The sequence below is a fragment of the Vulpes vulpes genome, chromosome 7, assembly GCF_048418805.1.
Source record: "Vulpes vulpes isolate BD-2025 chromosome 7, VulVul3, whole genome shotgun sequence".
Classification (NCBI taxonomy): domain Eukaryota; kingdom Metazoa; phylum Chordata; class Mammalia; order Carnivora; family Canidae; genus Vulpes; species Vulpes vulpes.
The window spans coordinates 22,965,918-23,200,000 of NC_132786.1; the positions used below are offsets into that span (position 1 = coordinate 22,965,918).

The following is a 234,083-nucleotide window of genomic DNA, read 5'->3' on the forward strand; positions in this document are numbered from 1 at the left end:
TGAAACTCAAACTGCCCTAAAAAATATAGGCTACACGTTAAAACCCAACTACCTACTTGAAAACCCAGTAAGGATATGAATGGAAAGACTAGCAAAATCAAAGAGTTGGTAACACTGCAAGTTGGGGGGCACCTGGGTGGCTCAGTGGTTGAGTGTCTGCCTTCGGCTCAGGTCATGATCCCCAGGGTCCTGGGATCAAGTCCTGCATCGGACTCTCCACAGGGAGCCTGCTTCTCCCTCTGCCTGTGTCTCTGCCTCTCTGTGTCATCTCTCATGAATAAATAAATAAAATCTTAAAAAAAGAAAAGAACACTGCAAGTTGGTAGTGGTATAATGAAACCTGATCTTCCTACATCGTCATAAACGGGAATGGCCTCCATGGAAGGCCATCTGGTGGTATCTAAATAATCCGTTACATGACATATAAGCATATGGGGTGACCCCAGGATTCCACTCCTAGATATCCGTGCCACACATACCCTTGCATGTGTAAGGGATAAAATGGTTCAGGGCCATTCACTGCAGCACCACTGTAACAGCCGTCATTGGAAATCATCTACCCATCAGGGGGAAATGGTACAGAACGGCGCTATGAGCTGCTGTCAGGAAAAAGAAGGAATCTCATCATGTACAGCTATGGAATAAACCCTGAAATATATTTTTAAGTTAAAAAAAAAAAGGTTCCAAGCCATGTGTATTGTGTCATGTGCACGAAGGGGAGCAGAATTTGTCACCCCAGGTTATACCTCTTTGGCATAAAGATTATCTTAGGTCTATTATTTTTAAGAAACTGCAGATTCAGGAAAAGCTCTTCACTTCCCCTCAGCTGCCTGAATTCACTAGGAAGGGGACCTGGAGCAGGAAGGAAGGAAGCGATTGCCACAGATTCCTCTTCGCCTAGGAAACTTACCCATGTAACAGGACAACCTGTGTTTTCCAGGCATGTTCTTCGCCCAGCCTTCCTCCTCTGCTCAGGGTGTTATATAAGCCTCAATCACCTGGCTGCCCTTTGGGGCTCAGACTCTGGGGACTCCCATATGTTCAAAATTTATTTTTCTCCTGGTAATCTGTCTTATGTCAATTTAACTATTAGGCCAGCCAAAGATCCTAGAAGGGACGAAGGAAAATGTTTCTGTCCTTTCACCTGGGAGGAGCTGAGAGTTTGCTTTCTTCCACTGGGGCTGGAACCACCCCTCCCCCCCAGGAAGCCACCAGGCTGCATGGATGCAGAGAGCCCGTCAGGAAAGCCTGCGTTCTCTCCAGCATCCTCTCATGCCTGGTGTGGCACCATTTTGCTCTTACAAAAGACCCACAGTCTATTTTCACTATTTGCCTATTTTTGCCAAGCAACAGAAATCCAAAGAGCAAAAATAGCATCCAGCCTTTGTTCTACAGTGAGCCCTTTCTGATATGCTCTACTTTCTGACATCGAGGAAATGTGTACTAATTAGTCTTTTGTAAAAGTGAAGCGGCATCACTCGAGCTCTCGAAAAGTGAGGGGCACCTGTGCACTCCTGTTACACCATACGTATAATGTGCCGCTAGGAAGACGCGTTCATGTAACCCTGTAGGTGTGAGCCACTCACTACTGGGAGAAAGAGGTATTCTTGTGACCCTGCAGGTGCAACCTGCTGCACTGAAGGGCACCTGCTCAAGCCACTGCAGGGGGCACGTAATGGGAAGAGGAAGTTCTGGTGTCATCCTCTGAAGGTCACCATTGCTGGGAATAGAACCTGCTGCTGCTAGTGCTGAGAAGCCTCAAGAGAGGGTGGGCTGGAACTTTCTAAGGCATAGAGTTTGCTGCCCTGGCCTGCAAGGGGAGGGGAATTCACAGCCCCACCCACATACCTGCACTCCTCCCCACTCTCCCCCACCCACCTCGCCCCATAGGCAGCAAGGTGGATGGCCAATGCTGGAAAATCCAACAGGTGCCAAGGACAGACTCCACAGCTGCCCTGCCTCTTCCTCCCTGCCCCTGAAGCTGCCAGGAGCCTGAGACTCTTGAGTCAAAACCAGCTTGAGTGCTACTCAGCCATTTCCATTTAAAAATCAGTGTAGGGATCCCTAGGTGGCGCAGCGGTTTGGCGCCTGCCTTTGGCCCAGGGCGCGATCCTGGAGACCCGGGATCGAATCCCACGTCGGGCTCCCGGTGCATGGAGCCTGCTTCTCCCTCTGCCTGTGTCTCTGCCTCTCTCTCTCTCTCTCTGTGTGTGTGACTATCATAAATAAATAAAAAAATTTAAAAAAATAAAAATCAGTGTATTCTGGGGCACCTGGGGGGCTCAGTCAGTTAAGCAACTGACTGTTGGTTTCAGCTCAGGTCATGATCTCAGGGTCGTGAGATCGAGCCCCACATTAAGCTCTGTGCTCAGCCCAGAGTCTGCTTGAGATGCTCTTTCTCTCTTCCTCTGCCTCTGTGCTTTCTCTCTCAAATAAATACATACATCTTTAAAAAAATAAATAAAATCAGTGCATTCCATTTTCACCAGATGCCATCAATGTGTATTAACATAGCAGTTCGCATTTCAAGATTTTGTGGCAATGTGGTGTTGAGTTGACCCTGAAGGCAAGAAAGAATGAATACGAGGAAAAGCCAATAACCTCACCCCTCTGAGGTTTGAAGCACCATCTCATTTACTGGGAGAGGTATTTTTCTTTCATTGAATTGTTTTGTCTCTTTTACTTAGACTGGAAACCTCCTGGGCATGTCCAGCACAGCCCCCCTGCCCCTACGCATAACCAACCACAACCACTTGTGTTAAAGAAATGTGTGCAGTGTCCTGGCCCGAACATCTGAACAGAGGGGAGAGTGGTGCTGCGACCCCCCACCCCTCAGCCCAGCTCAGGGGTCCTCCCCGGCAAAGACAAGAGGTGAGCCCTTCTCCAGGGTGTCCTCAGGCAAAGAGAGTGTTGTGGCCAGTGGGGGCTGGGGCACCTCCTCTACACCCTGCAGGTGGACAAGCCTGTGTTTCTAGACAGCGTCACACCCCCGTGTGGCTGCCCCCCTGGAGCCACGGAGCTCTGAACAAGACCTCAGCTGACCAGCAGAGGAGGGGCTCCCTCCTTCGGGCACAGACACAGGCCAGCATGAGCTTTCTTTTAAGTTGCCACCATGGAATCTAGGAAGAGGGAGGCCGAGCACAGAGACTCCTCCATCCTACCCCTTCCCCGTCCCTCTCCGCCCCCGGCGGCTCACCTTCCTCTCTCAAGCTTATTTGCCTGAGAGACAGAATCAGAGACTGTGTTTTCTGGGAGAAACACTGCAGCCGTGGGAGCCTGCCAAGACCTGGGCCACCGAGCCGCAAGCTGATGCCCTGTCCAGGTGGGCTGGATGGGAGCCCGCAGGGACACCTGGACGTGCAGCCCCCACGTGGGACCGTGGTCCTGGGGCAGAGCCAGAGGTCACATGGAGGCTTGGGCCCCACGGCTCCTACCTGGAGCTGCCTGTCCTCCCTGGGCTCCTGGGCTCTGCACAGCAGAGAGTGCACAGGTCCAAACTCGGTGATTTCGGTGGTGTCTTTTGCAGCTTGAGCAAAGGAGGAAGGACAGTGCAGTCCCAGGGCCCCCGCCAGCTCTGAGCCCAAGGGGACAACCAGAGCCCCGGGAAGGCAGTTGTAACAGAAGCTGCACTTCATGAAATGTGACCTTCGGTGGAGGGATGCTCGCAACCCTTGCAGACCCACTCAGAGTGGGCTGGGGAGTGAGCATCACCCTGCATGCTCAGGCCTCCAGCCTCTGCTGTCGACACAGAAGGGCTTGGAACCAGGGACACGAGGTGGGTGGGCCCCGGGGCTCAGGGAGGGAGAGGCCGGTGGAAAGGGATGTGCAGGGGCAGAGGAGGTGTTCCACGCAGGCCTGCGGTTACACCCTTCCCGGCCGCTCTAAACAGCCCACAGAGGAGAGGAGCGTCAGGATGTCTCCAGTCCTGCCCTTTCCAGTCTGGATTCCACAGCTCAGCTCATGGCTCCTCCACACCACCTCCTCCAGGCTGGCTCCAACTTGCTCCAAAGATACTAACCCAATTGCAACTCAGACCCAATACCCAAGTGGCAGCCGCACTGCTCTGAGGATAAACCCAGAATCCTTAGCCCTGGTGTCCTGCACAGCAAGCTGCCTCTCTCTGGGATGTTTGGGTCATGTTCCCTATCACATTTCTTCAGATCTGGCTTACAGGTGTCCCCTCAGGCTGATACTCTCTTCCCAGACCTTTCCTTATTTGTACAACTACTCCTGACCCTTCAAGACTTGAGTCAAGTGTCACCTCCTCCAGGGAGCCTTCCCTGAACACTTGCCTGCCCTCCAGTCAGAGGCTGGGTCTGGTTTTGGTGCCCCAAGGGCAGTGCCCAGAGTCCCTGCCAGGGCAGGGCAGGTCCCCCCCCCCCCCACTGAGATGGCTCCTGCCAGTCCCACTGTCAGCACCCCCCTGTGTCCGGGCCCAGGACACTGGCACAGAGCTTCTCAACACACCTGTGACAGACTGGCCTGAGCAGCTCACGGTGTCTGCAGGGCTCCGTCTTTCCAACGATAAAGAAGCAGATAGTGTTAAATGAACTCCCAGAGCATTTCCAGCTGGAGCATTTCATCAGCTGTCCTTGAACTCAAAGCCATGAGAAGCAGAATTGGCCTGAGAGACTGCCGTTCCCACCAGCTGCTCCCCGTGGGTACTGCCCCATTCGGGACCTGGGGAGCATGGTTCTGGCCAAACCAGTGGGCCCCTGGAGTCTCCTGCTCTCCAGAACCTTCTGAAGCAGCAGGGCGGCCACGGCTCTGATCTTGCTGCCATCGGACTGTGGGAACCTACGTGCCCGGTTGCCTGAGGCACCCGAGGGCTGCATTTAACAGGCTCCCTCCTGCTGAGGAAATAAGGGCGAACCCATCCTCAACAATACTGTATTGGCATTTTGCATGTTTTCCCGGATTCCACTGGAAATAATCAGGGCTGTATGCGTGGGGATGGTGCTGTTTCCCTGAAACAGGTGGTGCCAGTGTCAGCGTGGGGAGCAAAGCCTCAGCGTGGGGAAGAAAGCCGCAGGGAGCCCTAATGGGACCGCAGCGGTGCGGTCTGGGCGCTGGCAGGTGCTGCGCCGAGGCTCCAGAGCAGGGCCACCCGGCAACAGTGGAGCAGCCTGCACCCCCCCCCCCCCCCCCCCCCCCCGTGGCCTCACCTTCCCTCTGGGCTGCTGCTTACACTTCTCAGGCTGCGCCCAGGAGTGCGTACGTGTTCACACTCACCTCCTTAGGGGAAGATACCCTTCTAACGTGGATCAAGGCAGCACGTGTAGAGGTTTGAAGAGCCAAACGCTCCTCAGTACAAACCTGAAAAGCGCAGCTCCTGCCCCGTCAGAGGCGGCTCTTCGCGTTCAACGGCCAGAGTGTTTGTCACCCCGCATAGCAGCCCCAGCAGCTTCGAGGTGGGTCCCTGGGCACTCATCTCCAGGAAGACAATTGGCTCCTTCAGGCTGCCGGACCCACGAGCTAGGTATGTACCCACTGTGGGTGGCGAGCTGCTCTGGCGCTCAGAGCCACATGGGGCCTTGGTGGCTCCAGGCCTGGGGGGGACCCCGGGCGGTGCTGGCACCACCTGGGCTCTGGAGGAGACGCCTAGTGGAGGAGCTTTGGCCTGACACACCAGTCTAGGAGCAGCTGGCCGGTCTGACCTGGGCTTGGGGTCACGTGGCTGGGAGAGTCGTGAGGGTCTGGGGTTGGGGGTCTGGATAGCCTCCAGCCTCTCTCCCTGCCCGGTGGCTGAGACTGATCAAAGGCCACATGGGTGGGGCCAGTCTTCAGGGTCCCCTTGGGTGTAGGCGTCCCTGCAGGCCCTCCACGGACAGGACATTGTCATTCTCAAGATTTTTCTTTGTATGGAATCTGAGAACTGGCAATTACCTTGGATTATGCACTCTGAAAGCTTGATCTTTATCTAGAAGGCAGAAGGTCCAGCCAGCCCGTAGCTTGTGAAAGGCTAGGGAAGTGGTCAGTTCCGAGAGACCAGATAGGCCCAGGACCACTGCGAGACCAGAAGAAAAACAACCCACAGCCCATGACAGCCAGGCCTGGAAAGCAACCCACCATCCAGTGGCCCAGGAGCCAGCTGGCTTACAGGACGTCAGGTGTCTCTCCTGAGCAACCAGCTCGGGATCCCCTGTATCAGGTGGGCCCAGACCACCAGACTTGGTCAGTAACTGGCAGCTGCTCTGGCTCTTCCCCCACCTGCAACCTAAGAGCAGCGGGAGAGCCACGCACACTCCCTGGACCCACCCTATAGGGACCTGCTTCCAGTTAGCCCCCCCGCGTTCACCTGCTTCCAGTTAGCCGCCCCCACCCCCCGGCTGTGTCCCTGTGCCCACAGCCCCCATCAGGGCACACCTGAGCCCTCCTCATGGGGGGCCGTCCCGGCCCTGGGCCTGCCTCCACATCCCCTCCCCGCCCCAGGCTCCAGTCAGCCCTGGACCAGAGGCCTCCACTTGTTCTCCCTGGGACCTTTGTTTACCACCATGGAGTGGGGCATAGCCGCCAGGCCTCTGCGTCCTTTCCCGAGCTTGGCCGGCAGAGCCATGCTGTCCGGAGGCCAGCTGTCAGCTGCAGTAGGGCAGCAGCTTCCTGGGCTGCGAGGAGCCGGTTTTCCTTTGGAAACATTCACCCAAAGCTCCTAACAATCAACTTACCACTCAACTTCTCGAGAATTATTTTTGAACTTGGCATTTCCTGGCTGCACATGACCCATACTCGGCCACGTTTATATTTGGAATCACATCCCTTACTAGTTGTTTGCGCACGTTAACTTTGCAGCCCTTCTGTCACGTGCCCGGGCCCCTTCCTTCCCCGCCTCTTCAGTCACTGGGAAGTTTGCCTAATTCCTGCTGGAGGCTCAGGGGTCTCCAGCCTGATTGTGCCGTGTGTGGGTGTTCTCAGGTGCGAGGATTTGCACCTTGTTTGAATATTTTTTTTCCGTCACTGTGCACAACGACAATTCAAAATGCAGTTCACACTGCTGGAAGTCAGGTTGATTTAGAAATCTGACACATCGTTGTTAGAGTAAAATCGCATGAGCTTTCTGGTGCATTCCATTAAAAGAAAGTTTTAAAGAAATAATATTATTTGTGAACCTAAACTCAAACTCCTCTTAAAAACAAGTATTCAGTGAACAATTTCCAAGGGGGAAAAAAGCGCAAAATCCCAACATCTAACGAGAAAGAATGTTAATTCTGCAAGAAATAAATTCTCACTGATGTGTGAGAGTTCCTATGATCAGGATCTGTCACCTCATTACTGGTGTGCCACAAGCCTGAGCTATGGGGAGAAAGAGCTGGAACTATTGACCTGGACTTTGGCCAGTTCTTTGGCCCCTCACAAACAGTCCTTTCTAGCTTATTTCCTGCCCTTCTCATGGGAAGGCTGGACGTGTGGAGTGTTTTACTCCTGCTCTTTGGGATTCTGCACCCGAGACGCAGCACATGATTTCCCCAAGAGCCCTGGTGTTCTAAACGGTGACCGTGGCCTGCCCCTTCCCCAGACAGTACCAGGCAAATTAATGAATGCAAAAGAGGAGGTAGGAGGGCAGGAGTGGGGTGTTGAGTGGCTGACCATTTGCACCAGCTGGGTGTCCACCCTTCACCTGGCTCTGCCCCACTCTGCCCTGACCACTCCCATAATCTGAGCCCACTTCCTTGACTGCAGGGAGGCTGGGACCCTTGAAGCAATCTGTGCCTGTTCCCCAAGTTGCACAGAATCTGGGAGGAGACACAGGAGACAGTTTCTGGAAGGAAATAATATATGTTACAACAGCAGTTGCAAAAGGACGACGGAAGAAAACACAGTCAAAGGGTGCAGGCTTTAGGTTTGAGACCACGGTTTTCCGGCTCCAACATGAGCTCCTGAAGCTGAGAGACATGGGGGAGATCCTGGGATTTCCTGCTGCTGTTAAACCGAAAGCCATTTCATTTGTTTCAAAGTGTTTTAATCAGGTTTTAAAGATGCCTCACCGCCGGAAGATGAAAGGAGTGTTTGCCGGAGTCATTTTTCATAGTTCTGCTCTTTTTGTCCAACTAGATCAATAAACTAACCGGTACCGGGAAAATGACTGCGTTTTGTATCTGTGGGAGCTTCAAAAGGCAGGGAGATGTGAGATCCTTCTAAAGGTAGGGAGTCTCATTTTGCACGTAGAAATATGTACATACTCATTTATCTTCAAAGCCCTGAAATGATGGCTTCTGAAGAGCTCGCAGCTTTTCCTTCCGTTTACGACATCAGTCAAGGCTCCTTCCCCAGAAGGTGGGAGATGTTCTTTTTGCAGCACAAAGCAGGCAAGATTCCCAGGATGGGCTCATCTGTCACAAATAATCCTTAACTGCAAAAACTCGGCCTGAAAGGCTACGGCCCCCCTCTGCTGACGAGCCAACCCCCTTGGGGTGAGATGGATCGCTTGGTGGTCACACACACACGGGGGTCTCCACAACCAAGCATCGGACCCACAGATGCCCATTAGCACTGAGCAGCCTGGGTCTCAGGGTCCTGTCAACCTAACTGGTGGCTGGGTCCAACCAGAAGGGTTCGTTCCTCAAGAACGGAAGGCATAGGAAGATGGTAACACTTGTGTTGATGGCCAGCTTGTGCTGATTCTCAGGTCCCCAAAGCTCACTTCTGTTTCGTTTTAACACTCACTAATGGACTGGGAGCTCCTGAGAACAGCAGCCTTGATGTAATAAATTATTAAGTTGAGAAGTTGGGTGTCCAAACAGGCATATCTTTCTAAATTGCAAGTTATTAGCTGGTTCATAGACTTGAGCTGTGACAAGCACACTGCCTTGTTCAAGAGGTCAAAATGGGTTCGCTCTGCTCCTGTAGATCAGCCCTAATGCTCTCCTAGCAGGAAATTTATTCAAAAAAAAAAAAAAAATTCAGTCAGACTGGAAAGGGGGAAAAATGCGCACCTTTCACCAAATACTGAAAGATAAATATCTGATGAGTGACATTTCAGTTAGAAAGGGACTTATGGGCAATCCCAGTGGCTCAGCGGTTTAGCGCTGCCTTCAGCCCAGGGCCTGATCCTGGAGCCCTGGGATCGAGTCCCATGTCGGGCTCCCTACACAGAGCCTGCTTCTCCCTCCCTGTGTCTCTGCTGCACACACTCTCTCTCTCATTAATAAATAAAATAAAGAGACTTACAAGGTGTGTCTCTGTTTGTTCTACTGTTGCACTGTGTGTGTGAGAATAAAAGAGAATTCACGGTTAATAAGATACTGCATTTCAAACTACTTCGAAGATACTGGTGTTGGTGCACTAAAAAAAAAAGAATATTATGAAAAAATGTGTCGACTCACTTATTTTTTAAAAATTTTATTGTTAAGTAATTTCTACACTCAAAGTGGGGCTCTGACTCACAGCCCTGAGATCAAGATTTTCACAGTCTACCAATGGAGCCGGCCAGGGGCCCCTGAACCCCAATATTGTAAATGAACAAAAAGTAGATATTTACAAGAAATATAAAGCATGTTTTTCTAAGCTGAAAAAGATATTTGTAATGCAATCAAACAAATTCTAATTTTAGTTATCCAGGTCATCCATTTGAAATTTTGGGAATCTTGTTTTCCTTAAGCAGAATAGCCTATACGGCATGGTTTGAACTCACCCTGAACCCGTGCCTCTTCTCCCTTTGAATAAATGGAAGCAGAGAAAGTGCACAACGACTGCTGGACAAGCCCAGATTTCTCGACATCCTCTAAGGGATTACAATACTGGTGTTATTCAACCCTTTGTGTGACCACAGGACCTCTACTTATCCTTCCTCCTCCTTGGCAACAAAATGGTTACAATGTTCAGGAACAAGATTAGAGATTCAAATTGTGGACTTGGCTGGTTTTGGAACATTTACAGATCTTCCTCCACTTGGGGTGTGGTTATGTTCTGGTAGTCGCACCATAGGTTGAAAATATCCTAAGGAGAAAATGCATTTCACGCGCCAAACCTACTGAACATCACAGCATAGCCCAGGTCAACTTCGAATGTGCTCAGAGCTCTCAAGTTAGCCCGCAAGTGGGCAAAACTGTGTAACACGAAGTCTATTTGATGATAAAGTGTCGAGTAGCTCCTGTAACGCATGGAACGCTGTACCGAAAGTGACAGATGGAACGGCTGTGTGGGTACAGACGGCGGTCGGTGTATGGGAGCTGCTGCTGAGAGCTGCGGCCACCACCCAGCATCACAGGGGAGATCAGACCACGTGTCACTAGCTCAGGAAGAGATCCACATTCAGAACTCGAAGCACAGTTTCTACTGAGTGTGTCTCGGTTTCACACCATTGTAAAGTTGAAAAACCACGTAAGTGGGACCACAGTTAGGTCTGAGACCGTCTGTATTCAATTTCTAATCTCTAATCCAATTAATAGACCAACTTATGCTTATAAAATGCATTATATAGTAGTCAGAAATATGAAACAGGCCCACATCCTCAAACCCAATTTCAACCCATGTTTCAACATGGGTCCTTTCTTGGGGAGCTGTCCACGCAGGGCTGATAGCCACCAGCGGGTGCTGTCAACATGGCTCACACAGGACAGTCACCAAGAGGGGACTGGAGTGGTGTTAGGTGCCTACCATGATACCGTCAGGACATCTAAGAAAGGCAAATTATGTTCTCTCTTCATTGTTCTCTGCCTAACCATGTTTGACAACCCATCTTTTATTAACATTTGCATTCTTTGAGATGATTCTTTTGTGTTCCACCATACTACTTCAACATAGGGTATCGATCACGGATTAAGAGGGACAAGAGCCTATATAAAGAATATTTATATCTTAATTGTCTTGAAAGCATGGCATGGGAACAGAAAATTCAAAGGTCAAAAGTTCTATTTTTGTTTTCCTTATTTTTTGAGAAATCAAGAGGCCAACAACATAAAGATTGATAGAAATACATTTTCCTTGTCTCTTTTGCACATTATACTAAACAGGAAAAGATGTCAAGCCTGACACAACTTTGTGATGTCTTCCATCTAAAGGTGAATATGCCTTAGTATGCCTACTAATAGAGATACTACCTAATAGGTAAAAGGACTATCAGATAAATCATGAAAGAGGTCATTATGAAAGACTGTGGACATTGGAAAGCATGTTTAACCTCAGGAGCAATCAAATACAAGGGAAACCCCAACTGAGATGTCATGATCCACCAGTCAAATTATGACACACAAAAAATGTATTAATCACAAGAACTGCATGAGAGATGATACATCGATCCAATCTTTCTTGGGGGCAAAGGAGATGTAGACAGGGATTCAAGAGCATTAAAAATGTCCATAGCCTTTGACTCATTAATGACCCTATTGGGAATCTAGCCAAAGAAAAAAACCTCAAATCCAAAGATACGTGAATGAGACTGTTCATTCCAGCAATACATATGAGAGAAAAACACAGGGGACAGTCTAAATATCACCAACAAAATAGTCAACTAATTTATAAAAGTTGTATAATTATATATATTTAGTCAATAGAACAATACCTATACACACTTCCAGACATAAGCATCTGAAAGGATGTAGGAAAATCATTTTTAAATAGTATGGTTAAGGGTAATTTTCACGCTATTCTTTTATTTACCTATGTTTTTTAGTTTTATGCAATAAGCATATTTACTTCAGCAATAAGAAAAACTCTAAAAAGCTATTTTATTTGAGAAATAAATTTACTGGGGTGCCTGACTGGCTCAGTTGCTGGAGCATATGACTCCTGATCTTGGGGTTGTGAGTTCAAGCCCCATGTTGGGTGTAGAGACTATTTAAAAATAAAACCTTAGGGGTGCCTGGTGGCATGGTCTCTTGATGTTGGTTCAGGTCATGATCTCAGGGTCATGGGATCGAGCCCTGCATCAGATTCCACACTAAGTGGAGAGTTTGCTTGTGGATTATCTCTCTGCCCCTCCTCCATCTCTCTCTTTCTCTCTCTCTCTCTCTCAAATAAATAAATCTTTAAAAAAATAAAATCTTTTAAAAGTCTAAAAAAATTAATTTACTAAGAGTGTATGAGCAAATGCTTGTGCTAGAATAGTAAGTAAATAAGAGGAAGATAAATGTTTACTAATAAATGCTAGGAAATAAATGCTAACCTGTGTAAGATCATATATATAAAGAAGGAAATACATGATACATTGAAAGTGGTTATCACGTATGACTAGGCTATGGGTAATTTTATTTTTGTCTCTATTTTCAGTTTTTTACAATGGCATACATTTCTTTCAGTGTGAGAAAAAAAATTTAATGAAAACAATGAACCCTGACCCATAACTTGCACCATAGTAAAAATTAACTCAAAATGGACCATAGACTTCCATGCACAACCTAAAATCATAAAATATCTAGAAGAAAATATTTGCGACTTTGGGTCAGGCAAAGATTATTTAGGACACCAAAACCACAACCCATAAAAGAAAAATAGATAAATTGGGCTTCATTAGATTTAAAAATATCTGTTCTTGGAAAAAGACTTGCTGACATCACATACTGATATGAAAAAAGTGACTGGGAGAAGAATATTTGCAATGTACACATGCGATAAAGATTTGCATCTATAATATGAAAAGAATTCTCAAAACTTGATAATAAGAAACAAACAGCCTGATTTAAAAATGGGCAAACGTTTTGAAGAAGAAAGATGGGTGGCAAAGAAGCACATAGAAAGCTGCTCAGCATCCTTGGTCTTGTTGCGGAAATGCCAACAAAAACATAATGAAACACCATGGCACATCTATGAGGATGGCTCCATCTGAAACAAAACAAAACACTAACAATACCAAGTGCTGACAAGGACTCTGAGCAACTATAGCCTATGGTCCATTTTGTTTTTGTTTTTGTTTTTTAAGATTTTATTTATTTATTCATAGACACAGAGAGAGAGAGAGAGAGGCAGAAACACAGACAGAGGGAGAAGCAGGCTCCATGCAGGTAGCCCGATGTGGGACTCGATCCCAGGTGTCCAGGATCACACCCCGGGGCTGCAGGCGGCACCAAACCGCTGTGCCACTGGGGCTGCCCTATGGTCCATTTTGAGTTAATTTTTACTATGGTGCAAGTTATGGGTCAGGGTTCATTGTTTTCATTAAATTTTTTTTCTCACACTGAAAGAAATGTATGCCATTGGGATCCCTGGGTGGCACAGCGGCTTAGCGCCTGCCTTTGGCCCAGGGCGCGATCCTGGAGACCCGGGATCGAGTCCCATGTCGGGCTCCCGGTGCATGGAGCCTGCTTCTCCCTCTGCCTATGTCTCTGACTCTCTCTCTCTCTGTGGGACTATCATAAATAAAAATATTTTTTAAAAAAAGAAATGTATGCCATTGTAGAAAACTGAAAATAGAGACAAAAATAAAATTACCCATAGCCTAGTCATACGTGATAACCACTTTCAATGTATGTGTTTCCTTCTCTATATATACGATCTTACACAGGTTAGCATTTATTTCCTAGCATTTATTAGTAAACATTTGTATCTTCCTCTTATTTACTTACTATTCTAGCACAAGCATTTGCTCATACTCTTAGTAAATTAATTTTTTTAGATTTTAAAAGATTTTATTTTTTTAAAGATTTATTTATTTGAGAGAGAGAGAGAGAGAGAGAGCGATGGAGGAGGGGCAGAGAGAGAATGACAATGGCTCTCCTATACCTTTGCTGCAAATGCTAAATGGTGCAGTCGCACTGGAAGCCAACTGGGCAATTTCTTATAGTTATACATACACTCCTCCTATTACCTGGTTGGTTCACACCAATGCTCCCAACCCAAAAGAAATAAAAACATACGCTCCCTCAGAAACCTGTATATAAAAGTGCTGTATGCTGATAGCACTTCATTCCTAATCACCAACAACTGGAAACAACCCAAATCGGCTGGTGAGTGCATAAAGAATCTGGAGTCCACTTCACACTGCAATGCTACCCGACACCGACCCACTCAACAATGTAGATGAATGTCAAATGCGCCACACTACATAAAAGAGCCAGACTTGGAGACCGCATATTGTGTGATTCCATGTATATGATTCCATTCATATGACATTCTAGAAAAGGCAAAATAAATCAAAGAACAGATCAGTGAGGTCAACAGACCTCAGTGTGTGTTGCTGAGGTCTGGTGTTGTGGGAGGGGTTGATCTGCAAAGGCATAAAAAGGAATTTGGGGAGTTTTGGGAACTATTCAATTAAAACTATAAACTTAAAACTATAGAACTATAACAATTCTAGATCTTAATTGAGGAAATGGTTCTACAACTCTACTTGACAGAACTCACACAATTGTACACTAAAAACTGTGAACTTTACTGAATGAAGTTTCATGATTGTTGAGAAAATGAAAAGGTTCTGGAGATGGATGGTGTGAATGTGTCACTGAACTGTGCCCTTAAACATGGTAAAATGGAAACTTCATGTTTTATGCATGTTTTCACTATAGAAACAGTTTCACAATTGCTAGTCATTAATGTTTTTAAAAATATTCTATTATAGGGGTGCCTGGGTGGCTCAGTCGGTTAAGAGTCCAACTCTTGATTTGAGCTCTGGTCACGATCTTAGGGTTGTGAGATCAAGCCCCACATTGGGCGCTGTGTCCAGAATGCAGTCTGCTTGACATTCTCTCTTGCCCCTTCTCTCTGCCCTACCCCACCCCTGCTTATGCACATGCACTCTCTCAAATAAATAAATACATTTTTACAACAAAATTTCCTATTTTATCTTCAGATAGCAACTGTATTTTTATTTTTATTTATTTTTAAAAAAGATTTGTATTTATTTATTCATGAGAGACCCAGAGAGAGAGAGAGAGAGAGAGAGAGGCAGAGACACAGGCAGAGGGAGAAGCAGGCTCCACCCAGGGAGCCCGATGTGGGACTCGATCCCAGGTCTCCAGGATCATGCCCTGGCTGAATGTGGCACTAAACCGCTGAGCCACTGAGGCTGCCCTCAATTGTACTTTTAAAGCACTTCCATCATTGTTATGTCTTCAGACCTTATACCATTCCTGTGAAGCCCACTGGGCTTCAAATCACTCCCTTCTAATAGCGAGGAAACAGGTCCAGGTGGCCCATGACCTAAGCCATGTAGCTTGCACGTGGCACTCTTCCCCTTCCCCTTATCCACACCCATCCAGCCATTTCATCTCCAGAAAGGATAGGATGCTCCTTCTTGCTCTCTGCTGAATGACAACAGAGGGGTTGTCTGAAGCTACCTGTGGACTTTTGGAAACAAGGCCAATTTGGTCACTAATTCATTGCATTCAGTTGCCCAAGCAGAGGTTTGATTCAACAAGATTCAAAGCTCACTTTAAGAATATGCTTCTGTTCCATTAATATTCTGTGACACACAGGAAACAGAAGTGTTCATGGCTAGGTGCTATGATCTTTGACACCTTTTATTTTGTCCTATACCTTTTCTTTTTCTTTTTCTTTTTCTTTTTCTTTTTCTTTTTCTTTTTCTTTTTCTTTTTCTCTTTTTCTTTTTCTTTTTCTCTTCTCTTCTCTTCTCTTCTCTTCTCTTCTCTTCTCTTCTCTTCTGTTCTTTTCTTTTCTTTTCTTTTCTTTTCTTCTTTTCAGTAAGCTCCATGCCCAGGGCTTGAACTTAGAACTTGAACTTAGAACTTTGAGATCAAGACCTGAGCTGGTATCAGGAGTCGGACACTTAACCAACTGAGCCCCCAGGCACCCCCAGAAGATTGTATTTTAAATAAACCCCAGCTTGCACCCCAAGTGAATCACAGGTACCAGGGAATGAGCACTTGAGTCAGACCTGGTATTAGCCAGCTGTTTCATTGTTATCTGAATGCTGTCAGACTAATTCAGAGTGTCTAAACTTTGCTAGTAATAGCTGGGTGGTGGTGGTGATGTTGGTGATGATGTTCCTGTTAGTGGTAGTGGTAGTGGTGGGTGATGATGGTGATGATGGTGGTGGTAATGGTGTCTCCGTTAGTGGTGGTGGAGGTGGTGGGTGATGGCGATGTTGTTGGCAGTGTTGTTAGTGGTGCTGGATGGAAGTGGTGCTGATGGTAGGAGCAATCAAGCTGCTAACACTGATCAATAGTTACCCAAGGCCAACTACCGTCTAAGTGTATGACCTCACTCAACCCTGTCTGCAGCCCCAGAGATGGGCACTATTATCATCTACCCTAAACACAAGCACAGGGAGACAGAGAGGGGGGACATGACTTGTTGAAGGCCACAGCCTGATTAAAGGCCCCGTTGTAGCTGGTCTGGCGTCCTGACTCTACTATCTCATCACCTTCAGGATGATTCTAACTGCTATCACTTTAAAGCAGACATTTTAAAAATCTCATTTTTCTCATCTATTATACAAAAGAAGATCTACAATTAGGTCAAATAAAATCAAGTAGGAATTATTCAAAGAGGATCAGTTTTTATAAATTTCCGCTTAACGCATGAGAGGAGGCTTGGGATTGCCTGACCCTTCCTCCTCTCATCTGTGATGGTCCAGGCACAGCAGGGAGGAGGATGAATCCCACGCTTTCCATCTTGCTGGGTCTTCAGTGCCTGGGGAGGGATCCTGCTGCCACACCAGCTGTGCCTTTCTGGGAGACTGCGGGTTGCTTCAGCTCCCTGCCACTAGGTGAGTTGGCACCTGGGTGTCAAGCCTGAAGACAGGCCCTACCGGGATGCCCCGGCTGGTTTTAGCACCTCAGGACCACCTGGGAGCCCAGCCTCAGGCATGGCTTTTTAAACCCCAAGCATAGGCTCTCCACCAGACGGTATGGAGGAGCGCCTCACTCCCTCCCCTGCCTTCCCAACACTTCCCCTGGGGACTTGGATTTTAACAAGGGCCACCTTAAAAGCGCTTATTACTATTCCAATAACCATCTCCCTTCAACCTTCCCTTGAAAACTTTGTTGTGGTTTCATATTTAAGTAGGGCGCGTGGCCTGCAGGCCACATGCCATGTTGACAGCATGGGATTGTGGAGATGTGTGTCCAGACCAGGCTGAGAAGGAGGGCATCCCTGGCACTGCCTAATAACCATCTGTTTCTATCATTCTGCAGGACAGCTTCCCAGATAATGGGATTTATTCTGCAGTATTTACTCTACTGTCTGGAGCATCTATATGCAAAGGAGCTCAGCCAGGGATTGCCCACTCAGCTTTCAAGTCTCAGAGGGTCCTCTGTGCTCCCAACGGGTGCTTCTAGTGAAAAGGGCTGAGGTAGCAGACCCACAGGCCACCATATACCCAAGGAGGAGGAAGAGCACTGCCGACAGGACCCAGATGCCAAGTAACAGGGCACCAGCAAAAGAGAAAGAGTAAGGGGCACCTGGGTGGCTCAGGGGTTTGGGTGTCTGACTCTTGATTTCAGCTCAGGGTCCTGGGATCGAGCTCCGTCAGACTCTGCACTCGGTGGGGAATCTTGTTTCTCTCCCTCTGCCTACATCCCTGCTTACATGCTCCCTCTCAAATAAATAAATAAGTCTTAAAAGAGAGAGAGAGAATGAGAGAGAAATAATGGAACAACCTGTGTGCATCTAATTGTTGGAGTTCCTTTCACATAAGAAATAAGGATAAGAAAACATGCATTATTTGCTCATTTGTGCAAAAACTAAATGCAGGAAGGAGGAATCAGAGCCAGAAGAGCTGGTTTAGCTGTAGGGGTGGTGGGAGCGGAGGGTCAGGGCGGGAGGGTCTGGAGGTGTCCTTCACAAAGTTCCGACGGCAGAACCAACTCAACGTTTCACACAAGCCAATCAGACAACAAGGAGGGAGGAAGACATCCAGTGAAATTCAGACAGAAATAGGTGAACAGAACTGTATCACAGAGCACAGCATCACCACCTGGAAGAGGGGTGGACAAGAACACAACTAGCAATTTTGGGAAACAGTGATTGACTATACACTCTCAGTTCGGGCATGACAACAAGATAACACCAACCAGGGCAGCATGGACAACAAACACACATTCCTCACAGTTCTGGAGGCTGGAAGCTTGAGATTAGGATGCTGGCAGGTCAGTTCTTGGTGAGGGCCCCCTTCAGGCTTACGGACAGCCATCCTGTTGTGTGCATGTGGCATGGAGAGCAAGCTCTGATGTCTCTTCTCAGGAGGGCATCAATCCCATCATGGGGGCCCCCACAATCATGACTCTATCTAGATTTCATTGGCTCCTAAAAGCCCCACCCACTAATACTGTCACACTGGGGGTTAGGGTTTCAACATACGAATCCAGGGAAGTGGAGGGGGAACATTTGCTCCATAACATACTTGAAAGCTAAAGGCAAGAGGATATCAGATCCAACCAGAAGGGTTTTCCAATGCACAAATCTGTGACAGTCCGAGCACAAGAAACAACAACAGTAATAGGTGATAATCTATAAGATAAAAAAAAAAAAACAAGTCCATCTGGACATAAATAAATAATTGAATAAATACATGAGAAGCAGTGAAAGCTCTTCCTTAGCTTTACAAGTAATACATGTACAATTATGAAGTACAAAAGCATCATTTGGTGCCCAACATAATAATAATAATTCAGGCAAAAATCATGAATGCTAAACTAGTGGATGATATTCGATTAGAAATAGAATATTTACATGGTCTCAAAGTATCTGCGCACAAGATACTTACTCATTACAAAGGGAAAAATTCCTGTACAGTGGAGAAATCTGGTAGACAGCCCCTCAAAGGGTGGACCAACAGGGTACTTTCCTGTGGTATCAATCTGTATGGGACGTGCACATAAGATCCCAGTAGAAATGGGGAGGATGGCAAGAATTAGGTTTACTAGAATTCCGTTTGGGAGGTGTACTATTTGTGGGTAGAAAAATACTCCAAGCCACTCCCTCCGCAGTCCAGAAGCCTAGTTCCATCATGAGCTGCACGCATGTGTGTATGTGTGTGTGTGGCAAGGGGAGGACGTTGCTCAAAACACTGGAGGAGAGGCTGAGTGGTCACTTTGACACCTCCACCATGCAGGCCTCAGTTTCCTCCTTTCAACACATTATTTTTAAGTGTTAAAATCTTGGATCACAGAGCTAAGAAATGATACCTTTGCCCACTGTGCCTGTACACGGCACTGCAATGCCTTGCGCTCCACCCAGGTGCTCAGAAATTTTTGTAAAACTCGGTTTCCCTGCTGCCTTCCCTGACAGCACTGGCTGGGTTGGTGCTTCACTCATGTTCCATCCAGCTCTACAACAGGCCCCTCCTGACTGACATACCGTTTCTTCATCTGCTATTTGTCTTCACATGAACTTGTAGCTTCTAGATGACATAAAAATTCTTGTTTGACTTTCCATTTTCATACCTATGCAGGTATGATTACTTGTTCAGCAGATGGGCAGGAGCATAGTCTTATTTTTTTTTTTAAAGACAAAATCTGGACCTCAATGTTTTCTTGATTTTTTTTTTTCCTCTGGGAGAAAAAAATCTTAACTCCCTGTTTGGGGGTTACATTTGACTTGAGAGGAGATTTCATGGATCTTTCATTTAAAAAGTACGCTGGAGGGGCTCTTGGGTGGCGCAGTTGGTGAAGCGTCTGCCTTTGATTCAGGTCATGATCTTGGGGTCCTGGGATTGAGTCCTGCATCAGGCTCCCTGCTCAGTGGGGTGACTCCTTTTCCTTCTTTCTCTGCCTCTCCCTCTGCTCATGTGTGCACCTGCGCACTCTCTCTCTCAAATAAATAACTAAAAAGGGGGATCCCTGGGTGGCTCAGCAGTTTAGCACCTGCCTTTGGCCCAGGGCACGATCCCGGGACTCCAGGACTCCAGGACTCCAGGACTCCAGGATTGAGTCCCACATCGGGCTCCCGGCATGCAGCCTGCTTCTCCCTCCTCCCGTGTCTCTGCCACTCTTTCTCTCTATGTCTATCATAAGTAAATAAATGTTTAAAAAAATAACTAAAAAAAAACTTTAAAAAAATAATGTGAAAATTCTTTACAAAAATAAAAATAAAAAGTAACCTGGAACAATACAACCTAGCTGCAAAACTCAAACCAACTTAAAGAATGTGCTTAGGAAGCTTTAAGTCAATGAGATCTCTTTTTTGAAGCATTACATCTCAAATGATCTTAAAAATCAGCATCTAGCTGATAAGTTGACAGTGTGATGAGTTGTCTTCTTTCTGTTTCCATATTTAATTAAAACCCCCAACTTCTAATAGAATATTCCTTTTTGACTTTCAAGTGTTAAAAATTTCAGACTAATAGATCTGAGGCTTTTAGTATTTATAATGACAAATGTTTACAAATGAAATTGCTCAGTGGAAATTAAGATATGGTGATAGGAAGGAATCAACAGAATTCAAAGCGTTCTATGACCATATGTGGATGCAGAAAAGCCCGATTTATTGTGATGTGATCTTTCAGACGTACCATAATTTTTTTAAAGACTAATGTCTTACAAACTTTCCGTGAAATGTGGAATTCCCTTGTGAGCCACCATGCAGTCAAGTGTCCAGCCCAGAATATTTGTTATGCTTGTGCATCTATTTTATACTTTAGCTTTATATGAAAGTTTACTGTATAAACACATATTAATTTTTTAAAAAATTGATTCAATTTATTTATTTACTTATTTATTTTTGAAGATTTAATTTATTTGAGAGAGAGAGAGAACAAGCAAGTGGAGCAGCAGGCAGAGGGAGAAGGGGAAGCAGACTACCTGGGAGTCCGATCCCGGGACCCTGAGATCATGACCTGAACCAAAGGCAGATACTTAACCAAATGAGCGATCCAGGCATCCCTATTCAGTTTATTTAAACATCAATCAATCAATCAATCAATCAAAAGAAACCCATGCTAGTTCATCCATTTCTCCCATGCCCCACTTCCCACCTCTGCAACCACCAGTTTATTCTCTGTATCTATGAGCTTGTTGTTGCTATTTTCAGATCCAACATAGAGGAGAGCTCATATAGTATTTGCCTTTCTCTGTCTCATTTATTTCACTGAGCAGACGGCCCTCTGAGGTCTGTCCAGGTTGTCTCAAATGGAAAGATTTCATTCTTTTCTGTAGCTAAATAATATTCCATTCTGTGTGTGTGTTTCCATATTTGGCTATTTTGAGTAATGCTTATGGGGGTGCTTATATCTTTTTGAGTTACTGTTTTCATTTTCTTCAGATAAATACCCAGTAGTGGAATTATTGGATCACATGGTTTTTAACTTTTTGAGGAACCTCCATACTATTTTCCCCAGAAGCCCCACTGGTCTGCATTCTCACCAGCAGAGCACAAGGGATCCCTTATCTCCATGTCCTCACCAAGACCTGCTATTTCTTGTGTTTTTGGTATTAGCCATTCTGACAGGTGTAAAGGGCTATCTCCTTGTAGTTTTGATTTGTATTTCTCCAATAATGAGTGATTTTGATCATCTTTTCATGTGCCTGTTGCCATTTGGGTGTATTCTTTAGAGAAATATCTGTTCATGTCTTTTGCTCTGGTTCAGTATCAAAGGCTTGGAAATTAAAAATGGCTTAGTCATATCCCCTTTGATGTGGATTACACCACAAACCCAGACCCTGCTCCCCTCGATCTGTCTGGGCCATCATTCTCACAATGCTTCCCCCTCCTCCACCTACTTGAATTGCTCACTCTTGCTCCATATTTGGTCCTCCCTCATCACTTACGCCACATTCAAACCCCTCTGGCCAGAAATGGTTTACATCGCTGTTATCATTCCCAGCACGTTACAATGGCAGGTGGTTGAATGAAAAGTTGAAAAAACACTTGGTAAATGCCTTTGGACAGGACTGTTTAGACTTTATACAGGTAGTAAGTATTTATCTACCACTCAGAAACCAGCGACCCACCTTCTTTTCATTTTCTGTTGGTGAGAATTCCATCCTTTGAAGTTGCAAGACATTATTTTTGGACTCATTCCTGTCTCTTCGTTCTCATCTTCTGAGCCCAGAGTTCTCCTGTAGGAAGGACATGGCCCACTGGCACCTTTCGGGCCATGCTCTCCCAACCTCACTGCCTGAAAGGAAGGCCCCACCCCACCCCCCAGCTGTGGTGCAGAGTCCTGAAGAGGACCCCTGGCTTGGGTTACATGCCCATCTCTATGGGCAGTCTTGGAAGATGGTGGTGGTGGGAGGAGTATGCTGAACAGATTCTACCCTGGCTCAGGCCATTCCCCAGCCAACTACTGAGGTGGGGTACAGCAACCTATTGGCCCCCCCTAGCCACAGACTTGGGTAGGGGTAGGAGAAAGCAATCCCCCAAAGAGGAGGTGATCTCCCCAACTTGTTAGAATAAGTATCTACCACACAGGGTGTCTGTCCTGGCTCAGATTCTCCTAGCTTCCCTACCTTGGTCAAGTCCTTGATTTTCACATGGCCTCTGTTTCCTTATAGCCTATCACATACTGTGGCCCACAATTCTTTTTTTTTTTCTTTTTTTAAGATTTTATTTATTTATGCATGAGAGACACAGAGAGAGGCAGAGACACAGGCAGAAGGAGAAGCAGGCTCCCTGTCAGGAGCCTGATGTGGGACTCGGTCCCCGGACCAAGCCAAAGGCAGACAGACGCTGAACCACTGAGTTACACAGACGTCCCCACAATCCTACTATTGTAGAAGGAATAGGGCAAAGAGTTTCTCCTTTTAAAATCTTTGTATGACATTGATCCTTCCTCAAGTGTTCAAAGCTATAGGAACTCCACAGTGTACTTACCAAGCCCCTGGGACATAGCTAAGTGTTTGCCCTTCACCCATAAAGGAGACTAAGCTCCAGGCACATAAATGACTGCCATGGGGTTAGACACAAAGAAAGCTCCCAAGAAATGTTTGGGGGCTCCATGCAGTCGTGTCCTCACGAGATTTGTCTTTAGTCAAAACAACAAACGACAGTTTAATGTTTATTGCAACAATTGATGGCCAGATTTCTTTGTCTAATGAGCAGTTGATATCCGAGGAATCAAATTTATGGTTAGTAGAGTGACAGGGCCAGCTTTGGGACATGGCATAATGATTCTGAGGGATCTCTAACTTCATCCAATATGAGGGTGTTTTAATGATTTAGTTTTGTAGTCACCGCAGGAACTGAGCTATTCTTGTGTGGACCGCACAGGGCTGTTGGCTGATGCCAGGCTAGGTAGGGCTCCCCAGGGCTGGGCAGCACCCTGGTCCGTTCACCTCCGCTACCCAGCCCCAGGCCTGGCATGCCTCTGCACATGGGGGCTGGGTGAACGTGCAATGTTAGTGGGACGCAAACACACAGGGACTGGGTCCTTCGCTCTCTGGGAGGCGACTTGAAGGCGAAGGCAAGGAGGGCAACATGAGTAACTTGTCGCCACTTGTCAGCTGGCATAATGGAGAGTGTAGTAAGAATCATGAGAATTCAGATAACCCATGCAGTCTGGACCAGAAAAATAAAACAACATGAGCAAGGAAAGGGTGAGAGCTTGAACTCATCAGGAGCAAATGTGCAACAGACCCGTGGGGAAAGGTCAGTTATGTTCGTAAGCGGACAGAAGATGCCATTTAAAAGGTGATTTAACATTGCTGCTTTGGGAAGCACAATTTTATTTGCTTTAACCCAATTCCCAATGCTGCTATTAGTATCACGCAGTGATTTCACATGACCCTCCATGATATGGACGTGATCAGACAGGGGTTATCTCCTGGGCGGCCTGCACGTGAGGTAAGCAGCTTTGTCTTGTTCTCTGTCCTTGGTGCATCCCTGGCGCTTCATCTACCTGCTTCCCATGTGTGAATCAGCAAAGGGAAAAAGTGAAAAGCTTGGAGGGGGGCTGCTAGTGCCATCTGCAATGCTCATAAGCACTGTCTGTAGGTAAACATGCTTTTTTTAAAAAAAAATTAAATTAAATTAATTAACATATAGTGTATTATTAGTTTCAGAGTTAGAGGTCAGGGACTCATTAGTCTGATATCACACCCAGTGCTCACCCCATCATGCACCCTCCTCTATCCCTGTGACTCAGTGACCCCATCCCCCTACATGCTCCCTTCCAGTTGACCCTTGGTTTGTTTCCTAGAGTTAAGAGTCTCTGATGATTTGTCTCCCTCTCTGATTTTGTCTTATTTTTAATTTTTCCCTCCCTTCCCCTATGATCCTGTTTTATTTCTTAAATTCCACACCAGTGAAACCATATAATTGTCCTTCTCTGATTGACATATTTCACTCAGTCCACTATTCTCTAGTTCCATCCACATTGTTGCAAATGGCAAGATTTCATTCTTTTTTTTTTTTTTTTTTTTTTTTTTACTGCTGGTAATATTCCATTGTATATATAGATACTTCATCTTCTTTATCCATTCATCTGTCAATGAGCATCTGGGCTCTTTCCACAGTTTGGCTATTGTGGACATTGCTGCTATAAACACTGTGGGGCAGGCACCCCTTTGAATCACTGTATTTGTGTCTTTTGGATAGACCTAGTAGTGCAGTTGCTGGGTCATAGGGTAGATCTATTTTTAACTCTTTGAGGAACCTCCATACTCTTTTCCAGAGTGGCTGCACCAGTCTGCATTTCTACCAGCAGTATAAAAGTGTTCCCCTTTCTTTCGCATCCTCGTCAACAACTGTCATTTCCTGACCTGTTAATTTTTGCCATTCTGACATGTGTGAGGTGGTGTCTCAATGTGGTTTTGATATGCATTTCCCTGAAGCTGAGTGATGTGGAGCATTGTTCTATGTGTCTGTTGGCCATTTGTATGTCTTCTTTGGAGAAATGTCTGTTCATGTCTTCTGCCCATTTCTCGACTGGATTAGGTTAACATACTTCTGAAACACGACTGCAAACGTATCTTACCAAAATAACCAGGGACCTCACATATCACACGATAAGTCACTATTAGCAAAATAAACATCTTGCGGTGCTCACGGTTTCCTTAGCACACTTGTACTTAAGAAGCGGGGTTGTCTCTGATGTGGGCCTCCACTCTTATGCTAGAAATGAGAATGAGACTTATTGTTGCTCTGTAATCAATTTATCAGTTACCACCTTACACTTAGATGCAACTGAAAGCAATGAGGCTCGGGACCTCAGGTTTTGCACGTCATTCCATTGTATATTGCTCAGGTGTATATTTGATATCTCGGTGCTTATTCCACTTGTCAGTACCAAATGCATTATTTAACATCTTTACATCTAAAACCATCTAATTTATATAGCATATTTTACTCTTAGCACACATTAGGATGATATCCTTCTAATATCTTTGTAAAGAAAACGTTCTTAATATTGAGAGAAAAACAGGTTAAGAAAAAGAAGCACCATCAAAAGAATTATTACAGAAAATAATAACTGAGAGGAATTGGGTGAATAAGTAAGTCACAGTAATGAACCCCTCGAAAGTATCCCACTGCAGATGACTGAGTGTGTGTCCGAGTGTGCCTGTGAAAACTGTGAGGGTTCAGGTCCAAGTGTGTGTGGGGATCAAGTGGGTAGATGTGCAGGTGCAGGGAGGGAAGAAGGGTTTGTCCCGTTGTGCTGAGGTCCTGGGACAGGCAAGGCCCTACTCCACGGACACCCTGAAGGGTATGGAGGGTGGGCTCTCACAGAGGGCGGCATCGTGAACTCCTTTTGTGATCTCGGCCAGCTAGCTCTCACCTCTAAGGTGAGACTATTTTATTGCCTTACCATAGGTGGTGTAGGGGATGAGTGAGGTTTCTGAGTTCCCCGGGGAAATGGGGCTATTTCAATGCAAGGTATGGCTTCATCAGCATCTCTGCCTTGGCCTGAAGCAGTCTGTAATCTAAGGCACTGTGCCAGTGACTCAGCTGTGCACTTTCTCTTCGTGCCACAGCAAGCCAGGTGCACACCCAGCTACAGACTCAAGTCTAGGAACATGCCGAGTAGTGGACATCTGTGTCTGGTGAGCCTCCTTCCCTCACATTCATCAACTCCACTTGCACCATGAGACATCACTCTGAAGTTGCTGCAGAGCAGAAAGCTTCCTAAAGACCTCACCACCCCCACCCCCGCCCAGATTCCTGAGCTTGAAATTGTAAAGTTAAGGAAACACCTAGGTCTTCAACTGTAAAATTTGAATTCACTGTAGAGTTCCATGAGAGGAGCAGTGAAACAAAGTTAGGTCGAATAACCTAACATTTCCCAACCTGAAACATCTCTGGATGTGGTTTATATTTTGGTGAGCATTTCCTGACCCAACTTCCAGAAATCAAAACTTGGTAAAACTGGCACAAAACATGATTTTATTTATGTAAATATTTTTATTCACTTATGAGAGAGAGAGACAGAGACAGCACATGTGAGAGCACAAGCAGGGGGAGCAGCAGAGGGAGAGGGAAAAGCAGACTCCACCCCCCCCCCCCCCGAGCCTGGAACCTGAGGACTCAATCCCAGGACCCTGAGATCATGACCTGAGCTGAAGGCAGACACCCAAATGACTGAGCCACCCAGGTGTCCCCCCAAAATGATTTTAAAGCAAATTTCTAAAATGGATGGTGCTTTGGGAAATGCTGGCCTAGGGACTGGAGGCGTAGCCATACCCAAAGTGGACACATAACTCAGGAGCTCTGAAGACTGGCTCCTGGAGGTCATGGGGACAGTGGTGTGAGCTCTGGGAATGGTTCCATTTACAGCTGACTCTTCTAGTTCCTGTCCTGTCCTCATGGGGTTTCACCTGCAGCAACACATTTGAGGTGACCTCATGCAGATTTCTGAAGCTTCTCAACATAGCTCCATCATGTCCGGCACTGAGACCCACAAATGCCCCACATTAGCCCCTCCAAACTCCAATCTCTCAAATCATCACGACCACTGTGTTTTACTTGTGTTTCCCCCCTCTCCTACGGTCCAGAAAGTGCTTCCCGCCAGAAAGCTGGATGGTAATGCCCACTTTGCTGGTTTCCTCTCTCTGGGTGACTGCGGTCCAGTACTGCGTGTTGTCAAATGTCAGAAAACAGTCTGTCTGGGATCCCTGGGTGGCTCAGAGGTTGAGTGTCTGCCTTCAGCTCAGGGCGTGATCCTGGAGTTCTGGAATTGAGTCCCAAATCAGGCTTCCTGAGGAGCCTGCTTCTCCCTCTGCCTCTCTCTCTGTGTCAGAAAGAAAGGAAAGGAAAGGAAAGGAAAGGAAGAAAGAAAGAGAAAAAAAAGAAGAAAGAAAGAAAGAAAGAGAAGAAAGAAAGAAAGAGAAAGAATGAAAGAAAGAAAGAAAGAAAGAAAGAAAGAAAGAAAGAAAGAAGAAAGAAAACAATTGACATCTGACATCTGGACTTCTGGACATCTGACATCTGTCCAGTTTTCATGTTCCAATGCGGAAAGCCTGCCTCAGCTGCGCTGGCATGACCAGACGAGGCAGTTTCTTTTTTGTTGCCTTTTTTTTTTTTTTTAATGATTTTATTTATTGTTTCTTTTAAGATCTTCTCTTTTTGGGATATATTTCTTAGCTGCACCACATGTAGTTAGGTGTAGATTTCTCTTAATTTTTCTTACTGGATGCTCATCATGTTTCCTGTGTTTGTGGACTGATATCTTTCATTGGTTCTTGAAAACTCTCAGGAGTCCTCTTTTCAAATACTGACTCTCTTTTACTGTCTTTGTCCTCTGCACCCCACCTCCCCGCCCGAGACCTGTAGTCTGACCGTCTCATTCAGCCCTCCCAGTTGCTAAACACCTCACTCATGCTGTTCCATGCCTTTCCTCTCTGTGGTCCATTCTGGACAATCCTTTCCTGCCTGTCCTCAACTGGGTCTCATCTGTTTACTTCAACAGTTACTTTTGTTATCCTTTCATGGAGGTATGATTGATACACAAAAACTTGCACATATTCAATGTATACAACTGGATGAGTTTGGACATGTGCACACACCTGTGATACCATCACAATTCAACAATTACATTTTTAAAGACTGTTCTCTTTTGTCCTTTTCCAATTATTTTTTTATTTCAAAGCAATACAAAACTTATAGAAAAGTTGAACATATGGTGACTTCAAACCCTTTTCTCTGAACCATTTGAGAACAAGTCTCTAGGTTAACACTGCATCACCCTCAACTACCTTAGTATGTATTTCCAACAAGGATTTTCTTCCTACTTATCACTTACAGTCATCAATAAGAAGTTAACTTTGTTACCTTCCTTTCCTCTTGTCCTCAGACCCTGTTCATTTATGCACAAGGTCCCAGTAACAGTCATTACAGTGTGGACGGTTTCCTGCTTCCAGGCAGCAGGCTGTCCCTGTTGCAGCTCTGCTGCCCTTGCAGATGGCTTCTGGGCTCCAACCCCTCTAACACCCAGTTCTGATCCCCCGTGCCCCACCTTCCACCTGCATGGAAGCACTCTCACAGTGCTGCTGTGCTGACATCCCAGTTCACCCTGAGGCTGTTCCCACCTCGTTCTGAGCCCACACCCCGCGGTGATGTCCTGGTATCCTGCCCAGGCTGGGACTCTCCTGTTGCACTGCCCTCACGGGTGGAGGCCCTCCTTACCCTGGGCTGCAGACAAGGGCATACTCCTCACCCTTTTTTTTTTTTTTTTAAAGATTTTATTTATTTATTCATGATAATCACAGAGAGAGAGAGAGAGGCAGAGACACAGGCAGAGGGAGAAGCAGGCTCCATGCAGGGAGCCCGACGCGTGACTCGATCCGGGGTCTCCAGGATCACGCCCTGGGCCAAAGGCAGACACCCAACCGCTGAGCCACCCAGGCATCCCCAAAATAACTTTCAAAATGGTTTTTTAAAAAAATTTCAGATGAGAATTACCTACATCAGTTATTAAACCAGGAAACCTATTTTTTTCCCAAACATTTTATTGTGAAAAACCTCAAACGTCTGCAAAAGTTCTAGAGATCTTATAGTTCGTGTCGGCCACCGCTAAGGCGTTGTCACACGCCCCTCTGTCCCCCCGTCCAGGAAGCCTCCTCCTCCTCCTGTGTGGACTGAGACGGAGGCTTCCCAACAGGTGTCTTATCTCCCCACGGTGCCCATGCGCTCTTCTGCTGTCACGGCCGGTTTCCTAAACGACGGAACTTTATAACGGAGCTTCTGCTGTTAGAACCTCCTCGTGCTCCCTACAGCTTCGGGGAAATGGCCCGAAGTCCTGGATGCACTGGCCCCGGTGCCCCTCTGCAGCCGACCGCTTCCCGAGCCCCTTGGTCTTCCCGGGGCTCGCGGCCGCACGCGCCGGGAGGTCCTCGGACGGCCCCGAGCGTCGGCTCCGCCTCCTCCCACCGACCGCCCGGCCAGCCCCGCCCCCTCCGCCCCGCCGTCAAAGTCCAGGTGTGCAGTCCGCTGCCAACAAGCACACAGGGCTGCCTCAGCCCCGCGCCCTCTCCCTCACCGCACTTACTACCACCTCGTGTCCCAACCGCTCAGGTTCAGGAGCGCCGACCCCCGCCGACCTCCCGGGCCCCGGGCCCCGGGACCCGCGCGTCCGCGAAGCACCTGCCGCGGGCCTCCGACGCGGCCCCGCCTCACCGAGCACGCCCCGCCCACCGCTCCGCGGGCCGCCGGCCGGAAAGCGCGGCGCCAACTGCTGCAAAACGCCGTACGACAGAACCCGGGACCGGACTACGGCCGGCAGCCGCCGCCGCCGCCGCCGCCGCTAGCCCTGCGGCTGCAGGAGCCGACCGCCGCGGCCACCCGCCTGCTCCCCCTCCGCGCTCGCCCTGCGTCCCTCGAGGCGGCCCGGAGCCGCCGTGCCGCGGAGGCGGCTCGCGCCCGCCCTGCCGGTCGCCATCATCCCGGCGTGCACCGCGGCGGCGGGCGGGCCGGCGGCCATGTTGCGATAGTCTGTTGTTTTCTTCCTGCGGAGGAGCCGGGACGGAGTGGCCGCGACTGCCGGCCTCCTCGCCCTGTCCCGGTCCCGGCGCGCCGCCCCCCGTCCCCCACCGCGCGTCCCCGGGCCCCGGCCGGCCGGCGGCCCACCGGCTGGCTTGGCGGGGCGCGCCCGAAGGCCGGGCCCGCGAGCACCATGGCGGCCGCCCTGGGAGCGGGCGGAGGAGCCGGCGCTGGAGGTACGTGAGCCGCCCCGCGCTGGGGGGACGGGCCGGGGCCACCTCGGGCCGCGTCGGCCTGGGGCCCGGGAGCCTGCGGGCGGCAGCCATGGGCCCCTCGGCGAGGCGGCGGCGGCGGGGGACGCGAGGCCGGCTGCGGGCGTGCGGGGCGCGGGGCTTGCCGCGGGAGGAGGCTCCGGGCCGCTCCGCTGGGCTGTCGGCCGGGCCGGGCCGCGGCGGGCGGGGTGGGCGGGCCCCGCTGTGCGGCGCTCAGGAGCCCGGGTCCGTGCGGAGAACCCCGGCCGGGGTGCGCCGTGCGTGAGCGCCTCGCTGGTCCGACCAACGTCCCCCGGCGCTTGGTCAGCAGGGGCCGGGCCGGGCCGGCGGGGCAGCCTGAGCACCGGCTCGGGCGCCGGACGCGTTCCGGGCAAAGTCTCCGGGGGAGCTCACGCTTTGTTGATGGAGTGTGTTTTAAAGACCTTAAAAATGGAAGAATCCTTGAAAGTGACTGACGATGATTCGAAGGTGTTGGTCTGAGGAACCTTAGGCCGTCAAGTGTCTGGACGAAAGCTTTGGGCACGCGTCATGCAAGCAGCGTCCAGGTGTCCGCTCCCGAGATCTTCGTAGCAGCGCGTTGCAGTGATCCTGCTTAGAACTTTGCTGGGAGTAGGAAAACGTTTGGCGGAGTGAAGAAACCACGGGGTTTGCGCTCACAAGTGTCCCTACGGGCCTGTGGTTTTGTGCGCACCGCCTCTGCCCGACAGCTGATTTCTGCTTGTCAGACGTGAGGCTCCCCAGTCAGGATTTGGAGATGCACGTGCACCTCCCTTGGTTACTCTCTGGGGGTCAGTGAGGCTCCTCGGTTAGGATTTGGAGATGCAGGTGCACCTCCCTTGGTTACTTTCTGGGGGCCAGTGAGGCTCCTCGGTTAGGATTTGGAGATGCAGCTGCACCTCCCTTGGTTACTTTCTGGGGGCCAGTGAGGCTCCCCAGTCAGGATTTGGAGATGCAGGTGCACCTCCCTTGGTTACTTTTTGGGGGGTCAGTGAGGTTGCCTGGCTAGGATTTGGAGATGCAGGTGCACCTTCCTTGGTTACTTTCTGGGGGTCAGCAGCACGTGTTCTGTTCATTCTCTAAGAGCAGCCAGAGGATTGCTGGGTGCTAAAGTGCACACCGTGCTCAGTGGGGTTTCAGAAGCTGTGTCATGTATGAAGACATGTGTCTTGGCATGTTCTTTCAAGTTACTAGTTTGTAATTTGTAAGATAGTAAATGTCAGTGTTCTCGATACTTTTGAGTCTAGAAAGTTTGGTAATTGCTATTTTAGGGCCCCATGCAGGCTTTATGCTTGATGTTTGCAGTTTTTCCTTCCATTTCATCCCAGGCACCTGGTTTCCCCTTGCTCTAGACTAAAGCCAGAGTCCTCACAAGGTGTGGGAGTTCTGTATGACCTGGCTTCTAGGACTTCACCGGTAGGCACACTGCTCCCGCTCTCATTTTGTGCTCAGTAGCCAGGCCTCAGGCTCCTGGGAGGCCTTCTTATCTAAGGTATGTCCACTTCCTGCTGGGGAGCCTCCCTTCTGTTCTGTGGTAGGCTCCTTTTTTTCAGAACATGGATCCTAGTTGGTAATTTTATTTTATTTCTTAAAAAAAAAAAAAATCTCCCTTTCCCCTAGTCTAAGCCCCCTGAGGACAGGAGTGCTGGCTGTTTTACCTGCCTCTTATTCCAAGTTCTTGGTAAATTGTATATATTCAACAAATAATTTGACAAATGAGTGAATTAAAGTATGAAATGTTTTCCTATGGATCTTCCTGTATCATTTTCTGTGCATATGTAAGTTGAGGATTTTTAGCTTTTGTGGTCTTTTATGGTGTAAACAGAATCATGTAAATCTGTAGTTTGCTTTTATTCACTTAAAAATAGGTCCTGGGGATAGAGAGGGCACCTGGGTGGCTTGCTTACATGGTGAAGCATCTGCCTTTGGGTCAGGTCATGATCTCAGGGTCCTGGGATTGAGCCCCACATCGGGCTCCCTCCCTGCTCACTGGGGAGTCTGCTTCCTCCTCTCCCTCTGCCTCTCCCCTTGTGTCAGGGGCACACGGTTGTGTGCACCCACTCTTGTTCAAATAATAAAATTCAAATAAGCAAATAAAAGAAAAAGAAAAAAAAAAGGTCCTGGGAATCTTCCATGTCAGTAGGTAAGAGTTTTATGGATCCACTATTGATCATTTAACCTTTTTTCTATTGATGGGCATTTCAGTTATTCCTACTTTTTCACTACTGTGAAAAATACTGTGTTAAACGCCTATAGACACAACATAGTGTGCTTATGCAGATGTTTCTGGAGAACAGATGCCTTTGGAAGTGGAACTAATGTGTTTCAAGTTATACATATTTCAAATACTGATAGCTGTTACAGGTTGTCCTTAAAAACAAGTTGGTACCACTAAATCCTCCTCAGTGTCGGAGAACCCCGTTTTCCATACCCTAAGAATATTTTTTAAAATTTTTCTTCATCTTTGGACAGAAAAATAGCCTTACTGTTGTATTTTCCTTATCTCCAGAGAAGTTAGGCATATTTTCATATATTATTTTTCTGTGAATTGCATGTTTATATCATTTCCCTTTTTTTTTTATTGGGCAGTTGATCTCTTTCATTATTTCTCATTCTTTGTATACTGCATCAGGATTATTAATCCTTTTAAAAAATATGCTTGTCCTGTACATAGCTTTATTTTAAACTTTAGTATATGGAAGTTCAAAATTTTTACTTTGTGAAATATGTCCTTTATTTTTTTAAGTATTTTTTTTTTCTTTTTGTAATGGTGTCTCTGTGCCAAGAGTTTGTCTATGCTTTTAACATTTTATGCTTCAGTGCTTTTTATAATTTGCTTTTATTCCATATAGAATTTTACTTTGGGTGTCGTGTGCATTTGGGACTTAAAACAGTTCTAATATGATATATTGAATTCTCTGTCTTTTCTGTCTTTGTAGTATATTTCCATTAAGAGTTTTTTAGAATTACTGTTTTGTAGTGTGTGTGCATATATATGTGGGTATGTATGGGCATATGTTATGTATATATGACGGCATGTTCTTTTTCAGAAATTTCTTGATTAGCCCTGTGCATTAAAAAAAAAATGTATTTCAGAATCATTAACCACGTTCTACAAAGAATTCTACTGGAATTTTTATTTGAGATTGCATTGAGTTTATTTACATAATTTGAGAGTGGTTGATATTTTTAAAATATGTTTTCTTTCATCTAGTAACGAAGTGTCTCTGTGAAGCTTTTCTTTTTTGTCAGTAAGTAATCTACCAAATGTTTGTTGAGTAACTTATTCTGTGTTGGGCACTGGTCTAGGGGGCTGGGGTACATAGATCCCTACCCTGTGAAACTTATATTAGTAAAAAAGAATTTTTTTTAAAGATTTATTTCAGAGAGAGAGTGCTCATGTGGGGGTGCGGTAAGGGGGAGAGGGAAGCCAGAAGGAGTCCTATGTGGGGCTCCATCTCCTGACCCTGAGACCATGACTTGAGCTGAAATCAAGAGCCGGACACCTACCCAACTGAGCCACTCAGGTGCCCCAGTAAAACTTCTTTATATAGTTCTTTCACATTTGTTACTTTTTATTCTTAGATATTTTGTATTTGTCATAGTGGATGGTGTGGTTTTTTATCTTACTACATTCTCTCTTTTGTTATTGATTTACTAGAGAAAAGCTTTTAAAAAATACAGTGGAATTACATACAGCTGGTTTTTGAAATCTGTTTTTAATAGTTTGGTACTTTAGATGTTCTAGTTAGTTGTACCTGCAGCGTCTCTTATTCTCATATTTATAGCTCTCATTTCTTTTTCTCCTATTTGACTCAGAGACTTTCATTTTCAAACTCTCCAGTATGATGTTGAAGACTATGGGTGATGACAGGCATCTTTGTCTTATCTTGTTCTGAGTTTTAACAAGTGTTCTTTTAATGTTTTGCCATTAAATATGGTGTTTACTGTAGGTTTCTGCTAGTTACTGTTTTTTTTAGTGAAGAAAATTGTTTTTTGAGTTGGGCTTTTAATTTTATCAAATACTTTTCCTGCATCTATTGGGATGATCTATGAGACCCCTTCTTTATTTATTTATTTTTTAATATTTTATTTATTTATTCAAGAGAGACAGAGAGAGAGGTAGAGACACAGGCAGAGGAAGAAGCAGACTCCATGCAGGGAGCCTGATGTGGGACTTGATCCTGGGACTTGAGCTAGGATCACGCCCTGGGCCAAAGGCAGACGCCAAACCACTGAGCGACCCAGGGATCCTGAGACCCCTTCTTTAATCTCTTAACATGTTATATTGATAGATTCTGCTGCTGATCCAACCTTGCATTCTTGGGCTCACAACCTTTTGCATGTTTTGTTCTTTTTAATGTATTGTTGGATTTCATTTTAGGATTTGTGTATGATCATAAGAAAGATCGGCTTATAGTTTTCTTCTTTTGCATTTGTGTGTGCATGTGTACTATCCTTTTTAAAAATGAAATGCTGGTTTCCTAGAATGAGTTGTGAAGTTTTATGGGACAGTGTAAAAAAAAAATTCTCTATATTAAATGTTGGAAGAACTCTTGTCTGCAAAGCCATTGGGTCAGGTAGCTCTTTATTTTTCAGTTTCTTTTACCATTATTGGTCTGTTTAGGTTTTTAAAAACCTCTGGGCCATTTTTTTAAGTGTATTTATTATTTGTTTAATCTCTACACCCCAAATGGGGCTTGAACTCATGATCCTAACATCAAGAGTTGTATGCTCTTCTGAGTGAGTGAGCCAGGTCCCCCTCTAAAGGTCAGTTTTGATAATTTTTTTTGGAAAATAATTTTTTTATGTTTCTATTTTCAAAATGTATGGTTCACACTACCATTTCTAGTGTGTTAAAGGTAAATTTTTTGAAGCTCATATCTGAACAAATTCTTTATTATACTTGATTGATGATTTGGTTGGGCCTAGAATTCTAGATTTGAGTTCATTTTCCTTATATTTTTAGTAGTGTTACTGTGTTTTTCTGGCTTCCAGTTCTGCTGTTGAAAAGTCTAATGGCATTCTGGTTCATTTGTATGTGACCTTTTTCTCTCCCTGAAGGATTTAACAATTCCTTCTCAGTGTTCTAAAATTTCATTAGCATAGGTGGTCTTCTTACTGTGTTTTGCAGTTGGTGGACACTTTAGTCTGGAAATATGTATCTTCAGTTCTGGGAAATTATCTTGTATTTTTCTGCCTTTCATTTCCTCTGTTCACACCTTCTGAAACCCTTATTATTGGTTTCTGATGCTTCAATTATGTACAAACCATAAGAATAATGTTACAGTTCATTAAGATGCTTTTGGGAGGATAGATACTTTGGTAGTTGGTGGAGGGAAGTAAAAGTTTCTTTAACTAAGGTTGGGAAAGTGCGCCACTTAGGGCTGCCCTGGGGCGGTGGGCAGGCCTGCAGCTGCTGGTGTTTGCTCCAGGGATGCTCCAGGCTGCCACTCCTTCAGTAGGAGGAATTTTGTTCCTCTTTGGCCAAATGCTGTTTGACCAAAGACTGTTCTAATGTTTTCTTGGTAATTCTAGTTTTTTTTTTTCCTGTTCCCACTGTTGCTGTAGCTGTATCTCACTGTATTACTTAAAATTTTTTTTTCTATTTTTCTGGTGTCTGGAGACGAGATTGCTTTCTTTTGGAAAAGAAGCCTTGTACTTGCCTTTTCAACCACAAACTTCTTTAGCTGTTTTAGCACTGGCTAAATGTGGGTCCGCTATCCTCCATCTTTTGATATTCTCTCCTTTTTTTTTTGAAAGAAAATGGAACTCATAAATTTATATATAATTCCATCTTTAAAATGTTAACTAAGTCAATTAAGAAAAGACAATGTAATTCAAAGAGAGTATGTGTTGGAGACCACCAGATTGCGGCCTGCACTTCAGCGACTGCCTGAATAATCTTCCTACCTAACCATCAATGAAGTCATAGTTGCCCTATAATATTTTAGATAGGAAATCAGAGTGTATATTACTAAAGTTACTTCCTAAGTAAAAATGTAAGAGTGCTGTACTTGGTGTTTGGTAGACTTGAGTTTAAATCTGGTTTTGTTTACTGACTTTGGTTAGTCTTGGTAACCTATGTAAAACATAGGTTTTACATCCTATGTAAAGGGATGATTTGCAGTTGGATTAAAGGAGAAAACCCAGGTAAAAAGGATGACTTGTTGAAGTATAAAATGAAGCCCCTCTTTAGCTCTTCAGTAGTGCTGGGATTATTTGAGTTTTATCAGTCTGTTTCAGTCAGAACAGAAGCAATGCTATGCATTCCAGGTATGAAGCTATTTTAAATACTGGAATTAGAGGCTTATACAATCCTTGGAAAAGTGGAGGTGCAGTGGTCAGGAAAACTTTCTGATAATCTCAGCAGGGTTGTCAGGAATTTTGCCTGGAGTCCTGTGACCCTGAAGATTCCTGGGGAAGCTTCTGGGCCTTCTTGGTCTGCAGCACTGCAGATGTTGACTTTTGACTCCTAGAGAATCCATTCTCAAGGAGTCACCACCCACCATTCCACGTCCCTGACAGCCTCATGTCCCTGACAGCCTTGTGTGTGCCGTGTGTGTGTGTGTGTGTGTGTGTGTGTGTGTGTCTTTTGTCTGCTGCCTCTTTGACACCTGAGAATAACTGTAATGATAACTGGGACTCAGACCTCTGTGACTGCCTTCCCTTGCACAGTTGAACTCAGAACCACACAAAGAAAGGCTTTGGGAAGTGTATTCCTGCATTTCCTCTGCACCATTTTTGCGAGTATGGTGATCACAGCACACTGTTAACTTAGTTCTGTGGAAGGCAAAGGAAGGATTGGTAGGTGGACTGTACTTTTCTTTGACGTTTTCCACCCTAAATTTCACCCATTTAGCAACTGATCATCAGTTTAGGGGTTTCACTTTTTAAAAAAAGGTTCTAGATTCTTGGGAAAAGAAATGGGTATCATTTCCTCTGATTCTAAGTCATATGAGAATATCCACTTGGCTGAGCTCAGACCACTTGTCCTCTTTCAGACTGCCCAGGATGATAGAGAATCAAGGACCTAGCTTTTATAGTTTCCATATTGGGAGGCAGAGCCCTGTCTTCTATTAGGACTTGTGCTGTGATTGCTTTCCAAACACAGTAGGGAGAAATTCAGTTTAAGACAGGCTAATGGTCCATGTGTACTATACTTCATAAACAAAATAGAAAGTTCATTTTGGGGAGAACCTGTTCAGGGGCCCATATGTATAAGAGATTATTTATTTTTAATTTGGGGGGAGGGGGCAAAGGGGGAGAGAGAAAGAGAATCCCAAGCAGGCTCCACATCCAGCACGTGAGCCTGATGTGCGGGGCCTAATCCCACAACCCTGAGATATGACTGAAATGAAGAGTCCAAAGCTTAACAAACTGAGCCACCCAGGTGCCCCAGGTGAGAGATTGTTAAAACAATGACTACAAATTATTTTCCAAACAACATAAGTCTATCTAAATATATTGCTTGGTTACTCAATTTGGTGGTTTTACTCTGTAGGGCCAGTATGTTCTCTTTCAAAGGTCTTGAACATTACTCTGATTGTTTTCTAAGTTATGGTCTAGATTTACTCGCCTATAAAATATGGAATTTTGACTGTTAGTGATTCAGAACATGAGCGTATCATACATGAGAATGATATTGAGGCAAAAGAAAGAAGGTTGAGAACCTTTGGACTAGAAAAAGATTGGCAAACTTTATCTCAGAGGGCAAAATAGTAAATATTTTAAGCTTTCCAGATCACATGGCTCCTGTTGCAATTACTGTCTTGCCACTGTAGCTTGAAAGCAGCTATGAACAGTATGTAATTGAATTGGTATATTGTTCCAATAAACTTACTTACATAAACAGGCAGTAGCCAGATTTGGACAGAAATGGGTGGTAGACTGCTTGGCCTGTGGACTGTTATTTGTTGACCCTTGGATTAGGCAGTTGGCTAGAACCCTGTTCAGGCTAATGTTCTATATTGTTTCTAAGTCAAGTTCCAGGCTCCTGGGAAAGAGGAAATAGTGAGAATGCTAAGAGAGTTAGGTTGGTTGTAAACCTCTGGTTGCGGTGTGATTGAAAGGCGTAAAAATTCTAGTAGATACCAGTAGTCTTGCTCTAAGGAAAAGTGCTCCCTTACGGAAATATCTGTCCAGCATGATGTTTAGCCTTTCAAGGAGAGACTGTAGGTGAGGGCACGGACCACGCTTGTCTTGCCAAGCTTATCTTCTCCTGAGTGATCAGGGATGTGTGGTTCTTGCTTCAGCTGGACTGAGGTGGACACCTTTTGTTCTCTTGGTTCTTCTCAGTGTGACCGATATAAATTACAACTTTACAAAAAGGATTTGTCTGTGTTCTAAAGGTGAACGGAGGGAAATGACTGTAGGAAATGAAGAATAATAAAAACAGGCCTCGAGGTCTTGTCTCAGTTTATTTTCTAGGATTTCGAGTCATAGTTCTTCCATCTTCATTTTTACATTCCATATTCCAGGGGGCAAGAAAATATGCTCTTGCTTCCTGCATGTTAGGTGTGGTCTTTGTCCATGCACAGGTTCACCCATATTGAGAACTGCTCTTATGTCTTCTTGGGAATTCTAGTTGTTTCCTTTCCCATTGTTGCTGTAGCCTTATCTCACTGCATTACTTAAAAATTTTTTTTCTCTTTTTTTGGTGTCAGGAGATGAGATTGCTTTCTTTAGGAAAAGAAGCCTTTGTACTCACCTTGTATTTTAAATCTTTTTTTTTTTTTTTTTTTAAAGATTCTGTTTATTTATGAGAGAGAGAATGAGGTAGAGACACAGGCAGAGGGAGAAGCAGGCTCCATGCAGGGAGCCCGACGTGGGACTCGATCCCGGGTCTCCAGAATCATGCCCTGGGCTGAAGGCAGCACTAAACTGCTGAGCCACCCAGGCTGCCCTGTACTTGCCTTTTCAACCGCAAACTTCTTTACCCAGTGCTTGCCTAAACTTACACCTGGGTTGAGATTCCCAGCAGGTCTCCTCTGGGACCTCATTGCCAGTCATTTTCCCCTCTTTGCTTCCCCTTCATGTTGGATCACTTTCCCTTGCCATTCAGACATCTACACATGATGAGCTTGCTCCTACATTAAAAACAAGACAAAACAAAACAAAAAAAACCCAAACAAACACCTTTTCTCTCTTACAGGTGGTCCCCTTCAAGCATCTGTTCCATGTTCATACATTGTGGCCAAAGTGTCTTGAGAGGATATCTAGACCTGTATAAAGCAATACTATCTGGGTCTCTCTCACTTCCTATTGACCTGTGTGCTGGGAGAAATCATTCAGTAAAATAAACTGTAAAGAATAGCATGATAAACCTATTAATCTCACAGCTGGAATTAGCATTTAACCTTTGGTCACATTTGCATCAGGTGTTTTAAATGAAGGACAGTGTTACAGACAAGGTCCCCATAATGCTTTGCGTGATTGCCTAACTCTTCTCCGGAGTCAGACACTAATCCAGAATTTGGTGTATTTCTGATCTCTATTTCTGTTAGGTATCAATGTCAAGATATTAATAAATACTTCTACATATACGCATTCATAACCAATATGTAGTATTTATTTTATGCCACAAAGGTTAGCCTTTGCATATGTCATTTTGTATTTTTACCAATGTGTCTTTGGTTTAGGATTGTCAGAGGAAAAAGAGGTAAATGCATGTAGATTTTTGCCAGATATTGTCAGATACAATTTTGTGTAGGATTTGTGCCATTTTGCATAGCTACCGCTAGTCAGTGAGAATGCTTTATCTCCACACACTCATCAGCAATATTTGGTGAGATGTTTCGAGTCCTTGTCAGAAGTAGAAAATTATTCGTTCATAGTTTAAAATATCTCTTATATGAAAAACTTATTATGGAGAACATTTCAACTTAAAAATAATTGCATAGTTCCTGTATGTCCATCATCTAGTTACAACAATATGAAATGATGGCCACTCATATTTTCATATATATTCCACCTTCTTACTCTTGTCCCCGTGAAACACTAACTCCCCATTTCCCCTCCCATGTCCCCTCCCCTGGCACCCACACTGTACTTTTGGTCTTTATGATTTCACCTACTCTTGGGACCTTGTATAAGGGCAGTCATACAGCTTTTGTCTTTTTGTGAATGGCCTATTTCACCGAGCATAATGCTGTCAAGGTTCATGTTGTAGCAGGTGTCAGAATTTCCTATGACTACATGTCCCGTTGTATGGCTAGACTACATTTTATCTATTTATGCATTGATGGATACTTGGATTGCTTCCACCTTTTGGTTATTGTAATTCTGCCATGAACATGGGTGTATAAATACCTCTTCAAACTCGTGTTTTCATTGCTTGTTTATGTACACCTAGAAGTGGAATTGTCACAGCAGTCACAGGATTTAGGGCCCATCCCAATCCAGCATGACCTTATCTTAACAATTATATCTGTAATGATCCTTTTTCTATAAGGTCACATTGTGAGATTCTATTATTTATTTATTTTTTTTAGATTTTATTTTTTAAAAATTTATTCATGAGAGACACACAGAGAGAGGCAGAGACATAGGCAGAGGGAGAAGCAGGCTCCATGCAGGGAGCCTGATGTCAGACTCGATCCCGGAAATCCTGGATCACAGCCTGAGCCAAAGGCAGACAGACGTTCAACTATTGAGCCACCCAGGCGTCCCTGTGAGGTTCTATTGAACAGGTTCTTGGCACAAAGCTCCTGAAACCCTTTGAATTTATTGCCTTTGTATGCCAATGGATGACTCACTTTTTTGGGGGGATTTACCTAGGTAGTTTCAGGATGATGGCCAATTGCCTAAAAAACAACCACATGTTTAAAGGGTTAGAATTTTCAGCTCTGCCTCATTTCCTGGGAGGTAGGAGATGAGCTGGAGATTGAGTACTGTCATCTTTGGTCAGTAGTTTAAGTCATGCCTAGCTAATGAGACCATAAAAATCCCTCAGTGAAAGGTTTCGGGATAGCTTCCACATCCCTATGTTGGGAGAGTGGCATACCCTTACCATGGGGATGTAGGCTTTTGCATTTGGACCCTTCCCAGTTTCGTCTCACTTATATCTGTCTCTTCATTTTTATCCTTTATAATAAACTGTCATAGTAAGTATCCTGTTTTCCTGGGTTCTGTGAGGGGTTCTGTAAACCATTCAGTTGAATTATTTAAGCTGGGGGAAGGGTGATTGTGGGAACCCCTGAATTTGTAGTTGGCCAGTAGAAGTGTGGGTAGTCGGGGCACCCCATTTGCAGCTTACAGGTGAAGTGGGGCAATCTTGTGAGACTGAGCCCTCAACCTGTCTGCTAACTCCACATTATGAGGGTCAGAATGGAATGGAATTGTTCAACATCTGCTTAGTATCTGAGAATCAGAGACTATTCAGTACTGGTACAGTTAGTTAGCAAGTCATACTTGCTTTTAGTATTACAGAAGTTGACTGGTATATAATAAGACCCATGTGACATTTTAAAAACCAAACTCATGGGATCCCTGGGTGGTGCAGCGGTTTGGCGCCTGCCTTTGGCCCAGGGCGCGATCCTGGAGACCTGGGATCGAATCCCATGTTGGGCTCCCGGTGCATGGAGCCTGCTTCTCCCTCTGCCTGTGTCTCTGCCTCTCTCTCTCTCTCTCTCTCTCTCTCTCTGTGACTATCATAAATAAATAAAAATTAAAAAAAAATAAACTCATTACCTTCTGCCCATACTCAACCCCAAAATAAACCACATTTATCAATCAATTCACATCCCACAAACACTCTGGGTTTGAAGTACTGATGTTTTCTTTGACTTCTCTTTTGTCCTTGTCAGTTAACGTGGCTTGGAGTTTTTTTTTTTTTTTTTTAAGATTTTATTTATTTATTCATGAGAGACATACAGAGAGGCAGAGACCTAGCAGAGGGAGAAGCAGGCACCATGCCGGGAGCCCAATGTAGGATTCGACCCCGGGACTCCGGGATCACGCCCTGAGCTGAAGGCAGATGCTCAACCACTGAGCCTCCCAGGCGTCCCTGACTTGGAGTTTCTAAATGGACAGATTCTGGGGTGCCTCGGTGACTCAGTTGGTTGAGCTTCTGACTTGATTTTGGATCAGGTCATGGTCTGAGTGGTGTGGTTTTGAGCTCTGAGTTGGGCTCCACCAACTCAACTCAGTGAGGAGTCTGCTTAAGTTTCTCTTTCTCCCTCTATGCCTAACACCCCCCCCCCCCACCCCTGCTCATGCTCACTTGCTCTCTCAGTCTCTAAAAAAACTAAATCTTAAAAAAAAAAAAAAAAGATTCTGGTTTATCCATTGTCTTATTCTCCCATCTATTCCTTACTGTGATGCTAGCCAGGGCTTGTTTTGTTTTGTTTTTACTTGATTTGTAGTTCTTTGTTGTTCAGATCATTGTTTATCATCATTTCAGTCATTGCTGCTTTTTGTTGCTAAATAATTTTTCTAAACTACAATCATGTTGCATATTAAGTGTAGTTTCTCCCATTGATTCTTCAGGAATGCCCTGAATCTACCTTTTCTGCATTTATTTTTCCTGTTGCTTCTCTCCATGGAGAGACCATGGACTACTCAGACCTCCTGAACTACTCACAGTCTTCTGGGCTTACACAGCACTCTTCACCCTCTTTGCTCTCTTCCCTGTATGCCCATCTGCTTGTCAAAAATCTAGCCATTAGTCTTCCTCTCTGTTACTGCCTAGTCTGTGAAACTTTCCCTTGCCCCTTCCCTCAAAATGTCTCCTGGGTTGATACATTTTTACTTGAATTACCATCATTCCATTGATTTTTTTACTTCAGTGGCTTTAAAAACTTTAAGTAGGCTGCACACCCAGCATGGAGCCCAGTGTAGAGCTTGAACTCAACTGCCCTGAGATCAAGAGTCATCGTATGCTTACCTGCCTTAGCCACCCAGGTGCCCCTTCAGTGGCTTTTTCTGCTGATAAATTTAAATAGTGTGAAATTTCATACTTCATTAAGAACATCATACCATCCTGTTTTTAAGTTAGCACATTATATGTTCAGATGTGTGCACAAATAAACATTTGGATTGATGTTCACTTGATGTTGTGATTGTTTTTTTTTTTTTTTTTTTTTTTTGAGAGAGCTTTAGCTGAGTATGGGGGAGGTTTAGAGGGGGAGGGAGAGAGAGAATCTTAAATATGTTGCACACCCACCACAGAGCCAGAAATTGGGATCCATCTGACCCTGAGGTATGACTTTTTTTTTTTTTTTAAGATTTTATTTATTCAGGAGAGACAGAGAGAGAGAGAGAGAGAGAGGCAGAGACAGTTAGAGGGAGAAGCAGTCTCCATGCAGGGAGCCCAATGCAGGACTCCATCCCGAGACTCCAGGATCATGCCCTGGGCCAAAGGCAGGTGCCAAATTGCTGAGCCACCCAGGGATCCCTGAGATCATGACTTGAACAGAAATCTGGAGTCGGACACATAACCACGTGAGCCACACAGGCGCTCTCTTATCTGATGGGAGAAATTTAGGGTGATTTTAATACCATCTTTGTACCTTTTTGGTATTCCAAGAAGTTTTTATAATAACTATATTACTTGAGTAAGTATAAATTGTTATTGTAAGAGAGAAAATAGGTTCTGTAAAAATGTAACGAAGAATACAGAAGACAGTCTATAATTAATTCCACACAGAAAGATAATTACCATTAGCAGTTTTGCTTGTATCCTTCCAGATGCACATACAGCCATATTTTACATGTAAAGTGGTGCATTATAAAGCATGGTATTGTGGAATGTTTTCCTCCCACATTATATTATTGGAGACATTTTTCCATGTCAGGAAATATAGCAATACTAGTGATAGTTCTTATTGCTGCCTAGTATATAATTGCAGGACTGTATTTTAATTTTACCTTTTTGTTGTCTTTTATTGGATATTTGCTTGGTTTCCACTTTTCCTTTGTTGATAAAACATTCCTTGGTGAGTGTGAGCATCCTTATCCATACTATCTATCTACATTCTCTGGTTGGATAACAACAGACTTTCAAAGTCTTAAAGAGTCCCCAAGACTATTCTAGAGTGTCTGTGAGGTCTGTTTTCATAAAAGTGCTAAGACCTGATGTGCCTTTTTTACTGTGCTTACATTTGCACCAGTGTTGCAAAAGTAATGGTGACTCAGTTTGTTGCCTCAACATGAATCAAGGCAGTGGCCACAAACTTAAAAGTCAAGCTACATACAAACAAAACAAAACAAAACAAAAAACAAAACAGGTTTTGTTTAGGAAGATCCTTGATGAAGCAGTAAACGTTATTAATTTTATTAATCTTGGGCAGCCCCGGTGGCTCAGCGTTTAGTGCCTGCCTGCCTTCAGACCAGGGCATGATCCTGGAGACGCGGGATCGAGTCTCACGTCAGGTTCCCTGCATGGAGCCTGCTTCTCCCTCTGCCTGCCTCTCTCTCTCTCTCTCTCTCTCTCTCTCTCTCTCTCTCTCTCTCTCTGTCTGTCACGAATAAATAAATAAAATCTTAAAAAAATTATTAATCTTGATCCTGAAGTACATTTAAAAAATATTTTTTGGGGGGCACTTGGGTGGCTCAGTTGTTTTAAGTGTCCAATTTCAGCTCAGGTCATGATCTCAGGGTTTTGATATCAAGCCCTGCAGTGGAGCCTGCTTAAGATTCTCTTTTCTCTGTCCCTCTCCACCCCCCCCCCTTAAGAAAAGGGAAAAAAAAGGTTTTTGTCAAAATGGGAAGTATACATAAGGTATTTCTGTTACTACCACCTGTGGCCTGTAGGGAAAGTACTTTTCTGATTGAGTTGAGCTGAATTTGCTGTTTTTTGTTTCGCTTTGTATTTTTTCATAGAACACCAGTTTTACTTGAAAAGACAACTGATAAACGAATTATTCAGACTAGTATTTGGCAGATGTTTTCTTGCAAATGAAGTGAGCTTGTCTATTCAAGGAAACAACTGACAGTATTGATTGCCAATGAGAAAATCCAAGCTTTCAAGTAAAAATAGAATTTTGGAGAAGTTGTATTTGCTATGGTGAATTTGAAAATATCCCAATATTTGAAGACTTTTCTGATGAAATTGGTGGTGCTATTAACAAATGTAATTTTTGATATTAAGTAATGAAAGGTGTTTACATTTGTAAGAATAGCATAACTTAGTGAACACTTTTTTAAAGATGTTACATAATTACGTTAAAAGATATATTTACAGTGCAAGACATACTAGTGCATTTTAACAGGTGAGAGTTACAAGATGTTCATTGATAAGGCTTCGGATTCTGCTTTGCAAATAGCCTTTAAGAAACCACCACTTGTTGAGTTATTGGCATAGTATCAAGAGTATCTGAAATTATCTGAAAACGTTATTAACACTCTTTTGCAACTTCACATATATTTGGAGTCAGATTTCTTTCATGCACTTCCATCAGAGCAATATATTGCAAGAGATTGAATGGAGAAGCAGATGTAAAAATGCAGCTGTCTTCTGTACAGACAGACATTAAGGAGTTATGCAAAACAAAAATCTTTTTTTTTTAAATACAGCTTTCATATGTTACATTAACATGTAATGGGTTTATTGTTTCTTCTACATGAATTGTGAATAAGATGTTTTAAAAATGCCTTGGTTTTAATTTCTAATATAGTAAATACTGGAAGATATAACCTGTGTACATTTTGTTTTTAAATTAAAAATATTTGAGCATAATTGACACAGTGTTACATGTTTCTGGTATACAACATAATGATTTGACAAATGTATCTATGTGTACCTTATATGCTGTGTTCACAAGTTTAGCTCCCATCTGTCATGTCATAGCTAGGAAATGCTCTCTTGTTTTCGTTATGTATGTAATCTTGGGGAGGAAGGAAAACTAACCCAGAAACTTAACAGAAAACTAATCTAAAGCTAACAGAAAACTGTTATTTAGCAGAAAATTGAATTAGTTGCTTACTTTTAACAACTAGGAAAGCATTTATATTTGTCTTCTCTTGAAAAGCTGGAATCTGCCCTCATTGGGCCTGCATTTTCTTTTTTTTTTTTTTTTCAGATTTTTTTTTTTAATTCATGAGAGACAGAGAGAGGAGAGAGGAGACACACACACACACACACACACACACACACACACACGCACGCGTGCGCGCAGAGGGAGGAGCAGGCTCCATGCTGGGAGCCCGACGTGGGACTCGATCCTGGGTTTCCAGGATCAGGCCCTGGGCTGAAGGTGGCGCTAAATCGCTGAGCCACCCGGGCCACCTGGGCCTGCATTTTCTGTAGTAGGTGGTAATGCTACTGTCTGTAAACAAGGTAAAGTCCTGCTAATTTGACATATTTCCTGTTCAGTCTGCTTTGCTCATTTATATTCGTATCCCTGTGTACTTCTGTAGACATTTGAGTTTTTCATCCCTGACCAGTTTCATAATTATCTTTTTAAAAAACTGCATTGAAGTATAATCAACATATAAGAGATTGTATATCTTTGAAACACACCATTTGATAAGCTGGAATATGTGTATATGTACATGAAATTACAACCATAGTCAGTGCAATAAATGTACCATCACCAGGAATGTCTGTGTCCTAATTCCTGCCTCCCGCTTCTGCTGCCCCCAGCAAATGCTGATTCTGTTACTGTTTTAACAGTATCATTTCATAAAAAGGAATCTGAGAGTACATGTTCTTTTTTTTGTCTGGTTTCTCTCAACGTAATTATTTTGAAGATCATGTTGTTGAGGGTATCAGTATTTCTTCTTTATTGCTGAGTAGAGTTGCGCTTAGGGATATTTCACAATTTGTTTATCTTTTTTCCTATTGATGATTATTTGGGTTGTTTGCGGTTTTGAGCTTTAACCAGTAATGTGGCTATGAACATTTGTGTATAAGCCTTTTGTGTGGATTTATATTTCCTTTCCTCTTGGGTAGTTACATAGGAGTAGAATGGCTGGATCATACGGTAGGGTATATTTAACTTTTTAAGAAACTACCAAACTATTTTATTAAGTAGTTATATCACTTCATATTCCTGTCAGCAGGGTATAAGACTTCAGTTGCTCCACATCCTTGACAACATTTGATATAGCAGGTGCTTTAAATTTTAGCTATTCTCATAGATAGGTCCTGGTGAATTGTGGTTTTAATCCATACTTCCCTAAGGACAGTGTAATACTGAGAATCTTTTCATATGCTGTTTGTCATAATACATGTTTTTTCGGTGAAGTCTCTATTTAAATATTTTTCCCTTTAAGGACACTGGGCAGTGTACTTGGTTATTAAGCTTGTGATTCTTGGTTTCAGCTCAGGGCATGGTCTCAGAGTGGTTGGGTTCCCTTGTCCAGGCTCCTTGCAGAGTCAGTTTGAGATTCTTTCCCCTTCCCTCTCCCTCTGCTCCTCCCCCTGCTTGCAGTTCTCTCTCTCTCAAATCAATAAAATCTTTAAAAAATTTTTTTGCCCTGTAGAAATAGTTGGATTTTTATTGTTAAACTTGAGAGTTTTTGATATTTTCTGCAGGTAGGTTCTTTATTAATAGATATATACTTTACAAAGACTATTAGTTTGGCTTGTCTTCATTTTCTTAATGATGACTTCTGGAGCATAGAAGTTTTAAATTTTGATGAAGTCCAGATTATTTTTTTTTTAAAGATTTTATTTATTGATTTGACACAGAGAGCAAGCACAAGCAGGAGTGCAGAGAGGGAGAGGGAGAGGCAGATTCACTGCTGAGCAGGGAGCCCAAATGCCGGGCTCAATCCCAGGATCCTGGATCAGGACCAGAGGCAAAGGAAGAAGCTTAACCAACTGGGCCACCCAGGGGCTCCTCATTTTGTTCTTTAATAATTGTGCTTTTGCTGTCACCAGTATATTCTTGCATAACCCAAGGACCACAAAGATTATTTTTTTGTGTTTTTGTAAGGAATGGATCCAGGTTCACTTGTTTTTTCCTGTTTTTCTTTCCTTCATTCCCCCCACCCCCCGCATGGCGATCCATATGGCAATCCAGTTATTCCAGTACCATTTGAAAAGGCTGTTTTTTGAATCTTTGTAAAATATCAGTTGTCCATGTATGTTCTGGACAGACTATTCTGTTCCATTGGTCTATTTGTCTATACCAACACCACAGTTTCAGTATTACAGCTTTCTAATACTTTTTAAAATCAGGCAATGAGAGCTCTCCAACATGCTCTTTTTTTTTTTTTTTCTGAATTGTTTAGGTTATTTTAGGTCCTTTGTATTTCAATATGAATTTTAGAACCACTTAAATTTTGAGGGGGATGCCTGGGTGGTTGAACGTTTGCCTTCGGCTCAGGCTGTGATCCCGGAGTCCTGGGATCAAGTTCTGCAGCAGGCTCCCTGTGAGAGCCTATGCCTATGTCTCTGCCTTTCTCTCTGTGTCTCTCATGAATAAATAAATAAAACCTTAAACAAATTGTTAAGGTTTTATTTGTTTGAGAGAAGGCACGAGAGAGCACAAGCAGTGGAGAGGAAGGCTGCCTACTGAGCAGGGAGCCCCGCGGGAGGATTGATCCCTGGACCCTGAGATCATGATTTGAGCGGAAGACAGCTGCTGTTATAACCAACTGAGCCACCCAGGTGCCCCTAGATCACTTTTTAAATTTCTACAGAAAAGTTGCTGGGATTTTTGAAGAGATTACATTAAATCTGTAGATCAATTTGGGGAGAATTGACATTTCATTTTTTTTTTTTAAGATTTTATTTATTTATTCACAAGAGACAGAAGCAGAGACATAAGCAGAGAGAAGCAGGCTCCATGCAGGGAGCCTGATGCAGAACTCTATCCCAGGACTCCAAGATCACACCCTGAGCAGGCGCCCAACTGCTGAGCCACCCAGGTGTCCTGAGAATTGATATTCAGATAATAATGAGTCTTGATTTATGAACAGGGTTTACTGATGTGGAGAGCAAAGGCAAAAGAAACATAGAAAAAATTAAATCGCTTTACAACTTGGAGCCCAGTGACAAATCTGTGGGACAGGCAGGGTGACCACCCTCCAGGAACTCTACTGCCTGGAAGTCAATACTTTGCTAGAGGCAGAAGGCAACCTTAGCTTGCCATTAGCCTGACCTCCAGGATCCTGGGAAAACCCCTCTGGAAACTTCTTTATCTCTGTCCCCTGCCCCCCCAATATATATTAGCAGTCATCCCCTGGGCATATGGCCTACCGACACACGTCCTGAGGGTCTCATGAGCATGGCTTCCCTGGACTGTAGTAAACGACTCTTTCCTAACACCAACTAGCCCCTCAAGGTCTGGAAACCTTGCTTCCCAATTCCTTAGAGACCCCTGCTCTCTTTCACCCCTCCCCACTCCTCATGACCCCCCTGCATCTCTCTCTGCCTGCATGTCTTGTCCATGCTTTAATAAAACCATGCGTTTTACTGAAGATTTCTCAAGAATTCTTCCTTGACCCTTGGCTCTTGAACCCCAACATTTCACATCACTGTCACTTCATTAAGTTTTTCTGTCAGCATAGTTTCATAGTTCTTAATGTACAGGTTTTTCACACCCTTTTTTCAAATTTATTTCCAGTATTCCATATTTTTTGTTACTGAGAATTTGGTTTTTAATTTAGTTTCCAGTTAGTCATCACTTGTATGTAGTAAAACTATTGATATTTTGGTATTGATCTTAGGTTTTACAGTCTTGCTTGATTCACTTACTAGTTTCATTATTTTTTGAAGATAGATTCCATGTGATTTTCTATGTAGTTGGTCATGTTTGCTGTAAATAAAGACAATTTTACTTGTTCCTTTTCTGTCTGAATTCTTTTTCTTGTCTGGTTTCACTACATAGAACTTTCAGGACAGTGCTGGAGTGAGGTAGCTGGAGTTAAAATCCTCATCTGATTCCTAATCCCAGGTTGAAAGTGTTCGTCTCTACCTCTGTTCCTAGTTTGGTGAGGGGTTTTATAAGGAATGAATATTGGGCTTTGACTAACACTTGTTTTACATCTTTTGAGGTGATAATTAGATTTTCCATTTGTAGTTTATTAATATATTTCATTTTTTAAAAAATATTGATTAATTTTTGAATGTTAAATGAACTTTTCATCCTTGGGATAAACCCATGTGGTAATGATGTAATTGTCCTTTTAATGTGTTACTGAATTTATATATTAATTTTTTTAAAAGGAGTTTTGCACATGTGTTTGTGAGAGAGAGTGGTCTAGTTTTGTATTTTTTTTCTTTTATAATGTCCTTGTCAGTTTTATACTGGTCTGATAGAAGGAGTTTGAAAGTATTTTTCTTTTTTTTTTTTTAAAGTAGTTTTCAAGTCTCAATTTATCTCATCTAATCTTTATTATTCCTTTTGCCGTCTTTTGGTTTAGTATGCTTTTCTTTTTCCAATTTCTTAAGATTTAAAGTAAAGCTGTTGATTTGAGGTCTTTCTTTGTTAGTATAGGCATTTACAGCCATAAATTTCCCTCCCAGGTACTGCTTTTGCTTCATCTCATGAACTTTGTAGTTGTAGTTTTGTGTTCCTTTGTCTCAGGGCACTTTATTTCCCTAGTTATTTCTTCTTTTACCTCTTGGTTGATGAAGTGTGTGTTTAATTTCCACATATTTATGGATTTTCCACTATCCTTCTATTAACTGACATTAATAGGTATAAGTGAAGTCTGTTCCATCTCCCACTCTACTCTGGGCTGTGGAGACCTCTGAAATCACTCCTAGTTTTATTATTTTAGTTGGAGACTATGCTTTGTGTGATTTTGACCTTTTTAAAAGTTTATTAAGAATTGTTTTATGGCCTGACATATATCCTTGAGAATTTTCTATGAAAACGTGAGAACACGTGAGAAGAATGTATTCTGTTGTTGGGTTGATTGTCCTGTATTTGTTAGGTCTGATATCCAGTATAATCTCAACCATTATATGTATAAGAACTGTGAGCTCAGATTCATTGGTGAGGGAACAGAGAAAAAGGACTTTAGCATTTCTTTTTTGCAATTCAGTAAGCTACACAGAGTCAGCTAGCAACAGATTCTTCCTATTTTTGTTTATCTGTGAGTATCTTTATTTCATGTTAATTTTTGATAGTTTTGCTGGTTCTAGAATTCTTTGAGCCCTTTCTTTGCTGACCGCTCTGTCTGATGAGCATCACCTGTTAATCTTACTTGAGTTCTCTTGCGATGAGTTGTTTTTCTCTTGCTGTTCTTAGAGGTTTTTCCTCGTGTGTGAAACATTTTGACTATGATGTTTGTGTTTATTCTACCTTAAGTTTGTTGGGCTTTTTGGATGTATAGATTAATCCATACCAATAAATTTGGGAAGTTTTCAGCTATTCAAATATTTTTTCTCTTTTTCTTCTTTCTTCTGATACTCCTATTACATTTATATTGGTGTGCTTAATGGTGTCTCACATTTCTCCGAAGCTATATTCATTTTTAAAAATTTTTTCCTTTTTGTTCTTTGGATTGGATAATTTTTTTTTTTCTTTTGGAGATTTTATTTATTTATTTGAGAGAGAAAGTGAGTGAGTGAGAGCACTAGCCCGGGAAGGACAGGGAGAAGCAGACTCCCTGCTGAGCAGGGATTCCCTATGGGGCTCAGTCCCAGGACCCTGGGGTCATGACCTGAGCCAAAAGCAGATGATTAACCAACTGAGGCACCAGGTGTCCTGGATAATCTCTTTATTTTTAGAATACAAATTCTTCTTTCAACTTAAACCTATTGTTGAGCCCTTTTGGTGAATCTTTCATTTCAGTTTTCAATTGCAGAATATTTTTTTTAATAATTCACATCATGTATTTGATGGGACAGTGTTACCATACTTCCCTGTAGTTCCTTAGTCATGTTTCATTTAGCTCTTTGAATTACTTAAAACAGTGAGTATCTAATTCTTTCATAGGCAGTTTCTGTTGCCTGCTTTTTTCCCTCCAGTGGACTATGGGTCATGGTTTTTTGTTTGTTTGCAAGTCTTGTGATTCCTGTTGGAAATTGAACATTTTAGATAATGTATTGTGTCAGCTCTGGAGCTGATCTCCCTATTTCCCACCCCTGGGCTTATTACTATTTGCTTGTTTACTTGTTGGTGACTGGCCAGGTGTTCGTGAAGTCTCTTCCATCCCCTACTCTACTCTGGGCTGTGGACACCTCTGATACCACTCCTCAGAGGCCATAGCCTTGGGCATGTAGTTATCCTGGGGTGGTGGTGTGTTGGCGGAGCTATTTCTGATCACACTTTCAACAATGTCCTGGGGTATAATTTGCTTTGTAAACCGATGCAGTTAAATTCATGCTCCTTTGATTGAATGGTGTCTGAGGTCAGTGAAATCTTTTTTAACCCAGGGGGGCCCTTCCCGCCAGTCTCCCCATTTCATTTCTCTCTGGCATGCTAGGTAGTTAGTTCAGGCTTTAGCTCCAGTGACTCTTAACTGTCCTTCCAGTTAGCTATCCAAAATTATCACTGTTTTTGAGAGTACCTTTTGGCCAGAACTTTTTTGCGCCCTGTTCCATGAAGTCGGCTCCTCAGAGAGAGTTTTGGATGGAGTTCTGTTGTTCTAAGCCGTGCTTTTCTCCCTTGGGGAAACCCGGAGTCAGAGCTCTTGGGCTGTCGGTAGGGACCGTGGTGTACTTGTCTCTGAGTGACATCCTCACTTCAGAGCTGAGTGCCTGGATGGTGGGGCTGGAAAGGAGGGCGGAGTAGTTCTAGGTATCTTTGGCTGGCTTTTCTTGGTGTGAAATCCCATGAGCTAGGTCCGTTGCTGCCTGGACTCCAGCAGCATCTCTTAAAGGTAGGGCCTGGATGGATGAAAGGAGCTCCTGCCTCTCAGTGGCACTCCTGCAGAATTCAGCGCAGGCCTGGGCAACAGGGGCAGGATGAGGAATGTGGAGGGCTGAGTTCTTGGCTGTACCAATCTGGAGCAAAGTTGAAGCCCCACTGAACTGGGAGGTAGAGAAGGCAGTAAGAGGTACTGATTTAAAAGCCACAGATTCTTGCAGTTCTTTGAGCAGATTTCTTAAAAAAGTGTTTTTCATTTGATGCCTTTAGAATTTTCATTTCTTGCCTTTAGGATTAATTCCAGAGACTTTAAATGGTCATTTCAGTAAAAATAATTCTTACCAGTTTCACAGGGAGTGGGGTTGTACCATCATGCTGGATGTGGCATTCCTCAAGGGTACCAGTTTTCTAATACCTTCATCCTTGGATTTTTAAAAAATCATTTGTTTGGGACTGTATGGTTGGAATTAATGTATTATTACCTTATTAGAACTTGATTATTTAGTTCCTAGCCCTAGGCTGGAAAAATTCCTGGGGCGTTCTTGGTGTTTTTATGATCTGACCCCGCTATGTAGATTCTCTCTGGGGAGGTGTCTGTCTGCTGCTGCTGCTCCTCAAGGCTCTTTGCTCATGTGTATATATCTAAGAGGAAAAACTTTTGTTCCAATTATTTGTTTTTCCTAATTAAAATTTAAAATGATATAGGAGATGTACTCTATGTGAGATATACACTTGATAGGGGAAAAATGTAAAATGTCTTGTTAATATTTTCTGTTTTGGTTACATGCTATAATATTTTGGATATGCTAGGTTAAATAAAATATGTTGTTAAAATTTCACCTGTTGGGGGATCCCTAGGTGGCTCAACGGTTTGGCGCCTGCCTTCAGCCCAGGACATGATCCTGGAGTCCCGGGATCGAGTCCTACATCGGGCTCCCTGCATGGAGCCTGCTTCTCCCTCTTCCTGTGTCTCTGCCTCTCTCTCTCTCTGTGTCTCTCATGGATAAATAAATAAAATCTTAAAAAAAATTTTTTTTTCACCTGTTAAAGTTTCATTCCTTTTACTTTTAATGTGGCTTCTAGAAAATTTGTAATTATATGTGACTTGCATTTTATTTCTATTGGTCAGCAATTCTCTATAATCTCTACATCACTTAAATGAGGTCTTTGTTTTCTGTGGTTAATTTGGAAAAATGTAGGGATTACAAAAATCATATAAAAGTATCTTAACTTTTAGCAAAGCATTAGTTTTTTTCCCTTTCATGTAATTGCAGTAAGGATATATACTGAAAACTTATTTTGTATGGAAAATATCTTATTAAAATTTACAATTTAAAAAAAATTCTAGTGTTAGTGATTTTTCATGCCTGATAAGTGTTCAATAGCACTTTGTACTTAAATTTTTTTTAACTTTTTTTGAGAGCAAGAGCATGTGCATACGACTAGGATGGGAGGGCAAAGGGAGAGAGATTCTTAAGCAGGCTCTATGCCCAGCATGGAGCCTGATGTAGGGCTTGATCTCACAACCCTGAAATCATGACCTGAGCTGAAACCAAAAGTCAGAAACTGAACCGACTAAGCCACTCTGGTGCCCCAGCATTTTTAATAGTTACATGTGGAATTTCTGTATTTAATCAATTTATTTATTTGGGTACTGTGTACTTGATAGGGGTACATGATGAGGTAGGGCCTTCTTAAGTCCCTCCCCTTCTTTAGGGGGTCTGGGATGGAGACTGCGCAGAGGGCAGGAAATTCTCAGTGTGTTGGAGGATAAGTCAGGCAAGGACTCTCCAGCAGCTGAGGTCCTCTCTCTTTTTCTTGTGCCCTTGCTGGAGGTGGTGGTCAAGGGGGCTCTTACTCCATGAAGGCCATATAGACCATAAGGTCCACCACTCAGGTGCTGTGGTCAAATTCATTGTCGTACCAGGAAAGGAGCTTGACAAAGTGATATTGAGAGCAGTGCCAGCCCCGGCATTGTAGGCCCACTGACATGTTGGGGGCTGGGGACACAGAAGGCCAGGCCAGTGAACTTCCCACTCAGCTTAGGGATGACCTTGGCTACAGCTTGGTGGTGCCAGAAGAAGCAGGGATGATGTTCTGGGCAGCCCCTCGGCCATCACACCACATCTTCCTGGAGGGGCTGTCCACAGTCTTCTGGGTGGCAATGATGGCATGGACCAATGGCCATGAGTCTCTCCACAATGCCAAAGTTGTCATGGATAACCTTGGCTAGAGTGGCCAAGCAGTTGGTGGTGCAAGAGGCATCGCTGACAGTCTTGAGGGAGTTGTCATACTTCTCATGAATCATGCCCATCGCAAACATGGCGGCTTCAGTAAAAGAGGTAGAGACGATGACCCTTTCAGCTCCACCATTCAAGTGAGTCCCAGCCTTCTTCATGATGGTGAAGACCCAAGTGGATTCCACAGTGTACTCAGTACCAGCATTATCCCATTTGATGTTGGGGGATCTCGCTCCTAGAAGATGGAGATGGACTTTCCATTGATGACAAGTTTCCCATTCTCAGCCTTGATTCTACCATTGAATTTGCCATAGGTGGAATCATACTGGAACACCCCACACCATTGGGTCTTGGGTGCAGCTGACACTGCACAAGAAGTGGCCATCTGTCAAATAGGAAGGAGCAGAGAGCCAGAACTTTTACCTCTTAAAATCTTATGTTAGGAATCCTTAAACGAGTTGTTTCAGTACAGATTTTCCTCAACTTATGATAGGGTTATGTCCTGATAAGCCTGCCCTAAGTTGAAAATATTGTAATTTGAAAATGTGTTTAGTACGTCTAACCTGCTGAACATTGTAGCTTAGCCTGGCCTACCGTAAGGCAAATCGTGTAACCCAAAGCCTATTTTCTAAGAAAGTGTTGACTGTGTTATATAATATATTGAATGCTGTACTGAAAGTGACAAACAGAATGGTTGTGTGGGTACGGATGGTTGTTAGTGTATTGGTTGTTTATCCTATGATCCCTTGGTTACTTGGTGCTGTGGCTGCTGCTGCTCACTGCCCAGCATCCCAAGAAAGTATCATACTAGTATTGCTAGCTTGGGAAAAAACCCAAATTCAAAATTTGAAGCATGGTTTTTACTGAATGCATATTGCTTTTTCAGCATTGTAAAGTTGAAAATTCTAAGTTAAACCATTGTAAGTCAAGGACCTTCAGTATTTGAGTATCTATGTCTATTTTAATTTAGTAAAACTGATTATCATGGCCTCTCTTTCACAGATGATGACTTTGACCAGTTTGATAAGCCTGGTGCAGAGCGATCTTGGAGAAGAAGAGCTGCAGATGAGGACTGGGACAGGTACCTAACAACTGGTTACTTGTAGTGCATGCTGATTTATCTCATTCTGCCACTTGGCTCTTCAGGGATTGCCCCCCCCCCCCCTTTTTAAGATTTTGTTTTTAAGTAATCTCTGCACCCAGTGTGGGGCTCCAAATCACAACCCCAAGATCAAGTGTTACATGCTCTACCAACTGAACCAGCCAGGCATCCCACTCTGCAGAGATTTTTACGAGAACAGTATGTTGGCCAGCAGATGCTCTTTCCCATATGGGTCTGTCGCTGCTGGGCTGAAGTGAGGGCAAGGGCAGGCCTTCCAGATGGAAGGCTTTCTTCCACCTGTATTCCTTTCTTTCCAGGCCTGTATTGTCTGTAGGGCACTGGTTATCCTGTATCCCTTTGTTTTTACACAGTGATGAAAATGATTTGGTGGACCCCAGAGCTATTATTGCCAGAGTTCTTTTGTTGTATAGCTTACTCAGTATTTGGCTAGACTTTAAAATTTTTGCCAATTTAATATGTGTATGATAGTACTTGACTGTAATTTAAATTTGTATTTCTCTGAATACTAGCAAAGATGAAAATATCTTCAGGGATACACACACATGTGCACTGAAAGTTAAAAACGTTCAGAGTAGTGATAAATGTCAATTCTGCATAGTGATTGAAATTACTGGTGAGTGGTTCTAGTAGAAGTTAAAGGGACACATGCTGGGAGAAGTACAGGGGGGCATATCTGGGCAGTGGGAGATCTAAGATAAGGATCATTCTTTACATGTTTTTGTTTTTGTTCTTAAAGATTTATTGATTTTAGAGAGAGAGATCTGGGGGGAAGGGCAGAGGGAGAGAGAGAATCTTAAGCAGGCTCTAGGCCCCTGCTCAGCACTGCCTGACATGGGGCTTGATCTCACAGCCCCAGGATCACGATCTGAGCCAAAACCAAGAGTCAGATGCTTAACCGACTGAGCCACTCAGGTGCCCCCTATGCATTTCTTGGCCTCTTAAATGCTGTGTTGAAAATGTAAAAAATAACCTTGTAGTTAAAGTCACAAAGTTTAATAATAAAGGTAAAAATAGGCCTGAATATTAAAAATGACAATGGTCTTCTATAGTAGAAAGAAAACCTGATGGCCATTTGAAAACTGTGATGCTCCAGGAGTTTTACAAAATAATCTACATTAAAAATGATATACATTAAAAACTTAACAGCCTACATAAAGGTGTTAGTGGCTCCTAGGCAGTCTATAAAAAATTACTTAGAGCTTACAACAGAATCTATAAGAGAAATGGCCCTACCTGAAGTAATGACAAGTAGTTTTGTTTCAAAGATTGTGAGGGGGAGCTGAATAAATATCTTAGTAGTTCACTCACCATTTGGATTTTCTCTTCTGTCAGTTGTTTGTTCATATCTGTGTGTATTTTTCTTATTGTTGTTTGTCTTTTCCTTATTGATTTTAGGAATTCTTTATATTTGCTGCAATTTACTTTTTGTACTTGAATATCTCTTCCCAGTCTGTGACATGTGTTCCCTTAAACAATAGCCTTCAGATGGATTTTTATAAATAATATAATCAAATGTATAACCTTCTCCTGTATGGCTTTTATTTTTTTATTAAAATATGAACAGTGTACTTTGGAATCATTTTAAGAGTTAGAGGAATGTTGCAAGAGTGACACTCTCTCATGGGCCCCCAGACTTGCAATTGCCTCCTGCCACATCCGCTATCCTCTCTGCTCTCTGCACACCTGCTCACTGAGGCTGTCCTGTTTCCCCACTCCCCTGCACAGTGGTCTGCAGGCATCAGGCCAGGCCATGTGCTTCCCATGTACCTCAGTGTGTACTTTTTTACTCGTGTGTTTCCCAAGGACATTCACTTACATAGCCACCCTATCACTTCAAAATCATGTAGTTATTAACAAACACAGAATTGTGTTTTTTTAATCTATAGTGGTTATTCAAGTTTTGACAGTTCTCCCAAAAATGTGCTTTATAGCCAAAAATTAGTTTCTTTTTTTCTGATTCAAGTTTCAATTCAGGATCATACAGTGCATTTTGTCCCCTCTTTATTCATCTGGAAGAATTATATATCCTTGTCTCTTATGACTGACATTTTTGAAGAGGACAGGCTCTTTATTTTGTAGACTCACTCTCAGCCTGGATTTGCAGAGCTAGATTTAGGTTATATATAGGAATACTAGTTGGCAGTGTGGTGGCCTTCCCAAGGGCATCACTTTCAGAGGTTTGTGATGTTGGTCAAAGTGCTTTCCACTTTTTGTCCTTAAGATATTCTTCCCTGTTTTGTGTCCTGGTATATTTTGCATGTTCCCTATGAAAATTGTGAAGTATTTTTATTTTAATTTTTTTATAGTTAAGATATATAATTAGCCTGAAACTGATCGATTTTTAAGTTACTGAGAATTTCAAGACTATGTGAAAATAGAAGAGTACAGTGTACCCAGTGTGTCATCATTCAGCTTCAGCAGTTATTGTTACAGTCAGTTTTGTTTTATCTATAATCATCAGAGATATAAGTTCATCTGAAAATATTTCAGGTTGTATCTCTTTAAAAAATGAAGGATTTACAAAGACAACCACAATAGAGTTCTATTTTGAAAAACTCCCTGAATTGTTAATGTCTTATTACTGATGGTCTCTTGGAAGTATCAGGGTATCACACACATCACAGTGTGGCCGTGTGTCTTTATGCTCTTTTACAGTTTGTGGAGTCCACATTACATCCCTAGATTCCAAGTTTCCAGGTTATTGGTAGACTTTCCAAGTGTTGTTTCATCTATAGGTTTTCCTGCATTTTTTTTTTTTTCTCTGCAACTTTTTAAAGAAACAAGGTGGTTTGTCTTATGGAGTTTCTGCTTTTGCTTATTGTATTCTCTGGAGTGTTTTTGGTGTGTTCCTTCATCTCTTGCGTTTTCTGTAAATTAATAGGTCTAGAAGTTGATAGGTTTATGTTTGAAAATGGGCAGGAGGATAGATGATCCAACTTACTTCCGCAAACTACTTGGCTCCTTTGAGGTTCTAAATAAGTGTTTGATTCTTTATTTACCGGTTTTCAAAATATGAGTCGGTTCCTACATCCTCCAAAGGTGGATTTAATTTTGAATCCTTTCCAACTCATAGATTTAAATACTACATTTGTATTTTAATCCATTGCAGTTGTTATTTTTATTAATATTTGGACCATTCCAATATCTGTTCAGTGGGTATTTCAGTTGTCAAGAAGTTAGTTGGCTTTCTGCTGTCATGGAATTGGGTTTGGTTGTAATGTGAGGCAAAGCTTCGGTTTTTCTCATCCTCCCTGGCCTGAGTGGCAGCTGTTCCATCTTAATTTATGAACATGTGCCTCCTTTCTTCACTCATTTTCAGTGCATGTTTACATATGGAGGTTCTGTATCATGTATCACAGCCTCTTCCATGTACTCTCTCCCATAATAGAGGGAGAAATTTGAAAATTAAGGAGAAGAGTGAGTCAGAAATTATGATCAGCTCTTATTGGCCATGTTGCATTAATGGTATATTTGGAAGAACATGTCATTGTTGAACCAGCGCCTGAAGTTTTTAAGTTTTTTTTTTCTTTTAAAGATTTTATTTATTTATTCATGAGAGACAGAGAGAGAAGCAGAGACACAGGCAGAAGGAGAAGCAGGCTCCATGCAGGAAGCCCACCATGGGACTTGATCCCAGGTCTCCAGGATCCCGCCCTGGACTGAAGGCGGCGCTAAACCGCTGAGCCACCTGGGCTGCCCCATTTTTAAAGTTTTTTTGAGGGATGTGCTCATATTAATCTGTATCCATATGGGTAAAGGACAGCATACTCAAGTTGTAGCTGAAAGTGATGTGATGACAGGGCTCTTTATAGGAGAGGGTTGGTTAAAGAAGCAGTAGAAGTTGGTCAGTGCCCAGGGTGTAACAGCAGGCCTGAAGGGGAAGAAGTGTCTTAGAGCCCAGTGGGAGTTGCAGTGGTAGCAGCGGATGGGACTGAACCGTGCAGGTATAAGGGAGGGGGCAGCCTCTCTCCTGCTTGGGAAATGTGGGGTCATCCCATGGGCCAGGGCCATCCAGGGGCAAAGGCCAGAGAGCTTGCATGAGTCTTCCCAGAGAAACCTTCTGGAAAACGGAGTTGGCAGAGACCCGAAGAGGATGGCCTGGAGAGGGCAGGCACACTGACATAACGGGCTGAGGGGCAGGGTTTGTTGTCAGCTATACTTGTGATTTTGAAAGGCTGCAGCCAAGTGGCTGACTACAAAATATTTGTTTCCTGAAAATGTCTTTCAGTATACACCTGCGTACTAGTAAAAGCATACTCTACAAGCTGATTGTCTCTAATCTTGGATAAGAAACATCTGCCAAAGAGGCTGTTCTACTCATGTAGTGATGATTGGTGAGAGCCTGGAGGAGTCTTGCAGTGAATTCCAGGAAGCCTCTTCAGACCGCCCTGTGCTTCTCTCATTTCCTGACCCAGCAGCGGTTGTTGGCCAGGGTGTAGTCTCTTTGAAAGAACTTGATTGGGCTGGTCATTCCCACTAGTTCATTGTTTTTGGTGACAATTGGTATAGTTTTGGTAATGCTTTATATTTTATAAATTCCTTTCTTCTTATGTACATCTTTTGCAAGGCTCCATCTTGATGATGATAGCAAGGAAGTAAATTTGCTTTCTGTGTGGGATTTGTGCATAGTAGTCAGGATTTGGACCCCGGAGCTAAAGCATCTCTGTTCACCTAAGGATTTTGCCACTTCCTAGCTGAGTGACCTTGAGCCAGTTAATTATTTAACAACTCAGGGTCTTTGTTTTCACATTTTAAAAAATGGGGGATGATGTAAATGTCTACATAATGGGATTGTGATATCAGTGAAAAAGCTAATACATGTGAAACAACTAGAATGGTTCCTGGACATCATATACTGAATGGATACTCACGATGTCTGTTGTGTTCGTATAGACCTAGGCCTTCAGTCTCCCATCCTGCTTTCTTATTTCATGCTGTTTTCTTTGTTGGTCATGGAAGCAGCTATTCTCCATCTCTTTGCCCTCCTCATTTATAAGTTTTAGTTTTCCTTTCTCTTCTTTGAAAAAATACTTCTATTTAAGTAAAATAAATCATCAAAGACTGATTTCTTCTTCCGTATATACCCCTTGTTAGCAAAAGGTACAGATGGGTTTCTAGATTTTTGCTTGTGTATTTACCAGCGCCTTTTTGTATTCTGGTTTTAAGAGTTCTCAGGATCCCATGGGCAGATGGTATTCCCTTTCATTTTCAGTTATTTAGAGTGATGGCATCGCATGGATTTTTGTCTTCAAAGGGGAGAGTGTCTGTTTTGGTCATATAGAATCAATTTTCAAATGGGGTTCCTGTCAGTATTGTGACTAGATCTTTTCTTCCTCATCCATAGAGGATGATTGTAACACTGAAGATGCAGACATTGTAAATGAAAGCTGATTAGGTGATTTGTGGAAATGATGGAAGAAATTACATGTTATTCTCTGATAGTTGTCTTATTCATACATACAGGTCTGTGAAAAGATTTACCCCATGGGTAAGCTCTTGTCCTGGGTTCGTCTGTGCTGTGTGACTTTGGGCCAATTATTTAATCTCTTATTCTTGTTTTATCACAAAATGAGGATAAAGGGTTTATATAGGGTAACACGATAACAAAAAGGTATTCAGTACATGAATGATTTGCTGAGTTATTTCTAGTTCTTTAAAGGTGGTGCATAGAAACAGGCATTTCTGTTATAACTCTGGTGGGCATTCCCATAAAGCCTGGTATCTGTAAAGTAGCACACTACAAGTAAACATGGTTTTTGGATAAAGTAGTGCTCAAAACCTGCAGAAACTTGTAACCAGAGTGCTTATAAAAAAGAGTAACAGCAATAATAAGAATATTGGTGCATTTGCACCTGGAAGCAGAGTCTGATTGTTTTCTCCTTCTAGATGTCATCCTTAAGACATCGGGTTCCCCAGAGCTAAGAATATATATTTCAGTGATATCCATCTTCATCAACCAAAAAAACAAAAAACAAAACCCCAAAAACCATACAATGGGAAATGTCTTTAGCTTTTTGATCTGGTAAGGGTTTTGAATTTAATTGTGACATAATCTGCTGATCACTTCAGAATATAAACATGCTGACAGAAAAATTTTCAGACTACTAATAGGACTTACATGTTACACAAAGGTCACTCTCTTAGTCACAGTGATTTACTTGTACGCTCTTACCATCATTGTTTTTTTTTCTCTTTTCAGTTTTGCAGTTTGACAAGCGTCAAATGGTCTCTCAGTGGTTTTGATTTTGATTTTCCTAGTTAATGATGTTGGACTATTTCATGATAGGTTTTTCTTTAAAAAAAGAAAAAAAAAAGGATCCCTGGCTGGCTCAGCAGTTGGAGCATTCTGCCTTTGGCTCAGGTCGCGATCCCAGAGTCCTGGGATTGAGTACCACATCTGGTTCCCTGAATGGAGCCTGCTTATCCCCCTATGTCTCTGTCTCTCTCTCTGTGTCTCTCATGAATAAATAAATAAAATCTTTTTAAAAAATAGGTTTTTCGAGGTAGGAGAAAGCATAGATGTTACCTATTGCAATTTCTTTTTTTACTGATTACTCAACAGGTCCGAAGAGATAAAAGATCTCATATTGAGATCAGAAGTCTAGTGAGAGCCACCTCCTTTAGCAGAGCCTCCCATACTTAAAAGACCACATGTTCTCTATATATTTGAAAATACATTCTCATTATTAATACATAAAAGGGAAGCATAGCAAATTAATATGTAAAAGGGAAGCATAGCAAATTAAACGGGAAAGTACCCAAACTCTGAAGTCCTGGGTTGATTTCCCAGTGATCTGCAGACTTTCCAGTGTTGTAGGAATAATGCAATGGCATGTCTTTTTTTCTTTCTCCCCAGTGAACTTGAAGATGACTTACTTGGAGAAGATTTGCTGTCTGGCAAAAAGGTAAGAAATTGAGGTCTTCTGAAACCAGCCTCCAGCTGTTTAATTGCACTGAACATACAGGAATGAATCTCATGAATGGGAAGTGGTATTGGAAGGTTGGGTGCAGAACGTTTTGTGGATTGAATGATCTTTTGAATGCATAGAGCACTGACTGTTTAGTTTGTTAGTAAGTTCTACAGTAACTTACACCTCAAGTGATTGGTCCTTTGATGCAAATGTTTTAGTTCTTACTCAGTTCAGCAAGTGTTGAGTTTGTGAAAGCAGCAATATAAAACAACCACTTGCTCACGAGAAAACTAACATTTGGAGGCTAATGTTTTGCATTCCTTTTTTGAAAGTCCAGAGCTCAAAGATAGCTGTACTCAAATGTAACACACGTTCAGATACATGAGAATAAAAGTCTAAAACCGAATACAGGTTTCTCTAAATCTTTTTGATTGAGCAAAACTCTGTAGTTACCTCGAAAATGGCTGTATCTATATATCGTGTGTGTATATATGTTTATGTTACTCTACCAATAACATAAAATATATGTTAAAAATAGAAATACATATCCAAAGATTAAAGTGAAATACTGAATTTTTTATTAACTGTTTTAAAAAACTTGTTCTTACTAAATATTAAGGTAGTTTATGCTTAGTTTTTAAAGTCTTAGGATTGTGCTGGTTCCTTACTGTCCATAGTAGTTATACATAAGCCTATTTTACTTTAGGTGATAAGGTCATGTCATTTGTCAGATTTATCAGATCTGATTATATTTTCCTTTTAATCTCATAGTATAGCTGATGAAGATCTTGTTTGTGCTAGGTGAAGTTTCAGTGCTGCCATTTTCTTGTTACTATGTTGCATTATTAGTTTTTCGCTAAAACATGAGTTTATTGTAGGATTCTTTTGAAGCCACTTTCTTTTCTCTGTCCTGTTTTCTTCCTGCATCACTGGCCCTCAGGTGGCCTGGCTTCAGCCTGCCTGTCTTTCCTCCTTTAAGTGACTTTCGTCACCCTTAACTCTCAGTAAGAATTAGTTACCTGTAAATCCACTTGATCTCATGTAAGTAAATGGGGAAATATCAAAATATTGAAAGTGAAACCCTTGAGATGGTCCCTCAGTCCGTCCTTGTTTGAGGGGCTCATGCTCTGGCCTCAGGGTGCTCTGCACGTGTCCTGTGATTCAGGGTACCAGGGCTAGTCCTTCCTATGTCACGGTCACGGAGGAAAGTGAGACTGTTTCTCTTTGTGGCTCAGTGAAAATGACCTTGCACATCCTTGAAGTACTCTCACTTGGGAGTCCTCTACCCTAATGTAAACATGTTTTTTCCTTTGTAATTATTTAAGATATTTCACCTAAACCGCTGAGCCACCTGGGATGTCCTGCCCCATTTTATCAGGATGTCCCTCCAGCCCTACTTAATTCTTTTGGTGTACATTTGTTCCCATCTTGTGAGAGCTTTGGTCAGATCTCTCTGTCAGTAAAGATGGAAAAGCACAGTTTGGTTTGGATAGTAATGCTGACTCTTCTGAGGAAGTAGTCTCACTATTTCTTACTAGACTCATTGATTGCTGTGCCTTAGCCTCCATTCCTGTGGAATAGGAGTGCATAAGGGCGGCACCCTGCTGCTTTTCTTCTGCTGCCTTCTCTTGGGGGTGGGGCCCTCACCTACCTTGGCTGGTTGGGAAACTTGTTTGATTGGGAACAGTATATGTACTTGTCTCTCCTTTCCAGCGCTGTATGTTGTGGGAATCAAAGGGGTCAAATGTATCAAAAAAGAAAAATACTAAAAAAGTAGATATAAACCCTCATGACTGACGTTTTGCCATAATTCTTAAGTTCTTTTTTCATAAATTTTAAAGTTAACTTACTATATATAAAAACACTTTTTTAAAAAATTTAGAGTTCTATTGTCATTTTTGCCTTGTCATGCATGAAATGTTTAAGGTATTTTATAATGGCTATGTAAATATTTCAGTTTGTGTATATTATAGTATACCTAGCCATTCCTATATTCACTGAGGTTATATCCAGCTCATTGCTATGACTTTTTTACTTTTTTGCTATAACTCTTATTTTTTTATTAAAAAAATTTTTTAAAGGCCCAGCATGGAGCCCGACATAGGACTTGAACTCATGACCCCGAGATCAGGAGTCGGACACTTAAGCCATGGAGCCACTCAGGCACCCGTGCTATGACTTCATTAAAAGAACTTTTTATGGAAAGTGTTAAGCATATATAAAAGAAATGAGCAATGTGACCCTCCCCTTCATCACTGTCACTGCTTCAGCAGCTTTCACTTAGAGGCAGTTTTGCCTTATCTTTGCCCACTCGCTCCCCTTCCTGAATTATTTTGAAGTGAATCTCAGACATTATAATGATGTTTTAATGTACAAATGTTATGCTTTTGAAATTCTTTTCTTGGCAGATTTCCATAAAGGAGAATTTCTGGCTAAGGGCATAAACTTTTAAGACTCTTGTCTCTGTTGCCTACTTGCTTCCCAGCAATGAGTTGAGCAGCAGGTGTGTGAACATGTCTTCACCTTTCCAGTCCCCCACGCGTGGTATCACTTCTCTTTTAAAATCTTTCTCAGTGAGGTAGACAGAAAATGATTTGTAGTTAGTTTACTTTGTGTTTATTTGATTTCTAACGGGATTGGATGTTTTGTCGGGTATTTATTAGTGAATTTATTGTTACAGGTACACTTGGCCTGCCCACTGTCTTTCCTCCACTTGAGTCCCCATGAAATATACAGAGATGTAGCTTTGTCTGGAGAGAGGCTCCTAGGCCGGTGGGCCAGGGGGCCACTCAGCCTCTTACTGAGTAGAGTGACTACATCCCCCCGACTGGGCAACTCGGGAACAAGTTCATCGGTGTTCAGAAGGGAGGTTGTTAGGGTGAAGTCTTCAATGTAGGTTACAACTGAGAGGTTGCAAACTCAAGATGAGAAGCTGACATGGCCTAGCCAGAGCTTTGAGAGATGGGGGAGCCTGTCAGCGAGCGACCCCCTCGTCAGTTGATCTGTCTTTCTTACTTTGCTGCAACTGGTGACAGGCACGTGCTCTGTGATACACTAGACCTTCCACCCTCTGGGGAGCCCCAGAGAAGCATTATTTTTCTTTTATACTGTCTCTCCCCCCAGGAGAGGGCATGACCGATCTGTCTGGTAAGGTTGGGAAAAGGGATTTTGCTGGCATTCTGGCCACTTTCTCTCACTCTGGGGATGTGTTTGCCCTACCTTCCTGCAGACCACCCCAACAGAGTCCTAGCTAATAACTCTGCCTTTGCCTCAGAAACAGTTCACTTCCATTCTTGAGGATGTGCTTGAAAATCAGTTTTTGCCTCAAAGATAGAGTCTAACTCTCCATGTCTGCTTGATTGGTGAAGTGGGGATCTTGGTCGGTTGCCTCGTAGGTATATTACTCATCACTTTCAGAATCCATATGGGAAGTTGAATCCTCAGAATCCACATGTAAGTTCTGATTACCATCAGGGCCTACCACAGCATACATTCTTGTTTGTTTGATAAATTATTTATTGGTTCACTGATTTTTTTACAAGTATGTAAAAGTTTAACTAAAAAAGCAGCCTCTTAATGAAGTTTGGTTTTCATTGAATTGTAAATTTTTTTAAAAAGATTTTATTTATTTATTCATGAGACACACACACACAGAGAGAGAGAGAGAGAGAGAGAGAGAGAGAGAGAGAGGTAGAGACACAGGCAGAGGGAGAAGCAGGCTCCATGCAGGGAGCCCGACGTGGGACTCGATCCCAGGTCTCCAGGATCAGGCCCTGGGCCAAAGGCAGGTGCTAAACCACTGAGCCACCCAGGGATCCCCTGAATTGTTAATTTTTATTTATTTTTCAAAATATTTAAATTCAATTTGCCAACATATAGCACTCAGAATTGTTAGTTTTTAAAGATTTCCCATGGTTTTATTTATTTATTCTATTTATTGGGCAGCTAAATTTAGGCAGGCCTGGCTCATCTCTTTTAGCTGAGGACAGATTATGTGGGCTACTAAGCAGAACTTTATTTTGGCTCTGTTACGCAGTCTGTTTCTTTTTCATACAGATCCATTCTCCTTCCAAGTAAACTACTTGGTCTGTGTTGTTATTTTATGTTACTTTATGTAATTTATTTTTTATTTATTTATTTATTTTTTTGTGTAGGCTCCACACTGAGTCCAGTGTGGGGCTCGAACTTACAACCCTGAGATCAAGACCTGAGCTGTTGGATGCTTAATTGATTCAGCCATCCAGGCGCCCTGAGTTATTTTATTTTTATTTATAATGTCCGTCATTAAGTCCCTTGAGACCCATAAGAACTAATAGGTTTCATATTTTTTGGCTTATATCAAAAGTACTATAAATGAAGAATGTGTAGATAAGTTTGAGAAGCCTATTTTTATAAGCTATAAAATGCCAGGAAAGATTGCTTGTTTGTTTGTTTCCTCTTTAAGAAGAAAGTCAAGTCTTTCTTTTTTTCCTTTTTTTTTTCTTTACTTTCTTGCCTAATTGTGTGTTCAAGGGACGTCTTTTAGAGAAGTGGTAATTTATATATACCCTGAAAGTAATTTGAATAGAGGAGTAAAGTGTGAAGGACCCTCCTGTATAAGTATACAATGCTGGTGGTATATTTAACTCAACAAAACCTGGGACTGTAGAAAGTTGAGCAGTTGACAAAATCACTAGGCTTCCTCTTTGTAGCTACTGGTGTGATGAATGCACAGGCCTGTCAAGAGCAGTCATGTCTATTTTCTGTGTCATCTCTATTAATAAAGCTTTCTTTATTTTTTAAAAAGACTTTATTTATTTATTTGGCAGCACAAGCAGGAGAAGTGGCAGGGAGAGGGAGAAGCAGACCCCCTGCTGAGCAGGGTACCCACCCCAATGTGGGGCTCCATCTCAGGACCATGACCTGAGCTGAAGGCAAACACTTAACTGACTGAGCCTCCCAGGTGCCCCCTAAAGTTTTATTTTAGTCTCTTAGCATTTTAATTTGGCAATGCAGTTATCTAAAATCTGCTTCTTTTTTTTTTTTTTTTTAAAGATTTTATATATTTGAGAGACAGAGCATGAGTGGGTTGGGGGGAGGGGCAGAGGAAGAGGTAGAAGCTGGCTGCCTTCTGAGGATGGATCCTGGCTGGGATCGTGACCCAAGCAAAGGCACTTAACTGACTTAGCCACCCAGACACCCCTAAAATCTGCTTATTTCTAAAATTCTCCTTTTTTTTTGTTTTAAAAAGTCTTCAGATTTTGGATACTACTGTTAAATTTAGTCAAATCTTTTTTTCTAGGGGCACCTGGGTGGCTCAGTGGTTGAGTGCCTGCCTTTGGCTCAGGTGCTGATCCCAGGATCCTGGGATCGAGTCCTATATCAGGCTCCCTACGGGGAGCCTGCTTCTCCCTCTCCTATGTCTCTGCCTCACTATCTGTGTCTTTCATGAGTAAATAAAATCTTGAAACAAATTTTTTTTTAAAGTTTTTATTGTAATTCCCATTGGTTAACATACAGTGTAATGTTAGTTTCAGATGTACAGTAAAGTGATTCATTACTTCCATACATCACCCAGGGCTCATCACAGGAAGTGCCCTCCTTCATCCCCATCACCCATCTCCCCCATCCCCTACCCTCTCCCCTCTGTTAAGCGTCAGTTTGTTCTCTAGAGTGAAGAGTCTGTTTCTTGATTTGTCTTTTTTTTTTGTTGTTCTGATTTTTAAATTCCACATAGAGAAATCAACTTTAGTCAAATCTTAAGGATACCATTCTTTCTTGTGTTTGATAGGGAAAAAAATATTTGTAGATAATGCTAAAGAACTCTTCTTTTTTTGTTAAATTTAGAATAAATGTGATCATTAAGCTTGTTGCTTCTGTACTTGATTTTACATCTGAAAATTTGAGGTAGCAATTATGTCATGTGGAATTTCTCAGTTGTCAACTGGTCATATCAAAGTGAGATAACTTACTGAATGGCATATGCTTTAATAACAAGGTTAGAAATAATGCAGTCAACGTAATTTTGCACATTTGTAACAAGTCTTTTTGTGGAAGTGGCATGCATTAATTAAATTTCTTATTTTAATTAGAATCAGTCGGATTTGTCAGATGAAGAGCTGAATGATGATCTTTTACAGAGTGATAATGAGGATGAAGAAAATTTCAGGTATTCATTATTAGCTCATTAAAAATTTTCTTTAAATTGTTAGTAACTGTAATTTATAAATATAATGGAATATAATTGTTAATGTGATATACTTTAACATGATTTTATTTTAAACAGGATATTAATATAACACATGAGAGCCATATATATATTTTTCTATAAATAGGTATTGGTCTTGCATTTGATGACCTCTATAAGTTCTATTGAGTGCAGGTTATGAAAACTCAGTAAAGGTATGTACTGCTCTTTTAAAGAATTCCTTTATTAGATGGGGGCAATGGACTTAGGCTCTTAATACTGCTGGCTGCAGTTTGATGTTGCTGCTTTTGTTTTTATTTGAGGCCATTTTTATTTATATGTAATCTGTTGACTGAATTTGCCGTTTTGGAAATTCCTTTGGACTGTATTTTTATTTTTTAAAAAATTTTATTTGAGAGAGAGTGAACATGAGTGGGGGTGGGGTGGAGTAGGGGGGTGGAGAGGCAGAGTGAGTAGCAGACTCCTTGCTGAGTAGGGAGCCCGATGCAGGACCAGAGATCAAGACCTAAGCCGAAGGCAGACGCTTATCTAGCTGAGTTACCCAAGGGCCCCTGGACTGTACTTTAGACTCTAGTTGACAATCTGAATGTAATTGTTTTAGTGAATATAGTTACTTTATTCTTTGTCAGCTGTTTTAACAAAATATTATGAACTAGGGAGTTCATAAACAACAGAAATTTATTTCTAACAGTTCTAGGGGCTAGAAAGTCCAAGGTTAAGGAACCAGCATGCTGACTTTCTGCTTTCTAGTTCATAGATGGAGCCTTCTTGATACGTCTTCTTAGGGTCGAAGGGTGAGGGAGCTCTCTGAGGTCTTTGTAAAGACATTAATCCCATCATGGGGTCCACCCTCATGACCTAATCATATCCCAAAGGCCGCACCTCTAGGCACCATCATAATGGGTGTCAGGATTCAACAGATGAGTTTTGGGGGGACACAAATATCCAGTCCACAGCAGTCATTAGTGCCTGCTTGTTGTTGATATAATAAGCTCCATTATAAGAAGAGGAAGAAGTATTTAGTATACTCTTGTAGGTGGAGTAATTTTTTCAGTTTTATGAAGGAAACCTTTGTGGTGAAAATTTAAAGAGACATCTCTTGGTTATAAATGAAGTTAATAAATATATGCTGTTTATTATTGAACTACAGATTTATAACAGGTTTTCTAACTTAAAGTAATCTTTATGGATAGAAATAGTTTTAAGTTAGTTGATTCTACCAGTTATTTGAGTTTCCAGGTTCTATTGTGTGACATCATTATTAAATTTTGGTCTTTTGAGTTATTTCAGTTAGCCCTCAAAATATGGCAGTTTGGAATTTTTAGTCAGGTAATACCTTTGGATCTGTGTGGTGTACTCAAGTTTCTTGTTAGTGTTAGATACATAATTAGTACTGTGCACTTAGGATTTTCTGCAAAATCTTGCGCTGTAAGTGTTGCTTTCTTGCGCTTACTGTTTGGCATGTCACTGTTGTGTGATTCAATGAGTGGAATATGATTTTTTTGTGGTTTTAAAACCGTCTCTGGTATTTTACTCAGAAATGATAAACTAAGTTTTTTGAAAATTGGTTAGTACAAATTTTACTTATTTGAGCATTGAAGTGTATTTTCACACAACTTTTTTAATATTTTGATTTGTAAAAATAGTTTATAATTTGTGTCATAGATGTAAAAAGAATAAATTGTTCTAAAATTCCATCTGTGATTTTCTGTTTATAAAGTAATAGTCCTGTTTTTACTTTGGAATCTTGGAAAACAGATACCATCCTTTTCATTCTGGAAGTTAGAGTGAAATACAGTCTTGCTTGTTTTCAGACTTGGCGTTTTGCCACACTTGTGTTCCCATCTGGTTGATCTGCTTCTTTTGGGTAAATAACCTGCAGCTGATGATGGTGTGGGTGGGTGCTGCCTACAATAGGGGCGTGTGGTGCAGGCTCAGGATGGCACACTAAGCTCTCGTTTTCAGACACAGGTGGAGGAGTAATGTGCATTTATCAGTCATTAGAGCAACTTTTCACCAGTCATGGTTTACATCTTCGTAGCAGTTATTTAGGTAGCGATTTAATTTTGAACTTTACTCTCTAATTGGGCACCTTTCTTTGTGTTTTTATTCTCTAGTTCTCAGGGTGTCACAATTAGTTTAAATACTACATCTGGCATGGTCACATCATTTGAACTCTCTGACAACACTAATGACCAATCTGGAGAACAGGAATCTGAGTATGAACAAGGAGAGGATGAACTTGTTTATCACAAGTCCGATGGATCTGAATTATATGCTCACGAGTACCCAGAAGAAGGACAGTATGAAGGCCATGATGCTGAGCTGACGGAAGACCACATGGAGTATGTGGAAGAGCCAGAGGAGGAGCAGTTGTACAATGATGAAGTGTTAGACATCGAGATCAATGAGCCTTTAGATGAATTCACAGTGAGTCTTTTTCCTTTGTATGGCCAAAGATAACATGGCTGCCTGGGCATAGGTTTCTAGACTGATTTGAAATCTATTTACCTCCCTTGGGAAGAAGGGAAATTAGACCTTATTATCACTGTCTGCCAGTTTCTTTATCTGAGCTATGACAAAGTTTGTGTTGACAGCTTGTTTGGCTGGAGGTAATGCCCCTTTGTCATTCGGGAAGGCTGCACAGAATTGTGACCTTGAGGATTGCACCTAAGGAAGAAAACAGCTTTGTGTGGTGGAGATACACTGTCAATTGTTAGAAGTACTTAATGCAGAGCTTTTATCCGGGCTTTAGACAAGATCTGATAAAGTCCTTCCAAGGTGAAAAGATTATTGACCTGCTAAAGACATCTTTAAGGTGCTAATATTCTAGAGTGATTGATGTCCTGTTCATTCATCCTGTTTTGTAACTGAGAACTGTCTAAACATGAATAAAGAGATTGGAGGTTCGTTTTGGAAATGTCACACATAATTTGTTATCTGTAATCAGGAAGCAAAGATTGTGCTGATTTCTGTTTCAGAAAGATGATTTTGATAGGTAGCTTTTTAAAAAAGTTGAACAGTCAAGAAAGCAAAAGGTACTAGTGAAAGATTACTCATCTATCTTAATGATTCGTCATTAAAGGACACTTGTTTTTTTAAAAAGCACTTAATGAAATTTGTGTGGGGAGGACATGATGTTTCATGTTTTCATGGTACTGCACATCCACTGAGATAGAGCCTCAGCAGGGCTGCGGGGATGGGGTGGAGGCACGCGGAGTTAGGGGTAAGAGCTTTGCGTTTAATCTCTTAATATTTTTATTCAGAGAAAGCTTGCTTTTGAGGACAATTTTGAAATCTGAATTTTTGGTCATTGGTCATACATATATATAAATAGAGATTGTTTATGTGAACCCTTGGAATACTTAGTTCTAATCCTAATTGTGTTTATTTATCTCAGTAATGTTATTTTTAAGATTTGATTTGTTCTGAATGCTTTCTCTTTAGTAGATACAATAATGAAAAAATGTTTGTAGTTTTGGTAAATAGAGACATGTAAAAGGCATCATGGCTTGTTCTTTCCATAACGGTAATAGTTTGTTTTGGTAATAAATCCATCATTGATGTGGACAAGTGCTCTATGGTTTACTGGTGTGTTTGTATACTCTCTGAAAGAGGGATACTATAAATTTAAAATGATCCTTAAATATCTTTTAAGGATCTTTTAAAACAAGATCTTTTAAAAATGTGCCTAGTTATCCTCTGTTTAGAGCATTTTATTATTTCTCCTGTTCATCAGTAAGAGAAGATGATTGGTTAATCATATGTGGGTCCTTTTTTCCCTTGTAAATTCAGCAGTTCAGCACATCTTTACTGATGTCCAGACTATAATAGGAGATATGAGGCGTGGCCCCTGCCTTCTGTGAACTTAGAATTTGGTGGAACAGATAGATCAGTGTGGAAAGTGCTTGCTTTAACAGCACCAGTGTGCCGCATAGGAGGTGTTTTTCACTGTGGCATTCTGGCAGAAGTGGTTGTAAAGAGAATTCTCATAAGTCAGGACTTTCCCCTCTCTTGTGTTCCATTGTCAAACTAGAGGTTACATTTAGGCCCCCGGTTGTATAATATCCAGCTTAGTTATCTGATGTCCTGTGGTCTTAGGTTCCAGTATCAAAATGAAAACAGTGTGGCAGTTTGGTATACTAACAGAACTTTTCCACATCAAAATGAATTGTATTTTTTAGAGTAGGGGAAAAAAAACAGTTTTGCTTAGAATTTCTGAAAGCATCGTTATCTTTTCACAGGGAGCTGTAAATTTGAAAGGTGAGGCGAAGTAGTTGAGTGTCCCATGAGCCGTGTCAGCTCACCTCAGCACATTTAGCTTCATAGCCATGGTTGCTCTTTTCTCTCTACCCTGTTTCTTTCGGATTGTTGGTTTCTTCATAGTTACCACGGTGCTGGAGTGTGCCATTACCTTTTCTTTGGATGGAGGAGAGAGATGGCCTTAAACTGTGGCGCCCTGCTCCAGCTCTGTAGCAGGCTGCCCCTGGTGCACAGTGAGGGGATTGTTCGTGAGTAGATGAACGAGCACATGACTAGATTGTGTGCCTTTCTGTCCCCGTGGCATTTCAGTTTATCAGATGACTTATTTCACCGTGGTTCATGCCCTAGTTAGGAACCATTAACTTGTCCTCTCAAGGTAGAATCGAACTTGACATGCTGAGCATGAGCACGGTCTGTCTGTTTGGGCTCACTCATGGAGGGAGTTTGTGTATATCTGGGAGTACAGTCATAAAGCCACAGAATTTGACAATTGGAAGGGATGTTTCTACATATGAAGAAGCTAGGTCCACATTTAAATGTTGGTAATAGAATTCCAGTGTTCTTTCCTGTCATACTCAAAAACAAGTTACCCTTGGGTTTTGTGACTCTTATTCTTGAGAGTGAATTGGGATTTGATTTAAAAACTTACATTCTTGTATTAAGAGAAGATTATCGTTTATTATTCAACAAAACAGGAGGAAATTGTTGAGTAATTTATACTTTTAAGCACAGTCTTTTTAGGGCCTTTGAAATTACCAAAAATTGAGATTTCATAAAACGTTGTTCTGTAAAAACAACTTCAGATTGATAATTTAAATGAAGGGTAGCAGATTTTTGTTTCCTCGGGAGGATCCAGTCATAGACTATTTTCCATTGTATATTAGCTGAAGATTTTGATTAGCATCATCTGGCCTTATTTGAAATCTGACAGTTCTGCTGTCAGTGAATCATGGGTAGTGATAGTTTCTCTTTGATGGGATCGATTCTTCTGGAGAGTGAGATGCAGTGTGTTCAGGTAGCCCTGAGAGAAATCTGTGGGACCTAAGATGGTTTGTTGCCTTGAATACAGCTGGTTTCTTTGGGGATTGTAGGTTCGGCTCCTTGTGTACCTCACAGCAGCTTGCTCACATTCTGTGCATGCTCACTCTTGGTTGCTTACCTTGTAACCATGCACTCTTCATTTCAGCCAGTGACCAGGTATGCTGGCAAGTTCAGCTCCCCTGTGTAGGATCAGATGTTCTTGTGACTTGATAGTAGTACCTGTAGGAACCCTTCCTTCTCTGGAAATGGTCTCTAGCCAGCTTGTCTGCTTCTTTCCATATACCCTTCAAGGGATGCCTGCCTGCTGACGTGCCCATTACATTTCATACAAACCTAGGACCACCCCTCTAATTCTAGGGATGGGCCTATGGAGAAGCAGATACTTACATGATTTTTAATAAAGCTCCTGTGTTGAACTGAATGGCTTATACTTTTGCCTTTTCTTGCCATAAAATTGGTGCATGTTGGGCATGATTTCGGCCCTTTACTGCTGCTGAGCTGTGCTGTGCAAGCACATGCACATCCTATTGAAGATTGCCTTTCCTTGGTGCTGATTGTAAGAAAAGCTGTTTATCAGGGTGCTTGGGGTCTGAAGCAGAGCTGTGTCACTAACTTTGGTGATGGGGGTCAGCGCACTGCACTCCGTTCTCATTAACACAGGGGAGGCTGCATTTGATTCTCATGCTTGGTGCTTTCTGCCTAGTTGGGTACTTGCCATAGTAAAATTTGCTAAAGTAATGAAGCATGAGTCATGAAGATGAAAACCCAAAGCTTTATGAGGAAGACTTACTTTCTCTTTAATGGCTGTTAGGATGAAGAATACTTGCAGGCTTGTGGGCAGCAAGGGCTGCAAGAGCAGGAAGACTGTGTTGCTGAAGGTGAATTAGATGACCTCCAGGTTGCTCCTGAAACTGAAGAGGTATTTGTTCATCTTTTAAAAAGAGTCCAAAATTTTAGTGGGTTTTTTTCCCTCCAGATTTAAAATGACCTTTTTTTTTTTTTTTTTTAAAAAGCATTAGTGAAAGTTGATACATCTCTTCTTTGAACTATGTGTGCAGTAAGAAGCCTGAGCTTTCTAGAGTCTTTGGGCAGTGAGTTCTGGTGAGCTGTGATTTCCACAAAGCTGTTTGCCCTTTACGTGTTAGATATTTTCAGTGTTTTATGTGGGCGTGGGTAGAAATCTTTAAAAAATGTGATGTATGTGTTGTGTTTGAAAGGAGTGCTGTGATCATTTTAAATTAGTTACCATTCATTAGTTATGACCATTATTGAAAAAATACTTCCAGTATCCCTGTGTTTAGGCTGTTTAGGTTTTGAAGAAACAAAGATGTTTTAGAAGCTTGGTTCCTGTACTCAGGGAATGTTCAACTTAATACAGGGGAGGGAAGACATGTGGGCAAATCCGTGTGATGTAAATAAACTAGAAGATGTGAAGCTTGCCAGCAGAGGCTCAGATCCCTGCTTTCAGGAGTTCATGGAGGGTCCCTCTGGTTGGGAGCATGTCTTGGAGCGCTTTGGGGAAGGTGGGTGGGGAGGCACCGGTGCTTTGTGGAACAGGTAACAATCTGTGGGCTAGGTCTGAAAACAGATGTCCTTTGGATGAATAAAGGTGGTACGAGGCGTAGGGCTTAATAGATTCAGTTTTCCAACCTTAGGACTTGTCTGGTGAGCCAAGCAGGTAAACCATTAAATTGTTCTATAGCCTTAAGATTGGTTGATCTAAAAACTTGTTTTCCTTATTAATGTTTTTTTCTCAGTTATTTTCCATAATAACCCCCTCCCTTTTTTCAAAAGATCATGAAAAGTAATATTTTACTGGCTTAGGTCATCTACTCCAGGCCTTACACCAGTGCTTTAGGAATGCAGCATACAGAATGTTTTATTTCCCCTTTTTCCTCAGTATGGTGCTGTGATGATATGTGCTGTGTAAGCCTGTGTGCCGTGGGCAGACCCTTGCCAGGATGTAGCCTCTCTCTTCCCTAAAAGGCTGGAGCAGATTTGTCTTTTTGTGCTATCTCTTGCTATTTGAAATAATTTGACACTTAGAGAAAAAATATAGTATGGGGAACTCCTTACCCAGGTTCTCCAGTTATAGAAGGAACCAGGACCAAGTACCAAGAAAAGCGGAAGAAGATGTAAAATTGGAGATGATTCCCCTCCTTCTGACCATTCTGTGCTGGCAGTCAGCGACACTGCACCGAGGCTCAGACGTGGGTGTGGGTTGTACTCAACACTGTCCTGGGGGTCCTGAAGGCTCTGCCTGGCCTATGACCTGGAGCAAGCCCAGAGAGAACTCATAAGAAGCCCTGAGGGAGAGGAGGGGCGGGGCTGATAGGGCACTGCAGACATCCTTCCCAGTGATGAAGAGTTCAGAGGGAAACCAGTAGTTTGATCCTGCTTATTAGTTTGTGAGATTTTGGATTATTTGTTTGTAATTTATTCTTCCAGTATTTTAGGTAACAGTCTCTTTACCCTTTGATAATATTATTGTGTTTATACGTTTTAGAATGAGAAAAGGTCTAATGGTCTCTGGAGATAGGAACTCTTTTTGTGTAAAGCAGTCAAAGAAAAGCAGGTATTAGTGATGCCTGAGTGCCTTCTAGGTATGACTTGTAGATCTAGGTATTTCAGATTTGGTTTCTGAACTTTATTCATTAAATTATTAAAGCAAAAGTGGGTTATTACTTTAAAAAGTGGTAATCTTGCCTTTCAGTTTCAAGTATCTTGTGGATAGAGAGATGTCTTTGGAGGAACATTATTGATCAGACCCAGCCTTAAAGGAAATGATCTCATAGCACGTGTGTTAATACGATATATTATCTCAGACATACAGAAAGGATGGATCATCTGGGAAAAAGTTGGATCTCTACCATATACCAATGTGGATCTCAGATTGATTAAATCTTTTAGTGTAAAATAAATAACGAGACATACCTTTGTACATATGCATAGACACATACCAAACTGTCAATGGAGTAGAAGAAAACATTTTAATAATGGTGACCAAGTGGCCTTAGGTTTACCTGCAAAACCGAAAACTCAGCAAGGGTTGGAAGTTTATTTTTCACTAATGATGAGAGATTCCATTCAGAGAGTGTTTCAGATCTGGTATAGGCCTCACCAGTTATTCACGTACCCAGGCTTCTTCTAGACGTGCGTGGTAAGTTCTAGGGTTGCCGTTCTTAGCATGGTCCACATCCAAACAGTGGATTACAGTGGGATGGAAGGGGACCATGCCACACTTTGAAGATGCGTCCTGTAGTTCTCATATGGCACTCCGCAAACATCTCATATGAGTTATGCATTGGTCACATGGCTGTAACCCACAGTAGGGGAAACTGATGAAGATAGTGTGAGGTAACAATGTATTCAGCCAAAATTGGGGATTTAAGTATTAAGGACATGAGAGAAAGTAAGGAAAAACGAGCACCAAGTTGTCTTGGTTATTACCATTGTACTACTCTTGGTAATAAGGCCTTTTTATGATGTTAAGGAAAATAATGATTTGATCATGTATAAATACCCCCAGAACACATAAAGGAGTTACAACAAATGACAAATTTGGGGAAATATTTACATGTGAGCCTAAGAATTAATATATTTAGCAAAATTAGCATAATCAGTATGTGAGAGTTAATATATTCAGTATATACAGATAAGCACTCCTATAGAAAGAAGGGTATTATGAGAAAGTAATCCAACAATAAGATAATCGAATGACCATTAAGCATATAAAATACAGGAACACCTGTGTGGCTCAGTGGTTGAGGGTCTGTCTTTGGCTCAGGGTGTGATCGGGGGTGCTGGGTTCAAGTCCCACATTGGGCTTTCCACAGGGAGCCTGCTTCTCCCTCTGCCTGTGTCTCTGCCCTCTCTCTGCGTCTCTTATGAATAAATAAATAAAATCTTTTTTTTAGAAAAAAAACATATAAAATACATTCAATAAGGGACCCCTGGGTGGCTCAGTGGTTGAGCATCTGCCCTTGGCTCAGGGCGTAATCCTGGAGTCTGGGATCAAGTCCCACATCGGGCTCCTTGCAGGGAGCCTGCTTCTCCCTCTGCCTCTGTCTTTTCTCTGTCTCTCATGAATAAATAAAAATCTTTAAAAATATATATATATATTCAATAAAATAGAACAAAATTGATCATTTTAACCTTTTTTAATACTGGCAAAAATCAAGATCATTGGTCAGATGTGGTCTCATTCTATTGGAGGACCATTTTAGAAATGTTAACTGCCCAGAGAGTTTTCCTTGGGTCTCTCATGTCTGCATGTTTTGTGAGCAAAGCATGGACTGCCCCTTTGTTCTCAGCTATCTTTTCAAGGATGTTTGTATAGCACACGGCCTTGAAAGATGGAGTATCTTCCTGGAGGTCTCTAAACTCACACCTCTCCTGTAGCACAGCCCCCTGCATTCACACAGCACACTGGGAATCAGCTCAGGGAGTTGGCCCCCAAATGCCACTGCTCTGGGTCAGAGTAATACATTGTCCTCACCTGTGACCTGGGTCTATTGGCTTCTCACACACCTTGTGAAACTGTGTCTAGCTACCTCATTGTCTGGCTAGAAGGGGAACATTACACACCCTACATTCTTCTTGATGGCATCAAAAGCTTTAAAGTCCTTTGACTCAGTAATTCCACCCTGCGGAAGTCATTCAAAAGAGTTCATCAAAGATTTGTTCAAAGATAGGTGCTCCAGTTGTTTGCAGCCTTGAGATTAAATGGAACCAATGTAGATTTTTCTAGAGGGTCAAATGATGGCCTAACTTCATAGGGAGCTATAGGTTACCCGAAGATGCCCTAGCTCTCTGGTGGGCATGTAAAGTGAAAAGAGGAAGATAGTACAGTTCCCCGCTAAGGTCCCTGTAACTTTGCACATCTAAATGTGTGTGTGAGATTCTCAACATCTGTATGGATAAAGACAAAAACGGTGATAGTGGTTGCCTCTAATGGTATCCCAAATATTTTAAAATATTTTTGCTATGACTAGAATAACTTTCATAAACGAGGAAACAAAAGATGGTTAAAATTTTGGCCCTGGAATTTGTCAACAGATTGCAATTGTTAACTCCTGTGATTTCTAGTTGCTGTTAAGTCTCACAGGAAACATCCTAAGGGTTGTTTTCAGTACAAATCTTTTTATAGAGCAGAAAGTAAATTCTTCTCCAGATTGACTAGTTTCTCTTTTTTTTATGCCATCTGTGAGGAAGTATAGTATTTGCTTTTTTCTTCTAAGCTGTATGTCCCATAATTTAATTTTAAATTGAGTATTTGAAAGTATTTTTAAAAAGTCCACTCATGTTTACTTTCTTATCCGTCTGTCTCTGAGCGTGGTTTAAGTTTGCCTTAAGTTGCTTAATATATCTTCCAAGTATTTTTAATGCATTTGTATTTTGTATATTTAATGTATTTGTATTTGTGGCATGTTTTTAAATATATTTGCTTTCCTATCTTTCTGTCCTTTGTTGCTTTGTTTGCCTTTGCCTTTTTTATGTTGCTGGTTTTGTATTGACTGGAAATTCTTTGTGATGTACTTTGCCCTTAGGACTTTTGATCCTCTTTCTTAGAGGCAGGTAATATGCTGGTCTTGCCACTAGCAACAAATATTTTGGGCTTGTTATCTTTCTTGTAGAGGAATCACTGAATATCAGTCTATAATACCGTTATTGAGAATTTGTGTGCATGGTATTATTTTAGGTATTGAAAAATAGGTGTTATGTGGTATTTTAATTTTAGTACCTTTTGGTAGGTTTTGCTTTTGGAGAGCTGCTATTCCGTCTTTTTTAGAAGTCAAAATAGAGTCCTCAAGGAGGAGTAACAGTTTTAATCTGCCACAATGCCTGTGTTTTGGTGTCTTTCTAGCCTTTTCATCCATTAAGTGTCTGCAGAGTGTTGATGTATCAGCCCTTTGCACCTCTTGCAGCATTTGCTGTGACATGACTCTGGGTTGCTTAGAGCCAAGGAAGGAAGCCCCAGTGAGGACAAGGACAAGGACGGCCTCCTTCTAGGAGCTTTATGCTCTATTTAAGTACATATTAGCATTTGAATTATGCAACTAAGGAGTCATTTCAATTGGAAAGCCTATTTGAGGTGACTCCTCTTATTTAATTAGTGTTCTTGCTTTGTTAGAACAAAGAAATCTCTATACTCTCAACAGATTAGAACAAGGCAATTATAAAGATGACCAGTGCCAGTTATGCTTGTCTTCACATATGGTTTAAACAGGCTTGCTATTTTAGATATTTTTTTCATGTATAGGAGGAGTAATGAGAGAAATTTAAAGAAATCTTTGCACTGTTTAAAAGATTTACTTTTGGAATGCCTGGGTGGCTCAGCAGTTGAGCTCCTGCCTTCAGCCCAGGGCATGATCCTGGAGTCCCTGGATCAAGTCCCACATTGGGCTCCCTGCATGGAGCCTGCCTCTGTCTCTGCCTATGTCTCTGCCTCTCTCTGTGTGTCTCATGAATAAATAAAATCTTAAAAAAAAAAAAGATGTACTTTTAAAAATGGTGATGCCATATATGTTCAGTGATAGACACGGATCTGAAGTGTACAGTTCAGCATTTTGATCCAAGAGTTTGAGTTACCACTTTCCTTTGCTGAGAGGCAGTTCTGTGACCCCAGAACATTATTCATTCATTCTTTCTTTTTTCTTTTCCTTCCCTCCTTTTTTCTTTTTCTTCCTCCTTTCTTTTTTTCCCTCCCTCCCTCCCCTCCCTCCCTCCCCAGAGATAGTATTCTTAATTTGTTGTCTGAGTCTTTCCAGTTTTAGAACTTCATAGAAATGTGGTCATGTAGTTTGTAATGATTACTCTGTGTCTGACTTTTGTATTCATCGTAATATTTTTGAGACTCATGCAAATGGTTGTGTAGATCTGCCCCTCCACTTTAGGGATGTACCTTATTTGTTTATTCCCATGATAATAAAGATTTGGGTTTCCTTTTTTTTTTTTTTAAAGCCATGAATAAAGTAACTGTAAAGATTATTTTATATATCTTTTAGTGGACCTTTTCCTTTTCCTTGGTTTTAACTAGGAGTGGAATTACTGAGAGACAGGGTAGAAGTATGTTTAATCCTGTAAGAAACCACCAAATGGTATCCCAGAGTGGTTGTTATCATTTAGTACTCCCTGTGGTCCTGCCTGAGAGTCTCCCTTCTCCATCACTTTATAGTGTCACTTGTTTCCATGTAGTCCTTGGACTCTGTGTGTCATCATGGTTTTAGTGTGTGTTCCTCTGATAACTAAGAATACCAAGTGCCGTTCTATGTGCTGATTGGTCTTGGAGATCTTCCTTGTTTCTGTTTTTAGTCTGTTGAAAAAATGTGTTCTTTTCAATCTTTGTCTATATATGCTTTACATAGTCTGTATACCCCACATAGAGAATAAATATTGCCTGTATATGTTCTACATAGAATACATATATCAGTATCTACTGTCTGTATGTTATAGAAAGATTGATTTTTTTTTTGATTTTTTTTTTTAAAGATTGATTTATTAGAGCGAGGAGGGGAGGGAGAGAGAATCTGAAGCAGACTCTCTACTGAGCAGAGCCCAGTTCAGTACTCCATTCCATAATTGCAAGACCATGACCCAAACCAAGAGTTGGACACAACTGACTGGGCCCCCAGACACCCTTAGATAGACAGACAGATGTTTATATGTATAGTGAATATTTTCTCTGAGCCTGTGGCTTGTGTGTAAATTTTCTTAAAGATATCTTTTCATGAGCAGAAAATTTAAATTTGATGAGGACCAGGTAATTCTATGACCCAAGAAATCTTTGCCTACCCCAGAATTGTAAAGATATTAGCCCTTGTGTTCTGGAAGCTTTGTAGCTATTTGTAGTTTAGGACTATGTTCTATCTCAACTAATAAATTTGTGTGTGTGTGTGTGTGTGTGTGTGTGTATGAGCTTCACTTTTTTTTCTTTAAGATTTCTTCTATTTATTTATCTATTTATTATTTATTTATTTATTTGAGACAAGAGAAAGGCAGAGACATAGGCAGAGGACAAAGCAGGCTCCCTGTGGGGAGCCCGATGCGGGACTTGATCCCTGGAATCTGGATCATGCTCTGAGCCCAAGACAGACTCTCAACTGCTGAGCCACCCAGGTGCCCCTTTTCTGTATGTTTATCTGATTGTTGCACCATTATTTGTTGTAAAGCCTTCCTTTCCCATTGAATTGCCTTGGTGCTTATGTTGGGAATTAAGTTTAAGTTTGGGTCTCTTTCTGGAACCTCGTTTCCTTGCCGATACTACCCTGTCTTGATTACTGTGGCAGGTAGTCTAAATCCATCAGTTTTGTCTTCCTTTTCAAGATTGGTTATCCTAGGTCCTTTGAGTTTCCAAATAAATTCTGTAACTGACTTACCTGTATCTACTGATCTGATTGGGATTTTGGTAGAGAATGCATTCTTGTCTTTCCATCAAATTGGGGGAAAACTAACACCTTAGTAATCATGTTGCCTGTTAATAAACATACTTTAATTCTTCATTTCCTCCCTGTCCTTTTATTTCTTTTACCTCTTTGAAAGAATAGAAATACTGTAGACATTCATTCTTGCCTGGTTCTTGATGGTAGGGGAAGTGCTCAATATTTCATCAAGTAGGTAATAGGAGCTCAGTGGAGGTTTGTGTTTGATCAGATTGAAGTTCTTTTCTCCATCTAGTTTGCTGAGATTTTTATTTTAAAATGAGAAATGGGTATTGAATTTTGTCAGTACTTTTCCTGCATCTATTGAGATACTCTTGTGGCTTTTATCCTTTTTTTATTAATGTGAATTAAACTGATTTTTTAAAAAGCTATTAACTATACTTCATAGACTTTATTTCCGTTTAACAAAAAAAAATTTTTATGTCCTCTTTCTGTTCTGGGATCCAGTCCAGGGGCCCACATAATTATTGCATCTCCTCTGGTCTGTGCCAGTTTGTCAGTCTTCGCTTGTATTTCACAAGCATACCAGTCTACCTGGCCAGGCATCCTATAGAGATCTTCCAGTCTGGGCTTGTCTGATATTTTCCTCACAGTTAGACTGGGGTTATGGGCTTTTGGAAGGAATGCCACAGGGGTTCAGTGCCTTCTCATCCATCATACCACTGGGCATAGGACTTCGCTGGCCAATTTAGCCTTGATCATGTGGTGAGTTTGTGTTCACTAGTTATAGGTAGTAGATCTGTAAGGTACTGTCTTTCCTTTTCTGTGTTCTGTTCTTTGGAAGCAAGTCCCTAAGGGTAATCTGCCTTTAAAGCACAGGAAGGACTGGAGAGCCACCTCGGGAGGAGGGTTTGGGGGCAGGGGTGCTATCTAATATATATTTGGGATTTTTCTCTGAGATTTGTTAAATTGTGACTGTTTTTTTTTTTTTTTTAAATTTTAACTTGTGCTTCTGGCTAAATCTCACTTCGTCGTGATATATTATGCTGGATTCCATGAACTTTTATTATTTTTTTTAAAGGAATTTTGTGTTTTTATTTATGAAAAATATTGGTTTGTAATTTCTTAGCATTTTTGTGCCATTCGATTGCTCCATCTTTCCACCTGGTAAGTTTTTACTATTTAAAAAAAAAAAAGATTTATTTTCTTTATTTTGGAGAGAGAGTAAACAAGGGAGGAGAAGGGGGAGAGAGAGAGAGAGAATGAATCTTAAGCAGATTCTTTGCTGCACATGGAGCCTGACTAAGGGCTTGATCTCAGGACCCTGAGATCATGACCTGGCCTGAAATCAAGAATCGGATGCTTAACAGACTGAGCCACCCAGGTGCCCCTAAATTTTCACTATTGATAGAAGTAGTATTTGTCTTTGATTTGTATTTCATGATATAATAAAGAGTTATGCTCTGTTAAATATCTTGTAAGGATTAAAAACATTTGGGGGATCCCTGGGTTGCGCAGCGGTTTGGTGCCTGCCTTTGGCCCAGGGCGTGATCCTGGAGACCCCGGATCGAATCCCACGTCAGGCTCCCCGTGCATGGAGCCTGCTTCTCCCTCTGCCTGTGTCTCTCTGTCTCTTTGTCTCTCTGTCTCTCTCTCTCTCTCTGTGACTATCATAAATAAAAAAATAAAAAATAAATAAAAACATTTGGGAAGTTTTTAAAAGCCATGTTCTCTGTAGTTCCCTCCCTCCTCCTGTTACAGAGAGCTACCTGTTTTTTCCTCTCGAGTTTGAGTTCGAATATTGAATTTTCTTTCAAAACGTCAAGATCACAGGCTCATTTCAGAATTAGCTGGAGAACTTAAAAAAATATCCAGGGTCTGGGTCTTGCTTCCCCTTAGACTTTCTAATTCTTTATGTATACCTTTAACCCTTGAACAATGCTAGGGTTAGGGGTTCTGGTCCCCACTCAGTTTAAAATCTATGTATAACTTTTAACTCGCCCAGAATTTAACCACTAAGAGCTTAATGTTGACCAGGAGCCTTACTGATAACAGAAATACTCTATTAACACCTACTTTATATGTTATGTGTATTATATACTGTATTCTTAAAGTAAGCTAGATGAAAAAATGTTATTAAGAAAGTGATAAGAAAATACATTTATTAAAAAAAAAAAGAAAATACATTTATTTATCAAAAAGATTCACATATAAGTGGACCTGTGCGTTTCCAACCTGTGTTCAGGGGTCAGCTGTAAGTGATAAGATTTCTTTTTTTTTTTTTTTTAAGTGATAAGATTTCTAAGAGTTATCTCTTTTTAAAGAACTTTCATGATAATTTTCCTATGTACAATTAGATCTGTTAAGAGTTACAATTAGATCTCTCAGGTTTTCAAGATGATTAGCTAAAAATCAGACCTTTGAGTTTTTTTTGGCAAAGCTTAATAATGAGATCACAAAAGACACACGTATTTCAGTTCTCACACAATAGAATCTTAGGATAATTTTTATGTCATTTGACACTGCCCTTCATTGGAGTTTTACCTTTTTTTTTTTTTTTTTTTTTTTGGAGTTTTACTTGTAAATAGGATACCAGATAGTATTTGTTAAAGACTGTGGAGAAGGTGAGCAGTTTGGTGGATAAATTATTTTATTTGATTCTGTAAATCATGTGGACAAAAGAGATGCCTTTTTTGAGCCCAGTATTTAGAGTAAGAGGTGGTAACCAGTGCCTGAAGGCATGAATCTCGCTCAGAGAAGGTTGTCTAGTAGTGTAGGCTATAGTTGAGGCATGTAAGGCCTGGCCACGCTTCAGTGTTAGGTCAGGGCTTCATGTAGTTCACGCTTAACTGACTGTGAGACTTGGACCAGAAGCTTGCATTCTAGGAATTCCATTTGCTCAAAAAACTACCTTATAATGCTGTCCTTTCGTAGTCCTACCTTCCTTCCACTTCTAATCCCTGGCAACCAGTTTGGTGTTTTGTCTTGGAGAACATCCTGGGAATGGACTCGTTGCAGTGTATTACATTGTCTCTCATCTTGTGTGGCTTTTGTGATTTCACCCCACATGTGTATCAATAGCTCATTCCTTGTTATTGCTTATGAACGTTGGGTGGACCCAGTTTATCCATTCACTTACTGTTGATCCAGTTTTGGTGATCCAAAAGAGAACAGTAAATATTCTCCAACAAGCCTTTTTTTTTTTTTTAAAGATTTATTTTTATTTATGATAGTCACAGAGAGAGAGAGAGAGGCAGAGACACAGCACAGGCAGAGGAAGAAGCAGGCTCCATGCACCGGGAGCCGGACGTGGGATTCGATCCCGGGTCTCCAGGATCGCGCCCTGGGCCAAAGGCAGGCGCCAAACCGCTGCGCCACCCAGGGATCCCCCAAATGTTTTTAATCCTTACAAGATATTTATTTATTTTACAAGATTTTATTTATTTATTCATGAGAGACACAGCCAGAGACATAGGCAGAGGGAGAAGCAGGCTCTCTGCAGGGAGCCCGATTTGGGACTCCATCCTAGAATTCTGGGATCACACCCTGGAGCCAAAGACAGACACTCAGCCACTGAGCCACCCAGGCATCCCTCTGCGACAGATTTTTTTACATGAACATAAATGATCATGTCTTGTGGATAAATATTTAGGAATGGGATTGCTGGGTCATAGACTGGATTTGTTTTTGGTCGGTTATAGTATTTGTTTCAAAGAAACAATTTTCACCTCCTTCTTGTCTTTAGATTTCTAGGTGGAGATTCGGATGCAGAATAAACTTTATTAATTGCGGTCTTGTCATGTTTTATGTTAAACTTGCTTGGAAAGTCTTTGAACTGAAATTACGGTTAATGGTTGAATTAGAAATGACCACTGTAAGAAATAGAATCTTTGCTTTATTGGTAGCCATTTCTTTTTCTCCTTTGTGGCCTTGCTACTCAAAGTCTGTTCACCTGGAGTGTGTTAGAAATGCAGAGTCTCAGGCCCCACTAGAGACCTGTAGAATCACAATCTGCATTTTAACAGCATTCCCAGTGATGAATATAAACATGAAATTTGAGAAGCACTGTTCTGGAGCATTATGTAGTACAACAGAAACCTAGCTGGGTCCATCATATATGTTACCCATTTTGGTTTCAGATATTCAGTAAGACAGAAATAACGATCTCAAACCAACAAAATGCCAAGACTTTGGTACTTTAAAATTCTATGGTCTACTAAAGTCAGAATACTGACAGGTGGAGGTATCATAGACATTAGGCTTAAAATCTAGTTTACATCAATCATTTTATCTTTAGGCATTTGAACACCTGAAGTTATTAGAGACTTGAAGTATATAGCAATGAGTATGTGCACAGAAAATGTTGGGAAAAGAATACAAAACAATTTTATCTTTGGTTTATTTAATTTTTTTCTTGTGCATTTTCTAATAAAGTAGTTCATGTTTGTTTCTTTTAAGAGTAAAGGACATTTAAAATTATGAATCACGAGAATAAAGGGATGAATTCTGTTTTCTTTATGTTTACAAAAAGTATTGAAATGAACATGGCACTCAGTCCCTATCTTATCTCACAGGAGGTCATTGAGACCTAGTACAAGGTGAAAAGTGGTGAGATCAAAAGGAAAGTTAATGGTAGAGTAAGAATTGTTGGTGAAGAAATTGCTATTAGTTGGGACTAGGTTAGGTGATATTTTTGTAGGAATGCTAGCAGAATATAAGATGAAAGCTGGTTTTAGCATGACTGAAAGAAAAAAAAAAAGCTTTGCTATTGCAGTAGTCAGAGCCAGAGGCAGTGATGCACAAACTCTGGACAGTAGAATAAAGTAGAGCGTCAGGGTGAATGAGGAAAGAGTTTGGAGGCTGAAAAGACCAACCAACCTAACAGCAGACTTGGAGTGCTTGCCTAGAGTACAAGTCATGGTAGATGAGGGCAGGAGCTCCTGAAGTGTTGAGCCTGTGTGACAGGAAGGAGTATACTCTCATTGAATGTAAGTCACACATTCCATTTTTGCTGATAACTCATGGAACTTCAGGGTTAGTTTAATGAATGTTTTGAATTTTGCTGGAAATTGGATCAGACTTGAGGCCAGCAGGGACTTTTGAAATTCATGTTTCCTGAGGCTCCTGGCAGGCTCAGTTGGTAGAGCTTCACCTGTTGATCTCTGGGTCATGAGTTAGAGCCCCAGGTTGGGTATGGTGCTTACTTGAAAAAAATTTTTAAATAGAAAAAAAAAATTATGTTTCTTCTCTCAGAAACATAAGTAACAACAGTATATATTGTATATTAATTACAAGCAGGAGTGGAATTTTTCCTAAAAAACTTTTTTTTAATGTTTGAGATGATTATTTGTTCCTGGAACAGTTTAGTATTTCACATGGCCTTGTCATGGAACATTTTACAGTATCTTTTCACCTTAAATATAAAGAGCCTTGTTATAGATATAAAAACATTCTTCAGTATTTCATTCACAAGAATGTGAATGAACTCAGCCTCTCTCCCTTTTTGTTTTGTGTATCCGCATTGTAGGGCAGTATGGAAACTTTGGAACTACAGAAGGACATAAAAGAAGAATCAGATGAAGAAGATGATGATGATGAAGAATCTGGACGATTACGTTTCAAAACTGAGAGGAAAGAAGGAACAATTATTAGGCTCTCAGATGTAACTAGAGAGAGAAGGAACATTCCAGAAACTTTGGGTAACTTTTTTTGCCTGTCTCCCATCCTTCTTCACTCCATTTTAACTTCCTCCATGGTACTATTATAATTAATCAAATAGGTAGAAACAGTTCTCTTCATAGATTATTGTATGTGCTGTCCAGAGAGTGGATGGTCTTTGCCAGGTTAGAGCTGAGTTATGGTGCTGTGAAAGTCATTCTATAAAAATGACTGTCTTCTGGATTAAAAATATCAATAAAATACTTGATTGCTCATTTTTTTTAAATAGTTTTTCTTTTGGAGTTGATGGCCTAGACCTATTCTCATGCATACCGTGCAGGTCCTGGCTGGCTCTAGGAAGGTGGTGTGGGGATGGTACAGGGTCATTTGAACCCTCCTGAGACACACAAGGTTGCTGGGGCTAAGTCTAGACCAGACTGTTTGTGTTTTGTACTTATTATTGTCATTATAACCATCTTTTTTGTCTTTCCTGTATGTCATTCTCCATGTTTCATGAGATAAGGTGATTTGTTTATAGACATAATCAATTGAATATCATTCTGAGTAAACCCTGCTTTTAAAGATCTACAGCAGGCTGTTGCTGATCAGCAGAGAGCCCTTTTCAGTATTAACCTAATCCTACCCCTCAACAAGTTTTTTTTCCCAGCATCTATTACAAAGAATAAAGTGGTTTTCAAATTGGAGCAAGCAACAGAATCCCCTAGAAGACTTATTAAAACACAGATTCCCAGACCCGCTCCCAGCTCTTCTGATTCAGTGGGTTTAGGCTGGTACCCAAGAAAGTTGGATTTCTCTTGAGTTGCCAGGTGATGCTATTCTTGCTGCTCTGGAACCTGTACTTTGAGAACCACTAGGATATTATACTGTATTCTAAGGAAGAGGGTGGAAGGGTGGAAGGACAGAGGATTTACCCACGTACGAGTCTTGGTGGAAATAAAAATAAGCTCCTCAGTCATAACGTTTATTTTTTAAACTATTATTTATAGCCCTTTTCATTTGGAAACATGAGCACATGTCTATAAGTGGTAGGTATGAATCTACCTGAGGACACCAGGCTCCCAGGGTATTCACGTTAACAGTAGTGAGAAAGTCTTACCATGTTATTTATTAGGCGTGATTTATGGAGAGATTGTTAGACTCTTGGCAGTCTCTACTTCTTAGCCCTTTGATTTCCTCCTCCTCTGCCTTTTGACCCAAAAGTTTCCTGGACTTTTCTCAACTTATGCTATAAAGTGGCCAGTTTATCTAAAGCAGGACAACCTAAGTTTCTAAGAAAGAGGATCTGAAGTTGGCCTTGGGTAAAAGGAGATGAAGCAAAAGTCTTAAAATAGGAGGATAAGCGAAAAACAAAAATGTGTCCTTTAGCAGGAGGACTTGGTAGCGTTACACACTGGAGCAGACATCTCAGGCTTGGGCTAGAGTAAGATGAACAAGGGCGAGGGGTGTTCCTGGCTGAGCCCTGGAGGGCAATGGGCAGCATCTTATTAGAGATGGCATAGGGTTGGGATGGGGATGGATCATCACTTTTCTACAGTTTTGTAGTGGCTATGGTGTTATATAAGTTGGGGAACTTCATGTATCACATCATAGTAACTGGGATAGCTACAGGTTCTTAGGATGTGAGATCACTTGTCAAACACCAAGGGCTGTTCCCTCTGTAGCCAGCTCCCTGTAGGCTAGTGTGGAGGTTGCCTTTCCCTGAACCTCAGTGCCTCTGCCTGCCTCCTGTCCTCAACCAGAGTTCTCTCTCTTTGCAGTGTACCTGCCCCAGGCACTGATAGTATGTCTCGAGGTATCCATCCTGCTTGTGCTCATCATCTGTGTTGTTTTCATTCCTGCATCTCAGGACCTTTGCCTCCTTTTGCTCTTTTCGTGGTCATTTGTACCTCCTGAGGGAAGAGGTTGGAAGGGTTAGTGGTAGGTAAGCAGGAGCCTTTAAATACAGAGGGAGGAAAAAAAATAGAGAGTCTGGAGTCCTTAGTGGCAGAGGGGCTGTAAGCATAAAGAGTTTGGACATTTGCCATTCTTTTAAACATTAAAAAATAAATGCATTTGTGCAAATTTGGCTGGGTAGTAGACCAAGTGAAAATGATGCTTAAATATATCTTTTTCTTTTCCATACATGTGACCCCTGACATAAGCAGGCTTAGTGTTTGAAACATGAGTTTTCTGGTAACTCAAGTTAGGCTTATTCCCAGTACAAAATGGATTTTTCTGTCCATTTACAGATTGGTTTCCTAAAACAGTACACTCTTATTAGCCTGATCCCACGTCCACCCAACACCCCCCCTTCCCCGCACAGAAGGGTAATTTTACATATGAGAAAAAATATATATATACATATATATATACATATATATTTTTTAACTTTAAAAGATTTTATTTGTTTATTCATGAGAGAGACAGAGAGAGGCAGAGACACAGGCTCCTCCCTTTGGGGAGCCTGATGTGGGACTCGATCCCAGGACCTGGGATCGCACCCTGAGCCAAAGGCAGATGCATGACCACTGAACCACCCAGGTGCCCCCAAATGAAAAAAATAATTGATGGAGAAAGAGAAACTGTACATTATTTGGTAAACTAGAAATCTGCACAAGTTTTACCCTCTAATTTATTTGTGTGTTACTGGTGATGAGAGATAGCAGTGTCAGGTCCTGTATAGAAATACTTATATTTATTTGACTGTATAAGGCTGTTTACTCTTTGTAATGGGATTAAAATGTCTTGCTGCCAGAATCCATACATTGTCTCATGATATGTTTTTTGACAAATGATGTCTTTTAACAATTTGAATACAAATAAAAATTAACTTGTGATATCATTGATTAATATTGAGAACCTTCCACTCCTTAAAAAGAAGACTGAAATCATGATGCTCTGGCATCCCCCGTTCTTGACCCTTTGGCCTGTTTGCAGGCAATGAGTTCCCTTCAAAACTCAAAAGAATGTTGGGTCTCTCTCTCTCAGCCCTTCTTGCATTCAGATAGGGGACGCCATCATTAAATGGGGAGACCACAGATTCGTATATAGGACAGTCTGGCAGCTATAGACCCTAATACTGAGTCAGTGTGTATTTTGAATTCATATAGAATTTGGGGCTTTCAACCAGCATTCTGAGAACTAAGCCTTTCAGAAAATGTGACTTTTTTCCTCAGTTTTCCTGAGTATGGTACAAAACCACATGCTTAGCAGATAGATTCATGAATTATGTACAAACGATGCCATGGGGTATAAGTGCTTGACTCTCTTGTGGATCCCAGCTGAGAGGATTTCTAGAACATACATGTGTAAGGGAGTGATGTATTTTGAATCGAAATGTCAAAAGCCATCTCTATAAAGTAGGTGTCAGTGACTGGTTTTTCTAAGGTCTCAGCACAGAAGTTCTGAGCTGCCAGTTCTTTGGTCCTGGGAGGTAGACCTGAGATTCTCTTCGAGAGCAGTACTAGCAGTACACGAAAGACTACATTTCTGTTAGGCCTTTTTAATCCATTAACCTATGAGTAAGCATCTAGATTTCATGATATTCTAGATTTCATTGGCCCATGTAGTATGTTAAATTGTATTTTATTGCTTTAGCCTAAAGAACATTCTTATTATATCCACATAATGTTCTCTTGAAATAATATCCTTAGTTAGTTTTAAGACCAAGGATCTGTGGGAAGAATATTTTCATCTAATAATAAACAGTTCAAGATTGATGGTGCCAGCAATAGGATATTGCCTTCAGTTCACATAATGGTCCTTGTATTACAGGTGTTTACAAATTACTTGATCCAAATTCTCTTGTAAAAAAAAACTTCAGACTATCATTTGTTATTTTTATTTTGCCATATAAGCTGTGTATTTCATAAATATTTATTCATTATGTATTAGTCCAACTAGTATAAAATCTTATGTATGCAAGTGTTTTTCTTAAGCACATTTTGGAAAAGGGCAATGCGTTGTAAAACTTTGTTACGTTGAGCTATATCTCTTTACTTTAGAATATGGACATAGTTCAGAAAACACTTAAGAGGAAATTAACATTTCAGTTGAAGTTACAAATGTAATTTCCATCCTGTCATATTTTGGTGACCTTTTGTGACAGCTTGTCTCAATTGGAGGAAAGCATTTTTACTTGCTGATTAAAGATGTCATTTGAAACCATTTTATTACTGGGGATAGTGAAATTAATCTTGACATTTAGAACCACTAGAAAAATAATTGCTGATTCACCGCATAAAATGTGTATGTGAACCCATCATGTAGTCAAGATTAGAGTAAAAGTCTGTGCTTGTTAAGAGGAGATTAAATTTTCTTTTGAATGGGGTCTAGATTTATTTGAAGGGGAGGGGAATACCACAGAAACAATATCAAGAAAATGAAATGTGGCTGAGAAATTTTGGAAGAGTTTGGAGATGATTATGGAATCCAAGGTGTAGGAGATAAACTGGTAATGTTTAAAATTTGCCCTTCACTGTGGAAGAGAGTATATGAATGCCTCTCAGGATTCAGTGAAACCTTCAGGAGATATACACTTGCTAATATAAGATATCACAGTTCAGGCCATATTTTAAAGTGAAGGAACCGTATATGAATAAGTCAGCTTTTCTCTTTTAGGAATTGAGAATAATATGCCAACTGAAGCTGCTTAGGGCTGGAATCCGTGTTTTTGTATCCTTAAAGCAGTGGTCAGAGAGGTGAGCAGCTACTGGGTCGTCCTATAAAAGCGTTTGCATTAATGAGATTTTTTTCTTCTGCAACTTTGCTCTCATCTAACTTCCATTATCAGATTGCATGGGTGGAAGTCTTTTTTCAGAGTAAAGGTTTATTTTGTTGTTGTTTTGATAAATCTGAAATAATATTAAATGATTTTTCCATTGTATGAAATTGATTTGAGTGATTTCATTAATAGTTTCATTTACATCAGAATAAGCAGGAATTTGTTTTCTTTATTAATTTTGAGTCTGTGTGCCACTGCATATCCATGCTGCTGGTACTGGTCCCACTGAGGACATTGTGCTGGTGTGGGCCCGGAGAGCCTGCTCCTGGCCTGTGCCGCATGCTGTCAGGGAGAAAGTGACTGCAGCGGCTTGAGGGCAGTGGACTCCGAGCCCTGGCCCCCTCCTTTTAGCTTCCCTCTGCACATTTGTGTGGTCTCAATTGAAAATACTTTGAAATTTGCTGAGGCTCCTGTGTTCCCTACATGGTTCATGGGAGGAGCGTGTCTTCAGCAGGGGTCACAAACAGACGGGACGGCGAGGGTCGGCAGCTGGCCCTGCTTGCTGCCACTAGTCATGTCCTGGGGGTGACGCATTTGTTGTTTCATGGTGTCCTTATCATGTGTGCTTTCCTTGTTTTCTCCCTGTGAATCTAGTTTAGGCTGTTTGAAATATCTAACATGTATACCTTTTTTCAAATAGAGCTTTCAGCAGAAGCCAAAGCTGCGTTGCTTGAATTTGAAGAGCGAGAACGACAGCATAAGCAGGGGCGCTATGGTTCGAGGCGGGGAGGAAGGAGAGGAGGCTCGGTAGTGTGTCGTGGAATGGGAGACCAGAGGAGAGACAGTGGCGAGCGTGCAAGAATGAAAGATCACAGACCTGCTCTGCTCCCGACACAGCCTCCTGGCGTGGTAATGTTTACTTTTCTTGCGTTAGTCCAAGGCTTTAGAAAAATGAAAATGTACCCTTGTGGCTTTCATATTTGGTGTGGATATCCTATTCTGAAATTAAAATCTCGTAGTAGGAATAACAGCTGAAGTGTCTTCATAACATAACTTCATCTATGGTCTTATAAATTCAGTCCTCCTGGTATTTGTGTAGTAAAAAGAAGAATTAGTATGCAGCTACTTATGGAGAAAGAAGTAACAGGCCAAGAAGCACAAGGAGGAGCCTGGCTTCTGTCCTCTCCCTACTTTGTAGAGGGTTGTTGCTCCTGAGCATCCATGCTCAAAATGGTGCATACGTTTGTGTAGAACCTAGGCAGTATTGTTCACTTCATAAAAATAGTTTTTCCTTTGTACTGTTTGCCAGAGTTTTCTCCCTTAAGTGTAGCAGTTTCTCTTAGAGTAACTATCATATCCTATTCGTAATTGTACACTTGGAACTTCAGCTCAATTTGCGTTTTCTGCGCATTTCAAAGATGAGATATTGTAGAAGCAGAGAAAGGAAGTATAGTGATTTTTATGTTATTTTAATTAGCTTTAGCATTTTATGGCTTTTTCCTTCAGAAGTTAATCTTTAAATATAAATTTATTTAGTACAAATACATGTTCACTGTGTCTACCACATGTCCCTCGTACATTTTTATTTGAATTTAGGGGGAAGTCATGCTTTGCCTCTTTGTAGAAATGGTCAACGTTAGATGCATTCACTTGTGACTTGTAAGTAAGGTGCCTTACTGTTGTAACATGGGAATTCCAATTTTGAAGTCCAGGAAGGGGAGAGAAGTTGGTGGCTTAATTAACAACGTAAAGAAGTTGATGATATTAATGATGCTGTTTGCTCATACAACTATTTTGTTTTGAAGCTTCTCAAATAGCAAAGGGGCTGGACCTTTAGTTCCTTCTTTCTTGTCCCTGTTCTGTACCTTCGCTCCCAGCCTCTGAGTGCCATGTATTGAGCAGCCATGGCCTCCTTGGGGAGGAGGGAGCAACCACACACGGAGACCTGTTTGTGTGTAATCATAACTCTGATCCTGGAAAGGGAACTTTATATCCACAAGGAGAGGAGGCATGCCCCTCTGGCCTCCCTGGAGAGGCTGGGCTGAGAGGAGCTGTGAGCCTTTGAGTACTGTTAGCCAACTGGAAAACAGCCTGGGCCCCTGCCGGGTGTGTCCTGTCTCCAGAACTCTCATGACTGAGCTGGGCCCTGGAAGTAAGCCTGTGCTGAGACCTGCTCGGCCTGGTGGTGCTTTGCGCTGTAAGCTCTGTACTCACCTTTGCTAGTCATGGTCTTTTCAAATTTCACTTTCTTGGGAGGCCCAGAGCTGTTGGAGAGGAACATAACCTCGCTCCCATCCATGTCTGTCCTCAGATCACAAATGCTCTGGATCCTGGTCGCTCCCCATCGCAGAGCTCTTCAGAGTTCTGGGAAGAATCTTCTTCCTTATGTCTTTGTATTAGAACATGTTCTAGGTCGGTCCCTTGCCGCCTGGCTGGCACTCCCTTCACCCCTTCTGAGGGTGCTCTCAGGATCGCTGCCTTCCCGGTCTGTCCGGTCGTCCCTGCTGTTCTTCCCTGATCCTCTCCTGCCTGGGGCTGGGCTGTGCTCTCCTTCTCTTCTTCAGCTGCTACCCTGGCAGCCCTCCTTTTGGTCAGAGCTCTCGCTGGGCGGCGTCACCTTCCTGCCACCCGCCCTCTCTGTGCAAGTGTGAGTCTCCAGCCCTGACCCTGCTGATTCTGTGCTTTCTTGCCGCCCTTTATGCCTCCACACGGGCACCTCACACCCCCGAACTCACCGGTTTACAGCACATGATTTCCTTAGAACGCCTTGGTGCTCTTGAGTGGGTGGCCCTGCCCCGTGTTCACTGTCTGTTAGGTCCATGTTTGGCTCTGGTGACCGTCTGTCAGTCAGGGTACTCTCTGAGGGCTCAGTGGCGAGTGAGACAAGACCCCATGAGTTTAATAATAGAGAACACACTGGATTCTGGGTGCACGGCTAGCGATGGATGGAGGCTAGTCCTGGAATCTTTGGAAGAGTCTTCCCCGAGACCAAGACCATATTCAGTTTGCTTTCAGAATTCCGTGGGTTTCTCTGAAATGTCTCATTTCCTATTGCTCTTTGTCCAGGCCTGGCTGTTTCTTCCATTCGACTTTTGCCGTGGCCTGCGGAGGGCTGTGTCACTCCCTAGTAACTCCGTCCACCACATCACATCGCTGATTCCTCCTTATACACTCTGTGTGCTGTGGCGACAAGCCCTTCCCTCGGCACTGGTGTTCAGAGGCACTGGCGTTCAGAGGCCTCCATCATCTGGCATTCTTGTGGGAAGGTGGAGTCAGTGGCGTGGCACTCCCTCTGCTACTTAGTTGTGGCCAGTCTGAGTGGCCACTAGCAGGACTTGTGGAGTCACCTTGGGTGGATTCCACTTGCAGCTCTTTTGCTGACCAACTGCTTGATTTGTAAAAGGACAGTGGCGAGGACCCCCCTGCAGCACACTGTCTGGAGGACGCCCGTTCTTCCTGCTCTGACCTTTCCACAGGGGCTTAGGATGCGGGGTCACCTCGGCCCTCAGCAGCCACATCCTTCCCCTCAGGACTGTGTGACATACCCCCCACCCCCCTACCCCTGACTGCATCAGTTGTCTGTTTTCCCATCCTTGCCTCTGCCCGTCTTCTGTTTCCATGGCTGTGGCCACACTGCTCTCCTGCTTCCCCCAGCAGGTGTGTCTCTGTGCCTGCTGCTTGCAGGCTGTTCCTTTCTTTTCCCTGTGTGACACATCTCTGCCTCCTCGTCTCTCCCACCCTCTTGGGGGAGTGAGGCTTTTTCTCATTCTCCATCCTCCTCTGAGGCCTCATTTCTGGCAGGCCACTTATGCACAGCCCCATCTTTCTTCCCGGCTTTCTGGAGGAGGCAGGGAGGAGGAGCAAGACTGGCTAGCAGGAGGTGAGGGCAGCTTGGGCTCTGGCTATAGCACAGTGCTTGGCTCGCTCTGGGCAGGTTTATTGCCTGAACCGAAATGTTTTCTTTTGGAATCCATGCAAGTGATTTTAAGGCTACCATATTTTCTTCTTTGCCCTGAGATTGATCCACATTGTGAGGCAGCGGCCCTCACCGGGACAGGCAGTGCAGCTTTTTTGCTGTTTATGCAGGTGTCACTGAACTTACTTCTCCAATATTGCTCTTACTGTAACTAGTGTAAATCTGTAAGGCGTTAGCCTTCTTGTACTCTTCTTGCAAATGTTGATTTCTGTGAATTTTTCTCTCTTTTTTTTGGGTGGTTTTTAGACACACTCTCCAAGATTAATTCCTCCTCCGCAGCCTCAGCCACCACCTCCGCCGCCGCCACCACCTCCGCAGCAGCAGCCTATCAGAAGTCTGTTCCAGCAGCAGCAACTACAGCCTCTGCTCCCCCTGCAGCACCCGCACCACGCTTCCCCTCCTCAGGGAGTGCACATGCCCCCTCAGATAGAGGCCCCGAGGGTGATGATGACCCCTCCCCCCGTGACCCCACAGCAGCCCAAGAACATACACATAAACCCCCACTTCAAAGGGGCAGTGGTGACGCCCGTCCAAGGTACGTGTCTCTTTTGCTATGATAAAGTCACATGGTACCGTGGCCAGGTTCTCATGAGCAAGTCTGTAAGAACGACTTGACTTCTTTGGTTCCTTTCCCCACCAACTCCCTAATACATGCCAGCTTGATGGGCCAAACTTGATGTGGTGGAAAGTACTGAACAAATTTTAAATTTCAAGGGCAGTGGAGGACATTGTGGAAATGCCTGAGTTTGTATTCTTCCTAAATAGCCTAGTGAGAATGTTAGCACAGTGAGTGTTCCACTCAGTATGCTCTGGTTAAGTGAATAACCTCTAATGTTATTACAGACCCATGTTATTGAGGCTAGGATACTACTTTTGAGCAGTGGATATGGAGTGTGTCTTCATGAATTTGTTCAGTACACATTGATGGAGATACTATATCTCTGGCATTTGAGATATATCACTGAAAAAAAAAAATAAAGCTTTCTGCAGTGGTGATCTTGCTTTCTAGCCAACAAAGATGGGCAGTGGGCCAGAACCATCACAGTAAGAACGTGTGCAGCGTGCTAGTGGACAGAGAATAGAGCAAGGGCCCAGGGTTGGCTGTGGCTGTAACTAGAGCCACAGGGGTAGGCTTCATTGCAGAGGTCAGAGTTGAAAGAGGTCGGGGAGCCAGTGATGCTCGTGTTTCAGGGGAGAATATTCCAGGCGAGGGATCAGCAAGAAGAGAGGGTGGAACCATGCCTTGAGTGTTCCAGAAGCCAAAAAGAGATGATACGGCACAAGTGGAATGATGAAAGCAGAGAAGAACTGTGGGACCTGAGTCACATGAGACCTCAAACCAGTCTAAGAGCTGTGGGTTTTACTCTGAGCACAATGGGCTGTGACTGGAGAGCAGGGGAATGACCTGATTTAGTTTCTCTCTTGAAAGGGTCATTCTTGCTCCCCTGTTGGGAGTGAGCTGTATGGTGGTAAGGGTGGAAGCTGGTGTTCGGCAGGGGAAAGACTACACTAATGCGGGTAACACAGGGTGGTGGCTCAGATTGGGGTGATGGCAGTGATGGTGGAAAGCTGTCAGATGCTGGATACAGTTAAGAACAGAGCCAGCAGGATTTGAGAATGGACTTGATGGGTGTGTGGAAGGGAGGAGGCAAAAATGATGCCAAGGGGGTCTTGAAGGATGGACTTGCCACCACTTGTGATGAGGGAGAGAAGGTTCTGAGGGGGGGAAGGCCTGAAGTTGTGTTCTGGATGTGCTGCATTTTAGATGTTAACTAGATCTGTGGGTGGAGGTGTCCACTATACAATTAGTAAGAGTTAGGTGGTTGGCACATAGGCAAGTCTAGAGCCTGCACCCAGTGAAAAGCCCAGGGGAAGGATGTTGAAGTGTGGCTTGGAACCTGCAGCTCCCCGACAGGACAGGCAGGGACCCTGTAGGGCGTAGGAAGGAGGAAGCTGAAAGAGTTGTGGGGGACAAGCAGCAGAGGAATGTGGCCTCTGCTGACAGGGCTGCGTAGTGGACTTGCAGGGGTCTTCGGGATTTTGACAGGGTGGTTGTGGTATCACGGTGAAGATGCCTGCCTCAGGCAGACCGGACAGAGATTAGGGGCATGGAAGTGGGAGGGCATTGCAGCATTGCACTGACCGTCTCTGAAGATGTTTTGCTAAAACAGAAGTTGGATGGTAATTGGTAGGAGGAAATGGGCTTGAGAGAAAGTTTCTTATTTTCAGATGGGAAAACCAGTATCCAGTTGAGAAGGAAAGAAATCATGGATGCAGGCAAGGGGGAACTTGTCCTCACTGGGACCCGGCACCCATTGGCCTGGCTGCAGGCATGGCAGTGGGGGAGGACAGTGGAGTGGAGGGGTCTTGTTGCTCTCTCCTGGTGTAGGTTGAAAGGAGATAAGAGCTGGGAAGTGGAGGGGAGAGAAGGCATGGAGTCTTCCCCTAGGGGAGTAGAGGAGTGGATGTGCTGGCGGGGGATGGTGGGCAGTGTTGAAACTCACTTGAGCTTTGTGGTGGTGACCTTAGCGTCAGACCACAGCGTGGTTGTGTGGCACAGACACAGTGTGGGGTTTGCCGGAGTCCAGGTGTTGACCAGGCAGTAGAGGGTGGCATTGTTTGTATGGGCAAAAAGAAGGTGGGAGACTTCTGGGAGAGAGTGAGGTGGTGAGGTCGAAGGTAGTGGTAAGAATGGGGCTGCATAGAGATTGCAGAAAGGTGGGTCATTGATGATGACCAGGTCTTGGATGCGGCTGCAGAGGGATGGAGGACAGTAGTCCGGGACCCAAGAGGCTGGGGACAGGAAGCATTGTTTCTGCCAAGACTAAAGACCACTAGAGACCATGATGAGACAGGAGCCGAACTCTGGGACTTGAGAGCCGCGGTTGGTCCAGCAGACAGAAGCAGAGGGTAGGCATGACACATTTGATGATGTGAGAGCCAAAGCTGAGGTCTGAAACAGCACTGACAGCTCCATTTTGGGGAGCGTTCGGGTTTCCCTTTGATTCCCTTTGAGCAAGAAGGGGGTGGCTGATGCTGGACTCTGCTAACACTGAACTTGGAATCCTAAAGTTCCAGAAGTTGAGGAGAAGTCCGAGATCGAACTTGAAGTGTGGGAGGAGGCCAGTGGCCCGGAAGCATTATGAAATCATGCTGTGGCCTTGGAGCCACGTCTGTGATGGTGACAGTGGCAGGCTGACCTTGGGCATGGGGTGTGTGCTACTATGGGAGACTGCTGCTGTTTTACACATCTGGGAAGTAGAGGTAGAGTGGGTCCTTAACCCCCTGACTGAGCCCCCGCCTGGCCCCACCTTATACTGGAATCTCTTGGAATCACCCTCTGCCAGGGCTCTGTGCTCCCAAGGGAAGCTGTACGGCTGCTGCATGTAACTGCTGTTGTCCCTGTGACTGTGTCTCCTGCAGCCACTGTGGGATGAACAGACCACCACACACGTGTGAGCAGGGAGGACAACCCAGCCCTTTCCACAGTGATTCCCAAGACAGGCAACTGCAGTCTGAGTAATTTGTCAGAATAATTTTACTGCAATCAGTGTCTGTTATTGTGTATATCCTCATAAACATTGAATGGAAAACTGACAGTTGGTAAGGTGCACAGATTTTCTTTGGCCTAATAAAAACAAATAGTATTAGAAGTATGGAGTGAGAAAGCTCTGGGGAAACCCCAGGATGTAGTCCGGACATGAAAATGGTGTGCCATACCAAGGAGTCAGCAACCTGACAGAATGCAGTCCTTCTACCTCAAAGCTCATCATTCAGTAAATATGAGATCAGCTTTCTGACCGTAGTTTTTATACTCTTAGAACCAGCTAAATGATTTTTCCACGTGAAGCCAGGTGGCTCAGCGGTTTATTGCAGCCTTGAGCCCTGAGCGGGATCCTGGAGACCCGGGATCAAGTCCCACGTGGGGCTCCCTGCATGGAGCCTGCTTCTCCCTCTGCCTATGTCTCTGCCTGTCTCTCTCTCTCTGTCTCTCTCATGAATAAATGAATAAAATTTTTAAAAAAGTAGTATCAGAGATAAATACCATACACACACACACTTTATCAGAGACACTTTAATATTTTGCTTCAGATAAATTGATGAGCGCCCCACCCCCCAGTGCCTTTTAGGAAGCTTACAGAATTGGAGGCTGGATCCCATTCTTTGTGAAGTCTCCCAAATTAACCTCTTCTCATTTTGAAATTGGCTCAATGGATTAGGCTGGTGTGCGTGCTGGTGTGCTCTCTCGCTCTCTGGCTCCAACTTCTGCCATTGTATATTTTATCATAAATTTCTTTTAGCCACAGTTTGTGTCTGAGCCATTGTGACTATACACACTGTCACCTTTTTATTTTTTCACACTATCTCTTTAAATTGGACCTTTGGAAGTCTGACCCTCACTATAAGGTCTGATATATAGAGTACCACTATTAAAGAAAATTTGTATTAGCATTCTGTTTTTAAAGTAATTTTGACCTTCAACTTGTATCGTTTTCGTATTTCTCATTTACCAGACATTTCTTAAATTAAACATATGGTACGTGATAGCATTATTATTATGTATTTTCTCTGTATCCTCACTTGGTTGGTTATTCTCTATGCCTGTCTGTGTCCTAATCTCTTAAAAGGACACCAGTCATACTGGATCAGGGCCCACTCATGTGACCCCATTTTACTGTGATCAACTCTTCCAAGGTCCCGAGCCCAAATACAGTCCTATTATGAGGTACTAGGGGTTGAGACTTAAGTGTACACATTTGAGAGGGGACCACATTTCAGCCCATAACACCTAACAACCTGAGAGCTTACTACTTGCATCTGGCGGCACATTTTAATGAAAAATACAGGACACCCCAGTCAGGTGGGGGAGTGCTTTTGTTTTTTTCCCCCTCCAAAATCAAGATCAATATGTTGCATGTGTTGTAAATGGCTTAAAGATACCTGATTTAGTCCCATGGTATAAAACTAACATGTGGCTTCTTCCCAGCTGTAAAATGTTTGCTTTAAAATTATAAGATTTTGTGTTCTTTTGGTAGATAGATTGGAGTTCTGTTTGTTTAAAAACAACCACCCAAACCAAACTGGAAATCTTGTCATAGTGGATTGTTAGTAGATGGTTCTTTGTAACAGTACCATGGGTACGTGTATTGTTCCTTGTCTACCTCCCTCATGATTCTAGAGGGTTTAGATTTAGGTTTGTATTTGGAGTCAGAAAACGGAACTGGATTAGATATTCTGGATAACTGGAATATGGATGTGAAACCCTAAACTTTTTTATTTTAGGAGGAGTAAGCCCTTCTGTTGCAAAACATTTTAGTTCTAAATAGAAATTTCCCTGCTGAAATTTCAGCTTCTGCACTTGCTGTTGTGTGCTGACAAAGGTTCTGCTCTCCCCTTCTCTTATGTGGGGTTGTAAAGTATTGAGTGTAAACTGAATATATTACATATATTTTTCAGTAAACTGTTTGTAATGGAAGCTGTTTTTCTTGTAGTGCCCTTGCTGCCGGTCCCGAGCCAGCCCAGGCCTGCTGTGGGGCCCCAGAGATTCCCAGTGAGTAGCAGCTGCTCTATTTGCCCTGACAGGGATGTACACGCATTTACTAAGAAATACAAATACAGTAAATATAAGTGGTTCCAACTAAATAGAAGTTTAAAGATTTGTAAATATTGACAATAATTTTTGCAGTGGAAAATGTTAAAAGCTTAAGGTCAGTGGAATTTTGGGAATGGAATTAATTTTGTTTAACTGTAAAATTGTTGAATCAGGATCATTGTACAATGCCTTTCATCTTAAAGAGTATGAATTTTGATTTCATTATTGCCATACATCAAGTGAGAAAGGGCCTTGCTTTGTTACCGTGTGTGTGAATTTGTGTACATGTAGGTATGTGTGTGAAATTTTAGGGAATGATAATGATCTCTCGGGGCCCTGGATGGCTCAGTTGGTTAAGCATCTGCTCTTCATGATCTCAGAGTCCTGGGATGGAGCCCCACGTAAGGCTCTATGCTCAGTGGGGAGTCTGCCTTGGGATTCTCTCTCTCTCTGACCCCCTATCCCCCCAGCTTGCTCATGTGTGCTCACTCTCTCAGATAAATCTTAAAAATAAATAGAGCTCTGCTTTGTTTAAAGAAAACTCCCCCCAAACCTCAAAAATCTTAATGAGCTGTTGGTTTTATAGCTTAAAATGAAAGTTTTCTCTTTAAAATATCTTTAAAAGAAAGCATTCATTCTCCTCCCTCCACACTTTGCTGTATTTTACCTAACATTATCCATTTCTTTCATTTTTTTAAAAAAATATTTTATTTATTCCTGAGAGACACATAGAGAGAGGCAGAGACACAGGCAGAGGGAGAAGCAGACTCTCAGCAAGGAGTCCAATGTGGGACTTGATCCTAGGATCCCGGGATCATGCCGCGAGCCAAAGGCAGACGCTCAACCGCTGAGTCACCGAGGCATCCCGCTTTATCCATTTCTTTAACACACTTTAAAAAAAAATTTAACTAGAAGAAAAATGTCCATTAAGTAGTTGTATCTGTTTAAATAAATTTTGTTTTGAGGTTTGGGTTAGATTTGTCATTAGTTCTTGGTTTCATTAAATCATTGAGGACCTATTCTTTTTACGGTGTTGAAAAAAATGGACCAGACCATAAAATTTTAGTATCATTTGTATGTGAAACAGTAACAGTTGGGACTGTTGTTGGGACTGAATAATCTGATTTCAGGAAATATCTAAAAAACATATTTGACTCTAGCTTTGACATTTAAGTAGATCATATATTTATATAAGATATTTAACAAAAGGATTTTAATGAAGGCTCTAGGTATAGTCAGATGATATTAAAAAATCAATATTGGATTTAAAGTTCAGAGTATTTTTTTATAAACATCTTTGATTTGTAGTTCTTTATGAATTAATGGTTTCTGAAACTCATTCTTAATTGTTTTATTCCTTATGTTAACTAATTTTTCTTTTAAATAACTTACGAAATTCTGAAAATACTTTTTAAAAATTAGGTGGTATTTGAGTACAGTTCTCTATTCAAAGCACTTGCCATAATAGCCGAGGTTTATTTTTTTATTTTTATTTTTTTAAAAGAATTTAATATTTATTCATGAGAGAGACAGAGAGAGACGCAGAGACACAGGGATTGGGAGAAGCAGGCTCCATGCAGAGAGCCTGACGTGGGACTTGATCCCAGCACTCTGGGATCATGCCCTGAGCCAAAGGCTCAGGCTCAACTGCTGAGCCACCCAGGCGTCCCACCAAGATTTATTAATTGCATAACCCAGTGATAAGCACATGTGATTTTATTGTCAGATACATTTCTTCTGGTGAGGTAGTTTAACTGCTAGTAACTATAAGGCAGTAATATTTTAAGTACTTTTTGCTGTTTTTCAGAAATGTGAGCAACTATGTTATAATCAATATTAGAACTTGTTTTTGTGTTTTGTTTGCATTATAGAGATAAAACTTAATGTGATAACCAACTGTAGCTGTTTTTTTTTTTTTTTTAAAGATTTTATTTATTCATGAGAGACAGAGAGAGAGGCAGAGACACAGGCAGAGGGAGAAGCAGGCTCCCTGTGGGGTGCCTGATGTGGGACTTGATCTCAGGATCCCGGGATCACGACCTGAGCCAAAGGCAGAGCTCAATCACTAAGCCACACAGGTGCCCTGAAACCAACTGTAGTTTAAGAAAAACATAAACCAATGTTGTATGTACTTGATATTTTTATAAAAATGTGTTTATTAATATAAAATTAGATTGTTAGCAGTTTTCATCTTTTATTTTTCCATTCTGCAAATATAATTGTATCTGATCCTAGAAGAGGCAAACTGCATAGTACTGGAGGATAAGAAGATAATAAGAGGAAATTTCTTTTCTAAATAAAGGTTTATTTATTTGAGAGAGAGCATGAGTGAGGGGAGGGGCAAAGGAAGAGAGTGGGGGAGAGAGAAGCACACTCCCCACTGAGTGCAGAGCCCAACACAGGGCTTAATTGCATGACCTCTGCCAAAATCCAGAGTCGGATGCTTAACCCACTCAGCTACTCAGGGGCCTATCAAAGAATATTTTTTTGAGAAATTGAACTTACTTTTTAAAAAAGATTTTCTGTTTATGTGATCTCTACACAGAATGTGGGGCTTGAACCTACAAGCCCTGAGCCCTGAGATAGGAGTCACACACTCTACTCACAGAGCCTGCCAGGTGCCATGAAATTGGACTTTTTTATTTTTTTATTTTTAAAGATTTTATTTATTTATTCATGAGTTAGAGAGAGGCAGAGACACAGGCAGAGGGAGTAGCAGGCTCCATGCAGGGAGCCTCATGTGGGACTCGATCCCAAGTCTCCAGGATCACACCCTGGGCTGAAGGCAGCACTAAACCGCTGAGCCACCCGGGCTGCCCAAAATTAGACTTATTTTTAAGTTATACAGTGCTCTGGGGACAATAAATACTGTTGAGCTGCTTTTGGAAAACTTTCTGCAGGGTGTGATGTTTTGTTATTGTTTTTGAGATGGGTGGTATGTAGGGGTGACAGGAAATCGTTGGGCTACACAGTAGTTATGTGTGTGATGCAATAGACATCTTCAGAGATGAAGAGAGACTCTTCACCTCACTTTATCGGTGGTTAACGTGTGTTGTACCTTTCTGTAAGCCCCAAATACTGGATCTTAGCTGAAGTTATAGAGTACCTGTGGTCTTGAAAGTGCAGTGCTCTACCTATTTCTGTAATTGATCTTCCTTAGAGCAGGTAATTAGATGTGGAATCTATTTTTTTAAAATGCACAAGAGGTGGGGTGCCTGGCTGGCTGTTGGTGGAGTGTGTGACTCTTGATGTAAGGGTTGTGAGTTGGAGCCTCACACTGCAAGTAGAGATGACTTAAAAATACATGTTTTAAAAAACATACAAGAGGTAGTATGTTTTAAAAAGTCCATTAAAATATTGTTAAGGGGGCAGCCCCGGTGGCGCAGCGGTTTAGCGCCGCCTGCAGCCCAGGGCGTGATCCTGGCGATTTAGGATCAAGTCCCATGTCGGGCTCCCTGCATGGAGCCTGCTTCTCCCTCTGCCTGTGTCTCTGCCTCTCTCTCTCTCGCTCTGTGTCTCTCATGAATAAATAAAATAAAATATTGTTAAGGCAGGCCAACTGTGGGCCACCTCCTGTTATTTTACATATACCAGATCTTTTTTGAATAAAATTGTTTTTTTTCCCTTTTCTGCTAGATTAAACTTGGTGTCGGTATAAATACAGTTTTGTGAATGTGTGTTACTCTTTCATGCCAGTGCTTCTGCCTAATGCTAGTCCCAGACCATAAAACAGACCAGCATATTTCAGCAAAGCCAGTTTTGACCAGTGTAAAATTTTAAAAATAGTGTGGGCAGTATTGCTGTATTTCAACAGAACCTCTTGGAGATTTCTTACTGATGGCAGTTTGCCCAGTCTGTTACTTTTGTTAAACTGAATTTTGCTTTGTAAGATGATCCCCACCCCCGCCACCCCTGCCCCTCAACTGATAAAATGTTCACGTTAGGAAGCCTGACTTCAGAATTATCATGGAGCCTCTTGGAATCAGTAGACTTCTCGGCGCACGGACAGATGTGATTTACACTGATCTGTTGAGCACAGTGAAGGCCACTGTAATCTTGTAGCAAGATCACTGTGTTAATTTGCTGTGTCATTTATTCAGGTACTATTTATCTGCACTTGCTGTGCACAAAGCCCAGGGCTGGGCCAGCTCTACGGGGCACAGGATGAGTAGGACTCTGTACGGAAATTCATCTGCACACATGGGTCAGGTCTTTCTAAAACATGAGTGAGCTTGTGAAGCCATCAGCAAGACCACCACCTATCCTAGGAACGGGGACTTCGTAAAGGAGCTTATTAGGTTGGGGAAAGACACGATTGCAGGGAACTTCACTTTGCTCACTGGGTTTCTGTAATTCACATCTGTGTGCCTACAAGTCTCCTGATTCAGACTCCATGATGAATCCTACATAAATGAGTACTGTGGAGGAAAGGGTCCATAATTTAGTTTTTTGCTTGTTGTTTTCAATGGTCCATATGTGAATTTGCTCTGGAGAATTATATCACACTCACTTAACTGTACAAGAATTCAGCTCTACTCATCTGACTGAAGAGTAAAAAGGCAATCAGAATAAGTACCACTCGATTTCCAAATTTCAAAGGAATTTGTATCCAGTTGGTATTACTGCTACAGTATTCCTGTTCTTCCCCCAGCTTTACATTCTGAAAAGTCCATTTTGTTTGACAATTTTATGAAAATTTGAGAAGTTCTTATTTTAGAACTAATAATATTAGGTGGTAATGCCTCCAAGTTTTTAATTAAAAATCAGAGGACTCTAGGCAATCTAATACTAAATCTATTTTTCATAGAATTATTTAAGATTTTTTTTTAAAGATTTTATTTATTCATGAGAGACACACAGGGGCAGAGACAGGCAGAGGGAGAAGCAGGCTCCCTGTGGGGAGCCCAATGAGGGACTCAATCCCAGGACCCTGGATCACGACTTGAGCCGAAAGCAGACGCTCAACCTCTGAGCCACCCAGGTGCCCCTCTTAAGATTGTTTTTAAAAATTCAAATCTTAGGCCAAAATATGGTATTCTATGCTGTGTGTGATAAAGTAAGCAAAATAATATTTTTATTTTCTGTTGGCAAATTTTATGGAGAGAATTGAATAAACAGGTTTTAAAACAAATATTTGAATGTCAAAGTAATGAATATCATAAGAAAAGCATCCTTATAATTGATGTTGGAAGATACTGCTTTAACTCTTGGCACTGGGCTGCAGCTTCTGTGCCTCTGTCAGCCTCTGTGTCTGGGTGGGCAGTCCCCCTGCCTTTTTGGCTCCCTCACTTCTGGAATTCATTGAAGTGCTCTCTAATTTAGGTTTGCATCTGAGGATTAGATCCACATATTTCATTTTTGCTAAGGATACAGCTCTTAGTGCTGCACTTTAAAACATTTCTGGTCACAAACTTTAATTCCCAGGCTGTTTTATTTTTTCAAATCAGCGTTATGAACCTTTCTTCGAAATATAAATATATTTCAATTGATAGTGTTACCAGAGAATGAATTCTTTTCATACTCCTTTTTATATTGCAATTCTACTCTGCCAAATGTAAACTATGGCTCTGCTCTCTGAACAGTGAACCCCATGGGAGCCGATGGGCTCAGGAAGTTACAGGTGCCCTCTGTGTGCGCTCCGTCCAGTCTCACCATCTACGGCCTGCCATCTCTTATGATCTCATGAAGCATTTCCACTCCTGTTGAGACCTTTGGATGTAGTTCACAGAACAGTTGTGGTTTTCTTTGTTGTTTTGATTTTGTGGGGGAGTGGGCTTGGGAGGCTCCTTTACCTTTCTGCAAGTGACTTGCTGTCTTTGTGTCTGTCTGAATTCTGTTTTCATTTCCAGATACTCTTTGTTTTACATGTTAGTCTGATAGCTTTCCCTTTTTCCCCACAAAAGCTGTCCCTGATGTTTTCGTCACTGATGTAAAGTTTGAAGTCTTGTCTTTATCTGTAGCTGTATTTTCCAGTTATGTATTTATCCTCAAAGAGGTGTTAGGTTTTTTTTTTTTTAAGTTTGTTCATTTAAAGTAACACTGAAATGTTGGTTAATATTTTTAAAGTGTTGCTTTGAGATTTTGTTAAACTAATTTGTTTCAGGTGTCAGTGCAATTGCTGTTTTTAAGCATATGGGTAAATCCTAAGTAACTCATGTTGTAAAGATTCTTGACGTGTAGGGTACTTTAAAACGTGCTCAGTCATTGATTTTGAATTGGTGTATTGGATAAATGCTGGTATTTCAGGGTAGCCAGTTAAGTGCCAAGTACTTTGGCTGCTGAGTAATTTTTCAGTGATTTTTGTTGAAATTAAAAGTAAAAATTACATTTAAAAAGACTACTAAGAAGTTTAATCTTCTTAGCAATTACCTTATTATTTAGGTTGAACCAATAAAATTTCCATTTGTGTGTACTGTGTAGTTACAGTACCTCACAGGTAGGTCTGAGTCCATTCTTTTCCCATGCAACGGGTATATGGTATCAGGTGGTGGTGATTGACACATCCTGGATGTGTTTTATATGGCATTTCATGCAAATCATGTTTGATGAGACTGCTGCCTCAAATTCCATTTCTTTCTGATTAGAGCTCTTGCAGATGTGAATCTAGACTTTATTCCAGTCTTTCTTTTGAACCTCTGTTTTTACAACTTGCTGCAATGCCTTGTAATTATTAGCACTTAGGATCGGGAAGGAATGATGGGCATTTTCTCTTATCAGATCTATGAGTAGTAGCAGGCGAGTGTGGGATGAGAGCCTTCCAGCTGTCAAACATTGTCAGGCTTGCAGGGAGAGAATGCAGTTTAAAATGCAGGTGACATAATACCCAACATCCTCCATTTGCTAGTGGGTTTCTGATTAATCATGATTACCATATATTATCATACCATCAAATTTAATCATATCAGTGAATTCCCATCTGCAGCAGTAACAGGAACAGCTAAACACTATGGTAACAGCTATTAAGTATGGTGGTTATGAGATTCAGCACCCTGTTGACTTGACTTGCTGTCCTGCCAGCATACATTGTGTGTGCTGGGTAGAGATCAGCTACCAGCTGTGGATGGTGGGCATCCACACAGATAACTCTGAGCCCTGGGAGTACTTATGAAATCATATGAAGTAGGTTTTTTGTACAGTAAGTGAGCCAGTAGGCCACATTATAAAAGGTACTTTCTAAAAATGTGTGCTAAACTGTCATGTTGAGTCTCTGGCTCAGTGAAACTATTATGTTGAAATGAAAACCTTTCATGCATCCTTTCCTAAATAGTGACTAAAACTCTTGAGTGCAGTTTGCCCCTCTCTAATGTAATAATCCAGCCAATGCAGTGTTGATGATAATACAGATTTTCAAACTCTCAGAACCTCCTGTATATGCCAAGAAAATCTTTATGGACTGTTTTTACTGATGTGTCCTGCAAAGCACACCAGTTTTTATCTTACATACTTATTTTCTCTGGAGTCTCTGAAGACCTGTATATTTCTATTAAAATGAATTTTTAAGATAAATTTTGAAAGAGGCCCTATTTTATTATAAAGGACAGGAAAGCACTTTTCCCAAAAGATTAGAAACTTAAAAAATCTTTTTACAGTTTAGTCCTTGTGATGTGTAAGCCTGTGAAACTATACAAGGGCGCGTAATTGTATAATCAACACAATTGCAATGTTGTGAGCAATCCTGTCTCCCAGGGGGCTTCCTCGGGCTGCCCTTCTATGGGCACTCTTCTCCCCACCCCATCCCTTGGCAGTGGTGATCAAGTCCTGAGTGGACTCCTCTGGCATGTTTAGTTTGGGTCTGGCTTCTTTCCCTTGGCACAATGTTCCCGAGAGCCTTTCATCCATTTGTTGGACCTGTACAACAGGTCCAAACTTTTCCTCTTTTAGTTGGTAAGTTATTACTCTACCATATGGATGTACCATAGTCTGTTTATCCATTCACCATTTGTATGTTTGGATTATTTCTTCTTTGGCTCTTATAAATAAAAGTGTGCATCATTTTCTGTGTGAATGTGGTTGTCAATAAATAGCTGGGAATGGGGATTGTGGGTCATGCAGTGGTTATATTCACAGATGAGAATTTTTAAACAGACTGTGCTCTCGAGTAGAGCTGCTGCTGCACTGCTTTGAATCTCGTCCTTTTTGAGTGAGGAGATATATGTGCTTTTGAAGATCATTGTGAAATGAAATAATTACTGAGTGCTCACTGTGTCCCAGAGTTTGTTCAGAGCTTGTTATCAACAGCTATGTGAAAGTCACAGTTTCTTTTGTTTACAGATGGGGAAACTGAGTCTTGGAAAGATTCAGTGGCTCAGGTTCACGTGACTGGGTGCTGGAGGTGGGGTTGCAGCAAGGGCAGTCTGGGGCGCTTAGTCTTGGTGTCCCTCTCCTTCTCCCAAAATATTAACACGCACATCAGTAAAACTGGCAAGTAAGTGCATCCTAACAGTACTGAAGATTGCAGCTGTCACTGAGTGCTCACATACACGGGCTTGCTGTGGGAAGGCCAGACTGTGCATGGCTGGGATTGTTTGGGGAGGGGAATGGGAGGGGTGAGGTGCAGGGATCAAGGGCTTTTCATTTTATGAAGATAAATAGTGTTTAGTATGTTCAAGAAAAGCAGTGTTTTGTACTGAGTTAAAGATGTTATAATGTGTACTATATGCTCTGGTTTCACTCCTTGAGCCAATTATATAATCTTCCTAATATTTAAGTCCATGTGGGGTCTGCCCCCCACTATATACCCTCCACGGGCTAAGCACCAGAGTATGTGCTTCATCAAAATGTTCAGAAAGCATCTCTCAATACAGAAGTACCTTTTAGGGAATAAATGTAGGTATTAAGGCATAATCTGAAAGAAAAAAGATCTATGAAAATACTGAAATAAGAGGATTAATGCTGTGATAGAAGGGTATAATTTTAATTATGTCATGGGTCACTAGTGGTCTTTATTCTTCGCATTTAACCCACATTTAATCAGAATTAACTGAGAGGCGTTCATAAGTGTCTGTTGGTCTCTTATATAGTTCTTTGCATTTTAAGTGAGATTAGTAAATGAAAACATGCTGTAAAGGGAGGTTGTAATTCATTGAAAGATTCATGAAGTTTCAGGGACATTGTTAAGGTATTTAATTAGTCTTATTAAAATATACCAAGTGACCCTGTTAGGGAAGCTGATAAATCCTACAGTAGCTGTTAGAGCCTCTTTATTCTCCTCATTATACGATTAACTTTGGGCTAAGCAATTTATGCAGTATCCTCTTTTTTTTTTTTTGGTTGAAGTTGTCATTTCTTCCTGAGTAGGATTAATGCAGATAATATCATGTAATTAACAAGAGATGCAGAACAAGTAAGAGTGCAGTTTGTGTAAGAATTATATGAGAAAGAATGATAAGTTTTTACCTTAGACTCTTAAAGGGTTATAAAGAAAAGCAAAATAGAGCAATTAATCAAAAGGAATAAGGTAGCCTTTTCTTTCAAAATGCAGAAGAATAAGTACTGAAAGTTCTGTTAAGTGAGTATTCACAGCTCGCTAACAGTCTTAAAATAATTCTGCATTTGGTAGAGGGAATTGATAATTTATTATCTTTTATACCCGTGAAATGATAGAAGTTCTTAAACGTATGCTCACGTTGGGAGAGACTCCGCGGTGCTTAGTGGCAGACTGGAACCATGGCTTATTCAGCATTACTTGAAGACATATTGGTCATAGCAGAAGCAAGGTATGACAGCAGAAAGAACACTTCATAAAGCAAGAATCCAAAAAACGGATGTCTGTGTCCTGAGTCATGTGTGGACAGTGTAACTTGGACTGATCCACTTTTAACTCTAAACCTGAATTTTCTTCATCCCTTAAAGGAAAAGTTGTTTGTTCTGCTTCTTTCTTGACACCATGTTTGTGAAAGATACGGAGTTGTGCTTGTTTTGCTCAGGCTGTAAATCAGGCTTCTTGTGACAGAAAACCCAGTTAAAAGTGACCTGCACCAAGTGTCTTATATTTTCCTAAAAACAAGAAATATCTGGCTTGGGATAGCAGTTCTGTGATGAGACAGGCACCCATATACTTTTCTACCCAAATTCCAGGCCAAAAGAGGAGGAAGGTTGGGGACAAAAGGTGCATGCGAGCTGAGGCAGCCCTGAGGAGGCTCCCTAGAGCCTCCAGCCCACAATGCCATCTGCATCTTGTGAGCAGAACCCGGGCACAGGGCCTTCTTGTGCTGCCCTTGTGTTACTTGGGAAGAAGTGAGAATTTATACAGGGTAAGCAGTTAACCGTCTTTTCCACATAACTAAGACTTAACAGCTAAAACTGAATTTATGTAAATACAGAAAAAGAAAGTGATGTGTGTGTTCAAAATGAAATAGAGACCAGTGAGGAAACGGGCACTGTGAACTTCATGGTGCCTCCTGGTTAGTAAATTTCTATTTCAAAAGGCAGTACTGATGATAGTCAATAAGAAGCTCTTAGGATCTTAAAGCTTAAAAGTTTTAAAATTCATTAAGTGTTCAAATTCTCAGGGTCTGTTATCCACTGAGGCAGATGGAGGTAACAAGGGGCCTGTGTGTGTCTTCCCCAGGTGGTTTCTCCCCTGTGTCCACTGTGGTCTGATATCTCCAGAGAAGTAACCTTTGCTACTCTACTTCATTTTGTGTATCACCCATTGACTTTTTCTGAATAATATCTTGTGTTGTCTGCCCCCCACTCTTTAATCTTCCTACTCCCTGGCCCTTATGCAGGCATTGGGCATCTTGGAAATGGGCTTCTTTCTGGTGAATTTGATGCAGGTACCAGTAAAACACTCTTCCCCAGTGCCAGCGTTGTTGGGCCGGTGTCCTACCTGCTGCTTGCTGCCCTCCACTTGACTAGTGTCAACCTGTGGTTTCAAGGTTAACACCAACAAAGCCCCTTTTTTTCCATTTTTAATTCTATTGGACAAACTACCAAAGCCAGAAATTTCCTTGTTGACTCAACTTGAGTCAGCCCCTTTCTTTTAAATTATAGATAACATCTCTGGTTCTGCCTCCTTTATCAGTTTCTCATAGGTTGATCAGATAAGAACTGCTAATTTCTCTTGCTATTCAGGCCAGTCGTGGAATTTTCATGGCTGTCTGACCATAGACTTGATTTAGTATTTATTGATATTCTTGACTGCAGTATTCACATACTGTCACAGAATTATGTGTGCATATGTGATAATGAAACAGTGAGACAGAACATGGAATAAGTGCTCATAACAAGCACAGTGGGTGAGTGTGTGTGCCATGGAGATAGCTGGCCCGGTAGCAAGTTCAGGCTCTGCCACACTCTAGCCCAGTAATGGGTGTGAGATATTTAAATGCTCAGAAGGTTCTGTGAGCAGAAAATTCCTATCTCATAGGGCGTTCTAAGGATTGAAGGAGATAGCAGAGGAGCCCCCCTGCAGAGTTAGCTGGCAGCAGCAGTACGGTGGGCTGCAGCTTTGGGTCAGCAGGAGCAGAGCCCAAGCTGGGTATTTGGGGGCACAGGATTAGGGAAAGGTGCTGGGGATGCAAGATGGGAAGAGGGTAGAACTAGGCTATGATGTAGTTTCAGGTCAAAGTCTCTGGCCCTGGCCTGATTCTCGGGGTAGGGGTGGGGTGAGGGCTCTGTGGAATATATGCCCTTCCTCAGAGTTGTCCACCCCGGGGCAGTGGGCAAGGGACCAGGTCAGGCAGGCCTTGGAGGAGCAGCATTGGCAACAGCTGGGGCATGCGGCACTTGCACGTAAAGGGGAACTGGCCATGGCCCCAGAGTGTCTAGCACAGGAGGACCAGCTGGAGTAGAGGGACTGACAGAAGCCTTGAGCCTTCAGTGGCTCAGTGCCGCAGAGTTGTACTTCTCACTCATTTTGCCCTCTGGGCCCCACAGGCCTCTGTGCTTACTTATCTGGTGGGGAAAGGGTGAGGGTCACTCCTGGGAGTTTGTAGTTGGCCAGGTCTGGGATTGGCCAGCATCACTTCTGCTCATGTGCTGTTGGCTGAACTGTGGTCACTCGGCCAGCAACATTGCCTTGCAGGACCAGCTAAGAAATGTAGCCTGGTTGCAGGAAGATGTGGGCACAGATGCACTGAGCATCAGGGGTCTGTGTCCACATTGAGTAGGAAAGTGGCTAATTTTTATTTATAGCCAAAAAGCAACATAAATATGGATTTACATTTCATGAGCATCCACAGTCCTGCAACATTAATGAGATAATTACTTTTTCTTAACTTATCTTTGAACTTGCACAGATTGGGATAAGGTCTATCCAGATTTGCCTCAGTTCTAAAAAATGACATTTGTTTTTATATTGTATACTTTTTTGGCTTATGCTGTTTATATTTTATAAATGACTTTGTATTTTATGTATTTAATCTATATTTATCATGCTGTTAGGATAGTAGGATCAAGTTTGCCATTATGCAGACTTGCTCATACCGTGTTTTACTTTTTCTTGAGCATTTTCTGGCTTAAGGAGTATAGTTCTAACTTGATCGAATTTACTTTTAGGATTGACCCTGTGAAAATGCTGTGTTATATGTGTGGTGCACGATTATTGCTAAATTTTACCATTTGCATAAAATGAGCGTGTGTGTGTGTGTGTGTGTGTGTGTGTGTGTGTGTCCCCATTTTACTTTGGTTCTTCTCTGGTTTCTGAGTGTCCTGCATCTTATAGGTGTGCAATTCTTAAGTTCAGTCTACAGCCCAGAAGAAAACTGGCCTGGGCTGTGCTCCTTAATAGCAGTGTTGGAAAGGTATCCTACAGATCATCTATCTAATTTTCATTCTTCATCTTTTTTTTTTTTTTCTCCTTTCTTTTAAGATTTATTTATTTATTTGAGAGAGAGGCAGAGGAAGAAGCAGGCTCCTTTGGGGGAGTCCGATGTGGGACTTGATCCCAGGATCCCAGGATTACAGCCTGAGCCGAAGGCAGACGCTCAACTACTGAGGCACCCAGGTGCCCCTCATTCTTCATTTTCTATTCTCTAAAATTAGGGGGATGGTTGCAGGGTGGAGAAGAGTCCATATTCATATCACTTTCCCTCTAATTATTTTACATCATGACAGTGCAAGTTAAAATGATTTCTATCCTAGAGTTAAGTCAGGTAACTAGATTCTGTTGATGTTGGCTTCTCTTTGGTTCTGGTGCACTATGTTCTGAGTCTGCGCAGCCCAAGAACCTGCAGGCCTTATTGCCCAGTGTCCAGGATGGTCCATTCCAGCCTCCCTTAACATCCTTTCTAGAGCACTTAGCCATCTGTGGAATTTGGGGTATTTATATTGGAATATGGGGTTGGGATTTCTTTGCTGTTAGAAATAAGCAGTTTATTCATTTATTAAATATTTGTAAACATCTGCATATCACACCCTGTGAAGAGCATGAAAATATATTGGTGAATAAAACAGACCATGGTGTCACCCCTCACGGACCTGTCAGTTGAAAGGGAGAGAGGAGTGGGAGTGGATTTGCAACAAGGGGTGGAATTGCAAGATGTTTGGATGCCTCATCTGTGAAGGCCTCCTTCTGTGATTCAGGAGTGAGAATGCAGGAAGGGGGTCTGTGCTGATCCGTCTTGCAGCGTATAAGGAGACATGTCACTTGTCAGTAGCTCTGTGTTAGGTTTACAGTATGGAATGCTGTCTACAAAAAGTGTCATGTACAAATGACACTAATGGCAAACACTGTGAACTTTTGTTATTTGCTAGGTACTGTTGTAAGTATTTTGAATGTGTTCTTTCATCTTCTCCCATGAGAAACAGGTACCGTCAGTATCCCTACCTTTTACAGATGAGAACATGGAGGCCCAGAGGGGTTGGTCACGTGCTTGGGGCTGTGCTAGGTGAAGGGAGGGCTGGCACTGCCTTCCGCTCGCTCTCTCAGCCTCTGCCTAGCCAGTGCCTTTCGGAGAGAGGACCAGCTGGAAGACTAAAGTTCCGGCAAAATATGACTGATGAAGAAAGGATTAGGGGGCTTTTGTTCCACGTTGCTAACATTTGAGTGCTTATGTCTATATGCAGTTAGACCGCATGTAGATAATTAGTAAAAGGAGAGAAGGTCTGGGAAGAGATGTAAATCACAATACTAGAATTCCAAAGGGAATTTATGATCCCAGTATATTTTCAGTTTAATACAAAAAATGTCTTTAGAAGTCATGAATATTTAAAATAATCTCCCAGGAATGTACCTAGTTCTCTGGCAGCGTGGAATTTTTATTGAAAACTAACCACATCAGTTTTTCTTTGAGTTCATTCTTGTAATTCAGCAACTGCTTCTTTCTAGAAATGGGTGAAGGGGGTTGAGAATACTTCCCCTGATCTCGACCTATGGCAAAGTCAAAATCAAAATTTAGCAGACCTTCTACTCATAATGGAAGGGAAGCTGGTCTACTTTTCCAGTTACATTTTGCCTTATCTATAATGAGAAAACCTATCTTTGGGAAAACTTGAAATTAACTCTGTAATGGAAAGAGAACACGAAGGCTGCAAAAGCCCTGTTGTAGCAGCCCCGTGACCAGCCTGCTGGGGCTTCAACGGCAGGGGAGGGTTGGGGGCAGTAAAACGCACTCGTTGCATGGATTGCTTGTGACAGATTTCAGAAGAAAACAGAGTATCCTCCAGTTCTCATAAGCCCCGTGCGGTGGGAGCCTGGTAAGAAAGCTGGCAGGAAGCTTCGGGCCTTCACATACCAAATCGTGCAGAAAACTGTGGTTTTTAGTCACTACAGAAAAGTCAGGAGCCTCTTTCCAAAGCTTCTCACTTCTTGTACTTTGAAGTGGAGTAGGGACGGGAGGTGACAGCCACTACTGGTCCTGGCCTCCGTGCAGCCCCATGGAGGAGTGCCAGGTCTAGAGGCAGTTCCCTGGAGCTGACTCGTGCCTCCGATCCGAGGCGCGGGTGACATGGACGGAGAAGCGGCACAGACTGGATCCTGCCCCCCTCCCCAGGCAAGGAGTGCAAGCGGGGCTTGCCAGGGATGGGGGTGAGAGCGATGTTGTGGAGCGGCCTGTGGAGCAGCTGGGACATTTTGCTTTCCCCTTTGTTGGAATGCACGAGACTGTTGCAGGTACCTAAGAGCTTCTCACGCTGAGTGCTGCCACTTTCAGAAGAGGGGTTAAGGGCTCAGTGGAAATAACCCTAGCAGCCTCCCCTCTCTCTCAGGAGGGATGTTTTATTCTGTCCATCCTCCTTTCTGACACAGTCTCCCCTTGTCCGTGCTTTTCTGCTTAGAATCTCCAGCTGACAAACTCAGGGGAGAGCTTGTCATCAAATCAGCAGTGTGATACTTTGAACCCCAGTTATAATTTAGCACCCTGTCCCTATTTTTTTAATGAAAAATCTGACCAAATGTAATAGTAGAGTGAAAATGAGCAGCAAGGTAGAATGTGGTATGTCGATGGAGGGGAATGAAAGCAGGTAGGACAACGGGAGCAGGGCGCTGCAGGGGGACAGGACCAGGAGTCCTGGCAGCCCAGAGCGGGAAGCACTGGGTGGGAGAGGAGCAGTAGAGGGGCAGCGTTGTGACGGTGGAGGGGCCAGGAGATGCTCAGAGATGACTGAGTACCCTGGGCCACAGGAGCACCTGAGCAGGAACAGGTGAGAAGCCACCGAGGGACACAGATGTGATAGGCCACCTGAAATTAAATCCAGCTTCATCCAGCAGCCCTCAGTGGTCTGTAGACGAGAGGGATGTGCGGGCAAGTCTCCTGAAATTGTGAGTTGGCAAGACGGGGAGCTGGCAAGAGTCAAGTAGGACAGGAGAAAATGGAGCATCTGTACCAAGGACTTACAGAAGCCCTTCTCTGTAGAGATTTTGTATTTTGACTGAGATGGGGCATAGAGTGAGCATTTTCCACAGGGAAGGATGAGTTAGGAAATATAGAAATTTGTATATGACGTGATGGTTTCCAGAATTCACAATTCTGAGTTGGCTGTAGGCTGTCGTTTTCATAATTAAATCAAGAGAAAATCTGGTTTTTAAGATCCCCAAATTTATTATTTTGTTAAGATTTATATCATATGGGTTGAAACTCCCTGCTTCATTTTCATGTCATGAATAAAATGAACCCTTTGGGAGCTTTTAACTTGTTTTTTCTTTATTATTGAAACCAGGGGTGCCTGGTTGGCTCAGTAGTTTGGCAAATTATTCAATATCCTGAGTTTCCATTTTCTGGGCTGTGAAATGGGATTCTTGCTCTTGCTGTGCTGTGCATTCATGAACTCCAGTGGTCAGAGCTCTGCACAGAGCTTGGTGTGTAGTTTGTGAGTCATGGGTAACAAAGGTGGCCATTGTACCCAGGGACTCATGGGTCTAGGGGCCACAGTGCCTGCTGGTCCTTATTCCTGAAGTGGGTGCTCAAACAGTATCAATACTCGACTGGCTCATGTTGGCTTTGTCAACATTGTTTATTTAAATTTTGGACAAATCACTGCATTCCTTAGTCACCGTATAGTAGGGATTGTGTCCGGAGCATTGGCTCACATATGTAGAGGCTAAGCATCTCTGGAAAGTAGAAGAGGTGTCTCCTGCTGTGGTTGCCAAAAACTGGTTCAGGCCCTGCCCTGGGCTTCGGCTCAGGTCTCTGGCCTCCTGGCCTGGTTTCCCATGGGCTGCAAGACAAGCCAGAGAGGGACACCTGGGTTGCTCAGTGGTTCGGCATCTGCCTTTGGCTCAGGGAGTGATTCTGGAGTCCCGGGATCGAGTCCCGTATTAGGTTCCTTGCATGAAACCTGCTTCTCCCTCTGCCTATGTCTTTGCCTCTCATGAATAAGTAAATTAAATCTTTAAAAAAAACCCAAAAAACCCAAAAACGACCAGCCAGAGAAGCAAGAGAATTGGCATTGAATCCAACCAGGTAACCTACCCAGGTAGTTCCAGACTCTGCACTTCACCAGGCCATTTCCTGAGTCATCTTCTCCACGCCCATCGCATTACAGCCCCATGCCCAGCACACAGGCAGATCCACAGATTTCCTTGCAGGTCACTCCCACACTAGCCCAGGTTTTATGACTTGATTTTTAAGCTTGTTTCGTGATTCTCAGAACATGGACAGGCCAGACCCAGTGTTCCCAAAAGTTGGCTTGGATCTCAAGGTTCTCCAGGACAGTTCCCTTGGACTCTCCCAGTAGCAGTAGTCCGCTTGCTGGTGGGCCACTTCTACACCCAGTGGGCTTTTCTGGAGGTTTTCATGGGTGCTATTCCATTTACTGTGCATTGTTCTTACAGTGCCACAGGTAGAACAGGCTTTTAAAAAGAGAAGAAAACTAAACGTAGTTTGCAAAACCATTTTCAGTGTTGTAAGATGTTGTCACATTTAGAGTAACTAAGTATATTAGTAATAAAGTGGCAGAAAAGGAGTTAGAATTTCAAGTTTATTGAGAAAGTGTGATTTTTAAAAGTTGAGAAATACTGAGTTTTAAAGAAGATGTTTTTAAATGAATGTTATTTTGGTATCTGTATAATTAATTCTTTCTGGAGAAGTGAAAAAAATGGTGAGGCTTTCTTTAAATGCCTCACTGAAAAACAAAAGGCAAATGCAATGTGTTTAAAGATCTTTATGAATCCTTAAAAGGCCAGCTGAAAAAATGACTTAATTTCGTTTGTCTCTAGAGTTTTATTGGAAGAATTAATCTGTAAGAGTTCAAAATGTCTTATCCAGTAAAATCTGACTAAAACATTTCTTTTGTAGCAGTATGGTCTCTTAAGCATTTCACATTGTCCTGTTTCGTCAGAGCTTACTGATGTTTATGGTACACATTCAATTTCTTTTTCTTCTTTAAGAAATAAAGCAGCTTCATAGTTGAAGCTAATGGTTGTGTTAAAAAGGTAGCAAATTATAGCATGTTGGAGAAGATCAGTGCCAGGGACACTGAATGTAGACATTTAGCCTCTTGGATTAATGGGCAAGAACGGTCAGTAAGTGCATGGATTTCAGTAAGCTTAAAAATAATATCATCTTGTGCTGTAGTGATAGGAGAACATGGAATTACTGTTGCGATGCTGCATTTGGATGTTTGATTATGGCAAGATCACTTACTTTGTAACAGCCTCTAATTATATTGGTGAGGGGAGTGGCCAAGGGAGACAGTTACTGATGTTTTCAGGTGGGAACCATATATGTATCCACTTCTGGAAAAAGCAGACTTTTTCTGCCTCTCATCCTGTTTTCTGTTTGTTCTGCAGGGCCCTCCAGAGTTCCCGCAGCATACACCTGGGCCTGTCCCCAGTAATTTCAGCCAGCCTCCACGACTCCCTCTCCAGGACCAGTGGAGAGCCCCACCCCCACCACAGGAGCGAGACCCTTTCTTTTTAGGAGGTAAAGGACCTTGCAGACTCATGGGGCAAAGTCGTATTGGGTGATGTGCCTAGAGATGTTCATTTTTATTTTATTTTATTTTATTTTATTTTATTTTATTTTATTTTATTTTATTTTATGTTATGTTATGTTATGTTATTTTATTTTATGTTATGTTATGTTATTTTATTTTTTTACTTTACTTTATTTTATTTTTTAATATTTTATTTATTCATGAGACAGAAGCAGAGACAGAAGCACAAGGAGAAGCAGGCTCCCTGCAGGAAGCCTGATGCAGGACTCGATCCCAGGACCCCGGGTATCATGACCTGAGCCAAAGGCAGACGCTCACCCACTGAGCTACCCAGGCTCCTGACATATTCATGTTTTAAACGGGATTGAGTTTCTAATAGATTTTTAAGAGTGCCAGATTTTTGTACTGGAGCACTTCTTCTTTTAGCATTTCAGTGCTAAAATTGGACATTGATGGTGCCTGCAATGTGAAAATCTCATACAATTTGTGAGGCAGTCTCCATAGAAAATGAGTAATGAAGCAATCTAGAAATAAGTTGTAAAATGTAGCATTCTTTTCAAACATTCACATCCTGTCCACCACTTGTAACTTGTTTTCCCAGTAGGATGGTACATAAAACTGCTCTTGTGTGACTGGTGTGTTGTGTACAATAGAGGCTCATGTGGCCTATCTCTCAGTTTCAGGTGAACCGAGGTTCCCAAGCCATCTCTTTCTAGAACAGAGAAGCCCCCCTCCGCCGCCACCACCCCCCACACTTCTTAGCAGCACCCACCCAGTGCCCACTCCTAGTCCCTTACCGTTCACTCAGCCTGGACCAGCATTTAATCAGCAGGGACAGCAGCCTGTGTTCCCCAGGGAGAGGCCCGTCAGGCCCACCCTCCAGCCGCCGGGTCCAGTGGGGATCCTGCACTTCAGCCAGCCTGGCTCAGCGGCCACGCGGCCTTTCATCCCTCCTCGGCAGCCCTTCCTGCCTGGCCCGGGCCAGCCCTTTCTGCCCACGCATGCACAGCCTAACCTGCAGGTATGTATCTTGGCGGGCTCCATGGAGGAGGGTTGCTCCTGGAGCTCTGGCTCTTTGTTTCATAAGATGAAGTTTCTTCTTTCCCTTAGAGTCTTCTAAACTGTAGAGATTAAAGAATAAGGGTTTAATTTTAAATATACTACTTACTAAAGACAACTTTGTTGATAATACTATTTTTCTCCCTTCAAAGAAGAAATGGAAAAAGTGATTGTCATTTTTTGGGGAAATGAAAAAAAATTTCAGATTTTTTAAAGGTGATACTGCTAATAAAGGTAGGACGTGTTTTAATAATACGTTGCATATCATTGCAAGATTCCTGAAAGGTTTACCAATGGAAATAAAAGTTTTTTTGTTGGATTATGTTCCTGTAAAATGTAACTGCAGATAGGTTCTTTGCATGGGAGAACCGTGTTGCCGTTCCTCTGTTATTTGAAAGATTTGAGTGCCCTCTGCTTTAGGTTGCGTTTCATGGGGGGACTTGGAACGTCTATGAGATTGTTCTTGCTCTGTGTGATTCTGCTCAGATGTAAGCTTACTATAAAGATACAGAATGATGGGATACTTGAATTAACTATTGAAATATGTAGACTATTGAAAGTTAAAAAAAGAAAAAAATTATTATTTTGGGTGTTAAAGTAGGATAAAAATGTTCCTTCATTTTTCTTTTTTTAAAAATGATGACAAATATATCTTTGTTGCAGAATTATTCAAGTGTAGGTAAGTATTTAAAAAGGAAGTTAAGAAATCCCATCATCTGGGAGTGGTCATCGGCAACATTTGGATCCTTGTGCTTTCCCATGCCCCGAGTACCCTGGGCACCCTGCTCTTGTGCGAGTTAACACAGGGTCAGGATCTCCTGTTCCTCAGTTACCTTCCACCGCATTATGGGAGAAATGCTACACACTTTTACGTTTTATGGCAGCCGCCATTCCTTGGACACGTTTGTTGGTTTCAGTTCTTCGGTATCCGAGCCAAAGATGCAGGCAACATCCCTGACATTGTGTTGGTTTGCATCCTTAGTCATTTACTAGAACAAGTTCCTGGAATTTGGGGATTAAGAGGATGTAGAGCAAATATAAAGTGTATGAAAACAGTTTTGGCTTTTTATTGCATTAAAGATCATACTACCCCTGTCAACCAATGTAAAGTGAAATTCTAGTGCCCCTGTGTGGTTCTGGTGTTTGGCTTTCAAGGGGATGGCTGAATGGGAGCATCACTAGTACCTACATTCACAAACTGTTTCTCTCTCCTCGGCATGGAAGGGGCCCCTGCACCCTCCACTGCCTCCTCCGCACCAGCCACAGCCACAGCCCCAGCAGCAGCCTCCCCTACAGCCACAGCACCAGCCCCCGCTGCAGCCACCCCCACAGCACCAGCCACCTCCACAGCCGCCGCACCAGCCGCAGCACCACCACCACCTGTCTGTGCCACCCCCACCACTCATGCCCATGTCGTCGCAGCCGCAGTTCAGGCCTCATGTTCAGGCGGCCCAGCCTCCACCCAGCAGTGGCCGGATGCAGTGCCCCCAGCGCCAGGGGCTGAGGCATGTGAGTGTCCCTCGGTATTTGATGTCTCCCTGGGTGGGGGGGTGGGGGAGGCCCTCGGAGGGCACAGGATGTGCCGCCAGAACTTCGGAGCTGGAACATCTTCCACTCCCGATTGAAGTACTGAAACGTGTGTATGTTTAAAAAACTGGTGAGGAAATATATTTTCTTGACAACAGAGATTAGTACGTCCCATTTGTGCCTGAAACACTGCATTGACACCCTCTTACTTCATCTTACACATACATATCTAGATACTCTTACTGCGATAGATGGTATTATTTGTAGACACATTACTTGAGCAAATATTTGCCAGTAGCTTCCTGTTTGATGGCTGGATTGTCTGAATCTCCTTGGGCTCTGAATAAATCAGTAAAGGAATTCGGGAAGAATTGATTGACCAGCCTCTGTTGCTAGACGCCATTCCAGTTCCTGGGAGTGCAGCAGTGAACACAGGAGACCAGTTTCCTTCCTTCAGCAAGCCTATATTTAATGGTGGGAGATGAACAGTACATTTAGTTGTGAGGGCACAGGCTCATCTTGCATCGAAGGAAATGAGGAAATGTGCATTGCTTCACAAACACAAGACATTACTATTGCCTTGTTGTCCATTAACTCCATAAGGAGGCTGATATTCTGCTTGGCCAAGGTGAATTAGTTGGGTTTTCCCTTTAGTACAGAGTCCCTTTGACCTGGAGCTTCAGGCATATCACTTAGCTGCTTTTAATTTCAATTTTTCTCATACCAGCCTCTCTTTCTTTCTTAAAGTAACATTGAGACTAACATGATATAAGAATGGAGGAGGGACTTATGGATAGGTGCATTGTAACTTAGGCCTCACTTTCTTTGAATAGTGGTGGACTGCATCCCCTGCCTTGCACCCATAAATATTGAGCTGGTGCTCTCAGAGCTCAGTCTCTCCCAGCCATTCCTCCTACCTGTAAGCTCCTCTAGGTGCTGGGTCTCTGTTACGAATCCCAGGGATGAACATGACTATGAATTTCCTCTCAAATAAAAGTTTTGAACATGTTTCTCTTGGAAGATGTAGTTTTTCTTAGGATACTGACTTAATTGCTTATTTTCTTCCACCTTAAATTTAGGGGGCCCAGTAAAAGTGCCAGTAAGCTTTTGTGAGCCCTATCACTTCTGTGACAAATGTCAGTCCCCATACTAAGGCACCAACTGCAGCCCCCTGGCATAATTTCCATTCAGGAGGAGCTTGTCTATAGGCAAGTATGATAACCTTGACCAGTCCTAATCCTTAATGGTAATGTGTGCTGCCCCGTAGAGCAGGAACATTCACACATGGAAAAAAGTGTTCACCGTAGGAAAGTTATCCACCCCAGGAGGAGAAGTCCTTTCTTAATTAAAATGATTTTTAACAATATTGTTATCTAATAATTTGCCTTTCAACGTTCTTTCTCCCATTTATCCCATTGTAATTTGAATTTCTGTCTTCTTGTAATAGAATACAACTTCTCAGAATGTAACCAAACGGCCAATGCAGCAAATGCAGCCAACTGCTCCAAGAAACAGTAATCTGCGCGAGTTGCCAATAGCGCCGTCGCACGTCATGGAGATGAGTAGCAGCCGCTGTTCGTCCACGCCTGCAGCTCCAGTAAAGCCTCTCGCCAGCACGTCACCGCCCACGAGGCCAGGAGGTGGGCCCCGGAGCACACAGGGCAAGACTGAAGCCAAAGTCAAGCCAGTCAGCCCTGTGGTTCAACCCAAAGAGGAAGCAAAAACAGAACCAGAGGTAAGGTCGTTTTGATTTAAAAATATTTGATCTCAAACAGGAAGCCATATAATCAACTTGTACCTCTTACTTTACTCTTATCCATTGAGTTTTTCATAAAATCTTCACTTTTTTACCACTAGATTCTTTCTTGAACCTAACAGCCACGTCCATGTAAGACATACTTTTATCCTCAGGGGTTTATGATATTAGATTGTGTTTCTGTATTTGTGCAGTTGTAGTTGATGCTGTAGAACTGTTATCTCCTAGGGGGATAGCAAATTATTGGATCTGTTTGCCTGATGCTTCCGTGTTATAGGGATTCCATCCAAGGTTGCTCCCGAAAAATACAGATGCAGCAGCAGTTGAGCAGTATCTGTGAGACATAGGTTTTAACCATGCATAGGAGTCTGCTGTTCATAGGCACGACCTGGGAGGGGCCACCATTGCTAGCAGTGCTCTGGGATATGGGAAAAGATCAGGATAATAGAAGTTACACCAATATTTTTTAAAACTATGTAGAATGTATAGTAAGTTTGTATCATTTATTAACATAATGTAATGAAAGAATACCAGCTTAAAGAACTTCCTTAGATAATATAGGCATGAGAGAAAAAGTCACGTTTTCTTAATCTGTTATCTCTCCGTTGAAATTGGGGGGTGGAGTCAGATTTTCCTAACAAATCTTTTCTTTTTTTTTAAAAAAAAAGATTTATTTATTTGTTTTTTAGAGAGGGAACACATGGAGGGGCGGGGGCAGAGGAGGAGGGAGAGAGAACCCCAAGCCTCACTTGGTGTTCTTAACTCACGGCCCTGAGATCATGACCTGAGTTGAAATCACGGGTCAGTCATTTAACCAGCTGAGCCACCTAGGCGCCCAGATTTTCCTAAAAAATTTTTGCAGCAGTGGCAATATAATGTTACCACTAGGAAGTAAACACAAGGCAAAGGTACAGAGTTAACTGTATAATATACTAAGATCATATTAGAAGAAGGGTGAGTTTTTTGGTTTTGAGATCAATATATGAAAAAATTAGGTAGGTTTACAAAGTGGACTGGGGTAGTTCATAAAAAGAAATTTATGCTAAAAATTCTATCCTGCTTATATTCTTTATAGGAACCTTGTATGTGTAACCCGATCTGGGTCAGAAAAATTAAGTCACACAACACTTTGTTTTTATAGTAACAGTGCCTGGATAAAATAAGCCTGGATAAAATGAGGAAAGTAAGCTTGAGGCACACCATTAGCCACTTGTGGCGATCCTCTTGACAGCAGTGGATTTAAGCAGGTTTCTGAGGAAGTTTCTATGGAATCAAGCAGGTGCTTTGTATGTGAAGTGAAACTTGCAGGTAGTCCTAGTATAAATTGAATGTCTTCATGTATTCACTTTTAATTCTGTGTACACATAAAATGGGACCAAGAGTAAAACTATTTTTAAAAAGTCTTCTATTTGTTTTCCTTAGGTAAATGTGGTTTATTGTGTTACGTTCACCCAATTGATAATGATATAATAAAGAACAAATGTACCTAGAGGTATTTCTTCCTATGTATTTGACCATATATTTTCTTTAATTTTCACTTTTTTTGAACATATTTTAATTTCTCTTGATTGCTTGGGGAGAATCCTAGTGAATATAAATGATTCCCATGTTGAGGCAGTGGGCACTCAAGACCTGTTTCTTCCCCCGCAGTCTGCTGCTCCCTGGAAGCTCTGGCCCCTAAGCCTTTTGAACTGTTGTCCACGTATTACTATTTGTCTTCCTTTAACACTTTTTCTTGCTCTGGAAGCTTCCCTAAAGGCCCTCATCTATCTGTCTTCAGAATTGCCCTTTCAGGTCTGTTCTAGACTTTGAAGTGAGGTAACCAAGTTGGTTGGAATGGCTTCTGAAATGCTGAGGAGTCCTGATGAGGCCCGGCTCTATGGCCTGTAGGTCAAGTATGTGGGCTCTAGGAGCACCCATGGACGCCTCAGTTGCCTTTTGGTCTTAATTCCCAAGTCTTAAGGCTTATTTGTTAACAGCTGAATTATAAAGAAATTAAATCCTATTATGTTCTTTTGTAAAGGATCTCTGGTTGAGGATATCTGTGATTTTTTTTTTTAAATTATAATTTTTGACAAATGCTTAACGTTTAACAAACTTTCCCCATTGGATGCTTTTTATAAAAGTTACTGAACTTTCTCAAAGATTTTTTTGGATAGACTTTCAGAACGGTTTGGGGCTGGCATATTAAAGCATTCCTTATATACCATTAATATTCCAATACTGCAATTGGCAGCATTTTGATTCTGTGGAGGGTGCATGAGTTCAAGGTCAGAGAGATTGACTTGTGCTGTTCATTATAACCAATTATTCTGTGACAAATGAGTTTGAGATCAGGCTGAAAATTCTGTACGAAAAATCAATAGTTCTAATCAGGCCCTTTCAGGTCATTTATACCCACCTTTTGTTGGTTCGTCAGAGAAGAGCCAGATAAAACCTGTGTGACAGCACGGTCTGCCTACTGTTGCCATTTCCATTCGAAACATATTTTGATATCTTAAATGAATAGTTTAATTGGTTTCAAACTTGTAAATGAGTGGAAATTTACATTATTTCATTTTTAATATTCTGATAAGATTTTCCAAATTAGCTTTAGCTGTGTGTAATTTTTTTTTCCCTCCCCAGAGGAAGGAGTTATACTTAAAGTCTATAAGCAGATTTTGAATGGCTTCTTTCTGATCCAGAATTAAGCGTTTTGGGAAGGTGCATTTATTTTCTCAGTGTCTTGCGCTGACCTGGGATGGCTGCCATCGCCTTCGGCTCCGTGGTAAAGCAGGCCTGTTTTCTTTTGCAGTTTCCTGATGAAGACGAAGAGACGAGGTTGTATCGTTTGAAGATAGAAGAACAGAAGCGCCTCCGAGAAGAGATCCTCAAGCAGAAGGAGCTGCGCCGGCAGCAGCAGGCAGGTGCCAGGAAGAAAGAGCTGCTTGAGAGGCTGGCCCAGCAGCAGCAGCTCCACCTGCCCCCCACCGTGGCAGAGCAGGAGCAGCAGGCGGCTTCACCGTTGCCCACCAATGGAAACCCACTGTTACCCTTCCCAGGTGCACAGGTCAGACAAAATGTGAAAAACAGACTTCTCGTGAAAAACCAAGATGTCACTGTTTCAAATGTTCAGCCCAAAACATCAAATTTTGTGCCATCTGGTGCTAACATGCAGTATCAAGGACAACAGATGAAACCATTGAAACATTTGAGACAGGCCAGAACCGTACCTCAGAGTCCAGCTCAGCACAAGGTCCTGCAGGTAAAACCTGCGGACGGGGAGGGGCCGCCACCCCCCTCACAGACCGCTCGAGTGGCGTCCCTCCAGGGCCGGCCCCCGGACGCCAAGCCCGGCGCGAAAAGGACTGTCATGCACCGGGCAAACAGCGGCGGCGGAGATGGGCCGCACGTCAGCTCCAAGGTCAGGGTGATTAAGTTGTCAGGCGGGGTAAGTTGACGAGGTAACTGGTGCCTCTTGGAATCTGTGCTTCACTCAGAATGTCCCCATTCCCAAGGAAGGTTCTTGCAGAAAGGGAAGTTATAACTGCCTCACTTGCAATCATGTGGTCCAGCCCTCCATACTACTCACAGTTGGGTGCAAGGGTTGTCATTGCGATTTTCCTTTCCACTGAGCCCTTTGTTGTTTCCATGGTCTGTCAGGGGTCTTAAAGCAAGGCCAGTGTGACAGTCCCCATGGTAGATGTTTTGCAGTTTTAGCTTACTTTTATAGATAATTTGTGACCAAACCATCAAGTTTATTTTAAAAATAAAATTTCCTTTGCCACGAAACAAGTATACTTACATGTTGTATGTAGCTTTAGATTCAGTGAGCAGCGGTGGGTGGGGGGCAGGCGTGTGTGTTGTGTGGCTCCTTTTAAGCAGCGTTGTTTTGGAGACTGTTTTCTATCTCCTCTTGTCAAGCTAATCTCTCTTGTGGTAAAAAAAAAAAAAAAAATCGACAGGATTCTCAAGAAAGTCCTGTATGGTCTTACTGCAGGTTTTCAGGAATGGAGCACACCTCCTTTGTTTCTTTCCTTTTGGATGGTTCCCCCTATAGATCATATTCAGTGGGGCACCGTCCTTGGTTTTAGAGAAGTTAGGAACGCAGTTGCTGCAGACAGACTCGCACAGCGGAAGATTCTCCATCAGGGAGTGCTCTGTAGCTCTGTAGAATCCATGCTTTCTCGCCCTGCCACATGTTCTTGACTTGCCCACAGGGGGTGACTCACCTGTGCCATGGCCTACTGTCTGTGTCAGGGTGGGCCATGCCCTGGAGCAGTGCTCCACCTATACACCCTCTCTATTGTGCATTGAGGAAGGGAAGAGCTGGGGATGCGAGTGGTCAGAGCAGGCCACCTAAACCAGAGGATGTTGACTGGCATGGTCCCTTGTGCACTTGGTGGGGGGCGCAGAGGATCATTGCCGTGCTGGAAAACGGCATTGCTCATTGCTAGTAGTTTAACGAGTTGAGTTTTATTGCTTTTATTTCCTGGCCTGTAAAGTGTGACTTTTTTGCGTGATATGAGAAAAATCTGATAGAGTAATATGAATTGGGAATTCCATCTTCAGCAGACCCTGTAATATTTTTTCAAACCTGTTTTTTCTCCCCTCCATTCATTGTGGTTCAGGTGTTGGGTAAGCAGATGTCCTCTATCATATCAGCTTGTTTTATCGTTTTATGAATTTGTTTTCTTTAGGCGAGAACCCAAGCATTCAGTTTCATGGTATCTGTGGTCTTTTGTTTTGACCTTGTTTTAGGCAGGCTTTGTCAGTGTCTCTCTTTTTTTTTTTTTTTTTGTTAAAAACTTATAAGGAGGGGCCAGGGGGCCAGAGGGATAAGGTTGGGAGTAGGTCTTTTCCCTATGGCATTGATGGTTGGTGCCATGTGCTGCTGTGGCTGGTGTAAACTGAGGACCTCTCGTAGGCTGGGAGGTGCAGGGCGCTGGCAGCTTTCAGACTAATAAGGACTTATCCTTTAAAAGAATTTTTCTACTTAAATTTTTGCTGTTGTTTTTTTCCAGTGGGAAAAAAGATTTTTTTTTTATTAGACTGTATCCCAGAATCATGCTGTATAATTTTATAATACACAGAAAAACAACAGGAATTCTGTGTGAAAATAGCTACTTGCCAAAATTTGAAACAACTTTTTAGCTCTCTTTTTAATTTTCAAGTTTTAAGTTATTTAATCAACATGTTCTGTATCTTAGAATTTAGTCCAGCAAGTCCTGCAGTAGCATGTTGGCAACTTTCAATTTACCAGGGATTAAATACATCTTGGGTGTATCTCTAAACCAGAAAAATAGTATTTCCCAATAGCCTTGGGTTTTTGTGTGTGTGGATAGGACTATCCTTAAGAGAACATATTCATACTTGTGTGGGTGGTGGGAGGAGGGAACCATTTCATTAGGTGATGGGTGAGCTCACATCTCCCAGGGCTGTTGTTTCTGCCCCTGCTGGTGCTCTCTTTCCTCCGCAGGCCATGGTGTTAGTGCCTGGGACTCGGCTACCCAGGACTTGGCTAGCGCCCTGGCAAGGTTCTGATGGGCTTATTAGCACAGCGAGCTTAGTGTTGTTTATGCACTTCAGGTAAAAACATCTCGTCTGCTGATGTTCTTGTGTTCTGTTGTGAGCGCGGGACTTGTGTACATCCTGTTAGTACAGAAGCACAATATAGTGTATTTATAAGGTTTCCTAGAGAGATTATTCTGGAGAGAGTCAGTTTTGTTTCCTTTACTTCTTTCTAACCTAAACTGGCATCAGATATATGCAATTAAATTATTCTTTGCATTCAGTCGCCTCCTCTAGTTCTGTTGTTTGGTCTCCAGACAGGGCACAGGACTATGGCAGTATACAGTGCCATGCTAGAACATGGTCCGGCAGTGATCACATTTCAGATAGGTATCCATAGGATTGTCAGGAAAGCAAAAGTGTCTTGGAACTCTTATTCTGACATACAGAATTGGAAATACCTTAAAACTTAATTAGGATTCTCTAGGTGTACTTTTACTTGTGAGGCGATTCTGAATCAATATGGAGTTCTCTTTTATTATTGTACGTATTTCATTATTTATAATCAAACAATTTATCTTTGGATTGTATTAAATTGGGTTTTTTAAAATGTGAACGAGCCCAAGTCTTAAGACAGTTGTTGTTTTTTTAATCTTTCTTTTTATTGTATTATTTTTAAAGTGATTTTAATTCACCCTAATCACTATAAGGGAATTTCTAGTCCTTTTATATCCTTTCTCTTTGTTATAGCTAATGTATCATGGGCATAGGAAGCATTTTCAAAAAGAATTGAATAAAAATTCTTTGTTGATATTGGTTCTCACCGTTGTGGCAACTGAGTCATGGTTAAGCTCACAGTGGTTCTTCACTTTCATTGGGAGCCCTCTGTGGGCGTCCTCTTGGTGGTTGGTCGCTGTGGAATTCCTTTCATGAAAGGTAGTGGTGGAGGCCCTCCCTCGCCAGGACTGAGCACTTCTGTCTGTCTGTGATGGTGCGACACGTACACAGTGTGACTCTATGTGAGGAGGATCCTCGTTTGGGTAGGCGTGTGTTACCCATCCTCTGAGACTCTGAGCTGTCAGTTTGTTTCTCTGAACCCCAGTCTCCAGATCCCCAGACTGTGGACGGGGTTATAAAAGAATTGTGGAAATGAGTGAATGAGCCTTTTAGCACATGGGGGGCACTCCATGCATAGCCTGCTTTCTTTTGGGCATGCTCCTAAAGCCCCCTTCAGGAATGCAGTCTGTGATTTCATGCCCTAAAGTCATCTGGCTTACCGTATGTTTAGCATAGCTTCAGAGCATCTTTGTGAGGTAGATACTTTGATTCCTGTTTTATAGGTGAGTAGATTCAGTCTCAGAGGTTGTGTTAGTACCCTAGAGCCACCCAGCTACTGATTGGTAGAGCTGAGGTTCTTTACTAGTATTTATAACAGTTGTTTTTACTGCTGCCTTGTTCCAAAGTGTTACTTAATTCTTGATCAGAGATAATATTCTACTGTTTCCAGTAAGTACGTAGCAGAATTAATAGAGAAAAGTTTTAGTGGGGGCTTCTAGAAGAAGGGTGATGATTAGGTTTCATTTTTCTTCTCAACCACAATTACTAGTGACTGGAGAGTGATGAGGATTCTAGAGTAGGAGAAAAGTGTTGGGATTGGCATATAGCAGCAGCTCTGAATAACGGACTGGAGAGTTGCTGGGTTTCCATCATTCCCCTTCTAGAACCTTACCATGTGGGTAACACAGGGCCCCTGGCCCGGCAGAGTGAGGGATGGTGTCTCTTAGCTCTGTGCAGCTGTAACTTGCCATGTGCTCTAAATGAACCTTTGAACATTTCCGTAGAAATCAGATTAGGTCACATTTTATATATAAAGCACTAGGGTGAGAACTAGGGGAATTTGCTATTTAAATTTAGAGACCTTTGTTGTGAGCCTCATCGATATATGCATGAATTTTAGTTTTCCCACTCATATTTTGTTGTCTAGCTTTGCTACATGAGACTACAAAAGGAGCAAGTTTGTGTAAAGTGGCAGTTCATGAAGAGTGTTCAATATTGTTGAATACTTTCAGAACAACTTAATATTCCTTTCTGAGTGTTTCTTATATGTAAGTAATCTATCTGAAGAATTATATTTGATGGAATGGTTCTTTTTTATTACTGAAAATATGGAAATATTTTCCATTTGCTCATTTCTCAGAAAACTACTTAATTTAAGTATTTAATTTTCAGAAACCAAAAGAGCAGTCTTTTTAAATCATAATTTTATTCATAATCCAGAAAATCCATTTAAGTAATATCAAAGCAAACACAAAAATATAAAGTGTTTATTCAGTGTAAACTTATTATAGTCATCCAGCCATCCTTTGTGATCACACCCCAGAAAAAAAGAATTAGAACAAGCATGTGTCATGGGCACTTCCTCCATTAAGGAGTTTAATCAGGGCTTAGCTTGGCGTCCAGGTTAGGGCATGTTGGGTTGTGGTTTCAGGTAGCCTTGGTTCGTGGCCCCAGCAGGCCCCAGTGTCCTCCAGAGAGTGTGGCGTGCTCCCACAGGCTGGCTGGGGGCTTGAGACAGTAGCAGGGGTAAGGAGCTGTGCAAGGCCCCGGCCCCTGGGAGCAGCTCCAGGGCCACCACCCTTTACTTGCTGACCAACGAAGGAGCAGTGGCTTATTCAGAGCAGGAGTTTCTAGTGCTCTTTAAGAAAATGAAAGCAAACTCTGGATTCAGTGACTTTATTCTGATTGAGGTAATAAAATTTTTAAGGATTTGGCAGCAAATTAAGTAAACAGTCCTTTGTTCTGCTGGCCACACAGAGAAATGGGAGAAGTGCAGAATGTCTCAGCAGGAAAGCCAGCTGTCCAATTGTGATACTCTTGTATTTTATTTTTAAAAGGCTGTCAAAATGCTGCTTGCGAAAGGTCCCAATTTATTTGTGTGAGCTTGCTTTTGGGGGTTGGACTGTACTTGTAGATTCCTCCCTGCTCAGAAGTTACTGTCAGATTTCTGTAGGGAGCTGGTAGGAGAGGTAACATGTACAGACCTGATTTTTCTGTGTTCGGTGGAGGACATTTTATTCTGATGTAATTACAGTTTAAGAGAAGTTGCAAAAATAGTACAAAGAACTCCTGCACGCCCTTTATCAGATTCACCAGTTTGTTTTGTCACGTTCGCGTTGCCGCTGTTGCTCTCTACCTTCGCTCACACTCCCACACCTGCCACGTCTCCTGAGCAGTGGGCTGCCTTCTTGCACAGCCACAGGTACCCACATCGGAACTTGGGAGATTCCGTGTGGACACAGCATTCCTCTCTCGTCCCCGGCGCAGCGCAGTGTGTTGTATTTATAGTCCCCACGACTCTGGGACAGTGCCTCTGCCTTTGTGTGTTTTGCCCTTGACTTTTAAAGAGGGGAGGCTGATTATCTTGTCACATGTCCTTCAATTTGGGATTCTCTTACTTCTCCTCATGCGGACTTGCCGGTTGTGCGCTTTGGGTGGGAACCCCACAGAAGGACATCATGTCCTCTGTGGGTCCTTTCGGGGGGCACCTGATGTGTCTGTCCAGTGTGGGCAGCTGGGATTACTTGAGCGAGGTGGTGTTTACCAGGTCTCTCTCCCTAGGGTTACAGTCCTACACTTATAATTGATAAGTACTTTATGAGAAGATATTTTGAGACTATGGAAGCATCTCATTTCTTGTCAGATTTCCACCGTTTATAGCAAGCCCTGATGTTTTTATCCCACCAGCACTCACTCTGTATGCTTACTGTAATAGCTTTCTGTTTTCTCTTGCTTTCTTATTGCTGCTTTTATTTACAGCAATATGGGCTTATGGACTTTTATCCAGTGAACTGTTACTGTCATTGTTGGTTTTGATGTTTGAATTGTCCTGGATTGGCTGGTGAGAGCCGCTTCAGGCTGGCTCTGTTTGTTGATGTGTCTCCATCACTCTTTGAACACGTCTTTACATCTGGTGCCAGAAGATGATCAGGCTCACGCTGGACTTTGTCTGCTCAGCCCCCTCATAGTGGAGAGCCGGGCGCCGGGTGTGCTCCCTGAGGATCATTGCTCTGGGCCCTGTCTGCACACGCCCAGCCCTCCAGGCAGTTCCAAAGGCAGGATCAGAAAGAAATTCTGTTTATGGTACGTTCATGTAACAGGTTGTTGATGTGAAAAAAGTACACTTTTTGCTGTATAGAGTTTATTTTTTGAATTGTTCTGTGTGAGAATTCTGAGGGAATTCGTGGTCACCATTTAAATAGTAAAAATGAGGGTTTTGGGACAAGGAGGCTAGCCAAGGCATGTTCTTTTGGCAGTGACTGAGGTGCATGATACTAAGAGGGAGGTGAGGGAGTGGCACGGTGGGTCTCTGAAGGCTCCTCCCCATCCATGGCAGGGGCCAGGTGGACTTGGCACGTGCAGGGATCCAAAGTTATAGTTCTGTGTTTTGTTCTGTTTAGTGCACGCTTTGGTAAGGCTTATTGGCAGCTGTCGCTAGGAGGCACTGTCACTTCTTCATGTCACTTTTGGGGTGAGGGTTCTGCCTTGGTACTAGCGTTCATGAGCAGGGCAGCTGTGGTAGAGCTTGTCCACTGGATAGACCTTGGGGCAGAGGAGCCCTGTGTGCATCTGCGTGAGCTGCATAGGGCAAGTAGGAAGTGCTCAATAGACCAGGTGCTGCGCAAGCTCAGGATGTGTCATGAATGCAGGTAAAAGCAGCCCCTGACAGGTGTTGTGAGAAGTAAGATAGGAAGACCTAGAGAAGTGACTTTGAGTGTAGAGGTGAAGCAAGGAGGGCAGGGGAAAAGGAAAGAGCCTTCTAGGCAGATAGGGGAGAGCACAGACAAAGGTCCTATGGACGGGAAGTTATGGACAGTTTTCTAGCTATAGGAAGGCCAGTTTTGCCAGAGAGCAGAGAGCAAGTAAGTCTGGACACAGGTTTTACGGGCTCTTCTAGGTCTCAAATCTTGATTGTTAGAGCCCTGGGAGCCATTGGAAAGTTTTAGCAGAGGTATAACTAGTACTTGAACCTCATTTTTTAAAAACATATTTCTAAACTAGTCATAACTTGCTGGGTTTTTTTTGAGGTTCTACTTTTGACGTTAATACACAGGAAGTTATAGGTACAGCTCCTGAGCGTTGCATTTAGAGACAGAAGTGTTCCTCCTGGAGCTATATGTCACCCTTAGGGGACTCCCACTTTGAGGAGGAGTTGCAACTCCTACGCAGAGAAGGTAGGGTTGGGATTGGTCACCTTCACAGCCTCCTGCTCTCCGGAAGTGCCCTGCTTCCTGTCTCTGGCCCACTGGCTGCCCATCCTGCACTCACTGCCTGCCGAGCATGGCCTCGGGTTTGCGGAGCTGTCTCTTTACTGCTCCTCACTGAGGCTGGGCTTGTTCTTCTGTTCACTTTTTGTGTCCAGGATTTAGGACAGTTTCAGGAACATTATAAATATTTTTTAAAAATTTGTTGAAGTAATTGGGAAAGTATCTTCTCCCTTTAAAAACCTGGACATTGTGTATGGTTTTTTTCTTAATGAAATGCCAAAGAAGGAATTAGAACTGTTTTTTCCGTGAATACTTCTGATTATAAAAGTAATAGCTGTTTGTTGTAGACATCTAGACAGCACCTGTTAGAAAAATGGGGAAAAACAAAAATAGCGTTAATCCTTGTTCCTAATTCCTCTGGTCTTTGCATGCTCACATTTGCGCTTCCCTTGCAAAAACTCCTTTATCCAGTGTACAGAATGGGATTATATGGTACATACTGTTTGGCACTTTTTGGGTTGTGTCGAGTGGCAGGTGTGTGTGTGAGGACCTTGGTGTCCTTGTGTGGAGCCCCAGCCAGGGCAGGGCATGTCCCACGCTGTGGAGGACACCCCATGAGCTGTGCTGACCTGCCTCACCAGCATAGAGGGCGCAGCTCTCCTGACTGGCTTGATTTCTGGCAGCAGCTTCCTGCCACAGTGTTAGGCAGGCTCTGGGAGCTGAGATGTGCTTGAGGGCCAGGAAGAAATGAGTTGGGGGGAGGTGGGAAGTGAGGTACGAGGGGACAGAGCTGCCATGCAGTTGTGATAGAAGGGTTCTGGGAAGACCAGACTATCAAGGAAACTGAGTGTAGGAGAGGCCCTTTTAACCCGGGTGAAGGGGCCAGGAAGGCAGGGGGTGAGGGTTAGCTCAGACTCTTGCCTTGCTGGCTCTGTCCTTCTGGGTGGGGCAGGAGGGCCTCGTCGATTGCTGAGTCCTTTCCCTGTGTCAGGTGCTCATAAGCAGCAAAAGGACCTGAAGGCAGCTAGCGGAAGAGAGGAAGAGACTTGGGGCATAAATTCTGATTAGTCAGGTGTTTGAGAATATGTATATTCCAGAAACTTCCGAGGAGAAACTATCATATATAAATAGTTGTTTTTAAGAGCTGTAAAATGCTTTAGTGGACAGAATTAATAACTTTCAGAGAAACGGTTTTTAAAGCATTCTTAAACATTGTGACCACTAAATTTGGGCAAAATCATCAATTGTTCATTAGAGGACAGAAATTGGTTGTAATGAATCAGTCTGTGTTAGTTTTTGGGGTTTTTTTAGGGGTATGATGTTGGGGAGTAAAATAAATGTTTGAATCAGAAATTCATATACATATTCATGCAAGAGAGGTGGGAGAGTCCTGGGGCAGGAGGTCCATCCTCCCCTCCCTGGCCGGCTGCCAGAGGCTCAGGGCCTCAAAGGCCAGTTAACTTTGCTTCTTAAAGATTTCCCCAAACCTGACTCATGTCAGAAAGGTAGAATGGTGGGGAGGGAGGCACTCAAGGTATGGTGTCCTGTTAGCCCCATACCATAAAAGCCACTGTGTATGCCATTCAGATCCTTTTACTTCAGGAGTCCCAGGCACTTATGAGGTCTGTGTGCCTTGTCTCTATGACCTTGTGGGTTTTGCTTCACTTCAACTCATGTGGGACCCATTACTATAAGTTTACGGGGAAGCATTTTAGACTTGAGTTGTTTACCTGTTTTGCATCCTTACTATATATGTAAGGATCGTTGATTGCAGAGAATCAGGGGACACTGCAGAGGTAAAATATTTTTACTTCCTATTCTGTTGCAACAGTTTAATTAATTAGGTAATTGACCTAGAGACCTGGAAAAAAATGTTAGCCTGTTTGTTTTTTTTCTATCTTTTCTCCTTGAAACAGTGGTCTTCAAAGAGAAAATAGACCCTTAAATGTATTTATATTTAGAAACTTCATGTAGCATGCATATCATTTACTGTCCAGATTCTGAGTGAGCTTTTTTTCTAAAGATTACAGGGCCAGGCATGGCATTGTTGCAGTTAATAGAAACCTGTTCCGTGCGGTCTGTGGGCTGTAAGATCAGCAGCATTGCCATGACAGTGAAGTGGGCCTTATCGGAAGGAGAATTCATAAGAGGCTGCCCTGGGACCCTAACCACTGTCCTTGTGTGTGTCCTGACAATGTTATCTGTCCTCTCAGTACGGAGTATCAAATGTCTGTCATGAGTACAGAAATTAATTTAATGTCACCTGAAGACATGCAATTAATCTTTTAGAGGTTTTCATAATACCTTTACAGAAAGAGTTGCCAGTTTGGCGGATTTGGATTTTGGGGTTTAGAAGAAGATAAGGGAAATTAATTTTTCATCAGGGTTAATACAAGCTAGCAGGGCCACAAAAGCTGAGAAAAATGGTTGGGGAATTTGTCAAGTGTTGTCACTCTAGAATAATGCTGCTTAACGTCTGATAGTTGTAATCAAGAGTTGAGATTTCTATAGAGAGGGATTAATCAATTTGCTCACTAGTGAATGCAAGTCAGTGATATCACTTCTTCATGGGGTTTAAGAATGAAAATAAGATTTGATCTGTCAAATTGCAAGAAGCCCTGACAGTATCAATAGGCATTTTTTATCTATACATTTAAACCATTTGTTATAAATAAATTTGTCCTGCTAATGTTGCTGGCTACAAACCTCATTTTTTGGTAATGATTAAGCTGATAAAAAGTATTCCCTGGGCTTACTTAATTCAGGTAGTACTTCATATTTAAAAAGGAACAACTACTCTGAAAAGACATTTTTACAGTATTCACTAAAGAGAATCACTTGTGGAGACAACCAACGAAACATTTCTGCATTGGTCTAAGGCCAAACTTCTTTCACCTCATCTCTGTTTAGAGGAAGTAGAAGATACTTAAAATCGCATCTACACACCTTACAGTTTAGGTAATTAGAAAGGGAGCTAGGCCACCTGGAGAGAGATTTACTTTCAGAGTGAACTGACTTTTTTGAAGAGGACGTCTTTTGCCATCCACAAAGGAACAGTTACTTCCTCACATTAATGCTAATAGGTTTCTGGAATTCCTATTTTGAATGTAACAGTATTTTCATATTTACATAGCTAAGTACCAAGGATTTTAGGACCTCTTTCAGTGCTGTAACTATAAGTTACAGCAGACTTCTAGTGGAAGGTGCCTTCTTCAGTTTGCTTCTCCTTGACCGCTGTTGGTATTTGTGTGTGAGTGGAGGCATTAGGAATGTGCTCCTGGCCACAACCTACTAATCAGTGCATTGACTATCTTCCACTTGTTGACTGGAGTAATTCTCATTGTACTTTTTTGAAAGAGAATAATTGTTTTCTGCGTTGAGAAAAGGAAACCTCTCTGTTTTTCTTACAAAATGGACTAACTTGTTTAACTTACATTTAAGCCTGGAGTGCTCATTTGTGTGGTACACAAAAGCACAGCATCACAGTGATCCTTCATGCAGTTGCATGAGGGGCTAGACTTTTTTGTTTCCATGTTTGCTGGAAACAGTTGTTTTCATGTGTAGTCTCGGGTGGGAAGTGTTGTGGGACCCCAGACACAGGAAGTCCCTGCAGGTACCTGGGGACCAAGGGCCTCAGGCTTTTCTTTTGCAAAATGAGGGTAATAGTATTTACCTTGAGGGGAGGAGTGAAGGAAAAGTTGTCTCTACAGAACCCAGAACACTTCTTGTCACATTGCAGACATTCCAGAAACATTAACTCCTCCCACCCTCCTGAAAGTGGATTATGTTAATCCTACCAAAACTCTTGGTGATCAGGATCCTAGGAATGCCTTGGAAATTTCTGCTCTAGAGCGTGTTATTTACAGCTATAGAAGGTATAAAAAATTGATTCAAATATGAGCACCTCTAGAGCTTATCCAGGGCTTCCTCCCACTTTCCAATAAAAAAGTGATAGGAATGGTTTTTCTTAAAAGCTGGACATTCGTCATAATCGCTGCCTGAAATATCCCCCTTTCTGTGTGCATCATTTGCTCAACAAGTGTTTATCATCCACCTGCTCATTCTCTCATCTGAGGATGCTTTGGGGACCAGTGCCTCCTGTGGGGCTCCCCTTCCAGCTAAGGGTGAACAGAATGGCGTTGGTGGTTACTGCTGTGAAGCACAAAGCACTTAACACGTGGTGGGCAGGAGGCAGGAGGGGAATGCCGGGGTGGGGGGAGGGAGGTGGACTTCCGAGGACAAGGAGGATGCAGGCCGGGCAAGGAGGAGGAGGAGGAGGAGGAGGACAGAGACCCTGTGGCCCTGAGATTGGGCCCAGGGGCAGAGCAGTAGGAGAGGAGAACCACTTCTAGAAATGGTATTATCATCATTTCTTAGAAAACCCTAAAAGAGGCCTTGTACACCATGACTGGGACCCTTTCATGATGTCACAAGCTTTCATGCTCCATTCTACATAAGGAAAATTAAGTTTTTCTCTTCACAAATGAGGAACGGAGAGGCTTCTGTGGTACCTGTTTTTCCTAAACTTTGGGGATAAAGCTTTAAAGTGTAAACTTTTCTAGAAAGGTAGATAAAAGTTCAGAACTTTGTTTTTCAGGGTTTTTATCTGACATTATAGTCTCTTCTTACAGTAACTAGCACCAGTCTCTTACTCAAAGTAACAATGAAGAGAATTTTTATTATTTGGAGTATTTCTTGACTAAACGTCTATGTTATCAATTTGGTTCCCAGTTTAAAAATCATCAGATTAGCACCAGTATTCTATATTCATCATCCAGATACATATATACATTGTATACCTCAACATAGACTCGTTAGAATATCTTACTTTTGGTGGAGCTCTTCTTTTTAAATTAAAGTTCACTACCTAGATTATCTTGTTTTTAGCCTTGGATTGAGAAAGCAAAATAAGACGGCAGTATTCATTCTGTTTGTCCATGTGAACATCACCCTTTTTAGGTCGTATGTAGCAGTTAATTATCTGCTCTGCAGCGTGGCATAATTGTTTCTGATGCACAGGGTAGTACTGCTGCCTTGAAAGCTGCCCTGTTTAGCCTCATAGTGATGTTGAGGAAATACCTGTGTCCTAATTGACAGTGGCTGTAACCTAGCGTCCTTATACCATCAACTTTTTTGTAGCACATTGAGAATTACTCAGTTTTTAAAAGTACCATGCACTAGTTACTGATTTATTCAGTAGATACCTCAGGCCTTTGGCATGGACAAGAAACTTGGGCATAGTGAACAAAATAGATTGATGAGGTCTAAACCTCTTGTTTTTATAGATGCTTATAGCGTAGCATGTGCTTTAGGAATCCTTGAACTGTTCATCGGGTAGGCTTCCAGGGAGTTTATTTAGATCCCTTAAGTCCCTACAGTAGAAGGCTTTCCCTTAGAGCTAACCAGGACCTAGCCAGTTCATTTACTCACGTGGGTGAAAAGGGTGGAAATTGGAGAATCAATCAGTAGACTCTCGTGTAGCTGAGCTGTGTGGAGAATTTGTGGGGCTGGCTACGCCTGCACCTGACATCAGCGTCTTGTAGGACCTGAGACTTCGTGTGAAGTGTCAGTGCATGGGAAAAAGAGGAATGTTTTTCTCAACATATGCATAGGAAATATATGAATCTCATACTAATGCAATTCCAGGATTTTAATGGAATTAAAATGGATCCCTGGCTCTTGAGAAAGATGAGGATATGTGGTATATGTCCTTAGGTTTTCAATTTTATAGTATAGAAAAATTCAAGGGGCACCCAGGTAGCTCAGTTGGTTAAGTGTCTGACTCTTGATTTCCACTCAGTCACGATCTCAGGGTTGTGGGATTGAGTCCCATGTCAGCCTCTGTGCTGGGCATGGAGCCTCCTTGAGAGTCTTCCTCTCCCTCTGTCCCACTCCCCATGCCCTCTTTAAAAGAAAAGAAAAATTCAAACATATCCAAAAAACAGAGGTCACATAGCTTTTTAAGGTAAGGACTTTGAAACCTTGTGCACCTAGAATAGGCCACCCCTGCCTGGCTCGGGCACCAACTTCCACCTTGAGTGGAACCTGCCCAGGACTCCACCCTGGGCACCTGGGGAGCAGCTTTGAGAAACACAGACCAGCAGCTGAAATGTTTCTGTGGATTGTGGTCTTGTAGAGTGGCCTATCTTTCCCACAGTGCTTCCATTTTCATTTGAGGATCTTTCTCTGTAAGGTAGGAATGATTCTCAGCTGGCAGGGATAATGCACTTGTTGGAGGCAGAGTCATGGCAGGTCAGGAGGCACCTGTCTGGTTCAGCCATCCACAGCCTTATCTGCACAGCCATCACCCACAGAGCCTTTAAAATATGCTCATGTCGAGATCCCAGCTCCACAGTCTAAAATGGATGGTTCTGGATTCAAGCCCAGGATGGCTAGGATTAGAACTCTACCCAGGTGACAAATAGGTAAACTGAGTGTCCCTGACCAGTGGGGGCAGTGTGAACATAAGTGGGCCTTAGGAGAAAGCACTCAGTCTTCATCACCAAGCATGATGTGAGCTGCCCATTTGTAGGGGATGCCCTTTATGAATCGACAGAGGTTCCTTCCATCCCTGATTTGCTGAGAGTTTTAATTGAGAATGCTTTTGCTGCACCAGTACAGGCGATGACGTGGTTTGCCAGTGTACAACCAGCCTTGCATTCCTGGGCTAAACAGTGCTTGCTCACAGTGCGTGATGCTCTAGTACAGAACTTTCCTCACGCACATTTGTTGAGGATGTTCTTTTGTGGCTTGCTTCTCTTGGGAGGTCTTCAGCGTTTCCATCTGGGTCATGCCAGCCTCAGAGGGCGAGTAGGAAGGTTCTTCCTCCCCCTCTCTTTTCTGAAAGAGGCTCTGACAAGGTTCACCAGGGAGTTATCTGGCTTTTTCTTTGCGGGGGGCTTTTCACTACCACCTCAGTGTCTTTTCAGATTTTCTCTTTCTTCTTGAATCTGTTTTGGTGTTTCACCTCGGTGAAAGTCTCATTTCACCTCGGTGGCCTGACTTGGTATAAAGCTGGTCATGATGTCCTTTTTCATTTCGGTAGGGGCGGTGGTGATAACGGCTCTGTTATTTCTGACTGTGGTCTTTGGCACCCTTCCTTTTTCTTGATCGTTAGAGGTCATCGGTTTTGTTGATCTCAAAAATGCAACTTTTGGTTTCATTGATTTTTTTCTATTGTTTTTCTGTTTCCTAGTCATTGCTTTTTGCTGTGATCTTGCCGTTTCCTTCCTTGTATTTTGGATTGGATCCTCCGCCCTCCCCAGCTTCTAGAGATAAAAGCTCAGGTTCTTGGTTTCAGATTTATTTTCCTTTCTGACATAACTGCTTTAGATTTTGATGTGTTGTATTTTTATTCAAAAGGATTTTTTATCAGTTTTTTATTCTTTCATTTCTTAGCCTGGCTTCCTGTGGGTTGAGCATGTTGTTACATAGCTTGTTGGTCGGCTGGTCGGTCATTCAGGAAGAGATTGGCCAGTGGTCTGTGAATGGGGCAGCACTTGCCCTTCCTACCCGCCCCCTTGGGCCCTGGCACACCCATGAGCTTCCCTGGCTCCCTGGCACCCGTGGAGAGCTCTTTCATTTCCAAGATTTCTCATTCTGTTTCTCAGATTACTGGCTGGTTGACTATTGTTCCAGAAAGGGTGGGGGCTGACAGTTCGGTGGGTGTTCCCCATTCCCTTCCCTCTGAGGTTGCTGCCCGTCCTGACTGTTCTGACTGCCCTGCTTGTGCTGCAGGGCTCCTCAGGCCTGCAGGCCACACCAGCTCTGCCCTCTGGGTTGGCTGGGGAGCCCTGTTGAGCAAAGATGGCCCTGTACCAGGTCTTGGGAGTAGGTGCTGCTCTGTGTCTTGTTTGACTATTGTTCATTCCCAGAGACCTGAAATGCTTGTTCTGGATGGTTTTTTCCAGTTAAATATTTGTCTTGGGGGGAGGAGATTTGCTATCCTCTTCATGTCGCTGTAGCCAAAAACCCTGCCACATGTGACATTTTTAATCTCATTTTTCTTGGGTCCCAATTACTTTGGGCAGTTTTTACACAAATCTTATCTACACCTATCTTGCTCCAGCCCCTGTCCCTTCACTTTATGCCATTAAACTGTCTCTAAAAGATAAGTTTAGAGGGGAGAGAGCACAGAGTACAAGGGCTGCTGCTGAGCTCATTCACCCAGTTCCTTTTGGGTTTTTTTTTATGTGTATATTTTTTTATTGGAGTTCAATTTGCCAACATACATAGTACACTCAGTGCTCATCCTGTCAAGTGCCCCCCTCAGTGCCAGCCACCCAGTTCCTTTTGGATCACAGGTGCCGCAGAGCAGGCCGCGAGGGCAGAGCGCTGCCCACTGAGCCCACCTCCTGTGCTGACCAGGGATAGAATCTTACTGTTCACTCTCACACATCTGTTGCTGTTCAGATTTTGTGACTTAGCAGGGAAAAAGAGGATTTTCTTGCTATCCACACTTACTTTTTGGTCACCAGCTACTCTTTTGGAGAGACACTGCATTTAATAATTGAACCTAGCCAACAGGCACCATCCAGAGAAATTTTCTTATGCTGCCTTGTGGTATCGTGAAAATAAATAGTACAGTGTGAGTGTGTTAAATAGCAAAACTTTGAGAACCTTTTAAAGACCTAATTGGCTTTATTAAATATTTATGAATTGGACAGCAAGCAGAGGAGGCTCCCAGGAGATGTACACACAAAGATTTTTTATAGAAGGAGGATGGAGCAAGAAAGTTATTGGCAAAAGAAAAGGATGGGTTGAGGCAGGTGGCTCTCCCTAAGGGGAAAAGTTAGGGTCTTGTCATGCAAATGCTCTGACCTTCCCTGTGTGCGGCCTGCTCTTTAGTGCTGATTGAAAACTTCCTGACTGTCCAGTGAAGACCACATCTCTGGGGGAGATTGATTAGTCCAGTCTCAATTTGGGGACTCATGGTCTGAGTGACATCATAACAATTTTAAGGTCAAGAAATGAAGGATTGTTAGTAAAACTCAAAAGTTAGATTTCTGATACTCCTAAAGCTGGTAATAGGGCCCACGAGTCCCTCCTCTGAAATCACTGACTCCTTAGGGTGAGGCACTTGGCGTCTCAGCGGGAGGCAGGGGGAGGTGGGAGAGGACCAGGGGTCAGTGCTGTGTCTCCAGGCCTGTGGCCACAGCCAGAGAGGAGAGATGTGTCCGAAGACAGTCCACCTGGAATTAGGTCTGAAAATGGGTTAAAAGTTTTAAACCACTGCCTGTGCAAACTCAGATTTTAACAAGAATGCTCTTGAAAATGGCAAATACGTTTTGAGTATGACGTATTTTTAAAGTTAAGCGGTATTTCAGTGAGCTAAACAGCATTTACTTTAATCACAGACCTTTTGAGTGGATCCTGTAATTAAAGATCTTCGTGTTTTAAATTTCAAAGATATGATTAAAACCCAAACACTGTCAGATGAGGAATTTCCTTAGTGGCTCTAGTGAAATGACAGGTTTGGTTTTTCACCTGCTTGAAATCGTTTTGCTCTCAGTTGAGCGCTGAGGCGGACTCCCTGATGCTGGGGAAGGCCGCCTGGCCATGCGGGTACTGACCAGCTCGCTGCCTTGTTTCAGCAGGGAGGAGAGAGCGACGGCTTTTTTCACCCTGAGGGCCAGCCCCAGCGGCTCCCGCAGCCCCCAGAAGTGAGACAGCAGCCTGCCCGCAAGGTGACGCTGACCAAGGGGGCTCTTCAGCAGCCCCAGCACCCGCCGGTGGGCTCCCACGTGCACTCGGCCGGCCCCCCAGGCATCAAGAGCATCCAGGGAGTTCATCCGGCCAAGAAGGTACTGCCTGTTACCTGGGCCGCTCCGTGGGCACATGACGCCCAAGTGCTGGGAATGCGTAGATGTCCTGCTAGTCACAGTGGTCAACATCTGGACAGTTCTCGGATACGAGTGCCTAGTGCACAGTAGGAGGGCTCAAGTAAATTAAGAAATGAGCCATAATTTCCTTTGTTCTGGCTTTGAAAGTAAATGTGTTCACAAAAGCACTTTCCCCTCGTGACTTTTTAACGGGACAACTCAGGGAAAGCCCACACAACCGGGGGTGTGGTGGTTCGCTGCAGCTCTGGCCCTGCTCTGGAGACAAGCCTGTGCTCGCAGATCCCAGTCCTGTACGTTTCCTTCCCCAGGTCGCTGGTTCTCCAGACTCTGCAGACAGAGAACCATTGCCCAGGTCCCTGGTGGGAAAGCAAGCCCTTTGGGGGTGAAGGACCATGTGTGAAGAACATGATAAGAATTTAAAGTCTTCCCTAGGAGAGGAGTGTCCACCTTGTCCTGTTAGATCCCTGTAGTAGGGTGCCCTTTCCGTCAGCTGGTTGGGGAGCCATCCTTGTGGCTTCCCCAAAGCCTTCTCCTCTCTGCCTGACAGTGAAGTCCCCTCTGGGTGCATAGGTCAGATGCCCCTTGTCTGATGGAATTATGTAAGGAAGGAAGCAGGGCAGCAACATCTGCTTTGAGTTCTTCTAGAAAGCTCGGCAGTCTACTAGCTCTTCCCATCTCTCTACTTGTTCTTTTACTGATACTAAGTAGTAATCATATTAATATGAAAGCCATTTGGGGTATTTGAAATATTTAAATTACTTAGTGTATATTATATCATAAGCTCTTGATGATGTAGGAGCAAATGAAATTATTCCCTTTTTGCAACAGAAGACGAGTATAGACATTAAGTCTTATCTCCAGTCTTTGAAGGTTGCCGCAGTCTAAACTGGCTTCAGTTGGGCTGAGACGTTAGAGGCCCCTTCCCCCATACAGCTGTGCAGTCTAAAACCTTCGTCTTTCCTGGCCCATGTGGGCTCTTGGGAAGATTTCATAAGAAGATACATATAAAAAGCTTGGTCCTTGGTGTATAAGTAACCATTGGGTAAAGGATATTATTATTAATATTATAACTTCTAGCCTGAATATAAGAATACTTATTTATTGCTGGTATCCAGCCAATTTTACTTAACAATTAAAAAAAAAAATTCTAGTGTGGTGTTAACATACATTGTTAAGTTTCAGATGGACAGTATCGTGATTCAGCAATTCCTTATATTACTCAGTGTTCGTCATGAAAAGTGCACTTTTTTTTTTTTTAAGATTTTATTTATTCATGAGAGAGAGAGAGAGAGGCAGAGACACAGGCAGAGGGAGAAGCAGGCTCCATATAGGGAGCCCAGTGCAGAACTCAATCCCAGGACTCCAGGACCACGCCCTGGGCCAAAGGTGGCACTGATGAGTCACCCAGGGATCCCCAAAAGTGCACTTTTAATCCCCTTTCCCCCACCAACCTCCCCTCTGATGACCATCAGTTCTCTAGAGTTAAGAGTCTATTTCTTGGTTTCTGTTTTTCTTTGTACATTTCTTTTCTTTCTTAACATCCCACATAAAGAGTGAGATCGTATGGTATTTGTCCCTGACTGACTTCACTTAGCATAATACTCTCTTACTCCGTCCACACCATTGGCAAGATTTCATTCTTTTTTATGGCTGACTAATATTCCAGGTGTATATATTACAGCACATCTTTTTTTTTTTTTTTAATTTATTTATTATAGTCACAGAGAGAGAGAGAGAGGCAGAGACATAGGCAGAGGGAGAAGCAGGCTCCATGCACCAGGAGCCCGACGTGGGATTCGATCCCGGGTCTCCAGGATCACGCCCTGGGCCAAAGGCAGGCGCCAAACCGCTGCGCCACCCAGGGATCCCACAGCACATCTTTTTTATCCACTCATCTGTCCTAGACATTTGGGCTGCTTCTGTAGTGTACCTATTTGTTTTTGGTTTTAGCCATTCTGACAGGTGTTAGGTGGCTCACCGTGGTTTTGATTTGCACTTCCGTGATGATGAGCAGTGTTGACATCTATCTATTCATGTGTCTGTTGGCCATCTGGATGTCGTCTTTGGAAAAATGTCTGTTCATGTCTTCTGCCCATTTTTAAACTGGATTATTTTTTGGAGGGGGGGGTGTTGAATCATGTAAGTTTTTTTTTTAATCTATTTTGAATACTCACCCTTTATAAATATCTTCTCCCGTTCTGTAGGGTTGTCTTGTAGTTTTGTTGGCCATCTCCTTCACAGTGCAGAAACTTTTTATTTTGATGTACTCCCAGTAGTTTAATTTTGCTTTTGCTTGCTTTGCCTCAGGAGATACATCTAGGAAAATGTCGCTATTGCGAATGCCATAGAAATTACTGCCTGTAACCTCTTCTAGGATTATGATTTCAGGTCTCACATTTAGGTCCTTAGTCCATTTTGAGTATATGTTTGTGTATGGCCTAAGAAAGTGGTCCAGTTTCTTTCTTCTGCATGTGGATGTCCAGTTTCCCAACACCATTTGTTGAAGAGACTTTTTCCCACTGGATACCCTTTCCTCCTTTGTTCACGATAATTAGATTGTTTTCTTAATATCTCGTGATGTTGTTTCATTATTAGTATACAGAAATGCAGTAGATTTTTGTACATTGATTTTGTATCCTCTGACTTAGTTCATTTATCAGTTCTAGTAGTTTTTTGTTGGAGTCTTTTGGGTTTTCTATATGTAGTATCATGTCATCTATAAATAGAGTTTTGCTTCTTCCTTACCAGTTTGGATGCCTTTTATTTCTTTTGCTTGTCTGATTGCTGAGGCTGGGACTTTCCAGTACTGTGATGAATCGAAGTGGTGACAATGAACCTGTTTTGTTCCTGACCTCTGGAGGCAAGCTCTCAGTTTTTCCCTATTGAGGATGATGTTGGCTATGGGTTTTTCATATATAACCTTTATCATGTTAAGGTATATTCCCTCTAGACCTATGTTGTTGCTTCTTATCATGAAGGGATGTTGTACTTTGTCAGATGCTTTCTTTGCATATTGAAATAATCATATGGTTTTTATCCTTTATCTTATTGATGTGGTTTGCATGCATTTTTTTGATGTGTGTTTTCCAGTGTGATATCTCTTATAATATCTTTTTGTACTTTTCAAAAACTTACTTCCCAAGAGGAATTTTGGTGCCTTCATTTCACTGCTACCCTGCAGAGGAGGAATTTTGTTTTAGAGAAAGCACTTGGCACTTGGTGCTCTATCTAATTTTCTAATTAGAAAATACCAGAAGGATTCTGCTATCTTCTCTTCTTTAAAGGATCCCAGAACAATGGTTTTGAACCCTTGGGCAACTTAAGAAACTCCTAAGGTCTGGGACCTGCCTTGAGCCAGTGACATCATCACTGTGGTGGGGGTGGGCACATGGGCATTGCTGTGGCTTGGATTTTTTTGCTGTGGTTAAAGCTCTATAGAAACTTGTAGTGTGTGGGACTGTGGTGTGCGGCAGCTGGGAAGTGACCCCAGCTACGGAACCTGCCTTTTAGGTTCTCAGGGTACCAGCTACGCAGAGTCACAAGGAGACTTGGGTACTTAATACTGTGGCTTGTGGAGGCTGTGTGATGGCACCTATCCCCACTGATGTGGCCTGGAGTATGCTGGGAGAGATTTGGGCTCTAGGGCTATTAGGACCAGACCCAAATAAGTTATTCAACCCCTCTGATCCTCCTGTTTCATCTGCAAGTGGTGCTTACACAGAAGGTACTTACTCATACCGTGCTTAGTACCAAGATAGATCCACACTTAGCTACTTCTCCTTCCTTCCTTGCTCTATCCAGATTTGCTGGGTTTGGTTTCATTTAGACATTAAACCATGCTGTGGTAGTGGATGAAAAATACACAAGATCCTGTAGCTTATGGTCTATTTTGATGGATTCTGAGTTGTTTGATCACTTTTATAATCTTACTCTCTGTGGGAAATAACCCCACAACTGGAAAGTCACATAGTACTTCTGTTGTTGCCAGGTCATCATGCACGGGAGAGGCCGAGGGGTGGCAGGAGCGATGGGCCGGGGGCGCCTGATGCCGAACAAGCAGAACCTCCGCGTGGTGGAGTGTAAGCCTCAGCCCTGTGTCGTGTCTGTTGAAGGGCTTTCTTCGTCCACTACTGATGTCCAGCTGAAGAACCTACTCATGTCAGTAGGCCCCATTCAGGTGGGTCACCTGGGGCCCCTTCCTAGGACTCAATTATGTCTTGATTTAAGTTCCCTTTGTGTTGGTATTTCCTGTTAAAATAACATATTTAAGAAGAAAGACACATTTTATTTACTGTGCATCCCTGATATCAGAACTCTTGCTTTAGAGTTATTTGGAAATTTTTAGGTGCTCAGTCATGAAATTTATGAAATAACTTTGCCAACTGAACAAATTATCCTTTGAAATCCTCATATTATCCTAAAGTTCACATAGGCACCTATATATCTATATTTTTTGTTCTGTAATATTTTGTTTGTAACAACTTAAAACTTGTAAAGCATTTGGCCTTCTTGACCTTAATTTCCAGAAATAGCTCACATGTTATCAGCTATGAAACTTGGTTTAGATTTTACAGACATGAAGTAACATATACTGTATTTTGATCTCTTAATCTTAAAATGAGTTACTTCTAAATGCTTAAAAAAATCTCTGACAAGCAGGCTACAGATATGGCTTCAGTTCTGTAGTAAACAGAATTCTCCATTTAAACCCCTGAAATCGGGGAATCCCTGGGTGGCTTAGCAGTTTAGCGCCTGCCTTTGGCCCAGAGCGCGATCCTGGAGACCCAGGATCGAGTCCCGCATCGGGCTCCTGGCATGGAGCCTGCTTCTCCCTCTGCCTGTGTCTCTGCCTCTCTCTCTGTGTGTGTGTGTCTTTCATGAATAAATAAATAAAAAATCTTAAAAAAAAATAAAATAAAAATAAACCCCTGAAATCTACATCTTCTAGAGTCCTGTAGATAAACCATTAGGGAAGTGGGTGGTCCTGGTTTTCCTTGAGCCCTGTGTCTCTCTGGTCCTGTGGTCCTGCATTTGGCCTCCCCCTACCCCCTCCCATCCCAGATGCCATCAGCACTGGGTCACAATCCTGCATGGTCAGGAGGTGGAGTGTGACTATCAGATTTCTGCATGCTTTCCTTTCAGGATGTTTTATAGCCTCTTGCTACATGAGTGAATGGGGTTACATTTTCAGACTAGAGTTGATACAAATAATTCTTAACATGTTTGAAATCTGTCTACTGTTGAGAGTCTCTAAACGTGAGGCATGGATGAAATCTCTTCCAAAACTTTCCCTGTTCAGGCATAGCGACTTCCACCTTTCAATTCCCAGGGATATGGTTAGGGTTAATTTTTATTTGTGTGTCATAAGAGAAAGTTAACCAAGAATTTGAGCTTCCATTTTCAGTATAGTCTCTTGCAGGGGTGTGGCCAGAGACAGCTGTCCGTCATCTGGGGCTTTTGCACTGCCTTCACAGGCAGCCCCTTCGCACAGGTCATCACAACGGGGATCAGTTTGCGGAGCATCATAGGTTCATGAACAGGTGCTTATCCTGGTCTGAGACTCTCCCACAAATGGTGGTGGAGAATGGGCTCCAGTAACAGTGTAGCAGTGAATCCAGACTAATAAACCAGAACCTCCTGTGGGAGTTCTGAGAACTGGTGTTCCCTGGGAGAGCTCATGGGCAGTCTCGTGTCCCCGGGGGGTGAAAGCATGGCCGCTTTCCACATGTGACCTGCTAATGATCATGGCTTTGCTTCCTCACATGTAGTCTTGATAATTCTCTGGAGTGTCCTCAACTGAAATACAGTTTTCAAGTCTGAATAGTGCTGCTACTTGCTTCTCAACACAATGAGTGAGAGTCAGTGGCTGCTTGGAGCTGTTGCTAAGTCACCTAACCTCAGTCTACTCATCTTAACACTTGAATTTTGCATTTTGCATTGGGGCTTATAGATCTCTTAAATGGCCCTTTTTGTTGTTGTTGTTTATGAAAAGGATTAGAGATCATTCTGTTGGAAATAAAGTTTGATTGAGGGAACTAAAAGCCAAACAGAAACAGGGTTGGATTATTTAATGCCTTGTTCTAATTAGAAAACAAGAGGAAGCTAGGAAGGGGAGAATGAATTCTCTAGATTATATTAGTTACCTTTACAATGGGGTGGAAGGTGAGGGCCCATCTGCCCCTGGAGAAACCCCTGGGATGATGGATTTAGCACTTACAGAAGGATCTCTTCTCCCACCCTGGGGAACACAGCAGAGTATGTGCATCATGCCAGTCCTAGTCCCATAGGATGATTTTGAGGGTGAGTTTATAAATATTTAAACACCACATTCACAAAATGTCAAGTTTCTTAACCAAAAAAAAAAAAAATCTAACAAGTATAAACAAGTCCCTTCCAATGTTAGAGAGCTGAAGAGTGATATTAAGTATACAATTTACAGAGACCTTTATAACAAGAGTCACTTATGCTTTAAGTATAAATACACTTGGAAGGGATGATGCTGGCTAATCCAGGCCTTCTGTGGTTGGCCTTCTGCAGTCCTGGCGGGAGGAAGAGTTGGTGTTGAGCTTCTGTGTGCCTGGACTCTGGCACCACCTCGTGTACACTTGGTGTCACAGCAAGTGGTGGTGTTTAGAGCAGGAAGGCTCCTGTTCTTTGGGGGCTTTAAATCTTTTTTTTTTTTTTTTTTTTTTTTTTTTTTTTTTAAGATTCTATTTATTTATTCACGATAGAGGCAGAGACACAGGCAGAGGGAGAAGCAGGCTCCATGCCAGGAGCCTGACGCGGGACTCGATCCTGGGACTCCAGGACCGCGCCCTGGGCCAAAGGCAGGTGCCAAACCGCTGAGTCACCCAGGGATCCCCCTTTGGGGGCTTTAAATGAGAGGAAATGACAGTGACAACATGCAAGCTCTGCTTCTTAAACTGTGGCATACGAGAGGCTTTCCCAGTGTGGCGGCAGGCCTTGATGAGCACGTTTCTCTCAGACTAGTGCCGAATCCCTGTACACAGTACTCAGAAGCCTCTCTACAAAGTCCATTTTAAAATTCTGTATTGAAAAAAATAAAATAAAATTTCTGTATTGTCTCGTTGTTTACAGAATAAGAAAAAATGGCAAGATTTTGTAGAAATGTTAAAACCAGAAGGTGGCAGTGGCATGAGAAGTAAGGGGTGTATTTCAGAGTTTCAGGGAAGATGGCCCAGTGAGAGCCACGTGGCGCTTACTTGTAGCTATGTTGCACGAGTCCACATCGCAGAAAAGGCTCTGCTTTGGATCCCCAGACCCAGTGGGAGGCACCTGCATCTTGCTCATAGGGAGGGCAGGGGACCACAGGGGGGCCCATGAGCACTATGGGCAGCTGAGCACACACCCAGCTGTTCTCTAGTGATCTGCACGGTTTCCCGCAGGAGTGACCTGACCTCTTGCTCTGTCCTGAAACACGGAAGCCAAGGGGACTCTTCGGGTCAGGAAGTAAGCTACTTAAAACGCCTGTGGCTTTTTTGCTTGTCTTTATTTCCCTCTTTGCTAGGTTGTGCCTAAAATTGTGCCAAGAAGAAAAATTTGTTATCCTATAAATGTCCTGTCCAAACAAAAAAGTAGTTTGCTCACAAAAGCGGAACGTTTGAAATCATTTAATGAGAATCTGTAACCAGTTCCCCATCGTTATCACTGTCAGCTGTATTGACAACAGTCGTGCTGCGCACGTCTTCTCTGCCGCTCTCTATTCACTTATCTATTCACTTCTCTATTCACTTCAGCAGTCATGGGAGCAGCACCTGAGCTGGGCAAGAGTAGAAGTGACCCCTCACCATGCAGCCAGAGTCACCACTGGGGTCAGGCTCTGAGACTAGGCTTTGGGGGCAAGTCCCGATGTTGCCAGTTCTTGATGTGTAACTCTCGGAGGGAGCATTTCTCCTTTGTGAGTCTGGGCTTTTTCTTCAGACTCTCATCACCACTCCTTTGTGACTGTCCCTTCACACCCTGGCAGTCCTGGGGGGGATAGGAGAGACGGGCACCCTCCACATAGCCCTCGTGTGGCAAGCAAGACAGGACAAGGTGTGCAGCAGGTGCACCCCATGGCCATGTGTATGCTCTCGGTGGGGGATGGGGGGTGCTAGACAGCCTTCTAGGTCCCGCACATTTACTTGTTGCCTCTGGACACTGCAGTTCTAGAGTGCAGCTCAGTCCTTGCAGTGTGGCAGTGCTCCTTTGAGCGGTTCTGTGAGGTTGGCTCATGTAGGGGCATTTGACCTGTTCTGAAGATGCAGCTCGTTCTGACCCACTGTGGAGGGTTGGTCGCTGAAGTAGAAAAGGTTGGAATCTTGAGTGAAAGCAGTTCAGTTTTTAAGTTCAGGACATTTGGGAGAAAAAGCTCTAGGTGCGGTCAGTGTAGACTTAGGACAGACTCACGCCACAAGGTGTAAGGAGAATAAAGGCGTAGCCACGAGGTTTGGAGCCATATTGGGCAAAGTCCTGAAAACACTGTGGCAGTAACCCAAAGGAAGAAGGGATTTTCAGGAGACCAGTGTGACAGCACGGGAGCTCTGAAGAGCTTGCATGGGTTCCAAAGGGCAGGTTTGTCCTACAGGAGGGAAGCTGGACAGCAGCAGCGTCAGTGGCACGGGCCATGGGAATGTACCTGCACCAAGTCAGTACGAGCAACAGGCCCCGGGGCACGTGGAATCACAGGTGGATGTGCGGCACGTTGGGATTCAGGAGGACAGTGGCTGGGCACCAGAGCAGCCTGTGGTGGTGGCACGCATGCATGTGGGAGGCCCGGGAGCATGGCCTGACTGATAGTGTGAGCATGTCGGCTGCCTGCCCTTGGTACTGTTCGCCTCTGTGGGCACCCTGTGCCATGAGGGGGCATAGGCCTGCTGGGCACAGGGAGGATCAGGTTGGTGGTGCCAGCCCACAAGGGGGTCCTTCTGTACTCTCTGTGGCTGTTGGACGGGCCACAGAAGTGGCCCACCCGTGGGTGTCTGGGTCAGGGCTGCAGTGGGGCTTTTCTCATGCAGTAAGTTTACTTGCTTACTTTTAAGATTGTATTTATATATGTGAAAGAGCATGAGCAGGAGGAGGGGCAGAGGGAGAGGGGGTAGAACCTGAGCAGGGAGCCTGATGTGCGGCTGGATCCCAGGACCCTGAGATCATGACCTGAGCCAAGGCAGACGTTTCACTGATGAAGCCAGCCAGGTACCCTGGAAGGGGAAGAAGTTTAAACAGATTTTCAGGGCCTCAGAACCCTGTTAGTGTCTCCGTAATATTTTCGTTTCTCTGAGCGTGTGCACAGGCACACAGGCTTTTTCTGGAAGGAGAAGCAACTTCTAACAGGGGAAGGTGCCTGGGGCTCAGAGCAACACGGACCTTCCTGGGATCCAACTGTGGGCTGTCAGAGCCCATCAGGGCCGGCCAGCTGGCCCCCGGTAGGGTAGCAGGGTGTCCAAGCAGGCAGCTGCCAACCAAGGGGTTTCATCTTGCATTTTGCTACATAAAGAAGGGCAGTTAACCTGTTTTCAGGAAGTGAAGCAAAGGCGTCTTACCTCTGAAAATGAGGCGTCAGGATGAATCAAGTTGGTGTTCGCTTTCTGCCTGTGTGCCAGCATGGCACCTGTGGGAGGGGCCTGGAGAAACGTTGTGAATTTGGCTTTCCTCTGGGGGAATTGGTGTTTAACTGTATGGATGTATGGTACTGATCTGTAGATGTATATAACCTCAGATTGGAAGCCTGTGAACAGAAATAAGGCTTTTGGCTTTCGGTGAAGTGTCTACTTCCCTGCTCCCAATACAGAAATTACTAGTAGCTCTTATTTTGGTAGGTCAGACACTTCCTGACACTCAGTCTTGTATCTAGAAAATACTTGTTATTTAAAAGAAAGTACAAAAATGTAGCTAGAGGGGAACAGATAAGCACATTTAAGGCTGTGTCCTCATTACCTGTGCTGACTCCTTGAGAACCAGGCCGGTCCTTAGGAATTTCAGCTGGCCATGTCCTGACTGGCATCTCCTCAGTCAGACTGAGGTTTCAACTCCTTAGGTACAAATAAATGCTCTTGCATCAGGCATTTTACCATTTTATCTGGTAAATGGTAAAAATGAAGCTTCATGCCTTCATTTCACATTGTGAAGTCACCCCAAGGAAATCACTCTAGAAATGTAGAAACATGTTCTTTCCTCAGAAAAAAAGCATGGTATTTTCAGAGTCCAGATTCTGTCTGTGAATTGTAGAGTGAATAATTACTTGTGATATCATAAATTAGTTTTTCCTGTCAATTCCAAATAAAGTTCTTGTATTTTTAGATGAGGTAAATTTAGGTAAGTTCTCCTGACTCCCTCATGAGGTGTGTCACTGTGGGGGCGCCACTCTTGCCCCTCAAGCCCTGTGGTTGGTCCAGAGGCACACACGGGACCAGGAGGAAGGGCCTAGCCATGGGCTGTGTGCAGGTGCTGGGGTCACCTGGTGTCAGAGCTTCAGGGTGGCAATAGCCGGAACTCATCCATCCTGGGAGTGAGCAGCCAGATGAGACTGGCAGCTTGGAAGAGAAAGCGGGCCTCTGCCCCATACTTTGGGCGTGTCTCCGAGGCTGGGGAAGCCGCATGCTGAGGGTGCACCCAGGGAGAAGTCGATGACAGTCATTAAAGACCACGTTATGGGGCTTTTCTTGTGCTGTTAACAGTAACTTTAATCATCATCAGAAAATTCTTCTGCTTCCAGTTTTTATATCCACAGAAGAAAGATTTAGAATTCTGCTAAGCTCACTTCAGCACACCAGGCGGGCAGACACAGCTCTGTGCTCCCCGAGGGCTGCCCGTGCACCTAGTCAGGTCGGGGAGGAGTCCTCGGGTGGGGCTGTGGCGACGACTACAAGTGGTCTGTGTACACACCTGTGTAATGGGGAGACTTGAAACAGTTTATTTCTTTGTGAAGCACTGAAAGGTGACTTCGGGGAGGTGGGTGCTTGCTTAGAGCTCTCCCAGTGGTGTTCACTGGTTAGACGTTCTGTGGTTACTGAAATGAAGAGTACGTGGTATTTTTAGCCGTGTGTTTCCATTGTAGATCTTTGACAAATGTTTTAAAACTAAATACCCACATAGGTCAATGCTTCTAAGGGTCACGTGTTAGCATCAGTTATTTTTTCTGGCAGACAGAAGCTCAGACCCTGAGGCATCGTGTTGTGTGCTATCCTGAGGCATCGAGGCAGTGTGTCCTGCAGGGAGCTAGCGTTCCGCTTCAGCTGCCGCATGCCCTGCCCTTTGCAGAGGCTGGAACCTGCTCAGTGCCCCAGATACACGTGCTAAGCTGCCTGCATCACCAGGATACTTGGGAAGCATTAGGCGCTCTAGAGTGGGATTGGCTGATGGATCACAAGGTCTCTTCCTTTGACCTGTCCTTCACAGATTCTGGGATCCTAGACCCCAAGGCCTCAGAGAAAACTCAGAGCTGTGTGTGCGTCCTCCTCAGGGCCAGTGTGAGGACTAGGTACAAGTTACCTCTTGCCAGTGCTTGCTTTTCAGACAATAAGATTCTTGTCACCCTATGGATCATTTCTTTCCATCTGTCTTCTTCATAGACTAACTTGGTTTTCACTGCAGAGTAGCTGCCTGTGATGGTTGCTCTTGCTCCTGAAGACCTAATTTGCGATGTCACTCAGTGATCCACTTCTAAGTGCAAAATGTGACCAGCTAGATATGTAAAAGCCTCAGTTTACCTTACTGGTAATTGTTGGGTCCCCTTGCTAAATGGCAGTTTCCTCCTGTGTGATGAGTATTGCTCTTTAAAAAAGCTTAGTGAGGGCCACACAGAGGATCCCCTGGCAAAATGGCATGCAGACAGGAAGTGACTCTCCACAACTCTGCCACCAGGACTCACAAGGTGGGTTGAGGGAGAAGACGGAGTGGCTCATGTGGCCAGGTGATGGAAGGTCTTAACACCAGGCTGGAAGGATATACATGCTACTCATGGGAATGACTGTTTTGGGATAGATACTCTGGATAAGATAAAAATTGCTAGGGAGGTACAGTTTTCTTTAATGATCCAAATGTCAGCCTGGACTTGAACTTTGTGTTAAAGCTAATGTATAAATACATTGGATGTTTTCTCTTTCCTTTATTTTCTTTTTCTTTTTCTTTTTCTTTTTCTTTTTCTTTTTCTTTTTCTTTTTCTTTTTCTTTTCTTTTCTTTTTTCTTTTTTCTTTTTCTTTTTCTTTTTCTTTTCTTTTCTTTTCTTTTTTCTTTTTTCTTTTCTTCTCAACACATAAAACATGATATTAAAATGTTTTTCTGTTTCTTCTTCTAGAGTTTACAGATGCTTCCCCAGCAACGGAAAGCCATAGCTAAGTTCAAGGAACCAGCTCATGCATTAGCGTTTCAACAGAAATTCCACAGGTAGCCAGTGTATTCCGTGGTCAGGGTGATGTGGGAGTGGGTGGGAGAACTGCTCCACGGCGTTTGCTCTCTGCCAGGGCAGCTGTGCACAGTAGTGCATAAAGTAGTTCCTAATGTGGGTCACCAACCCTTGTTGTCATGTTGGTCTCCGTCTGCATGGTTATAGATTTTCGTTAATCCGGACCCATCATTTTACCTTAGTTTTTACCTTAAGTTGACTGGGGACATGTGGAGTTTGCTTGTTCTGACTGTTTCTTTGCGTTTCCACAGGCACATGATAGATTTGTCCCACATAAACGTGGCCCTGATCGTTGAGTGATTTCTAGCAGGAGACGCTGACCTGACACTGTACACATGCTGTGGCATTTCTTCAGGAAGCTGCAGCGCACAATCCCCGCGAGCGCAGGCCTCTCCGCCCTCAGTCTTGCGTAACTGTTGTCCGGAGTGCCGGATGGTCCGGCGCTGATTCCAGCAGAGCTGAACTTGGGGACATGGCGGACTGGGGTTTGCTGTTAGACTGCTTCACGTTCTGTTGTCACCACCGACAACTACAGTTTTCGTTTGCTTTTGTTTTCGAAGTGCTCACAATGCATGTAGACATCGTTCTTCGTGATCGTACTGTGGGATCGATCACAGTGACTTAGAGTCAGGAAGGAACATTAACGTCACAAATTCTAAGTAGTTTCTCACAGCAAAGAATACTTGATAATGGTTGCACTTATCTTCAGTGCAGGCTAGACAAGTGTTTACCCAACCAAGCGTACCTTGCGCTGTCTTCTCAGAAAGCCCTCAAAAGGCTCTTGGAAAAACCTAGATTCAAATGTGGGTGATGATGATTGACAGTTGCATATCCTGGGAAGCAGGGTATGAGGGTGGTTGGGAATGGTGCCAATTGTGTGGCAGATTCTGCTTCTTGTGAATACTCCGAAAGCACCGACTGTGTATTCCCAGTTCCAGAGGGGCCTCCCCACCCCTTTACACCCTTGCCGAAGAAGGCAGCAGTCTTGGTAGACCCTGTCCCGCCTCTCTGGGCCTTCTGGCATCCCCTGCCTGTGGGCTGCCCCGCGGATCTGCCATGGAGGTGGATGGGTGGCCTGAGGCTCACAGACCTGTGTGGGGTGGTTTTCCTCTTTTTAAATGCAGCCCAGAGGGGTGTATTTGTGTCCCTGGCTCGGTGACCTGTGACATTCTTTGGGAACCTGCTATCATTGCTTTGATTAACTTCTTGTGTTTGAAGGTCCTTTGAGCAGGGCTGTGCTATCCTTCTGCAGACTAGGAGCAGGTCACCCTCATGGAGTGTGTGTGTGAGGGATGGCTGCCTCACCGGGGCCACGAAGCCCAACGCCAACCCGAAATGTGTCCGTATCGCCACGAACCCACTTGAGGAGTTCTGGGTAGGTTCCCTTAGGCGAGACCCTTATTCCTCATAAAGCAGCCTTTCTTTAGTAAAATTCGTTCTGGGCAAATGTTTGAAAAGTGCCTTATTGTATTTCTGCTCATGAAGGAGATTCACTGTTCCGGATTTATTCTAATGTGGACCTGAACTATTTGAGCAAGTATTAGGTACTAGGGCATACTCAGACTTTTTAGCTGTATTTTATACCTAAGATTTCATGTCAGGTTTATTAGTAGAATTAGAAGAGATTCTGGTTAGCTGAGCATAGACCTGCTGTAGCCCCCGTGGCCAGGTGTCCTCCTGCCTCTCCACCTTCTGGTGGGGGCTGTGTCAGCTGGTTTCCACAGTAACATTTTATATTCTTTCAGTTTAAGTTACCCGAGCTGGGGAGAGTGTCCAGGCCTGGTGAGGTTTGACTGCAGCGTTGATTCTGAAATGGCATCCTGTGGAAAGAGTAAGCCTGGAAAATGAAGGTGGTTGTTGGTGGCTACTTTTCAGAAGATTTTGGTGCCAGGAAACAAATGGGCACTTGTAGGGTCCACTAGAACAGACTCTGGCTATGGTGCCTGGCCTCCCGGGTTCCCGAAGGCCCCTGATGGAGCTGTGGAAGGTGGTGTGTGTGGGCCTGCCTCGGTGCTCCAGTGGAGGGGTCCCCGTAGTGCTGTGTACCTGCCCTCAGCTGGTTGACATGGGCTGTCTTGTCCACTGTGGTCACAAGTAGTTATGGGTGTGTTTATGTATTGAAAAAGCGTAGATGATTTGGTTCGGTCCCCAGAGAGCTGCCTTGAAGTAACACACTTGCTAGCCTGGAAGCTCTTGGTAAGAGAGCCGCAGACAACCTTCCCACGCTGGGCAATGGGCAGGCTTTCAGTTGATGGACTTCCTGTATCACCGAGGACCAATTGATGCCATAAAATGGGATAGTCTGAGTGTGCTGTGGTCTTGAACCCGAAAAGCACCTTGTCTCTGGAAAGTAGGCACAGAAACACTGTTTTTCTAGTTAGTAATGATAAACTAAGCCGTCCTGCGTGGCGTGGGCGCCACTGTTGAACACAGACCTTGTGGCTACTGTAAGATCTGCTTTTGTCATTGTCTGAGTAGGACATGCGTGTCCCGGACGTGTGTGTCTCTAACTGCACACACGGAATTTTTCTCTTGCTGTGATGTTCTTGAAAGCCTTGGGCCAGGCAGTTAGAAGGCCCCGCGCCTGGTCTGTGTGCCCGCTGCCGTCGGGAACGGCCCCCTGTCAGGCTCCCCGTTCCCCTGGCCCGGGAGCAGAGGCTTAGGTTTCCTTGAAGGGGACTGCGGAAAAGGAAAGAAGCAGAATTAGGAAGTAATGTTATTTCCAAGGTCGGTACACTTTCCGCAGTGACATCAGACCACCGACAGCTGAACCCTCTTGGAAGATCTGTTGCAACCATTATCTTTGTTCTTTATTTATCATGCATTTAAAATGAGATGCAGAAGCATTTAACATACTATGTAAATATGGACCTTTTAAATTTAAAATGTTATTGGAGATGCTTTCAATTCAGCAACAATCTTAGCTCTTTGTTAGTTCTTTTGTGTTGTCTTATCAAAGTTTCATGGATACAGTTCCATAACTGTTGATGTGTTTGTGTGTATATTCGATTTTTATAAAGATGGTAGTAAGTCAATACATTTATCCTGACCTGTGTATTATTTGTTCCCAAATTCAAGAAGCTTAAAGTCAGTAAATAATCTATCGCATAAGGTAAACATAATAGGTAATTATGTGGAGCCAAGTTACTTTTTCTTTTTGCATTGTCTTGTTTTGATTTTGTGCTGTAATATAAGATCACGTAGCCGCTATCTGAGCATAACCTTGCATTACCGTTGGTCTGGCCACTTTTGTTAAGTCCTTCTACCGATACTTTTCTAAAGGAGAAATCCTGTCTCTCCCCCCCACCCCCACCAAAAGAAATGTTGAGGGTCCCCCACCCCTTTTAGACAGGAAGCATCCTAAGTAGATGCTTGTGCCCTTGCCCCAGGGGGGGAGTGGAAGGGTTGGGGGACCTTGTAATAACTACTTTTCATTTGGGTCGTTCTTCTCTTAATTTGTAATGGTCCTGGATAAACAATTGTTTATGCTTGGTTCTGTAGCATTTCTAAATTGTGGCAGAGCTTCAATCCTGCACCCAGGGGTCTTCTTTCAAAGAGCATTTTGCTTAATTTGCAAACGGAACACTTTGTTGCCCATGGAAGGGGAGAGAGAGCTGTCTAGGGTGGAGGGAGTGAGGAATGACAGGCAGGGGGAGAGGAGAGTTTGCAGAATGAAAGAATTGTTTTAAGGATTATAATGAACTTTTAACACGCTGACTCTTTAAAGACGAGTCAGCCAGTTAAACTGAGAGACACAGGAGGGTGGTCAAGCAGACAGCTCTCACTGGGGGATGGGAGGGTGCCCCCATCAGGGAGAACCAACCACCTTCCCTGCGTGGGCCTTGAGCTCTTCCTCAGGAGGAGGCTGGACTGGCTCCGATGGAGGAGATGGAGGAGACGCACGGAGGCAGGGCCTTGCTCAGAGGGTTGGTTTTGAGAACCTGTCACTTCCATTCTTTTTTTTTTTTTTTCTTTCTTTCATTTTTCTTTTGGCTTGTGGTTTCTGTTTTGTTCTGTTTATTTATTTTAATTATTATTATTAATTTATTTGTTATTTAATTGAAGGTAAGCTCACCATGCAGGTAGACCACTGGACTGACAGGGACCCTGTGGTGGACAGGTGGGCTAATGTAGTAGCCTGGGTGCCGAGTGCCTGGAGCACCCTCGAGCCCCTCGTCCTGCTTTGTTCCCCAGAAAGCCCACACGCCTGGTGTCAGGAAGCCCATCCCTGGGTGGCCTGTGCTGCCCTCAGCAAATGGCTTTGGGCCCCCTGCCTGCCCTACTGCCCTCCTCGGGGTCATTTTTAATTTTTCCTCCTTCCTGCTTGCAGGACTGTTGTGGTTTCACATATTCACTGGGAGACCTAATCTTACTTCCCTTTAGTCAGGTAGAGTCGTTCCCCCCCTCCCCTTTTTTTGCTTATTTATTTGGAGTTGGGAAGGGACTTCTCAGAGGTAGCCCTTGGTTCTTTACACATTTTGAAGTGACATTATTCTAAAAGGGAATTTCCTGAATGGTGGTGGGAGGGGGTGGGTGATAGAACCCAGACCAGGAGACATTGTCTGCCCTCCCCTCGCCTCTCCCATGAAAGAAGCCACAGGAGTTTAGATCATGTAAGGGAAAGTTTAGATATTTTACTGTGTTTAATGAGCATTTCAAGTAACCTTTTCAACTATATTTAAAACTTGTGAATGAAGTGTTATTTTGGACATTCGTAGATATGAACTCTCCAAAGGCGTTTGGCCTTGATTCACTAGTAAATCCTAAGGATTTTGTGTAAGGTTTTTTTGCAACCTATTTAATTGTCGTCATTTAAAGCGCCCATGGTTTTGTGTCCTAGAACCAAAGCAAAACTCACTGATTCATATTGGATCCCAGGTATACCTTCTTCTGGTAGCGTATGGTTGGGAAGGATCATTGATTTTACACTTTGTAACCTGCTTTTTCTAGAGAATGTTTTTATGAATCTTAACTCTTTTCTGTGCCGTGTTGTGGTAGGAAATCTTTTCATTAAGATGGGCAGGTAGAGCAGGTATTGATAGTGAGAAGTTGCTTTTCACTTTTATTTCTAACCAACTAAAATGTAAAAAGATCGTGTTGGTGTTTTGCTCTGTTTTATTTTACTAATTTAAAAATGTATGTAGAAAAATACAGGCCTTTTATGAGGAAACTGTAGTTTTAAATTTTTAGTACATTGCAGAGAGTGGACAGATGTGCTATTCTGATATATTCTGTATTTAGTAATTAGTATACTCTAGAAAGTAGACCTTGACATTCTTTCAGCATGATTTCCTTTTAGAATTAGTTGTCATCGTAAGGGCACAGATAGTGGACCCTGATTTTAAAGGACTGTTTTGCAGTATTGCCTTGGAATACATAACTAGATGTTGGAACCAGCACACACGCAACACGCTCATACTCTCAGCCGAAGAGCAAGTGATCCTTTGTATTTATAATCCATCTTTGCTTTTTACAGGATGGGATCCAGACTTGCTTTTCCTCTGTGAGGATTTTAACTCTCCGCCTTCGTCTTTAATTCCACACTTTAACTTCTAGGTTCAGGAAGAGCGAAGCCTGAAACCGTTCCATCCCTCCTCTGGGGGCGCTGCCGTCCTGGGCCTCCACCTGCCCCCCTCCTTCCTGTTCTCTTGCACTTCCGTTGCCCACCCCCCCCACCCACCCCCCCAGCCACCACTGAGAGTGCCTTTCCCTTTCGGAAAATCCTTTTCTTTGACTTCCTCATCTCTGGATGCCCTTACCTCCTCCTCCTGGCCCTCCTTTGGTGATGGACTTCTTTTGCTGTTGGTGCTACATTCTTTTCTTGCTCCTGAGTCCAGTCTTAACATTTAGAATTCCTCTCTGGGAGGGGGTATGAGAATGTTGTGAATATTTTTGCACTGTGTTTAAATGCGATTGCCTCTCATCCTTTGCTTTGACAGGTGTTTACTCGTGCTTTGTTCCCCCAGGTCTGTGTTGGAGAGAATAACATCTGAATTCTATTATTTTGCAGTTTGACTTGTAGGAGCGTGTGGCACCCCCAGATGCCAGCATCGTGCCGCCGGTGGGAGGCGTGTGATTAATCACCCCCTTGTTTTCACCCCTCTACTTTTGCAGGACCTCTTGTGCATGAGTTCAGTGTTAGTTGTGGCGCGCCTAGTTTTCCACTGGAAGTGGCGGCCTGTTTGACCCTTTGTTACTGCTCTCGCTGTGATCCTTCCTAACCGTAATGCGCACGCGCTGCCGAGCTGGTCTGTGCAGCTCCGAGGTGGAGCCTGACGCTGTGTTTATTGGGAGTGCATTGAGAGTTCACAAACCCAGGTTGCCTATTGCTTTCCTCTGGGTTGGTCTCCTCCATGTTTTCTACCAAACACTGCACTTACCGTTGTGGGAAATGACATTGCCTTGCCTTACCCCGTTTTTCACTTTGTGCTAATCACTGTGACAGCTCTATCAGGAATATGTGTGAAGAACAGTAGTGACATGGTTGGAAAAATGTATTGTGTGTGTATCATTTGTGTGATTCCATACCGAGACGTGTCTGGAACTGTTTGTAATTCGAAAGATGTGTTAATAAAAGACTTTGCAGTTCTTACTTTTGTTCTGTAGCTTTTCCTTTCTCTTGCCACTCAGATGCAGTCCGTGTCCCATCTTAGCCATGTGGACAGAGGCTGGGGTGGTGTCCCCCCAAGGAGTGGGGGTATCCACAGGCCCCCAGAGGTGTTCCCCTGTGCTGTAGGTGTCGGCTGGGAAACGGCCTCTGGTGGGTGGACCCGTGGGAAGGTCAGCGCCACTGTCTTCATCCACATCCTGCGGTCTGCAGAGGCCTGAACAGATGGTGTTTTCTGTTGTTGGAAGTGGGGGAATTTTATTTTCTTTTTACATTTTTATGATGTTACAAGTAATTGTTAGAACTTTTCAGAGGACATTAGTGCTCTGAGGCTACTGATGAACAGTGAAGATGGGCAAAACCAGTCATGCATAGTATCTCCCTGCGTGCGACCTCTGCCTGTGATGCCCAGCTTCTGTTTGGGAAGTCGCATGGTGCCCACTGCTGGGCGTCCCTTGTCCCTGTTGTGCATCACCTGTGCATGCCATGTTGCTACAGATGGCTCATAAGTTCTGATCTGTTCTGAAAAAGTCATTTGAAAATAACCCCCTGCCCCACCCCACCCCACCCCATTTGAGGATACCTTTGAGAGGAGACCTAGGTGTTGGTGCACACATACCCTGTGCTGGGCCCAACGTGGATGTCTGCATGGGATTGAGGCGGGAGGCACCCGGTGGCTGCACCTGTCCTCAGCTCTGGAAACCAGTTTGTCATACTTGTAGGAAGAAGGCCTGTTGTTGAAGATCAAGTGGAATGGTGGTGAGGGGTGACCTATGCCGGCCCACAAAGCCCCTAGAGCTGGGCGGGTGACACTGGCTCACTGGACTCAGGTCTTCCTGCCCTTCATGAGACAAAACCTGTGCTCTCGCTCATGAGCAGCTGTCACTTTTGTTTGACCTCTGCACGGTACCTCCTTTGATCTCATGACAAAGGCCAACACGGAGAGGACATACATGGTGCCCCTGCAGGCAGGACCGGCCACAGGAGGATGGGCAGTAGAGGCCTGGGCTCCTCTGCAGGTGTCGGTAACGGCCTCACTGACAAGTGTCCCTGCTGGAGACGTCCAGAGGCCGCACTTTATCACTCTTCTCCGATGCCGAGCAGGAGGCCTTGGGTCGGTCCTGAGCGAGCAGGAAAGAAGGCAAGAGAGGAGGCTAATCGGGGGGAAACAAGGAACTGACAGGTAACAGATCTACGTATTGGATTCATTTCTCAGATCTGACTTCACGGAGTCTTTAACCCTAAATCAGAATTCGAAGACGGCCGATGTCTATTTTTTTTTTAAAGATTACTTATTCATGAGAGACAGAGGCAGAGACACAAGCAGAAGCAGGCTCCAAGCAGGGAGCCTGATGTGGGACTCGATCCCAGGACCCCAGGGTCATGCCCTGGACTGAAGGCAGGCACTAAACTGCTGAGCCACTCACGTGTCCCAAGATGGCTGGTGTCTAAAGCCAAAACCATTTTCCTTCCACTTTAATCCACATTCCCAGGATAACTTGTTCCCTATGTAAAACCTGGCCTTACTGTGAGTGATGGCATCTTTGGACAGGATGGGGTTGAAAGTGCCTCTGGGCACCAGGTGGACGGGCTCCTCTGAGTGTGGGTGCTGCTGTGCAGATGTCTCCGCACAGGCCGCACCCCCGATGGGGTCCACTCGCCACCTCTGACCTGCGCTTCTCCTCAGAGCACCTTCCTGCTTCTCAGAGCACCTTCCCGAACTTTGAGGGAGATCAAGCAAGTCTGAGGGGAGGAGTGGTGGGAGTGACCCCCAGGGAGACAGTTCAGGACTGAGGTGGAGGGTGGCTCCTTGGAAGGATGGAGCACTGTTTGGGCCAGAGGGTGGCTCCCAGATGCTGTCCTGGGGAGGTTGTCCTGAGGGGAGGCCATCCTGAGGGGAGGCTGTCCTGAGGGGAGCTGGCCCGGTGGCTCCGGAGGTCTGTGCTGGAAGTGGTGTTTCCTGGGTACACGTGGGTGTTGGCATGACGTGCGTGCACTGAGAGGCCAATGCGGCTCCTTCCCGGGCTCTAAGATTCCGGCAAGCAGTCCTCCAGTCGCACCTGGCCAGGGACCCCTCCAGGTGACTCCTCGCCTGACACTCTGGCCTCAGCCAGGGTGCTGGGTGCTGCCCCTTCTTGTCAGACCCGAAGGTCGGTGGCCAGAGCCACTTGGACGGTACCATGGGGCTCCCTCATCCACTGTCACCAAGAGACGCAAATCCCCCGGAAGTGGCACTTGGCATCTGGGTGCTGGAGGCTGGCCCAGCCCGTCACTGCACCTGACGTGGCACCTGGGTGATGTTGGGGAGCAGCACAGCGGCAGCCTCGCAGAGCCCGAAACTAGGGGGCGGACAGTGTGTCGGGAGCAGGCAGGGGTGGGGGCCTGCGCAGAGAACGGGGTACAAGACCCCCATCAGAGCTCGGGCGGTGGCAGGGGCTGGGGGTGAGGGGTCGGGGTGCTGAGGGCTCCGAGACTCGTCCCCACGCGCCCCGGGGCCTGTGCTCTCCACCTGCTGTGCCCAGTGGTGCCATGCCCTCACTGCAGTCTGCACAGAGTCCACCTGGGCTGCAGCCCCCCCACCGCACCCCTGCACTGGGTCCTCCCCGGGAGCTGCCCCGGTGCCTCCGGCCACAGCCCCAAGGGTGTTGCCACCTGTGCAGATCTGGGAATGCGGCTGCACTTCTTTGCCGCCCCAGCGCCTCGGGGTCTGGGGTGACCCAGGGGCCCCCCTATTTCTTCTGGGCGCCTGGCCCGAGACCCCACATCCTTGCTGACCTCCACCCTTTTTGCCCTCTGCCGACTTTGATCATTTCCGAGGTCTCCTCCCTAGCTGCCCGGTGCCGCTCTCCGCCACCCTGCCAACCTGCCGTGGCCAGGAGCGTCCCATGGCCTGGGATCTCGGAGCCTCCTAGGAGCCCAGCTGTCCCCGGGCAGCACCGCGCCCTGAGGGGGCTGACAGCTGACCCGCATTCCCTGGCATTCAGGCTGCGCATCCCAGCCGGAGTCCCTGGGGCTGCTGGAATCCTCCATCCCAATTCCCTGTCGCTCTTGGGGCCGAGCTTCCTCTGTGCTTGTGCTCACTCCCCGCCGCCTGCAGCGTCTCCTCCTGCTCTCCTCAGCCGCCGCCAGTTTCCCACGTGGTGCGGGCCTCCAGCGTCCCCACCTGCACTGCAGCCCACCCTCCCACCTGTTGAAGGCCTCGCCCCTGCCCGTCTCCTGTGGCGCCTGCAGGATTCGCGCCCACTGGCCCTCCTGTGGGCAACCCCCTTCACTTTGCTTCCACCTCCAACGTAATTCACCTCCATTTGCAAATCCACTGAGAAAGCTGGCTGTCGTTTTTTTGCTGTCTGCATTTTCTCCCTAAAATTCCCTCTTTGATCCACCCTGGCCTGGCTTTTCAACCCAATGTTGCCTCGAAACATCTTTGCCAAGAATTCTAATGGCTTCGGTAGAGGGGCGGCGCTCCTCCCCTTCCTTCTGCGGCCTCCGGGATGGCGCCTCCTCCCCATGGGCTGCCCTGGGATCCGCCTCCTGGCCTCCCGCCTGGGTCCTCCTTGTCTCTGTGCGTCTGCTCTAGGTGGGAGCCCCTGGACTGCCCCTCGTTCTCCTCCCTCTACGACCCGGGGATCAGACCCCCCCACCCCCCTGCTTAGATGTTCAGCAGGTGCTTCAGACTCCATATGCGGAGTTCTTGAGTGTTTGTCCTCGGTCTGTCCCCACTGCTTCTTAAGGACGCCGAGGCCCTGAGCCTCCTCCTCTCATGCATCCAGCCCCATCTTCCAAAAGTGACTGGGATCTCAGCCTGTCCCTCTGCACAGCTACCACCCCAGCGAAAGTCACCAAACCCGCCTGTCACGCAAGTTAGACTGGCCTCCGAAGATGGGGGTCAGCTCACTGCTTGGGAGATGCTCCTGCGGGGCATCTCCTCTTACCAAGGATAAAACCCCTCCTACGTGTCATCCGTGTACTGTTGTAGCGTCTGTGCAGGAGTGGCAGCTGCGCACAGCGGAAGGTAGGACTAGGATGCGTCCCTCCCTGTGCCCTACACCTGCAGCAATGCATCGTGTCGACTCTGCTCCAGCCGCAGATAAGTATGAGTCCCTCCAGCACCTATGGCCTTCCTCCATGCCACCCCCTGCTGCCACCCCTGCCCGGCAGCCCTCTGGGAGGGGGCTTCTCCCCACACGGCCCTGTCAGAGAACACCCCCCCCACTGCCATGCTCCCTGCTTGGTTCCTGTACTGTCATTGTTCCTCCTGGGGTTCCTGTCCTGCTGGCTCTCTTCTCCAAATGTCTGGTAATTTTGGATTGGGTGTGTGGGACACATCACTTTGGGAATCTGGATTTTGTCGTCCTGTTGTTTTTTTTTTTTTTTTTAAGTTTCTATTTATTCGTGAGAGACACAGAGAGGCAGAGACACAAGCAGAGGGAGAGAGAAGCAGGCTCCCTGTGGAGAAGTCCCATGTGGGACTCGATCCCAGAACCCTGGGATCACGACCTGAGCCAACACTCAACCCCTGAGCCACCCAGGTGTCCCCGTCATCCTGTTTTAAAGAGTGTCTGTTATCGTTCTGGAAGGCAGCCAGTCTGATGGGGGTGAGCGTGGCCCTTTTGGGACTTGATTTGCAGCCTGGTTTGGCCAGATGCAGGTCTGCCCTGGCTCTGGAGGCCTGATGGCCTGGGATGTGTAGCGAAGTCTCCATTGCACCAGCAGACCTCCTGTGCCCCAGCCCCGGACGCCTGCTCCAAGCTATGCGCTGCTGGGCCCCATGCAGCCGGGCCCCCAGACTCAGGCAGCTGGGGGAGAGCAGGACTTAGGGGACCCTCTGCGGGGCCTGGAGCCCCCATGTAGCTGCCTGTGCTCCAAGACCCTGCACCACTGGTTCCAGCTGCCTCAGCAGCCCCTGCCTCCCTGCACTCAAGCTACATCCCCTGCACTGAGGTCTGGAAAGTTCCTCCACACACTAAGCCAGGGACCCCGGAGCTAACCGTGTGTGATCGCAGCTGGGCCTGTTAAGGGGGACAGCACCTGGGCTGTGGTCACTGTCAGGATGGGAAGAAGGTCCCATCCTCAGGTGCTGTCAGCCTCTGTGGATCTTACTGCCACCTGGCACATGAGGACTGACTTATTCTGTGGCTCATGCGCACCCCCCCCCCCCACCTTCCAGGGAAGTAATTGGTGAGGGAAGGGGAGTGTTCCGGTTGTTCTTCCTGCCATGTCCCTGGGACCTGGACTGTGCGTGCTGCTCGCAGCCCTGAGTTCCTCGCCAGAGCTCTGCGCTTGGTCCCCTCCTGTGTGCGACAACGCAAGCTGATCCTGGAGCAGAACCCTCCTGGCACCGCTGGCTCCCCAAGAAGGAAGGCTCTCGTGTCCCTCCGGCTTGCCGCTGGGGGCTGGTGTTGGTGAGGAGACATGCTGCGGGTGCCTCCGGGAGCGCGGGTGTTGAGGTCCCCTGGGACGGGGCTCAGGACACATGCCTGAGCTATGTCCCCGCCACACGCGCCCCAGTCGGCCCGGGGAGGGAAGATAGCAGATGGAGGGGGCCAGCAGCCCACATGGCTAGGGGTGGGTTGCCGAGCCAGGGTCGTGGCTCCTTGGGTGGAAAGCCACTGTGTCTGGGACTCCTGGTGGGGAGCTGCGGGGGGGCCTCCAAACTCTGTGCTGCTCTTCTGGGTTTCACATGGGCTCGGCCTGCTGTGTCATCCTGTAAACCCCAGGCTTCGGGTAAAAAAAAAAGCACATGTACTTTTGATACGTGTATCTAAATAAACTAGCGTCCACATCAGTTTGTAAGATATGACTTTATGGCACTTGTTCTTTATAAAACAAATATGAAGTTCTTTAGAAAAGACGGCTACGATGTCTTCTATTACAGATTCTAAGATCATCCATTTTTTCCACCAGGATAGGGTGCGCCTGGCAATCCGTGTCAGCCCGCAGGCGCTCTCGACACGCTTGCATACATTTTGTTGTCCTGGGAGGCATCAGAGATGACCTTGGTGCCCTGATGTATCAGTGAGCAGCGGCCTGAGGATCGTTGGAGGAAGGACTGTGGGGTCCACGGGCCAAGTCAGGCGTCCGTGGGTAAACGATGCGAGCGCCGCCCTTACAGGGTGCTCGTGAGTGCCGGGCTGCGTGATGGACGCTATGCTCACATGTGTGCGGCATATGTGCTGCTGCCTGTAGGGTGACCCCGTGTGTCCTGACCTGGGACCGTGCCCATCCTAACGGCGGCCTCAGGGCCCCCCGGCATTCGGGCCATCCCCAGGGGTGCCACGCTCAGCGTGCCTGGAGCCTGTATTGGATTCTGCATCTCTGACCCAAAGGCTGTGCTGTAACCTTTCTGCCCAAAGGCAGTGACGGTCACCAGGAGCTCACTGCAACAGTGCTTTGGGGCAGCTGCTCCAGGTAGGTCTCTAGGCGGGTATTATGCGGAAGCATAGGAGGCTGCCGTTCTGCAACACACTGCATGGTGTCCCGCGAGCATGGACGGTTCGAAGGACTCGCGCCAGGGCAGCTGCAGGGGATAGCCTGCCCCACGTGGGCAAGCAGCATGCAGGCGCTTGCTCGTTGCTGCCAGGTGTCCATGGGCTTTGACTCATCTGTAATCAGCCCGGCATGCCTGCGGACAGGTAGGTGGTGTGCAGTTAGCCGTAAGCCCTGTTGCCGTACACGCTGAGCCAGAGGGACTCCTGGTGGCCGGACAGTTCAGCCAGGGGTTTGCACCTTCTCTGCTTTAATGCACTCTGTCTGCAATTCTCCAAAATCGTTACGGGGTTGTTCCAAACCATGCTCACAGCACGGCGCCCGAGTGTCCACATCCCACTAGCCTCCCCCATTTGTTAGAGGGAGAGTTTTATCAGAGACCCTGAACAACACGCAGAGCGTTTGCAGAATGCAGTGGCAGGAACCTTCCAGAGCGATGGCTCCGGTAGGCATGGACAGTGGCTCCCCGGTGCCCTGCAGAGGGGCAGCACTGACAGCAGACCTGAGCAGCTGCAGGGCTGATGGGACCTGCGCTTCCAGCATGCCTGTGACACACCTGGTATCGGGGCCACAGCCCCCAGAGGGATGCCTGGCGCGGAGCCCAGGACCAGCACTTGGAAACCTGGAGCTTAGAGAGGAGCCCTCAAGTCCCTGTGGACCATGCAGTCCCCTGCAGACCGACGAGCAGAGGACGGTGGCCCGGATTTTGCTTCCATCAGCCCTGCTTCTCTGACCCCATTGTTGTGGCCGGACCACACCTTCCCTTCCTCCGTGTCCGGAAGGTTCTGCCCGAGGTGGGCATGTTGGGCCCTGCTACAGCTCCTCACCCTGTCATGGGCAGGGCCACACTCAGCTGGTTTTGCGGCAGGTGACATCAAGCCTACAGTGAATGCCGCTATGCTACTGTGTGGCATGGCCTGAGCTCACGGGGGCTGCACGTGAACGGAGGTCGGGGGGGTCCCTGGCCGGGGCAAGTCACCACGTGTGCATTGATCATTTGTGAAGTTACTGTCGTGAGGCGTCGGGAAGAGATGAAGGCAATTCATAGCCATTTCTGCGTTTGCAATGCCCCATCTTTACCTCTGGAAACGTGAATGTTAATGGGACGCCCAGAACCCTCATGCGTGCACACGTACTGCACTGCTGACATCTTGGGGTGAGGTTTCCAGGGGTCTTCCCACCAGGGCCATTCTCCAGGGCCACCCTTCCTTGGCTGGGCTAATGTGGGTCGGGGGTCCTTGCAGTAGCTCTTTGGTCTCTGTCTCTCTCTCTCTCTTTTTTTAAGATTTTAAAATTTATTTATTCATGAGAGACACACACACACAGAGGCAGAGACAGAGGGAGAAGCAGGCTCCATGCAAGGATCCCGATATGGGACTCCAGGATCACGCCCTGAGCCAAAGGCAGGTGCCAAACCGCTGAGCCACCCAGGCATCCCTCCTTGGTCTCTGTCTTGTCCCCCAGATGGTGAGCCGGGGGCAGTCACAGGGGCACAGAGTGCAGGCTTCCCCCATCTCCTGCTGCCTTCCCAGACTCCCCAGCAGATGGTGCTCTCCTCCCAGGGAAGGCCTGCACGAGACCACAGCGACAGGAAAGACAGGGACCGCGCACTTCCCGCGAGATGCCAGCTCCTGCCTGCGTGCATTTGTCGGCTTGGTCACTGGCTCACTCGCTCACTCGCTAATTCAATATTTACGGGTGCCTGCTGCATGGGCACCCAGGACAGTGTTGTGCAGGACAGCCCCCCACGTTGCCCCCGCGCTGTCCCCACGAGCCTGTGACTGTCAGGTGCAAGCTGCCCTGGCTACCCATGCCACAAGTTGGAGAGCCCCGGAACTGGGCTGGACCTCCCCTCTCACATGGGGGCCACACTGGGATGTGTGGACCTGAGAACAGACCCTGCCTGTACCCCCTGCAGGTACCCTCGGGTGGGGAGTGGACCCTTTCCTGGAGGAAGGTACTTTGGGAGTGCATTTTGGATGCTGGCTTTGAGCCTGGTAATGAGCCTCCTCCTTTCATGGACACATGTGGTCTTACTTATTTTCACCTAAACTCTACAGATGCTTCTCTGGGTGACTCCTGGCCATTTAGAACATTCTAGAAACACTAGCAAATGCACAGGTGCTCAGATCTCTAGGACTTCTGCTTGGGCGGCATCTTGGCTGTTCCAGGGTTTACTGGTGACCCAGTATCACTAGGACGGACCTAGAGGGGAAGCAGTTTGTTCTTCTTTGTTGAATTTCCTAAATGTTTTCAAATTAAAACATTTAGTTTTTAATGCTTACAAATTAAGCACATTTGTCCTTGAGACAAATGTGGAAAATACAGATAAGCAAAAGGGAAAAATGAGGTCACCTATAGTTCCACCCCCCAGAGACAGTCGTCAGGAAGACTCCAGCGTGTGTCCACACTGTCTTCCCAGAACACATCCACTCACAGGGAAGTGGGATCACAGCGTGCGTAATGTTTGGAACTAGCTGGTTTCCAGCATGTGATATGTGGTGACTATTTCCCTGTGGAGTTGAGTACGTTTTAGTGTCATGTGGCTCGACCCTGATGGTGATCCCGCGATGGTGATCCGCTTGGTTGAATGATCTCCAGGATTTACGGAACCCACTCCTTGTGTTGGACACTGAGGCGGCTGCCCAGGTTTGCAGGTCACAGCTAGCGCCACAGAAACTGCTGGAACCCAGAGCGTGCGCAAATCTGGGGGCACTTCCTAGGTGTAAATTCGAACAGTAGAATAGCTGAGCCAGGGGATGCGCACAGTCCCAGGCTTTGGCCACTAAGCCAGGTGGTGCCACAGTTACACGAATTCCCACGCACCTCCCAGCCCCGCCCCAAACACACCTACCCAGGCTCAAACACTTCCCCCTCCCACGGCACCACTGTGGACTTGGAGAGGGCTGTGCTCCAGGCAGGGCTGGGGACAGGGGAAGCCCGCAGGCGGGGGGCGGGGGGCGGGGGGCGGCCGTCTCTCCTTCCACCTGCACCGGGGGCCCAGGACGTGGCTCCCACGTTGAGCTCCAGGCCAGGTGCTGGGAGTCCGGCACCGCCTCAGCTGTGCAGTTGGGGAGGAGCCCGCAAAGTTGACGCTCCTCACCTGTGAGGCGGACAGAGCGTGTCCGTGACGCGGGGAGACGGAAGCCCCCAGCCCAGCTGCCACCGCTGACGGTGAGAAGGACGGACTGCCCTCCACACGTGTCACTAAAATGTGGCTCCCTGTTTCCTGCTGGGACCCTGGGGGCTGGGAACTCTTTAGGAACTTCCTGTACACCTGGAGCCACCGTTTTGTCCCTAAAACGCCCATGGACTGACTTACGGACCCAGAGCCCAGAGCCCTGCTCATGTCCCTTCTCCCCTCCGCTCACCTGAGGGCTGCTGCCACACCCCTGCTGCCCTCGCTGCCCCTTCCGCTCAACCCCAGGACCCCACAACCCTTGTCCCGGAGCCCCTCCCCACTCATTCTGCTCAAGTCCCATTTCCGGAGGAAAGTTGGGTCTCTAAGGAGGGAAAGGCTTTACAGTTACAGCCCAAGCCGCTCAGGACACTGGGAGCCTGTGACCTCTGTGGGCAGGGAGCTAACCTCACCCCGTGGGTGGGGCCCCCCAGGGCACAGGGACACACCCGCCCCCACTGCCCCATCACTCAGCCCACGCACACCCACATGCTCACAGCTCACACACACGTGCACACTCACCACGTGCCTCACACACCTGCACACATGCAGCCCCACACTCACCATGTGCCTCACACATACCTGCACACACACACAGGAATGTGCACTCATCTCGTGCCTCACACACATGCACCTGCACACACACACATAGCCCCACACTCACCATGCACCTCACATACACCTTACACATGTGCAGTCCTACACTTACCACGTGCCTCAGATGTGCACACACACCTATACACACTCAGCTCCTCAGTCACCACGTCATACACACACATTTGCACACACAGCCTCCACATGCCTCATAAACACATCACACAGCTGCATGCATGCACACACCTCACACACACACACAGTTTACCCACCCATACTCACATACACCTCATGCACTCACACCCACAGAACACTTACACACTCAGGTGCACACAGCCACCCTGGTGACACATCTATGGGGGGGAAGGGAACTGACAGGAACCCTGCCTCTCCAGAGTCATCCCCCAAGGGAGCCAGAGGTCACAGGTGGCAGGAGGGGTGGGGGGCCCTCCAGCCAGCAGGGAGCACGTGGCCGGTTGTGCTGCCTGGGTGCCCAGGGAGAGCGTCCCCCTGGAAGAAGGCGCCCCTTGGTTGCCGAGACAGCAGAGCCCGTGTCCCTCTGCCTGGCAGACTGGCAGGCAGACAAAGGTATTTTTAAACTAATTTCCCTGACCTAAAAAGGCTCTTTCTGGACTGAGCGCCTCGTCTTTAGGACCAACGTGGGAGCACTGCCTATAAATAGCCCAGCATTCTAGATGCAGAGGCAGCGCGGCCACTGCAGGCTGAGGGGACAGCTCAGGCCCTTGCAGGTGCCCAGGGCTCCGTGGGCCGGAGGTCCTGGCACGGGCACTCTACCGGCTTGTTTTTGATGGCAGAACAGCAACGGCTGGGCAGGGCCAGTCACCCCTGGGCCCCCCGCTGCTGCCCATCCTGCCCCCTCGGTGGGTGGGTGGGGCACAGAAGGCCGCGGGCATCTCAGCCCGCAGGGTGACGCCAGCCACAGCCCGGTGACGGCAGTGGCACCATCTGAGCCCCAGCAATTTGAACGAGTTCGTTCTTTGAAAGAGCAGAAGCTGCTCCTTACACTGAATGAGGAAAAACTGGACGACGTAGCAGGCCGGTACCCGCCCAAAGTCCCTCAAATCCCACCGACCCCAGGCTGGTACCCCGTCAGTAACGGGCAGGATGGTCCCCTTCCTCCCCACCTATGCTCGTGCCATGCATTCTCTGCTGAGGCGAGCGGTCCGGGCAGTGCTCTCTAACCCGCCTCTGGAGCCCCCGGGCGTGCCAGGCATGGCTGCCTCAGTTTCCCTCTTGCTTCTGGCTGGGACTCGCCTCCTCCTTCCTTCCAGCCTCAGCCCTTGGGGAATCGAGAGAGAGAAGGAAGGAAGGAAGAGCTGGCCTGGAAGTGCGGAGTGGGGGTTTGTGAGATGGGCCCCCTGTCTCCTGGGGATGCACCCCCCGGGGGTCTGTACCCAGTGCACCATGGAGGTGGAGGGAGGGTCCCCTGGGCACCCTGTGAGGACAGCGGCGCACCAGGTAGTGCTGCCAGAGGAGGCACCCTCCTCCTTCGTCACCCCTGCTGTGGCCTGGTGGGTGGTGGGTGGTGGTGGTGGTGCAGAGCGGGGTCTCACCACCACCCCCCTGACCCAGGGGTAGGTCCCGCCCCCCATCAGCGGCCTGGTCCGAGTGGGAGCTTGGGAGATGGCAGGGATCAGTGTGGGTGGCCGAAAGGGTGCTGTGCCTGGGGCTGTGCAGATGGAGATCATGGCGGGGGAGGGGGGGGCTTGCGGTCAGTTCTGGCACAGAGACACTGCCAATGCCGGCACCGAAAGCTCTGAACACCTGATGAGTCCTGGCCTATTAGATGTTTTCACTGAAACTTCTTCCTTCAAAAAGAGCAAGTACCAGAGAGACGCCCGTAATACCCAGCCGGTGGTCGGTGGTCGCACAGATGTGGCCCTGAGCCCTGGGCTGTGCTGGGGGAGGAAGCAGCGGGGGAGGGAGAGTCCTGCTGCTGCTCCTCCCTCTGGCCCCGCCCATGGTCAGGCTTGGGGGGGGAGTGGGGGGGTTGGGGGGGTTTAGCGGGAGGCGCTTCCCTCGCTTCCCTCGCAGTGCACTGTCGCTGGGACCCACAAAGGCGGTGCAGGACAGCAGCGGGGTGGGGTGGTGCAGAGGGCTGCGGCCTCCTTGCTGAGGCTGCGGTCCTCCCCAGGGAGGCCACTCTGGAGGGAAGTTGGGCTTTGTTGCCACTATTGTCCGTGTGTCCCGCCGCCGCTGCCCGGGTCTGCCAGGCGCTCAGGACACAGCTGGTGGGTGACTGGCAGTGGCTCTGTTCCCAGAGAATCAGCGCCTTCTCCCCACAATGTCTACACTGTAAGTTCCTCCCTTTCCTCTGTGTTCACAGTCTTGTTCAGTCTCACCTGGATGCAGGTGGAGGCTGAGGGCAGGATGTGGCAGCCGCCTGGCCTTCAAGCGGGAGTATTTCTGGGTGTCTAGGGGCCTCGACCTCACTTAAGACAGAGGGGGTCGTGGTGTTGCTCGGGCACCTGGGAGAGAAGTGACACTGTGCTACCAGGCTCCCCTGGTATAATTTTTACCAGGTCTTCCTTCCTGACCACTGTTGTCTAAGAACATGACTCCCCGGGGAGCATGGACCCACCACCCAGGCCTGATCCACGGGGCGGCTGAGGCGACTGGGCTTTAACTGGGGTCACCAGGGCGGGGAGGGAGGCAGGGTGCTGGGACTGTGCAGGACACCCGCAGCACCCACTCAAACTGTGCCAGACACGTCTCTTTGACACTCCTCTGGGGCTGACCTGCCGTCACCTGCCCTCTATTCGAAGACACCTCGATATTTGTTTTGTGGGTTTTTTTTACATCTTTAAAATTTAAATTCAATTTGCCAACATATAGTATCACACCCAGTGTTCATCCCATCAGATGCCCTCCTCAGTGCCCATCACCCGGTTACCCCAACCCCCTGCCCACCTCCCCTTCACAGCCCTTTGTGTATTTTCCAGAGTTGGGGGGCTCTCACAGTGTGTCTCCCTTCGATATTTGTTTTGATCAGTCCCCAGCTGGCGGTCACTCACCCTGGTTTGCTGGCCTGGGCGGCCTGCAGGTGCCAGCGCCTGCCTTCTCCCACTGCGACCAGAAGAGGGCGCTCGGACTCCACTCAAGGGAGCATCCTCTGGCCCAGCGATGCTGCACTTGGGAGCTGTTTGTGGACAAGGAGTGAGGCATCCAGAGGCCGTGAGCCACTGCCACCCAGCACTCCGTGTCTCCCCAACTGCCTCCTGGAGCTTCTCCAGTCCGGCTGCATGGGTCGGTGGAGCTCTGGGCAGCAGAGCTGCAGACCCATAGCAGGGTGGGTTGGGTGTGCACTCCGAGGTGGCGCTGGTGGTGATGGGGCTCTGCAGATGCTGGGAGGGGCGCCAGCCGCACAGTCCCAGGGGAAGGCCCTACATGGAGCTGGGGACCCCGGGGGGCGGCCGCTGGGAGTCCCAGGCCTGGGAAAGATGACTGCCTCTCCACTCATCACCGAACCCTAAGAACAACTAGCGAGGTAAGAGGCCAGGCCCAAAGATGCCGTGGTCTTCTCAGGTCAGCGCTGACACTTGGCAGCACCCCGGAGCAGATTCCTGCAGCCTCCTCCACTCGCCCCACTTCTCTGACAAGGTGCACAGCCTGCCTGTGCGGTGGCCTGGTGCTGAGCAAGGAACGCAGGTGCAGTCCTACTGGATGGGTTTGCTAGGATTCCGATGATGGGCCGGCTGGGTGGCAGACAGGGACCTGGAGCGTGAGGCTCCTTTCAGAGGCCCCAGGCCTGCAGTGGCAGGGCTCTTAGAGGGAATCCTTGAGCTCTGGGCTGTGGGGAAGGACCTGCCCTGGGGCGGGGGTGGCATCCTTGGGCCCTGACCTTGGATACACAGGGGGACTCTATGTACTGTCCCTTCTCATTTATCTTCATCTTCAGCGTGTGTGGCCCCTCACTGAAGGCAGCTATCCCCTCCCCTGCCCCCAGAACACAGCTGCCCCCATCTCGAAAACCACAGATACGCAATGAAAGGTGATCCTCTGTTTCCATGCCTCATGGAGCAGGCCCAGAGCCTCCCGTGTAGCAAAGTATGAATTCCTACTATTTTCTTCTTCACTGGAGAAAGTCAAGCTCAGCCCAAAGAAGGAAAGGAGATTGTCTCCAAACCCGGATGTACTATTTTCGTCCAGTGGGGCTCTTCCCATGTAGCTGGGGGACCACTGTGGCACATTTTACCCTGCCTTCCACCCCAGCCCCTTCCCGGGCTGCAGAGAGCTGGTTTCCAGCATAGCCACACCCAACTAGCACTCTGCTGGCCCAGTACTCCGCCAGGTCCTAGGCGCTGCTGGTGGGCCTGCCTCGATTTGTCACCCTCCCTATGGCTCTGAGGAAGGAGCCAAACTGAGTGGGGGGGATTCCTTGGATCCTATCAGAAAATGTGCTTGACGGAGGACACACCGCTGTGTTCATCCCCATAGCACCACTCCGTTTCCTCACAACTTGTTTCCCATCCTAGACCACAGGGAGCATTTTGTGGAAAGACAGCGATAAATATCTCGGGCTCTGTGGGCCACGTGGTCTCTGAGGCAGCTCCTGCAGCCCCAGGCTCCCCAGGCAGCAGGAATTAGCAAGAATTAGCAGGGGGTGTCTGAGAGACCTTTACCGATGGACACAGAAATCTGAACTTCGTATAATTTTTACCTGACATGAACTATTATTCTTTGGGGTTTTTTGGTTTTGACCATTAAAGTAAAAAAGATGTAAAATCCAGTCTCAGCTTTTGGGCTATACAAAACTAGGTCAAGGGCTGCATTATTCTTGGGGGCCTTTATTTGCCAAGCCCTGTCGGAGGTCGTACAGCCAGCAGGGTGCCTGGGGGAAGCCAGGGCTCAGCCCGCGTTTGGCCATTTGTTTCTAAGAAGCCATAAGAAAGTCCACGTCCCAGGGCCTCTCAACTCCTTTGAGCAAAGTGTCCTTTCAGAAGGAAGGACGGGTCAATGGAGAGCTCGGGACTCTGGGAGAGCCAGCCACGCACCAGCTCTGCAGCCGGCTCACCGCAGGGGCTTTGCCACTTTCTTGCCAAATCTTGCAACCAACTGGCATTCTTTGCAGGTCCGGCCAATGTTTGCCACGTGGGTGCGAGGCTGCCAGTGAAGTGCCATCCCCCAGGACAGGATGGCACTGCCTTGGTGCCCAGCACCGCGGCCTCATCCTGCCAGGGGCTGTCCCACAGCCCAGGTGCCCGCGGCCACCAAGGCCCACGGGGCTGGCACCCCACAAGACTTGGTCTCTCACATTTCTGCACGACATTGCAGAAGAAAATGAGAACCTCAGGTGCCCGCCCGGGTGAGACCAGAGAGCTCCACCACAGAACAGACACAGCCACAAGTCTGTAACTTCTTTAATTATTCAAACAATAGAGCACAAAGGTAAGAGTTTCAAGTACATTGTGATACACGCTTTTGACAGGAATAGATAGGCATTTAGTCACAAGGGAGGCTGGCAGCAAGGCGGCGCGGACACTTCGCACAAACTCTTCACACCGTCAACCCTGCAGAGGGAGCGGACGCCTCACCAGGTGGCTCCGCGCTGCACCACCCTGGTACCCTGTGCTGAGGGCTCCCCTTTGTTGGCCATGAGAGAGGATTCTGAACATGAGGGCGGGCGGGGGGCTGTAGCCTAGGATGGGGACAGCGGGGGCAGGGGGAGGGTGCCGCCACCGCGCTTGGCTGGGGCCGTACTGGAGGTGGCCAGTGCGGGGTGGGGGGGCACCTAGGGGCCTGGCCAGTGCTCAGGTTCTCTCTTTGGCTAGTCAGGCTGAGGGCTGATTCATCTGTGAATCAACGTGGCCAGAGCCATTGGCGTGCCAGGGCTTCCCATTTACTTTTGCTGGCTTACACTCAAGATGGAACAGAACAGAAACCACCAAATTCCACCAGGGATTGTAAACCTTGCACCTGCTGACTACCTGGAAGACCAAAGAAAATTCTTTTACAGAGAAAAACCAAGGAGTACTCCTGCCCAGAGGGCCTGGAAGCATGCAGAGGGCAAGCTCCAGGCTACGCGGCTGTCCCTGGCACCAGCCGTGCAGGCCCCCGGCCTCCTGGAAGAGGTACACCCTGCCAGGCCCTCAGCACGGCAGCTCCTCAGGGACCAGTGCTTCTGGCTGCAGATGCCACCGCAGGCCTAGCCTGAGGGGCAGCACCTCCAGACCCTGCCTGGGCAGTCCTGGGACCTGCCCGAAGCTGTCAGGCTCAGGTCTACCCCTCAAACCCAAACCAGCCTCCAGACAAGCTGAAGTTGCTAAGAGGCCCTATGCTCGCACAGCCTGTCCTTCCAAAACCCAGCCAGCTTAGACACTTGGCCTGAAGCACAAGTCGGGACAGCAGCCTTTGATAAGCCAAAGCACTGAGAGTGACAGCCGACGGCTGAGCCCCTCTCGGCTGAGTCTAGAACACACCCTCAAGCATGGAGGACCTCTTCCCCCAGACCCAGCTGACATAGGGCGTCAGCCACAGGGTGCCCACTAAAGGAGGACCATGCCCTAGGGACAGAAGTCTACACCTAACAACCACTCCAGACAGACAGCTTGGACTTGACAACACCAACATGACCCGAGGACCCCAGCAGCCCTGAGACTAGCCACTGTGACTGGGGAAGTGGGGAGGTTGGGGCCACCCCGAGAGCAGATGGAAAATGTGCACTCCTCGGGGAGTTTGCCACGAGGGTCCTGGGGGGGCGGTGTCAGAGATCAACACTTAGCCCTCTCCTTGGGGACCCATCTGGAAAGGGTACCCCAAGACTTCACAAAGCAGCGAGGGCCCTCCTCCCTTCGCCGCCAGAGGACCAGATACTCCAATGTGGGACAACCAAGTGGAGGGGACGGGGTCTGTCGACGGCTACACGAAGCATGGGGAGAGAGTCGTGGGTGGCTGCCCGGAGGCCTCTCCTCCTCCGGGCCTGCACCAGGCTGCGCTGGGTGAGGGCTGGGGGGTGGGAGCGGGGCGGTGCCCGCACACGGCACCCCCAGTCTTTGGAGTGCACAAAGTCTCTCACACAACAAATACAAACAGAGCTGAGGTTTCTCCAGTGATGAAAATAAACAAGTTGGTTTGGTTACCTACTTTGGCTTCCTACTTAAGCTGATCTGAATTCACAGTATAAGCAACACATCTAAATATAATGCTGGGCCCTCCTGTCGGCACTGGGTTTCCCAAACAAAGAAGCCAAAACAGAAGAGAAAAAGGGGCTGCGACAGGAATTCTTAGTTATTATATACTAACCAGTCTGTGCGTGGCACATTTTATTTCTATAAAACTATTACAAAATATTCAAAAATACATTTTAGTAAATTTACAGCAGTTATTTCTCAATTTATTAATGCAAAAACATCCTTTGTTTTTCTCTGTACAAACTACACGCTCCATCCTTGTGGGCTCATCACTATGTGCGCTTTTAAAAAATATTATTTTCTAATAAATTCTTTGAAGTTAAAAATAACAGAGTTCTTCCAGTTTGTCCAAAAAAAAGTGTGTGTGTGTGTGTGTGTGTGTGTGTGTAACAGTCTTGACTTCTAAGAATGTGGCCAAAATGGTGATCACAGAGCAAATATTAACCCATGAAGACATACGGGAGGTGGCTGTTACACTGGAAACTAGTTAAATTAAAATAATATATTTTCATATTTTACACTATTTCAAAAATGAAATGTAATTCAGTTAAGTATTGATCTCTCAAAAAATCTAATTTACAATTCTGTGTATAAAAATATAATTTGCGGACCCCCACGAAGCACGTTTTAGTTCACACTTGCTGAGAAGCAGGCGCGTGGCAAACGAAGAATGCAGAGTGCAGAGTTTTGCTTTCTGAAAGTCAGGGCGAGGGACATGTAGAAAAATAGACTCTGAGCAGGTCGCTTGGCCTCACAAAATAATCTTTCCCCCCTGTGAGTACAGTTCACATGATAATAATAAATTATCCAAGAAACAAACTATTTAAGGCTCTTGAAGGTCCGGTTCATATTATTTAAAACATCTATTCATACCAAACAAATAAATAGCCAGGAGAGGTGAAAAAACAAAAACAAACAAAAAAAAAAACAACAACAAAACAACCAAAATAAAACAACAACCAAAAAATTCAAAAAATATATATATAAACTAAACACAACGACAAAACTTCCCGGGATCTCTGTTTCCTTATAGTCTACTTTGGACTGTCCTACTTTATTATTATTATTAATTATTATTATAATTAAAGTCTCATTCCGTGCGCTTTTCCGAGTGTCCTTTGCTGTTCCTCGCTCTGGCTCCCCGCCCCGCCCGCCCCGCCCCGCCCCTCCCCGGCCCGCCCCGCCCGCGCCCGCCCCGCTCCGGCCTTCAGCTGGCCGGGACCGCCATGCCCAGCGGGTGCAGGGCCTCGCTGTCCAACAGCCAGGTGCCTATTTGGTAGAGCAGCTGCGAGTACCAGTGGATGCCCGCGGCCCCGGGCGCGTCGGCCGCCCCCGGCGCCTCCAGCGCACCTGGCGCGGCGGGGGGCAGGCGGCCGCCGCCCCCGCCGTCGCCCTCCCCGCCGCGGTCCGTGCGCGCGGGCGCCAGCGCGGCCAGGAGCGCGTGCGCCAGGCGGAAGGGCGCGAAGGCGCGGTGCGCCCAGCCGTGCTCCTCGATGACCGCGTAGCACGACGCCAGCACCCGGTTGATGAGGATGGTGCCCTGCGCCGTGAGCGGCGCGTAGGCGCCCGTGGCCTCCTCGCGCAGCGTCACGCTGTGCACCGCGGCCGGCAGCAGCCGGCGCCCCCCGCCGCGCTCGGCCACCACGTACACGCGCTGGCCCGGGCGCACGCGGCTGGCGAAGAGCGCGCGGCGCCCCGGCGCGCCCCCCGGCGGCGGCCCGGCTCCCGACGGCGCCTCCGGCTCCCCGGCCGCCGAGTCGTTGAGCGGCGCGACGAAGAGCAGGTGCGCGGCGGTGAGCAGCAGGCGCTCGCGCGGCTCCCGCGTCTCGATCACGTAGAAGACCTTCTTGGCACCGTCGTCGCGGTCCAGGAAGGTGAGGAAGTCGCTGTAGAGCAGCCGGCCCTGGTCGTCGGCCGCCAGCACGCGGTCCCCAGGACGCAGATCTTTGACGAGCTTGGTGCCGCCCTGCTCCAGATGCACCGTGGCCGAGCCTGGGAAGCAGCCGCCGGACTTGGCCGCCACGGAATTCTCTGCGGGGGGAGGGGAGAGGAGAGAAGAGGGCACAGGGTGGTGAGCGCCTGCGCGGGCGCGCGAGCGGGCAGGGGGGCGCACGCCTGCCTTCCCGCGCCCCAGACCCGGACCCGCGCAGGTCGGGGGGAGACCTGCGCCCAGGCCGTTGGGGCGCACACCTCCCTGCACCCCGTCCCACCGTCTCAGTGACAAAATCCAGATGCAGATACAGCCCCTAACGACTCTCCTGGGTTTGGGCTGGCAGTGACAAGGGCTGGCTGGGTGTCCGGCGGGGGCGGCGGCCGGTTCCGCACCTTCCCCTCCGCCCTCCTCCGGCCCCATCCCCCCCGGCTCAGCACACACCCAACCTCGCCCTGAATTCGCAGGGTATTTGCTCTGCACTTAGATTCCTCAGGAAGCCTCCTTGAGCTCCCCGGGGCGCCGGGGTGCACCTCCTTCCTTCCCGCCCCCGGCTTGGGGTGCGCCGCCCCCTCGTGCGCCTCTCACCGGGTCTGCGCGCCCAGGACCCCTCGCCTGCCTGTCCTCGAGAGCCCAGCGCAGCCGGGGGCGGCGGTGCCGGATGGCTGCAGGGGAGTGGGGGGCGGGAGTGCAAAGGAGCTATAGCAGTTGTAGCAACTGGACAAACATTCCAGGGAACCGGCCGAGGTGTGAAAATCCGGGGCTTGTGTGGATTTTCTAATTAAAATCCAATAAAGGGCCCAGCATTGTCATTGTGATCTCCGCAATAAATGGGAGACACTCTTGGAAGAGGGGCACTTCCATCCTCCCTCCCCCTTCTCGGCCGCCCCCTCCCTATTTGCTCAGGTGCACCCCCCTGCCCAGCCCCCCCCGACCCCCCCACCCCCCGCGATTCACACGCGGGCTCTCCAGAAGCCCGGGCCTCACAAGCACTATTTGCACAGCCAGGCCTCTTCCAAGCACTCAAGATGTGTATTTGAATTTTAAATGGCGGGGCCTGCTCCAGGCGCTGGAAGCTGCTGCGTTCTCAAGGCCCCTTGACTACCCGCTTTCCCGAGCCCTCTGTCGCTCTCTGAGGCTCACTGTCCCGAGGACAATGATCGGAGCCGGGGTGGCGAGCAGGGGGCCGCGGAGGAGGGGCGGGGACAGCCCGGTCTTCTTTGCATTCCAATCTCCGGGATCATGCTTTTCGCAAATAGAGATCGCGAGAAAGAATCTTCCTGCTGGAATTACAGAGGGTTTTTAATCTTCTCATCGGTTTCTGCGGCATGAAGTGCGGGCTTGGCCGTTGGAGGCCCGCCGTCGCCCCCCGGAATGCGGCCCGGGGCGCAGGCGAGCCCTAGTCGTCCTGTCGCACGACCCTGCTTGACACGCCGCGCACCGCGCCCCGGCCGGTGTGCGCCGAATGCCAATGAGAGGCTCCCGGCGCCCCGGGGGCCTGCCCTCCCCGCGCCCAAGCCTGCGGCGGGATTACCGCTGCTCACTTGCGAGGAGACCTCTAGGGACCCCCGCCAGGGGGACCCCGCGGACAGGCCTGGCCCCAGAGGGGGCCGGCGCGCCGCCAGCCCGCGCACCCACGAGGTCCCGGGACGAACGCGTCCCGGGCCTCCCGCCGTCGCCGAGCCCCGCCCGGTGGGGGCGCCGCCTGCCAGCCCCCCCTCTCCGGTCGCCCCTCCCACACCTTCTCTCCCTGTGGTGGTAAGAGGCCACTATTTTCCTTCCCTACCGAGTGTGTCTTGACACCTTGGAAGTGTTTCCCTACTAACACAAGCCATGAAAATACAGTTTGGGAGACAAATAGGCAAAACTGGGTGGGGGGTTGCTGGGAGGACAGCGCCTCCGAAATGCACTGTGACCTGTGCTGCTAAAGGCACCGACTTCTGCTGAAAGATGGAGAGATCCACACAACCAGCCTCCCGGCTGGGATATCTGCATGGGCGCAGGGCCTCCCTGGCATGGCTGTTCCTCGCCAGCGACAGCGAGTGGCGTTGTAGGCCCAGGGAAGCCACCCGCTCGCCAGAGGCCGCGCTGCTGCAGCTGCAGACTCTGGGCCCGGGCTCAGGGCAGCCCAGCTGGCTCCTAATAAGCACGGATGCTTCTGGGCTTGCAGCCTCAGGATGTTGGAAGCGGTGACCACTGGGTTTATGACCTCCCACCAGGCCTCTCTCCAGAGGCTCAGCCAGTGAGTTAAGTTAGTTTAGTGTCCGCAGACGCCCACTGGGGATGGTGGGGGAGAGGACGAGGGGCCTACACCCGGGCAGAGCCTCCAATGCGGGGGTCGAGTGGGGGCTGGTTGGCTCTTCAGCCTTCAACGAGACAGGAATCTAGGCCAGACCCGGCTAGCCTAGCCGCGCAGGGCTGCAATCTCTCATCAGGAAAGCCCCCTCCCCCATCTTCCCTGTCTCCGCCACCTGCAGTGGGGGCTCCGGAAACAGGGTGGGGGAAGGCTCAGGAAGCCAGATGCCCTCTGCATCTGGGCTTGGAGAACCTCGGGCCTCCGTGGTCTAAAGGGTAGGAGCCACTTTTGGCTGGCGGGACCCACCTCGACAGGCTCTGTTGGCACACCAGGGACTGACTTACCAGCCAAGCCCCTCCCTCCCTGCCCCTCCACCAGCAGCACATTCATCCTTTCCCCTCGCATCTGCCGTGGGGTGCAACAGTGACACGTCGCGGGCAGATCGGGGGCTGCTGGTGGGCGGGGGGGGGGCTTCGTGGGCACAGGGTGGGGGCTGTGGAGTAGGGCAGGCCCGCCGCCTCACCTGCTTTCACAGAGCAGTGGATGTGCGCCTTGGACTCGTAGTACACCCAGTCGAAGCCAGCCTCCACGGCCAGGCGGGCCAACATGCCGTACTTGCTTCGGTCGCGGTCTGACGTGGTGATGTCCACCGCGCGGCCCTCATAGTGCAGCGACTCCTCTGAGTGGTGACCGTCCTCATCCCAGCCCTCCGTCACCCGCAGCTTCACGCCGGGCCACTGGTTCATCACCGAGATGGCCAAGGCGTTCAGCTTGTCCTTGCACCTCTGCGGAGAGAAGGGGCCCCACGGGCATTAGTACCGGGTCTGCCCCCCATCCCTGCCCTGCAGGCTGCCCTGCTGGGTCCCTGAGGGTTAGGGCTCTGTGGGGAGTCAGGAGGAGGCCTGGATGGGGCCGGCAGGCTGCGGTGAGCACTGAGGTGGGGGGAGGGGGGGGCGTCCGCTGGAGGAGCCAGTCCTCTTGCAGGTAAACTGAGGGCCTGTCTGTGAAGTCTGACTGGCAGAGCCCCCACCACGGCCTGAGAAGGAGGGGACTCTTCTTGAGACAAGGAAAGTGTGTCTCCCACGGTCACGGCAGGGCCTGCCAGGCCCCCTCCCCCACGCCGCCCTCCACTCCCGATCCCTTCCGGTGGCCCCGTTTCTGCACACCTGTGCGAGGCTCCACCTTCGTGCCCGGCCTAACTCCCTCCCCGGGAGGCCAGAGCCAGGCCCAGGGCGCAACTTGGCAGAAATAAAGAACGTGCGCGGTATGCTTCTTAAAGAGCGAAAGCCTTGGGTTATCTCTGGACCCTCCCTCCTACCCTGTGCCTATCTGAGGCGTGGGTGCCGCCAAAGGGAGAGAGGGGGGTGGGAAGCCGATAGCCCCGCCGGCGGGGCGGGAGGGGCCCGAAGTGAAAGGCAAGCAGGTGAGTAATAATTTTCAATGCGGGCCAGGCCTAACGACAAACATTCTTTATCTGGACAGCCACATTCCTTTTCCCCATAGACCTCTTTTCTCCGGCTTTTCTGTGGTCTGATTGTGTCTCTTGTTTTCCTTAACCTGTTCCCTCCCACCCCCACCCCCCCCCCCCCTTGTTTTCTTGGCCCCGAGCAGAATGGCGTCCGGCTAGTTTGAAGAGCAAACTTAAGAGGTGGAGGGAGGGGGCGGGGCAGGAGGGGTGGGGGAGGGGGAGCCCGAAAGGCCCGAGGCCTCGGAGCCCTTGGGGAGTGCCCCTCCCGCCACGAGGAAGCTGCTCTGGCCGTGGATGTGCAGAAACACTGAGTGCACAGGACACGAACCGGGCGAAGTGAAACTCGGGGTCAGGGGAGTCCCCGCCTGAGTCTCGGGTCACATTCAGATAAGGATGCTAGAAAACACAGAGCCCTGGCAAGTGTGTGCGCCCGTGTGGGTACCCGCTCAGGGCCCGGGCGCTTTCAGGGACGGGGACGCGGGATTCACAGGAGGGGGAGTGGTGGCAGGATCCCCCAGGGGCATCCCCAAGAGACGCAGACCTGGGGGACGCGGGGCAATTTCAAGTTGACCTCCCGCAGAGGGTAGGGCTGGTCGCCTTCCCGCAGCGCATGCTCGGCTTTGGAGCCTGGTAGGCGGGAGGGAGGAAGACCCGGTCGGGGATCCTAAGAACAGCGTGGGGACTGCTTTCCTGCAGAGCGAGGGGAGCTGCCGCGGTCCCGCTGTCCGCGCTCCGCGGGGATGTGGAGGTTGCGCAACAGGAAACGTCCTGCGTGTCGGACAGCAATAAAACCAGCAGTACGGGAGTCGAGTTAAACATCCAACAAATGGGGGGGGGGGGGGGGCGGCCCTGGTAACAGGTCAGCGCTGGCAGGTTTCTGGGCCTGCCAGCAGTTTTCCTAAAAAAAAAAGTCGGAGGGGCAGAGTTTGAGTGAGGTCATCTTGAGGATTGAACGCGTTTTACATGAAAATCAATCAGTAAACCGGGGTCAGTTCGGAGCCGGGCGGGGAGGCCGGCCGCGCAGGCGCACAGCACCGACACGCACACGCACACCTCCCGCATCCCGAGCCCGCGCCGCCCGGCTCGCTCCTCTCGGGGCTCAGAGGGGGCCCGCACGGCTCCCCGCGGGACGGCGGGTGAGGGCAGGGAGCCGGGGAGGCCGCGTGCCCGCCGCAGGCGCCCTGAGCTGCGCCCCTGGGGCATGGGGTGGAGGACCCCCGGCGAGGAGCCCCAGGCCGCGCCAGGCCCGAGCTGCGCCCTGCTTCCCGCGCGCCCCCGCCCCCCGCGCCCCCCGCGCCCCCCGCGCCCCCCGCGCCCCGGCCTGCGGGACGTGGTGCCCCCGCCGGCCGGAGAGGCGCAGGCGAAGCTGGGACGCCCAGGCCGGTTAGCCATTCGCTGGGTCGTGTGCTGCGAATCAAGCCGGGCTCTGTGCAGCCACCGGAAAGCCCAGCGGGGCCGCGGGGCCGGCTTTGTGTCGGCGGAGGCCGAGTCCGTCCTCGCGCCCGAGCCCCGCCACCCCGGGCCGCGCAGCCGCCCCGAGCCCACCAGCCCGGGCGGGACTGTCACCGCCACAGGGCGCCTGGCCGTCCCGGCGCGGGGGAGGGGTGTTCCGACTTCAAAAGAGACACCCCCCTCCCCACACACCTGTCTCCACCCCTCCACCCCCTCCGAGGAAACAGACCCGTCCTATCCAAACACGAGCACCCTCCTGGAACCCACACCTGAGCGCGGGCCCGGGCCGCCACGCACTCGGGGATCTGCTCGGCGTGGCGTCCCGGGCTGTCCCCGCTGCGGCCCCAGGCCCTGCCCCGGCCGCCTCCTGCCCCCCGAGCCCCCGGCCGCCGCGCCCGCGCCTGGCACCCGCGCCTGCGGGCCGAGCGTGTCTGTCTGCGCTTCCCCCTCTCCGAGTTAATATTAACCAGGAGCTCAAGCGTTCCAGAACTGCTCCGAAAGTTCCACCGGGGACGGTCTTGCCATGGTTGAGGGACTCGGGCGGCGGCCACAGTGCAGAGACGGGGACGCGGAGGGACGGCTGGCCCGGGGCGCAGAGACACGCGCACCTGGGACGGGATCTCCGCGGTGGCTTTGAGCGCGCGGCCAGCGGGCCAAGGGGTCCCGAGCAGCTAGTCCCCGGGGGCCAGGAGGCGGCCCCGCTGCACCCCTGCCCGGCCCTGCCCCTGCCCCTGCCCCTGCCCCTGCCCCTGCCCCTCGCCGCCCGGTCCTCCCCGACTCTTGGACCCAGGGAAGGAGGAAGGGCGCCTTCCGGCACCACCCCACCAGCCAGCCGCCCTTTCGGGGGACATCTGTGGGGTGCGTGACACCGTCCTAGCCAGGCTCTCCCCACCCCACCCCCACGTTGGCTGCCCCTCCCCCGTCCTTTTGTGCCGGGAACGGGAATGGCCACTGCCTAAGGAAAGAAAAGTATTTGTTTTCGTTTCGTTCGTCTGAGGGAAGTTGACAGAAGGTCAGAAGTTCAAATGCTGCCAGCGCGCGCGGCGGCGACAGTGGCCGGCGCGGGGCCGCTCGGCCGTGGGTGCCCCGCGGGCGGCCGGAACAGGGGCCGGCCGGGGCTCGGCGGGGGCGCCAGGCCCCAGGGCCCCCGGGAGCGCGGCGGAGCTCCCGACCGTCCGGCCCGTCCGAGCCTCGCCGCCACCGCGGCCCCCGCCCCGCGCCCCGCGCCCCGCGCCCCGCGCCCTAGCCCCGGCCTTGGGGACCGCTAACCCGGGAGGAAGGGGCGTCAGGTGCGGCCGCCGGGGGGCGCGGCTCCGCGCGCTCGCGCACCTGCGACCTGTGACCTGCGGCGGGGCCCCGGGGATCCCTCTCCCGCGTGGGCCCCGCGCGGCGGCAAGGGGCGCACGCCCACCTCGCGGGCTGCGGCACCTCCGCCGCCCTCCCCGTCCCCCTCCGCGCCCCACCGCCGGCCCGGCCTCGCCTCCCGCCTCCCCGGTTCCGAGGGACTCGGGGAAGGCCACCTCCCTCCCGCGGGGGAGCCAGGTGACCCAGGTCAGAGGGCTCCCCGCGGCCGGCCGCGCCCCCGGCGCCCCGCGGCCTGTGCCCGGTTCATTGTGGCTCTCGCCGCTCTCCGGCACAGGCGCGCGCGTCCACACTCGCGGTCCAGATTTAAGGTGGTCGCGAGCAGATGCGCGAGCGGGGCTTGGAGACCCCGTCCCCGGCTCCCTCGGGCCCCTCCCGGCAGCTCCCCTCCCTCCTCCCTGCGGCCTCGCCGCTGGGACCGCGCTGGGGAGCGAGCGGCCCGGAGGGGGCTCCCCTCCCCGCGCGCCCGCCTCGGTCCCCGCGCCCCACCGCCGCGGCTCCGCCAGCTGTGGTGCGCTCCTAGCCCGAAAGGTAGGACTTGGATATTTTAATAGGGCAATAAAAAGGATGTTGACCTATATTTGCCAGGAAATCCATTTCTAGCTTCTTCAGTTATACGGGCATGGAGTTTGAGAAAGTCTAGGGCTGGCGGAGAGGTTGGGAGCCCGAAGTCTCAGGCAGAGGTGGGGAGGGAGGGGGCTACGTGTTTGGCTTCGGTTTTGCATCGTCCTAGCCCCCTCCCGCTAACAGCTCGCCGCGGCTCCGGGTCCCGTGCCAGCAGGTTGACCGTAGTGATGCAATGCCAGGAAGTTCTAAGTCCCTCCCCTCAAGGACCGCGGGCTCGGGCTCGGGAGAATGGAAGCGCATCCTTAAAGAAATATCAATACATTCACACTCTGATGGGCACCACTGCCCGCGGTCGAATGGCAGCGGAGCTGTGCTGTACACTCGGGGGCCAGGTGGCGCCTCGGGAGCCCCAGCCTTTTGTCAGCGCGGCCTCCGGGCTCTCCCCATTGAGCGTCTTTGGGGGGGGGGCAGAGGGGTGGGGGTCGCGGTGGTAGAGAAAAGCACAGTGGACAGGGAGAAACGTGTCGGCTCCCCTAACGCTAGTGCTCTAGGCTGCATTTGTACAGTGACCTGGAAGCTACTTTATGCGTATGGGGGGGGATTTCTGCCCCTCTCCCACCATGTCCATTCCCAACTCCGGAGGGGCGGATACCCCCAGAGTGAAGGTCTCCCCAAGTTACAAGGCAGAGCCCAGGCAGGATGGGAAGGCCATCCTGGCAGGACAGAGCAAACAAGGGCCATCGGTGGACCACATCTGCCATCCTGACCCCCACCCCCACCCTAAACTTCTCCGGCTGGACCCCTGGCCTCCATTCCCTTCTGAGAAGAGGAAGGGATGTCGGGCAGGCAGGTGGGTGGGGAGGGAGAGGGTGAAGTCGCCTTGCTATCAGCCTGAAGAGCAAACAGACTGGGTCTGGAGCGGCTGGTTACACACAACCCCCGTGAAAGCAGTACATTCCACGCCGCGGCGCTGGGTTTCTACCTGAGTCATCAGCCGGTCTGCTCCCGTGTTTTCTTCATCCTTAAATATGATGTCGGGGTTGTAATTGGGGGTGAGTTCCTTAAATCGCTCCGAGTTTCTCGAGATCTTCCCTTCGTATCTTCCACTGGCCCCTAGGGTCTTCTCCGCCACGTTGGGGATAAACTGCTTGTAGGCTAAAGGGGTCAGCTTTTTGGGGTGCCGCCTCTTCCCAAATCCCCTGCCGGGTCCGCACGCCAGCCCTGAGCACATCAGCAGTGCGCAGACGAGCACCGCCAGCATACATCTCGCCAGCAGCAGCATCTCGTCCGCGGAGCCCAGTGCCTTGCCTTCCACGCCGTCCCCGCGCGGGTCTGTGTGCGCGAGTGCGAGTATGTGTGCCTGTGCGCTCGGGCTTGCGCTCTCCCTTCCTCGCTCGGCTTGCTGCTGGCTCCCTCGCTCTCTGCCTGGCTCTTTCTCTTCCTATATAACCTCGCCCGCCGCTGCTGCGGGAGAGTGGCCACCGATCCCCACCCAGACGGGGGCTGGAGTGGCAGGCTGCTGGCCGCTGATAACGGAACACATCGGAGTTAGGGCTGGAAACAGCAATCAAAAGACAAAAAGAGTCTGATTTTAAATGGTAGCAAGCCTGGAGAGCTTGCGAGACAGGCTGCCCTCGGTGCTATATTATAGCTGGCAGGGGCGTATCTGATTGGCCAAAGCAGCGCAAGCTTGTCTTCTGATGTTTAACCCTAAAAAAGACTAATTTTTTTTTTCTGTGGCTGCAGTTGCTTTATTTTCACCTGAAGCCTTTGAGTTAAAAAAAAAAAAATCTTTCCTGAGACAAAGGTGGGCGGGAGGGAGGAGGCACGCTCCTTAGGATAACACTAGTTACCTCCTGCTTTGTGCACAGCGCGGTGTTCCCCCTTCTCTTTCTCCAGAATGGTAGGTGCTTCAGTTAAAACCAACTTAAGTTTTAAAGGACAGTCTAGACCCCCCCCTCCAAGCTTCAGTCATCAAACAAATATTCTCTCAAATGTTTGAAGGGCAAAGCTGCCCGGGTCCAGTTTAAAAAAAATTTTTTTGGGAGACTTTATCATACAGGCCAAGTCTCCCTGCATTTTAAAGACAGAGGGTCTGCGCCTCATCCTGAATATTCAACATCCTTGGACGGCGGTCATTCTCACTGACCACAACTTCCAGCATGGCTATTTGAAGTGCTTTAGGTGCCTTAGACAAATATGAAAATGCCGCTCCTTTATTGTGTTTCAGCTAAGTCGTTATTTTTAACCCCCTGGAAATGGGATGCAGGCAGGCTCGGGGGCTGGTACAGAGTGGCCTGAGGGACTGTCCAGAAGGCTGGACCAAGTGCATCTGGGTGCTGCACCCCAGCTCAGAGGAGGGAGCCGGTGCTAGGGCCTGCGTGCTGGGCGGAGGCCCATTGTGCCTGGGGGCAGTGGCGAGTGGGCAAGGCTGTGCACACACCACCCCCACTGATCAATCGATCCGAGCAAAGTGCAGGCCAGGGATGAGCTTGATGTGGAATTCAGGCTTCTTCCACATCGGCCGCGGGCTTTCCATGGGGCTCTGTGAGCCAGCCCTCAGGGTCCTGGGCCCCCCCCACCAGCTCACCATGGGGAAGGGGTCTGGGGGTGCATTTTTTGGTCAAGGAGGGCACAGTCCTCAGAGCCGGTAATACTGGAGTCCCCAGTCCCTGTGCTTCTTTCAGGAAAAAAAAAAAAACACCCTAGAAGTGCTATTTAAACCAGAAAAATAAAACCTGAAACCCCCCATTTTGCAGAACACAGCCTCCTCTTCTCATTCCCCACCCCCATCTCACTCATATATAGGAATTGCTCTAGAAAAAGAGCAAGAGAGGGAGGGCTCTTCCTGGAATGGGGGTGTTGGTCCTGGAGTGTCACTCTGTGAAGTTAGAAGTGTCCCTGGACCCCAGCCCAGCCGGGGAGGTGGGAGAGGCCAGGTCTAAGAAGAAGGCTGGGCCCTCAAAACAATGGGATGTCCGGAGCAGCCCAGGCCAACCTTGGTGCAGATGGATCTGGTTAGGGGGGTGGGCAGGGAGCACCTTGACAGCCATCCAACTGGGCCTTGAAACGGCTGAGTGGATATGGGGGCTCTGCCAGTCAGGTCCCCAGCGGTCCCCCCAGGCTTGGCCCCCAACCCCCATCATCAACATTCTCTGGAGAATGCCCACCCCTGGGCAAGGTGGGGAGGCAGCACCCAGTTTTATCAAGGCCTACGGATGAAGGAGGGTCTCCATGCAGCTGATAAAGGGCCAGACTTCTTGCCCAGGCTGTGTGTGTCTGTGCATCTGTGCTCCCAGTGGACAGATTCAGAGAGGACACTCAGGTCTTGGGCTGCCACTGGGTGGTGCAGCCTTGCGAAGCTGCCCAGCCCTGGGGACTGGGGGCTCTCCAGCCTTCTGGGCTCCTTCCCCCACACCCTTGCCGGTCCCCTCCTCTCCCCCTTCTCTTCCCTCTGTCCTCTCCCTCACCAACCAGACAGAGGTGAAAGAGCCCCAGCACTGGGTCATGACCTCGTGCCCAGGGCCTGCGACCCTATGTGGAGCCCAGGGCCAGCTCGGTGGTGTGTGCCCAGGACACATGATTCCCAAAGGTGCGGGTATCCAGGCCCCACACTCACTCACTCACTCGTTGTGCCCTGCATGACCCTGGAGACCCCCAGCCCAAGCCTGAGCCTGAGCCACAGGGAGCAGGCTGTGGGCTGCCTCTGGGCCAGGAGCAGGACGGGCTCATGCCTTGACACTGTACTCCTCAGGGCGACCAGGGGGGTCCCAGGCCTGCTGGCCTCCTGCCCCAAGATGCCCCTCCATCTCACTGCCAGCCCAGGATACCCCAGATGCCGCCAGGGGCCGCCTGCCCTAGGACTGGCCTGTCCTCAGGAATGAAGTGACGGTGGATGGTCAAACCACCATCGACACCCTATTTCCCAGCGTGGGCTCCCTGCTGTGGGTTGGGGGGAAATCTGGACAAAACTCAACTGAGTGTATCTGTATTGCTTCAGAAGCAAGGGCATCGGCGAGCCCCCCACTTCCCCTTCCGATCATCCGCCCCCTCCCCACTTCTAGACACCAGACACCGCTGTCTTCCACCTCCAGACACCAGATGGCTCCCTCTCTTTGCCTTTCCCCTCCAGACGATGGGGGGGGGGGCCCTCCCCACGGAGGTCAGAGGTTCCAAACCCCAGCCTCGGCCTGACCTGGCCAGACCTCCGGCACCAGCCAGGGACCCATTTCTCACTGTGGGCGCCCAGGGTCACCGGCCACCATCCCTCCCCCACGCCACCCACCCGGCGCCTTGCCCCTCCCTCCTCTCCTCCCCTCCCCCTCCCCCGCCATCCCTCCAGCCCTCACCAGCATCCCCGCTGCGGACAGGTGGCTGCCTGTCTTCTGCCCCCACCCCCCCAGGCGCCTCCTGGGCCTGCCCCCGCCTCCCAACCGGCCCCCGCCACTAGATGGCCTCCTCACTCTGCCTTCAGGCTGCGGCTTGGCCAGTTTGGGAAATCCTGCAGACCAGACTGAGGCCCCCTCCCCCTCCCGACCCCCTCCCCAGGGCTGTGACCCCTCGTTTCCCTCTGCTCACATCAGTCCCCACTAGGCCTCATGGCTGGAGCTCTGCCCCCCACCCCAGGAAGCTGTCGCCTGCCTCGCTTCTCCCCAGGGGGGGTGCTCCTGAGACCTGAGTTAGGGCTGCAGGCTCACACTTCCTCCCAGCCCTTCCCTTCCCTTGCTCTTCCCGGTAGGACTTCTACTCCATCTCTCCTCCCTCCAATTGGGTCTCACTTTGGCAACCTGAAGTACTGTGGCTGCAGCCGGGACCCCTGAGTTTTGGAGGGATGTGGCCCTCCGGAACTGTTCTCCCAACCCCATGGCCCTTGCTCCATCCCTGGACTCCTGCTTCCCGCTTTCCCAGCAGGAAGGGCCCCGCTGTCCCTTTATGAGTAGAGTCCACCTGCAGGTGAATACAGGCCACAGCGCCCCTGCCTGCTCCAAGGCCACCCAACAGGGGGTCCGCTCAGTGGCTGGCCTCCCTGCATCTGTGTCCCCATCACCCAGGCCAGCAGGGGGGAGGAGGCCACCCCGACCTGTAAGGCCTGTGCTTCCTGGCCCTGGGTGGGGGGGTCCTGGCGTCCCCTGGGCTCCCAGCGCTTTCTGCAGCAGGAGCACAGATGATGTCCTAGGGCCCCTTCCGTCCCTACATGATCCCAGTCCTTCCCTTGTCAGTTTGGCTCAGCAAGCCGTGGCAGGCCGGTGTGGCCATGGTGCTGCCCTCCCCGAGGGGGTGTGCTTGTGTCCCGGAGTGGGGACCTTCCTGTTGATCTGTCCCTGTCACACAGAGCCCCCGGTAGGCAAAGAGCATGCCCCTTCCCCAGGACTTGCCCAGCCTGTATGGCACTCGCTCACACAGCACGCAGTGACCTCGGGGCTTGGTGCAGGAGGACGCTGACATGCCGGGAGACCACCCAGCCAGCTGCTGAGATGGAAGGCCAAGTCTTGACCAGTGGACGTACTAAGGCAGACACACTCAGCCTGAAATGCCCTGCTTTCTGAAGTGCAAGCCCCTCTCTCCAGACCAGCCTCCCCTCTGGGGGGGTCACTTACCTTCATTCTGAGCAGGGGGTGCTTCTCCGCAGGTCTAAACAATGCCTAGGGGTGTGGCCCTTCCAGCTTCGAGGTGGTTTCACCAGGGAGCCACAGACCTCCTGTGTGAGTGGGACCAGACGTGCCCAGAAGTGAAGGGTCCCTCCCTGGCCTGGGCCTGGTGGTTCTGACCCCATCTCTAGTACACTGTCCCTTGTCCCCGAGCTGGTCATTCCTCAGATCTCTGGACCTTGTTAGGTCACAGATGCCCTTGGAAACGCCGATGCGGTGAACCCCCGCAGCAAGCTAGGCTTGCCTCGGAAACTTAGTCGACAAGAGACAAATCCAGTGAGCACCGCCTGGCCGCCCCTGCACAGTCCAGAGTTCCTGCTCTGCTGACTTCCCTGCTGGGGATCCCGGGAACCCCTGGAGGTAAGAGCCAGGGGAGAAGCCCTGACATGGTGGGTCCTCATCCTCGGGACACTGCTGTTCTCCTGGGGTGTCTTCCATGGCTGCCCCCGTCCTGTGTTGGCAGTACCTGGCGGGCAGCTACAGAGTATCACATGCCAGGGGCTGACGAGTAGCATGTGTGTGAGCTTCTGATCCTTTCTAGAGAGTGGGTGTGGGGATGGTGAGGAGTGAGTGTGTACGTGTGAGTGTGAGAGTGTGCATGTGCATGAGTGTGTTTGTGAGAGAGACCGTGTGAGTGTGCACATGTGGGTGTGCATGGGTGAGAGACAATGTGTGTATGCCTGAGTGTGTACATGTGAGAAACAATGTGAGTGCATGTGATTGTGCACGTGTGAGACTGTGAGTGTGTACATGTGAGAATATGCATGGGTGATATGACATGGGGGTGCATGTGTGACACGGGGACTGCTGGGTCCTCAGGAAAATGAGGGCACAGAAGCGGGAGCCAGGAAGTGGTGGAGGCTGACTTTCCCCCCCCCAAGAGCCTGGAGGTGGTTTTGGAGCAGGTTTGCACCCACCCCCCCACCTGCCTGGGCCCTGCCTCTGGGTGGGGACTCTGGCAGGGAGGGTGCAGGTCCCCAAGGGGGTGGGGGGGACTCGGGCAGGGAGGGTGCATGTCCCCAAGGGGCCCCTGTGCCAGGGCACTGCCAGCCTCTGGGCAACTTCTGTCCAAGTACTTTCTTAGAGACAACACAGGACACGGTGCCGAGGTGCAGAAGCACAGAGGCCGTTCCTCCCGGATTCATGAGGCAGGGCTGCAGGGTTGGCCTGGGCACTGACCTCAGCCACGGAGGGTCCTCCTGTGTCCCCCATACCCTGTGTGTTCTTCCCGCTGAGCCTGTGGCTAGAGCACTCCTGACCTCTGACTCCTGTGTGCAGAGGGGCGGCCCCCTAGGCTCTGGGCCCTCCAGCCCTCTACCCCTGATGCCATTGTCCTTGCTTGGGAGAACAGGGGATTTCCCTCACCAGTCTCTTTATAGTTGAGGAAACCGAGAACCAAGTCAGCTGCCCACTCGGGGTACTCCCCAGCCCTGAGCTGTGTCTGTCAGGTGTCTCCACCCCACTGTGGCAATGAGCCTCCACTCCCAGAGCCACAGGCTACCCCCGGGGTGGGGGCAGCCTAGCATGGAGGTGGCGAGGCCTCTGGGGACCCATTCGAACCATGCAGCCTTCCCCAGGGGCAGAGAGGGTAGCTTCACCCCACATCCTCCCCCCCAGCCCTAGGCCTTCTTTGCTGTCTTGACAGGGGCCAGGGACACTTCCCCTTCTGTGTGTAAATCCAGAACCAGAAGCCATGAGGCCTGGGGCAGGCGCGTCGGGAGGTGGTAGTGGACAGGGGGCCATTGAGAGGACACACACTTGGGGGGTGTGGACACACACTTGGACTTTGCAACTTTAGCAGAAGTTGCTAGAACCTTAGTAGTTCAATGGGCCTCTTTCCTGTGTTTTCACATTCCTAATATTTGGGGGCTGATCAGATGGCTGGGGGTTTGTCCTCATTTCCTGCTCAGTGGCTGGGGATCTCCTGAGGGAGACAGAAACCGCATTGCGGGGCGAGTGAGGCCTGGGGCACCATGGGAGCTTTGTGTGTGTGCACCACGAAGCCCGCGGTGCATGTACCATGAAGTCCGGGGTGCCTCCGGCCTGACAGGGCAGGGGTAGGGTATGGTGCGGTGCTTGCCAGGGTGCACGCTCAGTGGCTGAGTGCAGCTTGGGAGCCTCGCCCTCTGGGGCTCCCACTTTGTGTTTGCTGAGCACCTCACCCAAAGAGCTGTGCTAGGTGAGAGAGGTTGGACCTTCCTGGTACTTTTAGGTGGTAGTCACGTTTGTTTACTCAGTGTGTATTTTAATTGCACTTGGATAAAAAAATCCAGTTTATCAGTGCAAACCGCTCTCCTCTGTGCAGGTGGGGATGCAGAAATTCAAGGAGGTGAATCTTCTGCGTGATGTCTCACCATCGGCAGGCCCATGGGTCAAACGTGGAGAGCTCACCTTTGGAATGTCTGCGCTGCGGGTGGCACTCCTGGCATTTCTCCGTCGTGCTCAGGGATGTTCTGCGTGGGTGGCAGGTGGCCTGGAGAAGAGCCCCATCCCTGCAGACACAAGGTGGGGGCCATGGCCGGTGCACCTGCAGAGCCTGGATGACCCGGGAGGGTTGGTGCACTGCTCAGGGCCAAACCCTTGGGTGGGCAGGAGGCAGCCCTCCCGAGGTGGGCAGAGGGACACGGGGTGGCAGTGGCTTCCTTCGTCCCCCTCTGAACCGCGTGGCTGCAGGGACACCGCAAACGCTTGGTCCCGCTGGACGGCAGGAATGAACGCCAGCCCAGGGAGGCGGGGCAGGGCTGCGGGCTTCTGGTTTACAGATGAGGGAGCGGAAGCTCAGGGCCGGGGCTCCGAGCCCCAGTTGCCGGGCCCCAAGCGGCGATGGACGTCAGGCTGACTCGGGGGAAGTACTGCTTCGCCGCCAACCTCCCGCCAGCCCCTTCCTCCGCTGCTACAGAGAAGCACCAGAGGGCGGCCCGCCCCGCAGGCTTGCACAGCGTCCAGTACACAGGTGCAGCTGGTGACCACGCCCCTGTCACCCAGCAGTGAATGGTCAGCAGGGGCCGGGCTGGCCTCCACCCCCAAATGCCAAGTTCTCCCTCCTGAGTTCTGGAAGGTCCCCCCCCACTCAAGGCCGTGTTGCTTCCCCTGACTTCCATTGTAGTTTTCAAACAGAGGACTAGCTCCAGCAGCCTTCGTGATAGGCAAACCCCAAACCCGGGAGGCAACATGATTCCCCGAAGCCCAGTCCAGCCTCGGGTCCTCGGTGCTCATCCTTCGGTGGGGAGGGCGCGACCCCTGCAGCCCCACAGCCAGCCCGGGACAGAGCTTGTCTCCAACACTGATGAAAGGCGGCTGCATGGATCCCGAAGCCGCCACTCCTGTGGCCACATCGTGCTGTCACGTGTTTGAGGAAGCCGTCAAATCTGTTGAGGCATCTCGGTGCCTAAGTGAGTGCTCAACCCCGAGTCTCGGGAAGTACAAAAATCTCCTCATCTGTGTGCAGGCCCTGGCCAGCAGGCACCTCTGCGCCATGCCGTGGGAGCTCTGAACTGGGTCTGCGAGCATCCGGGCTTTGTCCCCGTATATTTTGTGTATCCGCTGGCAGGATGCCCTAAGGTATCAGAAAAGCCTAAGAGGTGATTTGGGGGCCTGGGAATGCTCAAAACTGTTTCTATATAAATTAGCCATAATTACTTCTTGGCCTTACCCCGTTGTGGCTCAGGGCAGGCCTCACAGGAGCACTCTGCTTTTGCATAGCGGGGAACCCTATATTCGTGGGTCGAAAGATGTTTCCTTCTCTGATTGTCTTATTTCACTTATATGTGGAATATAAGACACAGTGAAAGGGACTACAAGGGAAAGGAGGCGAACTGAGTGGGAAAAACTAGAGAGGGAGACAAACCATGAGTGACTCCTAACTCTGGGAAACACACAAAGGGTTGAGGAAGGGGAGGTAGGCAGGGGGATGGGGTAACTGGGTGATGGGCACTGAGGAGGGCACTTGATGGGATGAGCACTGGGTGTTATACTGTATGTTGGCAAATTGAAATTAAATAAAAACAAAACAAAACCAAGAAAAAAAAAGAAAGATGTTTTGTATCAACTAGCCAGCTAATCTGGTGCTGCACTGTGTAATGCACTTTAGCACTTGCTCCTTAAGAAGTAAACCAATGGGGATTCCTGGGTGGCTCAGCAGTTAAGTGCCTGCCTTCAGCCCAGGGCATGATCCTGGAGACCCGGGATCAAATCCCACTTCAGGCTCACTGCATGGAGCCTGCTTCTCCCTCTGCCTATGTCTCTGCCTCTCTCTCTCTCTCATATGAATAAATAAATAAAATCTTAAAAAAAAAAAGTAACCCAGTGAAGCAAGCAAACTGCAACAGAGATCTCAAATCTCAAATTCAAGGTCTGGGGGACATCTTCTGTGCCTTGAGAAGAGGGGGAAGAGAAGGTACTCATCTGCAGGGATCTCAGAGCCACCTTGACAGGGATGGAGGGGAGAGGGCTTTCCTTCTGCCGGGGAGCCCGGGCCTTGCTAGAAGTGAGTGCTGGGCTTCTGAGGGGCTGTGGCCCAGGGTTTCCTGGCACTGGAGGCCAGGCGCCTGCTCTGGATCCTCCTTGATGTGGCTTGATGCCCTTTGGGGGTGACCCTGGGAAAACCTCTAACCTCCCCTGAACATATTTCTGCTTCTGTGAAACAAACAGGTGGTGTTCAGGGTGCAGGGTCATAGGCATCGCTGAGGTGGGGTGACTGGGTGCCCGCGGCGCACGTACCAGTGCCTGGGGCCCAGTGTGTGCACACGCCTGAACACAGTGGTTTCCAGTTTAGCCTGACTTATGTGGCTGCTGGAGTCTTCTTTTGGGACTTGCCACGTTTGCTGGTACAAATGCACTTCGTAAGGCCAAAGGCAATTGGGTGTAAAAGAATTCAACTGTCTTTGGGCGGAATGGGTATTTGAAGAGGGTCCCTTCTTTCATTTGGCAAAAAAGACATTCAGTCAAATTGAGTTAATTTAAATAATCTCACTTCCTGTTGAGGCTCCATCTGCCCCCCACCCCGCCTCTTTCAAACAGCCAAAGGGGAAGCACAGTGCAGCCCCTGACATGGAGACCCTAATGGGGTCTGTCTGGATCCCAGTCCCTGTGTGTCCCTTACTCTTAGAGGCAACCTCTTACACGGGTGTACTCAGCGTGGCAGCTCTTCGCTGCTGTGCCCTGGGTCCCCACGTGAGGGATTTCTGTAACCATACAAGACGGCCTGGGAGTTGCATCACTCATCATGACGCGTGTTCAAAGGGCATTGAATCCTGGCAGTAATGCCCTGAGGTAGAGGCCAGCCACACGTCATTATCTTCACTTGACAGGCGAGGAAGTAGATGTCTGAGGAGAGATGAGGTGACTCTGCCCTCCTTCTAGCTTAGGAGTGGAGTGTGTTTGCGCACGGTCACTTTGGACTGGACTCTGTTGACCTTCACGCTTCAGTAGCTGGAGTGTCTCAGGGGCCAGACCTTGCACTGTGCTCAGAACCGTTTCCTTTTCCATGTGAAGAACATTCCTTTGGTCTCTGCTCTGACTCACACCCATGGGCTCGGGGATGTTCCTACCAGTGAGTTATCCGAGGAGAAGGGAGACTCCTCGTTGGCGTCTTCCCCTGAGAGTGCTCTATACCGCTAGTTTCGGGAGGCAGGGGAGAGGCTGAGGGAGGCTGGGGGAGGCTGGGCGGGGCTGCGGGGGGCGGGATGCCAAGAGAAACCCAAAGGTATGAGACCAAGTCAAACTCACCACTTCTCCTTCAGGCCTTTTCAGTGCAAGGATGGCTTACCCCAAAGTACACAAACCAACAGACTGAATCCCAGCTCTCTGTTTGAGCAGCGCCCAGACAAAGCCTGCCCTCCAGAGTCCTCCCTCTGGCCCCGTCCCACCATGGTAACCGGTGAATTCACTGGGCCATGGGAGCAGGCCAAGTATGTGTCTGATTGTCCTGCCTTCTCTTGTTTCTCTCCTGCGGCGGATGGTATTAGATGTTGTGTACGTGTGTTCTTTCTTAGCCTGATGTATTTATGCCCTAGTTTTGTTGTGCTTTGTTTGGTGGAGGAGGGATGGTGTGGGAGGCTGTGAAGTGGCCGGGAGATCTTTTGTGTCAAGTTGGTCCAGGATGCTCATCTTTGGTTCTTGAAATGCCACCACCGACAGGCGGGTAGAGCCATCCCTCTCCAAGAGGCACACCTCGGTGGGCTTGGAAGCAGTTTTAAGCTTGCATGCCAACGTGATCACCCAGCATTTTGACTCAGCCATTCATTGGAGAAGTAGGTGTCAAGGCTACGGGTATGGCAGGCGATGGTCATGTACAGGAGGCAGGAAGACATGTAATTGGGCAAATCAGATGAGGCATGGCAATGGCGTTCAACTACTTAGTCACACACCACTTCCCAGTAATTTACTGTGTATTTGAACGAGGACTGTGTTCTAATCCCGATCCCTGTGTCAGACAGCTGTGGCCAGCATGGCAGGATTTCGTCTGACGGAAGGGGGAGAGCAAGTGTAGAATCTTCCAGGGATGAGCCTGGAACACAGGCTGGTTGCATCGGCGTCCTGTTCAAGGGTGTAGACCAGCATCCAGGGGAGGCTCTGTCCCTTTAACAAGCACGGCAGTTTTGCCCAAATCTGCTGTAATGTGACAACTAATCCATCGGTCACCTTTGTAGAAATAATCAATTCTAATCAGTAATTGCTTTTGGGCAATAGTTCAATTCTGCTGTCATCTCCTGGCTTCTAGCATCATAACATCATCCGAGCAGCTCTGAGGGCAATCCTGCATTTTACTATCATGGGCTTCAAGGCCAGGTGGCATTCATCCCTGTGCTTAACGGTTGGGCTCCTACACTGTGCACGTAGGGAAATGTGCGGAGGTATCTGTGTCTCCTGTGGGTCAGATACATGAGTCTGGGGAATGGATCATCTTTCTTGGTGCCATGGAGACTTGCCTGGGATTGTTGAAGTGCATTTTCTGGGGAAGGTTTGGTAAGGCCTTACCTTTGGCACAGCAGGAAGGATTGAATGAGAAAAGCTGGCTTTGGGTAAACCTGGAATCTTCTGTAGAGAGCTCTCAGGCTCAGGCCGGGGCTCTGTGGCTGAGCTGTGCAGGGGGAAGAAAGCTGTTGCAAACAGGTGGGGCCTACATGGCAACTCCAGGACCACCGTCCCTCTGAGCTGGCCCCACTTCGCCATTGCCACCTCGTCCCCCTAGAACTGGGTTCCCCTCTCTTCCCTGGTCTTGGCAGATCCTACATATTGGTTTAGGAGGTTCTATCACTCAGCTGTGGGGTTTTCTGTTGTCCAGCTTGGCCTCGTCATGCCTCCAGTTGGAGGCCGATGTATCTGGTACGTTCCTGCAGGAGGCCAGTTAGTAGGAGGCATATCCATTCCTCACTGTCCTCTTCAGCGGTGGGTAGGGGCAGGGCTGTACATGGGACAGGGGACTGTGACTGCCATCTCAGGGTTAGAGGTTTAAAGCAGATGTGCCGCTCCACTCTTTTTAGGGACTGTGACTTGATGTTTTGGAGTCATTTTTCTCCCTCCCTTAACTTGGGCTTTGTAGGAAAACAAAAACAAAAACAAAAACAAGCACAGAATCTGCTCCTGGTACAAAGGTTTCTAAGATATTTATTATGAAGGAATAAAAATCCTATTAAAATATTTATAAATTGAAACAACCCCAGAAGCCACACACACAATTAGGCCTTTCAGACTTCTATTCTGAAAGCCAGATAAATCATCATTCAGAGAGCAAAGATGAAAAATCAAAACAAACACAAAGTGCTCAGAGGGCTGCCATAAACGAAGGCACAGAATGCGGTCTAGAAAATCATCCCCGTCTCTGAGCCATGCACAATCCACAGACATCCCGGGAAGCCTTTGAGTTTCTGACTCATCAAAAAAAAAAAAGTCTCATGTGATGTCATCTCTGGAGAGCATCATCGAAGTTTAGAACATTAGGAGAAAAATGAGAAATTGACCCAACCCCTGACAATCCGGATGAGGAAGCCGAGGCTTATCTACTCCAACTGCCCTCCGCCCATCCGAGGGTGGAGAGGTGGCCAGAGTGAAACTCGAACACATGCCTCTGGTTCTCGGATCACGGATCTCTTTTCCTGTGGGCCTGTTACAAAAGATTCAGAGTCCCGTCTGTGAGCCATCCCTGGAGTTCCGGGACCATGTGCTCTGTGAGTTTCTGGGGCCTGGAAACATCAGGAAGAGCTCGTTTGCTCCTTTACTCGCAGCCATGCATTCACTCACCCGATGATCTGTTTAACTCGCCCGTGTGCAGTGGGCTTCTACGATGTGCTGAGACCGTGCCAGGTGTGTCTTTGGCACAAACATGAGGCCCAGGCCCTGGCCACTTCGGGAGGAGAGGATGCCCAGGCATCCTCTGGCCTGGAAGCCCAGGCCACGATGTTTAGTCTGGGGAAGGGACGTGGTCCAAGACATAATTAGAGGCGAGGAGTCCTTTCCTAGAACCAAAAACAAGGGTCGAGAGCCCAGGAGAGGGATGCTTCTGTACCCCGGGGCTTGGCGTGAATTTCTGAGCTGGGGGGGGGCATGCCTCATGCAGGTGATATGACTTTGGAGACCACATCCACCTGTGGCGGAGCTAGATCTCTAGTGTCTCCTGGCCCAGAGCCCTGGGAGAGCTAGGTTTCCTTCTTGCTTCTCCTCCCAGCTTCTTCTCTATGATAGAAGCCCTTCCACAGGTCAGGGGTGGGCTAGCTCTCCACCTCTCAAGGGCCAAGGCCAATCCTCCAATTGCTCCCTACCATCACTAGGACCCAGTAGCCAAGGGCCTGTGACCAGCCTGATGACCCTTGAGCCTCCTGCAAAATCACCTCATGAGAGTAAAGATCTAGCTTTAAGTTTCTCCTTTAGAGTGACCTGAGGGTTTCTTGTTATTTTCCTTCCCAATACGTTTTGGACCTTCACACAATCACCCACCTTCTGGAGCATTTGAAGCAGGTGCGTGCAGTCCCAGCAGAGCTCCGTCCACCATGTTGTTGTGTTGCAAGTCCATTGGCTTCCTGCTCAGGCAGCTCCCCACCCAGCACCCAGCCCAGATGGGCCTCAGCACCTCCAGCCATCCCCCTGAGGGGCTGGCACCTGCCTTTCCTGGCCCATTGTGCACCCCTTGGCCAATGACTGTGTGTGGGGTGAAGGATTTCTGGTTGCCAGGCTGGGCGGGAGGCTTATCCAGGGGGACCCCCAGAGAGCGTGAATCAGAGAGCAACTTTGTGGCTGCTGGGAAGGAATGGCCATGGGGATAGGCAACAGAACTTTGCCTCACTTAGTCAATGTTGCAGCTACCTTCACTCTACAGGAAGGTGTTACCTGGAGGCCTTGAGCGTGGGGCCTGCCTTCCACCCCCGAGTCTCCTAAGCATGTGGAGCACACACTGCAGGTGCTCACCTCAGGCCACCAAGTGCCTCCTCTCTCCCCTCTCCCTCAGCCAGTGCCTCCTCGAGGTGAGAAGGGACCCACGCTTGATCTCTTCCCAGTCTGCCACACCTTCCGATGCCACCACATGACCCAGTCACCTGGGGCAGGGCTGGAGGTGGCCTCTACCCTGGTGCTGTGGGGAGATGCAGGGGCCAGCCTGTCCATGACCCCTTGCCCCCGCCACGATGAACCACGATGACCTAGGTGGGGCATCAGGCAGCTGGATGCTGTAATGGTGGCACACCTGGCATTCCCTCCTGGGGTGTGCATCCCTTGGAAGAACTGACTCACAGTGCGACAGATAGAAATGCCATTGATGGAGAGGTGCCAGGGGATGTGGCCTAAACCACCATCTTGGTCTAGCCCCGCTCTGGCCCAGCCCTTCACCAGCCCAGCTGGCCTCTGTGTCTCCATTTCCCTGGGGAGAGGGTCGGGTGGCCAGCAGCAAGCAAGGACAGCTGTGTCTGGGGGTGGGGGCCCCGGGGTTGTCTCATCCGGTGACATCATGGCTCCCACAGTAGCTGTCCATGGCCCAGTTGTCCAGGTGTCTCCCAGCTTCCCCATGTGCTGCTGTGAATGAGTCTCCACTGAGGGGAAGTCTGGGGTACTCAGGTGAGGCTGGGTGCACCCAAAAAAGTCAGGAAAAAAGTCAGTGGACATAAATCTGGAATTGAGTCCATGAGGAGGGGCTGAGAGACCTGGGGCTTAGGGGGCAGGGTGGCCTGATAGCCCTAGACCGTGTGTGTGCTCACTGAGTGTGTGGGTGGCACAGGGAATCGGGTGGCAGGCAAACGCTGGTTCAGGGAGCTGGGAGCCAAGGGGGGGACAAAGTCTAAGACTGCCTCTGTGAAAGTCCTGTCTCTTAAGTGCTCTCGGGTTCCAGGTGCTAGGGGGAGGAGAGAGAGGAGCCTTGGCCCAGATGCCAGGACCTGGGAGGCTCTGTGCTGAGCCAGTCCGCCTGCTGGTTTTGCTCTGAGTCATCAGCAGCATAGGACCCCAGGAATGACGTGTGCCCCATCTCTAGGAGGGAGAGGCTCCCTGAGGCTCGTGGGGGGCTGGCTGCTTCTCAGAATGCCTCCTGCACTCAAGTGAGGTTTCCTGGCCATTTAATGAGGGAAGCCACTGACTTTCCCATTTCCCAGAGCAGCAAGCCAAGCCTAGGGGGATGGCCAGGAGGAAGCTGGCTGAGCTAGAGCACAGGCCGCCCGCCGCTTTCTCGTGTCCAGTGGTGCATTCCTTCCGCTGCCCAGGCTGCCCCCTTGGCTGTCAGGAGGGTGCTGTCGGGTCTTTGGAGACCGCAGGCTGGTTTCGGAAGTGTTGTTCTGTGATGCTGGCATGGCCACTGGCCTGTGATCCCTGAGCATCTATGAGACGCCCCGGGGGTACCCCCACAGCCGGGGCAGGGCAGGGTGGGCTGTCTGAAGCGCTTGCCATCCTCCCTGCATGACTTAGAAGATCCCAGGTCCCTGCCTGCAGCTCTCCTAACCCATCCCCAGTGACTCGGGGAGGCAGGGCCTTCGGGACAGCAGTGCTGTGGCTTGCTGTTTATTTTGGCTGAGCAGGTGTTTCTACCTCCTGGTCCTACAGCCACTTTCCTCCTACCGAGATTAAAATAATCAATGCAACTTATCAAATCCTCAGCCTTTCACAAACACACCGTGAACCTGTATAGAATCCATCTTACATGGCAGCTTCATTTGTTTAGAGCACATCCAGCGACCACAAGGAGAGTACACAGGACTGTTTCCCAAAATAGATGTCAAAGGCCCGTGGGCAGCACCACACAGGAAGTGGGCCCAGAGACCCTCCCCTGGCGTCCACTTGCTCTTGAATCCCTAAGTCAGCAGTTTGTCTGGCTGTGAGCATCCAGCAGGTGTGAGCCATTCCTGAGGGCTGGCTTCCCCAGGGGCCAGACGTTGGGGAAGCAGGAGGGGAAGCAGGAGGAGACGCAGGGAAACGAGCCATCCTGGACCAGGCGCTGGGCTGGGGGCACACGGTGGGTGGGATCCCCTGAAGAGGATGGGATCCTGCAGCCGAAAATGTGGCATGAGCCCCGCCTTCAGCTTGCCGGAGGATTAATTGCCTCATAAAGTGGTGATTCAGCCTCGTGGAGAAGGTACATTTTGTTCAGTGCCATCTTTAATAAGCAGAGAAATGTAATGCATTTAAGAAACGTTTCCATCCAATGTAGTGACTAAGGAAGTGGTTCTTTTTTTTTTTGTATATTTTTTTATTGGAGTTCAATTTGCCAACATATAGTATAACACCCAGTGCTCATCCTGTCAAGTGCCCCCCTCAGTGCCGTCACCCAGTCACCCCAACCCCCTGCCCACCTCCCCTTCCACTACCCCTTGTTCGTTTCCCAGAGTAGGAAGCGGTTCTGACACACATGATCAGCCCTACATTTCCTGGAAGGCTGACTCCCTCCGGAGTGTGGGCACTGACATCTCGGCTCTTCCTAGGCGTCCGGGGAATGCCATGGTGGGGGATGAGCCCGAGACTGGAGCCCTGTCCCCTGCCACGCGCGACAGCCATCTAAAGTGCATGATTAAGCGCCCACCTCATCCACACCTGTGAACCATCAGCGCTGAGTGTGAAGTGTGCATGGCTCATGGGTAGACAGGTGTGCCCACCTCCTTCATCTACAGAAGGCGAGAAGACTCAGGATCTCAGTGACAACAGGTGAATGGGGCTCTGGGCAGAAGGCAGCAGGTAGCAAAAAGCACCAATTCAGGGGTATGGCCCCAGGTCCCGGCTGCAGGCAATACAGATGATGTTTAAAGGGATAGTTGTGTTAGGCTCGTTCTGCCTGAGACAGGGACTGGGGAGTGAGCAGTGGGGTGGGGGTGGGGGACCCATGGGGTCCAGAAAGTGGCCGCTGTGTAAGACTAGCTTGCCTGCATGTGGAGCATGTGCGGGGAGAGGTATCGGTGAGAGGATTGTCCTTTTTTTTTTTTTTTTTTTTTTTTTTTTGAGAGGATTGTCCTAAAGGAGCCTGGACCAGAAAAGAGAACCAGGCGACATCAAGGCCACTCGGTGATCATTCTGATTTATGGGGACCACTTGTTTGTCTCTGATGGATGCTGTGCCTGGGTCCAGCCAGGACCCCTGCCTGTCCTGTTGCCCACAATGCAGTGGACTTTATTTATTAAAAAAAAGTTTAAAGATTTTTATTTATTTATTCATGAGAAACACACACACACACACACACACACAGAGAGAGAGAGAGAGAGAGAGAGGCAGAGACACAGGCAGAGGCAGAGGGAGAAGCAGGCTCCACGCAGGGAGCCCGATGTGGGACTTGATCCTGGGACCCTGGGATCACAACCTGAGCCAAAGGCAGATGTTCAACCACTGATCCACCCAGGTGCCCCTGCAGTGGACTTTGTCTGGCGGACAATGTCAGGGCTTCTGGGTGCTGTAAGGTGAGGTGGTGGATTGTAGTTCATTACCTCATGGCAAAGCTTCCTTGCAAACCGTCGTGTTGGGAACTGAATTGGCCGATCCTGGGGTTGAAACTAGAGTAATTGGGGCTGTTTTCTGAACCATGAGCTATAATAAGGGCTTAAAGCTCACTGAGCTGAATTAGAACAGCATTACTTAATGGATAGACTATATATTAAGCAGAGCATCACACGGATCTATCTCCTGACGTTAAGCTTCTTTCCCGTGACATCTTTTTAAGCCCCGAGTGCCCCTGTCGATGCTATCAGACGGTGATAGCCAGTGAGCACATACGACAGTATTAATGCGGAGAGAGAACGTTTTCAGGAGGAGTTGTTTGCTCAGGATGTGTTGTTCTTGGGCGTGGGCACTTATGGGGATGACTGTAGATGGGCGAATGTATCAAGTCCAATTTCAGTGAGGAAACCATCTTAATTCTTGTGATTTTGCCAGATTCACACTGCTTTGTGGGTCCCAGCTCTCTCATGGGGAGGCCCCAACACTGGGAGCTGGGGGCCTGGCTGTGTGCCTGGCGTCCCCGAAAGGCAGAGTGGTTCTCCGATGTGTCCTGAGCCTCAGGATGCAGGCTCAGATGCTTGGGTTCATGTCACAGTGAAGCTGGAAGCCAAACTGTGAGCCACATTATGGATGGTTTATTATAAAATTACAGCAAAGATTCGGGAAACCCAGAGTGTGTCTCAGACTTCTCTGGAGTCAGCAATTCTTTGCTTACTGTATCTAGAGGGCAGCAATCTGGACGAAGCTATGCAAATACGCTCAAGCAAGTCATTAATTTTGGCGTGCTGTCGGGCCTTGGCAAAGCCAGCACCACCCGCCAACTTTCAGTGCTGCAGGTGCCCAGCACAGCGTCGGGCCTGCCTGTCAGGTGTCTGCCGTTACGGCCCCTGTCGCGCTGTCAGGAGGCAGTCATATCTGCACTCGTTCACCAGCCATATGAAGGGCTAGGGTGTCCACTTGGCACATGTGCCCATTCACCTGGAGGCTGTGCCCTGGACACAAAGTCTATCCGCAGACACAGGCCCGCCTGGCAGTGGTGCAGGACAGAAGTCACCATGAGGGCCTCAGGACCCCTAGTGCTGCCCTCCCTCCTTCTGACCCTAACTGCCTGTGCCTGCTGCCCTTCTGCTCTCCCAAACCCAGATGTTTATTAGGATTTCTGACAGGTTTTCCACTTTGAGGTCACAGCCTCTTCAAGTGTATTTTACACGCATGTGCATTTCAGCCAAATTCAGGTAGGTTCTATTTTAAGCAGAGCTGGGGTTTATTCTTTTGGAGTGTATTTGCTCCTCAAAGGGATTGACTATACAGGACGTGTAAATAGTGGGAGTCCGCAGCACATTCACTTGGGAGTCTATTGACTTGACCAGACCTCAAAACAAGTGTGACATGCCTGCACACACATGCACATGCATGCACGCGCCCGCAGGTGTGCACAACCATGCACGCACACATACACATGCACACCCTTAGGGGAGAAGTAACACAGATTTTTCTTTATTTGATGTGTTTGGCTGCATACATGCTGGTGGATGCTTGCCCTCTGAGCTGCCACTCCAGGAAGCTGAGCCCCGACTGCGGTCTGACCCTGTAGGACTGCCTGCCTCACTCATGGATTTGGCTTCTACTTGGCTTCTGGTTGTTCCTAAAAATGAAATTCACCCTTTAGGAACATGGGTTACTTCTGAGGACATTTGAAAACTGTGCTTCAGATTTTGAGCAAAGGCGTTGTTAATGCACAACAGGAAGGGGACTGTGTGAGAAGCTACGAATGCTGGTCACGGACACCAGAGGCAAAGCCCACGTCTTGTCCATCTTTGCTCTGTGTGGGTGCCCATCGCTGTTTGGTGAATGGAGCCTGGGGCTCCTGAATGGGATGTAGGTCACATGGTCACTTACTGGCCATCCGCTGGGCTATTCTCATGTTGAAGTGTCCTGCCCTCTTGAGCAGGCACCAGCTCATTTGGGCTCCCTGTGTCAAGTCCCACAAGCTGGCTCTGGGTGAAAGCACTTTGGATCTTGTCTGCTTGTCTTGCTCCATTTTGGACCAGTTCCGGGCATGTGTGCCCTGGCCCCACCCCTCCCTGCAAGGTGCGTGCTGTGCCTCGCCCAGCTCTGCCACCCAGGGATGTGATGAAAGCCCCTAGGCACTTACATCCCAACCCAGAGTGCACAGGCCTTTGTATGGACCCAGGCTGTCCTCTCTCCTCTGGGGAGGCCAGTGTGTCATCAAAACAGTTTTTGCTCATTTATTTGGATAAGGATTTGGACTGGTCTGCTCTTCACTTCTGTCTCTAAAGCCAGTGCTGCTTTTCCACGACCCCTTGGTTCACTAGCAGCGCCCACACCATGGTGACAAAACCTGCGCGAGGAGGGAGAAACTGCGCATGCCCCCCAGCACCTGCCGCAGAGGCGTCCGTGCTCAGGCAAGCACCCTCGCAGGTGAGCCTACCTATGCCTCCCCTTCGATGCTGAGAATACACTCTCATGTGGAAGTGAAGCAGTGGGTTTTGATCCCGTCCACACATCTCGGTTGTCTGTCGATGTCACACTCTGCCCAAGCTGTGACTGTGGCCAGATGTCATTGTCACCATCGTCTCTGCCTCCATGTTGGTGTGAAATTATCTGCGGTAAGACGGGGAAATCATGGTCTTTTTCCCTTATCTGTGTGTGTACGAGCTTCTCAGAACAATGTCCCTTCTCTCCCAGATGATGTGGTGCGTCAGGAAGCCAGCGAGTCACACCTCAGAGCTCGCTCCGGTCGGTGCTGCGGAGCTGCTGCGCGGTGGGTGTGGGGCGCGGAGGCCCCCCTCTGCTGCGGGCATAGGGTCGGAGAGTCGGGGCCTCGGGGCTGACGACAGGTGTCCCAGAGCAGCGGGGAAGGACAAGCGCAGGGAGCTGCGGGCAGCCCGAGGGAGAAGGTGCTGGGCGGTGGCGCAAGAGCACAGGTTCGGCGCTGCACCCGCCCCTTCCACGTCAATGGGCCTCGCGGGGCCCAGGTCCCGGGGCAGCAGGGCGGAGGGCTCTCCGTGGAGCTGAGGGTTGGCGTCTCACTCAAGAGACGGCACGAGAGATCCCCCCCCGGACGGGGTAGTGTCCAGGTGTATCCACATGGACCTCCTCGCAGGAGGGCGCGGGGCTCGAGGGCGTCTCCCTGCTTTGGGGTCACGGGCCTCCGAGCTGCAAGGACAGTGGGCTGACGGCGGCCCCGGGGCCTCAGGGTTCAGGTGGGTGTAGGTCTCCTCCGGGCCGCGCGCTCCCCAGGGCCCGGCCTGGCCTTGGTCTCCAGCCCTGGTGGTGGGTGGGTGCTCAGTACAGGTGGTTGAATGAAAGCCTCTGATTGGAGGAGACATACACAGCCTGTCGCAGGGGATTCGGTCCGTGTCGTAGGCTGAGGGCCCATGACACCTGGAGGCAGTGCAGGCCTGCATGTCGCTCAGCCAACTTCCCAGAGGGGGTGGGAGACGGAGGAGGGCCATGTTGCCGAGGAGAATGTTGTGAGGCTGCATAGGAGCAGGGGTGAGACCCCCGAGGGGCAGGGGAGGAGGTGGCCCCAGTGGCCTGCCCTTGGGCAAGTTCACCCCCGTCACCGGTCATCCTGGGCCCTCCTTAACCCAGGAAAACCAGGGAGACTCTGCATGGCAGCCGATCCTGGCACTGCCCCCCTTCCTGCCCCAGTGGCACTGGGCACACTTCGGGGAGGTTGGAGGGGGCTTTGGTGGGGGCACAGCCCCTCCCCTCACGCCCTCCCCCTCCATCCTTGGCCACAGTCCCTCCCCAGCTCAGCTCGGCCAGGATGAGGAAGACGCCCCTGGCTGCTGACCTGCGGCCGTTCTGCATGGGGAGGAGTGAGATCTAGTTTTGAGTTCCCACTACTGTCCCTCCCTTGGCCTGCAGCTCCCTCCTGCCCACTTCCCTGAAAACATGGGGACAGGCCCGGGCAGGCCCCCAGGGCTGCCCGCCCACGGCAATGATTAACTGTAGTGTCCGGGGTGTCCCTGCCACCCACGTCCTGGTTCTGACTCCAGCGGTACCCTCCTGGGCGTCTGGGAACCTGTGAAGGAAGTTGCTCGGTGTGATTCCGTCTCTAAGATGCATCAATCTGAGCGAGGGAGGGAGGGAGGGAGGGAGGGGCAGCAGTGTGAGGAAGCCACAGGGGGTTAGCAGGAAGGGCACCAGCTCTGGGCTGGGGCCTTGGAGAGACTGCTATGGGGACAGGACAGCATCTGGGAGCCTCAGCTCTGTTCCTGCTTGCGGGGGCCTCAGAGCCTCAGGGTGCTTGCCCGTGCGCAGAGCTGCCATCAGCTCTGTTCCAGGGAGATCTGCCTAGAAAGATGTGGCCATCCCAGCTGTGGGCTCTGCCTTTCTGGCCTCGCCGGGTGGCAGTGGTGGGCTCAGAGCCTCGGGACTCGGGGAGGAAACATCATCCCCTCCGCCGAGGACACGCACTTAGTGATTTTCCACCTTGGTCATCTTCGGCGGCTGCAGCCGTTCGGCACTGCATCCACGCCCTTCCTGACGCTCTGTCCACAACCATGGCAGGCCGGATGCCCTTGAGGCTGTCCTCTCTGCTCTTGGAGTCCACAGACTGTCACCCCAGGACACCCCTCACTGCGAAGGGCATGGGGCTCCCGTTGCCATCGCAATGCTGAGGGAGGCCCTCCCTGAGGCCAGAGACCCAGCCTCACGCATCCACTTGCTATTCTAGAGCTTTGGAGCCGTGGACAAAGTAGATGCAAAATTAACGTGTGTCCTAGCAACTCCCTGAGCACCTAACAGGTGCTCGGACACGGCCCTTGATGTAACAAGTGACACAAGGCAGATCTGTGCTTTCTGAGCCTGTGGAAACTTACCAGAACAGGGAGAACCCAGAGTTATAATCACAGTGTTTGGAAGCAAATACTTGGTAAAATTTTAGCTTTCTGCAAAATCCTCTGCAAGGCAGTATTAAACAAACCAAGTAACAGTTGGAATAGATTTGAGGGCCTTATCGTCAAAGTCAGTCCTGTGGGCCATCCTTCTGTAAAGTAGAAAACTGTTCCCAAATCTGGACTTTGTATAAATCCAAATTTAAATGTTGGTCTCATTTAAATGCACGTATTGGCCACATTGCTCATAAAAGCACCACTCCTGGAACTTCTTTTGTTTTTAAAGACTTTATTTATTCATGAGAAACACACACACAGAGAGAGAGAGACAGAGACAGGCAGAGGGAAAAGCAGGCTCCCTGCAGGGAGCCCAATGTGGGACTCAATTCCAGGACTCCAGGATCACGCCCTGGGCCAAAGGCAGACGCTCAACTGCTGAGCCACCCAGGAGTCCCTGGAACTTCTTGGGACAAAATGTAATGTGGGTGTAGTTCCCAGTTTGGGGCTGGTCCTCCCCGAGCCTCTAGCACACTTGAGTGTCCGTGTGAGCAGGCCCGGGCACCTGTCCACGTACCCGTGGGGCAACGGTGGCCCTGTAGTGACCTGCCACTTGACGGCCTCCTTGTGGCCCATCGACCAGGCTCAACATGGTCAGGACTGCACTCCAGGTGGGGCATCCGAGATCCAGGTCAGGAACCTGCCAGGCCTGTGATTGTGGAGTCTAATTCCTGGAGAGCCTCGAGAAACAGGGAAGGAAGAGCTTGCGTCGACACCCTTCAGCTCCGAGGAGAGGGAGTTAGGAATTAGGAATGGCCATTTTTGGATGGTTTTGGACTTGGCTCTTACCAGCAGTCTGTGGCTTTGCTGAGGGGCATCGAGATGTGGAAGTTGTGTAAGTTCCCATCAGAACATGGTCGTCTTGCACATGCCCAGATCCTGGACAGGGAGCCTCAGGGCTGCTCTGCCAGTGGTCCCACTGCCCGTGCCCCGAGGGTCCCAGCTCACCCGCCATGGCCATCCCTGTCCCCTGGCTCTGCTGACCACCTCTTTCTGTCTCCTCACCTGACCGAAGCTCTCTGAGCCTTTCTTATTCATTTTGTCCCTGACACAGACCTGCTACCTGTGTGCTAGAGGTTATGAGCTGATGTCAGAGGGGGCACATCCCATGGACACCACTGAGCATTCCTGAGGGCAGTGTTTAGGTTGGTCTGCAAAGGGAAAGTTCCATTTATGGGGGAGTGTAAACAATGCTCAGTGCCTGGTCAAGGTTTCTGTGGTCCTGGGCATCATCCTGATGGCATGTGGTGGGGGAACAGACTGGGAGGCGTAAACTTTTGTGGCTCACGTGGCTTCAAGCCCCAGAATGTCCCTGTTGTCCCAGGACTAGCACCTAGCTGATCCAAGGGGGTGTCCTGACTCCCACAGCAGTGGGATGGAGGAAGGAACTTGAGGGGCAGGCTTGGCCGCTGTCCTGACTCCCACAGCAGTGGGATGGAGGAAGGAACTTGAGGGGCAGGCTTGGCCGCTGATTGCTGTGTGACTGTGGGCCATCCTATTGCCTCTCTAGGCTGTCACTGGGGATGACAGAGTAAAGGATTTGCAGATGGGCGCAGCCCCCTCCTGCTACAAGGGCTGCCAGTAGCGTCATGGAGGATTTTGGCAAGTGAGCCGTCATGTTAGCAGTGCAAACACTTAGTCCCCAGAGCCTACACACAGTGCTTTGACCCTCTTGTGCTCCCCGTGGTCACAGTCTTGGGGGTAGGGCCCACCCCACACATTCTAGGAATGCTCCTTAAGGTGGGCCCTGAGAACTCCTCACTCTGGCCCTGCTGCATCAGTGCCTGATGGGATCGACACCCCAGGGGGTTTGTGTGCATGCATCAGCAGCCAGGGCTCCCTTTCTGTGCACTTTTCATCAGGCACGAGTTGCTCCTGCTGCCGTGGTTTGGCACACCAAGCTCGGATTGGGTCCGAATGGTCGCTGCCCACATCAGCCCGCCCAAGAGGGGAACCCACGGTGATCCCAGCTCTGTGGGCGGCTGTCCGGGAGTCAGGATGGCGTGAAAACAGAGGTGGGTAAGGAGGAGGGAAAGCTGGGAGCCATGGGGAAAACGCTGTGCGAGTGCTGGTGTGTGTGTGTGCAAGGGAGCACGTGAGTGTGCAAGGGGGTGTGCACATGGGAGTACACAGAGTAGTGTGTAAGCTTCTGTGGATGTATGTCTACAAGCATGTGAGTGTGTAAGAGGGTGTGCACATGGTAATACGCAGAGTAGCATGTTAGTGTATGTGGATGTATGTCTACAAGCTCATGAACGTGTGAGAGGATGTGCATAGTGTGCAAGTGTATATACGTCTACAAGCACATAGTGTGTAATGTGCAACTGCAGGTGCATACTTGAGTATGTGTGCACATGTACAGTTATGTACAAGTGTTAGTATGTGAGAAGTGTGGGCTAGTGTGTGTGTCATGTGAGATGTATGCTAGCATGTGAGAGCATGTTGTGTGTGAGCAGATGTGTTAGCATGTGAGTGTGTTGTGTGTGAGCTGACATGTGTTAGCGTGTGTAAGCGCATGTGAGTGGCAGGGAGGTAGGACGGGTGGTGGGCCGAGCAGTAGCGATGTGCAGTTATGGTTAGTCGCGCATGTGTTTGCTGCGCCGTAAGCATCGGTGCCCGTCGGTCGAGGCTTGGAGCAGCTCTGAGGGGTTGGGATGACCATGTGCTAAATGAGGAGCTTGAGGCCCTGCATGGGTCAGGGACATCTGAGGTCACAAGGAGAGGACGAGGAGCAGTGGGGACTGAACTCGGGTCTCTCTGGGTGTCGGGCTGCATCCTTTCCATCCTTTCCACGGTCTCCGCCACTGCTTGCACATCCACCTGCCAGCTCTGGTTCCCAGCACAGGGCTGCAGAGCCGCTGTGCGCCCCCCACCCGGACCCTGCACTCCCCCTCGCTGTCCCCTGGGGTCACCGGGCTGTGCTTCCCCATCCTTGCAGCTGATTTTGTACTTTCTTTTCCCCTGGGGCTCAACTTCCTTCCAGGTAAGCTGGGAAGACAGCGGAGCTTGTCCCCAGGTTCCCAGGGGGCTGGGGCACTGACAGCAAAGGAGTCTAAGAAGCCGGAGCCCAGCTGGGGTGTCCAGGCTGCGCTGTCTGCGCCCAGCTTCCCTAGTCCTGGGAAAGGTCCGGCTCAGGACACAGCATGTCTCGAAGGCCTCTGTTTTTAGGCAGAGCATGGCCACACGAGGCCCTTCGGGGTCACTGCACTTGCAAGGTCGGCAGACGCATGTCCCCACCTGAGACCCACACAGCCCACCATCACTCCCATACCAGGGATCCGGGGACACAGGCCCACGGGTGAGGTCTCCTCTTGTCTGAGGGAAGGGAGACGACTCAGAGGATGAATGACCTCATCCAGCTACCAACTTTTAGTCTCCAAAGACAAAGCTGATGTCAGCTCATATTTGCAATCTTTTTTCCTCTTTCCTGCAAAAGGGTTCCTTCTGCTGGGAGAGCATTTGGCAGCTGGCCCTGTTGTGGGCTTGCCAAGGCACAGCTCCATCACCGAGAATATTTCTTAAGTGCCCACCGAGGGGCAGTGAGGGCCAAGTGCCCCCACCGCCGCCCCAGGTGATTCTGATGGCATGGGGTTTCTCAAGGCGTGCCCTGCAGCTCCGGCCCCCACGAGGGACCTGGGGCTGTCCTCCAAAAGTCCTGGAGAAGCAGCAGAGTGCCGGGCCTTCTCCAGTTGTGCAAAAGGCCCTCTGGGGCTCCCGGCCAGACTGGTCTGCTAGAAAAGCTGGGGTGGTGGTCGTGCCTGCTGAGCACATAGGCCCTGGCACACACTCCGGGGAGGGGGCTGGATAGGGATGGGGCAGGAGGCGCAGGGGCCACCCAGGCATGGACAGCAGGGCTCTGGGTCTCTGGCCAGGAGGGGCAAGGCAGGGTTGCAAGCTGCCGTGGCATCACGGCCCTAGTGGCGACGTCGGCCACATGTGGCCACCACCGGGAAGTTGCTGCAGGACCTACGCTCTGAGTGGTGGTTTTGTAAGTGCAATTTGACTGCAGGTGGGCACGGTCCCCAAGCACCCTCGTGGCTGGCCTTCCCTACGAATGATGACTTGATCCATGTGTCTCTGTCACCCACGGGCGCAGCCCCCATTCACAAGGGGGGAGTCTGTGGCACACCTTCTCAGGTCTGCCCAGGGGTCCAAGCTCACCACAGGCCATGTCACTGAGGCAGTGATGTCACCAAGGACCATCTTTCTAAGACTCGCAGGAGGCTCCCAGTGTCCCCAGCACAAGAGAGCCCTTCCCACCTTGCCCCCTACTGCACTCCCACATAGGTGCTGGGTCACAGGCTTCCACTGACTTACTCCCATCTGGGCGATCTTAAAGGGAACACAGCAGCTCACCCCCAGATCCTGAACATCCACTAGCTAAGCTCCTGGGCTAACTGGTCATTATTCTCACATACATCTTGTCTTTGCTTAGAACAGGTGGGGAAACATCCCCCCAAGACCAGCACTGGGATGTGGGGGCCCCGGGGGCCTGTGTTTACCTAGTGGAAAGAACATAGAACATTCTTATCTCGTCACCTGTCCCTGGGCCAGGACAACGTCCTCCACCCCGTGAGCGCTTGATCCCAGCAATATTGATTTTATTACTCATACTTTATAAATGAGAAAGCTATTCTTAAGAATGCAAACATTTGCTTTGTTGTAGCATTGTCTCAGCCCCACATCAGCTTCTCACTCTTGATATATGTCCATCGATTATTATTCTTGTCATTGTCTCATGATGGGAGGCATTCTAATGATGATTTACAGGGGACGGTTCCTGCGCCATAAACTTCTGTTTGCAATTAAAAAAAAAAAAAACATCAAAGACAAACTTCAGCTAGAAAAGGACTCTTGGGTTTAGCGCCATGAGGAAACCCAGAGCGGGGCTGGCTGCCCTTCTGGAAGGTCCCCCAGGGACCCGTGCAGCTTCCCTGCGGCCCTGGGCACAAGGCAGCCGGTGGTGGGGGGCTCTGGCGGCTGTGTCCCGAGGCCTGGCCCTGAATCTGGATGGCTTTGCCTCGCCCGCCATCTGAATGGTGTCCCTCCTGGGCACTCAGGGCTGGTCCTTCTTGTGCCAACAGCTCGGTGCTCGCTCTGCACCCTCGGGCTCGTTCTGAAAAGCTGCAAGGACATGGCTATTTCTGAACTCAGATTCCTGGGACTCTTCGTTCTTCCACCATCTGTGGCCCCCAGCCAACATGCCTGAGTCCAAGCCGGACATGTAGTTCTCTGCTTCTGGAGTGTGGATTTCTGCCTCTGAAGAGCGGGGTGACCAGCATCTACTGGTGGGGCTGCTGGACGCGGTTGGGATGATAGGTTTGCATGTAGAGAGCTGCTGGGTGCGAGGCCCATGCTCACCGGGTAGCTGCTCCCTGGCCGTGGTGGGACCCTAACCACACACCCCCACCACCACTAGAGAAACGCTTGCGTGCTGACCCATGGGGGCTGCCTCTCCCAGGGCTTGGGCTTTGGGGTACAGCGCCACACCTGTCTGTGAACGGCTGCCTTCCTTCCCTTACTGCTTGTTCTTGTTCTGATGTGATCACGGCCTCTGCTGTGTCCTCGTCATTGGCTGTTTGACATGTTTTGCTGGCACCCTGGGGCCTTTTTGGGACAGAAAACACTTTTAGAAAGCCTTGAGTCAATGACCGGAAGTCTGTCCAAGTCAATCCTCAGAGCTTTATCCTTATCTGGAGCTGTGCTCTGTGCTCCTTGGAGAGATGTGACCCATACAGACTCAGGGCAGTGCTGCCATCTCAGGGGCCCACCCAGGCCTGGGTGAGCTGTGTAGACCACTCAAAGGCCTCTCCACTTGCCCACGTATTTGGGTGGAGGCCTTCTCTGATTCTGTCTGCCACTGTGCTCTTGGACCTGTGGGACTCCCCTGTGACCCCTAGGACACAGTCTGGCCCCACTCACCAGCCGTCCTGGGAGGTCTACACACAGGGAGACCCCACAAGTTTGTAGACATTCAGCAGGAGCTCACCCATGAGCTCTCTCTGCCTCGGCCCAGACTTCCCACCCCCTCCTCCTGGGGTCTCAGCAAAGGGGCTCTGACCATGCCTCTGACCCCAGACACTCACCAAGGATTTCGAGGTGGGCAATGGCCCCCCTCCCAGTCTGTGTGTTGGATGCTTGGAAATTAATGGCTGTGTTGGGTCCCAGCAAGGACCTTGAGTGGATGGTACCAGGCCTCACTCCATCTCAGGGGCTCCTCCTCACTGTTCACTGCTCTCTTCCCTGCCTACCCCCTGGGTCCAATTCTCAGGGGGCTCTCATGACCAAACGTTCTGGCTGCCCCCCTGGGACTGTTCACCCAGATTTAGATCTAAAGGCCATGTGCAGTCCTAGACTCAGCCATCTGAGGATGTCAGTACCTTTGGATCAACAGATGCTCACCACCCCCGCCCCAAGGGCACAATTCGCCCTGTCTTGTGTCACCATCCTTGGTCACCATCCTTGGTCACCATTCTGCCCCGCCCCTGTCAGCCGAGCAGAGCCTTGAATAAGAATCTGGAGGGACGTGTTCATTTGGGAGGTGGTCCCTGGAATCAGAAGTGAGTGAGGAGAAAAGTGAGACCCATGTGCAGAGAGGAGGGGAGAGTTGGAGGGTGGTTGGGAGGGGGCTTCCCCTCTAGAAGGATGGGGAGGACCCCAGAGTTGCCCCTTGGCAGGGAGGGAGGTGGGCATTTGTCCCTAGCTGCCTTCCCCTGTGGTAAGGGGATGCCTCTGGGCTGCTAAGGCCCCCCCAGGCTTTCCGGGGGGAAAGTCAGAAGACACGCAGCAGGTGCTGGAGGAGGGCCCCGGGCAGCGGTGTAGGGTGGAGGCCTGTGGGCCAGAGGCACATGCCCAGCCCCAAACATGTTTTCTGTACACCCCACTCGGAGTCGTCCTCCATGAACTCATGTTAGCCAAGATGATCCGCTGAGCTTTGCTCTCTGTTCTACGTCACCGAGAAGGTTTTGTGTTCCACGTCCCTACGTACCGTGTTCAGCTATGTTGTGTAGTTAGGCACAACTTGCTCTAGGGAGGGAAGCTGAGATTTAAGTTACCAACCGGCAGCCCTGGTGGTGGCTCAGCGGTTTAGTGCTGACTTCAGTCCAGGGCGTGATCCTGGAGACCCAGGATCGAGTCCCACGTCGGGTTCCCTGCTTGGAGCCAGCTTCTCCCTCTGCCTCTCTCTTGCTCTCTGTGTTTCTCATGAATAAATAAATAAAAGTTGCCAACCTGTCTCCCCACCAGCATCAGATCCTGTTGAAAGAATAGTGGAGAAGGAAAACCAAAGGGACAAACCTGCGACAGAGAAGAGATCATAAAAGGGGGGGTTGGCAGGAGATAAGATGTTTCAACAGGTTTCTGTAAGATGTAAAGTGAGTGAGGCAGCGCCTGGGATGGACCAGATGCAGATGGCAGGAGGAGGAGGCGGGAGCAGGGGTAACCTGCAGTCTGTCCTGGGCGTACCCGTCAGCTCACCCTCTCCCAGCCCCGTGAGAGCATGGGCAGCAGCCTCACTCAAGTACAATTCTTTATGACCAGATGGACGTTCCCCAGAAATTCAGAATAAGGCTTTTTTTTTTTTTTTTTTTTTTTGCATCTTGGCAGGCCGCCCTGATGCGAGGAACGTCCTCCCTCAGACGGCAGGAGACCCTCAGAGAATAAAACCGCGCCGCGCCACTTATCCGAAGGCAGCAATCTTCATACAGTTATAATCATATAAATGCACTTAATGTTTTAAGAACTTTTATTTATCTTCTGGAATCAACCTAGGAATAAAGCCCAGAAGACTTCATTACGGCTTCGAGACAGAATGCCAACGTTAGTGTTTCTGACGGTGTGAGAATAAAATTGTAATCGGTAGAAGTTGATAGGGAGAGTGGAAGACGGGGAGGGGGAAATCCGTTTGCTGCCACCCTGATCTGAATGGTGCAAAACCAGGAGACAACAACCTAGTGAAAGAGATAAAGTGTTCCACCGAAATTTTTACACACGTGAAGGACAGAAACCTCGCACCTCAGTGCTGTGATACTGACAAACTTATGTCCAGCTCCTATTATTCACGGGGGCGTTGGTCCTCGGCCCAGGTGGGTAGTTTGGGCTTTGTAGCCATGGTTGGCTCTCCGGGAGTGAGAAGCATGCCTTGGCATCCCTTCTCATGCAGGAGCGCTCGGATATTGTGAGGTCTTGCTCGGCCACACCCGGGACTGCAGGTTCCCAGACCCCATGAGACCCTTGCTTTGTTGGGACTGTTGAGCTGAGAATTGCTTTTTATGTTTTCAAATGGTTGAGAAAAAAAAAAATCAAAAAGTAAACCATATTCCATGACATGTGAAGATGATATGCAGTTTGAATTCCAGTGTTGGTCAAGTTTTATCGGAATGTAGAGGTGCCCATCCATGTCCCTAGTGACCGTGGCTGCTTTTTTGCATCAGGAGCTGGAGGTGAATTGTCGCAGTGGTAGCAGCGACCTGGAGGCCCGCAAAGCCCGAGATATTTACCGTCTGCCCTTTGCCGGGAGGGTTCGCCTGTCCCTGCCCTGAGTGCACCTCGGGCCTAGGCATCTGTTTGGCCCTCCCCATTCACACCAGAGTTTGAACGACTTATAGTCATTCATTCATTCACTCCTCCATCCAGCAGGCATTTAATCAGCACTTATTCTGTGAGAGAATAAACCCCCAGGGCTGCTGGGGCCACGCAGATAAGAAAGATGTGCTTCCTGCCTACAGGGACGGTGAGGACCACCCAGACCTCCAAGGGCCTCTCTGACTCAAGGCTAGTCTTTGTCTGGGTCCCAGGCTCTGTTTCCACCTATAGGGTGAGTTCAGCTGGATGTTGAACCTTTCTCTTTTTCTAAGAGAAAAAGAAGGTCAAGTTCTCCACTGAGGAGCTCAGTGGTCCGGAGTTTGCAGGATGGGGCGGGTGGTGGGTCCCAGGCCGTCCTTCACTTACTCTAGGGCCCCTGTGCTCATGAGATGAACCAGCACTGGTGCCCGCAGGCCCCAGCCCCTTCCAGTGCATGGGCAGGACAGCGTTTATATGTTGTCCACGGAGCGGTTGGTGCATACCACAGGGAGCAGACTCCCGTCGCCCCATGGCCTGGTGGAGAAAGCTCCTGAGGAGGTGCCCCTTGAGGGTGGTGAACTTAGTGGGGTTCCTGAGCCCACAGGGTGGGCGGCCAAGGTGGGGGGGCGGTTACTGCAGGCAGTTCCCCCCCAGCCTGGAGCTTGGCCATCCCCGGGGTGAGGGTTGCTTTGCCCATCCTGCCCTGCCTCCACACCCATCTGGGTACAGGTCCGCCTTCCTGAGCACCAGTCTCCCCAGACCTGGGCGGCCCCCCAGTGACTCTCCTTTCCCTTGAAAGAACATTGAGGATCCCTCTGAGATATCTTTGAAATTAATAGACTCTCTTCATTGATTCAGGCCGTCTTGTCCTGGCAGGAGGGGGGAGGAATCCAGTCCTCAGACATACACAGTGTGGTGATGTGTGACGTTTCCCTCTCCAGCAAAGCCCTCTCTGAGGGGCAGAGCCTCCTCTCCAGGCCGTGACTCTGACCCGTACCCTGGCTGGGCTGCACGGAGAGTACTTGAGGGGTTTGCTTTCCTGGGCATGAGGCTCTGCGCTCTCGCACTGGCGTGTGCAAGCCGCCGCATTGCACCCCTTCACCTCATGAGCCGTTGGCTCGGCCGTGTCTCTCTTTCTGGAATGCTTTGGTTTGATTGGCTTGCCCTGTACTAGTTTCTTAGGGCTGCCATAACAGAGCACTACAGACTGGGCGGCTTCAGCAATAGCTTATCCACTGGCCTCCTGGAGGCTGGGGGTCTGAGTGGACTGTGCGGGCAGGGCCTGTTCCTCCCGGGGCCGCTTCCACTGGGGCGCACGGACAGCCGTCCTCTCCCCGTGTCCTCACACAGTCGTCCCTCTGCCCGTCCTGACCTGCCTCTTCTTATAAGGACACCAGCCTATCCTGGAGACCTCATTTTACCTGAATGACCTCTTTAAAGACCCCATCGCAGCCCAGTCCCATCCTGGGCCCAGACTTCAGCGTAAGAATTTGATGGGATACAATTCAGCCCTAACAGACCCAAAAAAGAAATAAGAAATTAAAACGATTACACGAAGGACTATCTTTAAAGCAAATCAGTAAAAAGAATCACCCAGATGGATACTTGCTTTCTTATCATTCACAAAATACCACATTTTTGAGAATTATTACAAATATAAAACTGAACCACGTGTGTCCAGGGACAACTTGGCCTAGAAGACTTAACGTGTCAAAAAAAGGTTTAAAATAAGGCAAGAATGGACGCAAGAGCAATCTGAAGCAAATTGGGCTGAAGCGGTCGACCTCCCAGCCCCCTTTCTGGGACTCTGGCTTCGGGCAGCCTGGAAACAGGTGAGCACACCTGTGACCTGGGAGGGGAGGGTCCAGAGACTGCAACTGTGGCTTCAGACCTGCGGTCATGGTGCTCTGGCTGCAAGCTTGGGCATACAAGTCAGTGGCTTCCCCTCTACCTCTCCACCTGCTGTATGGATGCATGTGGGACCATTCTTTCCTCGTGTCTCAGAGTCCCCGGGCAGGGGAGGCCCGGTGGTGTCTGCCAGGCCCTTCATGCTGGCTGCTGTGTCTCCTTGGCTACCAGGGGATGCTCATGTGTGGTGCCGTGGTTGCTTGCTCTCCTCACAGCCGCGCATCCCCGAGCATCTGTTCTCAGTGTTTCTGGACAGTTAGCCCTGGTTTCATGCGGCCCAGTTGCAAGTCCCCCAGACTGGAATCCAGAACAACCCCTGAGCCCCGAGGAATGCGATCTTTTGAAGAATAATGTCAGACAGACTCTCCTCTCTGCTGGCAATTGCATATATTTTATTTACAGCTTCACATTTCCTTAGTTCAGAGGATAATGTTATTTTTGTCCTGAAAATTCAGCCTTCCTATTAATAACAAATGCAAACCCGTGGCCATATCCTGCCGCTGTTCCGTGCTCAGATCGATGGCAGGATGCAGCTTATGCTGTGTGTGTATTTTCTTTACTAATGAAACATTCTGTTTAGGTATGTTTAACACTGTGTAGGTATGATTTGCCCAGAGCGCTTGAGAAATGTCCCAATAGCTTTTATTCCCCTGGTTTTGTGATAGCCAAGCAAAGATGATTCACCAAGAGAATAAAGAATTTCAGTGTAATTTTTATAGAGGGAAGATTTTGGGGGTTAAAACAGATGTTCAGATCATAGGCTCTGGCTGCCTCCTGGTGCAGATAAAAAGAACTAAGGCCCAGGGAGCTTAGCGGCTTACGGTCATCAGCTGGTCAGCGGGATCGGTGCTGGGAGCCAGGCGCACCCTTCTGGATTTAAATGTCCTCTGGGCTGATGCTTCCTCTGCAAATGCATGGATGTGTGGAGTTTGCTGCTGTCCACCTTTGGAATCTGTTTGGCGGACCCTGATCCACGACTGACGTTAAGTGATCAGAGCCAGCGTGTCGAGAGGGAACTGTTGGCATGACCTGGATTCTCGTCGGCCTGGTCTTCACGGGGGTGCATGGTTGCTCCTCAATTTTCCTATTGGTGAGCTCCCAGTAACTTTTATCTAGAAATCGCCCTGCTGCCTGTGCTATTACGGGCACTGGAGACTCACATGTGCTCAGGGTTCTGGAACTGACTGGCTGTGCTGCAGGATCGGGGAAAAGCAGACATTTGGGAAAACAGCAATACCCGCCCCCCCGCCCCTGCCACCCCCTAAACTCTTTCTTTGCACTATTCAAATAGGAAGCAATCTTGGAGCAATCTGAAAATATGCACAAGCCTGCCACTGTTACCCAGAGCGAAGGAGTATCGATCTTGCTCTGCTTCTATTGATTTAATGTCACCTCTGTGATTTAATCATGTTCTCTTTCCTATCTATCCGCAGTCTTTCTTCTATTGTCTGCCACGAAGCAGCCAAGGCCTTCCAGCCTCTGAGCCAGTCAACATAACTTTGTTTTTCGCTTGCATTGTTTTCGAGAAATAATTAAATCGCCCAGGGTAGGACTTTGGCGAACGGTGCTACGTGGAACGTGAGACATCTCGTGAAAACTCAAGGCTCAGCCTTGGCACCCTGGCCACGTGCAGGTGTGGGTCAAGGTCGATGCAGCAAGAGAGTCTTCTCTTCAGCTCTGAGGCAAGCACTTGCTTTATGGGCCGTGCATGGGCCTCCCCGTCTCCTGCCTATAGAGCCTGGGCGTCCCCAACTAGTGTTTACCACATCAGAAGTGGACACAGCACAGGGCACAAAGCATGTCCAGAAGTGAAAGCTCATTTGGAATGAGAAGTAGTCCAAAGGAAGTCTTTGAGATGTACTTGGTTTCTAAAATGGCTGATCCCCAGGATGACTTCCATGTGCGGCGCCAGCATGTCAGCCACCAGTGCTGTGGTGGTTAGGCAGTTGGTGGTGGTGGCCCTGGGGCTGTGCGGACAGCTGCTGGCAGCCCAGAGGCCCCAGCTTTCTGATGCTGGGAGCCACCTGTGAGTTCTGGCCCTTGATCACGGAGTCTGTGTTTTCTGCCCATATGGGCAGAGACCATGACTGTGAGACCCTTGAATACCTGTGCAGGTGAGGCTCTAATTTGGAATCTCCATGATTAGAGAGTTTCATTTGGAGATTTTTAAAACAGTGCTTTTTGTTTTTCTTAAAGAAAGTTTTGCTTTTATTTTTTTTCAGAAGAGATAGATTGGTAGAGAGGGAGGGAGAGAGTGAGCAAAAGAAGACAGAGTTATCCATGAATGCTGGTAGGGACCCACATGGGTGCCTTCTCCCACCTCCTGCTGACAGGCACCCTGGATTGTGTGCCCACTTTGTGTCCTTGTGCGCACCACACTGCTGCCTTCTCATCTCCATCCACTGAGATCAGGATCTCATCTCCATCCACTAAGAACAGGATCAAAGGGTAATTATACCTTGATTAAAAGTTTTAGCCCCAACCCTAAACTATTTATAAGGTAAGAATCACTCTGCAAAATAAGTTGCTTTAAAGAGGGAATAAAACTGACACTTATGTTTGGTTCCTGCTGATGGAACCCCATATATCAATTCTCATGGGGATGGTTGAAATATTCATGAACATTCATGGTGTTCAATGCATTTATCACCATTGAGGAAAAATGTGATGTTTGAAGTTCAAGAAGTTAAGGAAGGGGTGAAGAGGGGTGCCTGGGTGGCTCAGTGTTTGAGTGTCTGCTTTTGGCTTAGGTCATGATCCTGGGGTCCTGGAATTGAGTCTCACATCAGGCTCCCCACAGGGAGCCTTATTCTCCCTCTACCTATGTCTCTGCCTCTCTCTGTGTGTCTCTCATGAATAAATAAATATTATCTTAAAAAAAAGAATGGGGTGAAGATAATAAACACAAGTATAAAGCAGGAAAAGCAGGAAAGGCAAATGATATGCAGAGAAGTTAATTCATTAGGAAACAGAGGCATAGCCAAAGGGATCATAGATCCATGATGAACTGGTCGTTTGGAAAATTGTGATGAAAATAGAAATTTCCAAACAGTCAAACAAAAAAACTACAAGTGCATGAAATCAGAAATGGAAAAAGATGTGTGGAAGTGCAGATGACATTATTACAGACTGAGCACAAACATGGAGATGATCATAATATTTGTAAATGTGTAGAGTTTGATAAATTACATTATCTTCTGGGAATATAAAGACTGGCAAAACTGGCCCAATAAGATGTTTAAAGCGTGGATAGATTGCTGTTCTTGGAATAAACTGTAAATGCTGTCAAATAATCACCTCCTAATCATGAAAACGTAATTCAAGGGCATAGACCAATTTTACTGGCAAATTTTTTTTTTTGAAAGTACGCACATGCGTGCACGCACGCAATAGAGATAGAGATAGAGAGAGAGAGAGAGAGAATGCATGTAAGCCTCCAAGCCTGGTGAGGGAGGGGCAGAGGGAGAGGAGGAGAGAGAGAATCCCAAGCAGGCTTCACGCCCAGTGCAGAGCCCAACATGAGCTTAATCCTGAGAACACGACCTAGATGGAAATCAAGAGTTGGACACTTAACCCACTGAGGCACCCAGGTGCTCCAGAGACAAGTTCTTTTAAACTATTTGGAAAGAGATCATTTTTTTTAATAGACTTTATTCTTCAGAGCAGTTTTAGGTTCTCAGCGAAATCGAGAGGAGGCTACAGGGATTCCCCATGTACCCCCTGCCCATATGCGTGCAGAGGCTCCCCCCATCAACCTTTCTACCAGATGGTACATTCGTTAGAGCTGATGACCTTCATGGGTGCATCATCATCAGCCACAGGCCACAGATGACATTAGGGCTCACTCTTGGTGCTGTGCATGCTATGGGCTTGAACGAAGAGGGGATGGCATGTGCCACCATTCTGGTGTCTGTATTTCCATTGCCTGAAAATTCCCCTGTCCTCTGGCTATTCATCCCTCCCCCGAACCCCTGGCAACCACTGTGCTTTTTACTGTCCCTATCATTTTGCCTTTTCCAGAACATCAAAGAATTGGAATCATACCACATGCAGCTTTTCCAGATTGGCTTCTTTCACTTAGTAATATACATTTACATTTCCTATATGCCTTTTTATGGTTTGCTAGCTCATTTATTTTTAGTGCTGAATAATATTCTATTGACTGAGCATACTGCAGTCTACTTTTCCATTCAGCTATTGAAGGACCTCTTGGTCACTTACAGGTTTTTTCAACTAAGAAGCTGCTATAAAAGCTGTTATAAACGAGCATGTTTGTAGGTTTTTGTGTGCCCATGAGTTTTCGGTTCATTCAGCTAAATATCAAGAGGTGCAATTGCTGGATCATATGGTAAGAATATGTTCTGTTTTTTAAGAAACCACAAATTTTCTTCCAAACTGGCTGCACCATCCTGCATTCCCACCAGGTAGTGGATGATGGCTCATGTCCTCATCAGCATTTGGTGGTGTCAGTGTTCTGGATTTTGGCCATACTGGATTTTTGGTGTACAGTGAAATATCCTTGTTTGAGAATAGGTAATTTTCATGTTTGTTTACCCACACACAAAATTAAAAATCTCCCAAATTCATTTTACTAAATTCACCTAATTTCTATTAAAGATTTATTAGCATAATGATGCGACCAAGTCAGTATGAATTATTTGACCAAAATAGTATGAAAAATTACAGACTGATGTTATTTATGCATACAGATACATTATATTGTAAACAAATTATTACCTAATGAAATCCAGCAGAGTATGGAAAGAATAATACACTTTGCTTTCCGAAATGAGGTGATGGCTTAAGAGGATACTATTACTGTAATTTATGAAATTGATAGGCCTAAAGATTAAAAAAAGTTCATCTTGATAAATTTCTAAGAGGCTCTATTGATGATTAAAAAGAAAGGTTCTAACAAATTAAGAATAGAATGACTCTTTTTTTAACTTGGTAAATATTTTGCATTTTAAACTAAAACAACATCAGACGTTAGAGTAAAACAATCAAAAGATCTCTATTAAACTTAAGAATGAATCAGGAGAGCTCATTTTCCTACTTTAGCATTGATCTACATGTTTTAGACAATGCAATTAGACAAGAAAAATGTAAGAAATAGTATATATCTCCAAAGACAAATTTTAAAAATTATTGTAACTTGTTGATGATTTGATTATACATCTGAAAAACCTCCAGAATAAAATGAAAATACTGTTTGAACTATTAAAACAATTTGTGCTTAATTGGCTAGTTACAGTATAAAAATGCTAACAAACAGGTGTTCTTATGTTGGCAGTGACAAATTTGAAAATTTAAGGGGAGTAAAGATCATATTCATTATAGTATATAAAGTATCTTGGAATAAATTTAAGAAATGTTCAGAACACATATAATAAAGGACATTTTTTTTCATTTACCTAAATGGAAAGATGTTCCATGTTCCAATTGTGAAGGCTTGATATAAAGATGTAGTCTTTTTATAACTAATTTAAAAAATATAGTGTAGTCCCAACCAAAATCATGTCAGGATATTTTTGGAACTTGAAAAACTGATTCTAAATTAGAAAAAAACACAAATAGGTGGAAATAGACCTATTTGTAGAAATAAAATAAAATTAATGGTATACTTGTACCAGATTAAAGGTATAGAGACATATTAAATGGCATACTATGAAAAAGTTAGATCAACGCAGAAAAAACTGAGAAAGAGACTCAGTATTTTTAAATAATTTAGTATATGAGAAAATGTTCATTTCACATTAATGGGAAAGAATGGGTTATTCAGTGAATAATCCCTTGGGGCACAGTGTTACTGTCTGGAAGAATTGGAGTTCTTTCTATCAGACACCCAAATAGGTTTCAAGGTGATTAAATAATCACATGTGAAAAACAAACATAAAAGAATTAGAAAAAACCACAGTAATAGTTATCTGATCTTAGAATGAAGAAGGTATAAAGGCCAATATTTATAGGTTTGACTCTATTAAAGTATTTGCAAATTAAAAGTAGTATCTCAAGTTAAAATGCAAACAAAATATACTAGGAAAAGTATATTTTGACAGACAAAGAGTTAAAATTCTTAAGTATATTAATGTCCCTAAGATTCAGTATGAAAAAGTTGAACATCTAAGGAGAAAAATGAGCAAATGTCATTAATAGACAATTTTCAGAAATAAGATAAATGATCAATGAAAGTAAGCAAAGTGTTCAGTTCTACTAGTAATCAGATCTTTTATAGTAAAGAAAAAAAAATTAATGATCAGATCGACAGAAGTAAAATAATAAGATAACAGCCAGCCAAGAGGTGACAGAAATCTGAGTGACACAAACACTCCCATGTACAGCTGTGAGTAAACTGTTACAATCTTCTGCAAGTAATTGTATTGTTTTTCATCAAGATTCTTACTGTTTGAATCATGTGACCAATACATAAATGAATAAACCTCTCCTAGGAATTTCTCCTAAACAAACAATAAAAAACTATATATGATAATTTTTCTTTCAATTTTGTTGATAATACCAAAAGATCGGAAGAGCATGTTAATAGCTAAGATAGGGGATTGTCCGATAAAGGAAGCCCTGTTTATACAGTGCAATACCACAGTCCCCATTTGGAAGGATATCTAAGGAATTGGGAAATTTGCATAACATAATGATAAGTGACAAAAAGATGCCACTTGTAAGAAATCTCATAAGCCCAATATTGCAAAATAAGTGTTTTATATATATTATGTTGTTGAGTTTCTGTTGGTAGAATTAGGGGAGATTAAGAGCTACCTTTCAGTGTCTTCCAAATTTTATACAACGAGCATGCATCATCATCATGATGATCATCATCATCGTTACTATTTTAAGTAGGCTCCAAGCCCCACGTGGAGCCCAATGTGGGGCTTGAACTCACGACCCTGAGTTCAAAACCTGAGCTTGATCACGACCTGAACTTAACCAACTGAGCCACCTAGGCACCATGGGCATCCATTAATTCATAATCAGAGGCAAAAGAGAGACATTACGAGGCTCAAAGCAGGGCTCTGCAGACTGAAATGGGGAAAGGAGATGCCGGGATGGCACCTGGTACCTGCAGTGAGTTCAGGTCCTTAGGTCCCTCTGACTCACATCCTGACAGGACGAGCAATCTGCAGGTGTTTCCTTGATGTCACTGCTGAGAGTTCCTGCCAGGGAACATTGGCTGGAAGACTGGAACCAAGCAGATACTGCTCCATGGACTGACACTCGGTGTGGAAGAGGGGCTCTAAGCTCATGGGGGTCAAGGATGGTCCTCCTTTCCCCTCTCCTGTTCCCCGCCCTGGCTATGGACAGGTCTTGGGCCCAGGTGAGCTTCCTCCAGAGGGTAGTATTTTAGAGTCTTGGGTGTTGGGGAAACATGAACCTGTGTGACCCTATGTCATTCAGTTCTGAAGCTGTAGGTGTGATGGGAAGAGTGGTAGGGACGGGGATGGGGTCTTAGAGCCTGACAGGTTGGAGGTATTTATCTCAGTTCCCGTCAACCCACGTGTATTTTGTAGCACCTTGACCTGACGCCGTCTCGCTCTGAGACCATACCCTTTGAACGGAGGTTTGGCATTTCTAGGGCAGCGTTTCTTTCTCAAGTTCGGCACCCAGAAATTCTGCATCAGAGTCAAAATACCTGGAGGGGAGGGGTGTTCCTCCTTTGGATGGTGTCTCCCCTTGTCCCTGGACCCCTTATCCACACCTCCGCCCTCGGGAGCAACCCGGTGGACCTGACCTGTCTCTCCTGTAACACACCTTTGAAGACGGCTGTTATGCTCATATCTTTTTCAGCAAAATGGTAATAATAATTTAGTGAGTTTGTTAGTGCTTGCTTAGAGACAGGTGTTGTGGTTTTCTTGATTATCTTACTTAGAGAAAGTTTCTAAATCATGTTTGTTTTTCAGGTGAAAAGATAGAGGTTCAGAGAGGTTCAGAGCAGCTGTTGGAAGTCACACAGCTAAGAAAGGGCAGATTTGGGAGTGGACTGCAAAGCCCGCCTTACTGAGTGGGGGGGTGCTGAAATGTGGAGTCAGGGGGGACTAGCTTTCCTGGTCTGTTCTCTGCATCCTCCCGGGGCCCAGTCCAACTTGTCTCAGAGCTGGTCTGCACAGGGTCTAGGTCTGGGCCTCATAAACTGAGTCTGATTGACTGGCTAGTGTCTGAATGTTAAATCCTACCGAGGTTGCCCAAACTGGTGTTATTTTTGTTTTATTATGTTTTTCAGACCTGCCCCACTGGCCGTTGCATCCTTGGGGTCTCTTCCCACATGTACTGAATCATGTCTTCCCCCGTTTACAGCATGTGTTTAACTGGAGTTTAGGATTCTGTACTCATTCTGGATAAATTTCATCTTAGTAGTTTTGCTGTGCATCTGGACTCTTTAAGAAGTTTTTAAAATTTGATCAGGGCATTTGAATGTTAGCTGTAGCTTAGAGTTGTGCTAGCCTCACACTTTGTTAGTGGTCCTGCCACATGAATGTGTCGAGCAGCATAGCCTTGAGGGTGGAGGTCTCCCTCCGCAAGAAGCGAGCCCATCCACACTGTTCTGCCCCACAGGGGGCCTCTCCCATCTGCTGAGAATCCTGAGGCGGGGCTGCGTCTGTGGCACCCCCAGAAGTGATCCACCAGGA

At 47.0% G+C, this 234,083-nt stretch overlaps 2 protein-coding genes across 8 annotated transcripts; one reads left to right on the forward strand and one right to left on the reverse strand.

The window, feature by feature from the left end:
• The first annotated feature begins 28,964 nt into the window (after window positions 1-28,964).
• RBM33 (RNA binding motif protein 33) lies at window positions 28,965-165,008 on the forward strand. Of its 7 annotated transcripts, none has more exons than XM_072763242.1 (19): window positions 28,965-29,915; window positions 55,903-55,981; window positions 62,880-62,928; window positions 69,006-69,082; window positions 71,239-71,551; window positions 75,237-75,344; window positions 88,334-88,505; window positions 93,888-94,096; window positions 97,410-97,698; window positions 102,656-102,714; window positions 120,929-121,061; window positions 121,752-122,095; window positions 123,358-123,642; window positions 125,108-125,395; window positions 128,211-128,846; window positions 145,764-145,973; window positions 150,001-150,189; window positions 158,309-158,397; window positions 158,668-165,008. In XM_072763242.1, exons 1-19 carry the CDS (start codon window positions 29,873-29,875, stop codon window positions 158,714-158,716), a joined length of 3,621 nt encoding a protein of 1,206 aa, XP_072619343.1. In that variant the 5' UTR covers window positions 28,965-29,872; the 3' UTR covers window positions 158,717-165,008. The 7 variants fall into 7 exon arrangements, with proteins under 7 accessions (XP_072619343.1, XP_072619344.1, XP_072619345.1 ...); XM_072763243.1 differs by having other exon boundaries at window positions 145,767-145,973; XM_072763249.1 differs by lacking the exon at window positions 75,237-75,344 and having other exon boundaries at window positions 29,663-29,795; window positions 29,855-29,915.
• An 18,598-nt stretch (window positions 165,009-183,606) lies between these two features.
• On the reverse strand, window positions 183,607-193,134 carry SHH (sonic hedgehog signaling molecule). Its single transcript, XM_072763250.1, has 3 exons — window positions 192,490-193,134; window positions 187,182-187,443; window positions 183,607-184,463 (listed from the first exon to the last, which is right to left on the reverse strand). The coding sequence occupies exons 1-3, from the start codon at window positions 192,787-192,789 to the stop codon at window positions 183,640-183,642; spliced, it is 1,386 nt and encodes a 461-aa protein (XP_072619351.1). The 5' UTR covers window positions 192,790-193,134; the 3' UTR covers window positions 183,607-183,639.
• Between the last annotated feature and the right edge of the window lie 40,949 nt (window positions 193,135-234,083).

What these genes read in the sequence shown, in the direction of transcription:
- RBM33 (XM_072763242.1), top strand. Translation starts at nt 29,873, where the DNA reads ATGGCGGCCGCCCTGGGAGCGGGCGGAGGAGCCGGCGCTGGAG. An exon ending in CGACACAGCCTCCTGGCGTG is followed by an intron (nt 94,097 to 97,409) that starts GTAATGTTTACT and finishes GGTGGTTTTTAG; the next exon opens with ACACACTCTCCAAGATTAAT. An exon ending in AGTGGTGACGCCCGTCCAAG is followed by an intron (nt 97,699 to 102,655) that starts GTACGTGTCTCT and finishes TTTTTCTTGTAG; the next exon opens with TGCCCTTGCTGCCGGTCCCG.
- SHH (XM_072763250.1), bottom strand. Translation starts at nt 192,789, where the DNA reads ATGCTGCTGCTGGCGAGATGTATGCTGGCGGTGCTCGTCTGCGCACTG. An exon ending in CAGACCGGCTGATGACTCAG is followed by an intron (nt 187,444 to 192,489) that starts GTAGAAACCCAG and finishes TTCTCTCCGCAG; the next exon opens with AGGTGCAAGGACAAGCTGAA. An exon ending in CCACTGCTCTGTGAAAGCAG is followed by an intron (nt 184,464 to 187,181) that starts GTGAGGCGGCGG and finishes CTCCCCCCGCAG; the next exon opens with AGAATTCCGTGGCGGCCAAG.